This window comes from Scardinius erythrophthalmus, assembly GCF_964197995.2.
Source record: "Scardinius erythrophthalmus genome assembly, contig: HAP1_SCAFFOLD_55, whole genome shotgun sequence".
Classification (NCBI taxonomy): Eukaryota; Metazoa; Chordata; class Actinopteri; order Cypriniformes; family Leuciscidae; genus Scardinius; species Scardinius erythrophthalmus.
Window position 1 is genome coordinate 302,358 of NW_028296538.1, and position 288,358 is coordinate 590,715.

Sequence of the window (288,358 nt, forward strand, 5' to 3'; positions counted from 1 at the left end):
ATGTGCTTGGAAACATCACAGTGGAGCGGTGTTTTGTACTACTTACGAATTGTACAACTGACTATTTAGAGCAGTGTAATTTTTATATGTTAGGTTGACTATTTTATTATTATATTTTATTAAGGCTATAATGTACAGGCTGCGATGTCAAGATTGTAATGCTGGAGTGTGTGTGTGTGTGTGTGTGTGTGTGTGTGTGTGTGTGTGTGTGTGTGAGTGTGTGTGTGTGTGTGTGTGTGTGTGTGTGTGTGTGTGTGTGTGTGTGTGTGTGTGTGTGTGTGTGTGTGTGTGTGTGTGTTTGTTTTTCTATCCCGGTGGGGACTTTAACCTGAATGCACACAGACTCATGGGGACTCGTGTCACAGTGGGGACCTGAATAGAGGTCCCCATGGGTAAACAAGATTATAAATCATACAGAATGAGTTTTTTTGGAAATGTAAAAATGCAGAAAGTTTTCTGGGATAGGTAGGTTTAGGGGTAGGGTTAGTGTGAGGAGATAGAGTTTGTACAGTATAAAAACCATTAAGTCCATGGAGAGTACCCACAAAGATAGTAAACCGTGTGTGTGTGTGTGTGTGTGTGTGTGTGTGTGTGTGGCGTGGGCGCGATTGAACAGTAGACACATAAAAACATACTCCGTCATTATACAGGACGACATTCAAACTGCAAAGTGTTAACTTATATTTGTGTACAGTCGCAATAAAACACAAAATTGTGCTTTTGTAAAATAATTTCAAGCAATCCACCCGCCGAAAAGCGCTAATTTTAAAATGAAACTAAAATGCTCATGGCTGCACGGGCATTCATAACGGTGCGCGTCCACGGCGAGGAACGAGCAGAACAGAGTGAACGTTTTTCAGTTAATTCCTACTTCCATAGGAATTCATTTGAAACGCTCGCTCAACCACTATAAATGTCAGTGCGGACGAACATATTTTACTTTCGTTTTTAAGTTAGCGATTAAAAAGCCCCCAGCGGTGTCACACGTCAGTTAACCGGTGGTAAAATATTCTCACCGTCACATACCTAGTATATTTTTATATAGATATAATAGGCCTACCTGATTTTGAACACAAGAGGGCAGTATAGCACTATGTTTGACTTTATTTATGTATTGTTTAGACTAAACAACCATTCTGGCAGTTTTTAAACTTAAACTTCATTCTTAAATTGAAAAAAAAAAAGAATAAAATGGGTTTAGTTGTGATGTTTGTATACTTTTATATAGAAATAAATGGTATATAATTACATTTTTAGAAAATTTGAGGCTTTTAGTTTTTCCTTTTTGGACATTACTTTAATCCCTCGCCATAGCAAAACCGTTTGAGATATTCATTATCCGTTCACAATTTAGCATATTTAATGTATTTTCATCATGTTGAAAAAGTTTGGTGGGAATAAAATAAATATTTTAAGAGGAGTGGCTAAAAATTCAGAGGCTGATTTTGCAAAAAAATCCACATTCAGACCAAAATATCTGACTTCCTTTTGCTCTGAGCTAATGAATGTAAATTAGAAAGTTCTCCGGTTTGATGAGAACAATATAAAACAATTTTTTTTTTTACTGTATTTAAAACTAACCCCCCCACTTTTGTCAAAAGCATGTTGAAAGTGACACACTTCCTGCTGCCAGTTGGTGGCGCTATAACTTTGACTCACAATAGTTAACTTTGACTCACAATAGTTACATCCATCTGATCGGCCTCTTACCACGAACACACTGCTGAAGTTTCATCAAGATCAGTTAATGTATGCAGAAGTTATTCCACTTCGTGTTTCTCTTTTCTCGCCATAAATTCGATTCCTCGCCACGTCCTTACCGTTCGAGATATCAAAAATCCGTCCGCAATTTAGCATCCTCAATGTCTTGACTACATGCACACCGAGTTTGGAGGGGACACGGTGAATTTTCTAGGAGGAGTACTTCACATTCCACAGCAAGCGTTTTCCAAACAACCCATAATAGCCGACTTCCTGTTGGGCTGGCGTGAAACTTGACAGAGAGAAAGTTGTTCGGCCCGATGAGATCTATATGTGTTCCGATTTTCATATTATTTCATGCAAGCGTGTTTGATATATGGACCAAGTTTTCAAACTCCGTTCAAGGGGGCGCTGTTGATCCCCCCTTCCACGCCCGTTTCTGAAACTTTTCACATGTCTACTGGCTAATAAGTGTTATTTGTCTGTCGAGTTTCATCCAATTTCAAGCATGCTAAGAGTCTCAAAAGCATCAAAAAAGAATATTAAAGTTTGAAGCGTTGCCACGGCAACAGTATCTAAGATATCAATCATCCTTTCGCAGGTCTACATCTGCAGTGTGTCTACCTTATACACATAAAGTTTGAAGCAAATCAGGTAAAAAGAAGAGGGTGATTTCAAAGCATTTTGAAAGTGACACACTTCCTGCTGCCAGTTGGTGGCGCTATAACTTTGACTCACAATAGTCACATCAATGTGATCGGCCTCTTACAACGAACACACTGCTGAAGTTTCATCAAGATCAGTTAATGTATGCAGAAGTTATAACACACTTCCTGTGTCCTATTATTCGCCATAAATTCGTTTCCTCGCCACGGCCAAACCGTTCGAGATATCAAAAATCCGTTCGCAATTTAGCATCCTCAATGTCTTGACTTCATTCACACCTAGTTTGGTGGCGATCGGATGAATTCCCTAGGAGGAGTATTTCACATTCCATTGTATGCGTTTTCCAAACAACGTATAATAACCGACTTCCTGTTGGGCTGGTGTAAATCTTAGAGCACAAAAGTTGTTCGGCCCGATGAGATCTATATGTGTACTGAGTTTCATATTATTACATGCAAGCGTGTTTGATTTATGGACCAATTTTTCAGACACCATTCCAGGGGGCGCTGTCGAGCCCCCGTGCCATGCCCGGGTACCAGCTTCAGTCCGGCCCTGATGGCCGCAGGTTCTGACGTGTGTGCAAAATTTCAAGAGTTTTTGAGCATGTTAAGGGCCCCAAAAGTGCCCGAAAGGTTGACAAAATAATAATAATAATAATAAAATATAGCTGCGAGCAGCGATTACGGGCCCAAGCCGGTGGTACCGCAACCCCGGTGCCTTTAGTTACCTAAAGGCACCGGGGTGGCGGTATCGCCGGCTTGGGCCCGTAATCGCTGCTCGCAGCTATATTTATATATATATATATATATACAGTGGCGGAACTAGAGTTTTATACATGGGGTGGCCAGGGGGTGGCCACTGCTACTTGTGGGGGTACACAGTACACACACACACACACACACACACACACACACACACACACACACACACACACACACACACACACAGTAGAAAAGCTTATGGAAGGAATTGGGTCACTCTGTTTGTGTCTATAAGTGTTGACCATCCAAAATATTTGCAGAAAACAAAGCTGAAGCACCAAGGAGATAAGATACCGTAGCACGTGTCTGTTATGAACTGCTGCATTTATTTACAAAAAAAATCACATTTACAAAAATTATTATTTTTTAATTAGATATAGCAGGCATCAAGCAGACATTTACTTGAAAAATTTAAACAATTTTATTGCCCATCAATATAAAATCTTATCCTAGGAAGATTTAATACAACATAATTCTTTCATTATAATAATTTATAATTATTCTTTCTAATTATAATTATTTAATTTTTTTTTTTTTGTGTGTGTTCATTTTTTGGTGAACTATCCTTTTAATCTGGCAAAATCTTCTCAACTTAAATTCCTGATTTGGGTATGTGATTGACTGCCTGTGTCTGGTAGATGCTCTGACCTGTTGCTGGTTCTGAAGTCTGACCACACTGACTCTGCTAGCCAGTGGTGATGCAAGGGCTGGGGTCTGATCTGCCTGTTAGTCCAGTCATTTTAAGCCAAAATGGGGGTCAACCTTGAACAAATTGCAACAGAAGCAAACTCAACTGATTTTGTATCCTCAATATGTCCTAAGTAAGGAAAAACAAGTCCCGAAGAATCCCATTAGGGGAACGTTTCGAAAAAGACCCAAATATAGCCAATTCATTCTTTCTCTCACATGAATAGGGTAAAAATTGTAACCTTTAAATATTACCATGAAAATTACAGAGTTGATTACTTACATCAAGATAAACAAAAAATGTATTACAAGTTTTTTTGTTTTATTGTTTGTAAACATGGACAAATGGTGCATAATATTATAATGTATGTGCTAATTTGCATAAATACCACAACAGATCTAAACATTGGGTATAGCCAGGTGAAAATGTCTTGTTGAATCTTGTTGACATATAACAGTAAAATACTTAATGTTAAGGTCTGAATGGAACCCATTTAGGCTACCCATGAGCATTAACACAGAGGCAGGAAGAAGTACTTTAGAAACCAGCCTTTATTTATTTTTAAGAGATGGGGTTTTGGGCAGGGTCCGTGGGACTGTTTCTGGGGGACGAGTCTGAGGGAAGAACAGGAGTAAGGAGAATGCAGAAGACAAAAGGTAGGTAAAATAAAAAGTGAATACCCAGAAACAGTTTTCAAAACTTTCCCCTAATGGGATTCTTCTGGACTTTTTTTTCCTTACTCAGGACATATTGAGGATACAAAATTATTTGAGTTTGCTTGTTGCAATTTGTTTAACCTTTTTCATTAAATGACTGGACTATGTTTGTGCTTATTAAAAATAACTCTTAGCCTATCTCTCCCTTTCTTTTCATGTTTAATTGACCCTGTTCAAAAAATATGCCAAATTTAAAATATGATTCCAATCATATTCATATTCTAATCATCATCCAATTACCAACATTTTTATCTTGACTCTTTCCAGTATAAAAAAATGGTGTTTTTGGTAATTTTCACAATTTCATGGCACCCCAGAATATTTTGTTGTATGAATATCTGAACATACCAAAAGAAAGAACAGACCCTGTGCTTTTAAAAATAAAAAATAAAATCTGTTTTGTTCTAGCTTCGTGCGTCTTTTTTATCAACACTTGAATGTTGGCAAGTTTCATAAAAAGCAACATGAGCAAAAAGCTGAGAAAATCGCATTTTTATCAAAGACTACATCTAGATCAGATTTAATGATGACCAAAACACAGTAGATCGAGTCCATCAACACCCTACACCCATAAAGCTTCACAGCCCTACTATTCGCATTATGATATCGCTTTGTTTCTGCTCTTCTTTGCCTGCGTTTTGATCTCCTATCCTCACATTAGCTAGAACATTTGTATACTGTAACGTACACACGGCAAGGTAGCCTACTTTATATGCGTATTAGGCCGAATGTATTCGGAGCAAACCCCCCTGATGCTAAACCTTAAAAACTTACTTCAAATATGATGTTTTCTTATTCGGTGGTGAAGTTCGGTTTCTTCTTGCAACTATCTCTCGTCCTCTGCTCGTCCATTCGAAAACTGCGCGCGCACCGCGCCCGCACTGCCGGCGAGCGTTTTTTTTTTTTTAATCAGCATTAGCAACTGCCAGTAGCAAATAAAAATTTGGGGTGGCACCCGGGGTGGCCAATCGCATGTCAGGGGTGTCCAGTGCCACCCCGGACCCCCCTCTGGCTCCGCCACTGCCTATATCTCTGTATCAGAACATCGTATAGAGATGAGGCTTGGCTCTTTTGACTCATGCTAGCAAACAGCACTTCCAACATGCTACACATGCTAGCAGTGAATAGCTACATGCTAATAGCGATTAGTTAAGTGCTAAATCATACCAAGATCATGCAAACAACTATATCAAAGCTCCATAGTAACCATCTGTGACAACTACCAACCACCTAGCAACACCATAGCAACCACCCAGAACACCCTAGCAACCGCCTAGCAACACCATAGCAACCACCCAGAACACCCTAGCAACTGCCTAGCAATCACCCAGAATACCCTAGCAACCGCCTAGCAACCGCCTAGCAACCACCCAGAATACCTTAGCAACCGCCTAGCAACACCATAGCAACCACCCAGAACACCCTAGCAACCGCCTAACAACACCCTAGCAACCGCCTAGCAACCACCCAGAACACCCTAGCAACCGCCTAGCAACACCATAGCAACCACCCAGAACACCCTAGCAACCGCCTAGCAACCACCCAGAATACCCTAGCAACTGCCTAGCAACCACCCAGAACACCCTAGCAACCGCCTAGCAACACCATAGCAACCACCCAGAATACCCTAGCAACCACCTAGCAACCGCCTAGCAATCACCCAGAATACCTTAGCAACCGCCTAGCAACACCATAGCAACCACCCAGAACACCCTAGCAACCGCCTAACAACACCCTAGCAACCGCCTAGCAACCAACCAGAACACCCTAGCAACCGCCTAGCAACACCATAGCAACCACCCAGAACACCCTAGCAACCGCCTAGCAACCACCCAGAATACCCTAGCAACTGCCTAGCAACCACCCAGAACACCCTAGCAACCGCCTAGCAAAAAACGTTCTGGTCCAAACTTTCTCAAGCCAACTTAAAGTTTGTCTCGACGAACTTTTGCATCTAGTTAATGGTGCTTGCTGAAAGCAAGGCATCATTAGTGTTCTCTTGCATACTTATTATTATTAGTGGTGCTTGCTGAAAGCAAGGCATCACTATTGTTATTGCTCATACTTATTATTCTTTTTATTATTATTCTTCCACACAAAAGTTTGGCGCGTAACTCGCCCCGCACCGTTTGTCACAGACCCATGAATGAGGTGTCAAATCGACCGGCTTATTGAGGAGAGGTGTGCTATGACTTTTCTAAGCGATCGGGGGTGCGGTGTTCACCCCAGGGGCGAAAAAGCGGCCCAAAAAGTTCCATTGACTTAACATTGCAACGAACTTTGAGCACTCATAGCTCGGAGCGAGGATTTCGCAGAAACGTGTGATTTGCCACATTTGAAGAGGCTGATAGGCTCTGTAAGAACATACCTCACAATGGGGTAAAAGTTGCACCCCTGGGGGGCAGGAGCATCCCAAAGTTGCCCCATTGACTTACTACGGGGAAGGAATGTCCCGTGAAACACATGCTTTTCCTACTATGGTAAATTGCATAGGGATTTTGTAATGAACGTAGCTCTGGATCACAGTGTCATAGAGACAAGGGGGTGGGCTCATTTTATTCAGACGACCAATCAGTCTCTCAGGATCATTGTGAAGCTATCAAGCCACGCCCTAGCAACCATTTAGAGCACCTTAGCAACAAGTTCCATAGACTTCCATTGAAAGAGTTCAAAGGGATATCTCCGGACTGAAATGTCATAGAAACTTGAGGGTGGTCTCGTTTGACTTGGGGCAGCAAACAGCCAATCATGAATCACCTTCACTCTTCCTAGCCCCTCCCTAGCAACCATTGTCGAGCACCTTAGCAACCAAAATCCTAGAGGGATATCTTCCATTCTGAATGTCACAGAGGCATGGGAGTTGGTTTATATCATTCATAGTGACAAGAAGCCTTTGCAGTTTCATCATTGGCAGCTGTCAAGTAACTCCATAGCAACCAAACAGAGTACCCTAGCAACCAAATTCCAAAGAGGGATATCTTCTATTCTGAATGTCACAGAGGCATGGGAGCTGGTTTATACCATACATACTGACAAGCAGCCTTTGGAGTTTCATCATTGGCAGCTGCCAAACCACTCCATAGCAACCAAACAGAGTACCCTAGCAACTATTTAGCAATACATCTATCTCTGTATCAGAACATTGTATAGAGATGGGGGTTGGTTTATATCATTCATAGTGACAAGAAGCCTTTGGGGTTTCATGATTGGCAGCTGCCAAGCCACTCCCTAGCAACCAAACAGAGTTCCCTAGCAACCGTTTTTGCAAGACCTATATCTCTGCGTCAGAACATTGTATAGAGATGGGGGTTGGTTTATATCATTAATACTAACAAGAAGCCTTTGCAGTTTCATCATTAGCAGCTGCCAATCAACTCCATGGCAACCAAACAGAGAACCCTAGCAACCAAAATCCAAAGAGGGATGTCTTCCATTCTGAATGTCACAGAGGCATGGGAGTTGGATTATATCATTCATAGTGACAAGAAGCCTTTGCAGTTTCATCATTGGCAGCTGCCAAGCCACTCCTTAGCAACCATTGTCGAGCACCTTAGCAACCAAAACCATAGAGGGATGTCTTCCATTCTGAATGTCACAGAGGCATGGGAGTTGGATTATATCATTCATAGTGACAAGAAGCCTTTGCAGTTTCATCATTGGCAGCTGCCATGCCACTCCTTAGCAACCATTGTCGAGCACCTTAGCAACCAAAACCATAGAGGGATATCTTCCATTCTGAATGTCACAGAGGCATGGGAGTTGGTTTATATCATTCATTCTGACAAGCAGACTTTGCAGTTTCATCATTGGCAGCTGTCAAGCAAATCCATAGCAACCAAACAGAGAACCCTAGCAACCAAAATACAAAGAGGGATATCTTCCATTCTGAAAGTCACAGAGGCATGGGAGTTGGTTTATATCATTCATAGTGACAAGAAGCCTTTGCAGTTTCATCATTGGCAGCTGTCAAGGAAATCCATAGCAACCAAACAGAGAACCCTAGCAACCAAAATCCAAAGAGGGATATCTTCCATTCTGAATGTCACAGAGGCATGGGAGTTGGTTTATATCATTCACAGTGACAAGAAGCCTTTGCAGTTTCATCATTGGCAGCTGCCAAGCCACTCCTTAGCAACCAAACAGAGGACCCTAACAACCGTTTATCAAGACCCATGTCTCTGCATCAGAACATTGTATAGAGATGGGGGTTGGCTGTTTTGTTTTGGTTGGGAAACAGTCTGTAACTATCACCATGGTAACTGAATTCACACCCTAGCAACCGTTTAGAGCCACCTAGCAACCATACTGCAACATATAGAAGCCATATTTCTGCTCCACAACATCGTACAGACATAGTTGTTGGCTCGAATGCAATCATGTACAACACCCTAGCAACCAAGTGGAGAGTTTTGCCACTGCAAGCACCACTTCACATTTTCTTCAGGAAATGTACATTCTAGTTCTTCTTATTATTCCACACAAAAGTTTGGCGCGAAACTCGCCCCGCACCGTTTGTCACAGACCCCTGAGTGAGGTGTCAAATCGACCGGCTCATTAAGGAGAGGTGTGCTATGACTTTTCTAAGCGATCGGATGTACGATGTTCGCACAGCGGGCGAAAAAGCGGCCAAAAAAGTCCCATTGACTTAACATTGGGCATTCTAAAAATATTTGAATCCCAACTGCCGTTTTCACACACACAGACTCCAAAGGGCCTGACAGCCCTGCATGTCTCCCTCTCTCTCTCCCTCAGAGGATTTATATTATCAAGCAGCCAATAAGTAATGGCCTAAAATCTTCATAGCCACACCCTAGCAACCAGTTTCAGCACCCTAGCAACCACTAAGAGCTCCCTAGCAACCACCCTAAACCAAAAAAAAATGTTTTTTACATTTTTTTGTATTTTTTAACGCAATATTACACTCGTGGCCTTGCGATATCGCTCCATGCTTGTGCCTATTCGGCCATAGGCACGAGGCCGCAGGCCGAGTGCCGTACTGAACCACCCAGAACACCCTATTCGGCCATAGGCACGAGGCCGCAGGCCGAGTGCCGTACTGAAGGCACTCGCAACCACCCAGAACACCCTAGCAACTGCTTTTTTTTTTTAATTAAAGCAATATTACACTCGTGGCCTTGTGAAATTGCTCCATGCTTGTGCCTATTCGGCCATTCGTACATAAGGCACTCGCAACCACCCAGAACACCCTAGCAACTGCCTAGCAACCACACAGAACACCTAGCAACTGCCTAGCAACCACCCAGAACACTCTAGCAACTGCCTAGCAACGCCCTAGCATCCACCCAGAACACCTAGCAACTGCCTAGCAACCACCCAGAACACTCTAGCAACTGCCTAGCAACGCCCTAGCATCCACCCAGAACACCCTAGCAACTGCCTAGCAACCACCCAGAACACCTAGCAACTGCCTAGCAACCACCCAGAACACTCTAGCAACTGCCTAGCAACACCATAGCAACCACCCAGAATACCCTAGCAACTGCCTAGCAACCACCCAGAACACCTAGCAACTGCCTAGCAACCACCCAGAACACTCTAGCAACTGCCTAGCAACACCATAGCAACCACCCAGAATACCCTAGCAACCGCCTAGCAACACCATAGAAACCACCCAGAACAGCCTAGCAACCACCTAGCAACGCCCTAGCAACCACCAAGAATATCCTAGCAACCGCCTAGCAACCACCCAGAATACCCTAGCAACCGCCTAGCAACACCATAGTAACCACCAAGAATACCCTAGCAACCGCCTAGCAACCACCCAGAACACCCTAGCAACTGCCTAGCAACACCATAGCAACCACCCATAATACCCTAGCAACGCCCTAGAAACCACTCAGAATACCCTAGCAACCGCCTAGCAACACCATAGCAACCACCCAGAATACCCTAGCAACCGCCTAGCAACAACATAGCAACCACCTAGCAACGGCCTAGCAACCACCAAGAATACCCTAGCAACCGCCTAGCAACCACCCAGAATACCCTAGCAACCGCCTAGCAACGCCCTAGCAACCGTTTAGAGCCACATTTAAACCATATTGCAACATATAGAAGCTATATTTCAGCTCCACAACATCGTACAGACATGGTTGTTGGCTCGTATGCAATCATGTACAACACCCTAGCAACCGAGTGGAGAGTTTTGCCACTGCAAGCACCATTTCACATTTTCTTCAGGAAATGTACATTCTAGTTATTATTATTATTCTGTTAAAAACTGTTGACTCAAACTCGTCCTAGAGCTTTAACTCTACATACTCCAAACTCGGTTCAGACCTTCAAACTGTTCTGAAGTTAGTTTCTATATCTTTTCAGACTGATCGGACTTGCGGTTTTCCTAAAAATGCCGATCAAAACTCGGAAAAACTCCCATTGACTTACATTGGGGAGTTCTAAAAAATTCAAATCCAGATTCAAACTCACCAACTGACGAAAATTCAAATCTAAATACCTTGAAGACTAAACCAAACTGCTGTTCTATATACTATATTAGCCAATGAGACTCATTTAAACTAATAAACTCTAAACTCATACACTTATAAACTAATTAACTTATAAACTCATGAATTCATAGACTTATGAACTCTTTAACTCATAAATTAATAAACTCTGAACTCTTAAACTCATTTAAACTTATAAACTCTAAACTCATTAAAACTTATAAACTCTAAACTCATTTAAAACTTATAAACTCTAAACTCAAAAACTCTAACACTTATAAACTCATCAATTTATACACTTATAAACTCTAAACTCATAAACTCTGAGTGTGTGTGTGTGTGTGTGTGTGTGTGTGTGTGTGTGTGTGTGTGTGTGTGTGTGTGTGTGTGTGTGTGTGAACACACACACACACACACACACACACACACACAAAACTCATTTAAACTTAAACTCTAAACTCATTTAAACTACTCGTAAACTACTTTAAACTTCAAACCACATTAAACTTATTAAGTTTAAAGCTTCAAGCTCCCAAGCAACTCCATAGCAACCAAACTTGAGTACCCTAGCAACCGTTTTGCAAGACCTATATCTCTGTATCAGAACATAGTATAGAGATGAGGTTTGGCTCTTTTGACTCATGCTAGCAAACAGCACTTCCAAAATGCTACACATGCTAGCAGTGAATTGATCGATTGCTCCTGTCTGCCTCGCTGCCTGCTGTGTGTTTGTGTGCTTCGGTGCGGTAAGCTCCGTCTTAGCCTTATATTTCCTTGTTTGTTAAAAGCTCAGGTGAGTAAGAATCAGTCAACAAACACGGTGAGTAATGTCTTGTCCTGTTATTGTCACTTGCACTTCATGTCACATGTTTAGTATAGCCTTCTCTGTCCACAATATAGGATTTAAATGTGATAAATGTAAGGAGACAGTTAGGTTGACAGAGAAGATTTCAGAATTAGAAACATGCATCCAAACTTTAATTGAGGATAGTAAGAGTGCTAGTGCTTTAGATGTTTTGGATGTGCATAGAATAGTGAACACTTTACATGGCGTGGTTCCGGCTGAAGTAGAGCCCGTGCAGCCGGGCAAATGGGTGACAGTGAGGGATCGCTCTAGTCGCGGATCTAAAAACCACTCTTCCGTTCCGATTACCATAACAAATCGATTTGCCCCGCTCAGTGAAACACCCACTGAGAATGATTGTGCCCTAGTTATTGGCGATTCTATTACACGGAACGTGAAAATAGAGACACCAACCACCATAGTCACATGTTTGCCGGGAGCCAGAGCGCCTGACATCAAAGCAAATTTAAAAGTGCTGGCTAATGCTAATCGTAAATTCTCTAAGATCATTATTCATGTCGGCACTAATGATGTTCGACTCCGCCAGTCGGAGATCACCAAAATTAATATTAAAGAGGTGTGTGAACTTGCAAGTACGATGTCAAGGACTGTAATTTGCTCTGGCCCCCTTCCTGTTCGCAGGAGTGATGAGATAGTTAGTAGATTATGTTCGCTTAACGGTTGGCTGTCTCGGTGGTGTCCGCTTAATAATATAGAATTCATAGACAATTGGAAAAGTTTTTGGGGCAAACCTGACCTGTTGAAAAGAGATGGTATTCATCCCTCCTGGGATGGTGCTGCTCTTCTCTCTAGTAATATGGCTCATAGTCTTAGAGCTCAAACATGACAATCTGGGGCTCAGGTCAGGAAGCAGACAGACTGGCTTAACCGACTGTCTGCTAGCGGCCTCGCGTCACCAAGGTCAGATAAATCCCATCACATAGAGCCTCTTTCACCTAGCTATCATCATATAGAGACTGTGTCTGTTCCCCGAATTTGGAAATCCAAAAAACGTTTAAACCCAACTAAGGTTAAAAATTTAATTGATGTTCAACAAATAAAAACAGCTATAATACAGATGAGCAAATGCTAAAGCTTGGGTTGCTGAATATTCGATCGCTTACTTCAAAAGCACTCGTTGTTAACGATATGATTTCAGATAATAACCTAGATGTGCTGTGTTTGACAGAAACCTGGCTAAAACCAAACGATTACATTACTTTAAATGAATCAACCCCGCAAGATTACTGTTATAAACATGAGCCTCGTCTGAAACACAAAGGGGGTGGTGTTGCTGTAATTTATAGTAATAGTTTCAAAACCACTAAGAAATCAAGTTTTAAATATAATTCTTTTGAAGCATTGGTGCTTAATGTAAAAATATATAGTGTAAACGATAAATCACGTTTGAGATTTGTGCTGGCTACTGTATACAGGCCACCAGGGCACCATACAGACTTTATCAAAGAATTTGCGGACTTTCTATCAGAATTAATATTGACTGCAGATAAAGTACTAATTGTTGGTGATTTTAATATACACATCGATAATGAAAAAGATGCATTGGGATTGGCATTTAAAGACATTGTAAATTCAATTGGAGTTAGACAACACGTGTCAGGACCTACTCATCGTCGTAATCATACTCTAGATCTAATATTATCACACAGAATAGATGTGGATGCCGTTGAAATTCTGCAGCAGAGCGATGACATCTCAGATCATTATTTAGTCTCGTGTAATTTGCATTTAGCCAAGGCTGCAAAGCCGACTCCGTGTTACAAATATGTGAGACCTATCACTTCTGCTACTAAAGATTGCTTTATTAATAATCTTCCTAATCAGTTTCATCATCTCAGCATCTCAGATAGCTTAGAACGATTGGAGTTAGACAACACGTGTCAGGACCTACTCATCGTCGTAATCATACTCTAGATCTAATATTATCACAAAGAATAGATGTGGATGCCGTTGAAATTCTGCAGCAGAGCGATGACATCTCAGATCATTATTTAGTCTCGTGTAATTTGCATTTAGCCAAGGCTGCAAAGCCGACTCCGTGTTACAAATATGTGAGACCTATCACTTCTGCTACTAAAGATTGCTTTATTAATAATCTTCCTAATCAGTTTCATCATCTCAGCATCTCAGATAGCTTAGAAGAACTAGATATTACAACAGAAACGTTTTACTCTCTCTTTTCCAGCACTTTAGACACAGTTGCTCCGTTGCGCTTAAAGAAGATTAAAGAAAATAGTCCAACGCCGTGGTACAACGAGCACACTCGGGCCCTTAAGAGAGCAGCCAGAAAAATGGAGCGCAACTGGAAGAAAACAAAACTAGAGGTATTTCGCATTTCATGGAAAGAGAGCTCAATTACTTACAGAGAGGCTTTAAAAGCTGCTAGATCTGCTTATTTTTCAACCCTATTAGAAGAAAATAAACATAATCCTAGGTATTTATTTGAAACGGTGGCTAAACTAACGAAAAATAAAGCTTCAAGCACCGAAGTTTCCAAGCAACACAGCAGTAATGACTTTATGAACTTCTTCACTTATAAGATTGATAATATCAGGGACAAAATTATAACTATGCAACCGTCTACTACAGTATCACATCAGGCAGTGCATTGTAGTCTTCCTGAGGAAAAATTTGATTCATTCGTTGCTATAGGAGAGGAAGAATTTACTAAACTCATTAAATCATCTAAATCTACAACATGTATGTTAGACCCTATACCGACTAAGCTACTGAAAGAAATACTTCCAGAGGTCATAGATCCTCTTCTTAATATCATTAATTCGTCTTTGTCTCTAGGATACGTACCAAAAAACTTTAAGCTGGCTATGATTAAACCGCTTGTTAAAAAAACGCAACTTGATCCTTCAGAATTAGTCAATTACAGGCCGATCTCGAATCTACCATTTCTGTCAAAGATATTAGAAAAGGCAGTATCCTCACAACTGTGTTCCTTTCTTGAAAGAAATGATATCTGCGAGGATTTCCAGTCAGGATTTAGACCGTACCATAGTACCGAAACAGCTCTCGTTAGAGTCACAAATGATTTGCTCTTATCATCCGATCGTGGTTGTATCTCGCTATTAGTGTTACTCGATCTTAGTGCTGCATTTGACACCATCGACCACAACGTTCTTTTAAATAGATTAGAACATTATGTTGGCATTACGGGAAATGCACTAGCATGGTTTAAATCATACTTATCTGACCGTTATCAGTTTGTAGCAGTAAATGATGAGATGTCTCATCGATCACAAGTTCAGTATGGCGTACCACAAGGCTCAGTACTAGGACCGCTGCTGTTCACTTTGTACATGCTACCCTTAGGAGATATCATTAGGAAACATGGCATTAGCTTTCACTGTTATGCCGATGATACTCAGCTCTATATTTCTTCAAAACCTAACGAAACTTATCAATTCACAAAATTAACGGAATGCATAGCGGATATAAAAAATTGGATGACTTGTAATTTCCTACTTCTAAATTCTGAAAAAACAGAGTTTCTAATTATTGGACAAAAAACTTCCTCACGTAATAATCTAGAATACTGTCTAACACTTGATGGCTGCTCTGTTAAGTCTTCGTCGTCGGTTAGGAACCTGGGTGTGCTCTTTGATACCAATCTTTCATTTGAAAGTCACGTGTCTAGTATCTGTAAAACTGCATTTTTCCATCTTAAAAATATATCTAAATTACGCCATATGCTCTCATTGACAAATGCGGAACAATTGGTTCATGCGTTCATGACCTCAAGGCTAGATTATTGTAATGCTCTACTGGGTGGTTGCCCTGCACGCTTAATAAACAAACTACAGCTGGTTCAAAACGCAGCAGCTCGAGTTCTTACCAGAACCAGGAAGTATGACCATATTAGCCCAGTTCTGTCAAAACTGCATTGGCTCCCTATTAAACATCGCATCAATTTTAAAATATTGCTGATCACTTACAAAGCACTGAATGGTTTAGCTCCGCATTACTTGAGCGAGCTCTTAACGCATTATAGTCCGTCACGTCTATTACGATCTCAAAATTCCGGCCAGTTGATAATACCTAGAATATCAAAATCGACTGCTGGCGGTAGATCCTTTCCTATTTAGCACCAAAACTCTGGAACAGTCTTCCTACCATTGTCCGGGAAGCAGACACACTCTGTCAGTTCAAAGCCAGATTAAAGACACATCTCTTTCACCTAGCTTTCACATAATACATTATAGACTTCTATAATTTAATGTTAGGCTGCATATAGTAGGTCAGCCGGAACCGGGAACACTTCCCAAAAATCCTGATGTACTCGTTACATCATGAGATGAATGGCATCTACGCTAATTTTAGTGTCTGTGTTTATCCCGAGGTTTTCCTGCAGCCTGCCGGATCCAGGCCGTATCCAGATCTGATGAAGGACCTTCGCCTGGACCCGATGACAACGCAGTGCTGAAGTGCCAACTAGTCTCTCCCTATGGAGGATCCCACTACCACTCTACAGATAAGGCGTTGTCGGGAAAATTCGTCTCGCGGTCCTACCCCAAAGCAACAAATAAAATAAAATTCCTTATCAAAATTTATAAGGAAAGACAAGTATTTTGTTTAGGCTTGGCTTGTAGGGAATTCCAAACCAGCGTATGTTCAAATGCACATAACTATAGAACCCATTCTGAATGCGCATGTGAACGCCATCAGCGTTTCTCACAGGTTCGCGTTTAAAGTCTGTGTAGAGAGAATGGTCCCTAATTTAATAACAAATGATCATTGCGACGGAAGCAAATCAATTAAAACTAACTTTAGATGGAAATAACTTAACTCTGCTGTAAAGCCGAAACAATCTCTGTTACCTTAAATTATACGCTTATCTCTGTAAAGCTGCTTTGAGACAATCTACATTGTTATGACTTGACTTGACTTGAATAGCTACATGCTAATAGCAATTAGTTAAATGCTAAATCATGCCAAGATCATGCTAATAACTCTATGAAAACTCCATAGTAACCATCTGTGACAACTACCAACCCCCTAGCAACACCATAGCAACAACCCAGAACACCCTAGCAACCGCCTAGCAACCACCCAGAATACCCTAGCAACCGCCTAGCAACACCATAGCAACCACCCAGAACACCCTAGCAACCGCCTAGCAACCACCCAAAACACCCTAGCAACCAACCAGAATACCCTAGCAACCACCTAGCAACACCATAGCAACCACCCAGAACACCATAGCAACACCCTAGCAACCACCCAGAACACCCTAGCAACCGCCTAGCAACACCATAGCAACCACCCAGAACACCCTAGCAACCGCCTAGCAACCACCTAGAATACCCTAGCAACCGCCTAGCAACAGCATAGCAACCACCCAGAACACCCTAGCAACCACCCAGAATACCCTAGCAACCGCCTAGCAGCACCATAGTTACCACCCAGAACACCCTAGCAACCGCCTAACAACACCATAGCAACCACCCAGAACACCCTAGCAACTCACTAGAAAACCTCCAACAACTTTTTAACTGTAAACTACTTTAAACTTTAAACTACTTTAAACTTCAAACTGATTTAAACTTTAAACTGATTTAAACTTTAGACTAATTTAAACTTTAGACTACTTTAAACTTTAAACTAATTTAAACTTTAAACTAATTTAAACTTTAAACTACTTTAAACTTCAAACTGATTTAATGTTTAAACTACTTTAAACTTTAAACTAATTTAAACTCCAAACTATTTTAAACTTCTTCAAACTTTCTGGTCCAGCTTTCTCAAGCCAACTTAAAGTTTGTCTCGACGAACTTTTTAATCTAGTTTTTATATGTTAGGTTAACTATTTTATTATTATATTTTATTAAGGCTATAATGAACAGGCTGCGATGTCAAGATTGCAATGCTGGAATGTGTGTGTGTGTGTGTGTGTGTGTGTGTGTGTGTGTGTGTGTGTGTGTGTGTGTGTGTGTGTGTGTGTGTGTGTGTGTGTGTTCATGTTTTTCTATCCCGGTGGGGACTTCAACCTGAATGCACACAGACTCATGGGGACTCGTGTCACAGTGGGGACCTAAATAGAGGTTCCCATGGGTAAACAAGCTTATAAATCATACAGAATGAGTTTTTTTGGAAATGTAAAAATGCACAAAGTTTTCTGGGATTGGTAGGTTTAGGGGTAGGGTTAGTGTGAGGAGATAGAATATACAGTTTGTACAGTATAAAAACCATTAAGTCTATGGAGAGTCCCCACAAAGATAGTAAATCGTGTGTGTGTTTGTGTGTGGGTGTGTGTGTGTGGCGTGGGCGCGATTGAACAGTGGACACATAAAAACATACTCCGTCATTATACAGGACGACATTCAAACTGCAAAGTGTTAACTTTGTGTACAGTCACAATAAATCACAACATTGTGCTTTTGTAAAATAATTTCAAGCAATCCACCCCCCGAAAGGCGCTAATTTTAAAATTAAACTAAAATGCTCATGGCTGCACGGGCATTCATAACGGTGCGCGTCCACGGCGAGGAACGAGCAGAACAGAGTGAACGTTTTTCAGTTAATTCCTACTTCCATAGGAATTCATTTGAAACGCTCGCTCAACTACTATCAATGTCAGTGCGGACGAACATATTTTACTTTCATTTTTAAGTTGGCGAAAAAGAATAAAATGGGTTTAGTTGTGATATTTTTATACTTTTATATAGAAATAAATGGTGTTTAATTACATTTTTAGAAGATGAGGCTTTTAGTGTTTCCTTTTTGTACATTACTTTAGTCCCTCACTATAGCAAAACCGTTTGAGATGTTTAATATCCGTTCACAATTTAGCATCTTTAATGTATCTTTATCATTTTGAAAAAGTTTGGTGTGAATAAAATAAACCAGTTAGGAAGAGTAGCTAAAAACTCATAGTCTGAAATATCCAAAAAATCCACATTCAAACCAAAATATCTGACTTCCTTTTGCTCTGAGCTAATGACTGTAAATTAGAAAGTTGTCCGGCTCGGTGAGACCAATATATATACTGATTTTTGTAACTGTTGGTAAAACTAACCCCCCCACTTTTGTCAAAAGCATGTTGAAAGTGACACACTTCCTGCTGCCAGTTGGTGGCGCTATAACTTTGACTCACAATAGTTACATCCATCTGATCGGCCTCTTACCACGAACACACTGCTGAAGTTTCATCAAGATCAGTCAATGTATGCAGAAGTTATAACACTTCGTCTCTCTCTTTTCTCGCCATAAATTTGTTTCCTCGCCACGGCCAAACCGTTCGAGATATCAAAAATCCGTCCGCAATTTAGCATCCACAATGTCTTGACTTCATGTTGACTGAGTTTGGAGGCGATTGGATGAATTCTCTAGGAGGAGTACATCAAATTCCACAGCATGCGTTTCCAAACAACCCATAATAGGCGACTTCCTGTTGGGCTGGCATAAAACTTGACCAAGGGAAAGTTGTTCGGCCCGATGAGATCTATATGTGTACTGAGTTTAATATTAATTCATGCAAGCGTGTTTGATATATGGACCAAGTTTTCAGACACCGGTCAAGGGGGCGCTGTTGAGCCCCCCTGCCACGCCCGTTTCTGAAACTTTTCACATGTCTACTGGCTAATAAGTGTGATGTGTCTGTGGAGTTTCATCCAATTTCAAGCATGCCAAGAGTCTCAAAAGCATCAAAAAAGAATATTAAAGTTTGAAGCATTGCCACGGCAACAGTATATAAGATATCAATAATCCTTTCACAGGTCTACATCTGCCGTGTGTCTACATTATACACATAAAGTCTGAAGCAAATCGGGTAAAAATAAGAGGGTGATTTCAAAGCATTTTGAAAGTGACACACTTCCTGCTGCCAGTTGGTGGCACTATAACTTTGACTCACAATACTCATATCAATGTGATCGGCCTCTTACAACGAACACACTGCTGAAGTTTTATCAAGATCAGTCAATGTATGCAGAAGTTATAACACACTTCCTGTTTCTCTTTTCTCGCTATAAATTTGTTTCCTCGCCACGGCCAAACCGTTCAAGATATCAAAAATCCGTCTGCAATTTAGCATCCTCAATGTATTGACTTCATGCACACCGAGATTGGAGGTGATTGGATGAATTTCCTAGGAGGAGTACATCAAATTCCACAGCATGCATTTTTCAAACAACCCATAATAGCCGACTTCCTGTTGGGCAGAGCTAATAACTTAGAGTGCGGAAGTTGTTCGGCCCGATGAGATCTATATGTGTACCGAGTTTCATATTAATTCATGCAAGTGTGTTTGATATATGGACCAAGTTTTCAGTCCTTAATACTCACAGGTACTTGTTACAAGCAAGCTAGATCGGTGGCAGCCTGCGGTGCGTTCAGGACCCAAAAGAGGGTCCCCACCTCAATCACCGGACACCTGTCAACAAAATGTCCCGGGTCCCCACAATGCCAACAGGCTGGCCCAGACCTCCATGCCACCCTAGTGCCAGGAAGTGGGTCAATGGGTTGACATGGAGAGAGTGGAGGAACGGAAGCGAACGCTGCGCCCATACTGGCCAGCTCCGTCGGCGGTCCTCTCTGGCCAGCTGGAGATTCCGAAGCTGGACATCCCTCCATCTGGGTAGGGCTCGAGGAGGGGGGTTTAACCTTAAGGAAAGGGACCGGTTTAGAGGGAGAGAGAGAGAGTGGAAAACCACAGGGGAGGGGAGAGAGAGAGAAACTGATGGCAGGGATTCGCCAAACCCAGGGCATCTTTCTCAAAGAGATCGATGAAAGCCTCCGGGTCGTTCTGAGGACCCATCTTTGTTAACGGCACGTGGGTAGGCGGGGCCTGAGCAGCTGGAGTTCCCCCAGCCCGAACCTCCCGATCCATCCAGCTCTGGAATAGCTTGTGGTCCACCTGCTGCGCCCGCACAAGGGCTTGGAACTGTCGTTCCTGATCGTCCTTCATGTCCGGGCATGCCTGATGGTGTTCTTGGAGGAGTCCCACAAGCGACTGAATGACAGCAGCTGCGTTTCTTCTTCCTTCCTGGGTTTCGGCACCAGAGTAAGGAAGGAAGAAGACAGGGTTGGCATACTTGGACTCGTGCGTTTATTGAATCAACAAAAACAAACTCGCACTGTATGCACATCAACAGTATAAACTTTTTAGATCAAAGCAATCAGCCTTCCGTTTCTAAACACAGTTGGTCTCTCGCTCTTCTGCACGAGTCTCCAGTCCAATCTCTCTCTGCTCACTTCCCATTCCTCAGTGGTTTTATCCTATTTCTAAGCCAATCACTGCAACAAGACACAGGTGTTTGTCATTTTGCACTTGACCCACTTACACCGCTCGTCTCCTCTCTCTCTCCTGCTGCAGACCTCGCTGAACCAAGCCCCCCTCACCACATACTTGTAATTAGATTATCCCCCGGTTTCACAGACAAGGCTTAAACCTAGTCCCAGACTAAAATGCATGTTTGAGTTGTTTTAACTGAAAGCAACTTGCACTATATACAGATCTATATACATTATATAGACACTCTAGACATATCTTGAAATATGCCAGTAGTAGTACTTATAATGTGGCATGTGTCAAAATGATTGATGGCTTCCGGTCCCGCCCCCCAGATAAGACATCTGGTCCCCGCCCTTCCGGTTGACCGTTGACTTGTCCCGCCCTTTCTGGCTTGTATAGATATGGATATGGATTGTCCTATCGACCGTTCGATCATGTGTTTTGACAGTTTTATCTACCGGTGTCTTTCCGGCATATGTTGTTGTTATGGTTTGCCCTATTGTCCTAGCTAGTCGTAGATCATTTGGTTTGACAGAAAGTTTGAAGACTGTGTCACACAACTATTATCTCTTGTGCACACGAGTTGGGTGTATTTTCTGTGTTTGTGATAGACATATGTTTTTGACAGAAAGTCTAGATTAGACTAGATTTGTTGTCCGTTTCAGTTATGTGTTTGTGTGTGTGTGTGTGTGTGTGTGTGTGTGTGTGTGTGTGTGTGTGTGTGTGTGTGTGTGTGTGTGTGTGTGTGTCTGGCTATATGGCATCACAAGTGGTGTTAGGAAATGTGTCAGCATCTGATATGATCCCCTCCACATTCCTGAGGTAACAGCAGAAGTGAGAAAAAAAGAGAGTTGTCCCTAATCATGTTTTATATTTCACACAAATGATATACAATAATATCTTAGCAAAAATCTACTGAAACCATTTAATTCAGTTTTAGAGAAACAAAAGAATAAAATGAATAAGGATTTTACTAAATACTAAAACCTATCACAAAAAAGAGTTGAAAACATACTGTTCTTTAAAAAGTATAAATGAAAAGATTCTAAAATAATATAACATAAATGTCAGTGTTTCTCTCTCTCTCTCCTCCTAGGTTTATTCAGCGATCAGAATGAGACAATAGGGCTAAATTTATTTCAAAGTTTAAATGATATCTTTATAAAATGTTGTTTTTTTTTTTGTTTTTTTTTTTATTAAATTTAATACAATTATTAAAAGTCGTAATAATGTTTTTTATTAAATTTAATACAATTATTAAAAGTCGTAATAATGTTTTTAAATTCGATACATTATTAAAAGTTGTAAAACAAAAACACTGTTTTTTTCTGAATGCCTCTCCAGCCAGAGTAGTGTGCCTGTGTGTGTGTGTGTGTGTGTGTGTGTGTGTGTGTGTGTGTGTGTGTGTGTGTGTGTGTGTGTGTGTGTGTGTGTGTCTGTGTCTGTGTCTGTGTCTGTCTGTGTGTGTGTGTGTGTGTGTGTGTGTGTGTGTGTGTGTGTGTGTGTGTGTGCGTACGTACGTGTGTCTGTGACAGGTTCCGGTAAATTAGCGTGCCGTCATCTTTCTGAATTTATTTCAAAACATAATCGTAAAAGTTTAAATATGATCTTTTAAAATTAAAAGTCTGTTTGAATAAAATCTTTAAAGTTTGAATACATTCATATCTTCTATTTATCTTTTAGAAGATTACTGTAATGATTTTGTTTAATGGTGACCTAAAGTATAATTGTTATTAAACAATGTCTGTCTGTTCAAAAACTTTAGATTGTAGAAAAACTGTACTTTTTAGTCGTTTTAAATCTCATTTTTTTTGTCCATGCGGAGTTTCAGTTTTTATGGTGGGGGCTTTCCATAGCTATAATGAATTTTGTACCGTACACCTAAACACAGAAATCTACATTTGTACATTTTCAAAATGAAATAAATAAATAAATAAATCATTTAATATCATTTTGTGCACACATACACAGTTCTAAAAAATAAACTAATCTCTATTTTAAATTAAATTATTATTAATAACATATGTTACTAAAATGTAAACAAAGTTTTAGCTAAATTAATATATAAACAAAAACACCTTACAGCCCCCAGATCCTTCAGAGATAAACCACAGTGTGATCTGAAGCTTCAGGAAACAGGGTATCAGACCAGATGAGTCTCGGGGGACAATGTCACAGTAAGTCTGCTAACGCCTTTTACAGAGTACATCCAGAGTTTATACTAAATTCATTTAAAAGCATAATCATACAAGTTTGAATAAGAAAAAAAAAAAAAAATTTAAAGAAATCTTTAAAGTTTTATTAAAATCATATCTTCTATTTATTTTCTTGATTTTGTTTAACGGTAACCTAAAGTAGAATTTTTACTAAACAGCGTTTAGTTGTTGATTGTTGAAAAACTGTGCTTGGCCATCTTAGATGTTGTCAAAGTTTGTCACAATGTTTTGTTGTTGTGTTGTTTTTAAGAAATCCGAGGACTCCACATTGCTCTTATTTAGACTAAGTTGTATCATCTGCAAAATCACTGACGCGGCATAAGTAAAGTTGGTCTTGAGCGAATATTTAATTTTATCAGTCATAATTCAATGTATAAGTATACGATCGTATAAGATCATTTTAACTTGTATTCCCCGAACTATCCTTAATCAGTATGGAATCACACAGGGTGAAACCCTTTACTGAGAATATACTATCGGTTATCTACTCAAAATATATGTAGAAGTGTAAAATCGGTGTTTAAAATCTGTCTGCTGGCCGCATGAATAGACTTTGGGGAGAGCTGATGATACTATCTATAGCAGAAGCATGCCCTTTGACCTCCTCGATTGTGGAGGCTTTTTTTTTTTTTTTTTTTTTTTTTTTAAAGACCCAACTACAAGTTAGTTCTCCCAAAAGAATTTCTCCCATCTAGTGGTTCTCCCATCTACTCACTTTTTCAAATGCGTGTTGCAACTGCGGTAGCCGTAATGTGTCAAGAAGCTATGACAACATGGCTTCCAATAGCGCTTCATTGAGTTTAACGATACATGTTTTTGTACTGTTATGGTAGCTATATAATGATTTACACAACCAAGCAATGAAAAAAGCTTGCTTGTAATTTAGACCATACCTTTGACTTGCCTGTCGAGAAGAAATCAGGCAACTTCCCTTTCAAAGTCTTTCTCCTTCATTAGATCTTTCCACATGGGGAAAAGCTATCCTGATATTTATTTACATACCGATAAATTAAATGTTAGCTTTTAGGCGATGAGGATTCCTTCTCCCGTGGCTCGGCATAAGTATGATCCTGCATTATAATGTACTGTGCAGTGCAGCCTTTCAAATTTGCCGGGGCAGTATCATTGTCTCCCATATGGTCTAGCGGTTAGGATTCCTGGCTTTCATCCAGGCTGCCCGGGTTCGACTCCCGGTATGGGAAGACAATTTTTTTTTACATTGTCAACAAAATTCATGTTATTCAATAATCATTTTTAGTTATCCATAGTCTTAGAGGCCTACAAGTCTTAGAGGCCTACACGAACTGCAGAAACAAGCAGAAGATACATAAAAACTCATAAATGCTGTTTCAGTACTGAATCATTTTCACAAATACAATTATATAGAATTCAGAAAATTTCACTATGGAATATTTACTTTATCTATCATAATTTCAATTTAGTACATCATCATTTAAACTTTTCATCTCATAATTATGACGCATAGTCATAATTGTAATTTCAACTTTTTGTTATAATTATTACTTAATTCAGAATTACAATATTTGTCAATTACACCTTTTTAATGTAATACTTAAAACGTTTTTAAGGCATAATTTGGTTGTTGACTATAGTGGTGTTGATGATGAAACGTGTTGAGTTAGGCTAGCGCTTTTTGTCCCTCTCTGGTATTATAGTGTTTCAAGATGGCGGAACGACACGGAAGCCTCCTTGGACTTACCCGCCCCATGTAAATAAAGATAAGAAATGTTTCGCTTACGAGGATAAGTCAGATCATTGGCAGAGGTCATTTTACACCCATGAGGACATATTTTATGAATACAGACAATGATTTTAGCTAATAAAATACAATTTTTTCAACGAGCGAATCTACACATGAGAGGCCTTCAGAAGTCATAACTCCAGGGGTCAACGGCTTAGGCCCATTGGTTTCGGTATTTGTAAAAAATCAAATACTGTATTACACTTTTCAAAGTTACAATAAAAAGACCTGGTGTGTTCTGACACAAGGCCATTAACTTGTTTTTATAAATGTATTTTGCTTATTTCTACAAATATCGACCTGAAAAATGAAAATCAGAAAAAACAGAAAAAACATTGTTTTAAAATACAACTAAACCATGATAATGTTTAGTTTAGATGTTGATGACTAAGCTTCTGGCATATAGTGCAACCACGCAACAAGAAATCTAATATTGGTGTAATCTTTGCGAGGTCTCACTCACGACACACAACTTTGTAAATAAAATAAAATAAAATATTATGGAAGTCATTGTACTGTAATTTAACCATATTTTATTTATTAATATTATGGCTTCATGTTGATTTAAAGTTTTTAATTGTTATTAACAAATACCTTTTAACATCCGGCACAAAATGAAAGAGATGTATTATTTGAAAAAAAAAAAATGGAATGTTCACAATCACTATGTGTCAAAAACAGTATGTGTGTAAATAGTTGTGCAAAGTTCCACACCCTATGGACTAACACATAAATAAATATATATAACATACACAAAACATTTCTTAACTAAGCAACTGTTTCTTAAATTATCAGACACTCACCGCACTGATGTTAACATCACCATATATTGTGTTTTCTACCATGATTGTAGTAACTATTGTACCACCATTCTTCTGGGCAACTGTTAAGTTAAGCTGATTAGGGTTCTGAATTAATGGCTGTCCGAATGTTGTAGAAATATTATGCTGTCGTCGTTGTGGAAGGTTGTTAGGCTGTTGATTTGTCATGTTTCCAGAATGTGTTTGAACGCACAGCGTTTGAACGTCGCCATCTGTTAAAAAATGAACAATTAAATACACAACCAAAAACCATGTAAACATTATAGTAAAGCTTATTGAAGATTGAGAAACATATTGACTACTAACAAAGTAAATTATACATCTTTTCCTACGTTTGATATTCTTTTTTCTGATTTTTTTCACTATGGACTTGATCCTTTTTAATGCTGTTTTCTCTCCATATTTATTCTGTAGTTCCTCTACTGTGTCTTCCAACCTCCCTGTTGTTCTTCTCCTGTTGTGTTAACTAAAGACAAACAGTTAGAAGAATAAAATGTATGTACAATAGCAAAAATAAAAGTTAGTCATTAGTTGTTAGGGTTAGATACACCTGTAGACACATTCACACACCCGTTCGCCTGTTTTCATTTAGCATACACCAGAGTTCAAACATTCACTTTTTCAAAGGGTCGAATGATTACACGGTCAAAATTTCTCTTTTTAACATGAGAGTTAAAAAATGTACACGAGTCACGACGCATTGCATTATGCACCTGACCTGCCGGCTGATGAAGTATTTATTACATCAAGAAAACATGAATACAACACACTGCACTTGGATGAATACATTTATTAGATTTATTTAATAATATTACCAGTTCCATATTATCTTTATATAAGACATATAAAGACATCTTAAAAATAAGACAAAAAATGATTTTATTTTTTAAATTTGACTTTATTTTTTAAAAAAGCACATCTTTGCATTTCTTCTGAAACAACCATTTTTAACATCATTATCGCAACACTTATCGTATTGCCGGCTGGGATTGTAATGTTTTGTATGCCGTTTTCTTTACACTCACCCCGGATATCTGTTTCCTGCAGTTAGCTGTAATGTTAGTGAACTCTAGGTCTTCTCTTTGTTCATATACGACAGTATTCGCATGAATTGGCTTGATTTGATAAAATTATGTTTTAAACCATCATCTTCACTTGAGACATTTACATTATACCGTCCTAGTTTTTAAATAGCGCTAAAATGTATATTTTAACCCTTTATGCGGATATGCCGCACAAGGTTCTCTGTTCTCTGGTTCTGTGTTTTTAAAAATAAAGACAAGGATACCTCTTTCTATAAGCGACCCTTAAAATCTGTGCATACAACAAAACACGTGTAGGTGTACGATGATTTATCAGCAAATCACTTTTGTTTGAAGAAAAACTTCAATCAGCTGGTGCTTGATAACTATTGAAGTTATGATGCGATATTTATCACGTTTTAATTTTAACTCAATACTCTATGAACTTTAACATCTTGTTGGTCAAATTAACTTAAAGCCTGCGCATCCTAGCTACTTTCTAAATGTGTGTAACAGAACTTATGGTGAACAATTTAGCCATATGTTTTAAACGTGTAATGTTTAAACAAATTTTGTTACTGGACTGAGTGAAAATAATAAACTTCTTTGTTTTTATTATTTATTAAGTTAAATGCAAATGATAGGAAAACTTTAGATTAGGAAAGTACGGACAGCGCCTTTGACCAATCCTCTACATATGGGGCACTTGCGCAGAGAAGGTGCACATTCTTTGCACACAACTAGGTGACCACAGGGGATGAAGACAATGTTCACTTCCTTATCCATGTAAACTTTGCATGTGCGCTCCTCTTGAAGTCTTTTTAACTGTTCCTCCATAGGCAAGTCTGAAAGATCTTGACTAGGGAATGCAGCTTCATTTGTCTGGGGCGTCGGGCCACACTCAAATTCCATCTCTAAAGCAGACTTCACCACAGGATTGTTCTCTTGTTCTCTCACAAATTCTCTTGAGTCGCTGTCTCCATTAGTCAATAGCTGCTCAAATAGTCTTGGCAATCTTGCTTGAATCTGATGAACAAACTCTTGGCCCTTTTCTTGCAAGAGGTATTCACATCTTGGAAACCACTTGGCATGTTCTACCCATGGATCATCACCAGACTCCCAACATCCGAGTACACCATCGCAACAAAAGCACTTCACGTCAACATTACGACCAACATAGTAAAAACCAGCCTTAGCCAATTGTTCTGGTCGAACAGTTATTCTTGAGGGCCAGTAGACAAATGTGAGCAACCTTTCTTCACACCGTTGCATTGCCGATACATTGAAAGGGCTAGATAAAGATACATTATCTGCACAGTCACCTCGAACGAAACAGCAGTTGGGGTAATGCCTCTGGTGTTCTGATACTGCACGATCTCCCAGTTCCCAGTTGCTAAGCTGGCCTCCACAACTGAAGCAAGCCACTCTGTCGCCCTGGCCAAGGTAGTAGAAACCAGCTTTGGCAAGCTCGGTCGGAGATAATGCAGCAAGAGTCCATTTGTTAAAGGTGTCAAGGCGTTCCTGTTCCCAACGCATGCCAGGATTGTGACAAGCCGGAGGTTGCTGGTGAGACATATCCATGTTTAAGTAAACTCCCCCGTTTGGCCTGAAACGGATGTCGCAGGGGCGGAAAGAGAATGGCTACGTTGCGAAGCGGGGAAAAGGGTGAAGACATAAAAATGTGACCACAGGGCGTGTCTGGAATGTAAATGGTTGCACATGCATGCACATAAAATGCAGAAAACAAATATTGAAATATTGAATTATTCAAAATATTATGAGCTCAGACATTTTTTTTAACCAAAAAATTTTATTTCAACATTATACTTTCATACATTAAAGTAGTGAAGAAATTTGAGTGAAAGACATTTACAGATGGTCTAACCAGAATAGAAAATCTCTGCAGGTGATCATGTCTTTCTCTAGGCTATTGTTGACCAGAATTTCAACTATTTCACCAACGTCTGTTTTTGCATTTTTTGACACCAGTGACACACAGAGATCCGTTACAAATGTCCATATAGCGAGTATCTCTATGACTCCGAATTCGTCACTACATGCACTCAACAATTGTTAACAATTGTTTTTCATACCACACGCAGCGTCGATAATCCTGTGCATCAAGCCAACCATTTGGCCTCTAAAATGATCTTTAAACATACTGTCTAACATATCTCTTAAACGACAGTCTTTCCCCGTGGCGCACTCACACGCCGGATGATACTTGTTCCCCACATCGCCAGAACTGGATGGGGAGTCGCTCTCCATCAGGTTTTGCGTCGCCATTTTTCAACTTTTCGAATTTTTTTCAAATTTTCCTGGAATGTTCCTGGAATCTCCTGAGTCCTTGAGGGACAATTATCCAAGCCTTGTGTTTTTGGGTCGGAAGTTTGCGTCAGGTTCTGGCAATCAGGACTTTCAACTTTTGTTGCAGTAGCACAGCAGTCCACGGCTAGTAGAGCTAGAGTAGAGCTAGAGCGTGCGATGTCCTGAAATATTTATCAGTACAAGAGCTCAGCCCACCCTGTTGTGTAGGATGCACGGGGGCTGTCATCAGGAAAGCCGTAAATAACTATGTAAATTAAAGCCACATTGCATCAGAAGTAGCGTCATGGAAAAGTTATGCATATGCCGCCAGAGAGAAGTTTATTATTTTCACTCAGTCCAGTAACAAAATTTGTTTAAACATTACACGTTTAAAACATATGGCTAAATTGTTCACCATAAGTTCTGTTACACACATTTAGAAAGTAGCTAGGATGCGCAGGCTTTAAGTTAATTTGACCAACAAGATGTTAAAGTTCATAGAGTATTGAGTTAAAATTAAAACGTGATAAATATCGCATCATAACTTCAATAGTTATCAAGCACCAGCTGATTGAAGTTTTTCTTCAAACAAAAGTGATTTGCTGATAAATCATCGTACACCTACACGTGTTTTGTTGTATGCACAGATTTTAAGGGTCGCTTATAGAAAGAGGTATCCTTGTCTTTATTTTTAAAAACACAGAACCAGAGAACAGAGAACCTTGTGCGGCATATCCGCATAAAGGGTTAAAATATACATTTTAGCGCTATTTAAAAACTAGGACGGTATAATGTAAATGTCTCAAGTGAAGATGATGGTTTAAAACATAATTTTATCAAATCAAGCCAATTCATGCGAATACTGTCGTATATGAACAAAGAGAAGACCTAGAGTTCACTAACATTACAGCTAACTGCAGGAAACAGATATCCGGGGTGAGTGTAAAGAAAACGGCATACAAAACATTACAATCCCAGCCGGCAATACGATAAGTGTTGCGATAATGATGTTAAAAATGGTTGTTTCAGAAGAAATGCAAAGATGTGCTTTTTTAAAAAATAAAGTCAAATTTAAAAAATAAAATCATTTTTTGTCTTATTTTTAAGATGTCTTTATATGTCTTATATAAAGATAATATGGAACTGGTAATATTATTAAATAAATCTAATAAATGTATTCATCCAAGTGCAGTGTGTTGTATTCATGTTTTCTTGATGTAATAAATACTTCATCAGCCGGCAGGTCAGGTGCATAATGCAATGCGTCGTGACTCGTGTACATTTTTTAACTCTCATGTTAAAAAGAGAAATTTTGACCGTGTAATCATTCGACCCTTTGAAAAAGTGAATGTTTGAACTCTGGTGTATGCTAAATGAAAACAGGCGAACGGGTGTGTGAATGTGTCTACAGGTGTATCTAACCCTAACAACTAATGACTAACTTTTATTTTTGCTATTGTACATACATTTTATTCTTCTAACTGTTTGTCTTTAGTTAACACAGCAGGAGAAGAACAACAGGGAGGTTGGAAGACACAGTAGAGGAACTACAGAATAAATATGGAGAGAAAACAGCATTAAAAAGGATCAAGTCCATAGTGAAAAAAATCAGAAAAAAGAATATCAAACGTAGGAAAAGATGTATAATTTACTTTGTTAGTAGTCAATATGTTTCTCAATCTTCAATAAGCTTTACTATAATGTTTACATGGTTTTTGGTTGTGTATTTAATTGTTCATTTTTTAACAGATGGCGACGTTCAAACGCTGTGCGTTCAAACACATTCTGGAAACATGACAAATCAACAGCCTAACAACCTTCCACAACGACGACAGCATAATATTTCTACAACATTCGGACAGCCATTAATTCAGAACCCTAATCAGCTTAACTTAACAGTTGCCCAGAAGAATGGTGGTACAATAGTTACTACAATCATGGTAGAAAACACAATATATGGTGATGTTAACATCAGTGCGGTGAGTGTCTGATAATTTAAGAAACAGTTGCTTAGTTAAGAAATGTTTTGTGTATGTTATATATATTTATTTATGTGTTAGTCCATAGGGTGTGGAACTTTGCACAACTATTTACACACATACTGTTTTTGACACATAGTGATTGTGAACATTCCATTTTTTTTTTTTCAAATAATACATCTCTTTCATTTTGTGCCGGATGTTAAAAGGTATTTGTTAATAACAATTAAAAACTTTAAATCAACATGAAGCCATAATATTAATAAATAAAATATGGTTAAATTACAGTACAATGACTTCCATAATATTTTATTTTATTTTATTTACAAAGTTGTGTGTCGTGAGTGAGACCTCGCAAAGATTACACCAATATTAGATTTCTTGTTGCGTGGTTGCACTATATGCCAGAAGCTTAGTCATCAACATCTAAACTAAACATTATCATGGTTTAGTTGTATTTTAAAACAATGTTTTTTCTGTTTTTTCTGATTTTCATTTTTCAGGTCGATATTTGTAGAAATAAGCAAAATACATTTATAAAAACAAGTTAATGGCCTTGTGTCAGAACACACCAGGTCTTTTTATTGTAACTTTGAAAAGTGTAATACAGTATTTGATTTTTTACAAATACCGAAACCAATGGGCCTAAGCCGTTGACCCCTGGAGTTATGACTTCTGAAGGCCTCTCATGTGTAGATTCGCTCGTTGAAAAAAATGTATTTTATTAGCTAAAATCATTGTCTGTATTCATAAAATATGTCCTCATGGGTGTAAAATGACCTCTGCCAATGATCTGACTTATCCTCGTAAGCGAAACATTTCTTATCTTTATTTACATGGGGCGGGTAAGTCCAAGGAGGCTTCCGTGTCGTTCCGCCATCTTGAAACACTATAATACCAGAGAGGGACAAAAAGCGCTAGCCTAACTCAACACGTTTCATCATCAACACCACTATAGTCAACAACCAAATTATGCCTTAAAAACGTTTTAAGTATTACATTAAAAAGGTGTAATTGACAAATATTGTAATTCTGAATTAAGTAATAATTATAACAAAAAGTTGAAATTACAATTATGACTATGCGTCATAATTATGAGATGAAAAGTTTAAATGATGATGTACTAAATTGAAATTATGATAGATAAAGTAAATATTCCATAGTGAAATTTTCTGAATTCTATATAATTGTATTTGTGAAAATGATTCAGTACTGAAACAGCATTTATGAGTTTTTATGTATCTTCTGCTTGTTTCTGCAGTTCGTGTAGGCCTCTAAGACTTGTAGGCCTCTAAGACTATGGATAACTAAAAATGATTATTGAATAACATGAATTTTGTTGACAATGTAAAAAAAAATTGTCTTCCCATACCGGGAGTCGAACCCGGGCAGCCTGGATGAAAGCCAGGAATCCTAACCGCTAGACCATATGGGAGACAATGATACTGCCCCGGCAAATTTGAAAGGCTGCACTGCACAGTACATTATAATGCAGGATCATACTTATGCCGAGCCACGGGAGAAGGAATCCTCATCGCCTAAAAGCTAACATTTAATTTATCGGTATGTAAATAAATATCAGGATAGCTTTTCCCCATGTGGAAAGATCTAATGAAGGAGAAAGACTTTGAAAGGGAAGTTGCCTGATTTCTTCTCGACAGGCAAGTCAAAGGTATGGTCTAAATTACAAGCAAGCTTTTTTCATTGCTTGGTTGTGTAAATCATTATATAGCTACCATAACAGTACAAAAACATGTATCGTTAAACTCAATGAAGCGCTATTGGAAGCCATGTTGTCATAGCTTCTTGACACATTACGGCTACCGCAGTTGCAACACGCATTTGAAAAAGTGAGTAGATGGGAGAACCACTAGATGGGAGAAATTCTTTTGGGAGAACTAACTTGTAGTTGGGTCTTTAAAAAAAAAAAAAAAAAAAAAAAAAGCCTCCACAATCGAGGAGGTCAAAGGGCATGCTTCTGCTATAGATAGTATCATCAGCTCTCCCCAAAGTCTATTCATGCGGCCAGCAGACAGATTTTAAACACCGATTTTACACTTCTACATATATTTTGAGTAGATAACCGATAGTATATTCTCAGTAAAGGGTTTCACCCTGTGTGATTCCATACTGATTAAGGATAGTTCGGGGAATACAAGTTAAAATGATCTTATACGATCGTATACTTATACATTGAATTATGATGATAAAATTAAATATTCGCTCAAGACCAACTTTACTTATGCCGCGTCAGTGATTTTGCAGATGATACAACTTAGTCTAAATAAGAGCAATGTGGAGTCCTCGGATTTCTTAAAAACAACACAACAACAAAACATTGTGACAAACTTTGACAACATCTAAGATGGCCAAGCACAGTTTTTCAACAATCAACAACTAAACGCTGTTTAGTAAAAATTCTACTTTAGGTTACCGTTAAACAAAATCAAGAAAATAAATAGAAGATATGATTTTAATAAAACTTTAAAGATTTCTTTAAATTTTTTTTTTTTTTTTCTTATTTAAACTTGTATGATTATGCTTTTAAATGAATTTAGTATAAACTCTGGATGTACTCTGTAAAAGGCGTTAGCAGACTTACTGTGACATTGTCCCCCGAGACTCATCTGGTCTGATACCCTGTTTCCTGAAGCTTCAGATCACACTGTGGTTTATCTCTGAAGGATCTGGGGGCTGTAAGGTGTTTTTGTTTATATATTTATTTAGCTAAAACTTTGTTTACATTTTAGTAACATATGTTATTAATAATAATTTAATTTAAAATAGAGATTAGTTTATTTTTTAGAACTGTGTATGTGTGCACAAAATGATATTAAATGATTTATTTATTTATTTATTTCATTTTGAAAATGTACAAATGTAGATTTCTGTGTTTAGGTGTACGGTACAAAATTCATTATAGCTATGGAAAGCCCCCACCATAAAAACTGAAACTCCGCATGGACAAAAAAAATGAGATTTAAAACGACTAAAAAGTACAGTTTTTCTACAATCTAAAGTTTTTGAACAGACAGACATTGTTTAATAACAATTATACTTTAGGTCACCATTAAACAAAATCATTACAGTAATCTTCTAAAAGATAAATAGAAGATATGAATGTATTCAAACTTTAAAGATTTTATTTAAACAGACTTTTAATTTTAAAAGATCATATTTAAACTTTTACGATTATGTTTTGAAATAAATTCAGAAAGATGACGGCACGCTAATTTACCGGAACCTGTCACAGACACACGTACGTACGCACACACACACACACACACACACACACACACACACACACACACACACACACACACACACACACACACACAGACAGACACACAGACAGACACAGACACAGACACAGACACACACACACACAAATTGGTGTTGATTTGCGTCGCATGCGTCGCGTCTGAGCGCGTTGTTGTCTTTGGAGCTCCATCGATTGATTTATAATTCTTGATTTCTCTTTAAACTCACTTACAACGAACATTTTCTACTTTTCCTCACCTCATAGTTATAACGCGGATTGTTGAGCAGACGCGTCTCAAGCCTTGTGATCCAACGCTGGATACTCTTATAGGTTACGTCCGTGGATCACGGCTGAACGCGTCTTCTCCGCACTCATTTAAGTTACAAACAAACATTTTTTCGCCTATCGTGCGTCTACTCTACACCCGTACCACTGAAAAGACGGATTATATCCAAGACTTAAGCCATAAATTAGTATTAATATTGATAGCACCACTGGTAGCGTCGTTGCTAACTTAACTTACTGTCCATCTGTTAAAATGGCGAATATATCAAATGTAAGTAGTCTACCTTTAGGTGCAGGTGAGGACACATTTGAGCTGCACGCGGTGCAGTCTGAGCTGGAAGCTGTTGAGAAACAGATCCACGACCTTTTAGTAAGAAAAGCCGAGCTGATAGACCGGCGTTTGGCTCTCGAAACATCACGTGCCGAGGCACACAAATCAGAGATTAATGTTACTAACCCGCTGACTCCGACCTCGTCTACTCCGTGCGTTCCTCAACATCGGTCCCGAACGTCGAGGTCGCGATCAGCCATGGTCTCGTTCACTCCGGCTCCAACATGCCATCACGAAGCCTGGATTTTTCCGCAGCGGAAGTCGCGAGTCAGGTCTAGACCAAGAAAACTCTCTCCGACCCTCCCGGTTTTCGAGATATCCACACAAAACCGCTTCTCCCCTCTTCGCGAAACAGAACGCGATGCTGTGATCATCGGCGATTCCATCGTTCGACACGTACACGTTACGTTAAATAAAAGTAAGGTGCATAGTCACTGCTTTCCTGGTGCTCGTGTTTCTGAAATCGCTGCTCACGTTCCCGAGATTCTGAACGAGCGCGTCGGAACCGTTGTCCTGCACGCGGGAGGGGCCGACATCAGACTGCGCCAAACGGAGGTTTTGAAGAAAGACTTCAGGAATCTGATCGATACGGTACGCAGCACATCGCCTGATATAACGATTATTGTGTCAGGACCGCTTCCCACGTATCGACTAGGTCATGAAAAGTTTAGTAGATTATTTGCGCTTAATGAATGGTTAATGTCATGGTGCAATGAGCAGAAACTTCTCTTTGTAAATAATTGGAATCTGTTTTGGGAGCGTCCTAGGCTTTACCGTGCTGATGGCTTACACCCAAGCAGATTCGGATCGGATCTTCTGTCAGATAACATCTCCAAAATGTTAAATACCTTTTGACTAGTAAACAAAAGTCCAAATCATAGTCTCTGCTGCACCAATTTAACTGATATAAATAGTGTAGAACATTGCATAGAAACTGTGTCTATTCCTCGTTTAGTGAGATCAAATCATAAATCTACTGCAGGATCTAGAAAAAATCTAATTGTTATTAAACCAGAAAATGTTGCTATTGGTAATCAAAAACAATTTTTAAAGCTAGGTCTTCTAAACATTAGATCACTCACACCTAAGGCAGTTATTGTAAATGAAATAGTCACAGATAATAGCTTCGATGTACTTTGCCTTACTGAAACCTGGCTTAAACCAAATGATTATTTTGGTTTAAATGAGTCTACTCCATCAGGATACTCCTATAAGCACGAGCCCCGTCTGAATGGTCGTGGCGGCGGTGTTGCAACAATCTATAGAGATTTTCTCAATGTTACTCAGAAAACGGGTTATAAGTTTATTTCATTTGAAGTACTTGTACTAAATGTTACGCTCTTAGATGCTAGAAAAACATCCCTATTATCTCTAGCCTTGGCTACCGTATATAGACCGCCTGGGCCTTACGCTGATTTCCTAAAAGAGTTTGCAGATTTTCTCTCAGACCTATTAGTTAACTTCGATAAAGCATTAATTGTTGGAGACTTTAATATCCATGTAGATAATCAAAATGATGCGTTAGGGGCTGCGTTTACAGATTTATTAAACTCCTTTGGGGTCAAGCAAAACATTACCGGACCGACTCATCGATTTAATCATACACTCGATTTAATTATATCACATGGAACCGATCCAACCGATATAGATATCATTCCACAAAGTGACGATGTCACTGACCATTACATGGTAACTTGCATATTACGTACTCCTGTAATATATCATGCTGCGCCGCGTTATCGATTAGGCAGAACAATCCTTCCATCCACCATAGATAATTTTTCAAACAGCTTATCGGATCTGTCTCAGCTGCTCAGTGAACCCAAACAAACAGATGAACTTGAGGAATTAACTAGCACTATGAGCACCATTCTCTCTGGATCATTGGATATTGTTGCGCCCATTAGATTAAAAAAGGTCAGAGAGAAAAGTAAAGCACCATGGTACAACAATACTACGCGTGTTCTAAAGAGAGAAACCCGTAATTTAGAGCGTAAATGGAAACAAACCAACTTAGAGGTCTTTAGAATCGCATGGAAAGACAGTATGTCACGTTATAAAAAGGCCCTAAAAGCGGCCAGGGCTGAGCATCTACGCAAACTAATAGAAAACAACCATAACAATCCTAAGTTCTTATTTAACACCGTGGCGAGACTAACAAATAAACAGATGTCTCCTGAACAAAGTATTCCATTACAGTTTAGTAGTAATGATTTCATGAAGTTCTTCACTGAGAAAATAGAAAACATCAGAACCACAATTGTAAACGTTCAATCCTCAATCGCGCCTTATAATTCAGCCTCAATTATCACGCCGCAAGAACAATTACAGTGCTTCACAACTATAGAACAAAAAGAGTTAAATAAACTTTTTACTTCATCTAAAACAACAACATGTTTATTAGATCCCATACCAACTAAACTATTGAAAGAAGTGTTACCTGTAGTGGAAGAGCCTCTCCTCAATATTATTAACTCGTCTTTATCTTTAGGTTATGTTCCAAAAACATTTAAACTGGCAGTTATAAAACCTCTCATTAAGAAACCACAATTAGATCCGAATAATCTAGTAAATTATAGACCCATTTCAAATCTACCTTTTATGTCTAAAATACTAGAAAAAGTTGTGTCCGCTCAACTGGGCTCTTTCTTACAAGAAAATGACACCTATGAAAAGTTTCAGTCTGGATTCAGGCCGCATCATAGCACTGAAACTGCGCTCGTTAAAATCACAAATGATTTACTTTTAGCTTCTGACCAAGGCTGTATCTCAATATTAGTTTTACTTGATCTTAGTGCTGCGTTCGATACTATAGATCATACAATACTCTTAGATCGACTACAAAATTATACTGGTGTTCAAGGACAAGCATTAAGCTGGTTTAGATCGTATTTATCTGACCGCTACCATTTTGTTTATTTAAATGGAGAAAAATCTATCATAACTCCAGTAAACTATGGAGTGCCGCAGGGATCTGTGTTAGGCCCTCTATTATTCTCAATATATATGCTACCACTTGGAAATATTATAAGGAAACATGGAATTAGTTTCCATTGTTATGCTGATGACACTCAAATCTATATTTCATCACGGCCAGATGAAAACGCTAAATTATCCAAATTGACAGAGTGTGTTAAAGATATAAAAGATTGGATGACGCATAATTTTCTTTTATTAAATCCAGACAAGACAGAGGTACTACTTATCGGTTCAAAAAACCACCCACAAAACCTCTCACAATACAACTTTAACATAGTAGGATGTCCTGTTACTTCATCCTCTACAGTAAAAGACCTGGGTGTTATATTAGACTGCAACCTGTCTTTTGAAAATCATATTTCATATGTTACAAGAACAGCCTTTTTCCACCTTAGAAACATTGCTAAGCTACGTAATATGCTATCAGTTTCTGACGCAGAAAAGTTAGTTCATGCATTCATGACCTCGAGACTAGATTACTGTAATGCGTTATTAGCCGGTTGTCCTGCATCCTCAATAAACAAGCTACAGTTAGTCCAAAATGCCGCCGCTAGAGTTCTAACTAGATCAAGAAAATATGATCATATAACACCGATTTTATCATCCCTACATTGGTTACCTATAAAGTCCCGTATTAATTACAAGGTATTGCTACTGACTTATAAAGCCCTAAACGGCTTAGCTCCAGTCTATTTAACTGATCTTCTATCGCCCTATAATCCATCGCGCTCTTTAAGGTCACTAAATTCGAGGCTTTTGGTCATACCTAGGATATCTAGGTCCACCAAAGGAGGGAAAGCATTTTCACATTTAGCACCAAAACTCTGGAATAGTCTTCCGGATACTGTTCGTTGCTCAGACTCGCTCTCCCAGTTTAAAACTAGATTAAAGACGCATCTTTTCAGCCAGGCATTCATATAATACTTTTAATTCTACAGTTAAATCCGACCTCTAGTTCATAAACGCCAGAGGAGAACTGGCCCCCGACTGAGCCCGGGTTCTCCCAAGGTTTTTTTTTCTCCATTAGGTCACCTGATGGAGTTTTTCGGTTCCTTGCCACTGTTGCCTTTGGCTTGCTCAGTTGGGGATATTTGGGGATATTTAATTTAATTAATCAATCAACGATACTATTGATCAGCATTACCGAACATAGACGTTCCACTAGAAACAAACATTGATGTATTGTTCTAATTTATTACTGTGAAGCTGCTTTGATACAACCTGTGTTGTGAAAAGCGCTATATAAATAAACTTGACTTGACTTGACTTGACACACACACACACACACACACACACACTCACACACACAGGCACACTACTCTGGCTGGAGAGGCATTCAGAAAAAAACAGTGTTTTTGTTTTACAACTTTTAATAATGTATCGAATTTAAAAACATTATTACGACTTTTAATAATTGTATTAAATTTAATAAAAAACATTATTACGACTTTTAATAATTGTATTAAATTTAATAAAAAAAATTAAATAAAATAAAAACAACATTTTATAAAGATATCATTTAAACTTTGAAATAAATTTAGCCCTATTGTCTCATTCTGATCGCTGAATAAACCTAGGAGGAGAGAGAGAGAGAAACACTGACATTTATGTTATATTATTTTAGAATCTTTTCATTTATACTTTTTAAAGAACAGTATGTTTTCAACTCTTTTTTGTGATAGGTTTTAGTATTTAGTAAAATCCTTATTCATTTTATTCTTTTGTTTCTCTAAAACTGAATTAAATGGTTTCAGTAGATTTTTGCTAAGATATTATTGTATATCATTTGTGTGAAATATAAAACATGATTAGGGACAACTCTCTTTTTTTCTCACTTCTGCTGTTACCTCAGGAATGTGGAGGGGATCATATCAGATGCTGACACATTTCCTAACACCACTTGTGATGCCATATAGCCAGACACACACACACACACACACACACACACACACACACACACACACACACACACACACACACACACACAAACACATAACTGAAACGGACAACAAATTCAAACTTTCTGTCAAAAACATATGTCTATCACAAACACAGAAAATACACCCAACTTGTGTGCACAAGAGATAATAGTTGTGTGACACAGTCTTCAAACTTTCTGTCAAACCAAATGATCTATGACTAGCTAGGACAATAGGGCAAACCATAACAACAACATATGCCGGAAAGACACCGGTAGATAAAACTGTCAAAACACATGATCGAACGGTCGATAGGACAATCCATATCCATATCTATACAAGCCAGAAAGGGCGGGACAAGTCAACGGTCAACCGGAAGGGCGGGGACCAGATGTCTTATCTGGGGGGCGGGACCGGAAGCCATCAATCATTTTGACACATGCCACATTATAAGTACTACTGCCAGTGCCATGTTTTTTTTGTCAAGATGCACACCAGTAATGTTTAAAAAAAAAAAAAAGAAGAAGAAAAAAAACCTACTTAAATGTCCTAACTGAACTAAGGTATAGTCCTGGCTTAATCTAAACCCTGTCTGTGAAACCAGGCCATTATTACATTTTAAAGTATTTGGACTACAGTTACTTTTTTTATTGATTATATAATTACATGTTATTCTCACAATTGCAGTATATTATTCATAATTCATTGATTCTCCCTGGTGTAAAGAGTACCTGAAAACCATACTTGAGTAAAAGTACAGATATCTTACAGCAAAAATGAATTAATTACAAGTTGCAAATCACCAATTCCAATACCACTTGAGTAATAGTCTTACCCCCGGTTTCACAGGCAAGGCTATAGTCTCAGACTAAAATGCCTATTTGAATGGTTTCAACTGAAAACAACTTACACTGACATATCTTAAAATATGTCAGTACCATTGTTTTGTCTGAAGATGCACACCAGTAATGTTTTTTTTGTTTTATTTTTTCTAAGAAATGTTTATAAAAGCCACTTAAATGTCCTAATTAAACTAAGGTCTAATCCTGGCTTAATCTAAACCCTGTCTGTGAAATCAGGCCTTAGATTGTCTGATTTTAATGGTACTAAAGTATTTTACTCATACTGAATGTAGGCTCAAAGATGCACAAGTCCTCAACACCTAAGATACATGCTAGTGAAAAAACAAGAAACAGTTTATTTGTGAGGAGAGCAAGCACATGTTTATTTTCTAAAGTCGAAATAAAACTGAAACCACCTCAAAATTGCAATCGACACAACAGCCTCTTAAAAGTCTACAAACAAGTCTCATTTAAGATCAAATGCTCAAAAAGGAAAGAATTAAACCAATATACTTTTACAATGAACAGCATTCAGGCAGTAAGTAGATAATGAACATGATTTTTGAGTACAACTCTACATTCTGCTTTACTTGCAAAGTAATGTCTGTGAAATGGTAGTTATTTTGGGAAAGTTTAAAATTCTGAACTCAAAGTCTACACACTGTTAAAGGCAGCTATGTATTTTCATATATAATGATCCATTTATACAAGCCCTAACTTAATTAAAAAACTCCATAGAAAGGTACAACAAATTTTTTTTTCTTCCACAAAACTATGTGCAAATTTGGTCTTTATTACATAAAGGTAAAAACTCTGGCCATCATTAGAACAAAATAATTGCAATTAATCTATAGAAAGTCACATAGACTGAAATTAATCGAAAGCATACTGAAAAATGAAACCATATGTGGCCGTTCAAACGTTATGTCAGGAAATAAGACACAGCCATAATATCTAAAGAAAACGGGTTCCTTTATTCCTGACTGAGCCTCAAATGAGACACAGCGTTAATGTATATTTTTGTTCAGGAGAAAAGCAGTTTTAGAAAAACATTCCAATTAATAAGTGAAATTGGCATAACAAAATAAACTATCAAAGTGACTCCAATGAGTTTAGAAAACAAAGTAATAAGAGTCTTGCAAAACAAAACAAATAAAAAGGAGGTTTTCACATTGATAATCTCAGAAACAAATACAATGAGTGCCAAAAACAACGGTAGTGGCCTATATGTGCCTAATGAAATAAATAAAACACAACATACATGAGAAATCTGCACATTTCACCACATGAATACATTACAATCCACAGTTTGACCCCTTCTGTTCAAAACAAACAGTAACTACACTCAAGGAAGTAGTATACACTTGAACAAAGGTACAAAACTCTTCATAACTTATACATAAACACTTTAGGAGAATAAAATGATCAAAACTCACTCTTATTGAGACTTTGAAGCACACAGGAAAAGCTCACGTGGTAGCTGGTGCACGTGCAATATCACGTGTGGCTGTTCTCCCCTCTAACACGGCATAAAGAACAATAATTACCCAATGTTACATTAATATATGAAATAATCAGTGTTATTTAACCTTTCAACAACTTTTTATAACATATTACAGATTAACTCACGCTCAGTCTTCCCCAACGTCTCTGAATTTCCTTTCCCCACAGAAGATCTCTCACGTGCAGGAACACCACACTCGTATGAGCAGCGAAATCAACCCTACACTCGACACTATCACACGACTGTTATCACCACAGATTCACAAGTCAATATCAAACTGGAAATGTTCTCTCTTTAACAGTTTAATCGACTATTTCTCCCTCTGTGTGACTCTGTCACAAACTGCGCTCTCTTTCAGTCTGACGCGCTCTCTCATCTGCGCATGCACACACTCTTAAAGGGGACAGCGCACGCGGCTGAGTCAAAGCAAACATAAGGGCAAATCACCAGGGAAATTAATCAAATATCAGGCTATTCCTGCCCCGGTTACACTCTCCCCTGCCTACAGTCAACGTCCTCGATGACTACAAACATAATTTAATCATCCACTACTCCTTGTAGTTTTCCAGATGTATACAAAACTATTCCAGCTAACACTTGGGAAAGAATATCGGGACTGAAAGACACAGAATTGCAAGCCGATTTAGGCAGCCTGTTTGGATTGCTATGAACCCCAGCAGTAGACCGCTGGGTCCTGCGTGGTGAAGGACAGGGTGCATCCACCTGGGCACTCTCTGCCCTGGGCTTTCGGGGAACAGGAACTGGCCTAGTCACCACCACATCCAATGCTGAATCCTTTCTTTCTGTTTCGGGCTGAGGGAGCTGTCTGACTATACTCGCCTCATCATCTACTTGCACTCCATCATTGCCCTCCACTTCTCTTATTTCAGCATCATCCTCTGGCTGCACCACTGTCTGCTGCAACCTCCCAAGCACTTTGTCCACTGGATCCTCCTTAGTCCATCTGGTTTCCTCCACAAGCACACATTCTGCATCCAGTGTAGGCATCCCTTCTACCAAGTCTGAGGTAGGAACTTTTACAGGTGTCACTCTTTTCCTAGGCATCGGCACTGGGACTGGTCTTGGACAGGGCCTGATGTCTGACCTATGCACTCTTTTTGCAGGACCACCTCCCAGCAGTTCCACGGTGTAGGTTTTTCCATGCACCTCAACCACCGTATACACCGTGGGGGCCCAGGCATCCTGGATCTTGTTCCTTCCTGAAGGACGATATCGTAAATACACCTGCTGACTCACTTCTACCTCTGGACAATACACCACATTCTTACGCTTGGCAATACGGTCCGCTGCCTTTCTTTCAGCATACTCTCGTGCTCTGGAGTGTGCATCCTGAAGCCGTTCCTTATGGACAGACAACCAGGTAGGCTCTATCTCCCCTCCTGTCTCCTGACCCAGCAAGGCATCTACTGGTAATTGTGGCTGCATTCCAAACAGCATGTAGTATGGAGAGTAACCGGTGGAAGAATGGGGAGTCACATTGTTGGCGTACACCAGCTCAGGTAAGTACTCTGGCCATCTCCGTTTCTTCTCAGGTGGTAATGAACGCAAGAGATCGTGCAGAGTGCGGTTAAATCTCTCACACTGCGCATTTCCCTGAGGGTGATGTGGCGTAGTGCGGGATTTCCTTACCCCGTACAGCTTACAGAGCTCTGCAATAACGGCACTCTCAAAGTTCCTCCCCTGGTCTGAGTGAAGACGCTGTGGCACACCATACTTAAGGAACCATTCCTTCAGAAGGACCTTAGCTGTAGTGTCCGCCTTCTGATTGCGGGTGGGGAACGTCTGGCTAAACTTAGTGAATACATCTGTAACAACTAAGACATTCTCCCGCCCATCCGATGCCGGCTCTAGTGTGGTGAAATCCATTGCAACCACCTCTAATGGATGTGACGCCAAGAACGGGGCCCAAGGTGCTTGTATCTTCAGCTGCGGCATTTTGGCTAACACGCATCGCTGGCACTCCTTCACCCACTTACCCACAGCATCACTCATCCCAACCCAATAACAACGCTGCTTGAGCAGGCCCAGCGTCCTCTCAATGCCCTGATGCCCCATCTGGTCATGGACACTTTGCAACACCAGCTTGACCAGACATGCAGGGAGCAGCAACTGCCGGCATTCCCCATTGAACACATCGTCAATGACTCTAAACAACAGCCCCTCTCTCTCTTGGATTCTATCCCACTGCTTAAGCAACAAGAGCACAGATCGAGACAAGCCTTTTCTCTCATGATTTGTGGGTTTCCTCTTCTTGTCCCAGAAACACTTAAGCGTGCTGATGGTCGGATCTTCCTCTTGGAACTGACGGAGCTCATCTTTCATGTATCCAGGTAGCGTTGGGGTATTCTCCAGGAGTTGTCTCTCTTCATTCCCTTGATCAACCATGGCTGATTGTAGCTTTATTGTTCCTCCATTTCTAGGCCCTTCCATTAGCCCTGACAGATCAGCCTCCACTGCCGTCCCGGTGCGGAGCCCGCTGCAAATACACAGCCGTCGTACTCCGAATCTTCAGTTACCACCTCTATTTCCTCTAGCCCTGGTCTTCTAGAGAGAGCATCGGCTGCAGTGTTACACCGACCAGGATGGTACTGCACGTCAAAATCAAATACTGCAAGCTGTGCAACCCACCTCTGTTCAATTGCGCCCAGCTTGGCGGTGTTGAGATGGCACAGAAGGTTGTTATCTGTTAAGACAGTAAACTTCGATCCCAGCAGGTAACTCCTGAACTTCTCCCCCACTGCCCACTTGAGTGCCAGGAGCTCCAGCTTTATACTGCTGTAGTTCCTGTCATTTCGCTCTGCACCCCTCAACCTCCGACTTGCATACGCTATCACAGTTTTCCTTCCCCCTTGCTGCTGGTATAGCACAGCGCCTAATCCCAGGTTACTGGCGTCGGTCTCTAGTACAAATGGTAGGGTGAAGTCCGCATAGCCCAGCGTTGGAGCATGCGGGCTTCTCCTTGAGGTGCTCAAAGGCCTGTTGGCATTCTGTTGTCCAGGAGCCCTTGAACAACTTATTGGCCTGAACAACACTCCCCTGGCGAACACAAGTGTTAACCACATCATGAAGCGGACACGCCACTCTAGAGAAACCCTCAATGAATCTTCGATAGTAACTGCAAAACCCTAAAAAGGATCGCAGCTCTTTTAGAGTGTTAGGGATCGGCCACTGCTTCACTGCACTCACTTTGTCTGGGTCTGTAGACATCCCCTGCGCTGATACAACATGCCCTAGGAACTTTACCTTGGACTGCAGAAAATGGCACTTTTCCACCTTTACCTTTAGACCAGCCTCCCTTAACCTTTTTAGCACAGTCTCGAGCCTCACTAAGTGTCCCTCAAATGTACTTTAATAGATAAGCAAATCATCCAAGTATACAAGTACCATTTGAAAGACCAGATCACTCATTATGCCTTGCATGAGGCGCTGGAATGTCGCAGGCGCATTACAGAGTCCAAAACAGCATCCGCTGGTACTCATACGGCCCAAATGGTGTAATGAAGGCTGTTTTGTTCCGGTCCTTCTCATGAACTGCCACCTGATGGTAGCCACTCACAAGATCAATAGATGAGAACACCTTGGCCTTGCTCAAAGCATCCAGACTCTCGTCAATTCGTGGCAATGGGAAGGCATCACGTCTAGTTTTAGAGTTCAGCTTCCTGTAGTCCACGCATAGCCGGAGACTCCCATCAGACTTACGAACTAACACCACCGGAGAAGCATACGAACTGGAGCTTTCTCGGATGACACCCTTCTTGAGTAATCCGGAGATATGGTCCTTTACCTCCTCAAATTGGTTTGGGGGTATTCGTCGGTATGGCTGTGAGACAGGGAGGTCATCTTTCAGGGAATCTCATATTTTACCAGGTCAGCATAACCAAGGTCTTCATCACAGATGGCGAACACATCCAAGTATTTCATCAGGAGTGCCTTCAGCTCTGCCTGCTGTGTAGGGGTACCACCGATCTGCACCTTCTCCAATGGACACTGCAGGTCACTCCCAACCCCTGTCATTGATCTCTGGTGGACAGTAACCTCTTCATGATCCGCGGAGATACGATGGAATGTAACCTCGCAGGAGCTACCCTCAAAGCGACGACCCTGGGTTAGTATCCCGAGTTTCACCTTAGGCGGCAACCACACATCTTCTGGTGACAAGTTTACTACCTGCACTGGGAACACTCGACTATCAGGTGACACCAAGGTAGGAACCAGGACCAGGCCACCTGGCAATGATGTATTACCTGGTTCAAACAATCCTAAGTCCCTATTTCCAATCAGTTCCTTGTGTGTTTTAGCCTGAATTGTAGCAACTGAGCCTGCAGGTACATACAGCTTATGTGTGCCTATTGTCCGAACCATAGAGGTCGCCTCCACTGGGATAGCCTCTTGCACCTTGTTAAAGGCGGCTCTCCAGTCAGCATTCAACGTCCCTTCCAAAGCATTGTCAAACTCGGCCAGAATCAACTGTTTACAGCGCAGCGCTATGTTCATGCCAAGTATGCCTGAGGGCGCTGAGTCGATTGTCCCTTCCTCTTGGTCACGAATCACCAGGAACCCACACCCAGGTATAGTCAAACCCATTACCTGGATATCAAGTTCGACATACCCAAGGTAGGGAAGCGGCAACCTATTGGCAGCGGTGATCTTCAACCACTTGGTCATACAATGCATGTCTTTATCTTCTCCATGAAGATGCTCTTTAAAGAAACTCTCTGTCAAAGTACTCACATTGCTGCCAGTGTCCAATAGGCACCTGACAGCTACCCCTCCAATGTAAATTTCGACTTCTGGGCACTTGCCCACTGCACGCTCCAGGAATCGCTCTTTGGTCAGGTGCCACTGTTTGAGCCATCAGTGCCACCTCTCACTGCTCGGCTCTTCGCAATGGAGGCGCACAGTTTCCCTGAAGACTCTGAGACTCTGGCGTATCTGGCACAGTTTTCATGGAAGCGTGGCACAGTGCATTGCCGGGCTATGTGTCCAACGCCCTCGCATCTCAAACAAATGGGTTGGCCATCACGAGTATATTTTGGCTTAAACCTGGCCTTACTAGGTTTCTCACCACTTGGGTCAGACCTCTGGATCGTGAGGTCACGGACAGCATTGGTAAGTTCCCCGATTGCTTTCCCTTGTTGTGTAATTACCTTAATTACTTCCTGCAGGGCTACACTCAAGTCACTTGGTATGGTCGCAGACATTCTCGCATGCTCTACATTTTCCCCCACACCCACTAGATTTCGGTTTCTAGCAAGATTAGCTGCACGGGGTCTCTCTTCCAAACACCACATAAGGGCTTCCTCACGGACTTCAAATAATGTAGCGTGAGACCTTACGCAGAAGAGAACCACCTGCGTAAAAGAACCACCTTACGCAGTTCCCTACGGAGAATTGAATCCCTCACCCCCTTTATAAACTGATAAACTTATGAACAACCTTACGCAGTTCCCTACGGAGAATTGAATCCCTCACCCCCTTTATAAACTGATCTCTCAATGCCAGCTGCATGTTCGGAACAATATGGGGTGACTGCTGGAGTGCAGCATTGAGCAGCAAGGACAGGGCGTGTGAATAATCACGGAAATCTTCACCATCCAATTGTTTCTGTGCATAAAATGCACAGCTTTTCCCTGAAGGCTGCCCTCAAGTAAGAGAACATGTCTTGAGGTAACTTATCCTCCCCTCCCATACACAACCTGACTTCATCTAGAGCGGAACGCCTTAAGTGGGAGAGGATAAAATCCACCTGATCCTCTGTATTTAAACCCCTCACTCTGATTACTCTCTCAAGTTCCTCAATGAACTCATCCACATTTTGGCAATCTTTACTCGGATCCCCACTGAAAGGTACAATTTGTCTTTCTCTTGGGATATACACATAAGATCTAGTAGGTACATTAGTCATGTTAGTAAGCGTCGACATTACTTGATCATGTCTACGTCCCAACTCCAGGATCTGTGACTGTAGCTGCGAGATGGGGTTACCTCCCCCAATGTCCATTTCCGGAGCTGCAGCACCTGCACCTTGAATGTCCTCAGCCTGGGCGGCTGCATCGTCCATGCCCTCAGCCTGGGCGGCTGCATCGTCCATGACTCGCAGTTGCAGAAAGTCTCAGTTCTCAGTCAGTCAGTCCAACAAGCACCGTCCTTCACAATCTCCTCCGACGCAACAGTCCTGGTTTGCTGGCCCTTGGTCCTCCTGCAGCTCCTTTCAGGATGGCACACAATATTCTGCAGGTCCTTATAGCACTCAGCCGCTCTTAACCACTACCGTTGTTTGCACCCTACTATTTTAGCACTCTTATCACAAAAATAAACCAACCCCCAAACAAAAAAAACGGAACCCCACTCCTGGTACCAAATTAGATGTGGCCGTTCAAACGTTATGTCAGGAAATAAGACACAGCCATAATATCTAAAGAAAACGGGTTCCTTTATTCCTGACTGAGCCTCAAATGAGACACAGCGTTAATGTATATTTTTGTTCAGGAGAAAAGCAGTTTTAGAAAAACATTCCAATTAATAAGTGAAATTGGCATAACAAAATAAACTATCAAACTGACTCCAATGAGTGCAGAAAACAAAGTAATAAGAGTCTTACATAACAAAACAAATAAAAAGGTGGTTTTCACATTGATAATCTCAGAAACAAATAAAATGAGTGCCAAAAACAACGGTAGTGGCCTATATGTGCCTAATGAAAGAAATAAAACACAACATACATGAGAAATCTGCACATTTCACCACATGAATACATTACAATCCACAGTTTGACCCCTTCTGTTCAAATCAAACAGTAACTACTCTCAAGGAAGTAGTATACACTTGAACAAAGGTACAAAACTCTTCATAACTTATACATAAACACTTTAGGAGAATAAAATGATCAAAACTCACTCTTATTGAGACTTTGAAGCACACAGGAAAAGCTCACGTGGTAGCTGGTGCACGTGCAATATCACGTGTGGCTGTTCTCCCCTCTAACATGGCATAAAGAACAATAATTACCCAATGTTACATTAATATATGAAATAATTAGTGTTATTTAACCTTTCAACAACTTTTTTATAACATATTACAGATTAACTCACGCTCAATCTTCCCCAGCGTCTCTGAATTTCCTTTCCCCACAGAAGATCTCTCACGTGCAGGAACACCACACTCGTATGAGCAGCGAAATCAACCCTACACTCGACACTATCACACGACTGTTATCACCACAGATTCACAAGTCAATATCAAACTGGAAATGTTCTCTCTTTAACAGTTTAATCGACTATTTCTCCCTCTGTGTGACTCTGTCTCAAACTGCGCTCTCTTTCAGTCTGACGCGCTCTCTCATCTGCGCATGCACACACTCTTAAAGGGGACAGCGCGCACGGCTGAGTCAAAGCAAACATAAGGGCAAATCACCAGGGAAATTAAAGGGGGGATGAAATGCTATTTCATGCAAACTGAGTTTTTTACACTGTTAAAGAGTTGGATTCCCATGCTAAACATGGACAAAGTTTCAAAAATTAAATTGTACGTTTGAAGGAGTATTTCTGTGCCAAAAATTGTCCTTCCGGTATGTCACAAGTTTCGGAAAGTTTTTTTCAAGTATGGGTCTGTGTGACGACAGCTGGGGCGGAATTTCCTTATATGGGTCCTAAGGGCACTTCTCCCGGAACAGCGCGGGCGCACGCACTTGTAGACCAGAGAGAGAAGAGAACGAAAGCAGTACCTCATCAAAACGCTCTGCTCGGCTTTTGGGAAGTCAATGTCACCAAAGAAGTAGGTTTTTGGTTGCCAGGGCAAGACAACCCTGCACAGATTCCCAAAGAACCCAGCGTTAAGGGACCAGTGGATGAAGTTTTTTTTTTCAGAGCATCATCAACGGAGTTGTGCAAGACTGTTTGTTCCCTGCATTTCGACGATGATTGTTTTATAAACAAAGCCCAGATCGACGGATTTGCAGATCGTCTAATGCTTAAGGATCGAGCAGTCACAATGATAAAGGTTCACGGTTGTGGTTGGAACCGCAGGCGGTGAGTAAAACTGCTTCAAATGTCTCTTTGTGTTGTTAGCTCGGCACGTTAGCACAGCTTTAGCTTCGCCCACACGGCACGCCTCCAGCCGCTCGTTTTTTTCCGGAAAGACTCAGTACAGCCTATCTTTCTTTTATAAATATAATAAAACTAAAGACTTTTTGGAGATATGAAGGATGCAATACTACTCTATAGGTACTCAAGATTAACAGGAGATTGAGTGAAAATGAGCATTTCACCCCCCCTTTAATCAAATATCAGGCTATTCCTGCCCCGGTTACACATATAAATTTCAAATTCGGTAAATGAGTTCAAAATAATTATTACAGAATGTAATTGATATCTTAAGGTAGCTTCAAGCTAAATCAAAGAACAAACTAGTATGGTGTCATTTCAACAAAATCAAGCCAAAACGATGTTTGTTTAGAGTTCATTTTGGGAGTTCGAAACAGCTTGTCAAAGCAAATTTTCCAGAAAAGTTCGCTCTGGCTAGTAAATGCCTTCGAACTAGCATTGGTCTGCGGCAATGACTTAATAGGTGGGTGTAGCTCAGAGGCTTTGCCGGTGGAAATCTTTTCTGGTTCAATTCACCAGTTCAGTCTATCAGGGTCAGACGCGAGTGAATACATGAAATCACTGGAGAGCTTTATACTAGAAAATGAAGTTGTAATTCTAATTGAAAGCAACACTGACACTGTTTTTTCATGTTTAATATTGTAAAGCTGCTGCCTTAACCCTTTCACGCATAGTGGTCACTACAGTGGACAGCTATTAAAAATGCATTTTCTTGAATTTGCACAGGTTTTTATGGCAAAGTTGCACATCAATCTCTTCATTGGACCCTTGTGCATCATCCTATAAATTGCAATCAAGTGGCAAGCCTTTGTGTTTCGATTTTTCCCCCCTCCAAACTAAGATGGCCAAGGGTCAGTCAGACATGCCAAGTTGCTCCAGAATATCCACCCATTCCTTCGAATCTAGGAGACTCTTGGAGGTAAAAAAAATATTGCAGCATCAAGCAATATCTAATGAGTCATATCACAGTAAAATTTTCCAAGTTTTGATTTTAGATTGAGAGAAAACTCTGATTAATCACATGTCCACTGTAGTGGACGTCATGCATCAACTGATATATTTCAGCTACAATTCATAATTATAATGTGAATATTGTTTTTGAAATTTAAAACTTAAAAACTTAATCTGCAGTGACTTTTTTACTGTAAATAAATGTACTTGTATTATTAGAAAGTAATTTTCATTGACATTGAAAAAAGTCATGTGATTACATATGTATGACACTTGTAATGCATTACTTTATTTGTTAGATCAAAAAGTAATCTGATTTCATAATGCACGTTATTGTAATGTGTTTTTTTACTCATAACATCAAAAAGTAATCTGATTACGTAATGCATGTTACTTGTAATGTGTTTCTTTACTCATAACATCAAAAAGTAATCTGATTACATAATGCATGTTACTTGTAATGCGTTTCCTTACTCATAACATCAAAAAGTAATCTGATTACGCAATGCATGTTACTTGTAATGCGTTTCTTTACTTGTTACATAAAAAAAGTAATCTGATTAGGTAATGCACATTACTTGTAGTTAATTACCTGTTAGATCAAAAAGTAATCTGATTAGGTAATGCATGTTACTTGTAAAACATTACTTGTAACATCAAAAAAGTTATCTGAATGCGTTATGCATGTTAGTTGTAGTGCGTTACCCTCAACACTGATCATTTCAGATGAGATTGAAAAAACGTATCGCTAGGTTTTCTCAGAGGAGGGCTATGATAGAAATGTGCATGTCCATCTTGAACATAATCAGAATTATCAGCTAATTAGGGTAAATCTCCATACTCTGGTGCACTGGAGGGAGCATCTGAGTGGTTTCCACAGTTGTACCTTGACAGACTGTAGAAAAATCTGATGGAATCATGTCCTCATGTTCTGATATCAAAGATACGCCAAGTGCAACTTGTATGAAGTTGTATGAAGCCTTTGCAATATTTTGCATTTCGATTTTTTGTATATATTTTATAGTTTTCACATGATTTGATATAATTGTATTGATTAGTTCGTTAAATTCACATACTTTATGTGTTTGATTATTGTCTTATATTAAATCTAGTATATCTTAAGTTTAAACCAAACGCATGCTGTCCACCCAAGTGGACATCTGAAGATCTCTTTGAAAAATTTGTAAAAAAATAAAATAAAAATCAATTCTTGTTTTTCATGCCCTAAGAGCAATAAAAACACATAGGAAAAAAATCCTGACTGAGGATATCATAATTCATGCATGAAAGGGTTAAAGCAATCTATTTTATAAAGTGCTGTATAAATAAACATGACGTGACTGGACTGCTGAATTCCAGAGCTAGTGCAAACATATCCATATATAACTATGCTCTTATGCATTTCCTAATTGCTATTTTCTCAACCCTGTCATTTTTGTTATTCAGAGGAAAGAGTGCAGCTCATATTTAAATATTCATCTAAATGTGAGCGGCATCGGGATATTTCAAAGGTATTTCACATTTCTTTTTACCCCTAAGCGAAGAACTAAAAAGAACATCACCATATATTGAGGCCTTAAGCCTGTTTTAACCCATGTCTCCCCAAATCCTAGGAAGTGCTTTGTTCACCCTGATTCTTATCCCCAACTGTGAATGATTGTAAATTCCTTAGTCCCTTGCCTCACCATGTGTAGCTGATGAAGAAACGGCCACAAAGAAAGAACAGACATTTAAATACATTGGCCCTGTTTAGACCTGGTATTAAGAAGCGTTTTGGTCGATGAGATCACAAGTAGACAAGGGAGACACATTCCCATTTACACCTGATGTTTTAATCCATCTTATTTGTCCACTTTCAACCATTTCTGTCCTGATTTTTTCAAAGAAATAGTCTATGAGAGGGTAAAAGTGTGGGCTTTTTCAGATCTTTCAGATTCCAACCACCAATATCTATAATATTTTTTCCCCTACATTTTATGATAATTTCATGATGTACTACAAACACTAGTGCATTAAGTCCCCATGGACAATGTGGAAAAAAAATTATCACAATGTAATGCAGAAAATAAACTACCTGTCAAAAGTTTGGAAACATTACTATTGTTTAATGTTTTTGAAAGAGGTCACTTCTACTCACCAAGGCTGCATTTATTTAATCAAAAATGCAGTAAAAACAGCAATATTGTAAAATAGTATTACAATTTAAAATAGCTGTTTTCTATGTGAATATATTTTAAAATGTAATTTATTCCTGTGATTAAAGCTGAATTTTTAGCATCATTACTCCAGACGCAGTCACATGATCCTTCAGAAATCATTCTGATATGTTGATTTGCTGCTCAAGAAACATTTATGATTATTATCAGTATTGAAAACAGTTCAAACATTTGTAGTAAGATTAAATAAATACAAATATTTATATACTTTTATTCAAGCATGAATTAAATTGACCAAAAGTGACAGTGAAGACATTTATAATGTTGCAAAATATTTCTATTTAATAAATGTCTAATAAATGTAATAAATGCAATTAAATGCTGTTCATTGAACTTTATAATCATCAAAGAATCCTGAAAAATACACTGCATCATGGTTTCCACAACAATTTTAAGCAGCACAACTGTTTAACACTGATAATAATTAGAGATGTTTCTTGAACAGCTAATCAGTATATTAGAATGATTTCTGAAGGATCATATATGACACTGAAGACTGGAGTAATGATGCTGAAAATTCAGCTTTGAGCACAGGAATAAATGCATTTTAAAAAACAGTATATTTACATAGAAAACAGCTATTTTAATTTGTAATATTTTGCAATATTACTGTTTTTACTGTATTTTTGATTAATTAAATGCAGCCTTGGTGAACAGAAGACTTCTTTCAAAAATGTCCTTTCTTTTTAAAAAAGACAAATTTACGTTTTATTAAAATTGCAGGGTACACATTCCCTGCAAACTATACGCCCATGCTTCCAAGGCTCTTCCATCTGCAAGTTGTCAGGACCTTCACCAAGGTACCTTCATCTGCATGATCCAGACTACAGGGATCTTCTTGGTGCTCCCAAAGATCAGCATTATCCAGCTCTTCATGTTCAAGGCGGTTTAAACTCCTGTCTTCCAGTGCAACGTGGATCAGCACAACCAGTGGAAGCCGTAGGCCACCACTGGAATCACCACCTGACCAAGTGGAATGTAAATATCATTTTACCAAACCACTTTTTCAGAGACTTCGGCATTAGTGTGAATTGTCAGTATGTGATTTTGCATTAGATGTTTTATAAAACAAACGATCATTCAGTTAATTTGTTGAATTCAGAATAAGATGATTGTCCTTATTAGTTGCAGAGGAACCATAGTTTATCTTTCCATGAGATAACTCTGCCATAGTAACATTCAACTTAATCACCTGCATTTATCAATCTTATGCACTTAACGTATGCATTCATGGCACTCATTTAGTTGTGATATTTTTGTACATAAAATTCCTGAAAACCTTAAATTTACATAATATTTCTTTTACTGTTAATTCATTATCTGGCGTCCTGAGGTAAAGGTGGTCCTCTGATATTTTTACAGGGTTTAGAACAACAATAACTGGGTTAAACACAGTGTGAATGGCCCTAAACAGTAAAATAAAATTAAACATCAAAAGTCATTAAAATATTATTTATTAAAATAAGAAAACACATGTAACCATTTGTATGTGCCATTTACTCAGAATCTGCAACTAGAATTGTTACTCAATAGTATCACTAAGGACTTTTTTAATCTGTGACAACCACAAATGCACATAATTATTTTAAAACATTTATTCAAAGTACTGACATTCTAAATCAGAAAGCAGGAGAATTCAGAATTTTCTAAAAAAACAAAACAAATGCAAGTTCCACATAAACACTTATTGACAGGAAAACAGCTTAATTGCAGATAATAATAAAAAAAAAAAAAAGAAATACATGACTACATTAATAGTAAGCAATCTACGATTGGTTTAGGATATTTTGTCAAGTACAAGCTGATTCAATGGCGTTTAATAATTCATGACAGTTTCACATTAACACAGGGCCTGGTTCATGCCATTTCTGTCCATTTTAGACATAATTAGTCAGTTGGTCATATGGTAATTTATCAGAAATCATGAGTCAAGGTGCTTCAATCTGTACATGTGTTAGCATAATTTCCAGAGAAAACTAATATTAGTATCTATGTCGTTTGTTGTTTGGTCCATCAAAGTTGCCCCCAACTGGACTTCCTCTCCCAAAGCCACTTTGGCCAACCACACCAGGAACAGGACCTGCCCCAACCACCATGGATGAGTGCTGCTGCTGCTGCTGAGGGGAGTCAACACCAGTCCGCCCACCCGCGGGAGAACCCATCGGAAGACCTCCTCCTTCAGAAAACCGCTCATTATGCTGAATATAAAAAAATAGGTAGGGCATATTTGTAGAAAGCAATTGTTTGAATATGATGCTATTTTACATTAACCATATAATATTTTAGTTGTTGCATAAACAAATTGTCCAAAAATAAGCAAAAATGTCAAATGTAAAATTATTGACTATATTTTGAGCCAAAGGTCTTGATGGTTTTGAAAAAGGTTAATGATTTTCAGTTTTGTTCAAGGTAATTAAAGCAACAGTTTTTCAATAATGAAAGAATATATAAATGTATGGAATTTGCATAAAATGTGCCCCCTGCTGTTGGGGCCAAAGGGACAATAATTAACATGATAGTAAACAGCTGGCTGACCTTTCCAGTTGTTGAAATGACATGGTTAGATTCAGATGGTAAATATCATATATCAAGTTGTCCACCATCACAATCATCATATTTATAATGAAACCATCATATATATATATTTTTTTTATTATATTAATCATATAAGATAATAAAATATCATATTTATTTGCTTTTTAAAATAATTTTGTTTCTGTACTTTTAATTTGAACATATACTATATTGCCAAAAGTTTTGGGACGCCTGCCTTTACATGCACATGAACTTTAATGGCATCCCCTTCTTAATCCATAGGGTTTAATATGGAGTTGGCCCACCCTTTACAGCTATAACAGCTTCAACTCTTCTGGGAAGGCTTTCCACAAGGTTTAGGAGTGTGTTTATGGGAATTTTTGACCATTCTTCTAGAAGCGCATTTGTGAGGTCAGGCACTGATGTTAGACGAGAAGGCCTGGCTCACAGTCTCCGCTCTAATTCATCCCAAAGGTATTCTATCGGGTTGAGGTCAGGACTATGTGCAGGCCAGTCAAGTTCCTCCACACCAAACTCGCTCATCCATTTCTTTATGGACCTTGCTTTGTGCACTGGTGAGCATTCATGTTGGAACAGGAAGGGGCCATCCCCAAACTGTTCCCACAAAGTTGGGAGCATGAAATTGTCCAAATTGTATTGTTATGCTGAAGCTTTAAGAGTTCAGGAACTATATCAGGAACTAGGGGGCCAAGCCAAACCCCTGAAAAAAACAAAAAAACACACCATAATCCCCCCTCCACTAAACTTTACACTTGGCACAATGCAGTCAGGCAAGTACCATTCTCCTGGCAACCACCAAACCCAGAGTCGTCCATCGGATTACCAGACAGAGAAGCGTGATTCATCACTCCAGAGAACACGCCTCCACTGCTCTAGAGTCCAGTAGCGGCGTGATTTACACCACTGCATCCGATGATTTGCATGGCACTTGGTGATGTAATTGTCACCGGGTGACAAGAAGGAACTTTGGGAGCGGAACGAGTTCCCCTGGGGGGAGACTTCCGGTGCGACACCAGGCCGGTTCAGCGGCAGCTGCAGCAGCTAATCAAGCGGCCATTGGAGCGCGTGTCTCCAACGGGGGATTTAAAAGCGGCGTTTTGAAGAGGCACGAGAGGCGGAGAAGGCAGAGCTGTGGGAGAGATTGGCGAGAGAGAGAGAGGCCGAGGCTGCGGCTGCGTCTGCGGATGGAGGCCGCGGGGGAGAGAGAGAGAGAGAGAAGACTTTGGTTGGATTGCGGGCGAAAGCCTTGGTTGTGAGTCTGTTGAATTGCAGTTTTATTGTGGAAGTGAGCACGAGTGAAACCTTGCAGTGTGTTGGTGAATATACGAGTGTGGGAATTGTGTTTCTGCTGTCCACTCGCAGTCACAGCTGTTTATTCCTCTCCCCGCCTGAGCCCTGTTGAAAGAGAATGCTGAAACTGCCGAGATACGTTTATGTTATGTGCATGTCTCTCTCTGTCTGAGCCCTGTTGAAAGAGAACGCTGAAGAAGAGAAATGCGGAAGCTGTGAATTATGTTCATTCCTCTCTCTGTCTGAAACTGCTGAGATATGTCCATGTTATGTTCATATCTCTCTCTGTCCGAGCCCCGAAGAAGAGAACGCTGAAGAAGAGAATGCGGAAGCTGTGAATTATGTTCATTCCTCTCTCTGTCTGAAATTGCTGAGGTACGTCCATGTTATGTTCATATCTCTCTCTGTCTGAGTCCTGTTGAAAGAGAACGCCGAAGAAGAGAACGCTGAAGAAGATAATGCGGAAGCTGTAAATTATGTTCATTCCTCTCTCTGTCTGAAATTGCTGAGGTACGTCCATGTTATGTTCATATATCTCTCTGTCTGAGTCCTGTTGAAAGAGAACGCCGAAAAAGAGAATGCGGAAGCTGTGAATTATGTTCATTCCTCTCTCTGTCTGAAACTGCTGAGATACGTCCATGTTATGTTCATATCTCTCTGTCTGAGCCCCGAAGAAGAGAACGCTGAAGAAGAGAACGCGGAAGCTGTGAATTATGTTCATTCCTCTCTCTAACTGAAATTGCTGAGGTACGTCCATGTTATGTTCATATCTCTCTCTCTCTCTGTCTGAGTCCTGTTGAAAGAGAACGCTGAAGAAGAGAATGCGGAAACTGTGAATTATGTTCATTCCTCTCTGTCTGAAACAGCTGAGATACGTCCATGTTATGTTCATATCTCTCTGTCTGAGCCCCGAAGAGGAGAACGCTGAAGAAGAAGACTCAGTTATTAACTGCTGGATTCTGTGCTCATCAATTGCTGTTCTGTGAACAGAGAGATCCTGTTATCCGCCGCTGCATTCTGCTATTGCTGTTCTGTGGTAAGACGACGACTCAGTTATTAACTGCTGGATTCTGTACTCACCAATTGCTGTTCTGTGAACAGAGAGATCCTGTTATCCGCCTGCTGCTGCCCTGTGAAAGAAAGGTGACACTCAGTTATCTGATGCTGTCCTGTAAAAAGAGAAAGCCCTTGTTCCCTCACACTGCTGTTCCGTAGAAGGAGATGACCAACTGCCGGCTGGCCCGAGTCCTCCTCCAATGAAGATTCCTTGGACCTGTTTCAACGAGCGGCCCTTATGAGGAGTTCCGTGTCAGTGACATTTCCTTAAAGTTGTTTTTACATTCAATGAAAAGAATCAAGCTTTTATATCACGTCGTTGTCCTGTCTCGTGGTGTGTTTTGGTGTAGCTCCTCCGGAGTGGTGGTTGTTCTCGGCCCGAGACATAATTCTTGGATGGCTATGGAAACCCATTCCATGAAGCTCTCTACGTACTGTTCTTGAGCTAATCTGAAGGCCACATGAAGTTTGGAGGTCTGTAGCTATTGACTTTGCAGAAAGTTGGCGACTTCTGCACACTGTGCGTCTCAGCATGTGCTGACCCCACATTGTGATTTTACGTGGTCTACCACTTCGTGGCTGAGTTGCTGTTGTTCCCAATTGCTTCCACTTTGTTATAATACCACTAAGAGTAGACCGTGGAATATTTAGTAGTTAGGAAATTTTATGAATGGACTTATTGCACAGGTAGCAACCTATAACGGTACCACGCTTGAATTCACTGAGCTCCTGAGAGCGACCCATTCTTTCAAAAATGTTTGTAGAAGCAGTCATGTTTTTTCATCATGCCTAGGTGCTTGATTTTATACAACTGTGGCCATGGAAATAATTGGAACACCTGAATTTAATGATTTGGAGGGGTGTCCCAATACTTTTGGCAATATAGTGTATTTTAATGACAGTATATTTATTGAACAAAAATACATTCTTTTATTTATCAAAATAAACCAAAAATAGTACAAAATATCGCTCAAGTGATTGTTTTGAACAAGTATTAACTTAGACATTATTAAAACATTATTTTAGTTAAAGTAATTATATCAATACTAATGTGACTTTTGCCCCATGCTGGTGACCTTGACAGTTGCCATATCATAAAATCTGTTGCTCCATCAATGTTCATTAAAAACATATATATATTTTCTGCAATCATACGCTATAAGTGAAAAGCACTTTCTTTTTATGGTGTACCTTTAATAATATAATATTTTATTATATGATTTGCGATATAAAAATAAATGCCTACATTCACTATTATAGTTTTGTAATCCTGCACAAATGACAAAAAACAACAAAGAATAATAATAAAAAGTGTACCGAAAACATACTGAATCATGACCTCAACACCAAAGTACATACCGAACCGTCATTTTGTGTACCGTTACATTCCCACTTATAACATGGCTGACAATACACTGCTATATACTAAATAAGTGTAATTGCAATTATAGTACAGATACTGTACAATTATAGATGCCAAACATAAATACATTACCATCACTCCGTTATCTGGAATCAGGTGTGTCCCCATATTTGATCCCTCAGGCCCCATGGCTCCAACTCGGCCTGCTATGCCCATCATTTGTGAGGGGCCTTGGTTACCGCTAACCGCAGCAACAGGGTTAAATGAATCTACATAAGACAATGTACAGTTGACATTCACTGAGAGGGCTAAAAGATTTAATGAAACTAAAAATACATTACAATATGTTGTAATGTATGGATCTGTGACACCTTACATTAAAATAAAAAAAGTAATATTTGGGACTGTACATTACTTCGCTGCAATTAACACTAAAAAACAAGAAAGACGAATAAAACTAGAAAATACAAAATATAACAAAAAAATTGGCGTGGCAAATGTAGAAATCAAGTGTGGAAGTATGATGTCCTTTGTAACCGCACATAAAAAAGTATTACACAATAGCAAGACAAAAGACAAAGACAAAAAATAATTACTGAAGGCTATTTCAAACCAAACACAATGTGAAAAAGTGAAGAAAATATGCATCAGGCTGAAGGAAACACTAATTTGTGCAAATTCAGAAAAGATCTGAACTTAAGATGTGAAAATTTCTCTAAAGTGAGAATTTTTACGCATAAAGTGATAACGCATAAAGTAATAACGCATAAAGTACATTTGTATTATTTAACACATTTAATTATTGCAGGTTGGCAAAAAAAAAAAAGAAAAGGTGTTTGTATTCGCCAGTGCGTTATTTATTTATTTTGAGAAATGTTAAATCTGCATTTGTGTGAGCAAAAAATAAATAAATAAATAAAATCAGTCTCTGTCTGGTGTCTATTTAAACAGCGAATACTATAACTGTCTGGAGTCTATTTAAACAGCACACATAACATACAATTATGTCATTCAAATTAATAGTTTTTAAATGAATTAATTATTTTAATCTTTTAACTGCTCCATATACACTCACCTAAAGGATTATTAGGAACACCTGTTCAATTTCTCATTAATGCAATTATCTAATCAACCAATCACATGGCAGTTGCTTCAATGCATTTAGGGGTGTGGTCCCGGTCAAGACAATCTCCTGAACTCCAAACTGAATGTCAGAATGGGAAAGAAAGGTGATTTAAGCAATTTTGAGCGTGGCATGGTTGTTGGTGCCAGACGGGCCGGTCTGAGTATTTCACAATCTGCTCAGTTACTGGGATTTTCACGCACAACCATTTCTAGGGTTTACAAAGAATGGTGTGAAAAGGGAAAAACATCCAGTATGCGGCAGTCCTGTGGGCGAAAATGCCTTGTTGATGCTAGAGGTCAGAAGAGAATGGACCGACTGATTCAAGCTGATAGAAGAGCAACTTTGACTGAAGTAACCACTCGTTACAACCGAGGTATGCAGCAAAGCATTTGTGAAGCCACAACACGCACAACCTTAAGGCGGATGGGCTACAACAGCAGAAGACCCCACCGGGTACCACTCATCTCCACTACAAATAGGAAAAAGAGGCTACAATTTGCACGAGCTCACCAAAATTGGACAGTTGAAGACTGGAAAAATGTTGCCTGGTCTGATGAGTCTCGATTTCTGTTGAGACATTCAGATGGTAGAGTCAGAATTTGGCGTAAACAAAATGAGAACATGGATCCATCATGCCTTGTTACCACTGTGCAGGCTGGTGGTGGTGGTGTAATGGTGTGGGGGATGTTTTCTTGGCACACTTTAGGCCCCTTAGTGCCAATTGGGCATCGTTTAAATGCCACGGCCTACCTGAGCATTGTTTCTGACCATGTCCATCCCTTTATGACCACCATGTACCCATCCTCTGATGGCTACTTCCAGCAGGATAATGCACCATGTCACAAAGCTCGAATCATTTCAAATTGGTTTCTTGAACATGACAATGAGTTCACTGTACTAAAATGGCCCCCACAGTCACCAGATCTCAACCCAAAAGAGCATCTTTGGGATGTGGTGGAACGGGAGCTTCGTGCCCTGGATGTGCATCCAACAAATCTCCATCAACTGCAAGATGCTATCCTATCAATATGGGCCAACATTTCTAAAGAATGCTTTCAGCACCTTGTTGAATCAATGCCACGTAGAATTAAGGCAGTTCTGAAGGCGAAAGGGGGTCAAACACAGTATTAGTATGGTGTTCCTAATAATCCTTTAGGTGAGTATATATATATATATATATATATATATATATATATATATTATTTTTTATTTTTTTACACACTTCAAGTCGCCATGAAATGGAAATGGTCAATTCTTTTTTTTTTATTCAGTGATTTATTATAAATGATTTATCTGTGCACATATTTTTTTTCTTAATTAATGTGAGTCAAAATCTTTAGTCAAAATATCTTTCCCTCCCTCTTGCAGCAACATCTCTTCTGTTTACTGGCGTGAGGGAGGGGCAACCTGCCACTCACATAAGATCGATCAGTAGCAAACCACAACCATCCAATTCCACATGGATAAAATTAAAAAGAATATTGACGGGGATTAATTATATAGGAATCCATTTTTTCCATTCAAAATCTTCTTTGCGATAAGCATTACTGTTTGGTGTGAAAAAGCCTTCAATCTGAAACTGAGATTAGAGACTGACTGATTAAAAATAAAAATAAAAAATAATAATATTTCCCTGTTTAAACAGAATACGATTTTTCCAGGTTAACAAACCAGACAACACACTTTCGTAAAAAGAGGCAAATTCATATGGAAGCAGAATAGTCTCAATTATAATTCACGCAAAAAACATGATTCACACATGCGTAGACAATTTCACATGCATGAAACCTAATTCACGTACACACACAAAAAAAATCACGTGCGTGAAAAAAATATACATTCACAAAAAGCAATTCACATGCGCAAAATAAAGGTATATATTCATAAAATACATTTCACAAATGCAAAACACAATTCGTAGATATACAACTGTGTACAAAAACCTTTGAATGTTTAAAATGTACGAGTTTATCTTTGAATGTGAATGTACAAATCGTCATACACGTGTGAATCGCCTTGGATTTGTGTGTGTGTGTTTTTGAGACTTTCCTGGCAGCGAACTCCTCCTACACAGAGCAGTCGTACTCTTTAGCCAATCAGATTTAAGCTTATCATCGACCAATCGGTATCACGTGAGGGCGGGCCTACTGGCATGTTACGTCATCAGCTTTCGACCAAGAACCGGTTCGTGGCTGAGCAGAGGTATGTGCACTGCTGTTGATCGGTTCATTTCAGTGTTTACTGAAATTAAAGTTGTTCGAGATCAGTTGAAGCAATAGTTTATGAACTGCTGTTTAGTCCACATGTGAACATAAATATTTATTTTTAGTGTTGAAGGATTTTCATGTCCTGTGCTGTCCACCACACATTCAACTGATGATAATGTAAATGAACTGCATATGGAGACATCTCTTTTTTTTTAAGCTGCATATATTATGTAGTATTATTGTTTCAGATTTCCGAGACAGGTGATGTATGAAGATGCAGACAACCAGTATTGTGATCTTACCATTCCTACTGTAATTCTTTCAAAATAGTCATGTTGCAAGCCATCCATTTTGACAGTTGTTTCAACAAGAGGTTGAAAGTGATGCATTGTTACTGTATTTATTTGTCTCCTGCGAACTATATGTACACGCTCTATGAATAAAGCCCTGCTATGCATGCATTATTAAATGTTCTTGTCAGAATTAAAAGATTCAAATACATAATTACATTTTATGTACACATTTTATTAATTTGAAAGTTTCTGAATCCTTTGGGAATAAAATATATATAAAATGACTTGATTAATGTTCCTGTTACATATGATATGAAGATCATGAACTGACAATCTTAAGTATGAAGCACAACATTCAGTACAGAGAAATATACGTCTCTTCCAGAGTTATGAGATCCAGTCAGAGTCTTCTTTGCGTTTAAAGTATATAAATATAAGTGCAATACATCAAATGAAAAGTTAACAAATTAATTGTGTTCAATACAGTCATCAGTAGACCTCTCTGTTAGGATATATCAGATTTTGGTCTGATATTTAAAATAGTAAAAACCTATATAGTACAAGAGGTGCAGACAGAGGACGTGGGAGACTAAGTGATGGTATTTGAATAGAGTTTACTGAGTAATCTTAGTTGCATAATCTTAATTGCCTCTATGTATACCTGTATAAAATTAATGCTTCACAACATTGTCCTGTGACACTAAAATCTTGAGATGACAATACAGCACAAAACATAAGGAAATAAATTATGAATATAATGGTAACACTTTACAATAAGGTTCATTAGTTAACATTAGTTAATGTATTAACTAACCATGATGCAATGCATTTATTGCGGTGTTTGTAAATCTTTGTTAACGTTAGTTAAACATACAGCTGTTCATTGTTAGTTCACAGTGCATTAACTAATTTTAAGATTTTTATGAAGTAATGTTGAAATTAACATGAACAAAACTGTATACGTGCAGTTCATTATTAGTTCATGTTAACTAATGAAATGTTATTGTAAAGTGTTACCGCCAATTAAGACATTAATAAAAAAAAGTAAAGTATAAAAGAGAATAAAGAAACAACATGAATTAAGATGTTTGGGACTGCTATCCAAATGTCATGCCAAAGGTGAGTAATCCTGAAAAATGCAGGGAAACAACAAGTGTTTAATAATTTACTAACATACACAAGTTGCACAAATGGCAAATAAACAATGGGTGCTCATTAAAATAGGTATATTCACTATTTAAAGAACAATCTCGATGAGGCCAGTGATAAGAGAGCTAAGGTGGGTATTGGCCACAGATGATTGTTTTGCACTCATTAGCGTTATTGTTGTAGCTGAGAGAGCTGTCTGTACCTGCGGCTAAAATACAACAAAACAAGTAGGCCTATCATTCTTCTTCATTTTTGACACGATATGGGACATCTGATTACCACAGCACTTGCTTACATCAGTTAATAGTTCATAAACTATTGCTTCAACTGATCTCTAACAACTTTAATTTCAGTAAACACTGAAATGAACCGATCAACAGCAGTGCACATACCTCTGCTCAGCCACGAACCGGTTCTTGGTCGAAAGCTGATGACGTAACATGCCGGTAGGCCTGCCCTCATGTGATACCGATTGGTCGATTGATAAGCTAAAATCTGATTGGCTAAAGAGTATGACTGCTCTGTGTAGGAGGAGTTCGCTGCCAGGAAAGTCTCAAAAACACACACACACAAATCCAAGGCGATTCACACGTGTATGACGATTTGTACATTCACATTCAAGGATAAACTCGTACATTTTAAACATTCAAAGGTTTTTGTACACAGTTGTATATCTACGAATTATATTTTGCATTTGTGAAATGTATTTTATGAATATATACTTTTATTTTGCGCATGTGAATTGCTTTTTGTGAATGTATATTTTTTTCACGCACGTGAATTTTTTTTGTGTGTACGTGAATTAGGTTTCATGCATGTGAAATTGTCTACGCATGTGTGAATCATGTTTTTTGCGTGAATTATAATTGAGACTATTCTGCTTCCATAAATTCATGCTCCAACATTTAAATGCCCATGCAAGTGATGCACAGCCCCAAAAATGTAATCAGATATAAAAGACAGCTCACACAGCAGTTTCCAATTGCATGTGGAGTCTCAATATGATCATACCTCCCATATTAATGGCTCCACGGGTACCCATTTCACTCATTCTCATATCCTGTTCTCTCTGAAAGTGAAGAAGTTTTTAATAAGCCTCAGTCCACACAGAACTAAGAACTTAAATAATGTAACCAATTATGAAGTCTTTACAAAATAATTAAGGATTTAGTACATGACAGCAGCATACATATTGTACTCTACCAGAATGTGTTTTCAGTAGCGGTGGGAAATGCATGTCCGCTCTTAATCGCTAGGTGCCGCTATAATAGTTCCCACATTATTTAAAGTTTCAATAAGTGATTTTTGAAAAACACACCAAAATACATTTGTAACCAAACAACAGTAAAGTGAGTATACACTCATGATGGGGGAGGAGAGGGAGCTCAGTGCACAAGACATTAGCAGAACAACTATAGAAAGAGAGAGATGGCAGAGAAAATAGAAAAGAGGAAAAGGCCAGGGGAATATAACTTTAAAAAGAAGGGTTACAATCAGGCAAGAGGTAAGGCCCAGGTTAATATCAGAGAAGCTTTACAGTGCTTGAGAGAGCTTAATGAGCAGGAAGGCCTGAAAACAGTCCAGGTTGCTTTATTTCTTCTTGATACGCGAGTAACGTTGGTATTGCTGTGTTTCACAGAAATAACATATGCTGTCTTTTGCTTGAATAGACTCATGTGTCATCTTCACTTGGTTGTTCATTTGCATTATTATTATTATTATTATTAGGGGTTCAAGCACGAAGTGCTGAAACCCTATTGTAATTGTACTGGTTAGGGGTTCAAGCACGAAGTGCTGAAACCCTATTGTAATTGTACTGATTTTTATTAGGGGTTCAAGCACGAAGTGCTGAAACCCTATTGTAATTGTACTGATTTTTAGGGGTTCAAGCACGAAGTGCTGAAACCCTATTGTAATTGTGCTGATTTTTATTAATATTATTATTATTATTATTATTATTATTATTCCGCCCTAAAACGCATTGTGCAGCCCAAACCGTAAGAGCTGGAACCTTGAAACTTGGCCAAATGGTAGTCCTCAAATTGGGGAGAACCTATCAAAGTATGACCCAGATTGGCCCATAGGTGGCGCTACAATGACCACATTTACTAAATTGCTCATAACTCCTAGACAGTTTGTCCTAGAGTCTCAATTTTAGCATCACTGTGAAAAATTTGTTATGGGCAATTTTGTCCAAAACCTACTTTTGCGAACTAGTCCTAGGTTTTTAGCCCAATCCAGACCAGACCAGTCTAGCACAATTCTCTGGAGTCTCTAGATCAATAATTATTGAAAAAAAGTTGAACTTTTGCATTGGCCTGGCTGTAACAGGGTCATTTAGGGAAGGGGCGGGACAAAAAAACACTCAAAAGCCTATACAACCTAAGGGAAAACCCCAAACTTCACAAAAATCGATGAGCAGGTGTGTCAGACCATGGTGAAGAAGCATGCCAAGTTTCGTGAAGATCGGACCATAGGTGGCGCTATAACTGTCCAAAACGTCTCTTCTTATTAGGGGTTCAAGCACGAAGTGCTGAAACCCTATTGTAATTGTGCTGATTTTTATTATTATTAGGGGTTCAAGCATGAAATGCTGAAACCCTATTGTAATTGTGCTGATTTTTATTATTAGGGGTTCAAGCATGAAATGCTGAAACCCTATTGTAATTGTACTGATTAGGGGTTCAAGCATGAAATGCTGAAACCCTATTGTAATTGTACTGATTTTTATTATTAGGGGTTCAAGCACGAAGTGCTGAAACCCTATTGTAATTGTGCTGATTTTTATTATTATTAGGGGTTCAAGCACGAAGTGCTGAAACCCTATTGTAATTGTGCTGATTTTTATTATTAGGGGTTCAAGCACGAAGTGCTGAAACCCTATTGTAATTGTGCTGATTTTTATTATTATTATTATTATTATTATTATTCCGCCGTAAAACGCATCGTGCAGCCCAAACCGTAAGAGCTGGAACTTTGAAACTTTGACAGATGGTAGTACAAAAATCGAGGAAAGGTTCAGAGATTATGTTGAGATTAAGTTATGATGTCGCAAACTTAATGAGGTCGACCCATAATTGGTTCAGAGGCTGTAACTTGTGAACAGTTTGTCACAAAATCATAAAATTGGTGTCTATCGATTCCTTGCGTCATGTCGAATCCGAGGATATCTTTTTTGCCAGGATTGGATATACCACATCATAAGCTACATTAGCATTAAGATAGCTTAGCATGCTAATCTCGTTAACTTGCTTTTGTGTGCTCATTCTTACACTGAAGGTCTCCTCTGCAGTTAGTGATTGTACGTCCTCTGAGTGGTGCAATCTGCTAAACCATGTATCTAGAATCCTGAACCATTCTGGTTGTGGGTTCGAGTCCCATGTGGGATGACTTTAAAGTTGTGTATGAAGTTGTCATTTAAATTCCTTCCGGCTCTGCACTGCTGTTGGTGCTTAAATGCTCGCTGTGCTTCAGTTATATTTAATTTCTGCTGTTTTTGTTCTTGCGGCTCTAAACTGCTGTTGGTGCTTAAATGCTTGCTGTGCTGCTGTGCTTGATGTACATTTACATGTATATTCAATTTCTGCTCTTTTTGTTCTTCTGGCTCCGCACTGCTGTTGGTGCTTAAATGCTTGCTGTGCTGCTGTAATTGATGTGCTTACAGAACTTGCTGTGCTTGATGTACATTAAATTTCTGATGTTTTAATCTTCTGGCTCCGCATTGCGCTACAGCGGCTTTTTCTTGCTGTGCCTTGCAGGGCTTGGCCCCGTATTGCTGCTTGCAGCTATATTTAGGGCTTCAAGCACGAAGTGCTGAAACCCTATTGTTATTGTACTGATTTTTATTAGGGGTTCAAGCATGAAGTGCTGAAACCCTATTGTAATTGTACTGATTTTTAGGGGTTCAAGCACGAAGTGCTGAAACCCTATTGTAATTGTACTGATTTTTATTATTATTATTTTTCTTCTGCCGTAAAACGCATCGTGCAGCCCAAACCCTAAGTGCTAGAGACTTGAAACTTTGCCAGATGGTAGTACAAAATCGAGGAGAGGTTATCAAAATATGACCCCGATTGGCCCATAGGTGGCGCTACAGTGCAAAAAACAAAAAAAAATCATATTTTTGCTTAAATCTCATTAACCGTTTGTCACAGACTCAAGTGTCTTATATCACTGGAATCCTTGGGTCAAGCCGAACAAAAAAGGCCTCAAGGATTTCATTTCCGGTATGCAAATTTTCTGCCATTTTGAATTATGTCCAAAACCTACTTTTGCGAACTAGTCCCTGGGTTTGTGTCCGATCGGAACCAAACCAGTGCAGAAATGTTCTCTGAAGTCAGAGTATCAATAATTATTGAAAAAAGGTTGAAATTTCGATTGACGGTCGCTAAGGGGCGCAAAAATGTTTGAAGAAGGCGGAGCCTATTTTACTAAAATGGCTATAACTCCAGAAGTAAATGAGGTATCTTCACCAAACTCGGTACACCTGTGTAAGAGGTCAATCTGAGGTCATAGTAAAAAGATTGCGGCGATTGGCTACATGGTGGCGCTATAACATGAAAAAGCATAAATCAGGCTGTAACCACCTGACCGTTAGTCCGATTGACTTGAAAATTGGTATGCAGTGTCTTGGTCCAAGCTGTCATGTATATCTATGAGGACATTGGTGTATCTTAAAAAACATGGCCGCTATCGGCCAATGAAGTTTGAGCACCTATTAGACAAGGTTAACGGAGGCTGATCGGAACAAAACTCGGTGGGCATGTTCAACTCATGGCCCTAGAGGCCTGTAAGAATTTTTAAAGAAATCGGCCACTAGTTGGCGCTAACGAGTTTTATGGCTCTGTAATCATGTGCTGTTACACTTATTGTCACAAAATGCATATCATTTGATAGATCTGCGCATGCTGAACAGCTTTGCCTCTAGAACCAATGCTGTCAATCAAACAGTTCATTAAATATTCATGAATATGTTAAAAACCTACTTTTGCGAACTAGTCCTAGGTTTTTCGCCCGATCGGAACCAGACCAGTCTAGGACAATTCTCTGGACTCTCTAGATCAATAATTATCAAAAAAAAGTTGAACTTTTGCATTTGATTGGCTGTAATAGGGTCATTTATAAAAATGGGCATGGCAAAATACACTAAAAAACCTATAAATCCTAGATAAAAACTCAGAACTTCACAAAAATTGGTGAGCATATGTGACATAACATCATTAACAAGCATGCCAAATTGTATGGAGATCGGACCAAAGGTGGTGCTATAACTGTTAAAAAGTAGATTGTATTGGCTGTAAATAGACTTTTCCATCTATTATTTCAGTGCTTAAAAGCTTTCTAAATAATTCTTAATGTCTTAAATGCTTGAACCCCGATAAATGCTGCTTGCAGCTTTAATTAGGGGTTCAAGCACGAAGTGCTGAAACCCTATTGTAATTGTGCTGATTTTTATTATTATTAGGGGTTCAAGCACGAAGTGCTGAAACCCTATTGTAATTGTACTGATTTTTATTATTATTATTATTAGGGGTTCAAGCACGAAGTGCTGAAACCCTATTGTAATTGTGCTGATTTTTATTATTATTAGGGGTTCAAGCACGAAGTGCTGAAACCCTATTGTAATTGTGCTGATTTTTAGGGGTTCAAGCACGAAGTGCTGAAACCCTATTGTAATTGTGCTGATTTTTAGGGGTTCAAGCACTTCAGTGCTGAACACCTATTGTAATTGTTAATTTTCCCATGATGCAACATTCAGACATAAAACTGATCGGGCAGACCAAACCGTAAGTCGTGGAGACTTGAAACTTTGGGGGCTGATAGTACTCACACCGCCTACAGCGTCACCAAGGCCCGCCCCGATCGGCCTGACGGGGGCGCTACAGCGGGCAAAAGTACGAAACGGCTCATAACTCATCAACCGTGAGGCGTAGGCTCAAGTGTCTTATATCGCTGGAATCCTTGGCTCGAGGCGGACCAGATGCATGCCTCGGATTTGCTCGTCACCCTGGGAAAATTTTAGGGTATTTGGGGTTTTTCCAAAAACCTACTTTCGCGAACTAGTCCTAGGTTTTTGGCCCGACCGGAACCAAACCAGTGCGGCAAGATTCTCTGGAGTCTGATTGTCAATAATTATCAAAAAAAAGTGTAAATTTCGCTTCACGGTCCCTAAGGGCCGCCAAAATGTTCGAAGTGGGAGGAGCCCATTTTGCTTAATTGGCTATAACTCGTGAACGGAACGAGATTTTTGCACCAAACTCAGCACACGCATGTACGAGCTCATTCTGTGGTCACGTGAAAAAGGGCGCAGCGACTGGCCACTTGGTGGCGCTATAACTGTTAAAAGGGTGTCAAAATGATGTATTTCTATGGAAAAAACACATGAAATGGCTGAAAGCGGCCATCTTGCTGTCTGATTTGCATACAAGCTCACAAAATCGGGCATGCGCATGCGTCACGTGATCCTGAAGAAGCTTGAAAACTTTCATGGACGTCGGGCCATTGGTGGCGCTTTAACTGTCATAAAGGTGAGAAGGCCTCTGTATTACCCTATGCAAAATGACATTTAAATGACTGAAAAATGGGGGGAAAAGAGCAGAGCTTCACCAAATTAGCTGAGCACATGCGCCATATTATTCTAAAGAAGCGTGCAAACTTTTATGGAGATCGGGCCATCAGTGGGGGTGTCACAGTTTAAAAGGTAAAAAAAAAATGCACCACATTTCCATGATAAATGAGCTAAAAGGGCAACAAACGTTCTTTTTCCTCTCCGAGGCACAGGTTAGAAGGCTGGATAAAGTTTTTGGAACGCAGCAGCGCAGACGGCAAGCGCCTAGACCCTATAGTTTTTTTTTTAGAGGCCTTTTTGTGGCCCTTTTTTAGCCACTTATTAGGGGTTCAAGCACTTCAGTGCTGAACACCTATTGTAATTGTTAATTTTCCCATGATGCAACATTCAGACATAAAACTGATCGGGCAGACCAAACCGTAAGTCGTGGAGACTTGAAACTTTGGGGGCTGATAGCACTCACACCGCCTACAGCGTCACCAAGGCCCGCCCCGATCGGCCTGACGGGGGCGCTACAGCGGGCAAAAGTACGAAACGGCTCATAACTCATCAACCGTGAGGCGTAGGCTCAAGTGTCTTATATCGCTGGAATCCTTGGCTCGAGGCGGACCAGATGCATGCCTCGGATTTGCTCGTCACCCTGGGAAAATTTTAGGGTATTTGGGGTTTTTCCAAAAACCTACTTTCGCGAACTAGTCCTAGGTTTTTGGCCCGACCGGAACCAAACCAGTGCGGCAAGATTCTCTGGAGTCTGATTGTCAATAATTAACAAAAAAAAGTGTAAATTTCGCTTCACGGTCCCTAAGGGCCGCCAAAATGTTCGAAGTGGGAGGAGCCCATTTTGCTTAATTGGCTATAACTCGTGAACGGAACGAGATTTTTGCACCAAACTCAGCACACGCATGTACGAGCTCATTCTGTGGTCACGTGAAAAAGGGCGCAGCGACTGGCCACTTGGTGGCGCTATAACTGTTAAAAGGGTGACAAAATGATGTATTTCTATGGAAAAAACACATGAAATGGCTGAAAGCGGCCATCTTGCTGTCTGATTTGCATACAAGCTCACAAAATCGGGCATGCGCATGCGTCACGTGATCCTGAAGAAGCTTGAAAACTTTCATGGACGTCAGGCCATTGGTGGCGCTTTAACTGTCATAAAGGTGAGAAGGCCTCTGTATTACCCTATGCAAAATGACATTTAAATGACTGAAAAATGGGGGGAAAAGAGGAGAGCTTCACCAAATTAGCTGAGCACATGCGCCATATTATTCTAAAGAAGCGTGCAAACTTTTATGGAGATCGGGCCATCAGTGGGGGTGTCACAGTTTAAAAGGTAAAAAAAAAATGCACCACATTTCCATGATAAATGAGCTAAAAGGGCAACAAACGTTCTTTTTCCTCTCCGAGGCACATGTTAGAAGGCTGGATAAAGTTTTTGGAACGCAGCAGCGCAGACGGCAAGCGCCTAGACCCTATAGTTTTTTTTAGAGGCCTTTTTGTGGCCCTTTTTTAGCCACTTATTAGGGGTTCAAGCACTTCAGTGCTGAACACCTATTGTAATTGTTAATTTTCCCATGATGCAACATTCAGACATAAAACTGATCGGGCAGACCAAACCGTAAGTCGTGGAGACTTGAAACTTTGGGGGCTGATAGTACTCACACCGCCTACAGCGTCACCAAGGCCCGCCCCGATCGGCCTGACGGGGGCGCTACAGCGGGCAAAAGTACGAAACGGCTCATAACTCATCAACCGTGAGGCGTAGGCTCAAGTGTCTTATATCGCTGGAATCCTTGGCTCGAGGCGGACCAGATGCATGCCTCAGATTTGCTTGCCCTTCGGGCGCCAATTTTGAGTAAATTGAGGTTTTTTGAAAAACCTACTTTTGCGATTACTCCTAGATTTTTTGCCCGATTGAAACCAAACCAATGCAGAAATATTCTCTGGACAGAGACTATCAATAATCATCAAAAAATTCTTAATTTAAATTCACGGTCGCTAAGGGAAATCAAAATGTTTGATGGCACCAGGGCCACTTTTACTAAAACAATTATAACTCGTGAATGGAAAGAGATATTTTCGCTAATCTTGGGAAACGTGTTTATGAGCTCAATCTGAGATTACTTGAAAAAAATCGCGACGATTGGCCACTTGGTGGCGCTACAACATGGAAAAAAATTTATGAAAATGGCTATAAACGCACCCAACCGTTAGTCCTTTGAAATCCTCAATCCTTCCCGAGTCCAACAATACCAAATATGCCAGGTTTCTCCTTATAGTTTGTGTATCATTGTCATTAAGCACTTAAAAAACTTGCAATTATCTTCGAAACCGATAGTCCAAATTTCTTGAAATTTGAAAACATAGATCAATAGCTAAACAATAACGCCCAAATGTCACAATTAAGATAGGAACTGACAAAAATAAATAAACAAATAAAATTTTTAAATCATTGTCACCCATGGATCATTTTTATTCTCTCATAAACAGAAGTGTCTAAACTTCAAAACAAAATGAGATATTTACAACAAATTTGACAGACATGCATGGGCACACTTTGAGGACACTTGAAGTGGTGGAGATCAGGCAAGATGTGGTGCTATAACTGTCAAAAAAACTTTCCTCAGTAAATTGCCTGTATTGGCTGTAAATGGTATTTTCCATCAATGTTATAAGTTTATTTGTTTATTTGGATCCCCATTAGCCTCTTTCTAGGCAGTGGCTACTCTTCCTGGGGTCCCAAAAAGTAAATCATACAAAACTACATTTAATCAACAACAATAAAAAGTCAAGTCAATGAAACGCACTAACCCATCATCCATTCCAAATATCAAAATCAACAATTTAATATATTTTGCCATTAAATATTCCTTTAAATATATTTTTTAAACTAATTTTTCTTGTAAAAATGTGTGATATCAATAGTAAATGATTCCATATTTTCATTCCTCTATACATTACTGTCCGTTGGTTTCCAGTGGTTTTCGAAACAGGAAATAAAAAACATTCCTTTTATTCATGCCTGGTGTAAAAAAATATGACTAGTACTATTATACAAAAGTTGAGAGTACAGCGCATTAGGAACTCTAGACACAGAAATATTTCTTATAAAATAAAGCAGAGAGACAATCCTTCACCAGTTCATTCTCAGTATATTAGCTCTTCTATAACAGTTTAAATTCAGTCCTGTCGCTCTGTTCTGGACAAATTTATTTTTTCAATTACATCCATTTTTTTTTATTTACTTGATGCACTGGTAAAAACCACTGGGCAAAAACACGCGATTCGTCCAATCACTGATTGTGCTGCAGTGACTGCCACCCCTGAGAGCCAACAGTAGCGGCATATTCTTAAGGCCCGCCCACTGTTCGCGCAGGCGCTGCTGCTGTCAGCATGATGAGAGAACAGAATAGATCAGATGAGACAGCAGCACGGAAACTTTCTTCAGAAACTCCTTGTACTAAATGATCATCATAATCTATCGGGAACTGTGATTGTGTGCACTTGGAAACTTTGGATGCATCAACTTGTCGTCAGAGAAAGGTGTAAAAGGTGAAATCGGAGTAAAGATTTATAGTGTGATAATCTTTATTGAACAATCTTCTTTAATTGAATATGTGATGCAGTCTCGTTTTGGTGAGTGACTTTTTTTTGTCATATGTTATCTTATGACAGATATCTATTTCAGAAATGATTTGATATGAGCTGAGTTGACTAGGCCGCAGTCACAGCGCGAGCTGAACTAGTTAGCCGTGTGCTAAAGCTACCGCGTGTAGCTAACATCTTTGTATCATGAGTTGTGACAGTGACTGTTTTATGAGTGTCGAATCGATGTGTTAAATAAATTTGGATTAATGTGTCATTTGAGCTGTGCATGTCATTTGTTACTGAAATGTTGAGTCAGAAATTAATTATGGTACGTTTGCCTTGTGTTTTCCAAGGCTGCGTTTTCTTGTTCTCTATTTTTTTTCCCTATGTGAACGTGATCGGCAAGTGTATCCTGTTTTGTGCCATAAATAATCCTGTGAAGGTGAATCGCCTGCCTAGTGGATGCAATTACATGCACAAATGCTAACCAGTGCCCATGGACCTGTTTCCCATTTGAACTGTAATTTGAAACCATCAACTGGTAGGATAACTACAATTTTCTTTTGTTTGTTTTTGTTTTTTATATATATGTGTTGCTATATAAATAAGTGTTACGATGTGTATAGCATGCACAAAAATCAAGGACATTTTTTGTAACGAATGTAGCGAAAACTAAACAGCGTCTCTGCGCATTGAAAGGCTGTCACTCAGTGCACAATCACATTGTTACAGCAACGGATTGTCTTTGAGTCATTAAACCGTACATGTACAAACATGTTCAAAAACACTGATTCGTTAAAAAGATAGATGTGATGAAACTAGGTGGTAATTATTTTTAACTTTAAGCTCCACTTTCGAACTTCACCTAATTTAATCGAAGCTTTTAGGCTGTTGAATCATTAAAAAGAAACAAGTCGGTGATGTCTGTTTTCATTTACTAACTCTCTATTGTTCTTATTTGTCACTCATCTTTCTGAAACAAACTACAAAGAGAACTTTTTAATTTATAATATAATTTTCTCTTTGAATCAGAACAAAATTGTCAACTATTTGCTATCCTGTTGCACCATTTCCTCCCTCCAGTAGATGATCCTTGCTTCTGATTTAATTATGCCCTACCGAATACTATATCTAGGTGTAGCACATCAAGTCAAGTTGCGCACTACATGCTACACAGTGTTGTGTAGGGCTGGGTTTCGATTCAAATTTCAAGAATCGATTCGATTCCGATTCTCAAGATCTTGAATCGATTATCATTATTCGATCCGATCTGATCCGATCTTCGAGATTTAGATAATGTTAATTTCCGCCATGATAAATTTTCCACCATTTTGAATTTTGTCAACAACGTACTTTTACTAACTAGTCCTAGGTTTTTCGCCCGATCGGAACCAAACCAGTGCAGAAATGTATAGAAATCCTATAAATGTTAAACAGCTTTAAAACCATGTATTTCCTATGTTACATTGCCTGTATTGGCTGTAAATGGTCTTTTCCATCTATTATGTCAGTGGTTACATGCTTGCTAAATAAAACTTAATAGATTTTAAAGCTTTTGTGCTTTAAGGCCTTAAAGGCCTTAACTGCTTGAACCCCGATAAATGCTGCTTGCAGCTTTAATTAGGGGTTCAAGCACTTCAGTGCTGAACACCTATTGTAATTGTTAATTTTCCCATGATGCAACATTCAGACATAAAACTGATCGGGCAGACCAAACCGTAAGTCGTGGAGACTTGAAACTTTGGGGGCTGATAGTACTCACACCGCCTACAGCGTCACCAAGGCCCGCCCCGATCGGCCTGACGGGGGCGCTACAGCGGGCAAAAGTACGAAACGGCTCATAACTCATCAACCGTGAGGCGTAGGCTCAAGTGTCTTATATCGCTGGAATCCTTGGCTCGAGGCGGACCAGATGCATGCCTCGGATTTGCTCGTCACCCTGGGAAAATTTTAGGGTATTTGGGGTTTTTCCAAAAACCTACTTTCGCGAACTAGTCCTAGGTTTTTGGCCCGACCGGAACCAAACCAGTGCGGCAAGATTCTCTGGAGTCTGATTGTCAATAATTATCAAAAAAAAGTGTAAATTTCGCTTCACGGTCCCTAAGGGCCGCCAAAATGTTCGAAGTGGGAGGAGCCCATTTTGCTTAATTGGCTATAACTCGTGAACGGAACGAGATTTTTGCACCAAACTCAGCACACGCATGTACGAGCTCATTCTGTGGTCACGTGAAAAAGGGCGCAGCGACTGGCCACTTGGTGGCGCTATGGTGTCAAAATGATGTATTTCTATGGAAAAAACACATGAAATGGCTGAAAGCGGCCATCTTGCTGTCTGATTTGCATACAAGCTCACAAAATCGGGCATGCGCATGCGTCACGTGATCCTGAAGAAGCTTGAAAACTTTCATGGACGTCGGGCCATTGGTGGCGCTTTAACTGTCATAAAGGTGAGAAGGCCTCTGTATTACCCTATGCAAAATGACATTTAAATGACTGAAAAATGGGGGGAAAAGAGCAGAGCTTCACCAAATTAGCTGAGCACATGCGCCATATTATTCTAAAGAAGCGTGCAAACTTTTATGGAGATCGGGCCATCAGTGGGGGTGTCACAGTTTAAAAGGTAAAAAAAAAATGCACCACATTTCCATGATAAATGAGCTAAAAGGGCAACAAACGTTCTTTTTCCTCTCCGAGGCACAGGTTAGAAGGCTGGATAAAGTTTTTGGAACGCAGCAGCGCAGACGGCAAGCGCCTAGACCCTATAGTTTTTTTTTTAGAGGCCTTTTTGTGGCCCTTTTTTAGCCACTTATTAGGGGTTCAAGCACTTCAGTGCTGAACACCTATTGTAATTGTTAATTTTCCCATGATGCAACATTCAGACATAAAACTGATCGGGCAGACCAAACCGTAAGTCGTGGAGACTTGAAACTTTGGGGGCTGATAGTACTCACACCGCCTACAGCGTCACCAAGGCCCGCCCCGATCGGCCTGACGGGGGCGCTACAGCGGGCAAAAGTACGAAACGGCTCATAACTCATCAACCGTGAGGCGTAGGCTCAAGTGTCTTATATCGCTGGAATCCTTGGCTCGAGGCGGACCAGATGCATGCCTCGGATTTGCTCGTCACCCTGGGAAAATTTTAGGGTATTTGGGGTTTTTCCAAAAACCTACTTTCGCGAACTAGTCCTAGGTTTTTGGCCCGACCGGAACCAAACCAGTGCGGCAAGATTCTCTGGAGTCTGATTGTCAATAATTATCAAAAAAAAGTGTAAATTTCGCTTCACGGTCCCTAAGGGCCGCCAAAATGTTCGAAGTGGGAGGAGCCCATTTTGCTTAATTGGCTATAACTCGTGAACGGAACGAGATTTTTGCACCAAACTCAGCACACGCATGTACGAGCTCATTCTGTGGTCACGTGAAAAAGGGCGCAGCGACTGGCCACTTGGTGGCGCTATGGTGTCAAAATGATGTATTTCTATGGAAAAAACACATGAAATGGCTGAAAGTGGCCATCTTGCTGTCTGATTTGCATACAAGCTCACAAAATCGGGCATGCGCATGCGTCACGTGATCCTGAAGAAGCTTGAAAACTTTCATGGACGTCGGGCCATTGGTGGCGCTTTAACTGTCATAAAGGTGAGAAGGCCTCTGTATTACCCTATGCAAAATGACATTTAAATGACTGAAAAATGGGGGGAAAAGAGCAGAGCTTCACCAAATTAGCTGAGCACATGCGCCATATTATTCTAAAGAAGCGTGCAAACTTTTATGGAGATCGGGCCATCAGTGGGGGTGTCACAGTTTAAAAGGTAAAAAAAAAATGCACCACATTTCCATGATAAATGAGCTAAAAGGGCAACAAACGTTCTTTTTCCTCTCCGAGGCACAGGTTAGAAGGCTGGATAAAGTTTTTGGAACGCAGCAGCGCAGACGGCAAGCGCCTAGACCCTATAGTTTTTTTTTTAGAGGCCTTTTTGTGGCCCTTTTTTAGCCACTTATTAGGGGTTCAAGCACTTCAGTGCTGAACACCTATTGTAATTGTTAATTTTCCCATGATGCAACATTCAGACATAAAACTGATCGGGCAGACCAAACCGTAAGTCGTGGAGACTTGAAACTTTGGGGGCTGATAGTACTCACACCGCCTACAGCGTCACCAAGGCCCGCCCCGATCGGCCTGACGGGGGCGCTACAGCGGGCAAAAGTACGAAACGGCTCATAACTCATCAACCGTGAGGCGTAGGCTCAAGTGTCTTATATCGCTGGAATCCTTGGCTCGAGGCGGACCAGATGCATGCCTCGGATTTGCTCGTCACCCTGGGAAAATTTTAGGGTATTTGGGGTTTTTCCAAAAACCTACTTTCGCGAACTAGTCCTAGGTTTTTGGCCCGACCGGAACCAAACCAGTGCGGCAAGATTCTCTGGAGTCTGATTGTCAATAATTATCAAGAAAAAGTGTAAATTTCGCTTCACGGTCCCTAAGGGCCGCCAAAATGTTCGAAGTGGGAGGAGCCCATTTTGCTTAATTGGCTATAACTCGTGAACGGAACGAGATTTTTGCACCAAACTCAGCACACGCATGTACGAGCTCATTCTGTGGTCACGTGAAAAAGGGCGCAGCGACTGGCCACTTGGTGGCGCTATAACTGTTAAAAGGGTATCAAAATGATGTATTTCTATGGAAAAAACACATGAAATGGCTGAAAGCGGCCATCTTGCTGTCTGATTTGCATACAAGCTCACAAAATCGGGCATGCGCATGCGCACGTGATCCTGAAGAAGCTTGAAAACTTTCATGGACGTCGGGCCATTGGTGGCGCTTTAACTGTCATAAAGGTGAGAAGGCCTCTGTATTACCCTATGCAAAATGACATTTAAATGACTGAAAAATGGGGGGAAAAGAGCAGAGCTTCACCAAATTAGCTGAGCACATGCGCCATATTATTCTAAAGAAGCGTGCAAACTTTTATGGAGATCGGGCCATCAGTGGGGGTGTCACAGTTTAAAAGGTAAAAAAAAAATGCACCACATTTCCATGATAAATGAGCTAAAAGGGCAACAAACGTTCTTTTTCCTCTCCGAGGCACAGGTTAGAAGGCTGGATAAAGTTTTTGGAACGCAGCAGCGCAGACGGCAAGCGCCTAGACCCTATAGTTTTTTTTTTAGAGGCCTTTTTGTGGCCCTTTTTTAGCCACTTATTAGGGGTTCAAGCACTTCAGTGCTGAACACCTATTGTAATTGTTCATTTTCCCATGATGCAACATTCAGACATAAAACTGATCGGGCAGACCAAACCGTAAGTCGTGGAGACTTGAAACTTTGGGGGCTGATAGTACTCACACCGCCTACAGCGTCACCAAGGCCCGCCCCGATCGGCCTGACGGGGGCGCTACAGCGGGCAAAAGTACGAAACGGCTCATAACTCATCAACCGTGAGGCGTAGGCTCAAGTGTCTTATATCGCTGGAATCCTTGGCTCGAGGCGGACCAGATGCATGCCTCGGATTTGCTCGTCACCCTGGGAAAATTTTAGGGTATTTGGGGTTTTTCCAAAAACCTACTTTCGCGAACTAGTCCTAGGTTTTTGGCCCGACCGGAACCAAACCAGTGCGGCAAGATTCTCTGGAGTCTGATTGTCAATAATTATCAAGAAAAAGTGTAAATTTCGCTTCACGGTCCCTAAGGGCCGCCAAAATGTTCGAAGTGGGAGGAGCCCATTTTGCTTAATTGGCTATAACTCGTGAACGGAACGAGATTTTTGCACCAAACTCAGCACACGCATGTACGAGCTCATTCTGTGGTCACGTGAAAAAGGGCGCAGCGACTGGCCACTTGGTGGCGCTATAACTGTTAAAAGGGTATCAAAATGATGTATTTCTATGGAAAAAACACATGAAATGGCTGAAAGCGGCCATCTTGCTGTCTGATTTGCATACAAGCTCACAAAATCGGGCATGCGCATGCGTCACGTGATCCTGAAGAAGCTTGAAAACTTTCATGGACGTCGGGCCATTGGTGGCGCTTTAACTGTCATAAAGGTGAGAAGGCCTCTGTATTACCCTATGCAAAATGACATTTAAATGACTGGAAAATGGGGGGAAAAGAGCAGAGCTTCACCAAATTAGCTGAGCACATGCGCCATATTATTCTAAAGAAGCGTGCAAACTTTTATGGAGATCGGGCCATCAGTGGGGGTGTCACAGTTTAAAAGGTAAAAAAAAAATGCACCACATTTCCATGATAAATGAGCTAAAAGGGCAACAAACGTTCTTTTTCCTCTCCGAGGCACAGGTTAGAAGGCTGGATAAAGTTTTTGGAACGCAGCAGCGCAGACGGCAAGCGCCTAGACCCTATAGTTTTTTTTTTAGAGGCCTTTTTGTGGCCCTTTTTTAGCCACTTATTAGGGGTTCAAGCACTTCAGTGCTGAACACCTATTGTAATTGTTAATTTTCCCATGATGCAACATTCAGACATAAAACTGATCGGGCAGACCAAACCGTAAGTCGTGGAGACTTGAAACTTTGGGGGCTGATAGTACTCACACCGCCTACAGCGTCACCAAGGCCCGCCCCGATCGGCCTGACGGGGGCGCTACAGCGGGCAAAAGTACGAAACGGCTCATAACTCATCAACCGTGAGGCGTAGGCTCAAGTGTCTTATATCGCTGGAATCCTTGGCTCGAGGCGGACCAGATGCATGCCTCGGATTTGCTCGTCACCCTGGGAAAATTTTAGGGTATTTGGGGTTTTTCCAAAAACCTACTTTCGCGAACTAGTCCTAGGTTTTTGGCCCGACCGGAACCAAACCAGTGCGGCAAGATTCTCTGGAGTCTGATTGTCAATAATTATCAAAAAAAAGTGTAAATTTCGCTTCACGGTCCCTAAGGGCCGCCAAAATGTTCGAAGTGGGAGGAGCCCATTTTGCTTAATTGGCTATAACTCGTGAACGGAACGAGATTTTTGCACCAAACTCAGCACACGCATGTACGAGCTCATTCTGTGGTCACGTGAAAAAGGGCGCAGCGACTGGCCACTTGGTGGCGCTATGGTGTCAAAATGATGTATTTCTATGGAAAAAACACATGAAATGGCTGAAAGCGGCCATCTTGCTGTCTGATTTGCATACAAGCTCACAAAATCGGGCATGCGCATGCGTCACGTGATCCTGAAGAAGCTTGAAAACTTTCATGGACGTCGGGCCATTGGTGGCGCTTTAACTGTCATAAAGGTGAGAAGGCCTCTGTATTACCCTATGCAAAATGACATTTAAATGACTGAAAAATGGGGGGAAAAGAGCAGAGCTTCACCAAATTAGCTGAGCACATGCGCCATATTATTCTAAAGAAGCGTGCAAACTTTTATGGAGATCGGGCCATCAGTGGGGGTGTCACAGTTTAAAAGGTAAAAAAAAAATGCACCACATTTCCATGATAAATGAGCTAAAAGGGCAACAAACGTTCTTTTTCCTCTCCGAGGCACAGGTTAGAAGGCTGGATAAAGTTTTTGGAACGCAGCAGCGCAGACGGCAAGCGCCTAGACCCTATAGTTTTTTTTTTAGAGGCCTTTTTGTGGCCCTTTTTTAGCCACTTATTAGGGGTTCAAGCACTTCAGTGCTGAACACCTATTGTAATTGTTAATTTTCCCATGATGCAACATTCAGACATAAAACTGATCGGGCAGACCAAACCGTAAGTCGTGGAGACTTGAAACTTTGGGGGCTGATAGTACTCACACCGCCTACAGCGTCACCAAGGCCCGCCCCGATCGGCCTGACGGGGGCGCTACAGCGGGCAAAAGTACGAAACGGCTCATAACTCATCAACCGTGAGGCGTAGGCTCAAGTGTCTTATATCGCTGGAATCCTTGGCTCGAGGCGGACCAGATGCATGCCTCGGATTTGCTCGTCACCCTGGGAAAATTTTAGGGTATTTGGGGTTTTTCCAAAAACCTACTTTCGCGAACTAGTCCTAGGTTTTTGGCCCGACCGGAACCAAACCAGTGCGGCAAGATTCTCTGGAGTCTGATTGTCAATAATTATCAAAAAAAAGTGTAAATTTCGCTTCACGGTCCCTAAGGGCCGCCAAAATGTTCGAAGTGGGAGGAGCCCATTTTGCTTAATTGGCTATAACTCGTGAACGGAACGAGATTTTTGCACCAAACTCAGCACACGCATGTACGAGCTCATTCTGTGGTCACGTGAAAAAGGGCGCAGCGACTGGCCACTTGGTGGCGCTATGGTGTCAAAATGATGTATTTCTATGGAAAAAACACATGAAATGGCTGAAAGCGGCCATCTTGCTGTCTGATTTGCATACAAGCTCACAAAATCGGGCATGCGCATGCGTCACGTGATCCTGAAGAAGCTTGAAAACTTTCATGGACGTCGGGCCATTGGTGGCGCTTTAACTGTCATAAAGGTGAGAAGGCCTCTGTATTACCCTATGCAAAATGACATTTAAATGACTGAAAAATGGGGGGAAAAGAGCAGAGCTTCACCAAATTAGCTGAGCACATGCGCCATATTATTCTAAAGAAGCGTGCAAACTTTTATGGAGATCGGGCCATCAGTGGGGGTGTCACAGTTTAAAAGGTAAAAAAAAAATGCACCACATTTCCATGATAAATGAGCTAAAAGGGCAACAAACGTTCTTTTTCCTCTCCGAGGCACAGGTTAGAAGGCTGGATAAAGTTTTTGGAACGCAGCAGCGCAGACGGCAAGCGCCTAGACCCTATAGTTTTTTTTTTAGAGGCCTTTTTGTGGCCCTTTTTTAGCCACTTATTAGGGGTTCAAGCACTTCAGTGCTGAACACCTATTGTAATTGTTAATTTTCCCATGATGCAACATTCAGACATAAAACTGATCGGGCAGACCAAACCGTAAGTCGTGGAGACTTGAAACTTTGGGGGCTGATAGTACTCACACCGCCTACAGCGTCACCAAGGCCCGCCCCGATCGGCCTGACGGGGGCGCTACAGCGGGCAAAAGTACGAAACGGCTCATAACTCATCAACCGTGAGGCGTAGGCTCAAGTGTCTTATATCGCTGGAATCCTTGGCTCGAGGCGGACCAGATGCATGCCTCGGATTTGCTCGTCACCCTGGGAAAATTTTAGGGTATTTGGGGTTTTTCCAAAAACCTACTTTCGCGAACTAGTCCTAGGTTTTTGGCCCGACCGGAACCAAACCAGTGCGGCAAGATTCTCTGGAGTCTGATTGTCAATAATTATCAAAAAAAAGTGTAAATTTCGCTTCACGGTCCCTAAGGGCCGCCAAAATGTTCGAAGTGGGAGGAGCCCATTTTGCTTAATTGGCTATAACTCGTGAACGGAACGAGATTTTTGCACCAAACTCAGCACACGCATGTACGAGCTCATTCTGTGGTCACGTGAAAAAGGGCGCAGCGACTGGCCACTTGGTGGCGCTATGGTGTCAAAATGATGTATTTCTATGGAAAAAACACATGAAATGGCTGAAAGCGGCCATCTTGCTGTCTGATTTGCATACAAGCTCACAAAATCGGGCATGCGCATGCGTCACGTGATCCTGAAGAAGCTTGAAAACTTTCATGGACGTCGGGCCATTGGTGGCGCTTTAACTGTCATAAAGGTGAGAAGGCCTCTGTATTACCCTATGCAAAATGACATTTAAATGACTGAAAAATGGGGGGAAAAGAGCAGAGCTTCACCAAATTAGCTGAGCACATGCGCCATATTATTCTAAAGAAGCGTGCAAACTTTTATGGAGATCGGGCCATCAGTGGGGGTGTCACAGTTTAAAAGGTAAAAAAAAAATGCACCACATTTCCATGATAAATGAGCTAAAAGGGCAACAAACGTTCTTTTTCCTCTCCGAGGCACAGGTTAGAAGGCTGGATAAAGTTTTTGGAACGCAGCAGCGCAGACGGCAAGCGCCTAGACCCTATAGTTTTTTTTTTAGAGGCCTTTTTGTGGCCCTTTTTTAGCCACTTATTAGGGGTTCAAGCACTTCAGTGCTGAACACCTATTGTAATTGTTAATTTTCCCATGATGCAACATTCAGACATAAAACTGATCGGGCAGACCAAACCGTAAGTCGTGGAGACTTGAAACTTTGGGGGCTGATAGTACTCACACCGCCTACAGCGTCACCAAGGCCCGCCCCGATCGGCCTGACGGGGGCGCTACAGCGGGCAAAAGTACGAAACGGCTCATAACTCATCAACCGTGAGGCGTAGGCTCAAGTGTCTTATATCGCTGGAATCCTTGGCTCGAGGCGGACCAGATGCATGCCTCGGATTTGCTCGTCACCCTGGGAAAATTTTAGGGTATTTGGGGTTTTTCCAAAAACCTACTTTTGCGAACTAGTCCTAGGTTTTTGGCCCGACCGGAACCAAACCAGTGCGGCAAGATTCTCTGGAGTCTGATTGTCAATAATTATCAAAAAAAAGTGTAAATTTCGCTTCACGGTCCCTAAGGGCCGCCAAAATGTTCGAAGTGGGAGGAGCCCATTTTGCTTAATTGGCTATAACTCGTGAACGGAACGAGATTTTTGCACCAAACTCAGCACACGCATGTACGAGCTCATTCTGTGGTCACGTGAAAAAGGGCGCAGCGACTGGCCACTTGGTGGCGCTATGGTGTCAAAATGATGTATTTCTATGGAAAAAACACATGAAATGGCTGAAAGCGGCCATCTTGCTGTCTGATTTGCATACAAGCTCACAAAATCGGGCATGCGCATGCGTCACGTGATCCTGAAGAAGCTTGAAAACTTTCATGGACGTCGGGCCATTGGTGGCGCTTTAACTGTCATAAAGGTGAGAAGGCCTCTGTATTACCCTATGCAAAATGACATTTAAATGACTGAAAAATGGGGGGAAAAGAGCAGAGCTTCACCAAATTAGCTGAGCACATGCGCCATATTATTCTAAAGAAGCGTGCAAACTTTTATGGAGATCGGGCCATCAGTGGGGGTGTCACAGTTTAAAAGGTAAAAAAAAAATGCACCACATTTCCATGATAAATGAGCTAAAAGGGCAACAAACGTTCTTTTTCCTCTCCGAGGCACAGGTTAGAAGGCTGGATAAAGTTTTTGGAACGCAGCAGCGCAGACGGCAAGCGCCTAGACCCTATAGTTTTTTTTTTAGAGGCCTTTTTGTGGCCCTTTTTTAGCCACTTATTAGGGGTTCAAGCACTTCAGTGCTGAACACCTATTGTAATTGTTAATTTTCCCATGATGCAACATTCAGACATAAAACTGATCGGGCAGACCAAACCGTAAGTCGTGGAGACTTGAAACTTTGGGGGCTGATAGTACTCACACCGCCTACAGCGTCACCAAGGCCCGCCCCGATCGGCCTGACGGGGGCGCTACAGCGGGCAAAAGTACGAAACGGCTCATAACTCATCAACCGTGAGGCGTAGGCTCAAGTGTCTTATATCGCTGGAATCCTTGGCTCGAGGCGGACCAGATGCATGCCTCGGATTTGCTCGTCACCCTGGGAAAATTTTAGGGTATTTGGGGTTTTTCCAAAAACCTACTTTCGCGAACTAGTCCTAGGTTTTTGGCCCGACCGGAACCAAACCAGTGCGGCAAGATTCTCTGGAGTCTGATTGTCAATAATTATCAAAAAAAAGTGTAAATTTCGCTTCACGGTCCCTAAGGGCCGCCAAAATGTTCGAAGTGGGAGGAGCCCATTTTGCTTAATTGGCTATAACTCGTGAACGGAACGAGATTTTTGCACCAAACTCAGCACACGCATGTACGAGCTCATTCTGTGGTCACGTGAAAAAGGGCGCAGCGACTGGCCACTTGGTGGCGCTATGGTGTCAAAATGATGTATTTCTATGGAAAAAACACATGAAATGGCTGAAAGCGGCCATCTTGCTGTCTGATTTGCATACAAGCTCACAAAATCGGGCATGCGCATGCGTCACGTGATCCTGAAGAAGCTTGAAAACTTTCATGGACGTCGGGCCATTGGTGGCGCTTTAACTGTCATAAAGGTGAGAAGGCCTCTGTATTACCCTATGCAAAATGACATTTAAATGACTGAAAAATGGGGGGAAAAGAGCAGAGCTTCACCAAATTAGCTGAGCACATGCGCCATATTATTCTAAAGAAGCGTGCAAACTTTTATGGAGATCGGGCCATCAGTGGGGGTGTCACAGTTTAAAAGGTAAAAAAAAAAATGCACCACATTTCCATGATAAATGAGCTAAAAGGGCAACAAACGTTCTTTTTCCTCTCCGAGGCACATGTTAGAAGGCTGGATAAAGTTTTTGGAACGCAGCAGCGCAGACAGCAAGCGCCTAGACCCTATAGGTTTTTTTTAGAGGCCTTTTTGTGGCCCTTTTTTAGCCACTTATTAGGGGTTCAAGCACTTCAGTGCTGAACACCTATTGTAATTGTTAATTTTCCCATGATGCAACATTCAGACATAAAACTGATCGGGCAGACCAAACCGTAAGTCGTGGAGACTTGAAACTTTGGGGGCTGATAGTACTCACACCGCCTACAGCGTCACCAAGGCCCGCCCCTATCGGCCTGACGGGGGCGCTACAGCGGGCAAAAGTACGAAACGGCTCATAACTCATCAACCGTGAGGCGTAGGCTCAAGTGTCTTATATCGCTGGAATCCTTGGCTCGAGGCGGACCAGATGCATGCCTCGGATTTGCTCGTCACCCGGGAAAATTTTAGGGTATTTGGGGTTTTTCCAAAAACCTACTTTCGCGAACTAGTCCTAGGTTTTTGGCCCGACCGGAACCAAACCAGTGCGGCAAGATTCTCTGGAGTCTGATTGTCAATAATTATCAAAAAAAAGTGTAAATTTCGCTTCACGGTCCCTAAGGGCCGCCAAAATGTTCGAAGTGGGAGGAGCCCATTTTGCTTAATTGGCTATAACTCGTGAACGGAACGAGATTTTTGCACCAAACTCAGCACACGCATGTACGAGCTCATTCTGTGGTCACGTGAAAAAGGGCGCAGCGACTGGCCACTTGGTGGCGCTATGGTGTCAAAATGATGTATTTCTATGGAAAAAACACATGAAATGGCTGAAAGCGGCCATCTTGCTGTCTGATTTGCATACAAGCTCACAAAATCGGGCATGCGCATGCGTCACGTGATCCTGAAGAAGCTTGAAAACTTTCATGGACGTCGGGCCATTGGTGGCGCTTTAACTGTCATAAAGGTGAGAAGGCCTCTGTATTACCCTATGCAAAATGACATTTAAATGACTGAAAAATGGGGGGAAAAGAGCAGAGCTTCACCAAATTAGCTGAGCACATGCGCCATATTATTCTAAAGAAGCGTGCAAACTTTTATGGAGATCGGGCCATCAGTGGGGGTGTCACAGTTTAAAAGGTAAAAAAAAAAATGCACCACATTTCCATGATAAATGAGCTAAAAGGGCAACAAACGTTCTTTTTCCTCTCCGAGGCACATGTTAGAAGGCTGGATAAAGTTTTTGGAACGCAGCAGCGCAGACGGCAAGCGCCTAGACCCTATAGTTTTTTTTTTAGAGGCCTTTTTGTGGCCCTTTTTTAGCCACTTATTAGGGGTTCAAGCACTTCAGTGCTGAACACCTATTGTAATTGTTAATTTTCCCATGATGCAACATTCAGACATAAAACTGATCGGGCAGACCAAACCGTAAGTCGTGGAGACTTGAAACTTTGGGGGCTGATAGTACTCACACCGCCTACAGCGTCACCAAGGCCCGCCCCGATCGGCCTGACGGGGGCGCTACAGCGGGCAAAAGTACGAAACGGCTCATAACTCATCAACCGTGAGGCGTAGGCTCAAGTGTCTTATATCGCTGGAATCCTTGGCTCGAGGCGGACCAGATGCATGCCTCGGATTTGCTCGTCACCCTGGGAAAATTTTAGGGTATTTGGGGTTTTTCCAAAAACCTACTTTCGCGAACTAGTCCTAGGTTTTTGGCCCGACCGGAACCAAACCAGTGCGGCAAGATTCTCTGGAGTCTGATTGTCAATAATTATCAAAAAAAAGTGTAAATTTCGCTTCACGGTCCCTAAGGGCCGCCAAAATGTTCGAAGTGGGAGGAGCCCATTTTGCTTAATTGGCTATAACTCGTGAACGGAACGAGATTTTTGCACCAAACTCAGCACACGCATGTACGAGCTCATTCTGTGGTCACGTGAAAAAGGGCGCAGCGACTGGCCACTTGGTGGCGCTATGGTGTCAAAATGATGTATTTCTATGGAAAAAACACATGAAATGGCTGAAAGCGGCCATCTTGCTGTCTGATTTGCATACAAGCTCACAAAATCGGGCATGCGCATGCGTCACGTGATCCTGAAGAAGCTTGAAAACTTTCATGGACGTCGGGCCATTGGTGGCGCTTTAACTGTCATAAAGGTGAGAAGGCCTCTGTATTACCCTATGCAAAATGACATTTAAATGACTGAAAAATGGGGGGAAAAGAGCAGAGCTTCACCAAATTAGCTGAGCACATGCGCCATATTATTCTAAAGAAGCGTGCAAACTTTTATGGAGATCGGGCCATCAGTGGGGGTGTCACAGTTTAAAAGGTAAAAAAAAAAATGCACCACATTTCCATGATAAATGAGCTAAAAGGGCAACAAACGTTCTTTTTCCTCTCCGAGGCACATGTTAGAAGGCTGGATAAAGTTTTTGGAACGCAGCAGCGCAGACAGCAAGCGCCTAGACCCTATAGGTTTTTTTTAGAGGCCTTTTTGTGGCCCTTTTTTAGCCACTTATTAGGGGTTCAAGCACTTCAGTGCTGAACACCTATTGTAATTGTTAATTTTCCCATGATGCAACATTCAGACATAAAACTGATCGGGCAGACCAAACCGTAAGTCGTGGAGACTTGAAACTTTGGGGGCTGATAGTACTCACACCGCCTACAGCGTCACCAAGGCCCGCCCCTATCGGCCTGACGGGGGCGCTACAGCGGGCAAAAGTACGAAACGGCTCATAACTCATCAACCGTGAGGCGTAGGCTCAAGTGTCTTATATCGCTGGAATCCTTGGCTCGAGGCGGACCAGATGCATGCCTCGGATTTGCTCGTCACCCTGGGAAAATTTTAGGGTATTTGGGGTTTTTCCAAAAACCTACTTTCGCGAACTAGTCCTAGGTTTTTGGCCCGACCGGAACCAAACCAGTGCGGCAAGATTCTCTGGAGTCTGATTGTCAATAATTATCAAAAAAAAGTGTAAATTTCGCTTCACGGTCCCTAAGGGCCGCCAAAATGTTCGAAGTGGGAGGAGCCCATTTTGCTTAATTGGCTATAACTCGTGAACGGAACGAGATTTTTGCACCAAACTCAGCACACGCATGTACGAGCTCATTCTGTGGTCACGTGAAAAAGGGCGCAGCGACTGGCCACTTGGTGGCGCTATGGTGTCAAAATGATGTATTTCTATGGAAAAAACACATGAAATGGCTGAAAGCGGCCATCTTGCTGTCTGATTTGCATACAAGCTCACAAAATCGGGCATGCGCATGCGTCACGTGATCCTGAAGAAGCTTGAAAACTTTCATGGACGTCGGGCCATTGGTGGCGCTTTAACTGTCATAAAGGTGAGAAGGCCTCTGTATTACCCTATGCAAAATGACATTTAAATGACTGAAAAATGGGGGGAAAAGAGCAGAGCTTCACCAAATTAGCTGAGCACATGCGCCATATTATTCTAAAGAAGCGTGCAAACTTTTATGGAGATCGGGCCATCAGTGGGGGTGTCACAGTTTAAAAGGTAAAAAAAAAAATGCACCACATTTCCATGATAAATGAGCTAAAAGGGCAACAAACGTTCTTTTTCCTCTCCGAGGCACATGTTAGAAGGCTGGATAAAGTTTTTGGAACGCAGCAGCGCAGACGGCAAGCGCCTAGACCCTATAGTTTTTTTTTTAGAGGCCTTTTTGTGGCCCTTTTTTAGCCACTTATTAGGGGTTCAAGCACTTCAGTGCTGAACACCTATTGTAATTGTTAATTTTCCCATGATGCAACATTCAGACATAAAACTGATCGGGCAGACCAAACCGTAAGTCGTGGAGACTTGAAACTTTGGGGGCTGATAGTACTCACACCGCCTACAGCGTCACCAAGGCCCGCCCCGATCGGCCTGACGGGGGCGCTACAGCGGGCAAAAGTACGAAACGGCTCATAACTCATCAACCGTGAGGCGTAGGCTCAAGTGTCTTATATCGCTGGAATCCTTGGCTCGAGGCGGACCAGATGCATGCCTCAGATTTGCTTGCCCTTCAGGCGCCAATTTTGAGTAAATTGAGGTTTTTTGAAAAACCTACTTTTGCGAATTACTCCTAGATTTTTTGCCCGATTGAAACCAAACCAATGCAGAAATATTCTCTGGACAGAGACTATCAATAATCATCCAAAAAATTCTTAATTTAAATTCACGGTCGCTAAGGGAAATCAAAATGTTTGATGGCACCAGGGCCACTTTTACTAAAACAATTATAACTCGTGAATGGAAAGAGATATTTTCGCTAATCTTGGGAAACGTGTTTATGAGCTCAATCTGAGATTACTTGAAAAAAATCGCGACGATTGGCCACTTGGTGGCGCTACAACATGGAAAAAAATTTATGAAAATGGCTATAAACGCACCCAACCGTTAGTCCTTTGAAATCCTCAATCCTTCCCGAGTCCAACAATACCAAATATGCCAGGTTTCTCCTTATAGTTTGTGTATCATTGTCATTAAGCACTTAAAAAACTTGCAATTATCTTCGAAACCGATAGTCCAAATTTCTTGAAATTTGAAAACATAGATCAATAGCTAAACAATAACGCCCAAATGTCACAATTAAGATAGGAACTGACAAAAATAAATAAACAAATAAAATTTTTAAATCATTGTCACCCATGGATCATTTTTATTCTCTCATAAACAGAACTGTCTAAACTTCAAAACAAAATGAGATATTTACAACAAATTTGACAGACATGCATGGGCACACTTTGAGGACACTTGAAGTGGTGGAGATCAGGCAAGATGTGGTGCTATAACTGTCAAAAAAACTTTCCTCAGTAAATTGCCTGTATTGGCTGTAAATGGTATTTTCCATCAATGTTATAAGTTTATTTGTTTATTTGGATCCCCATTAGCCTCTTTCTAGGCAGTGGCTACTCTTCCTGGGGTCCCAAAAAGTAAATCATACAAAACTACATTTAATCAACAACAATAAAAAGTCAAGTCAATGAAACGCACTAACCCATCATCCATTCCAAATATCAAAATCAACAATTTAATATATTTTGCCATTAAATATTCCTTTGAATATTTTTTTAAAACTAATTTTTCTTGTAAAAATGTGTGATATCAATAGTAAATGATTCCATATTTTCATTCCTCTATACATTACTGTCCGTTGGTTTCCAGTGGTTTTCGAAACAGGAAATAAAAAACATTCCTTTTATTCATGCCTGGTGTAAAAAAATATGACTAGTACTATTATACAAAAGTTGAGAGTACAGCGCATTAGGAACTCTAGACACAGAAATATTTCTTATAAAATAAAGCAGAGAGACAATCCTTCACCAGTTCATTCTCAGTATATTAGCTCTTCTATAACAGTTTAAATTCAGTCCTGTCGCTCTGTTCTGGACAAATTTATTTTTTCAATTACATCCATTTTTTTTTTTATTTACTTGATGCACTGGTAAAAACCACTGGGCAAAAACACGCGATTCGTCCAATCACTGATTGTGCTGCAGTGACTGCCACCCCTGAGAGCCAACAGTAGCGGCATATTCTTAAGGCCCGCCCACTGTTCGCGCAGGCGCTGCTGCTGTCAGCATGATGAGAGAACAGAATAGATCAGATGAGACAGCAGCACGGAAACTTTCTTCAGAAACTCCTTGTACTAAATGATCATCATAATCTATCGGGAACTGTGATTGTGTGCACTTGGAAACTTTGGATGCATCAACTTGTCGTCAGAGAAAGGTGTAAAAGGTGAAATCGGAGTAAAGATTTATAGTGTGATAATCTTTATTGAACAATCTTCTTTAATTGAATATGTGATGCAGTCTCGTTTTGGTGAGTGACTTTTTTTGTCATATGTTATCTTATGACAGATATTTATTTCAGAACTGATTTGATATGAGCCGAGTTGACTAGGCCGCAGTCACAGCGCGAGCTGAACTAGTTAGCCGTGTGCTAAAGCTACCGCGTGTAGCTAACATCTTTGTATCATGAGTTGTGACAGTGACTGTTTTATGAGTGTCGAATCGATGTGTTAAATAAATTTGGATTAATGTGTCATTTGAGCTGTGCATGTCATTTGTTACTGAAATGTTGAGTCAGAAATTAATTATTGTACGTTTGCCTTGTGTTTTCCAAGGCTGCGTTTTCTTGTTCTCTATTTTTTTTCCCTATGTGAACGTGATCGGCAAGTGTATCCTGTTTTGTGCCATAAATAATCCTGTGAAGGTGAATCGCCTGCCTAGTGGATGCAATTACATGCACAAATGCTAACCAGTGCCCATGGACCTGTTTCCCATTTGAACTGTAATTTGAAACCATCAACTGGTAGGATAACTACAATTTTCTTTTGTTTGTTTTTGTTTTTTATATTTATGTGTTGCTATATAAATAAGTGTTACGATGTGTATAGCATGCACAAAAATCAAGGACATTTTTTGTAACGAATGTAGCGAAAACTAAACAGCGTCTCTGCGCATTGAAAGGCTGTCACTCAGTGCACAATCACATTGTTACAGCAACGGATTGTCTTTGAGTCATTAAACCGTACATGTACAAACATGTTCAAAAACACTGATTCGTTAAAAAGATAGATGTGATGAAACTAGGTGGTAATTATTTTTAACTTTAAGCTCCACTTTCGAACGTCACCTAATTTAATCGAAGCTTTTAGGCTGTTGAATCATTAAAAAGAAACAAGTCGGTGATGTCTGTTTTCATTTACTAACTCTCTATTGTTCTTATTTGTCACTCATCTTTCTGAAACAAACTACAAAGAGAACTTTTTAATTTATCAATATAATTTTCTCTTTGAATCAGAACAAAATTGTCAACTATTTGCTCTCCTGTTGCACCATTTCCTCCCTCCAGTAGATGATCCTTGCTTCTGATTTAATTATGCCCTACCGAATACTATATCTAGGTGTAGCACATCAAGTCAAGTTGCGCACTACATGCTACACAGTGTTGTGTAGGGCTGGGTTTCGATTCAAATTTCAAGAATCGATTCGATTCCGATTCTCAAGATCTTGAATCGATTATCATTATTCGATCCGATCTGATCCGATCTTCGAGATTTAGATAATGTTAATTTCCGCCATGATAAATTTTCCACCATTTTGAATTTTGTCAACAACGTACTTTTACTAACTAGTCCTAGGTTTTTCGCCCGATCGGAACCAAACCAGTGCAGAAATGTATAGAAATCCTATAAATGTTAAACAGCTTTAAAACCATGTATTTCCTATGTTACATTGCCTGTATTGGCTGTAAATGGTCTTTTCCATCTATTATGTCAGTGGTTACATGCTTGCTAAATAAAACTTAATAGATTTTAAAGCTTTTGTGCTTTAAGGCCTTAAAGGCCTTAACTGCTTGAACCCCGATAAATGCTGCTTGCAGCTTTAATTATTATTATTATTATTATTATTCTGCCGTAAAACGCATCGTGCAGCCCAAACCGTAAGGGCTAGAGCTTTGAAACTTTGCCAGATGGTAGTACAAAAATCGAGGAGAGGTTATCAAATTATGACCTCGATTGGCCCATAGGTGGCGCTATAACAACCAAAAGCGCGAAAGTGGTCATAACTCCTGGACCGTATGTCGTAGACACAAGTGTCTTATATCATTGGAAAGCTGGTCGTCTGACGAACAAAACGTATATCTCCGATTTCATTTCCGTCATGATAGATTTTCCGCCATTTTGAATTTTGTCGAAAACCTACTTTTGCGAACTAGTCCCTGGTTTTTTGCTCGATCGGAACCAAACCAGTGCAGAATTGTTCTCTGGAGACTGAAGATCAAAAATTATCGAAAAAAAGTTGAAATTTCGATTCAGGGTCGCTAGGGGGCGCAAAATTAACGTTGTGGGCGGAGCCTATTTTACTAAAATGGCTATAACTCCAGAAGTAAATGAGGTATTTTCAACAAACTTGGTACACATATGTAAGAGGTCAATCTGAGGACACGGTAAAAAAATCGCGGCGATTGGCCACATGGTGGCGCTATAACATGAAAAAAACATAAAACAGGCTATAACCACCTGACCGTTAGTCCGATTGACTTGAAAATTGGTATGCAGTGTCTTGGTCCAAGGTGCCATGTATGTCTATGAGGACATTGGTGTATCTCAAAAAACATGGCCGCCATTGGCCAATGAAGTTGAGCACCTATTAGACAAGGTTAACGGAGGCCGATCGGAACGAAACTCGGTGGGCATGTTCGACTCATGGCCCTAGAGGTCTGTAAGAATTTTGAAAGAAATCGGCCACTAGTTGGCGCTAACGAGTTTTATGGCTCTGTAATCACGTGGTGTTAGATATATTGTCACAAAATGCATATCATTTGATAGATCTGCTCATGCTGAACAACTTTGCCTCTAGAACCATTGCTGTCAATCAAACCGTTCATTAAATATTCATGAATATGTTAAAAACCTACTTTTGCGAACTAGTCCCTGGTTTTTTGCCCGATCGGAACCAGACCAGTCTAGGACAATTCTATGGACTCTCTAGATCAATAATTATCAAAAAAAAGTTGAACTTTTGTATTTGTATGGCTGTAATAGGGTCATTTATAAAATGGGTGTGGCAAAATACACTCAAAAGCCTATAAATCCTAAATGAAAACTCAGAACTTCACAAAAATTGGTGAGCATATGTGTCATAACATCACAAACAAGCTTGCAAAATTTTATGGAGATTGGACAATAGTTGGCGCTATAACTGTTAAAAAGCTTTAAAACCATATATTTCCTATGGTAAACTGCCTGTATTGGCTGTAAATGGTCTTTTCCATGTCTGATCATATAATTTTCATATCATAATGTTCAAAACTAGTGCAATACAATTCTCTGGACTCACTAGATCAATAATTGTCAGAAAAAGTTGAACTACTTCATTTGGATAGCTATAATAGGTTCACTTCAAAATCTGGCCTTTACCAAGTGTCCCCGAAAGCCTATATCTCTTTAATCAATGCTCAGACCTTCTTAAAAACAAGTCAGAACGTGTGAAATATCACCCTGAACAAGCATGAAAATTTTCAGACAGATCGGACAAAATTTGCCTCTATAACAGTTAAAAAGGTGAAAATGATATGATTTAATGGCATGTTAAGCCAATAAGTGGTATTTTACTGCCCCCTGCTGTTTAAAATAGTCATTTTCTCATATTGGTATTGGTATCAGCCATGGTAAATCATGATAAATGATGGTGTGTGTGTGTGTGTGTGTGTGTGTGTGTGTGTGTGTGTGTGTGTGTGTGTGTGTGTGTGTGTGTGTGTGTGTGTGTGTGTGTGGTACAAATATAACAAAGGTTTTATTTTCCAACATGAAAACAAACATAACAGAGTGCTAGTGCACAAACAATAACCGACAATGATAATGGATGAGAGGGGAACTTAAATACACAGATCAAGACAAGGACAACAGGTGACGGTTATGATGATGAGGAGCAGGTGATGATGAGGAGGGTGATGAGGAGCAGGTGCAGGTGATGACGACAGATGGTGAATGTGATGAAGACAGAAGGTGAATGTGATGAAGGTGAATGTGACACCAATATCACTGAAACATTTGTGTGTGTGTGTGTGTGTGTGTGTGTGTGTGTGTGTAGCATTATTGTGTGTAGCATATGTAGCAATTATGCATTATTGAGTTAACATGGAAACACTGGTTTGCTTTAGTGCAGAAAACTGGTCAAAATCATGAGGTTTAAAGTGAAAGTGAGCCAATAAGTGGTCTTCTACTGCCCTCTGCTGGCCATTCTACTTATTAATTAAATTTTTCCACATGTGCTTGCATTTATACTTGAATACACACTAAAAATCACTTATATAGCAATAACTATTATAACACAATCATATTTTGTCAGTGTTAATCACTTTATTTGCACTGACACTTCAAATAATTGCTAGTAATGTGGTAAATCATGGTAAATCATGGTTAACTATGCTCTGTGTGTGTGTGTGTGTGTGTGTGTGTGTGTGTGTGTGTGTGTGTGTGTGTGTGTGTGTGTGTAAGCATGCATTGAGTTAACATAGATAAACTGGTTTGCTTTAGTGCAGAAAACTGGTTTAAAGTGAAAGTGAGCCAATAAGTGGTCTTCTACTGCCCTCTGCTGGCCATTCTACTTATTAATGAAATATTTCAACATGTGCTTGCATTCATACTTGAATACACACAAAAAAAATCACTTATATAGCAATAACTATTATAACACAATCATATTTTGTCAGTGTTAATCACTTTATTTGCACTGACACTTCAAATAATTGCTAGTAATGTGATAAATCAGGCTAGAAACATGGTAAATCAAAGTAAATAATACTAGATTGTCGTTTATCTCCTGGTAAATAATACTAGAACGTGGTATATCATGGTAAATCACGGTTAACTATGCTGTGTGTGTATGTGTGTGTGTGTGTGTGTGTGTTTGTGTGTGTGTGTGTGTGTGTGTGTGTGTGTGTGTGTGTGTGTGTGTTTGTGTGTGTGTGTGTGTGTGTGTGTGTGTGTGTGTGTGTGTGTGTGTGTGTGTGTGTAAGCATGCATTGAGTTAACATGGAAAAACTGGTTTGCTTTAGTGCAGAAAACTGGTTTAAAGTGAAAGTGAGCCAATAAGTGGTCTTCTACTGCCCTCTGCTGGCCATTCTACTTAATAATGAAATATTTTACATGTGCTTTTGCATTCATACTTGGACACACACTAAAAATCACGTATATAACTAACTATTATAACACAATAATATTTTGTCAGTGTTCATCACCTCATTTGCACTGACACTTCACATATTTGCTAGTAATGTGGTTAATCATGCTAGAAACATTGTAAATCATAGTAAATAATACTGAAATGAGGTGTATCAAGGTAAATCATGCTAGAATCCTAATAAATCATTCTGGAACATGGTATATGATAGTAAATCATGCTAGAATCATATTAAATAATTCTAGAATGTGGCAAATCGTTGTGGGAGGAGCCTATTTTACTCAAATGGCTATAACTCAAGAAGTAAATGAGATATCTTCACCAAACTCAGTACACATGTGTATGGGTTCAATTTGAGGTCACAGTAAACAATTCTATGGAGATCGGAGCATAGGTGGCGCTATAACTGTTAAAAAGCTTTAAAACCATATATATCCCATGGCAAATTGCCTGTATTGGCTGTAAATGGTCTTTTCCATCTATTATGTCAGTGGTTACATGCTTGCTAAATAAATCTTAATAACTTTTGATGCTTTTGTGCTTAAATGCCTTAAAGGCCTTAACTGCTTGAACCCCGATAAATGCTGCTTGCAGCTTTAATTATTAGGGGTTCAAGCACTTCAGTGCTGAACACCTATTGTAATTGTTAATTTTCCCATGATGCAACATTCAGACATAAAACTGATCGGGCAGACCAAACCGTAAGTCGTGGAGACTTGAAACTTTGGGGGCTGATAGTACTCACACCGCCTACAGCGTCACCAAGGCCCACCCCGATCGGCCTGACGGGGGCGCTACAGCGGGCAAAAGTACGAAACGGCTCATAACTCATCAACCGTGAGGCGTAGGCTCAAGTGTCTTATATCGCTGGAATCCTTGGCTCGAGGCGGACCAGATGCATGCCTCAGATTTGCTTGCCCTTCAGGCGCCAATTTTGAGTAAATTGAGGTTTTTTGAAAAACCTACTTTTGCGAATTACTCCTAGATTTTTTGCCCGATTGAAACCAAACCAATGCAGAAATATTCTCTGGACAGAGACTATCAATAATCATCAAAAAAATTCTTAATTTAAATTCACGGTCGCTAAGGGAAATCAAAATGTTTGATGGCACCAGGGCCACTTTTACTAAAACAATTATAACTCGTGAATGGAAAGAGATATTTTCGCTAATCTTGGGAAACGTGTTTATGAGCTCAATCTGAGATTACTTGAAAAAAATCGCGACGATTGGCCACTTGGTGGCGCTACAACATGGAAAAAAATTTATGAAAATGGCTATATACGCACCCAACCGTTAGTCCTTTGAAATCCTCAATCCTTCCCGAGTCCAACAATACCAAATATGCCAGGTTTCTCCTTATAGTTTGTGTATCATTGTCATTAAGCACTTAAAAAACTTGCAATTATCTTCGAAACCGATAGTCCAAATTTCTTGAAATTTGAAAACATAGATCAATAGCTAAACAATAACGCCCAAATGTCACAATTAAGATAGGAACTGACAAAAATAAATAAACAAATAAAATTTTTAAATCATTGTCACCCATGGATCATTTTTATTCTCTCATAAACAGAAGTGTCTAAACTTCAAAACAAAATGAGATATTTACAACAAATTTGACAGACATGCATGGGCACACTTTGAGGACACTTGAAGTGGTGGAGATCAGGCAAGATGTGGTGCTATAACTGTCAAAAAAACTTTCCTCAGTAAATTGCCTGTATTGGCTGTAAATGGTATTTTCCATCAATGTTATAAGTTTATTTGTTTATTTGGATCCCCATTAGCCTCTTTCTAGGCAGTGGCTACTCTTCCTGGGGTCCCAAAAAGTAAATCATACAAAACTACATTTAATCAACAACAATAAAAAGTCAAGTCAATGAAACGCACTAACCCATCATCCATTCCAAATATCAAAATCAACAATTTAATATATTTTGCCATTAAATATTCCTTTAAATATTTTTTTTAAACTAATTTTTCTTGTAAAAATGTGTGATATCAATAGTAAATGATTCCATATTTTCATTCCTCTATACATTACTGTCCGTTGGTTTCCAGTGGTTTTCGAAACAGGAAATAAAAAACATTCCTTTTATTCATGCCTGGTGTAAAAAAATATGACTAGTACTATTATACAAAAGTTGAGAGTACAGCGCATTAGGAACTCTAGACACAGAAATATTTCTTATAAAATAAAGCAGAGAGACAATCCTTCACCAGTTCATTCTCAGTATATTAGCTCTTCTATAACAGTTTAAATTCAGTCCTGTCGCTCTGTTCTGGACAAATTTATTTTTTCAATTACATCCATTTTTTTTTTTATTTACTTGATGCACTGGTAAAAACCACTGGGCAAAAACACGCGATTCGTCCAATCACTGATTGTGCTGCAGTGACTGCCACCCCTGAGAGCCAACAGTAGCGGCATATTCTTAAGGCCCGCCCACTGTTCGCGCAGGCGCTGCTGCTGTCAGCATGATGAGAGAACAGAATAGATCAGATGAGACAGCAGCACGGAAACTTTCTTCAGAAACTCCTTGTACTAAATGATCATCATAATCTATCGGGAACTGTGATTGTGTGCACTTGGAAACTTTGGATGCATCAACTTGTCGTCAGAGAAAGGTGTAAAAGGTGAAATCGGAGTAAAGATTTATAGTGTGATAATCTTTATTGAACAATCTTCTTTAATTGAATATGTGATGCAGTCTCGTTTTGGTGAGTGACTTTTTTTTGTCATATGTTATCTTATGACAGATATCTATTTCAGAAATGATTTGATATGAGCTGAGTTGACTAGGCCGCAGTCACAGCGCGAGCTGAACTAGTTAGCCGTGTGCTAAAGCTACCGCGTGTAGCTAACATCTTTGTATCATGAGTTGTGACAGTGACTGTTTTATGAGTGTCGAATCGATGTGTTAAATAAATTTGGATTAATGTGTCATTTGAGCTGTGCATGTCATTTGTTACTGAAATGTTGAGTCAGAAATTAATTATGGTACGTTTGCCTTGTGTTTTCCAAGGCTGCGTTTTCTTGTTCTCTATTTTTTTTCCCTATGTGAACGTGATCGGCAAGTGTATCCTGTTTTGTGCCATAAATAATCCTGTGAAGGTGAATCGCCTGCCTAGTGGATGCAATTACATGCACAAATGCTAACCAGTGCCCATGGACCTGTTTCCCATTTGAACTGTAATTTGAAACCATCAACTGGTAGGATAACTACAATTTTCTTTTGTTTGTTTTTGTTTTTTATATATATGTGTTGCTATATAAATAAGTGTTACGATGTGTATAGCATGCACAAAAATCAAGGACATTTTTTGTAACGAATGTAGCGAAAACTAAACAGCGTCTCTGCGCATTGAAAGGCTGTCACTCAGTGCACAATCACATTGTTACAGCAACGGATTGTCTTTGAGTCATTAAACCGTACATGTACAAACATGTTCAAAAACACTGATTCGTTAAAAAGATAGATGTGATGAAACTAGGTGGTAATTATTTTTAACTTTAAGCTCCACTTTCGAACTTCACCTAATTTAATCGAAGCTTTTAGGCTGTTGAATCATTAAAAAGAAACAAGTCGGTGATGTCTGTTTTCATTTACTAACTCTCTATTGTTCTTATTTGTCACTCATCTTTCTGAAACAAACTACAAAGAGAACTTTTTAATTTATCAATATAATTTTCTCTTTGAATCAGAACAAAATTGTCAACTATTTGCTCTCCTGTTGCACCATTTCCTCCCTCCAGTAGATGATCCTTGCTTCTGATTTAATTATGCCCTACCGAATACTATATCTAGGTGTAGCACATCAAGTCAAGTTGCGCACTACATGCTACACAGTGTTGTGTAGGGCTGGGTTTCGATTCAAATTTCAAGAATCGATTCGATTCCGATTCTCAAGATCTTGAATCGATTATCATTATTCGATCCGATCTGATCCGATCTTCGAGATTTAGATAATGTTAATTTCCGCCATGATAAATTTTCCACCATTTTGAATTTTGTCAACAACGTACTTTTACTAACTAGTCCTAGGTTTTTCGCCCGATCGGAACCAAACCAGTGCAGAAATGTATAGAAATCCTATAAATGTTAAACAGCTTTAAAACCATGTATTTCCTATGTTACATTGCCTGTATTGGCTGTAAATGGTCTTTTCCATCTATTATGTCAGTGGTTACATGCTTGCTAAATAAAACTTAATAGATTTTAAAGCTTTTGTGCTTTAAGGCCTTAAAGGCCTTAACTGCTTGAACCCCGATAAATGCTGCTTGCAGCTTTAATTAGGGGTTCAAGCACGAAGTGCTGAAACCCTATTGTAATTGTGCTGATTTTTATTATTATTATTATTATTATTATTCTGCCGTAAAACGCATCGTGCAGCCCAAACCGTAAGGGCTAGAGCTTTGAAACTTTGCCATATGGTAGTACAAAAATCGAGGAGAGGTTATCAAATTATGACCCCGATTGGCCCATAGGTGGCGCTATAGCAACCAAAAGCGCGAAACTGCTCATAACTCCTAGACCGTAAGTCATAGACTCAAGTGTCTTATATCATTGGAAAGCTGGACGCCTGACGAACAAAACGTATATCTCCGATTTTATTTCCGCCATGATAGATTTTCCGCCATTTTGAATTTTGTCGAAAATCTACTTTTGCGAACTAGTCCCTGGTTTTTTGCCCGATCGGAACCAAACCAGTGCAGAATTGTTCTCTGGAGTCTGAATATCAATAATTATCAAAAAAAAGTTGAAATTTCGATTCACGGTCGCTAGGGGGTGCAAAATTAACATTGTGGGAGGAGCCTATTTTACTAAAATGGCTATAACTCCAGAAGTAAAAGAGGTATTTTAACCAAACCTGGTACACATGTGTAAGATGTCAATATGAGGTCACGGTAAAAAAATCGCGGCGATTGGCCACATGGTGGCGCTATAACATGAAAAAAACATAAAACAGGCTATAACCACCTGACCGTTAGTCCGATTGACTTGAAAATTGGTATGCAGTGTCTTGGTCCAAGGTGCCATGTATGTCTATGAGGACATTGGTGTATCTCAAAAAACATGGCCGCCATCGGCCAATGAAGTTTGAGCACCTATTAGACAAGGTTAACGGAGGCCTATCGGAACGAAACTCGGTGGGCATGTTCGACTCATGGCCCTAGAGGTCTGTAAGAATTTTAAAAGAAATCGGCCACTAGTTGGCGCTAACGAGTTTTATGGCTCTGTAATCACGTGGTGTTACACTTATTGTCACAAAATGCATACCATTTGATAGATCTCCTCTTGTTGAACAACTTTGCCTCAAGAACCATTGCTGTCAATCAAACCGTTCATTAAATATTCGTAATTATGTTAAAAACCTACTTTTGCGAACTAGTCCTAGGTTTTTCGCCCGATCAGAACCAAACGAGTCTAGGACAATTCTATGGACTCTCAAGATCAATAATTATCAAAAAAAAGTTGAACTTTTGCATTTTTCGCATGGGTATATTGGGTCATAAAGAAAATGGGCGTGGCAAAATGCACTCAAAAGCCTATAAATCCTAAACGAAAACTCAGAACTTCACGAAAATTGGTGAGCTTATGTGCCATAACATCATTAACAAGCATGCAAAATTTCATGGAGATCGGACTATAGATGGTGCTATAACTGTTAAAAAGCTTTAAAAAACACATATTTCCTATGGTAAATTGCCTGTATTGGCTGTAAATGGACTTTTCCATCTATTATTTCAGTGGTTAAAAGCTTTCTAAATAAATCTTAATGTCTTAAATGCTTATGTGCTTAAAGGCCTTAAATGCTTGAACCCCGATAAATGCTGCTTGCAGCTTTAATTATTATTATTATTATTATTCCGCCGTAAAACGCATCGTGCAGCCCAAACCGTAAGAGCTGGAACTTTGAAACTTTGACAGATGGTAGTACAAAAATCGAGGAAAGGTTCAGAGATTATGACCCCGATTGGCCCATAGGTGGCGCTATAACAACCAAAAGCGCGAAACTGCTCATAACTCCTAGACCGTATGTCGTAGACTCAAGTGTCTTATATCATTGGAAAGCTGGACGCCTGACGAACAAAACGTATATCTCCGATTTCATTTCCGCCATGATAGATTTTCCGCCATTTTGAATTTTGTCAAAAATCTACTTTTGCGAACTAGTCCCTGGTTTTTTGCCCGATTGGAACCAAACTAGTGCAGAAATGTTCTCTGGAGACTGAATATCAATAATTATCGAAAAAAAGTGGAAATTTCGATTCACGGTCGCTAAGGGGCGCCAAAACGTACGTTGTGGGAGGGGCCTATTTTACTAAAATGGCTATAACTCCCGGTGTAAATGAGGTATCTTCACCAAACTTGGTACACATGTGTATGAGCTTACTCTGGGGTCACAGTAAAAAAATCGCGACGATTGGCCTCATGGTGGCGCTATAAAATGAAAAAAACATAAAACAGGCTATAACCACCTGACCGTTAGTCCGATTGACTTGAAAATTGGTATGCAGTGTCTTGGTCCAAGGTGCCATGTATGTCTATGAGGACATTGGCGTATCTAAAAAAACATGGCCGCCATTGGCCAACGAAGTTTGAGCACCTATTAGACAAGGTTAACGGAGGCCGATCGGAACGAAACTCAATGGGCATGTTCGGCTCATGGCCCTAAAGGTCTGTAAGAATTTTGAAAGAAATCGGCCACTAGTTGGCGCTAACGAGTTTTACGGCTCTGTAATCACGTGGTGTTACAAATATCCACACAATATGCATATCATTTGATAGATCTCCTCATCCTGAACAACTTTGCCTCAAGAACCATTGCTGTCAATCAAACTGTTCATTAATTATTCATTAATATGTTAAAAACCTACTTTTGCGAACTAGTCCTAGGTTTTTTGCCCGATCGGAACAAGACCAGTCTAGGACAATTCTCTGGACTCTCTAGATCAATAATTATCAAAAAAAAGTTGAACTTTTGCATTTGGATGGCTGTAATAGGGTAATTTATAAAATGGGCGTGTCAAAATACATTAAAAAGCCTATAAATCCTAAATAAAAACTCAGAACTTCACAAAAATTGGTCAGCATATGTGACATAACATCATTAACAAGCATGAAAAATTCTATGGAGATCGGACGATAGGTGGCGCTATAACTGTTAAAAAGCTTTAAAATCATATATTTCCTATGGTAAACTGCCTGTATTGGCTGTAAATGGTCTTTTCCATCTCTGATCATATAATTTTCATATCATAATGTTCAAAACTAGTGCAATACAATTCTCTGGACTCACTAGATCAATAATTGTCAGAAAAAGTTGAACTACTTCATTTGGATAGCTATAATAGGTTCACTTCAAAATCTGGCCTTTACCAAGTGTCCCCGAAAGCCTATATCTCTTTAATCAATGCTCAGACCTTCTTAAAAACAAGTCAGAACGTGTGAAATATCACCCTGAACAAGCATGAAAATTTTCAGACAGATCGGACAAAATTTGCCTCTATAACAGTTAAAAAGGTGAAAATGATATGAATTAATGGCATGTTAAGCCAATAAGTGGTATTTTACTGCCCCCTGCTGTTTAAAATAGTCATTTTCTCATATTGGTATTGGTATCAGCCATGGTAAATCATGATAAATTATGGTGTGTGTGTGTGTGTGTGTGTGGTACAAATATAACAAAGGTTTTATTTTCCAACATGAAAACAAACATAACAGAGTGCTAGTGCACAAACAATAACCGACAATGATAATGGATGAGAGGGGAACTTAAATACACAGATCAAGACAAGGACAACAGGTGACGGTTATGATGATGAGGAGCAGGTGATGATGAGGAGGGTGATGAGGAGCAGGTGCAGGTGATGACGACAGATGGTGAATGTGATGAAGACAGAAGGTGAATGTGATGAAGGTGAATGTGACACCAATATCACTGAAACATTTGTGTGTGTGTGTGTGTGTGTGTGTGTGTGTGTGTGTGTGTGTGTGTGTGTGTGTGTGTGTGTGTGTGTGTGTGTGTGTAGCATTATTGTGTGTAGCATATGTAGCAAGTATGCATTATTGAGTTAACATGGAAACACTGGTTTGCTTTAGTGCAGAAAACTGGTCAAAATCATGAGGTTTAAAGTGAAAGTGAGCCAATAAGTGGTCTTCTACTGCCCTCTGCTGGCCATTCTACTTATTAATTAAATTTTTCCACATGTGCTTGCATTTATACTTGAATACACACTAAAAATCACTTATATAGCAATAACTATTATAACACAATCATATTTTGTCAGTGTTAATCACTTTATTTGCACTGACACTTCAAATAATTGCTAGTAATGTGGTAAATCATGGTAAATCATGGTTAACTATGCTGTGTGTGTGTGTGTGTGTGTGTGTGTGTGTGTGTGTGTGTGTGTGTGTGTGTGTGTGTGTGTGTGTGTAAGCATGCATTGAGTTAACATGGATAAACTGGTTTGCTTTAGTGCAGAAAACTGGTTTAAAGTGAAAGTGAGCCAATAAGTGGTCTTCTACTGCCCTCTGCTGGCCATTCTACTTATTAATGAAATATTTCAACATGTGCTTGCATTCATACTTGAATACACACTAAAACAATCACTTATATAGCAATAACTATTATAACAATCATATTTTGTCAGTGTTAATCACTTTATTTGCACTGACACTTCAAATAATTGCTAGTAATGTGATAAATCAGGCTAGAAACATGGTAAATCAAAGTAAATAATACTAGATTGTCGTTTATCTCCTGGTAAATAATACTAGAACGTGGTATATCATGGTAAATCATGGTTAACTATGCTGTGTGTGTGTGTGTGTGTGTGTGTGTGTGTGTGTGTGTGTGTGTGTGTGTGTGTGTGTGTGTGTGTGTGTAAGCATGCATTGAGTTAACATTGGAAAAACTGGTTTGCTTTAGTGCAGAAAACTGGTTTAAAGTGAAAGTGAGCCAATAAGTGGTCTTCTAGTGCCCTCTGCTGGCCATTCTACTTAATAATGAAATATTTTACATGTGCTTTTGCATTCATACTTGGACACACACTAAAAATCACGTATATAACTAACTATTATAACACAATAATATTTTGTCAGTGTTCATCACCTCATTTGCACTGACACTTCACATAATTGCTAGTAATGTGGTTAATCATGCTAGAAACATTGTAAATCATAGTAAATAATACTGAAATGAGGTGTATCAAGGTAAATCATGCTAGAATCCTAATAAATCATTCTGGAACATGGTATATGATAGTAAATCATGCTAGAATCATATTAAATAATTCTAGAATGTGACAAATCGTTGTGGGAGGAGCCTATTTTACTCAAATGGCTATAACTCAAGAAGTAAATGAGATATCTTCACCAAACTCAGTACACATGTGTATGGGTTCAATTTGAGGTCACAGTAAACAATTTTATGGAGATCGGACCATAGGTGGCGCTATAACTGTTAAAAAGCTTTAAAACCATATATATCCCATGGCAAATTGCCTGTATTGGCTGTAAATGGTCTTTTCCATCTATTATGTCAGTGGTTACATGCTTGCTAAATAAATCTTAATAACTTTTGATGCTTTTGTGCTTAAATGCCTTAAAGGCCTTAACTGCTTGAACCCCGATAAATGCTGCTTGCAGCTTTAATTATTATTATTATTATTATTCTGCCGTAAAACGCATCGTGCAGCCCAAACCGTAAGGGCTAGAGCATTGAAACTTTGCCAGATGGTAGTACAAAAATCGAGGAGAGGTTCAGAGATTATGACCCCGATTGGCCCATAGGTGGCGCTATAGCAACCAAAAGCGCGAAACTGCTCATAACTCCTAGACCGTATGTCGCAGACTCAAGTGTCTTATATCATTGGAAAGCTGGACGCCTGACGAACAAAACGTATATCTCCGATTTCATTTCCGTCATGATAGATTTTCCGCCATTTTGAATTTTGTCGAAAATCTACTTTTGCGAACTAGTCCCTGGTTTTTTGCCCGATCGGAGCCAAACCAGTGCAGAAATGTTCTCTGGAGTCTGAAGATCAATAATTATCGAAAAAATGTTGAAATTTCGATTCATGGACGCTAGGGGGCGCAAAATAATCGTTGTGGGAGGAGCCTATTTTACTAAAATGGCTATAACTTAAAAAGTAAATAAGATAGCTTCACCAAACTCGGTACACATGTGTATGGGTTCATTCTGGGGTCACAGTAAAAAAATCGCGACGATTGAACACTAGGTGGCGCTATAACATGAAAAAAACATGAAAAGGGCTATAACCACCTGACCGTTAGTCCGATTGACTGGAAAATTGGTATGCAGTGTCTTGGTCCAAGGTGCCATGTATGTCTATGAGGACATTGGCGTATCTCAAAAAACATGGCCGCCATTGGCCAATGAAGTTGAGCACCTATTAGACAAGGTTAACGGAGGCCGATCGGAACGAAACTCGATGGGCATGTTCGACTCATGGCCCTAGAGGTCTGTAAGAATTTTGAAAGAAATCGGCCACTAGTTGGCGCTAACGAGTTTTTTGGCTCTGTAATCACGTGGTGTTACACTTATCGTCACAAAAAGCATATCATTTGATATATCTGCTCATGCTGAACAACTTTGCCTCAAGAACCATTTCTGTCAATCAAACCGTTCATTAAATATTCATGAATATGTTTAAAACCTACTTTTGCGAACTAGTCCTAGGTTTTTTGCCCGATCGGAACCAGACCAGTCTAGGACAATTCTCTGGACTCTCTAGATCAATAATTATCAAAAAAAAGTTGAACTTTTGCATTTGGATGGCTGTAATAGGATCATTTATAAAATGGGCATGGAAAAATACATTAAAAAGCCTATAAATCCTAAATAAAAACCCAGAACTTCACAAAAATTGGTGAACTTATGTGACATAACATCATTAACAAGCATGCAAAATTTCATGGAGATCGGACGATAGGTGGCGCTATAACTGTTAAAAATCTTTAAAACCATATATTTCCTATGGTAAACTGCCTGTATTGACTGTAAATGGTCTTTTCCATCTCTGAATATATAATTTTCATATCATAATGTTAAAAACTAGTGCAATACAATTCTCTGGACTCACTAGAACAATAATTGTCAGAAAAAGTTGAACTACTTCATTTGGGTAGCTATAATAGGTTCACTTCAAAATGTGGCCTTTACCAAGTGTCCCCGAAAGCCTATATCTCTTTAATGAATGTTCAAACCTTCTTAAAAACAAGTCAGAACATGTGAAATATCACTCTGAACATGCATGAAAATTTTCAGACAGATCTGACAAAATTTGCCTCTATAACAGTTAAAAAGGTGAAAATGATATGAATATAATGACATATTAAGCCAAGAAGTGGTATTTTACTGCCCCCTGCTGTTTAAAATAGTCATGTTGTCATATTGTTCTATAATTTATATTTAGACTTTATAAAATCACTATTTTAACATTTACAATTACATTTAGTCAAAAATCCATCTGTTAAATTATTAGTATTGACAGTTTGATCACATCATATATTTCAAATGTCTGTATCTACAATATAATGTGTGTGTGTAGTCTTAGGTTTCTGAATAAATTCTGAATGATCTGATTAATAGCTTACAAAGACTTTGTGAAATGTTTATAGACCATTCAAATATATTTTCATAATGACATATCCCAATAGCATTGAAAAAACAACATTTGTCTTGTGTGTGTGTGTGTGTGTGTGTTAACATGCATTATGGATTTAAAATGGAAAAACTGCTTTGCTTTAGTGCAGAAAAATGGTGAAAATCAAGAAGTTTAAAGTGAAAGTGAGCCAATATGTGGTCTTCTACTGCCCTCTGCTGGCCATTCTACTTATTAATGTCTACCCACATATGCTTTTGCATTCATTAGACACTAAAAATCACTTATATAACAATAAAACACTAAAAAATCACTTATATAACAATTACTATTGTAGCACAATCATATTTTGTCAGAGTTTATCACTTCATTTTTACTGATACTTCACATAATTGCTAGCAATGTGGTAAATCATGGTTAAATCACACTAAAAACATGGTAAATCAATAAATGATACTAGAATGTGGTGTATCAAGGTAAATCATACTACAATCCTGGTACATCATTCTAGAACATAGTATATCATGGTACATCATGCTAGAACATGGTAAATCATGGTAAACTATGCTAGAACAGGGTAAATCATGGTAAGCCATGATAAATCATAATAAACTATGGTAAATCATGTTAGAATGTGGTATATCATGGTAAATCATGCTAGAACATGGTAAATCATGGTAAACTATGCTAGAACAGGGTAAATCATGGTAAACTATGATAAATTATGATAAACTATGGTAATCCATGCTAGAATCACAGTAAACAATGGTAAATCATACTAGAATGTAGTATATCATGGTAAATTATGCTAGAATATGGCAAATCATGCTAGAATCATAGTAAATAATACTAGAATGTGCTAAATTGTTGTGGGAGGAGCCTATTTTACTAAAATGGCTATAACTCAAGAAGTAAATGAGATATCTTCACCAAACTCAGTACACATGTGTATGGGTTCAATTTGAGGTCACAGTAAACAATTCTATGGAGATCGGACCATAGGTGGCGCTATAACTGTTAAAAAGCTTTAAAACCATATATATCCCATGGTAAACTGCCTGTATTGGCTGTAAATGGTCTTTTCCATCTATTATGTCCGTGGTTACATGCTTGCTAAATAAATCTTAACTTTTGATGCTTTTGTGCTTAAATGCTTAAAAGGCTTTAACTGCTTGAACCCCGATAAATGCTGCTTGCAGCTTTAATTATTATTATTATTATTATTATTATTCCGCCGTAAAACGCATCGTGCAGCCCAAACCGTAAGAGCTGGAACTTTGAAACTTTGACAGATGGTAGTACAAAAATCGAGGAAAGGTTCAGAGATTATGACCCCGATTGGCCCATAGGTGGCGCTATAACAACCAAAAGCGCGAAACTGCTCATAACTCCTAGACCGTATGTCGTAGACTCAAGTGTCTTATATCATTGGAAAGCTGGACGCCTGACGAACAAAACGTATATCTCCGATTTCATTTCCGCCATGATAGATTTTCAGCCATTTTGAATTTTGTCAAAAATCTACTTTTGCGAACTAGTCCCTGGTTTTTTGCCCGATTGGAACCAAACTAGTGCAGAAATGTTCTCTGGAGACTGAATATCAATAATTATCGAAAAAAAGTGGAAATTTCGATTCATGGTCGCTAAGGGGCGCCAAAACGTACGTTGTGGGAGGGGCCTATTTTACTAAAATGGCTATAACTCCCGATGTAAATGAGGTATCTTCACCAAACTTGGTACACATGTGTATGAGCTTACTCTGGGGTCACAGTAAAAAAATCGCGACGATTGGCCACATGGTGGCGCTATACAATGAAAAAAACATAAAACAGGCTATAACCACCTGACCGTTAGTCCGATTGACTTGAAAATTGGTATGCAGTGTCTTGGTCCAAGGTGCCATGTATGTCTATGAGGACATTGGCGTATCTCAAAAAACATGGCCGCCATTGGCCAACGAAGTTTGAGCACCTATTAGACAAGGTTAACGGAGGCCGATCGGAACGAAACTCAATGGGCATGTTCGGCTCATGGCCCTAAAGGTCTGTAAGAATTTTGAAAGAAATCGGCCACTAGTTGGCGCTAACGAGTTTTACGGCTCTGTAATCACGTGGTGTTACAAATATCCACACAATATGCATATCATTTGATAGATCTCCTCATCCTGAACAACTTTGCCTCAAGAACCATTGCTGTCAATCAAACTGTTCATTAATTATTCATTAATATGTTAATAACCTACTTTTGCGAACTAGTCCTAGGTTTTTTGCCCGATCGGAATCAGACCAGTCTAGGACAATTCTCTGGACTCTCTAGATCAATAATTATCAAAAAAAAGTTGAACTTTTGCATTTGGATGGCTGTAATAGGGTAATTTATAAAATGGGCGTGTCAAAATACATTAAAAAGCCTATAAATCCTAAATAAAAACTCAGAACTTCACAAAAATTGGTCAGCATATGTGACATAACATCATTAACAAGCATGAAAAATTCTATGGAGATCGGACGATAGGTGGCGCTATAACTGTTAAAAAGCTTTAAAATCATATATTTCCTATGGTAAACTGCCTGTATTGGCTGTAAATGGTCTTTTCCATCTCTGATCATATAATTTTCATATCATAATGTTCAAAACTAGTGCAATACAATTCTCTGGACTCACTAGATCAATAATTGTCAGAAAAAGTTGAACTACTTCATTTGGATAGCTATAATAGGTTCACTTCAAAATCTGGCCTTTACCAAGTGTCCCCGAAAGCCTATATCTCTTTAATCAATGCTCAGACCTTCTTAAAAACAAGTCAGAACGTGTGAAATATCACCCTGAACAAGCATGAAAATTTTCAGACAGATCGGACAAAATTTGCCTCTATAACAGTTAAAAAGGTGAAAATGATATGAATTAATGGCATGTTAAGCCAATAAGTGGTATTTTACTGCCCCCTGCTGTTTAAAATAGTCATTTTCTCATATTGGTATTGGTATCAGCCATGGTAAATCATGATAAATGATGGTGTGTGTGTGTGTGTGTGTGTGTGTGTGTGTGTGTGTGTGTGTGTGTGTGTGTGTGTGTGTGTGGTACAAATATAACAAAGGTTTTATTTTCCAACATGAAAACAAACATAACAGAGTGCTAGTGCACAAACAATAACCGACAATGATAATGGATGAGAGGGGAACTTAAATACACAGATCAAGACAAGGACAACAGGTGACGGTTATGATGATGAGGAGCAGGTGATGATGAGGAGGGTGATGAGGAGCAGGTGCAGGTGATGACGACAGATGGTGAATGTGATGAAGACAGAAGGTGAATGTGATGAAGGTGAATGTGACACCAATATCACTGAAACATTTGTGTGTGTGTGTGTGTGTGTGTGTGTGTGTGTGTGTGTGTGTGTGTGTGTGTGTGTGTGTGTGTGTGTGTAGCATTATTGTGTGTAGCATATGTAGCAAGTATGCATTATTGAGTTAACATGGAAACACTGGTTTGCTTTAGTGCAGAAAACTGGTCAAAATCATGAGGTTTAAAGTGAAAGTGAACCAATAAGTGGTCTTCTACTGCCCTCTGCTGGCCATTCTACTTAATTAAATTTTTCCACATGTGCTTGCATTTATACTTGAATACACACTAAAAATCACTTATATAGCAATAACTATTATAACATAATCATATTTTGTCAGTGTTAATCACTTTATTTGCACTGACACTTCAAATAATTGCTAGTAATGTGGTAAATCATGGTTAACTATGCTGTGTGTGTGTGTGTGTGTGTGTGTGTGTGTGTGTGTGTGTGTGTGTGTGTGTGTGTGTGTAAGCATGCATTGAGTTAACATGGATAAACTGGTTTGCTTTAGTGCAGAAAACTGGTTTAAAGTGAAAGTGAGCCAATAAGTGGTCTTCTACTGCCCTCTGCTGGCCATTCTACTTATTAATGAAATATTTCAACATGTGCTTGCATTCATACTTGAATACACACTAAAAAAATCACTTATATAGCAATAACTATTATAACACAATCATATTTTGTCAGTGTTAACCACTTTATTTGCACTGACACTTCAAATAATTGCTAGTAATGTGATAAATCAGGCTAGAAACATGGTAAATCAAAGTAAATAATCCTAGATTGTCGTTTATCTCCTGGTAAATAATACTAGAACGTGGTATATCATGGTAAATCATGGTTAACTATGCTGTGTGTGTATGTGTGTGTGTGTGTGTGTGTGTGTGTGTGTGTGTTTGTGTGTGTGTGTGTGTGTGTGTGTGTGTGTGTGTGTGTGTGTGTGTAAGCATGCATTGAGTTAACATGGAAAAACTGGTTTGCTTTAGTGCAGAAAACTGGTTTAAAGTGAAAGTGAGCCAATAAGTGGTCTTCTACTGCCCTCTGCTGGCCATTCTACTTAATAATGAAATATTTTACATGTGCTTTTGCATTCATACTTGGACACACACTAAAAATCACGTATATAACTAACTATTATAACACAATAATATTTTGTCAGTGTTCATCACCTCATTTGCACTGACACTTCACATATCTGCTAGTAATGTGGTTAATCATGCTAGAAACATTGTAAATCATAGTAAATAATACTGAAATGAGGTGTATCAAGGTAAATCATGCTAGAATCCTAATAAATCATTCTGGAACATGGTATATGATAGTAAATCATGCTAGAATCATATTAAATAATTCTAGAATGTGGCAAATCGTTGTGGGAGAAGCCTATTTTACTCAAATGGCTATAACTCAAGAAGTAAATGAGATATCTTTACCAAACTCAGTACACATGTGTATGGGTTCAATTTGAGGTCACAGTAAACAATTCTATGGAGATCGGAGCATAGGTGGCGCTATAACTGTTAAAAAGCTTTAAAACCATATATATCCCATGGCAAATTGCCTGTATTGGCTGTAAATGGTCTTTTCCATCTATTATGTCAGTGGTTACATGCTTGCTAAATAAATCTTAATAACTTTTGATGCTTTTGTGCTTAAATGCCTTAAAGGCCTTAACTGCTTGAACCCCGATAAATGCTGCTTGCAGCTTTAATTATTATTATTATTATTATTATTATTCTGCCGTAAAACGCATCGTGCAGCCCAAACCGTAAGGGCTAGAGCATTGAAACTTTGCCAGATGGTAGTACAAAAATCGAGGAGAGGTTCAGAGATTATGACCCCGATTGGCCCATAGGTGGCGCTATAACAACCAAAAGCGCGAAACTGCTCTTAACTCCTAGACCGTATGTCGTAGACTCAAGTGTCTTATATCATTGGAAAGCTGGACGCCTGACGAACAAAACGTATATCTCCGATTTCATTTCCGCCATGATAGATTTTCCGCCATTTTGAATTTTGTCAAAAATCTACTTTTGCGAACTAGTCCCTGGTTTTTTGCCCGATTGGAACCAAACTAGTGCAGAAATGTTCTCTGGAGACTGAATATCAAAAATTATCGAAAAAAAGTGGAAATTTCGATTCACGGTCGCTAAGGGGCGCCAAAACATACGTTGTGGGAGGGGCCTATTTTACTAAAATGGCTATAACTCCCGATGTAAATGAGGTATCTTCACCAAACTTGGTACACATGTGTATGAGCTTACTCTGGGGTCACAGTAAAAAAATAGCGACGATTGGCCTCATGGTGGCGCTATAAAATGAAAAAAACATAAAACAGGCTATAACCACCTGACCGTTAGTCCGATTGACTTGAAAATTGGTATGCAGTGTCTTGGTCCAAGGTGCCATGTATGTCTATGAGGACATTGGCGTATCTCAAAAAACATGGCCGCCATTGGCCAACGAAGTTTGAGCACCTATTAGACAAGGTTAACGGAGGCCGATCGGAACGAAACTCAATGGGCATGTTCGGCTCATGGCCCTAAAGGTCTGTAAGAATTTTGAAAGAAATCGGCCACTAGTTGGCGCTAACGAGTTTTACGGCTCTGTAATCACGTGGTGTTACAAATATCCACACAATATGCATATCATTTGATAGATCTCCTCATCCTGAACAACTTTGCCTCAAGAACCATTGCTGTCAATCAAACTGTTCATTAATTATTCATTAATATGTTAAAAACCTACTTTTGCGAACTAGTCCTAGGTTTTTTGCCCGATCGGAACCAGACCAGTCTAGGACAATTCTCTGGACTCTCTAGATCAATAATTATCAAAAAAAAGTTGAACTTTTGCATTTGGATGGCTGTAATAGGGTAATTTATAAAATGGGCGTGTCAAAATACATTAAAAAGCCTATAAATCCTAAATAAAAACTCAGAACTTCACAAAAATTGGTCAGCATATGTGACATAACATCATTAACAAGCATGAAAAATTCTATGGAGATCGGACGATAGGTGGCGCTATAACTGTTAAAAAGCTTTAAAATCATATATTTCCTATGGTAAACTGCCTGTATTGGCTGTAAATGGTCTTTTCCATCTCTGATCATATAATTTTCATATCATAATGTTCAAAACTAGTGCAATACAATTCTCTGGACTCACTAGATCAATAATTGTCAGAAAAAGTTGAACTACTTCATTTGGATAGCTATAATAGGTTCACTTCAAAATCTGGCCTTTACCAAGTGTCCCCGAAAGCCTATATCTCTTTAATCAATGCTCAGACCTTCTTAAAAACAAGTCAGAACGTGTGAAATATCACCCTGAACAAGCATGAAAATTTTCAGACAGATCGGACAAAATTTGCCTCTATAACAGTTAAAAAGGTGAAAATGATATGAATTAATGGCATGTTAAGCCAATAAGTGGTATTTTACTGCCCCCTGCTGTTTAAAATAGTCATTTTCTCATATTGGTATTGGTATCAGCCATGGTAAATCATGATAAATGATGGTGTGTGTGTGTGTGTGTGTGTGTGTGTGTGTGTGTGTGTGTGGTACAAATATAACAAAGGTTTTATTTTCCAACATGAAAACAAACATAACAGAGTGCTAGTGCACAAACAATAACCGACAATGATAATGGATGAGAGGGGAACTTAAATACACAGATCAAGACAAGGACAACAGGTGACGGTTATGATGATGAGGAGCAGGTGATGATGAGGAGGGTGATGAGGAGCAGGTGCAGGTGATGACGACAGATGGTGAATGTGATGAAGACAGAAGGTGAATGTGATGAAGGTGAATGTGACACCAATATCACTGAAACATTTGTGTGTGTGTGTGTGTGTGTGTGTGTGTGTGTGTGTGTGTGTGTGTGTGTAGCATTATTGTGTGTAGCATATGTAGCAAGTATGCATTATTGAGTTAACATGGAAACACTGGTTTGCTTTAGTGCAGAAAACTGGTCAAAATCATGAGGTTTAAAGTGAAAGTGAGCCAATAAGTGGTCTTCTACTGCCCTCTGCTGGCCATTCTACTTAATTAAATTTTTCCACATGTGCTTGCATTTATACTTGAATACACACTAAAAATCACTTATATAGCAATAACTATTATAACATAATCATATTTTGTCAGTGTTAATCACTTTATTTGCACTGACACTTCAAATAATTGCTAGTAATGTGGTAAATCATGGTAAATCATGGTTAACTATGCTGTGTGTGTGTGTGTGTGTGTGTGTGTGTAAGCATGCATTGAGTTAACATGGATAAACTGGTTTGCTTTAGTGCAGAAAACTGGTTTAAAGTGAAAGTGAGCCAATAAGTGGTCTTCTACTGCCCTCTGCTGGCCAATCTACTTATTAATGAAATATTTCAACATGTGCTTGCATTCATACTTGAATACACACTAAAAAAATCACTTATATAGCAATAACTATTATAACACAATCATATTTTGTCAGTGTTAACCACTTTATTTGCACTGACACTTCAAATAATTGCTAGTAATGTGATAAATCAGGCTAGAAACATGGTAAATCAAAGTAAATAATCCTAGATTGTCGTTTATCTCCTGGTAAATAATACTAGAACGTGGTATATCATGGTAAATCATGGTTAACTATGCTGTGTGTGTATGTGTGTGTGTGTGTGTGTGTGTGTGTGTGTGTGTGTGTGTGTTTGTGTGTGTGTGTGTGTGTGTGTGTGTGTGTGTGTGTGTGTGTGTGTGTGTGTGTGTGTGTAAGCATGCATTGAGTTAACATGGAAAAACTGGTTTGCTTTAGTGCAGAAAACTGGTTTAAAGTGAAAGTGAGCCAATAAGTGGTCTTCTACTGCCCTCTGCTGGCCATTCTACTTAATAATGAAATATTTTACATGTGCTTTTGCATTCATACTTGGACACACACTAAAAATCACGTATATAACTAACTATTATAACACAATAATATTTTGTCAGTGTTCATCACCTCATTTGCACTGACACTTCACATATTTGCTAGTAATGTGGTTAATCATGCTAGAAACATTGTAAATCATAGTAAATAATACTGAAATGAGGTGTATCAAGGTAAATCATGCTAGAATCCTAATAAATCATTCTGGAACATGGTATATGATAGTAAATCATGCTAGAATCATATTAAATAATTCTAGAATGTGGCAAATCGTTGTGGGAGGAGCCTATTTTACTCAAATGGCTATAACTCAAGAAGTAAATGAGATATCTTCACCAAACTCAGTACACATGTGTATGGGTTCAATTTGAGGTCACAGTAAACAATTCTATGGAGATCGGAGCATAGGTGGCGCTATAACTGTTAAAAAGCTTTAAAACCATATATATCCCATGGCAAATTGCCTGTATTGGCTGTAAATGGTCTTTTCCATCTATTATGTCAGTGGTTACATGCTTGCTAAATAAATCTTAATAACTTTTGATGCTTTTGTGCTTAAATGCCTTAAAGGCCTTAACTGCTTGAACCCCGATAAATGCTGCTTGCAGCTTTAATTAGGGGTTCAAGCACTTCAGTGCTGAACACCTATTGTAATTGTTAATTTTCCCATGATGCAACATTCAGACATAAAACTGATCGGGCAGACCAAACCGTAAGTCGTGGAGACTTGAAACTTTGGGGGCTGATAGTACTCACACCGCCTACAGCGTCACCAAGGCCCGCCCCGATCGGCCTGACGGGGGCGCTACAGCGGGCAAAAGTACGAAACGGCTCATAACTCATCAACCGTGAGGCGTAGGCTCAAGTGTCTTATATCGCTGGAATCCTTGGCTCGAGGCGGACCAGATGCATGCCTCGGATTTGCTCGTCACCCTGGGAAAATTTTAGGGTATTTGGGGTTTTTCCAAAAACCTACTTTCGCGAACTAGTCCTAGGTTTTTGGCCCGACCGGAACCAAACCAGTGCGGCAAGATTCTCTGGAGTCTGATTGTCAATAATTATCAAAAAAAAGTGTAAATTTCGCTTCACGGTCCCTAAGGGCCGCCAAAATGTTCGAAGTGGGAGGAGCCCATTTTGCTTAATTGGCTATAACTCGTGAACGGAACGAGATTTTTGCACCAAACTCAGCACACGCATGTACGAGCTCATTCTGTGGTCACGTGAAAAAGGGCGCAGCGACTGGCCACTTGGTGGCGCTATGGTGTCAAAATGATGTATTTCTATGGAAAAAACACATGAAATGGCTGAAAGCGGCCATCTTGCTGTCTGATTTGCATACAAGCTCACAAAATCGGGCATGCGCATGCGTCACGTGATCCTGAAGAAGCTTGAAAACTTTCATGGACGTCGGGCCATTGGTGGCGCTTTAACTGTCATAAAGGTGAGAAGGCCTCTGTATTACCCTATGCAAAATGACATTTAAATGACTGAAAAATGGGGGGAAAAGAGCAGAGCTTCACCAAATTAGCTGAGCACATGCGCCATATTATTCTAAAGAAGCGTGCAAACTTTTATGGAGATCGGGCCATCAGTGGGGGTGTCACAGTTTAAAAGGTAAAAAAAAAAATGCACCACATTTCCATGATAAATGAGCTAAAAGGGCAACAAACGTTCTTTTTCCTCTCCGAGGCACATGTTAGAAGGCTGGATAAAGTTTTTGGAACGCAGCAGCGCAGACGGCAAGCGCCTAGACCCTATAGTTTTTTTTTTAGAGGCCTTTTTGTGGCCCTTTTTTAGCCACTTATTAGGGGTTCAAGCACTTCAGTGCTGAACACCTATTGTAATTGTTAATTTTCCCATGATGCAACATTCAGACATAAAACTGATCGGGCAGACCAAACCGTAAGTCGTGGAGACTTGAAACTTTGGGGGCTGATAGTACTCACACCGCCTACAGCGTCACCAAGGCCCGCCCCGATCGGCCTGACGGGGGCGCTACAGCGGGCAAAAGTACGAAACGGCTCATAACTCATCAACCGTGAGGCGTAGGCTCAAGTGTCTTATATCGCTGGAATCCTTGGCTCGAGGCGGACCAGATGCATGCCTCGGATTTGCTCGTCACCCTGGGAAAATTTTCGGGTATTTGGGGTTTTTCCAAAAACCTACTTTCGCGAACTAGTCCTAGGTTTTTGGCCCGACCGGAACCAAACCAGTGCGGCAAGATTCTCTGGAGTCTGATTGTCAATAATTATCAAAAAAAAGTGTAAATTTCGCTTCACGGTCCCTAAGGGCCGCCAAAATGTTCGAAGTGGGAGGAGCCCATTTTGCTTAATTGGCTATAACTCGTGAACGGAACGAGATTTTTGCACCAAACTCAGCACACGCATGTACGAGCTCATTCTGTGGTCACGTGAAAAAGGGCGCAGCGACTGGCCACTTGGTGGCGCTATGGTGTCAAAATGATGTATTTCTATGGAAAAAACACATGAAATGGCTGAAAGCGGCCATCTTGCTGTCTGATTTGCATACAAGCTCACAAAATCGGGCATGCGCATGCGTCACGTGATCCTGAAGAAGCTTGAAAACTTTCATGGACGTCGGGCCATTGGTGGCGCTTTAACTGTCATAAAGGTGAGAAGGCCTCTGTATTACCCTATGCAAAATGACATTTAAATGACTGAAAAATGGGGGGGAAAGAGCAGAGCTTCACCAAATTAGCTGAGCACATGCGCCATATTATTCTAAAGAAGCGTGCAAACTTTTATGGAGATCGGGCCATCAGTGGGGGTGTCACAGTTTAAAAGGTAAAAAAAAAAATGCACCACATTTCCATGATAAATGAGCTAAAAGGGCAACAAACGTTCTTTTTCCTCTCCGAGGCACATGTTAGAAGGCTGGATAAAGTTTTTGGAACGCAGCAGCGCAGACGGCAAGCGCCTAGACCCTATAGTTTTTTTTTTAGAGGCCTTTTTGTGGCCCTTTTTTAGCCACTTATTAGGGGTTCAAGCACTTCAGTGCTGAACACCTATTGTAATTGTTAATTTTCCCATGATGCAACATTCAGACATAAAACTGATCGGGCAGACCAAACCGTAAGTCGTGGAGACTTGAAACTTTGGGGGCTGATAGTACTCACACCGCCTACAGCGTCACCAAGGCCCGCCCCGATCGGCCTGACGAGGGCGCTACAGCGGGCAAAAGTACGAAACGGCTCATAACTCATCAACCGTGAGGCGTAGGCTCAAGTGTCTTATATCGCTGGAATCCTTGGCTCGAGGCGGACCAGATGCATGCCTCGGATTTGCTCGTCACCCTGGGAAAATTTTAGGGTATTTGGGGTTTTTCCAAAAACCTACTTTCGCGAACTAGTCCTAGGTTTTTGGCCCGACCGGAACCAAACCAGTGCGGCAAGATTCTCTGGAGTCTGATTGTCAATAATTATCAAAAAAAAGTGTAAATTTCGCTTCACGGTCCCTAAGGGCCGCCAAAATGTTCGAAGTGGGAGGAGCCCATTTTGCTTAATTGGCTATAACTCGTGAACGGAACGAGATTTTTGTACCAAACTCAGCACACGCATGTACGAGCTCATTCTGTGGTCACGTGAAAAAGGGCGCAGCGACTGGCCACTTGGTGGCGCTATGGTGTCAAAATGATGTATTTCTATGGAAAAAACACATGAAATGGCTGAAAGCGGCCATCTTGCTGTCTGATTTGCATACAAGCTCACAAAATCGGGCATGCGCATGCGTCACGTGATCCTGAAGAAGCTTGAAAACTTTCATGGACGTCGGGCCATTGGTGGCGCTTTAACTGTCATAAAGGTGAGAAGGCCTCTGTATTACCCTATGCAAAATGACATTTAAATGACTGAAAAATGGGGGGAAAAGAGCAGAGCTTCACCAAATTAGCTGAGCACATGCGCCATATTATTCTAAAGAAGCGTGCAAACTTTTATGGAGATCGGGCCATCAGTGGGGGTGTCACAGTTTAAAAGGTAAAAAAAAAAATGCACCACATTTCCATGATAAATGAGCTAAAAGGGCAACAAACGTTCTTTTTGCTCTCCGAGGCACATGTTAGAAGGCTGGATAAAGTTTTTGGAACGCAGCAGCGCAGACGGCAAGCGCCTAGACCCTATAGTTTTTTTTTTTAGAGGCCTTTTTGTGGCCCTTTTTTAGCCACTTATTAGGGGTTCAAGCACTTCAGTGCTGAACACCTATTGTAATTGTTAATTTTCCCATGATGCAACATTCAGACATAAAACTGATCGGGCAGACCAAACCGTAAGTCGTGGAGACTTGAAACTTTGGGGGCTGATAGTACTCACACCGCCTACAGCGTCACCAAGGCCCGCCCCGATCGGCCTGACGGGGGCGCTACAGCGGGCAAAAGTACGAAACGGCTCATAACTCATCAACCGTGAGGCGTAGGCTCAAGTGTCTTATATCGCTGGAATCCTTGGCTCGAGGCGGACCAGATGCATGCCTCGGATTTGCTCGTCACCCTGGGAAAATTTTAGGGTATTTGGGGTTTTTCCAAAAACCTACTTTCGCGAACTAGTCCTAGGTTTTTGGCCCGACCGGAACCAAACCAGTGCGGCAAGATTCTCTGGAGTCTGATTGTCAATAATTATCAAAAAAAAGTGTAAATTTCGCTTCACGGTCCCTAAGGGCCGCCAAAATGTTCGAAGTGGGAGGAGCCCATTTTGCTTAATTGGCTATAACTCGTGAACGGAACGAGATTTTTGCACCAAACTCAGCACACGCATGTACGAGCTCATTCTGTGGTCACGTGAAAAAGGGCGCAGCGACTGGCCACTTGGTGGCGCTATGGTGTCAAAATGATGTATTTCTATGGAAAAAACACATGAAATGGCTGAAAGCGGCCATCTTGCTGTCTGATTTGCATACAAGCTCACAAAATCGGGCATGCGCATGCGTCACGTGATCCTGAAGAAGCTTGAAAACTTTCATGGACGTCGGGCCATTGGTGGCGCTTTAACTGTCATAAAGGTGAGAAGGCCTCTGTATTACCCTATGCAAAATGACATTTAAATGACTGAAAAATGGGGGGAAAAGAGCAGAGCTTCACCAAATTAGCTGAGCACATGCGCCATATTATTCTAAAGAAGCGTGCAAACTTTTATGGAGATCGGGCCATCAGTGGGGGTGTCACAGTTTAAAAGGTAAAAAAAAAAATGCACCACATTTCCTTGATAAATGAGCTAAAAGGGCAACAAACGTTCTTTTTCCTCTCCGAGGCACATGTTAGAAGGCTGGATAAAGTTTTTGGAACGCAGCAGCGCAGACGGCAAGCGCCTAGACCCTATAGTTTTTTTTTTAGAGGCCTTTTTGTGGCCCTTTTTTAGCCACTTATTAGGGGTTCAAGCACTTCAGTGCTGAACACCTATTGTAATTGTTAATTTTCCCATGATGCAACATTCAGACATAAAACTGATCGGGCAGACCAAACCGTAAGTCGTGGAGACTTGAAACTTTGGGGGCTGATAGTACTCACACCGCCTACAGCGTCACCAAGGCCCGCCCCGATCGGCCTGACGGGGGCGCTACAGCGGGCAAAAGTACGAAACGGCTCATAACTCATCAACCGTGAGGCGTAGGCTCAAGTGTCTTATATCGCTGGAATCCTTGGCTCGAGGCGGACCAGATGCATGCCTCGGATTTGCTCGTCACCCTGGGAAAATTTTAGGGTATTTGGGGTTTTTCCAAAAACCTACTTTCGCGAACTAGTCCTAGGTTTTTGGCCCGACCGGAACCAAACCAGTGCGGCAAGATTCTCTGGAGTCTGATTGTCAATAATTATCAAAAAAAAGTGTAAATTTCGCTTCACGGTCCCTAAGGGCCGCCAAAATGTTCGAAGTGGGAGGAGCCCATTTTGCTTAATTGGCTATAACTCGTGAACGGAACGAGATTTTTGCACCAAACTCAGCACACGCATGTACGAGCTCATTCTGTGGTCACGTGAAAAAGGGCGCAGCGACTGGCCACTTGGTGGCGCTATGGTGTCAAAATGATGTATTTCTATGGAAAAAACACATGAAATGGCTGAAAGCGGCCATCTTGCTGTCTGATTTGCATACAAGCTCACAAAATCGGGCATGCGCATGCGTCACGTGATCCTGAAGAAGCTTGAAAACTTTCATGGACGTCGGGCCATTGGTGGCGCTTTAACTGTCATAAAGGTGAGAAGGCCTCTGTATTACCCTATGCAAAATGACATTTAAATGACTGAAAAATGGGGGGAAAAGAGCAGAGCTTCACCAAATTAGCTGAGCACATGCGCCATATTATTCTAAAGAAGCGTGCAAACTTTTATGGAGATCGGGCCATCAGTGGGGGTGTCACAGTTTAAAAGGTAAAAAAAAAAATGCACCACATTTCCTTGATAAATGAGCTAAAAGGGCAACAAACGTTCTTTTTCCTCTCCGAGGCACATGTTAGAAGGCTGGATAAAGTTTTTGGAACGCAGCAGCGCAGACGGCAAGCGCCTAGACCCTATAGTTTTTTTTTTAGAGGCCTTTTTGTGGCCCTTTTTTAGCCACTTATTAGGGGTTCAAGCACTTCAGTGCTGAACACCTATTGTAATTGTTAATTTTCCCATGATGCAACATTCAGACATAAAACTGATCGGGCAGACCAAACCGTAAGTCGTGGAGACTTGAAACTTTGGGGGCTGATAGTACTCACACCGCCTACAGCGTCACCAAGGCCCGCCCCGATCGGCCTGACGGGGGCGCTACAGCGGGCAAAAGTACGAAACGGCTCATAACTCATCAACCGTGAGGCGTAGGCTCAAGTGTCTTATATCGCTGGAATCCTTGGCTCGAGGCGGACCAGATGCATGCCTCGGATTTGCTCGTCACCCTGGGAAAATTTTCGGGTATTTGGGGTTTTTCCAAAAACCTACTTTCGCGAACTAGTCCTAGGTTTTTGGCCCGACCGGAACCAAACCAGTGCGGCAAGATTCTCTGGAGTCTGATTGTCAATAATTATCAAAAAAAAGTGTAAATTTCGCTTCACGGTCCCTAAGGGCCGCCAAAATGTTCGAAGTGGGAGGAGCCCATTTTGCTTAATTGGCTATAACTCGTGAACGGAACGAGATTTTTGCACCAAACTCAGCACACGCATGTACGAGCTCATTCTGTGGTCACGTGAAAAAGGGCGCAGCGACTGGCCACTTGGTGGCGCTATGGTGTCAAAATGATGTATTTCTATGGAAAAAACACATGAAATGGCTGAAAGCGGCCATCTTGCTGTCTGATTTGCATACAAGCTCACAAAATCGGGCATGCGCATGCGTCACGTGATCCTGAAGAAGCTTGAAAACTTTCATGGACGTCGGGCCATTGGTGGCGCTTTAACTGTCATAAAGGTGAGAAGGCCTCTGTATTACCCTATGCAAAATGACATTAAAATGACTGAAAAATGGGGGGAAAAGAGCAGAGCTTCACCAAATTAGCTGAGCACATGCGCCATATTATTCTAAAGAAGCGTGCAAACTTTTATGGAGATCGGGCCATCAGTGGGGGTGTCACAGTTTAAAAGGTAAAAAAAAAAATGCACCACATTTCCATGATAAATGAGCTAAAAGGGCAACAAACGTTCTTTTTCCTCTCCGAGGCACATGTTAGAAGGCTGGATAAAGTTTTTGGAACGCAGCAGCGCAGACGGCAAGCGCCTAGACCCTATAGTTTTTTTTTTAGAGGCCTTTTTGTGGCCCTTTTTTAGCCACTTATTAGGGGTTCAAGCACTTCAGTGCTGAACACCTATTGTAATTGTTAATTTTCCCATGATGCAACATTCAGACATAAAACTGATCGGGCAGACCAAACCGTAAGTCGTGGAGACTTGAAACTTTGGGGGCTGATAGTACTCACACCGCCTACAGCGTCACCAAGGCCCGCCCCGATCGGCCTGACGAGGGCGCTACAGCGGGCAAAAGTACGAAACGGCTCATAACTCATCAACCGTGAGGCGTAGGCTCAAGTGTCTTATATCGCTGGAATCCTTGGCTCGAGGCGGACCAGATGCATGCCTCGGATTTGCTCGTCACCCTGGGAAAATTTTAGGGTATTTGGGGTTTTTCCAAAAACCTACTTTCGCGAACTAGTCCTAGGTTTTTGGCCCGACCGGAACCAAACCAGTGCGGCAAGATTCTCTGGAGTCTGATTGTCAATAATTATCAAAAAAAAGTGTAAATTTCGCTTCACGGTCCCTAAGGGCCGCCAAAATGTTCGAAGTGGGAGGAGCCCATTTTGCTTAATTGGCTATAACTCGTGAACGGAACGAGATTTTTGTACCAAACTCAGCACACGCATGTACGAGCTCATTCTGTGGTCACGTGAAAAAGGGCGCAGCGACTGGCCACTTGGTGGCGCTATGGTGTCAAAATGATGTATTTCTATGGAAAAAACACATGAAATGGCTGAAAGCGGCCATCTTGCTGTCTGATTTGCATACAAGCTCACAAAATCGGGCATGCGCATGCGTCACGTGATCCTGAAGAAGCTTGAAAACTTTCATGGACGTCGGGCCATTGGTGGCGCTTTAACTGTCATAAAGGTGAGAAGGCCTCTGTATTACCCTATGCAAAATGACATTTAAATGACTGAAAAATGGGGGGAAAAGAGCAGAGCTTCACCAAATTAGCTGAGCACATGCGCCATATTATTCTAAAGAAGCGTGCAAACTTTTATGGAGATCGGGCCATCAGTGGGGGTGTCACAGTTTAAAAGGTAAAAAAAAAAATGCACCACATTTCCATGATAAATGAGCTAAAAGGGCAACAAACGTTCTTTTTGCTCTCCGAGGCACATGTTAGAAGGCTGGATAAAGTTTTTGGAACGCAGCAGCGCAGACGGCAAGCGCCTAGACCCTATAGTTTTTTTTTTAGAGGCCTTTTTGTGGCCCTTTTTTAGCCACTTATTAGGGGTTCAAGCACTTCAGTGCTGAACACCTATTGTAATTGTTAATTTTCCCATGATGCAACATTCAGACATAAAACTGATCGGGCAGACCAAACCGTAAGTCGTGGAGACTTGAAACTTTGGGGGCTGATAGTACTCACACCGCCTACAGCGTCACCAAGGCCCGCCCCGATCGGCCTGACGGGGGCGCTACAGCGGGCAAAAGTACGAAACGGCTCATAACTCATCAACCGTGAGGCGTAGGCTCAAGTGTCTTATATCGCTGGAATCCTTGGCTCGAGGCGGACCAGATGCATGCCTCGGATTTGCTCGTCACCCTGGGAAAATTTTAGGGTATTTGGGGTTTTTCCAAAAACCTACTTTCGCGAACTAGTCCTAGGTTTTTGGCCCGACCGGAACCAAACCAGTGCGGCAAGATTCTCTGGAGTCTGATTGTCAATAATTATCAAAAAAAAGTGTAAATTTCGCTTCACGGTCCCTAAGGGCCGCCAAAATGTTCGAAGTGGGAGGAGCCCATTTTGCTTAATTGGCTATAACTCGTGAACGGAACGAGATTTTTGCACCAAACTCAGCACACGCATGTACGAGCTCATTCTGTGGTCACGTGAAAAAGGGCGCAGCGACTGGCCACTTGGTGGCGCTATGGTGTCAAAATGATGTATTTCTATGGAAAAAACACATGAAATGGCTGAAAGCGGCCATCTTGCTGTCTGATTTGCATACAAGCTCACAAAATCGGGCATGCGCATGCGTCACGTGATCCTGAAGAAGCTTGAAAACTTTCATGGACGTCGGGCCATTGGTGGCGCTTTAACTGTCATAAAGGTGAGAAGGCCTCTGTATTACCCTATGCAAAATGACATTTAAATGACTGAAAAATGGGGGGAAAAGAGCAGAGCTTCACCAAATTAGCTGAGCACATGCGCCATATTATTCTAAAGAAGCGTGCAAACTTTTATGGAGATCGGGCCATCAGTGGGGGTGTCACAGTTTAAAAGGTAAAAAAAAAAATGCACCACATTTCCTTGATAAATGAGCTAAAAGGGCAACAAACGTTCTTTTTCCTCTCCGAGGCACATGTTAGAAGGCTGGATAAAGTTTTTGGAACGCAGCAGCGCAGACGGCAAGCGCCTAGACCCTATAGTTTTTTTTTTAGAGGCCTTTTTGTGGCCCTTTTTTAGCCACTTATTAGGGGTTCAAGCACTTCAGTGCTGAACACCTATTGTAATTGTTAATTTTCCCATGATGCAACATTCAGACATAAAACTGATCGGGCAGACCAAACCGTAAGTCGTGGAGACTTGAAACTTTGGGGGCTGATAGTACTCACACCGCCTACAGCGTCACCAAGGCCCGCCCCGATCGGCCTGACGGGGGCGCTACAGCGGGCAAAAGTACGAAACGGCTCATAACTCATCAACCGTGAGGCGTAGGCTCAAGTGTCTTATATCGCTGGAATCCTTGGCTCGAGGCGGACCAGATGCATGCCTCGGATTTGCTCGTCACCCTGGGAAAATTTTAGGGTATTTGGGGTTTTTCCAAAAACCTACTTTCGCGAACTAGTCCTAGGTTTTTGGCCCGACCGGAACCAAACCAGTGCGGCAAGATTCTCTGGAGTCTGATTGTCAATAATTATCAAAAAAAAGTGTAAATTTCGCTTCACGGTCCCTAAGGGCCGCCAAAATGTTCGAAGTGGGAGGAGCCCATTTTGCTTAATTGGCTATAACTCGTGAACGGAACGAGATTTTTGCACCAAACTCAGCACACGCATGTACGAGCTCATTCTGTGGTCACGTGAAAAAGGGCGCAGCGACTGGCCACTTGGTGGCGCTATGGTGTCAAAATGATGTATTTCTATGGAAAAAACACATGAAATGGCTGAAAGCGGCCATCTTGCTGTCTGATTTGCATACAAGCTCACAAAATCGGGCATGCGCATGCGTCACGTGATCCTGAAGAAGCTTGAAAACTTTCATGGACGTCGGGCCATTGGTGGCGCTTTAACTGTCATAAAGGTGAGAAGGCCTCTGTATTACCCTATGCAAAATGACATTTAAATGACTGAAAAATGGGGGGAAAAGAGCAGAGCTTCACCAAATTAGCTGAGCACATGCGCCATATTATTCTAAAGAAGCGTGCAAACTTTTATGGAGATCGGGCCATCAGTGGGGGTGTCACAGTTTAAAAGGTAAAAAAAAAAATGCACCACATTTCCTTGATAAATGAGCTAAAAGGGCAACAAACGTTCTTTTTCCTCTCCGAGGCACATGTTAGAAGGCTGGATAAAGTTTTTGGAACGCAGCAGCGCAGACGGCAAGCGCCTAGACCCTATAGTTTTTTTTTTAGAGGCCTTTTTGTGGCCCTTTTTTAGCCACTTATTAGGGGTTCAAGCACTTCAGTGCTGAACACCTATTGTAATTGTTAATTTTCCCATGATGCAACATTCAGACATAAAACTGATCGGGCAGACCAAACCGTAAGTCGTGGAGACTTGAAACTTTGGGGGCTGATAGTACTCACACCGCCTACAGCGTCACCAAGGCCCGCCCCGATCGGCCTGACGGGGGCGCTACAGCGGGCAAAAGTACGAAACGGCTCATAACTCATCAACCGTGAGGCGTAGGCTCAAGTGTCTTATATCGCTGGAATCCTTGGCTCGAGGCGGACCAGATGCATGCCTCGGATTTGCTCGTCACCCTGGGAAAATTTTCGGGTATTTGGGGTTTTTCCAAAAACCTACTTTCGCGAACTAGTCCTAGGTTTTTGGCCCGACCGGAACCAAACCAGTGCGGCAAGATTCTCTGGAGTCTGATTGTCAATAATTATCAAAAAAAAGTGTAAATTTCGCTTCACGGTCCCTAAGGGCCGCCAAAATGTTCGAAGTGGGAGGAGCCCATTTTGCTTAATTGGCTATAACTCGTGAACGGAACGAGATTTTTGCACCAAACTCAGCACACGCATGTACGAGCTCATTCTGTGGTCACGTGAAAAAGGGCGCAGCGACTGGCCACTTGGTGGCGCTATGGTGTCAAAATGATGTATTTCTATGGAAAAAACACATGAAATGGCTGAAAGCGGCCATCTTGCTGTCTGATTTGCATACAAGCTCACAAAATCGGGCATGCGCATGCGTCACGTGATCCTGAAGAAGCTTGAAAACTTTCATGGACGTCGGGCCATTGGTGGCGCTTTAACTGTCATAAAGGTGAGAAGGCCTCTGTATTACCCTATGCAAAATGACATTAAAATGACTGAAAAATGGGGGGAAAAGAGCAGAGCTTCACCAAATTAGCTGAGCACATGCGCCATATTATTCTAAAGAAGCGTGCAAACTTTTATGGAGATCGGGCCATCAGTGGGGGTGTCACAGTTTAAAAGGTAAAAAAAAAAATGCACCACATTTCCATGATAAATGAGCTAAAAGGGCAACAAACGTTCTTTTTCCTCTCCGAGGCACATGTTAGAAGGCTGGATAAAGTTTTTGGAACGCAGCAGCGCAGACGGCAAGCGCCTAGACCCTATAGTTTTTTTTTTAGAGGCCTTTTTGTGGCCCTTTTTTAGCCACTTATTAGGGGTTCAAGCACTTCAGTGCTGAACACCTATTGTAATTGTTAATTTTCCCATGATGCAACATTCAGACATAAAACTGATCGGGCAGACCAAACCGTAAGTCGTGGAGACTTGAAACTTTGGGGGCTGATAGTACTCACACCGCCTACAGCGTCACCAAGGCCCGCCCCGATCGGCCTGACGAGGGCGCTACAGCGGGCAAAAGTACGAAACGGCTCATAACTCATCAACCGTGAGGCGTAGGCTCAAGTGTCTTATATCGCTGGAATCCTTGGCTCGAGGCGGACCAGATGCATGCCTCGGATTTGCTCGTCACCCTGGGAAAATTTTAGGGTATTTGGGGTTTTTCCAAAAACCTACTTTCGCGAACTAGTCCTAGGTTTTTGGCCCGACCGGAACCAAACCAGTGCGGCAAGATTCTCTGGAGTCTGATTGTCAATAATTATCAAAAAAAAGTGTAAATTTCGCTTCACGGTCCCTAAGGGCCGCCAAAATGTTCGAAGTGGGAGGAGCCCATTTTGCTTAATTGGCTATAACTCGTGAACGGAACGAGATTTTTGTACCAAACTCAGCACACGCATGTACGAGCTCATTCTGTGGTCACGTGAAAAAGGGCGCAGCGACTGGCCACTTGGTGGCGCTATGGTGTCAAAATGATGTATTTCTATGGAAAAAACACATGAAATGGCTGAAAGCGGCCATCTTGCTGTCTGATTTGCATACAAGCTCACAAAATCGGGCATGCGCATGCGTCACGTGATCCTGAAGAAGCTTGAAAACTTTCATGGACGTCGGGCCATTGGTGGCGCTTTAACTGTCATAAAGGTGAGAAGGCCTCTGTATTACCCTATGCAAAATGACATTTAAATGACTGAAAAATGGGGGGAAAAGAGCAGAGCTTCACCAAATTAGCTGAGCACATGCGCCATATTATTCTAAAGAAGCGTGCAAACTTTTATGGAGATCGGGCCATCAGTGGGGGTGTCACAGTTTAAAAGGTAAAAAAAAAAATGCACCACATTTCCATGATAAATGAGCTAAAAGGGCAACAAACGTTCTTTTTGCTCTCCGAGGCACATGTTAGAAGGCTGGATAAAGTTTTTGGAACGCAGCAGCGCAGACGGCAAGCGCCTAGACCCTATAGTTTTTTTTTTAGAGGCCTTTTTGTGGCCCTTTTTTAGCCACTTATTAGGGGTTCAAGCACTTCAGTGCTGAACACCTATTGTAATTGTTAATTTTCCCATGATGCAACATTCAGACATAAAACTGATCGGGCAGACCAAACCGTAAGTCGTGGAGACTTGAAACTTTGGGGGCTGATAGTACTCACACCGCCTACAGCGTCACCAAGGCCCGCCCCGATCGGCCTGACGGGGGCGCTACAGCGGGCAAAAGTACGAAACGGCTCATAACTCATCAACCGTGAGGCGTAGGCTCAAGTGTCTTATATCGCTGGAATCCTTGGCTCGAGGCGGACCAGATGCATGCCTCGGATTTGCTCGTCACCCTGGGAAAATTTTAGGGTATTTGGGGTTTTTCCAAAAACCTACTTTCGCGAACTAGTCCTAGGTTTTTGGCCCGACCGGAACCAAACCAGTGCGGCAAGATTCTCTGGAGTCTGATTGTCAATAATTATCAAAAAAAAGTGTAAATTTCGCTTCACGGTCCCTAAGGGCCGCCAAAATGTTCGAAGTGGGAGGAGCCCATTTTGCTTAATTGGCTATAACTCGTGAACGGAACGAGATTTTTGCACCAAACTCAGCACACGCATGTACGAGCTCATTCTGTGGTCACGTGAAAAAGGGCGCAGCGACTGGCCACTTGGTGGCGCTATGGTGTCAAAATGATGTATTTCTATGGAAAAAACACATGAAATGGCTGAAAGCGGCCATCTTGCTGTCTGATTTGCATACAAGCTCACAAAATCGGGCATGCGCATGCGTCACGTGATCCTGAAGAAGCTTGAAAACTTTCATGGACGTCGGGCCATTGGTGGCGCTTTAACTGTCATAAAGGTGAGAAGGCCTCTGTATTACCCTATGCAAAATGACATTTAAATGACTGAAAAATGGGGGGAAAAGAGCAGAGCTTCACCAAATTAGCTGAGCACATGCGCCATATTATTCTAAAGAAGCGTGCAAACTTTTATGGAGATCGGGCCATCAGTGGGGGTGTCACAGTTTAAAAGGTAAAAAAAAAAATGCACCACATTTCCTTGATAAATGAGCTAAAAGGGCAACAAACGTTCTTTTTCCTCTCCGAGGCACATGTTAGAAGGCTGGATAAAGTTTTTGGAACGCAGCAGCGCAGACGGCAAGCGCCTAGACCCTATAGTTTTTTTTTTAGAGGCCTTTTTGTGGCCCTTTTTTAGCCACTTATTAGGGGTTCAAGCACTTCAGTGCTGAACACCTATTGTAATTGTTAATTTTCCCATGATGCAACATTCAGACATAAAACTGATCGGGCAGACCAAACCGTAAGTCGTGGAGACTTGAAACTTTGGGGGCTGATAGTACTCACACCGCCTACAGCGTCACCAAGGCCCGCCCCGATCGGCCTGACGGGGGCGCTACAGCGGGCAAAAGTACGAAACGGCTCATAACTCATCAACCGTGAGGCGTAGGCTCAAGTGTCTTATATCGCTGGAATCCTTGGCTCGAGGCGGACCAGATGCATGCCTCGGATTTGCTCGTCACCCTGGGAAAATTTTAGGGTATTTGGGGTTTTTCCAAAAACCTACTTTCGCGAACTAGTCCTAGGTTTTTGGCCCGACCGGAACCAAACCAGTGCGGCAAGATTCTCTGGAGTCTGATTGTCAATAATTATCAAAAAAAAGTGTAAATTTCGCTTCACGGTCCCTAAGGGCCGCCAAAATGTTCGAAGTGGGAGGAGCCCATTTTGCTTAATTGGCTATAACTCGTGAACGGAACGAGATTTTTGCACCAAACTCAGCACACGCATGTACGAGCTCATTCTGTGGTCACGTGAAAAAGGGCGCAGCGACTGGCCACTTGGTGGCGCTATGGTGTCAAAATGATGTATTTCTATGGAAAAAACACATGAAATGGCTGAAAGCGGCCATCTTGCTGTCTGATTTGCATACAAGCTCACAAAATCGGGCATGCGCATGCGTCACGTGATCCTGAAGAAGCTTGAAAACTTTCATGGACGTCGGGCCATTGGTGGCGCTTTAACTGTCATAAAGGTGAGAAGGCCTCTGTATTACCCTATGCAAAATGACATTTAAATGACTGAAAAATGGGGGGAAAAGAGCAGAGCTTCACCAAATTAGCTGAGCACATGCGCCATATTATTCTAAAGAAGCGTGCAAACTTTTATGGAGATCGGGCCATCAGTGGGGGTGTCACAGTTTAAAAGGTAAAAAAAAAAATGCACCACATTTCCTTGATAAATGAGCTAAAAGGGCAACAAACGTTCTTTTTCCTCTCCGAGGCACATGTTAGAAGGCTGGATAAAGTTTTTGGAACGCAGCAGCGCAGACGGCAAGCGCCTAGACCCTATAGTTTTTTTTTTAGAGGCCTTTTTGTGGCCCTTTTTTAGCCACTTATTAGGGGTTCAAGCACTTCAGTGCTGAACACCTATTGTAATTGTTAATTTTCCCATGATGCAACATTCAGACATAAAACTGATCGGGCAGACCAAACCGTAAGTCGTGGAGACTTGAAACTTTGGGGGCTGATAGTACTCACACCGCCTACAGCGTCACCAAGGCCCGCCCCGATCGGCCTGACGGGGGCGCTACAGCGGGCAAAAGTACGAAACGGCTCATAACTCATCAACCGTGAGGCGTAGGCTCAAGTGTCTTATATCGCTGGAATCCTTGGCTCGAGGCGGACCAGATGCATGCCTCGGATTTGCTCGTCACCCTGGGAAAATTTTAGGGTATTTGGGGTTTTTCCAAAAACCTACTTTCGCGAACTAGTCCTAGGTTTTTGGCCCGACCGGAACCAAACCAGTGCGGCAAGATTCTCTGGAGTCTGATTGTCAATAATTATCAAAAAAAAGTGTAAATTTCGCTTCACGGTCCCTAAGGGCCGCCAAAATGTTCGAAGTGGGAGGAGCCCATTTTGCTTAATTGGCTATAACTCGTGAACGGAACGAGATTTTTGCACCAAACTCAGCACACGCATGTACGAGCTCATTCTGTGGTCACGTGAAAAAGGGCGCAGCGACTGGCCACTTGGTGGCGCTATGGTGTCAAAATGATGTATTTCTATGGAAAAAACACATGAAATGGCTGAAAGCGGCCATCTTGCTGTCTGATTTGCATACAAGCTCACAAAATCGGGCATGCGCATGCGTCACGTGATCCTGAAGAAGCTTGAAAACTTTCATGGACGTCGGGCCATTGGTGGCGCTTTAACTGTCATAAAGGTGAGAAGGCCTCTGTATTACCCTATGCAAAATGACATTAAAATGACTGAAAAATGGGGGGAAAAGAGCAGAGCTTCACCAAATTAGCTGAGCACATGCGCCATATTATTCTAAAGAAGCGTGCAAACTTTTATGGAGATCGGGCCATCAGTGGGGGTGTCACAGTTTAAAAGGTAAAAAAAAAAATGCACCACATTTCCATGATAAATGAGCTAAAAGGGCAACAAACGTTCTTTTTCCTCTCCGAGGCACATGTTAGAAGGCTGGATAAAGTTTTTGGAACGCAGCAGCGCAGACGGCAAGCGCCTAGACCCTATAGTTTTTTTTTTAGAGGCCTTTTTGTGGCCCTTTTTTAGCCACTTATTAGGGGTTCAAGCACTTCAGTGCTGAACACCTATTGTAATTGTTAATTTTCCCATGATGCAACATTCAGACATAAAACTGATCGGGCAGACCAAACCGTAAGTCGTGGAGACTTGAAACTTTGGGGGCTGATAGTACTCACACCGCCTACAGCGTCACCAAGGCCCGCCCCGATCGGCCTGACGGGGGCGCTACAGCGGGCAAAAGTACGAAACGGCTCATAACTCATCAACCGTGAGGCGTAGGCTCAAGTGTCTTATATCGCTGGAATCCTTGGCTCGAGGCGGACCAGATGCATGCCTCGGATTTGCTCGTCACCCTGGGAAAATTTTAGGGTATTTGGGGTTTTTCCAAAAACCTACTTTCGCGAACTAGTCCTAGGTTTTTGGCCCGACCGGAACCAAACCAGTGCGGCAAGATTCTCTGGAGTCTGATTGTCAATAATTATCAAAAAAAAGTGTAAATTTCGCTTCACGGTCCCTAAGGGCCGCCAAAATGTTCGAAGTGGGAGGAGCCCATTTTGCTTAATTGGCTATAACTCGTGAACGGAACGAGATTTTTGCACCAAACTCAGCACACGCATGTACGAGCTCATTCTGTGGTCACGTGAAAAAGGGCGCAGCGACTGGCCACTTGGTGGCGCTATGGTGTCAAAATGATGTATTTCTATGGAAAAAACACATGAAATGGCTGAAAGCGGCCATCTTGCTGTCTGATTTGCATACAAGCTCACAAAATCGGGCATGCGCATGCGTCACGTGATCCTGAAGAAGCTTGAAAACTTTCATGGACGTCGGGCCATTGGTGGCGCTTTAACTGTCATAAAGGTGAGAAGGCCTCTGTATTACCCTATGCAAAATGACATTTAAATGACTGAAAAATGGGGGGGAAAGAGCAGAGCTTCACCAAATTAGCTGAGCACATGCGCCATATTATTCTAAAGAAGCGTGCAAACTTTTATGGAGATCGGGCCATCAGTGGGGGTGTCACAGTTTAAAAGGTAAAAAAAAAAATGCACCACATTTCCATGATAAATGAGCTAAAAGGGCAACAAACGTTCTTTTTCCTCTCCGAGGCACATGTTAGAAGGCTGGATAAAGTTTTTGGAACGCAGCAGCGCAGACGGCAAGCGCCTAGACCCTATAGTTTTTTTTTTAGAGGCCTTTTTGTGGCCCTTTTTTAGCCACTTATTAGGGGTTCAAGCACTTCAGTGCTGAACACCTATTGTAATTGTTAATTTTCCCATGATGCAACATTCAGACATAAAACTGATCGGGCAGACCAAACCGTAAGTCGTGGAGACTTGAAACTTTGGGGGCTGATAGTACTCACACCGCCTACAGCGTCACCAAGGCCCGCCCCGATCGGCCTGACGAGGGCGCTACAGCGGGCAAAAGTACGAAACGGCTCATAACTCATCAACCGTGAGGCGTAGGCTCAAGTGTCTTATATCGCTGGAATCCTTGGCTCGAGGCGGACCAGATGCATGCCTCGGATTTGCTCGTCACCCTGGGAAAATTTTAGGGTATTTGGGGTTTTTCCAAAAACCTACTTTCGCGAACTAGTCCTAGGTTTTTGGCCCGACCGGAACCAAACCAGTGCGGCAAGATTCTCTGGAGTCTGATTGTCAATAATTATCAAAAAAAAGTGTAAATTTCGCTTCACGGTCCCTAAGGGCCGCCAAAATGTTCGAAGTGGGAGGAGCCCATTTTGCTTAATTGGCTATAACTCGTGAACGGAACGAGATTTTTGCACCAAACTCAGCACACGCATGTACGAGCTCATTCTGTGGTCACGTGAAAAAGGGCGCAGCGACTGGCCACTTGGTGGCGCTATGGTGTCAAAATGATGTATTTCTATGGAAAAAACACATGAAATGGCTGAAAGCGGCCATCTTGCTGTCTGATTTGCATACAAGCTCACAAAATCGGGCATGCGCATGCGTCACGTGATCCTGAAGAAGCTTGAAAACTTTCATGGACGTCGGGCCATTGGTGGCGCTTTAACTGTCATAAAGGTGAGAAGGCCTCTGTATTACCCTATGCAAAATGACATTTAAATGACTGAAAAATGGGGGGAAAAGAGCAGAGCTTCACCAAATTAGCTGAGCACATGCGCCATATTATTCTAAAGAAGCGTGCAAACTTTTATGGAGATCGGGCCATCAGTGGGGGTGTCACAGTTTAAAAGGTAAAAAAAAAAATGCACCACATTTCCTTGATAAATGAGCTAAAAGGGCAACAAACGTTCTTTTTCCTCTCCGAGGCACATGTTAGAAGGCTGGATAAAGTTTTTGGAACGCAGCAGCGCAGACGGCAAGCGCCTAGACCCTATAGTTTTTTTTTTAGAGGCCTTTTTGTGGCCCTTTTTTAGCCACTTATTAGGGGTTCAAGCACTTCAGTGCTGAACACCTATTGTAATTGTTAATTTTCCCATGATGCAACATTCAGACATAAAACTGATCGGGCAGACCAAACCGTAAGTCGTGGAGACTTGAAACTTTGGGGGCTGATAGTACTCACACCGCCTACAGCGTCACCAAGGCCCGCCCCGATCGGCCTGACGGGGGCGCTACAGCGGGCAAAAGTACGAAACGGCTCATAACTCATCAACCGTGAGGCGTAGGCTCAAGTGTCTTATATCGCTGGAATCCTTGGCTCGAGGCGGACCAGATGCATGCCTCGGATTTGCTCGTCACCCTGGGAAAATTTTAGGGTATTTGGGGTTTTTCCAAAAACCTACTTTCGCGAACTAGTCCTAGGTTTTTGGCCCGACCGGAACCAAACCAGTGCGGCAAGATTCTCTGGAGTCTGATTGTCAATAATTATCAAAAAAAAGTGTAAATTTCGCTTCACGGTCCCTAAGGGCCGCCAAAATGTTCGAAGTGGGAGGAGCCCATTTTGCTTAATTGGCTATAACTCGTGAACGGAACGAGATTTTTGCACCAAACTCAGCACACGCATGTACGAGCTCATTCTGTGGTCACGTGAAAAAGGGCGCAGCGACTGGCCACTTGGTGGCGCTATGGTGTCAAAATGATGTATTTCTATGGAAAAAACACATGAAATGGCTGAAAGCGGCCATCTTGCTGTCTGATTTGCATACAAGCTCACAAAATCGGGCATGCGCATGCGTCACGTGATCCTGAAGAAGCTTGAAAACTTTCATGGACGTCGGGCCATTGGTGGCGCTTTAACTGTCATAAAGGTGAGAAGGCCTCTGTATTACCCTATGCAAAATGACATTTAAATGACTGAAAAATGGGGGGAAAAGAGCAGAGCTTCACCAAATTAGCTGAGCACATGCGCCATATTATTCTAAAGAAGCGTGCAAACTTTTATGGAGATCGGGCCATCAGTGGGGGTGTCACAGTTTAAAAGGTAAAAAAAAAAATGCACCACATTTCCTTGATAAATGAGCTAAAAGGGCAACAAACGTTCTTTTTCCTCTCCGAGGCACATGTTAGAAGGCTGGATAAAGTTTTTGGAACGCAGCAGCGCAGACGGCAAGCGCCTAGACCCTATAGTTTTTTTTTTAGAGGCCTTTTTGTGGCCCTTTTTTAGCCACTTATTAGGGGTTCAAGCACTTCAGTGCTGAACACCTATTGTAATTGTTAATTTTCCCATGATGCAACATTCAGACATAAAACTGATCGGGCAGACCAAACCGTAAGTCGTGGAGACTTGAAACTTTGGGGGCTGATAGTACTCACACCGCCTACAGCGTCACCAAGGCCCGCCCCGATCGGCCTGACGGGGGCGCTACAGCGGGCAAAAGTACGAAACGGCTCATAACTCATCAACCGTGAGGCGTAGGCTCAAGTGTCTTATATCGCTGGAATCCTTGGCTCGAGGCGGACCAGATGCATGCCTCGGATTTGCTCGTCACCCTGGGAAAATTTTAGGGTATTTGGGGTTTTTCCAAAAACCTACTTTCGCGAACTAGTCCTAGGTTTTTGGCCCGACCGGAACCAAACCAGTGCGGCAAGATTCTCTGGAGTCTGATTGTCAATAATTATCAAAAAAAAGTGTAAATTTCGCTTCACGGTCCCTAAGGGCCGCCAAAATGTTCGAAGTGGGAGGAGCCCATTTTGCTTAATTGGCTATAACTCGTGAACGGAACGAGATTTTTGCACCAAACTCAGCACACGCATGTACGAGCTCATTCTGTGGTCACGTGAAAAAGGGCGCAGCGACTGGCCACTTGGTGGCGCTATGGTGTCAAAATGATGTATTTCTATGGAAAAAACACATGAAATGGCTGAAAGCGGCCATCTTGCTGTCTGATTTGCATACAAGCTCACAAAATCGGGCATGCGCATGCGTCACGTGATCCTGAAGAAGCTTGAAAACTTTCATGGACGTCGGGCCATTGGTGGCGCTTTAACTGTCATAAAGGTGAGAAGGCCTCTGTATTACCCTATGCAAAATGACATTAAAATGACTGAAAAATGGGGGGAAAAGAGCAGAGCTTCACCAAATTAGCTGAGCACATGCGCCATATTATTCTAAAGAAGCGTGCAAACTTTTATGGAGATCGGGCCATCAGTGGGGGTGTCACAGTTTAAAAGGTAAAAAAAAAAATGCACCACATTTCCATGATAAATGAGCTAAAAGGGCAACAAACGTTCTTTTTCCTCTCCGAGGCACATGTTAGAAGGCTGGATAAAGTTTTTGGAACGCAGCAGCGCAGACGGCAAGCGCCTAGACCCTATAGTTTTTTTTTTAGAGGCCTTTTTGTGGCCCTTTTTTAGCCACTTATTAGGGGTTCAAGCACTTCAGTGCTGAACACCTATTGTAATTGTTAATTTTCCCATGATGCAACATTCAGACATAAAACTGATCGGGCAGACCAAACCGTAAGTCGTGGAGACTTGAAACTTTGGGGGCTGATAGTACTCACACCGCCTACAGCGTCACCAAGGCCCGCCCCGATCGGCCTGACGGGGGCGCTACAGCGGGCAAAAGTACGAAACGGCTCATAACTCATCAACCGTGAGGCGTAGGCTCAAGTGTCTTATATCGCTGGAATCCTTGGCTCGAGGCGGACCAGATGCATGCCTCGGATTTGCTCGTCACCCTGGGAAAATTTTAGGGTATTTGGGGTTTTTCCAAAAACCTACTTTCGCGAACTAGTCCTAGGTTTTTGGCCCGACCGGAACCAAACCAGTGCGGCAAGATTCTCTGGAGTCTGATTGTCAATAATTATCAAAAAAAAGTGTAAATTTCGCTTCACGGTCCCTAAGGGCCGCCAAAATGTTCGAAGTGGGAGGAGCCCATTTTGCTTAATTGGCTATAACTCGTGAACGGAACGAGATTTTTGCACCAAACTCAGCACACGCATGTACGAGCTCATTCTGTGGTCACGTGAAAAAGGGCGCAGCGACTGGCCACTTGGTGGCGCTATGGTGTCAAAATGATGTATTTCTATGGAAAAAACACATGAAATGGCTGAAAGCGGCCATCTTGCTGTCTGATTTGCATACAAGCTCACAAAATCGGGCATGCGCATGCGTCACGTGATCCTGAAGAAGCTTGAAAACTTTCATGGACGTCGGGCCATTGGTGGCGCTTTAACTGTCATAAAGGTGAGAAGGCCTCTGTATTACCCTATGCAAAATGACATTTAAATGACTGAAAAATGGGGGGGAAAGAGCAGAGCTTCACCAAATTAGCTGAGCACATGCGCCATATTATTCTAAAGAAGCGTGCAAACTTTTATGGAGATCGGGCCATCAGTGGGGGTGTCACAGTTTAAAAGGTAAAAAAAAAAATGCACCACATTTCCATGATAAATGAGCTAAAAGGGCAACAAACGTTCTTTTTCCTCTCCGAGGCACATGTTAGAAGGCTGGATAAAGTTTTTGGAACGCAGCAGCGCAGACGGCAAGCGCCTAGACCCTATAGTTTTTTTTTTAGAGGCCTTTTTGTGGCCCTTTTTTAGCCACTTATTAGGGGTTCAAGCACTTCAGTGCTGAACACCTATTGTAATTGTTAATTTTCCCATGATGCAACATTCAGACATAAAACTGATCGGGCAGACCAAACCGTAAGTCGTGGAGACTTGAAACTTTGGGGGCTGATAGTACTCACACCGCCTACAGCGTCACCAAGGCCCGCCCCGATCGGCCTGACGAGGGCGCTACAGCGGGCAAAAGTACGAAACGGCTCATAACTCATCAACCGTGAGGCGTAGGCTCAAGTGTCTTATATCGCTGGAATCCTTGGCTCGAGGCGGACCAGATGCATGCCTCGGATTTGCTCGTCACCCTGGGAAAATTTTAGGGTATTTGGGGTTTTTCCAAAAACCTACTTTCGCGAACTAGTCCTAGGTTTTTGGCCCGACCGGAACCAAACCAGTGCGGCAAGATTCTCTGGAGTCTGATTGTCAATAATTATCAAAAAAAAGTGTAAATTTCGCTTCACGGTCCCTAAGGGCCGCCAAAATGTTCGAAGTGGGAGGAGCCCATTTTGCTTAATTGGCTATAACTCGTGAACGGAACGAGATTTTTGTACCAAACTCAGCACACGCATGTACGAGCTCATTCTGTGGTCACGTGAAAAAGGGCGCAGCGACTGGCCACTTGGTGGCGCTATGGTGTCAAAATGATGTATTTCTATGGAAAAAACACATGAAATGGCTGAAAGCGGCCATCTTGCTGTCTGATTTGCATACAAGCTCACAAAATCGGGCATGCGCATGCGTCACGTGATCCTGAAGAAGCTTGAAAACTTTCATGGACGTCGGGCCATTGGTGGCGCTTTAACTGTCATAAAGGTGAGAAGGCCTCTGTATTACCCTATGCAAAATGACATTTAAATGACTGAAAAATGGGGGGAAAAGAGCAGAGCTTCACCAAATTAGCTGAGCACATGCGCCATATTATTCTAAAGAAGCGTGCAAACTTTTATGGAGATCGGGCCATCAGTGGGGGTGTCACAGTTTAAAAGGTAAAAAAAAAAATGCACCACATTTCCATGATAAATGAGCTAAAAGGGCAACAAACGTTCTTTTTGCTCTCCGAGGCACATGTTAGAAGGCTGGATAAAGTTTTTGGAACGCAGCAGCGCAGACGGCAAGCGCCTAGACCCTATAGTTTTTTTTTTAGAGGCCTTTTTGTGGCCCTTTTTTAGCCACTTATTAGGGGTTCAAGCACTTCAGTGCTGAACACCTATTGTAATTGTTAATTTTCCCATGATGCAACATTCAGACATAAAACTGATCGGGCAGACCAAACCGTAAGTCGTGGAGACTTGAAACTTTGGGGGCTGATAGTACTCACACCGCCTACAGCGTCACCAAGGCCCGCCCCGATCGGCCTGACGGGGGCGCTACAGCGGGCAAAAGTACGAAACGGCTCATAACTCATCAACCGTGAGGCGTAGGCTCAAGTGTCTTATATCGCTGGAATCCTTGGCTCGAGGCGGACCAGATGCATGCCTCGGATTTGCTCGTCACCCTGGGAAAATTTTAGGGTATTTGGGGTTTTTCCAAAAACCTACTTTCGCGAACTAGTCCTAGGTTTTTGGCCCGACCGGAACCAAACCAGTGCGGCAAGATTCTCTGGAGTCTGATTGTCAATAATTATCAAAAAAAAGTGTAAATTTCGCTTCACGGTCCCTAAGGGCCGCCAAAATGTTCGAAGTGGGAGGAGCCCATTTTGCTTAATTGGCTATAACTCGTGAACGGAACGAGATTTTTGCACCAAACTCAGCACACGCATGTACGAGCTCATTCTGTGGTCACGTGAAAAAGGGCGCAGCGACTGGCCACTTGGTGGCGCTATGGTGTCAAAATGATGTATTTCTATGGAAAAAACACATGAAATGGCTGAAAGCGGCCATCTTGCTGTCTGATTTGCATACAAGCTCACAAAATCGGGCATGCGCATGCGTCACGTGATCCTGAAGAAGCTTGAAAACTTTCATGGACGTCGGGCCATTGGTGGCGCTTTAACTGTCATAAAGGTGAGAAGGCCTCTGTATTACCCTATGCAAAATGACATTTAAATGACTGAAAAATAGGGGGGAAAGAGCAGAGCTTCACCAAATTAGCTGAGCACATGCGCCATATTATTCTAAAGAAGCGTGCAAACTTTTATGGAGATCGGGCGGACCAGATGCATGCCTCAGATTTGCTTGCCCTTCTGGCGCCAATTTTGAGTAAATTGAGGTTTTTTGAAAAACCTACTTTTGCGAATTACTCCTAGATTTTTTGCCCGATCGAAACCAAACCAATGCAGAAATATTCTCTGGACAGAGACTATCAATAATCATCAAAAAAATTCTTAATTTAAATTCACGGTCGCTAAGGGAAATCAAAATGTTTGATGGCACCAGGGCCACTTTTACTAAAACAATTATAACTCGTGAATGGAAAGAGATATTTTCGCTAATCTTGGGAAACGTGTTTATGAGCTCAATCTGAGATTACTTGAAAAAAATCGCGACGATTGGCCACTTGGTGGCGCTACAACATGGAAAAAAATTTATGAAAATGGCTATAAACGCACCCAACCGTTAGTCCTTTGAAATCCTCAATCCTTCCCGAGTCCAACAATACCAAATATGCCAGGTTTCTCCTTATAGTTTGTGTATCATTGTCATTAAGCACTTAAAAAACTTGCAATTATCTTCGAAACCGATAGTCCAAATTTCTTGAAATTTGAAAACATAGATCAATAGCTAAACAATAACGCCCAAATGTCACAATTAAGATAGGAACTGACAAAAATAAATAAACAAATAAAATTTTTAAATCATTGTCACCCATGGATCATTTTTATTCTCTCATAAACAGAACTGTCTAAACTTCAAAACAAAATGAGATATTTACAACAAATTTGACAGACATGCATGGGCACACTTTGAGGACACTTGAAGTGGTGGAGATCAGGCAAGATGTGGTGCTATAACTGTCAAAAAAACTTTCCTCAGTAAATTGCCTGTATTGGCTGTAAATGGTATTTTCCATCAATGTTATAAGTTTATTTGTTTATTTGGATCCCCATTAGCCTCTTTCTAGGCAGTGGCTACTCTTTCTGGGGTCCCAAAAAGTAAATCATACAAAACTACATTTAATCAACAACAATAAAAAGTCAAGTCAATGAAACGCACTAACCCATCATCCATTCCAAATATCAAAATCAACAATTTAATATATTTTGCCATTAAATATTCCTTTGAATATTTTTTTAAAACTAATTTTTCTTGTAAAAATGTGTGATATCAATAGTAAATGATTCCATATTTTCATTCCTCTATACATTACTGTCCGTTGGTTTCCAGTGGTTTTCGAAACAGGAAATAAAAAACATTCCTTTTATTCATGCCTGGTGTAAAAAAATATGACTAGTACTATTATACAAAAGTTGAGAGTACAGCGCATTAGGAACTCTAGACACAGAAATATTTCTTATAAAATAAAGCAGAGAGACAATCCTTCACCAGTTCATTCTCAGTATATTAGCTCTTCTATAACAGTTTAAATTCAGTCCTGTCGCTCTGTTCTGGACAAATTTATTTTTTCAATTACATCCATTTTTTTTATTTACTTGATGCACTGGTAAAAACCACTGGGCAAAAACACGCGATTCGTCCAATCACTGATTGTGCTGCAGTGACTGCCACCCCTGAGAGCCAACAGTAGCGGCATATTCTTAAGGCCCGCCCACTGTTCGCGCAGGCGCTGCTGCTGTCAGCATGATGAGAGAACAGAATAGATCAGATGAGACAGCAGCACGGAAACTTTCTTCAGAAACTCCTTGTACTAAATGATCATCATAATCTATCGGGAACTGTGATTGTGTGCACTTGGAAACTTTGGATGCATCAACTTGTCGTCAGAGAAAGGTGTAAAAGGTGAAATCGGAGTAAAGATTTATAGTGTGATAATCTTTATTGAACAATCTTCTTTAATTGAATATGTGATGCAGTGTCGTTTTGGTGAGTGACTTTTTTTGTCATATGTTATCTTATGACAGATATCTATTTCAGAAATTATTTGATATGAGCTGAGTTGACTAGGCCGCAGTCACAGCGCGAGCTGAACTAGTTAGCCGTGTGCTAAAGCTACCGCGTGTAGCTAACATCTTTGTATCATGAGTTGTGACAGTGACTGTTTTATGAGTGTCGAATCGATGTGTTAAATAAATTTTGATTAATGTGTCATTTGAGCTGTGCATGTCATTTGTTACTGAAATGTTGAGTCAGAAATTAATTATTGTACGTTTGCCTTGTGTTTTCCAAGGCTGCGTTTTCTTGTTCTCTATTTTTTTCCCTATGTGAACGTGATCGGCAAGTGTATCCTGTTTTGTGCCATAAATAATCCTGTGAAGGTGAATCGCCTGCCTAGTGGATGCAATTACATGCACAAATGCTAACCAGTGCCCATGGACCTGTTTCCCATTTGAACTGTAATTTGAAACCATCAACTGGTAGGATAACTACAATTTTCTTTTGTTTGTTTTTGTTTTTTATATTTATGTGTTGCTATATAAATAAGTGTTACGATGTGTATAGCATGCACAAAAATCAAGGACATTTTTTGTAACGAATGTAGCGAAAACTAAACAGCGTCTCTGCGCATTGAAAGGCTGTCACTCAGTGCACAATCACATTGTTACAGCAACGGATTGTCTTTGAGTCATTAAACCGTACATGTACAAACATGTTCAAAAACACTGATTCGTTAAAAAGATAGATGTGATGAAACTAGGTGGTAATTATTTTTAACTTTAAGCTCCACTTTCGAACTTCACCTAATTTAATCGAAGCTTTTAGGCTGTTGAATCATTAAAAAGAAACAAGTCGGTGATGTCTGTTTTCATTTACTAACTCTCTATTGTTCTTATTTGTCACTCATCTTTCTGAAACAAACTACAAAGAGAACTTTTTAATTTATCAATATAATTTTCTCTTTGAATCAGAACAAAATTGTCAACTATTTGCTCTCCTGTTGCACCATTTCCTCCCTCCAGTAGATGATCCTTGCTTCTGATTTAATTATGCCCTACCGAATACTATATCTAGGTGTAGCACATCAAGTCAAGTTGCGCACTACATGCTACACAGTGTTGTGTAGGGCTGGGTTTCGATTCAAATTTCAAGAATCGATTCGATTCCGATTCTCAAGATCTTGAATCGATTATCATTATTCGATCCGATCTGATCCGATCTTCGAGATTTAGATAATGTTAATTTCCGCCATGATAAATTTTCCACCATTTTGAATTTTGTCAACAACGTACTTTTACTAACTAGTCCTAGGTTTTTCGCCCGATCGGAACCAAACCAGTGCAGAAATGTATAGAAATCCTATAAATGTTAAACAGCTTTAAAACCATGTATTTCCTATGTTACATTGCCTGTATTGGCTGTAAATGGTCTTTTCCATCTATTATGTCAGTGGTTACATGCTTGCTAAATAAAACTTAATAGATTTTAAAGCTTTTGTGCTTTAAGGCCTTAAAGGCCTTAACTGCTTGAACCCCGATAAATGCTGCTTGCAGCTTTAATTATTATTATTATTATTATTTTTCCGCCATAAAACTGATCGGGCAGCCCAAACCGTAAGGCCTAGAGACGTGAAACTTGGCCAGATGGTAGTACTATTGCTCGCTACTCAGATACACGGACTCAGCCCAATCGGCCCATAGGTGGCGCTATAGCGATCAAAATTGCGAAACTGCTCATAACTTCTAGACTGTTAATTGTAGACTCAAGTGTCCTATATCATTGGAATCATTGGGTCAAGAAGGACAAAACGTATATCTCCGTTTTCATTTTCGGTAGTAAAAATTTTCCACTATTTTGCATTTTGTCCAGAACCTACTTTTGCGAACTAGTCCTAGAATTTTTAACCAATCAGAACCAAACCAGTGCAGAAATGTTCTCTGGAGTCTGAATATCAATAATTATCAAAAAAAGTTGAAATTTCGATTCACGGTTGCTAAGGGGCGCCAAATTGTTCGAAGTGGGTGGAGCCATTTTTACTAAAATGGCTATAACTCGTCAATAGAATGAGATATCTTTACCAAATTTGAACACCTGTGTTTGAGATTAATGTTTGGTCACGTGCAAAAAATCGTGACGATTGGCCACTAGGGGGTGCTATAACAGGACAAAAATATCTATAACGACCTGACCGTTAGTCCAATTGACTTGAAAATTGGTATGCAGTGTCTTGGTCCAAGGGGCCATGTATGTCTAAAAGGATATTGGCGTATCTCTAAAAACATGGCCGCCCCTGGCCAATGAGATTTGAGCACCTATTAAACAAGGTTAACGAAGTCCGATTGGAACGAAACTCGGTGGGCATGTTCGGCTCAAGCCCCTAGAGGTCTGAAAGAATTTTGAAAGAAATCGGCCACTAGTTGGCGCTAACGAGTTTTAAGGCTCTGTAATCACGTGGTGTAACAAATTTCTTCACAAAATGCATATCATTTGATAGATCTGCTCATGTTGAACAACTTTGCCTCTAGAACTATTGCTGTCAATCAAACCATTCATTAATTATTCGTGAATATGTTAAAAACCTACTTTTGCGAACTAGTCCTAGGTTTTTTGCCCTATCGGAACCAGACCAGTCTAGGACAATTCTCTGGACTCTCCAGATCAATAATTATCAAAAAAAAGTTGAACTTTTGCATTTGATGGCTGTAATAGGGTCATTTATAAAATGGTTGTGGCAAAATACACTAAAAAGCCTATAAATCCTAAACGAAAATTCAGAACTTCACGAAAATTGGTGAGCATATGTGCCATAACATTCTAAACAAGCATGCAAAATTTCATGTAGATCGGACCATAGGTGGCGCTATAACTGTCAAAAAGCTTTGAAAACCATATATTTCCTATGGTAAATTGCCTGTATTGGCTGTAAATGGACTTTTCAATCTATTATTTCAATGGTTAAAAGCTTTCTAAATAAATCTTAATGTCTTAAATGCTTATGTGCTTAAAGGCCTTAAATGCTTGAACCCCGATAAATGCTGCTTGCAGCTTTAATTATTATTATTATTATAAGCCAGAAACATCTAAACCTTCTCCACCACCCGTTTCAAGCATCGGCTCCCAAAGTGTGTTTGAAAAGTGAGATAACATACTCCTAATATATGTTTTTTCTTTTGGTTTTCCTTTTAGGGATATTATAATGCCTTAATCTTGTCACATTTGTAATATATTAGTTACTTGAACTATCGTGTTATGTAGGGAGCTGTTCATGAAAACGGTGTTTGTTTTTTGCGATAGAAAGGAAGACTTTGCCATCGAAGTAGAGGAGCTAAATAATAATTAGACATTCGACCTGAATTATAGTAACACAAATTGCTTTCACTTATTGATGACATCATAATCTATAAGCTTCAATGAATAATATCAATGAAAACATGTTTACGTTGCTAAGAGTGGTTGCTACTGTAGGTGTGTTGTGTAGTGATACATATAACCGGTGGGTGAAGCAGTCATATCCGTGTTTTATCGTGAATAAAAAAACAGCCATTGACCAATGAGAATCAAGGACTGGAACTAACCATTATATAATACATAATATGCTGCATGTAGTGTGCAAAACCGTGTCTACACTGGACGTTGTGTCACGCCTTGCCGCAACAGCTTGAGGATGTCTACACTGGACATGATAAAATGACCGTTGCAAATCCATTTGTTCTTTGTGTTAAAAGTAGCTCAGACGCTTTGGAGTATGTCAGAAATAGAACGAGGCATCAGTTTACTGTCTGTGATTTTGTGTGTTGCATCGCGCCACTCACGTCCGGTGTAGACAGGGTATTAGTTAAACTGAAACATTAAAAATATAAGTCTCCTGATCCTATTGGTCCAAGACCTTGGGAGTTCTGATTGGTTCTCCCCTACTACTTGATGATTAGCTAGAGTATAAAAGAATGCTGTGCATTATTTGGGGGAGGCACTCTCTGGGAGATACTCTCAGGAGTGGCTCATTGTTGTTTCTCTGCTTACACATGTAGCTTGATATTCTGTTGTAGTTATTTTGTTTATTTATTTGTTTTCCATTTATTATCCCTAGACTTCTGTTTATTATTATTTATTGTGGTATTTGTTTAATTTAATAAAACCTTTGCATTAATTAAATGCTGTTGTCTGATCCCTCTTTTATGTTGCGGCTTGAAACAAGCGGGTCGTAACATCTTACCGAATTTAGAGTGATGGCTGAGCTTGTTTTTCATTAATTTTAACCGTTTGTATTTTGTAGCCGGAGCTACTTCTCTATGTTTATGTATATGATGAATCACGTAGGTACTGGGGTACTCCGCAGCGGTTGGCTTAAAATAGTCTGAATATGAACACTTATTATAGGCGTGATTTAAGATAAGACAAAAACACAGTTTGGAAGATGGATTCATGATGTACTCACTCATTATATACATTTGAAAAATTTTGAACAAAAAAGTTGCATAGTGTATCTTTAAGCAGAATACAAAAACAGAATTCAGTTTATATTTACATTTACATTGTCATTTAGCAGACGCTTTTGTCCAAAGTGACTTACAATTTAGGACTAAATTAAGCTAGTCATCGTGAAGAGGCAAAAACAACGCAAGAAGTGCTCAAAATACGAAGTTCAGGCATTATTCAGAGTAGCATAATGGCGTTAATATCGGGCATAAGCCCGATAAGGGAGGATTAAAGAAAAAGTAAAGATTTTTTTATTTTTTATTATGAGGTTAATTGCTCACGGAAGAGATGGGTTTTCAGCTGTATTTTGAATGTTGAAAGTTGAAAACTGAAAATAATGAAAAAATAAAACTAATTTAAAGAACCAACCAAACAATGTTCTCTTTCAAACATTCGCTCAGTATCTCACTGTGGGATATAGACAACTCCCATATTGCAGATATTCTGTATGAAGCAGGCATGTCAACCAACTCAGTGATGTTTGTAACAAACAACTAATAAACAAGTGTTTTTTTTTTTTACTTAGGATGGAATGAGCCAGTGATGGCTCAGTGACATCCAGTCTACAAAATCGGACAAATGTGTGAGGCGAAGCCCAACATATGCTCTGAACTGAAACGCTCTTAAACAGTGCCCATGAGCTAGCCAAACCTCTGGTAAAATGAGCCCTCCTTCCGGAGGACAGAGACCCATGCCATTATAACCTAATATAATAGCTTCCACCACCCAGTGGGACAGGCGATGATGCGAAATAGGTTTCCCTTTATGAGAATCATCCCATGAAACAAATAACTCATTACTCTTCCTTAGTGCTTTCATTCTGTCCACATAGTGACACAACGCACGGACAGGGCACAAGCAATGAGGCCGCGCATCCTCTGACGAGGAAAAAGGCTGTGGATGGAAAGCCAGTAAATCCACCTGTTTACAGGCGAGAGCTGACCCGCTAACTTTAGGCACAAACGCTGGATTCGTTTTGAGAACTGCATACAGGAGCCGTGAACTGAACTGTCATCATGAACCGATAATGCGTGAAGTTCACTAACCCGCTTTGCAGTGGAAAGAGCCAATAATAAAGCAGCCTTTAGCGAAAGGAGCTTTAATTCAACACTCTCTATAGGCTCAAAAGGGGGCTGAGATAGAGCGTTAAGGACCACAGACAGATCCCACGGCAGAATCAATGGCTTTGAAACCCTGTTCAAATGCCGTGCACCTCTCATAAACCTGTATACAAGCGGGTGTTGACCTATGGTGTTTCTGTCAATCCCCACATGACACACATAAATTGCGGCATGATAAACCTTAACAGTTGAAAAGGCTCTGCCCTTATCCTGCAGAAAACATAACAAATCCACAACAGAATAGATAAAATGGACGATGTGTCTGTGCGCACCATCGCTCAAACACGCTCCATTTCCGATCATATGCACAGCGCGTTGAAGCTGCTCGTGTTCTAAATTGTTTCAATCACCCTCGGAGGCAAACCCTTCACACTCAAGTTTAACCGCTCCAGGCCCAAAGAGTCACTTTGTCTGGGGCTGGGTGAAAGATCTCCCAGCGCGCTGAGAGAAGGTCCCTGCCAGTTCGGGGCAATCATTATGACTGAGTGACCGTACTCCCTTACCCTTCTTAAAGTTGGAACGATCAGACTCAGTGGAGGAACCGTGTACAGTAGTGCATTTTGGCACACCGTCTCTCGCCAGAGAGAAGAATAGAGGGCACAATAGAGTGTTTTCGTGCGAGGCGAAGAGATCAATGGCAGCTCGGCTGAACTTCTCCCACAACTGGCTCATTACCTGATGGTGAAGAGTCCATTCTCCATACAGAGGATTTCGTCTGGACAGGAGATCCGCCCCCACATTCATTATTCCCGGGACATGGGTTGCCCGTAGTGAATGAAAATGCTTCACGCCCCACACGATTAGTTTCCGTGCCAGACTGTGAAGCAGATGGGAACGTGTGCCTCCTTGGCGATTTATATATGCCACCGCCATTGTGGCTGATCTGATGAAAATGTGGTGGTTCCTTAGGAACCGCACAAAATGTTTCAGTGCCAGAAACACTGTTAACAGTTCCAGGAAGTTTATGTGTGCGTTTTGTAGCGAGACGGGCCATTTCCCCTTCGCTATCCTTCCCTCGCACACTGCATCCCGACCTGTGAGTGACGCGTTGTAACCACCTTTCTCAGAGGAACTGCTCCCAGCAGAGTCCTTGACTCGAGAAAAGAGCGATCTCTCCACTGACGGATGCAGAGTGACGTCACTGCGGTTGAGGTGGCGTTTTGGACACAAGCCACACAGTGGACTTGACAGTGGACTACAGTGGAATGGCTGTTTTGACAATTTTGTTTTTGTGTGTGTTTTTCTTTTCAAACATTGCTGTGCCCTCGACCCACTGCATGGATGCACAGGGAATGTGTTTATTATTTTCACAGCACACGTCTTTTATAAAAAAGCCCTCTGCCCTCTGTTGTAACCCCGTGGGTGGAGGGAGGGTAAATTCACTGCCAGTGCAGAAGAACGATAAATCTTCTGAAAAACTGAGGCTGCTGCGACGGCCAGTCTATGGAGAGTTTTGCCGCCGCACTCCGGCACATTTCCAGTAGGTCGAGCTCCGCCTGAGCTGGGGAGGGTAAACCTTCATTTAATGTGCTGCCTGGCCGGGAGGGATTCGGTGGGAGGATTGCGTCGTCGTCATCCTCCTCTCCTTCCTCTTCCAACAGACGAGCGATAGCCTCGTCGTCATCGTCCTCCTCTCTTACATCCGTCCAGGATCCAAAGAGGGGAGGTAGTTGGGGGGAGACTTCGTTCATAAATTCGCCCCAGCTGCATGACGCAGGGGGCTGTTTAGTCTCCTCTGCGGGCGGTGGAGAAAAGCAGGGATCTCCCTTGTTAGTGGCCGCGACCCGCACTCTTCTCTCTAGAACCCTTGACGTAAATATGCCAACTGTCCTGAATTAGCCGGGACGTCCCGTATATTGGGCCTAATTTATTTGTCCCGTACGGGACCTCCCTTGTCCCGTTTATTGACTGCTACGCTGATCTCACCACGCACTGTCTGATACATTTACATTTACATTTAGCAGACGCTTTTACCCAAAGCGACTTACAAATTAGGACTAAATTAAGCGAGTCATCATGAAGAGGCAAAAACAACAACAACAACGCAAGAAGTGCTCAAAATACGAAGTTCAGGCATTATTCAGAGAAGCATAAGCCCGATAAGTGAGGTTTTAAAGGGAAAGGGTTTTTTTTGTTTTTGTTTTTTAATGAGGTTAAGTGCTCACGGAAGAGATGGGTTTTCAGCTGTTTTTTGAATGTTGTCAGGGATTCTGCATTCCGGATGAGGGTGGGGAGAGTGTTCCACCAGCATGGAACTGTGAATGAGAATGTTCTGGAAAGTGATTTTGTGGCTTTCTGTGATGGAACCACAAGACGTCGCTCGTTGACCGATCGTAGGCGTCTGGTAGGGATGTAGGCTCGTAGGAGTGAGTGAAAGTAGGAGGGAGCTGAGCCTGTGATAGATCTGTAAGCAAGCGTCAATGCCTTGAACTTGATGCGAGCAGCGAGAGCACTGCATGAAAAGACTCAAATCCGGCAAAATACGGGCATGGTAAACTCCTGTGTAATTTGATGTTTGCCGGATGTATGCGGGAAAAAGCGGATCAGAGTAACATGGAACAGTATATTTCCAGATAAACCCGGAAACCTCACATATGCGGACATATACAGGAATCCGTGAAATTTCACGGACATATACAGCTGAAACACTGCTGGGTGTGAGAGGACTGACAACTGTTAGGTGTGAAGACCTTTCATATGTTAATGACTGACACTAAAGGTGCTGGCTGTTCTCAGAGGGAGGGGTGGCCAGGGAGGACTTCAGGGTTGAGAATTATCTCTGGATTACTATAGGCTACAGCAAACAAGCTTTTTGTACAGAAAAATAAATAAATTCTTAAGGCCCTGAAACACAAAACCGACGTCAAAGAACTAGCAAGCCTCATGTCGCCTGTGTCAGGGCCTTAAAACCACTGCATGAAAAAAAGTCTCTTAATCAAATATTTTTTATAAAAACAGGACAAAATAAACACCCAGTCTGAACATATACGTTCACAAAAACATCTGAATATTTAATGAAATAAACAAAGGAATTTAATTAGTGCTGGGAAAAAATTAATCGCATCCAAAATAAAAGTTTGTGTTTGCATAATATATGTGTGTGTACTGTTTATAATTATTCTGTAAATACACACATATGCATGTATTTATTTAAGAAATATCTGCATGCATATACTGTATATACATTTATACACAATTTATATTATATATAAATATAAATAATTTAATAAAATAAAAAAAATAAAAATCTTAAATATATACATGCATATGTGTGTATTTATATATACAAAATAATTATATACAGTACACGCACATATATTATGCAAACACAAACTTTTATTTTGGATGCGATTAATCGCGATTAATTTTTTTCCCAGCAATAAATTTAATGGAACAAATAAAGAAAAATGAACCAAACATTTCAGAATATCTCAAATTTTATTGTGAAGTTTTACAAATTGCAGACAACAACAATTGTCACCTTTTTTACAATTGGCTTTTAGCTTGCTTAGTTGGGGAAATTTAATTTAATATTCAACAATATTATTGATCTGCCTGCGTTGACACTATTATATGAGATCTGAGCTGAGCTGGACGATGACATCACGGTTTTCTCCAAAGTGGCTATATATATCCACATTTAAATTTATTTATTTATTTATACAACAAAATGAATCACCACTGAACTGACTTAAGCTGGACTGTGAAGCTATTTTCTTCTGGAAACAAACTGTCTTGCATTACTTTCCTGTTATCTCTGTAAAGCTACTTTGAAACAATCTGTATTGTAAAAAGCACTGTATAAATAAAGGTGACTTGATATTTATTAAAAAGGTAGAAGGAACCTGAGCTTTTCTACTCCACTGAATTGAAGACCGAGGTCACTACAGTTAAAATCTCTTGCTGATTTAATCCACCTTTAAACTATTAATGTCTATGAACAAATAGCCTATGTATTTTTATGTTTGTGTGCCTCAGCGTTTCTGAGTGAACACCGCTGGTTTACTCACTATTTTAAAGTGTACTGTCGATCACGTGATATGACGTCATGACGTGCAGCTGACGTTACCTGAAAAATCTGTCCAAGATGGCTACCCTCTTGAGCGACGTGTATCAAGAATGAAACAACTTGTAAGTAAACCAAAACACTTAAAAACTACTTTGCTTGTTGTAATATTGTAAGAATATCATATTACACGTGATATTTGACTTAGACGAGGCTATTTTTAAGTTGCAAGCGCGGTGCCGCGGGCGCGATTGCCGTCAGTCCGCCTGCTAGTTACAGATAATATCCTGTGTACTGTTAATGTCGTGGCAGGGCAATAATGTTAACGTTAGTCAATAACTCTTTTCAGCAAGCGATAGTCCTTCTGTTTTTGAGTGTGTTGCTGCTGTTTGTGTTAAGCGCCCTGCTCTGGCAAGTTCAATGTGATGTTATCTACATGCTGATGCACCCAAATGAGCTAGTGGCTAACGTTAGCAGTTACGTTAACTTTTACTCAAACAAAGTTAAGGTTATGGACATAATAGTTACCGAATGAACTATGCAAGTTTTTATTAAACCCTTTACAAACGTCTTTTCATTATAGGTTTAAGTGGAAGGAGTGCAGTGAGCATCCCCAAAATCAAGGTGACTCAAATGTTAATTTAGTCTGTAACTATTTTTCACCATTTCTTTTATTTGGAGCCTAATTCATTAGCATCAATCAAACGTCTCTTAAAAATTAAATCTCTTGCTGTCTGTTTTTGTGTGCATGTGCAGACCTACATTGTCACCAGAGAGCAACTTTATCGGTAAGTTACATTCACTTGAAATTCTGTATCATTAATTTGTCATTAAAGAGGTTGATTGCATAATTTGACTGGTTTCATATTGATTGTTTTATCTGTGCAGGTGAAGGACTTCTTGGGGAAATGGCCGGCTCTTCGGATTGAATCACAGGTAAAACAGACTCACTTCTCTTTTCTGCCACTCTTCACACATATTTCACTGCCAAATTTTTAATATGTATCACATTCAAATGGAACAGCAAATGCCACTATTCACTGTGTGTAAGAACTATCACTTTGCATGTGACCATGTTGCTCAACAATGTATTTTAACGGAACATGTTGCATCACAAATGTGTTTTCTGTTGCAAATCGAGTATTAGTCTTTTTATATAATTATTTTTGTTTGTTTTTGTAGCTTTGTGCTGAGTTCCAACGCATCACAAACGTCAACATACGGAACCAGTTCTATGCTGTGCTTGACCAACACACACCTGCACTGGTGGCCTTGTATAGGCAGAAGGCGGCACGAACCGGTAAGATATCAGAGGCGCTGAGTGACATCTTAAAGACTTATGAACTGATATGTTTTGTCTCTTATGTTTACTGTGATGGCCAACTTATTCAAACTGAAAATTCACTTTTGAGGTTCTTGCAGATTGTGAATCCATTTAAACGCTTTTTAATTTCAAACTTTACAGGAACCCGTAAAGCGCCTCCATAATTCAGAGAACAACCCACACAAATACGATCCACAAACCGGGTAAGACTGCGTATTGTATACTGTAAATGTTAGTTTAATCTACCACTATATGGATTTGAAATACTAAAACTGAATTTCATTAATGATGCCTGCAACTTTTTCCCCCAGAATAAATTCATCACATAACCTGGCTGTGACCACTTATCTCTTCAAAGAATTAAAGTCCCTGTAAAGGCAATTCAAAAAAAAAGTTCTAAACACATTATAAATGTTAGAAATGTATTGCTAAATCATATTACAAAGACTGTGCACTGTGAAGTACTGAATTGTGGAGTTAGACCGTTAAACAGTTTTTCACCGTTGCTGTGTTCCGGATTTTTTGGGCGGGGCTAAAACGGGGGCTCGATGACGCACTGAGGCCCCCTGAGCTATTGGACACGCCCCTACTTGATGACGCACTGGAGCCCCATTCACATCAGTTTGCAACTCAATCGCGAGTTACTGTCAGTACGATTATTTACTACATCCTACAGTATGCTAGCTAGCTATGCCTTCGTCACGGAAATGCGTATTACCTGGATGCGATCACGTACAAAACAGATCGGTGTCCTTATTTAAATTTCCGAAAAACTATCATATCAACAAGAGGTGGATTAATTTTGTGAAGAGCCACATGATGGAGAGCTGAGGATCACCGCCAAAACCCGCCTCTGTAGTAATCATTTTACACGGGATAGTTTTATAAACTTTCGTCGCAGACAACTGGGATTCATTCACTGATAATCCGCTGTTACTGGTGAATGTGGCCGAACCGACTATCTCCCGCCTCGGCCTTCATCCTCCCGTCGCGCCGACAACTGGTGCCATCGTCGGCAGTGCGTGCCCACCAATGAGTGTAAGTTGCCTTGTGTGCTTATGTCATAATTATAGTAGGTAGTCCAGGCTCGAACATGTATGGCTTTGTAAAACAAATTAAGCTGCTAGGAGCATCCTTTCCGGCTGTAGCGGTGACAGTTGAGTGTTGTTGTGAGTCGACGGCAGCGAGCTTTCCCGCGAGTGGGCGTGGTTTCAGCGCAGCCAGCGGACACGCCCCCAGCGTTTGAGAGCAGAGACTACTGCTCATTTTTTCAAGATTTTGATCGCTTATTTGATGTACTTGCCGGCTTTTTTTATCATTAAAAGTTGACTGGGTGGCTAATAACACATTTTTCTGTGGTGTGACAAACTCAGAACACATACTTAATTTTGACTTTACAGGGACTTTAAGGACAACTTTTACAGACGTTGACCCTGAATGTGCAAAAGGTAATCTTAAAGATGTTGTAATCATTTTAATGTCCTCTGTTTTACTTAGTTTTATTGGCATTACATTTATTTATGATTTATTTAACAGGTTGCAAGACGTATTTTGAGACTTTGCGGAGGAAGTATTCTTCGGCTCAGCCTGAAAAGGCCAAGAAAAGAAACACTATGAAGAACACTGCAAAGAACCGACAAAGAAAGAGACGGGTAAGTTAAGAAACTGGTCAAGCAGTTGTTGTTTTTTTCTTCTTCAGAATGTAACTGTCCTCCTCTCTGTGTTTTAGTGGTTAAATTACTGTCATGTTTTGCAGTTGCTGGAGACCATGTCCAGTGTTGTACAAACCCAACACATAAAGGGAACTGTGGAAGACTGCAACAATAGAACTGATGTCTGATGAAGATGCTATTGTTGATGGAAGGCCAGTGTGGATGCTGAGGTCTCCACCAAACAGAACCACAGAGTTATCTGCTCTCTGCCAGGTACTACAAACCAGACTAGAGGCTGACCCACGCTACGTCACACCACCAGTGCATCATGGCAGTTTGAAAAAATTAATATTTACATATATACACTTTAATTTCTATATTTATTTATTGATTTTAAATTGTTTTATATTGTATACTTTGTATATTTGTTCCTTTTTGATGTGCATGTTGCTGATCTCCACGTTTTGTATTTTATTCCTTTACACCTTTGTTAACATTTCTTTTTCCCCATTCATTTTAATGTATGTTTATAATGTTCATGTTATATTTGTTTTTGTTCCTTTAAATTTTCATCCCCTCAAATATTTTTGTTCCCCCATTCCTTTTTAATGCTTGTTTATAATGCTCTTTGTAATGTTTTATTTACCTTAATAAAAATGTCAGACTTTCTCATTGTTCTTTGTGTGTGTTTTTAAAATTATATTTGAATGTATTAAAATTGGGGTAAGGGGGGTTTAGTGTATACTGAGCAATATCTGCATAGCTGGCCTATAACCAATCAAATCACTGTGCGAAAAGGCCTAGGGTGGGTTATGTTCTAAAAGTAACCAATCAAATCACTTTCCTGGGTTTTCAATGTATCCTGTCCTCCAATAGTGGTCTGGGTAATGGGAGTGGTTTTAAAAGAAAAGGACCAATAGGGGGGAAGGCCAAAAGGTGCACAAAGGTGTGAAAATGTTCTCTTGAAAAAACCTTTGAGGGATTACTTGCCATGGCAACAAATGGCTGTAGCACGGGAGTATACGTCCACAACATACATCCGATTTGGTATCATTTCGGATGTATACGGATATATACAGACCCATGGAATTTGAGCTATCCGGCCAGTATACTCCCGGATTCTTCCGAATTCCAGCAGTGTATACAGGAGTATACTGGTCCGGATACACCTCTTTTCATGCAGTGGAGGTAGCCAGTGCAGAGAGATGAACAGAGGAGTGATGTGGGCCCTCTTGGGCTCGTTGAAGACAAGACGAGCTGCAGCATTCTGGATCATCTGTAGAGGTTTGGTTGCACATGCTGGAAGTCCGACCAGAAGTGCATTGCAGTAGTCATACAACAGCAACACGACACTTGAGAATGATCACGACACCGGTCATCATCCAATCACAGTCCACACTCATAGACCATACAAATAACAAACTCTAAATTGAGAATTAATTATTCTTTTGGGACAAATCATTGTTTGATTTGTGAACAGAATCCTCTGCTGTCTGGTCGCTCCCGGTTCGATCCAGACTCGCGCTGGCTAATCCCTTTCATTGTCCGACCGGGTTTTGATTTCGGCAAATCAGTTTTAACGAATTAAAACAACGTAATTATTGTTCATGAGTCCAACATCCAGCCACGCAAGATAAAACCCACGCAAAATAAAAAAAACTTCTGTAACATTATAAATGTCTTTACTGTCACTTTTGATTACTTTAATGCATCCTTGCTGAATAAAAGTAGGCTATTACTTTCTTTAATTTCTTTAAAAAGTACTGTATAATTTTACAAAAGCTTTCCATTTCAGATAAATGCTATTATTTTGAACTATGGTTTGTGTGTGACTTTTTTTGTGTGAACTTAAAATTCGTTTTAGAATTAAACTGTACATAAATAGGTTAAACAAAACAAATGTGTTTATGTCTGATAACCTTTTAAATACATACAAACCTGAAATGACATACTGTGTGATAGACTACAGTGCAAATATTTTGAGTGTCCCATATTCTCCAGTAAAGAACCACGATTTTCCCGCATTTTTCTTTTCTGAAGTTGGCAACCCTACCTTGACGGGAATAGAGAACAGTGAGGACAGCACTCGGGGTTTGCGAGCGCTGCCTGAGCGTGTCTTACCCCCCCAGGCATGCGATGCACAAAGGATGAGGATCCTTGCCTGATATCATTGAACCGCATGCACACGGACAGGACCACAGGCAGTGGTATATATTAGGGAGGTGGGACTCCCGCATCACTGTCGTGATTGGTCTGTCAACTGACAGACGTGGTGTGATTGGTGCTTCCAGGATCTGTCACGCCCAGAGGCGTTTCCCATAGTGAGATACTGAGCGAATGTTTGAAAGAGAACTTAAATGTACTAGGCTACTGTATGTTTGAGATATCATGTTTTCATGAAGGTTGACAGGCTGAAAGGTGCTGTTATTATATTTGTTTTTACAAAACATTTACTGCTAATAATATTATTATCCATGTGGAGATATTTCCCCACAATGTAGGGAATACCAGGACAAGACACACACACACACACACACACACACACACACACACACACACACACACACAGACAGACAGATAGACACACACACACACACACACACACACACACACACACACACACAGAGACAGATAGACACACACACACACACACACACACACACACACACACACACACACACACAGAGAGAGACAGACAGTCTGGTCCACTATCTTAGTGGGGACTCTCCATAGACGTAATGGTTTTTATACTGTACAAACTGTATATTCTGTCTCCTTGCACTAACCCGACTCCTAAACCTACCCATCACACACACACACACACACTAACCCGCCCCTAAACTTACCCATCACACACACACACACACACACTAACCCGACCCCTAAACCTACCCATTTCACACAACTTTATAAGCTTGTGTACCTCAATTGTCCCCACCGGGATATAAAAACATGTACACACTCACACACTGCATAGATGCTTCATTTTTTAATCACACTGGCTTCACAGCAGGTTGTGTTGGCTGTAGTCAGATGAATTGAGCTGTTTTTTTTTTTTTTATGTACCAGTGGTCACTCTGCTACATTGTAAAGCTGAAAAAAGTAAACTAGACACGTTTAACAATATTTCTTCTTTAATATGAATTAGTTTGTCAGAATTTTTCATAGTTTTTTCTTATATACTTTTTTTTTAAAGTTCCATTTATTTGGTACTTTGTTCAATCTCAAACCATTATTTCATTTTTATTAAGATGTCTGGACAAGAGTTAACTGTTATCTGGGCAAACATTAAACTTTGCTGAAATTAAACATCTCACTTTGGTCTACACTCAAAGTGTTCTGTTTGCTCTGCTAAACTATAATTACTAAAACTAAATCTGAAACTAAATAAAATAAAAACTAAACTAAAACTAACAATACCATTAATGAAACTAACTAAAACTAAACTTAAATTTAAAGCAAAATTGAAAACGATATTAAAATAAAAACTAATTTAAAAAAGCAAAAAAAAAAATAACCTTGCCATGCAACACTGGCTGATTGTGCAAGAGACAATTCCATCAAGTGTCCCGACTCCCGAAACGCAATAATTTAGTAAAGCAATGTAGTGATGTTAAGTGCATTACACTACCTTGCTCAAAATCATATAAATAAGCCACAGAAGTTTTGGGATTCTGTTCTGTGGAGCGATGAAACAAAACTGGAATTATTCGGCCCTATGGCTCAGCGGTATGTCTGGACGAAGAAGAATTAAGCATATGCTGAAAAGAACACTCTGCCTACAGTTAAGCATGGTGTTGGCATGGTGATGCCCTGGGGCTGCTTTGCATCATCTGGCACTGGAAACCTGCAGAGTGTGGAAGGGAAGATTCATTTTTGTATATCAGAAAACCCTAGGAGAAAACATCATGCCGTCAGTGAGGAAGCTGAAGCTTGGGTGTCATTGGATCTTCCAACAGGACAATGATCCCAAGCATACCTCAAATTCCACCAAAACTTGGTTGCAGAAGTCGTCTTGGAATATTCTACAGTAGCCATTAGAGTCACTTGACTTGAACCCCATTGAAAATTGCTGGTGGTATTTGAAGAGGGCGGTTGCAGCACGCAAACCCAAGAATATTCCTGAACTGGAGGCCATTGCTCATGAGAATTGACTAGGATTCCTCAGAAATGCTGCCAGAAGCTGGTATCTGGTTATATATCTCGTTTGCTAGAGTACTACAGGTGCTTGCCATGAAAGGGTTGAAAAATTTTGAGACTGCAGAAGTCATTAAAAGTTGCATTTTCAGTTGAATTTGAGGAAACCACTTGAAACACTTGTTGTGTTGAGCTATTTCAATTACTTTTGTTTGATTTGTTCATTGCAAACAGCTGAAAGTCTGTAAAATTTGCCAACAAACCTGATTTGCAATGGGGGTTGAATAATTTTGATTACAACTGTATTTATTTTTATTATATATTTGTATTATAAAAAAATAAATAAAAAAAACTTGCTACGTGTACTGTGCTAGACTAACTGGGACTTGATTTGGGTTGATTTGATTGCTTCTATTGTTCTCGTTTGTAAGTCGCTTTGGATAAAAGCGTCTGCTAAATGATTAAATATAAATGTAAATACACACACACCTTTTTATGGTACAATGACCTCTTACATGTAAAAAGATGAGGGAATCTTTTCTAAATTCATGACCTCTTTAATTTATGGTAGCAAATTTCTTTATCACATTGTGCGGCCACGCAGAAAAAAAGTTTTTTTGTGCTTATTTCTGTTGTGACATTTTCATGACTAAAGTCTGATTACACTGTATTTAGCACAAACTCTGCTACAACAATACGTCAGCAGCATGTGTGTAAAAGTTTGTAGTTTTGAGATAATGACATTTATGCATGGTTTGTGAAAAATAAAATAAAAAATTGTCACTGAAATAAGGCCATAAAACCCATACTGACTTTGTTTACAAGACTTTTGAAAATTTTATCACTTAGTCTAGAGTTTTTGCTTTAAAACGATGTGAAAAACATCCTGCCCACTCATTCACATAAAACAATATATTGATTTAAAATTTGTAAGACATGTTTTGTGTAAGAAAGCTGTATGCAAGGAGGCGTGAATCATCATGAATATTGAGGTGTTTCACACCTGGGAAGACAAAGACCCTCCCCTAATGGCCCTATCAGGTGGGACTGAGAGGGAACTACAAAACAAAGGAGGAGGAGAGATTTTAAAAAAGAATGGCTTTTTTATTTTTTTTACAACACAAGATAGTCCTAAGATACAAAAGACAAAAAGGCACATTCTTGAGCACACTGATCTAAACAGAGAGACGTGAAGTCACACACCTTTGAGCCCATTTCCAAGGTGTTTGCTTCATTTTACCATGTTCATGTACAGAGACGCATGTGAATGTTCAAGTCAGCAGGGCTCATCAGTGTCATCTGGTCCCTGTATTATATATATATATAAAAAAGAAAAGACAACTGTGAACATGCTGATATCAGGAGAAACTATAGGGCTGCACGATTTGGGGAATAAAATCTAATTGTGATTTTCTGGTTAAAAATCACGATTTAAAATTCACAAAAAAAAAAAAAAAAAAAAAAATATATATATATATATATATATATATATATATATATATATATATATATATACTGTATATATATATACTGTATGTGTATGTGATGCAATCTGGGAAAACCCACCACATGGTGAAATTTTACCTATTACAGGTTTTGATATCATATGGAAGGGCTGGTATCAAGCCCTTTCCAAATATTTTTATTTGTATCATAGCTTGTTGGTAGCAAAAGTTATGTTTATCTGAAGTCGGTCGATCGCTATGATTTTCTGGAACGGAATTTTGAGAAAAACAGGTTTAATTAACTGTCACCGTCGGGACGCTTGGCACTAATACAACTTTTATTAGTGCCAAGCGATAAAACCATATAAAAATAACTAGACTAGGTTATGTCGCAGAGTTAAGAAACTCTTTTGTATTATTCAGAATCAACTCTTATCAGGCACATTAATAATCAATGAGTGTATTACAGTATATTCAGCAACTTATAATACATAACAGCTTCAATAGCAACACGAGAGTAACGTTATTCTCGTAAGAGAACCAGACGCAGTTCGTAGCTGTAACTTTGAAGTTTAAGTTTAGGCTGTCAGCGTTTGAATATGAAAATCACATTTATATGAAAATGGTGCGTGGCAAAATTCAAGAAGAAAAAGAAAGCTCTGTCAGGAGCACTCGGTGTTTCTGTAATAATTCTTGTTCTCCATCTCGCTATTGTTATAAAACTGCGTGACGTTATAGTTTAAACAGGATTGGTGCGAAATGCGCACTAATACACATTCACTGTAGTCTATATGTTATGTGATTTATTTTATAGGTAAACTATCTTTGTAGTGTTAAGAGACGGACAGATGTATGGGATATACAGCGATTGTTTTTTTTGTTTTTTTTTTTAACCTCTGCCGGGCGTTAGAGAAAATGATTGCATAGAATGCATTAGAGAAAGAGTATTTTCAGCTTGACACTATAAATCGCTGTTTGTCCGTACTAAACGGAATTTTGCCAAGATATTTTCAGAGATAAGAGAAAAGATGTTATAGAATAATAATTTAATGAAAAAAAAATTTGAACAAAAAAAAACCTGACATTCAAACTATTTTGGAATTTACTGAAAATGGCCCAGCGCGACATCCGACGGGTTTTCCCAGATCGCATCACACACACATATATATATATATATATATATATATATATATATATATATATATATATATATATATATATATATATATATATATATATATATATATATATATGAACACCAGGTTTGTTGTGCCTTTTAGGCATATACTTGTAGGGCTGCATAAAATAATAATAATTTTTACTTTACAAAAATGCAGACGGCCTATAACGATAAATCAATAGTACACTACACTAGAGAAACATATATCGATTATCATATGTTACTTCAAATGTTATCATTTGTTTTGACGTTATGAAATGAGATTTGAGTAAAAACAGGTAGCCTAATGTTTGGCATGTTTTACTTTCAAATGCACAGGGCTATAATGTGGCCCTCAAAAGCTACTAGGGCAATCTAGTGACCCAAAATTACAATGCTTCCCATTATTGTTACCACATTATAAACATCTACGTTTGAACAGATATCCACGAACAAGTATTTAACAGTAAACACGGGTCTAAACATTATAATATTCATCATGTTAGTGTAAACACTTATACTAGCCTACTTTTATTTCATGCTGTGTTTTATATTATCAAGCTTAAAACATCCTTGTGTCGTACATGTATATTTATTTAACACTGAAAGGTTGCCTACCTGTCTATAGTTCATATTTCAATATTAATACATATCAATAACCTGTTTCCATCCATTTCATCCATTTTAGTCTGACACCAGTTCAATGTGAAGTGTATGCAACAATAACATGCTAACTATTATAAGTGATAAAGCATTTCTTACCTTAAAAATCATATCTTCAAATCGCATTCTTCTTCTGAGGTAAATCCAGTGTAAACTCACAGTGTGCCTTCCAAACTCGATTAAAAGTAGAGGTATGATGAAGTCTGATGCTTTGTTTTGAGGGACAGAAAGACGGCAGAACGCGCATCATGTTTATTTATGAAAAGAAGAACATTTTGTTTTTATTATGAGTTTATGTTATTTATTATGTACACAAATAAAAGAAGATATTTAACAGGTTTGAATGATGTATAATGATGTATAATGATGGGGGTGGTGTGGCGCAATGGATAAGACACATGCCTTTGGTGTGAGAGACCCGGGTTCGAATCCACTGTGAGAAACCAATGTGTCCCTGAGCAAGACACTTAACCCCTAGTTGCTCCAGAGGCGTGCAACCTCTGACATATATAGCAATTGTAAGTCGCTTTGGATAAAAGCGTCAGCTAAATGAATAAATGTAAATGTAAATGTATAAAACTTGCCTGTATGACAAAAATAGACTGAGTTATTTGAGTGTCTTTTGCACTGATAAGAAAAAAAGCGAAGTGATCACGCTGGTGCGACCGGCGACCCCGGGTGTTAATGCTGTCCTCAGCCAATAACTAACCATACAAAATCACATTATGTTTGTCTCAAACCATCTCAGTGTAACTGCTTCATTTTTTTCATATTATATTATATTATATTATATTATATTATATTATATTATATTATATTATATTAAAGAATTGAACTGCTCTGGTAGAGACTGGTACACATCACATCAAAAATGTTTTCTCAGGTAACCTAAAATGTTCTTCATTTAGTAACTTCTGAATTAACTGCATTGTTAAAGGAGAACTCTGGTCAATTTTAACATTGAGCTCATTTTTTTGTAAATTTGGAGTGCTGTCAGTACAGAGAACAATGACAAAAATCGGTGTTGCCTACACCGTGTTATCCTCTTTTAAAAATTTGCACCCTGTTGACTTAAATTGGGCAAGTTTTAAACCTGCTTTTAGCCTCTTAACTTCCTTGATGTGTCATTACAAGTGCCCAGCCATGTGAGTGATTCCTGCAGAGTGAACACGGTGAATCTGACTGCAGTAGATGTGAAAGATATGAATAAAAGAGATGTTAATTCAGCCAGCGCACATACCTGTATTTACTTCCTGTTTGCGGTCGAAGTCCACAGTAGTCGATTGTCGAGTTCACGCGCGTGATATGCACTGGGCACTTGTAATAACACATCAAGGATGTTAGGCTAAAAGCAGGTTTAAAACTTGCCCCATTTAAGTCAACAGGGTGCAAATTTTAAAAAGAGGATAACACGGTGTAGGCAACACCGATTTTAGTCGTTGTTCTCTGTACTGACAACACTCCAAATTTACAAAAAAATGAGCTCAATGTTAAAATTGACCGGAGTTCTCCTTTAATGTCCACCCAACAAAGAAAATCAAGAAAAAAAAAAAGAGGGAACATTGTTGTGACCATTTTAGTCACAATCTGGAGCCCTGCTAAAAGAAATACAACATCAGAATGAAAGTGAAGCATTTTGCCTATACTCACACTCTCCATGAAACTGGGCTTGAATCCATCTGGTTGGCGTCTCATGTCAAGGTGCTCTCTATGACGCATCATATCTTCCTCACGTCTACGTCTCTCTTCTTCATGCCTAAGCATACATAAATCAAATTCAGTTAAACTGCACATGCTCAGATCGACCATCTGGTACACCAAAATGTGAATATTTCAGCGAGTAAAGCACAAAGCTTTGCTTAAAAAATAAATAATATGTTAGCAATTAAATGTTACATCAGAACCATGGAAACATTTAAATTCATGCCAAATGAGAAGGGTACACAAGCCCATATATTTAAGCCGTCTGCTAGCCTTGTATTCTGTTTTCACTCGATTTTCCACAAATTTAACAATATTACATGAGTTATTCCACTGGACATGGAATCTCGTTTATTTTCTCAAATCTTCACTCATGTTTTACCCATTTTTGCAGGTGAATATAAACATTTCCTCCTTTCGTTTAATTTTAATTACTATATTTGCATCCATTACTGTGGTAAAGTAGAAAAACACTGTAGTAAAAACCTTTTTACTTGCACGTCAAATTCTATTTAACACATTTTGAGCATGTCAGAATTGGTAAGGCACGTCAAGTTTATTTGTAAAGCGCCTTTCATACACACTGGTAATTTAGTTTGGCTTTCTCTGGCAGTGCAACATCAAACATAGCCTTAATGTCTTTTGCACCTGCGAAGATAAAATTTGCCCTTCAGACCTTTTACAAGAAAGTTGCTTTGGAACATCGGGAGAAGACATTAGATGAGATGGTCTCTGTCCTGCTCATCTCCCACATCCCTATCAAAGTGCAGAGCGGTATATATGACAACACATTTATCTTTTTGGGGAAATCTAATGAATGTTTTTCATTTTATTTCTTATATTTAACTTACTTATATTATTTAGATTAACATTATTTACTGACATTTATTTCAGCCTATAGTGCGTTTCACTGACGAAAGTGCTAAACACAACACACACGTTTGTTACGAAATAGATGTTTAAGCCTTATTTTTAGGGCCCAAGCCCTGAAAGGGCGAAGGCCCTATTGTTTTCGGTAGGATTATTATTATTATTAGGGCCCAAGCCCTGAAAGGGCGAAGGCCCTATTGTTTCCGGTAGGATTATTAGGGCCCAAGCCCTGAAAGGGCGAAGGCCCTATTGTTTCCGGTAGGATTATTAGGGCCCAAGCCCTGAAAGGGCGAAGGCCCTATTGTTTTCGTTAGGATTATTAGGGCCCAAGCCCTGAAAGGGCGAAGGCCCTATTGTTTTCGTTAGGATTATTAGGGCCCAAGCCCTGAAAGGGTGAAGGCACTATTGTTTCCGGTAGGATTATTAGGGCCCAAGCCCTGAAAGGGCGCAGAGCCCTATTGTTTTCGTTAGGATTATTATTATTAGGGCCCAAGCCCTGAAAGGGCGAAGGCCCTATTGTTTTCGGTAGGATTATTATTATTATTATTATTATTATTATTATTATTTTGTCAAACTTTCGGCCACTTTTGGGGCCCTTAACTTGCTCGAAAACTCTTGAAATTTTGCACACAGGTCAGAACCCGCGGCCATCAGGGCCGGACTGAAGCTGGTACCCGGGCGTGGCAGGGGGGCTCGACAGCGCCCCCTGGAACGGGATCCGAACACTTGTCCATAAATCAGACACGCTTGCATGTAATAATATGAAACTCGGTACACATATAGATCTCATCGGGCCGAACAACTTTCGTGCTCTAAGTTTTACGCCAGCCCAACAGGAAGTCGGCTATTTAGGGTTGTTTGGAAACGCATGCTGTGGAATTTAATGTACTCCTCCTAGGGAATTCATCGATTCGCCTCCAAACTCGGTGTGCATGAAGTCAAGACATTGAGGATGCTAAATTGCGGACGGATTTTTGATATCTCGAACGGTTTGGCCGTGGCGAGGAAACGAATTTATGGCGAAAAAATGAAACAGGAAGTGTGTTATAACTTCTGCATACATTAACTGATCTTGATGAAACTTCAGCAGTGTGTTCGTTGTAAGAGGCCGATCACACAGATGTGACTATTGTGAGTCAAAGTTATAGCGCCACCAACAGGCAGCAGGAAGTACATCACTATTAAAATGCTTTGAAATCACTGTCTTATTTTTACCAGATTTGATTCAAACTTTATGTGTACAATGTAGACAAACGGCAGATGTAAACCTGTGAAAGGATTATTGATATCTTAGATACTGTTGCCGTGGCAACGCATCAAACTTTAATATTCTTTTTTTATGCTTTTGAGACTCTTAACATACTTGAAATTGCATGAAACTCGACAGACACATCACATTTATTATCCAGTAGACATGTGCAAAGTTTCAGAAACGGGCGTGGTGAGAGGCTCAGTAGCGCCACCTTTAGTCATAAGTGGGGGGGTTAGTTTTATCAACAGCAACAAAACTTGGTATGTGTATTGTTCTCATCAAGACGGACAACTTTCTAATTTACATGAACCATCTCCGACCAACAGGAAGAGAGATATTTTGGTTTGAATGTGTATTTTCTGAAGAATTTTCTCTCCCTCTCTCTGTGTCTGTGTGTGTGTGAGGGGAGGGGGGGATTTGACTATTGCTTTTATATTGTTAATCAAGGTTTCAGGGGCTTTTGGGGTCCTTAACATGCTCAAAAACTCTTGAAACTTTGCACACAGGTCAGAACCCACGGCTATCAGGGCCGGGCTGAAGCTGGTACCCGGGCGTGCCTGGGGGATCAACAGCGCCCCCTTGAACGGGGTTCTAAAACTTGATCCATATATCAAACACGCTCGCATGAATTAATATGAAACTCGGTACACACATAGATCTCATCGGGCCGAACAACTTTACCCCAGTCAAGTTTTACGCCAGCCCAACAGGAAGTCGGCTATTATGGGTTGTTTGGAAAACGCTTGCTGTGGAATGTGAAATACTCCTCCTAGAAAATTCACCGTGTCCCCTTCAAACTCGGTGTGCATGTAGTCAAGACTTTGAGGATGCTAAATTGCGGACGGATTTTTGATATCTCGAACGGTTTGGCTGTGGCGAGGAATCGAATTTATGGCGAGAAAAGAGAAACACGGAAGTGGAATAACTTCTGCATACATTAACTGATCTTGATGAAACTTCAGCAGTGTGTTCGTGGTAAGAGGCCGATCAGATGGATGTAGCTATTGTGAGTCAAAGTTATAGCGCCACCAACTGGCAGCAGGAAGTGTGTCACTTTCAACATGCTTTTGACAAAAGTGGGGGGGTTAGTTTTAACTACAGTAAAGCAAAAATAGTTTGTATATTGTTCTCATCAAGCCGGACAACTTTCTAATTTACATTCAATAGCTCTGGCCATCAGGAAGTCAGATATTTTGGTCTGAATGTGAATTTTTTTGCAAAATCAGCCTCTGAATTTTTAGCCACTCCTCTTAAACTATTTATTTTATTCCCACCAAACTTTTTCAACATGATGAAACTACATTAAATATGCTAAATTGTGAATGGATAATAAATATCTCAAACGGTTTTGCTATGGCGAGGAATTAAATAATGTCCAAAAAGGAAACACTAAAAATCTTCTAAAAATGTAATTATATACCATTTATTTCTATATAAAAGTATACAAATATCACAACTAAACCCATTTTATTCTGTTTTTGCAATTCAAGAAGAATGAAAAAGTTAAAACAGGCTATTTAGTGCTATTTGGTTCAACAAAAAAAGCAAACATAGGGCTATACTGCCCTCTTGTGTCCAAAAGGACATCAAAATAGTATATAAAACTTTTTAACAGGTAGGCCAATATTGTATTTAAATATACATGTATTAGGTATGTGTCTGAGGATATTTTCCCACCGGTTAATCGAAGTGTGACACGAGTGGGTGCTTTTAAATCGCTAATATAATAGTGTAAGAAAAATAATGATAATGTTGCACACACAAATCACACACATGTGGGAAAGAATGATGCTTTTAAACAACACTAAACCGCCATTAGGTGTCGCCAGGCAACCATCTTAATAAGCGAGTCATTGATTCATTCGTTCAAACGATTTGTTCGAATGAGTCGATCATGATTAAGACAGATGTTTATGGATTGACCATTCAATCTTTGAGTCAACCGATTCGTTAAAAATGCTGAATCGTTCAGTTATGAGAAAACACGTGATGCGTGATGGTTCTGCCATGATCTTTGTTTAACTATTTTCGCTGCTGAAACAGAACAAAAACAGTCAACATTGCATCTAAAATGTAAGTGACTTAATTGTAACTGTTTATTAACCTGTTGTATGAAATCTAGGGGTGGGAGAAAAAATTTATTCTTAGATGCATCGCGATGCGGACGTGGACGATTATGAATCGATTCACAAATGTCAAAAAATCGATTCTCTAAAAAAATATTTTTCTAATAACGTAATATTGACAGAAGGCAAAAGGCGGAACTCTAAGCGGACGTGCGTGCAGTCTGTGGCGCGCACATAACAGAGAAGTTTCTTCTGCTCACCAAGGCTGCATTTATTTGATTAAAAATACAAACAAAAACAGTAATATTGTAAAATATTATTCCAATTTAAAACAGCTGCTTTCTATTTTAATATATTTTAAACTGTTATTTATTCCTGTGATCAAAGCTGAGTTTTCAGCATCATTACTCCAGTCGTCACTGTCACATGATCCTTCAGAAATTATTCTAATATGATGATTGATACTCAAGAAACATTCATTATTATTTTAAATGTCGAAAACAGTTGTGTACAGTCTTTGATGAATAGAAAGTTCAAAAGAACAGCATTTATCTGAAATCTAAAGCTTTTGTAACGTTAAACACTACCGCTCAAAAGTTTTGGGTTAGTAATAATTAAAATTTTATTTTTTGGGGAAATAAATAAAATAAATCAGTACTTTTATTTATGAAGGATGAGTTAAACTGATCAACAGTTACAGTAAAGACATTTATAATGTTAAAAATATATATATTTGAAATATATGCTGTTCTTTTGAACTTCACATTCATCAAAGCATTTTGAAAAAAAAAAATCTGTACACAACTGTTTTCAACATTGAAAATAATAATGAATATTTATTGAGCATCAATCATCATATTAGTATGATTTCTGAAGGATCATGTGACACTGAAGACTGGAGTAATGATGCTGAAAACTCAACTTTGATCACAGAAATGAATTACTATGTAAAATATTTAAAAATTGAAAACAGCTGTTTTAAATTGGAATAATATTTCACAATATTACTGTTTTTGTTTGTATTTTTAATCAATAAATGCAGCCTTGGTGAGCAGAAGAGACTTCTCCTAAAAACATTAAAAATCTTACTGACCCCAAACTTTTGAACAATAATATATATATATATATATATATATAAATATACATATATATGTATGTGTGTGTATGTATGTATGTATGTATGTATGTATGTATGTATGTATGTATGTATGTATGTATATATATATATATATATATATATATATATATATATATATATATATATATATATATATATATATATATATATATATATATATATATATAAATATAGCTGCGAGCAGCGATGGAGGGCCAAAGCCGGCGGTACCGCCACCCCGGTGCCTTTAGGTAACTCGCTGCTCGCAGCTATATTTAGGGCCCAAGCCCTGAAAGGGCGAAGGCCCTATTGTTTTCGGTAGGATTATTAGGGCCCAAGCCCTGAAAGGGCGAAGGCCCTATTGTTTCCGGTAGGATTATTATTATTATTATTATTAGGGCCCAAGCCCTGAAAGGGCGAAGGCCCTATTGTTTCCGGTAGGATTATTATTATTATTATTATTATTATTTTGTCAACCTTTCAGGCACTTTTGGGGCCCTTAACATGCTCGAAAACTCTTGAAATTTTGCACACACGTCAGAACCCGCGGCCATCAGGGCCGGACTGAAGCTGGTACCCGGGCGTGGCAGGGGGGCTCGACAGCGCCCCCTGGAACGGGATCCAAACACATGTCCATAAATCAAACACGCTTGCATGTAATAATATGAAACTCAGTACACATATAGATCTCATCGGGCCGAACAACTTTCGTGCTCTAAGTTTTACGCCAGCCAAACAGGAAGTTGGCTATTTAGCGTTGTTTGGAAACGCATGCTGTGGAATTTAATGTACTCCTCCTAGGGAATTCATCGATTCGCCTCCAAACTCGGTGTGCATGAAGTCAAGACATTGAGGATGCTAAATTGCGGACAGATTTTTGATATCTCGAACGGTTTGGCCGTGGCGAGGAAACAAATTTATGGCGAAAAAATGAAACAGGAAGTGTGTTATAACTTCTGCATACATTAACTGATCTTGATGAAACTTCAGCAGTGTGTTCGTTGTAAGAGGCCGATCACATGGATGTGACTATTGTGAGTCAAAGTTATAGCGCCACCAACAGGCAGCAGGAAGTACATCACTTTCAAAATGCTTTGAAATCACTGTCTTATTTTTACCCGATTTGCTTCAAACTTTATGTGTACAATGTAGACACACGGCAGATGTAAACCTGTGAAAGGATTATTGATATCTTAGATACTGTTGCCGTGGCAACGCATCAAACTTTAATATTATTTTTTGATGCTTTTGAGACTCTTAACATACTTGAAATTGCATAAAACTCAACAGACACATCACATTTTTTAGCCCGTAGACATGTGCAAAGTTTCAGAAACGGGCGTGGTGGAATGGCTCAGTAGCGCCACCTTTAGTCAAAAATGGGGGCTTAGTTTTTCCTAGAATCACAAAACTTGGTATGTGTATTGTTCTCATCAAGACGGACAACTTTCTAATTTACATGAACCATCTCCGACCAACAGGAAGAGAGATATTTTGGTTTGAATGTGGATTTTCTGAAGAATTTTCTCTCCCTCTCTCTGTGTCTGTGTGTGTGTGAGGGGAGGGGGGGATTTGACTATTGCTTTTATATTGTTAATCAAGGTTTCAGGGGCTTTTGGGGTCCTTAACGTGCTCAAAAACTCTTGAAACTTTGCACACAGGTCAGAACCCACGGCCATCAGGGCCGGGCTGAAGCTGGTACCCGGGCGTGGCTGGGGGGCTCAACAGCGCCCCCTTGAACGGGGTTCTAAAACTTGATCCATATATCAAACACGCTCGCATGAATTAATATGAAACTCGGTACACATATAGATCTCATCGGGCCGAACAACTTTACCTCGGTCAAGTTTTACGCCAGCCCAACAGGAAGTCGGCTATTATGGGTTGTTTGGAAAACGCTTGCTGTGGAATGTGAAATACTCCTCCTAGAAAATTCACCGTGTCCCCTTCAAACTCGGTGTGCATGTAGTCAAGACTTTGAGGATGCTAAATTGCGGACGGATTTTTGATATCTCGAACGGTTTGGCTGTGGCGAGGAATCGAATTTATGGCGAGAAAAGAGAAACACGGAAGTGGAATAACTTCTGCATACATTAACTGATCTTGATGAAACTTCAGCAGTGTGTTCGTGGTAAGAGGCCGATCAGATGGATGTAGCTATTGTGAGTCAAAGTTATAGCGCCACCAACTGGCAGCAGGAAGTGTGTCACTTTCAACATGCTTTTGACAAAAGTGGGGGGGTTAGTTTTAACTACAGTAAAGAAAAAACAGTTTGTATATTGTTCTCATCAAGCCGGACAACTTTCTAATTTACATTCAATAGCTCTGGCCATCAGGAAGTCAGATATTTTGGTCTGAATGTGATTTTTTTTGCAAAATCAGCCTCTGAATTTTTAGCCACTCCTCTTAAACTATTTATTTTATTTGTACCAAACTTTTTCAACATGATGAAACTACATTAAATATGCTAAATTGTGAATGGATAATAAATATCTCAAACGGTTTTGCTATGGCGAGGGATTAAAGTAATGTCCAAAAAGGAAACACTAAAAATCTTCTAAAAATGTAATTATATACCATTTATTTCTATATAAAAGAATGCAAATATCACAACTAAACCCATTTTATTCTGTTTTTGCAATTCAAGAAGAATGAAAAAGTTAAAACAGGCTATTTAGTGCTATTTGGTTCAACAAAAAAGCAAACATAGGGCTATACTGCCCTCTTGTGTCCAAAAGGACATCAAAATAGTATATAAAACTTTTTACCAGGTAGGCCAATATTGTATTTAAATATACATTTATTAGGTATGTGTCTGAGGATATTTTCCCACCGGTTAATCGACGTGTGACACGAGTGGGTGCTTTTAAATCGCTAATATAATAGTGAAAGAAAAATAATGATAATGTTGCACACACAAATCACACACATGTGGGAAAGAATGATGCTTTTAAACAACACTAAACCGCCATTAGGTGTCGCCAGGCATCCATCTTAATAAGCGAGTCATTGATTCATTCGTTCAAACGATTCGTTCGAATGAGTCGATCATGATTAAGACAGATGTTTATGGATTGATCATTCAATCTTTGAGTCAACCGATTCGTTAAAAATGCTGAATCGTTCAGTTATGAGAAAACACGTGATGCGTGATGGTTTTGCCGTGATCTTTGTTTAACTATTTTCGCTGCTGAAACAGAACAAAAACAGTCAACATTGCATCTAAAATGTAAGTGACTTAATTGTAACTGTTTATTAACCTGTTGTATGAAATCTAGGGGTGGGAGAAAAAAATTATTCTTAGATGCATCGCGATGCGGACGTGGACGATTCTGAATCGATTCACAAATGTCAAAAAATCGATTCTCTAAAAAAAGGATTTTTTTTATTAAAAGGCTGCATTTATTTGATTAAAAATACAAACAAAAACAGTAATATTGTAAAAATTTTATTCCAATTTAAAACAGCTGCTTTCTATTTTAATATATTTTAAACTGTTATTTATTCCTGTGATCAAAGCTGAGTTTTCAGCATCATTACTCCAGTCGTCACTGTCACATGATCCTTCAGAAATTATTCTAATATGATGATTGATACTCAAGAAACATTCATTATTATTTTAAATGTCGAAAACAGTTGTGTACAGTCTTTGATGAATAGAAAGTTCAAAAGAACAGCATTTATCTGAAATCTAAAGCTTTTGTAACGTTAAACACTACCGCTCAAAAGTTTTGGGTTAGTAATAATTGAAATTTTATTTTTGGGGGAAATAAATAAAATAAATCAGTACTTTTATTTGTGAAGGATGAGTTAAACTGATCAACAGTTACAGTAAAGACATTTATAATGTTAAAAATATATATATTTGAAATATATGCTGTTCTTTTGAACTTTACATTCATCAAAGCATTTTGAAAAAAAAAATCTGTACACAACTGTTTTCAACATTGAAAATAATAATGAATATTTATTGAGCATCAATCATCATATTAGTATGATTTCTGAAGGATCATGTGACACTGAAGACTGGAGTAATGATGCTGAAAACTCAACTTTGATCACAGAAATGAATTACTATGTAAAATATTTAAAAATTGAAAACAGCTGTTTTAAATTGGAATAATATTTCACAATATTACTGTTTTTGTTTGTATTTTTAATCAATAAATGCAGCCTTGGTGAGCAGAAGAGACTTCTCCTAAAAACATTAAAAATCTTACTGACCCCAAACTTTTGAACAATAATATATATATATATATATATATACATATATATGTATGTGTGTGTATGTATGTATGTATGTATGTATATGTATATATATATATATATATATATATAAATATAGCTGCGAGCAGCGATGGAGGGCCCAAGCCGGCGGTACCGCCACCCCGGTGCCTTTAGGTAACTAAAGGCACCGGGGTTGCGGTGCCACCGGCTTGGGCCCGTAATCGCTGCTCGCAGCTATATTTATTATTATTATTATTATTATTATTTTGTCAACCTTTCGGGCACTTTTGGGGCCCTTAACATGCTCGAAAACTCTTGAAATTTTGCACACAGGTCAGAACCCGCGGCCATCAGGGCCGGGCTGAAGCTGGTACCCGGGCGTGGCAGGGGGCCTCGACAGCGCCCCCTGGAACGGGATCCGAACACTTGTCCATAAATCAGACACGCTTGCATGTAATAATATGAAACTCGGTACACATATAGACCTCATAGGGCCAAACAACTTTCGTGCTCTAAGTTTTACGCCAGACCAACAGGAAGTCGGCTATTATAGGTTGTTTGGAAACGCATGCTGTGGAATTTGAAGTACTCCTCCTAGGAAATTCATCCATTCGCCTCCAAACTCGGTCGGCATGAAGTCAAGACATTGAGGATGCTAAATTGCGGACGGATTTTTGATATCTCGAACGGTTTGGCCGTGGCAAGGAAACGAATTTATGGCGAATAATTCGAACAGGAAGTGTGTTATAACTTCTGCATACATTAACTGATCTTGATGAAACTTCAGCTGTGTGTTAGTTGTAAGAGGCCGATCACATGGATGTGACATTTGTGAGTCAAAGTTATAGCGCCACCAACTGGCAACAGGAAGTGTGTCACTTTCAAAATGCTTTGAAATCACCCTCTTATTTTTACCCGATTTGCTTCAAACTTTTTGTGTATAATGTAGACACACGGCAGATGTAGACCTGTGAAAGGATTATTGATATCTTAGATACTGTTGCCGTGGCAACGCATCAAACTTTAATATTCTTTTCGGATGGTTTTGAGACTCTTCACATGCTTGAAAATGCATGAAACTCGACAGACACATCACATTTATTATCCAGTAGACATGTGCAAAGTTTCAGAAACGGGCGTGGTGAAATGGCTCAGTAGCGCCACCTTTAGTCAAAAGTGGGGGGGTTAGTTTTATCAACAGCAACAAAACTTGGTATGTGTATTGTTCTCATCAAGACGGACAACTTTCTAATTTACAGTAACTAGCTCGGACCAAGAGGAAGAGAGATATTTTGGTTTGAATGTGGATTTTCTGGAGAATTTTCTCTCCCTCTCTCTGTGTCTCTGTGTGTGTGAGGGGAGGGGGGATCTGACTATTGCTTTTATATTGTTAATCAAGGTTTCAGGGGCTTTTGGGGTCCTTAACGTGCTCAAAAACTCTTGAAACTTTGCACACAAGTCAGAACCCCCTGGCATCAGGGCCGGGCTGAAGCTGGTACCCGGGCGTGGCAGGGGGGCTCAACAGCGCCCCCTTGAACTGGGTCTGAAAACTCGGTCCATAGATGAAACACGCTTGCATGAATTACTATGAAACTCGGTACACATATAGATCTCATCGTGCCAAACAACTTTTCCCCGGTCAAGTTTTACGCCAGCCCAACAGGAAGTCGGCTATTATGGGTTGTTTGGAAAACGCTTGCTGTGGAATGCGAAGTACTCCTCCTAGAGAATTCATCCAATCCCCACCAAACTCGGTGTGCATGAAGTCAAGTCATTGAGGATGCTAAATTGCGGACGGATTTTTGATATCTCGAACGGTTTGGCCGTGGCGAGGAATCGAATTTATGGCGAGAAAAGAGAAACACGAAGTGGAATAACTTCTGCATACATTAACTGATCTTGATGAAACTTCAGCAGAGTGTTCGTGGTAAGAGGCCGATTAGATGGATGTAACTATTGTGAGTCAAAGTTTATAGCGCCACCAACTGGCAGCAGGAAGTCTGTCACTTTCAACATGCTTTTGACAAAAGTGGGGGGGTTAGTTTTAACTAAAGTAAAAAAAACTCAGTTCATATATTGATCTCATCGACCCGGACAACTTTCTAATTTAAAGTCATTAGCTCTGACCATCAGGAAGTCAGATATTTTGGTCTGAATGTGGATTTTTTTGCAAAATCAGCCTCTGAATTTTTAGCCACCTTTATCTAAGTGGTTTATTTTATTCCCACCAAACTTTTTTCAACATGATAAAAATATATTAATTATGCTAAATTGTGAACGGATAATAAATATCTGAAATGGTTTTGCTATGGCGAGGGATTAAAGTAATGTCAAAAAAGGAAACACTAAAAACGTCATATATTCTAAAAATTTAATTATACACCATTTATTACTATATAAAAGTATACAAATATCTGAACTTAATTCATTTTATTCTTTTTTTTTCAATTTAAGAATGAAGTTTAAGTTTAAAAACTGCCAGAATGGTTGTTTAGTCTAAACAATAAATAAATCAAGTCAAACATAGTGCTATACTGCCCTCTTGTGTTCAAAATCAGGTAGGCCTATTATATCTATATAAAAATATACTAGGTATGTGACGGTGAGAATATTTTACCACCGGTTAACTGACGTGTGACACCGCTGGGGGCTTTTTAATCGCTAACTTAAAAACGAAAGTAAAATATGTTCGTCCGCACGGACATTGATAATGGTGCGGAGCAGAGCGAGCGTTTTCAATAAATTCCTATGGAAGGAGGAATGACCTAAAAAACGTTGACTCTGTTCTGCTCGTTCCTCGCTGAGGACGAGCACCATTATGAATGCCCGTGCAGTCATGAGCATTTTAGTTTCATTTTAAAATTAGCGCCTTTCGGGGGGTGGATTGCTTGAAATTATTTTACAAAAGCACAATTTTGTGTTTTATTGCAACTGTACACAAATATAAGTTAACACTTTGCAGTTTGAATGTCGTCCTGTATAATGACTGAGTATGTTTGTGTCTACTGTTCAATCGCGCCCACGCCACACACACACACACACACGGTTTACTATCTTTGTGGGTACTCTCCATGGACTTAATGGTTTTTATACTGTACAAACTGTATATTCTATCTCCTCACACTAACCCTACCTCTAAACCAACCTATCCCATAAAACTTTCTGCATTTTTACATTTCCAAAAAAACTCATTCTGTATGATTTATAATCTTGTTTACCCATGGGGACCTCTATTTAGGTCCCCACTGTGACACGAGTCCCAATGAGTCTGTGTGCATTCAGGATAAAGTCCCCACCGGGATAGAAAAACATGAACACACACACACACACACACACACACACACTCCAGCATTACAACCTTGACATCGCAGCCTGTTCATTATAGCCTTAATAAAATATAATAATAAAATAGTCAACCTAACATATAAAAATTACACTGCTCTAAATAGTCAGTAGTAAAAAATTCGTACATTCACAGTAAGCACCGCTCGCTCCACTGTGATGTTTCCAAGCAAATTTTTGCGCATGTGAAGAGGATGATTTTTTCCATCAATATTGGAACACGGGTGAAGAACAAAGCCTATAATAAAGAATAGTTTAGCATCCAAATACATCGCAAATGTTGAAACATTTTGATTCTGATGAGAGGGTTACGTGAGCCCAACACTGCTTACTTTCATTTTTACTTTTACATTAAATTTAAAGGATTTGTTGTGGAATATTTTGAGTGTATTATAAAATCTGAATAAAAAAAAAAAAAATAATAATAATAATAATAAAAAATAAATAAATAAATAAATAAATAAATAAAGTATGTATATATATATATATATATATATATATATATATATATATATATATATATATATATATATATATGTATATATATGTATATATATATATATATATATATATATATATATATATATATATGTATATATATATGTATGTATATATATATATATATATATATATATATATATATATATATATATATATATATATATATATATATATATATATATATATATAGCTGCGAGCAGCGATGAAGGGCCAAAGCCGGCGGCACCGCCACCCTAAAGGCACCGGGGTTGCGGTGCCACCGGCTTGGGCCCGTAATCGCTGCTCGCAGCTATATTTATTCTTATTTTTTTGTCAACCTTTCGGGCACTTTTGGGGCCCTTAACATGCTCAAAAACTCTTGAAACTTTGCACACAGGTCAGAACCCGCGGCCATCAGGGCCGGGCTAAAGCTGGTACCCGGGCGTGGCAGGGGGGCTCAACAGCGCCCCCTGGAACAGCATCCAAAAACTTGGTCCATAAATCAAACACGCTTGCATGTAATAATATGAAACTCGGTACACATATAGATCTCATTGGGCCGAACAACTTTCCAGCCCAACAGGAAGTCGGCTATTCAGGGTTGTTTGAAAAACGCATGCTGTGGAATTTAATGTACTCCTCCTACAGAATTCATCCGATCCCCACCAAACTCGGTCAGCGTGAAGTCAAGACATTGAGGATGCTAAATTGCGGACGGATTTTTGATATCTCGAACGGTTTGGCCATGGCGAGGAAACGAATTTATGGCGAGAAAAGAGAAACAGGAAGTGTGTTATAACTTCTGCATACATTAACTGATCTTGATAAAACTTCAGCAGTGTGTTCGTTTTCAGAGGCCGATCACATTGATGTGACTATTGTGAGTCAAAGTTATAGCGCCACCAACTGGCAGCAGGAAGTGTGTCACTTTCAAAATTCTTTGATGTCACCCTCTTATTTTTACCCGATTTGCTTCAACCTTTATGTGTATAATGTAGACACACGGCAGATGTAGACCTGTGAAAGGATTATTGATATCTTAGATACTGTTGCCGTGGCAACGCATCAAACTTTAATATTCTTTTCGGATGCGTTTGAGACTCTTAGCATGCTTGAAATTGGATGAAACTCGACAGACACATCACATTTATTATCCAGTAGACATGTGCAAAGTTTCAGAAACGGGCGTGGTGAAATGGCTCAGTAGCGCCACCTTTAGTCAAAAGTGGGGGGGTTAGTTTTATCAACAGCAACAAAACTTGGTATGTGTATTGTTCTCATCAAGACGGACAACTTTCTAATTTACAGTAACTAGCTCGGACCAAGAGGAAGAGAGATATTTTGGTTTGAATGTGGATTTTCTGGAGAATTTTCTCTCCCTCTCTCTGTGTCTCTGTGTGTGTTAGGGGAGGGGGGGATTTGACTATTGCTTTTATATTGTTAATCAAGGTTTCAGCCCAACAGGAAGTCGGCTATTATGGGTTGTTTGGAAAACGCTTGCTGTGGAATGCGAAGTACTCCTCCTAGAGAATTCATCCAATCCCCACCAAACTCGGTGTGCATGAAGTCAAGTCATTGAGGATGCTAAATTGCGGACGGATTTTTGATATCTCGAACGGTTTGGCCGTGGCGAGGAAACCAATTTATGGCGAGAAAAGAGAAACACGAAGTGGTATAACTTCTGCACACATTAACTGATCTTGATGAAACTTCAGCAGTGTGTTCGTGGTAAGAGGCCGATCAGATGGATGTAACTATTGTGAGTCAGAGTTATAGCGCCACCAACTGGCAGCAGGAAGTGTGTCACTTTCAACATGCTTTTGACAAAAGTGGGGGGGTTAGTTTTAACTACAGTAAAAAAAAAATTGTTTGTATATTGTTCTCATCAAGCCGGACAACTTTCTAATTCACATTCATTAGTTCCGGCCATCTGGAAGTCAGATATTTTGGTCTGAATGTGGATTTTTTTGCAAAATCAGCCTCTGAATTTTTAGCCACTCCTCTTAAACTATTTATTTTATTCCCACCAAACATTTTCAACATGATGAAAATACATCAAATATGCTAAATTGTGAATGGATAATAAATATCTCAAACGGTTTTGCTATGGCGAGGGATTAAATAATGTCCAAAAAGGAAACACTAAAAATCTTCTAAAAATGTAATTATATACCATTTATTTCTATATAAAAGTATACAAATATCACAACTAAACCCATTTTATTCTGTTTTTGCAATTCAAGAAGAATGAAAAAGTTAAAAACAGGCTATTTAGTGTTATTTGGTTAAACAAAAAAGCAAACATAGGGCTATACTGCCCTCTTGTGTTCAAAAGGACATCAAAATAGTATATAAAACTTTTTACCAGGTAGGCCAATATTGTATTTAAATATACATTTATTAGGTATGTGTCTGAGGATATTTTCCCACCGGTTAATCGACGTGTAACACCGCTGGGGGCTTTTGAATTGCCAACTTAAAAACGAAAGTAAAATATGTTCGTCCGCACTGACATTGATAGTGGTTGAGCGAGCGTTTCAAATTAATTCCTATGGAAGTAGGAATTAACTGAAAAACGTTCACTCTGTTCTGCTCGTTCCTCACCGTGGATGCGCACCGTTTTAAATCGCTAATATGAGCATTTTAGTTTAATTTTAAAATTAGCACCTTTTGGGGGGAGGATTGCTTGAAATTATTTTACAAAAGCACAATATTGTGTTTTATTGCGACTGTACACAAATGTAAGTTAACACTTTGCAGTTTGAATGTCGTCCTGTATAATGACGGAGTATGTTTTTATGTGTCCAGTGTTCAATCGCACCCACGCCACACACACACACACGGTTTACTATCTTTGTTGGGACTCTCCATAGAATTAATGGTTTTATACTGTACAAACTGTATATTCCATCTCCTCACACTAACCCTAGCCCTAAACCTACCTATCACAGAAAACTTTCTGCATTTTTACATTTCCAAAAAAACTCATTCTGTATGATTTATAAGCTTGTTTACCCATGGGGACCTCTATTTAGGTCCCCACTGTGACACGAGTCCCCATGAGTCTGTGTGCATTCAGGTTGAAGTCCCCAACGGGATAGAAAAACATGAACACACACACACACACACACACACACACACACACACACACACACACACACACACACACACACACACATTCCAGCATTGTAATCTTGACATCGCAGCCTGTTCATTATAGCCTTCATAAAATATAATAATAAAATAGTCAACCTAACATATAAAAATTACACTGCTCTAAATAGTCAGTAGTACAATTCATACATTCACAGTAAGCACCGCTCCACTGTGATGTTTCCAAGCACATTTTTGTGCTTGTGAAGAGGATGATTTTTTCCATCGATATTGGAACACGAGTGAAGAACAAAGCCTATAATAAAGAATAGTTTAGCATCCAAATACATCGCAAATGTTGAAACATTTTGATTCTAATGAGAGGGTTACGTGAGCCCAACACTGCTTTCTTTCATTTTTATTTTTACATTAAATTTAAAGGATTTGTTGTGGAAAATTTTGAGTGTATCATAAAATCAGAATAAGGTAAGTCAAGTAATATTTTTGGTCTTTTATATACATATATATATATACACATATATATATATATATATACATATATACATATACATATATATATATATACATATATATATATACATATATATATATATACATATATATACATATATATATATATATATATATATATATATATATATATATATATATATATATATATATATATATATATATATATATATATATATATAAATATAGCAGCGATGAAGGGCCAAAGCCGGCGGTACCGCCACCCCGGTGCCTTTAGGTAACTAAAGGCACCAGGGTTGCGGTGCCACCGGCTTGGGCCCGTAATCGCTGCTCGCAGCTATATTTATTATTATTATTATTATTATTGTTGTTCAAGGGTTCGGGGGCTTTTGGGGCCCTTAACAGACTCAAAAACTCATGAAACTTTGCACACGGTTCAGAACCCGCGGCCATTAGGGCCGGGCTGAAGCTGGTACCCGGGCGTGGCAGGGGGACTCGACAGCGCCCCCTGGAATAGCATCCAAAAACTTGGTCCATAAATCAAACACGCTTGCATGTAATAATATGAAACTCGGTACACATATAGATCTCATCGGGCCGAACAACTTTCGTGCTCTAAGTTTTAAGCCAGCTCAACAGGAAGTTGGCTATTTAGGGTTGTTTGAAAAACACATGCTGTGGAATTTAATGTACTTCTCCTACAGAATTCATCCGATCCCCAGCAAATTCGGGCAGCTTGAAGTCAAGACATTGAGGTTGCTAAATTGCGGACGGATTTTTGATATCTCGAACGGTTTGGCCGTAGCGAGGAAACAAATTTATGGCGAGAAAATAGAAACAGGAAGTGTGTTATAACTTCTGCATACATTAACTGATCTTGATGAAACTTCAGCAGTGTGTTCGTTGTAAGAGGCCGATCAGATGGATGTGACCTTTGTGAGTCAAAGTTATAGCGCCACCAACTGGCAACAGGAAGTGTGTCACTTTCAAAATGCTTTGAAATCACACTCTTATTTTTACCCGATTTGCTTCAAACTTTATGTGTATAATGTAGACACACGGCAGATGTAGGCCTGTGAAAGGATTATTGATATCTTAGATACTGTTGCCGTGGCAACGCATCAAACTTTAATATTCTTTTCGGATGCTTTTGAGACTCTTAGCATGCTTGAAATTGGATGAAACTCGACAGACACATCACACTTATTAGCCAGTAGACATGTGCAAAATTTCAAAAACGGGCGTGGTGAAATGGCTCAGTAGCGCCACCTTTAGTCAAAAGTGGGGGGGTTAGTTTTATCAACTGCAACAAAACTTGGTATGTGTATTGTTCTCATCAAGACGGACAACTTTCTAATTTACAGTAACTAGCTCGGACCAAGAGGAAGAGAGATATTTTGGTTTGAATGTGGATTTTCTGGAGAATTTTCTCTCCCTCTCTCTGTGTCTCTGTGTGTGTGAGGGGAGGGGGGATTTGACTATTGCTTTTATATTGTTAATCAAGGTTTCAGGGGCTTTTGGGGTCCTTAACGTGCTCAAAAACGCTTGAAACTTTACACACAAGTCAGAACCCCCTGGCATCAGGGCCGGACTGAAGCTGGTACCCGGGCGTGGCAGTGGGGCTCAACAGCGCCCCCTTGAACTGGGTCTGAAAACTTGGTCCATAGATCAAACACGCTTGCATGAATTGATATGAAACTCGGTACACATATAGATCTCATCGTGCCAAACAACTTTTTCCCGGTCAAGTTTTATGCCAACCCAACAGGAAGTCGGCTATTATGGGTTGTTTGGAAAACGCTTGCTGTGGAATGCGAAGTACTCCTCCTAGAGAATTCATCCAATCTCCACCAAACTCGGTGTGCATGAAGTCAAGACTTTGAGGATGCTAAATTGCGGACGGATTTTTGATATCTCGAACGGTTTGGCCGTGGCGAGGAATCGAATTTATGGCGAGAAAAGAGAAACACGAAGCGGAATAACTTCTGCATACATTAACTGATCTTGATGAAACTTCACCAGTGTGTTCGTGGTAAGAGGCCGATCAGATGGATGTAGCTATTGTGAGTCAAAGTTATAGCGCCACCAATTGGCAGCAGGAAGTGTGTCACTTTCAACATGCTTTTGACAAAAGTGGGGGGGTTAGTTTTAACTACAGTAAAAAAAAAAATGTTTTTATATTGTTCTCATCAAGCCGGACAACTTTCTAATTTACATTCATTAGCTCTGGCCATCAGGAAGTCAGATATTTTGGTCTGAATGTGGATTTTTTTGCAAAATCAGCCTCTGAATTTTTAGACACTCCTCTTAAACTATTTATTTTATTCCCACCAAACTTTTTCAACATGATGAAAATACATTAAATATGCTAAATTGTGAATGGATAATAAATATCTCAAACGGTTTTGCTATAGTGAGGGACTAAAGTAATGTACAAAAAGGAAACTAAAAGCCTCATCTTCTAAAAATGTAATTAAAACCCATTTATTTCTATATAAAAGTATACAAATATCACAACTAAACCCATTTTATTCTCTTTTTTTTCAATTTAATAATAATTTATAAGTTTAAAAATAGTAATTGTACTATTTAGTCCCATAAAAGTCAAGTCATACATAGGGCTATACTGCCCTCTTGTGTTCAAAATCAGGTAGGCCTATTGTATCTACATAAAAATATACTAGGTTTGTGACGGTGAGAATATTTTACCACTGGTTAATCTATGTGTGACACCGCTGGGGGCTTTTGAATCGCCAACTTAAAAACGAAAGTAAAATATGCTCGTCCGCACTGACATTGATAGTGGTTGAGCGAGCGTTTCAAATGAATTCCTATGGAAGTAGGAATTAACTGAAAAACGTTCACTCTGTTCTGCTCGTTCCTCGCCGTGGATGCGCACCGTTATGAACAGGGGCGGGTCTACGTGGTGGCCAGGGGGTGCACCGGCCCCCTCCTGAAATTCGATTGGCCACCCCAGGTGCCCCCCCTATAAGATGTCTTGTGATTGGTTCATTTTACGGCCAATCAGTTTATAGACTACTGCAGTTCGCGATTCAAAGAAGTGCAGCACCAGAGAAACAACGGTCGCAAGTTGTGAGCGCAGCTTCTCTGCACTTAAGCTCATAAAAACACATTTACGCACTACCATGACTCATGACAGACTCAGTAATCTTGGAGTCACGGTGCGTGTCCACTACAGCGGTAAAAGTCCGCTCAGTGCCGCTGGCAACGCTGTAACGTCTCCGCTTTGGGGTGTGTCTGTTGCGAGTGTGTTTAATCAAAGTTTTTTTCAACACACGGACAGTATAATCATCAGCGATGCACGCGATTACATTTAGAAATAGACAAGCTTTGTCGAGAACTGCCCAACATTTTGACGCTATCGGTCGCTCTCAACGCTTTTTCCGGTCCGCTGTCAATCCCAAAATGCAACTGCGCGAGCGTGAAGCTCGACTTCCATAGGAATGAATTGAAAACGTTCACTCTACTCCACTCGCACCGTGCCAGTGCACACGCACCGTAAGCTTTGAGGTGAGGAGAGCCAAATGTCTTGACTTTTAGATGATTTTGTTAGACGGTTTGCCAGTCACCACCGAAACATCCAGCTGTTTTAGTTGAGGTCTGCCTTCTTTCTTTTTCGACTGTTTTCCTCTCTTTCTGCTACTGTTTTTATTGTTTCTAAACTAAAGACTGTTCTTTAATATATTAGCAGAGCACAATGTAATGGTTCCATATTTTATTTTTAAACTGTGGTGTTTTCATTTGAACTGTTAAGGTGATGATACACAGGGCAACTTTTTGAGCAATGTTGCTGGGCAATCTTGCAGAGCGTTTGTTGCTTGGGCACTTTCCCATTGAAAATGGGCAATACATTTCTGTCTGGATAATTTAGATTGGTCGTCGGCCCTGTGTCTCATCTGGTTACCCGTTGATGGCAACATTGCTCAAAAAGTTGCCCTGTGTGTCATCACCTTTATAGTGCTAAAACTTTAACTCTGTGTTACTCAGCTTTTTTGTAAATTAACCTGAAAGAAATGTTGAATGAAACACTATGATGTTCTGGCCAAACCATTTGAATTATTACAGTGGGGGGATTTATTTATTTATTTATTTATTATTTGAAAGAGATTGTGAAAAAAACTACTGTATATTGTAATGGCCAAACTAATTACAAGAAAATAGTTGACATCGTTTCTGCTTCTGGGTTTTTAAAATTGCTCATTATTAAAATTGCTTTTATTTTTTAAACTTGTTAGTTTTATGAAAACACTAAAAATAATAAACACTGGCTCTCAAATTTAACTTAATGGATATACAGGGATGACAAAAAACTAAATTAATAAAAAATGTGCTTTATTACTACATTTGTTTACAAGTAAGTTTACAAGTAAGTAATCAAGTAAAAAAAAAAAAAAAAAAATCAATAGGATTTACGTAATATACTGTAGAATTTAGCTTTTTTTTTTTGGTCACTGGCGGCCACCCCGTTTGGAGGCAGTGCCCCAGCATGGCCCCCCCACTGAAAATGCTCTAGACACGCCCCTGGTTATGAATGCCCGTGCAGCCATGAGCATTTTAGTTTAATTTTAAAATTAGCGCCTTTCGGGGGGTGGATTGCTTGAAATTATTTTACAAAGGCACAATGTTGTGTTTTATTGCGACTGTACACAAATATAAGTTAACACTTTGCAGTTTGAATGTCGTCCTGTATAATGACGGAGTATGTTTTTATGTGTCCACTGTTCAATCGCGCCCACGCCATACACACACACACACACACACACACACACACACACGTGCCCAGGGTTACGTGAGCCCAACACTGCTTACTTTCATTTTTATTTTTACATTAAATTTAAAGGATTTATTGTGGAAATTTGGGTAAGGTAAGTCAAGTAATATTTTCTGTCTTTTATATATATATATATATATATATATATATATATATATATATATATATATATATATATATATATATATATATAGTGCTGGGCGGTTTGACCAAAAATCAACATCACGGTTTTTTTCTAAATTATACCGGTTTCACGGTTTTTACCGTTTTTTTTTTTTTTGTTTGTTTTTTTTTAAGCATGATGGGTGTTAACCACATTTTCTACTGAGTGAGAGAGGAAAAACTGGAGTAGATTTACTTATAATGCCCTATTTTATTGTCATGAGTGAATATTATAGAAAAAATCCACACTAATATTAATAATACAGGTTTGCAAGGCTGTTTACAAAGAGGTGCCAGCAGGACGCGCTTTAGGAGCGGCAGAAACAGTGGTTTCCCCGGTAACGGCTGTACACAAAGCAGCAACGCTCATAAACACTGCTTTATCAGGAAAGATAAAGAAAGATTCAATCGTAATACCAAAGAAACTTTTCTAAAGACCGTCAGTTCACTTCAGATACGTTAACACAGTATAAAAACACGCGCGCCGCGAGAAAAAAAGACACTCTCACCCCCACACGTCTCGTGCCCATTCTAGTCCATGCTTGTGTTTCAGATCGAAGCTTCCCAGAAGCGGCTCTCCGCGCCGCTTCGCTAAATATAGGCGCCTAGTCTATTTTGACGCACCGCGTGGAGGACGGAATAAAACCTTGTCGCAGCTGTAATGCGCCGCAGACGTGTGTTGTAAATGAGGGGTGAGACTGTGTCGCGCAGCGCCGCGTTCCGATTAAAGCGACATACCGGTATTGCGGTATATTAAAAATTCATATCGTAACAAAAATAAACACCGGTATTCGGTATGAACCGGTAAACCGCCCAGCACTAATATATATATATATATATATATATATATATATATATATATATATATATATATATATATATATATATATATATATATATATATATATATATATATAAATATAGCTGCGAGCAGCGATGAAGGGCCAAAGCCGGCGGTACCGCCACCCCAGTGCCTTTAGGTAAGTAAAGGCACCGGGGTTGCGGTGCCACTGGCTTGGGCCCGTAATCGCTGCTCGCAGCTATATTTATTTATTTATATATATATATATATATATATATATATATATATATATATATATATATATATATATATATATATATATGCTCGCAGCTATATAACCCACGGCCATCAGGGCCGGGCTGAACCTGGTACCCGGGCGTGGCAGGGGGCCTCGACAGCGCCCCCTGGAACGGGATCCGAACACTTGTCCATAAATCAGACACGCTTGCATGTAATAATATGAAACTTGGTACACATATAGATCTCATCGGGCCGAACAACTTTCGTGCTCTAAGTTTTACGCCAGACCAACAGGAAGTCGGCTATTATGGGTTGTTTGGAAACGCATGCTGTGGAATTTGATGTACTCCTCCTAGGAAATTCATCCATTCGCCTCCAAACTCGGTCGGCATGAAGTCAAGACATTGAGGATGCTAAATTGCGGACGGATTTTTGATATCTCGAACGTTTTGGCCGTGGCAAGGAAACGAATTTATGGCGAATAAGGGACACAGGAAGTGTATTATAACTTCAGCATACATTATCTGATCTTGATGAAACTTCAGTAGTGTATTCGTTGTAAGAGGCCGATCACATGGATGTGACTATTGTGAGTCAAAGTTATAGCGCCACCAACTGGCAGCAGGAAGTGTGTCACTTTCAAAATGCTTTGAAATCACTCTCTTATTTTTACCCAATTTGCTTCAAACTTTATGTGTATAATGTAGACACATGGCAGATGTAGAACTGTGAAAGGATTATTGATATCTTAGATACTGTTGCCGTGGCAACGCATCAAACTTTAATGTTCTTTCCGGATGCGTTTGAGACTCTTAGCATGCTTGAAATTGGATGAAACTCGACAGACACATAACACTTAATAGCCAGTAGACATGTGAAAAGTTTCAGAAACGGGCGTGGCAGGGGGGCTCAACAGCGCCCCCTTGAACGGGGTCTGAAAACTTGTTCCATATATCAAACACGCTTGCATGAATTAATATGAAACTCGGTACACATATAGATCTCATCGGGCCAAACAACTATCCCTCTTTCAAGTTTTACGCCAGCCCAACAGGAAGTCGGCTATTATGGGTTGTTTGGAAAACGCTTGCTGTGGAATGTTAAATACTCCTCCTAGAAAATTCACTGTGTCCCCTCCAAACTCGGTGTGCATGTAGTCAAGACTTTGAGGATGCTAAATTGCGGACGGATTTTTGATATCTCGAACGGTTTGGCCGTGGCGAGGAATCGAATTTATGGCGAGAAAAGAGAAACACGAAGTGGAATAAATTCTGCATACATTGACTGATCTTGATGAAACTTCAGCAGTGTGTTCGTGGTAAGAGGCCGATCAGATGGATGTAACTATTGTGAGTCAAAGTTATAGCGCCACCAACTGGCAGCAGGAAGTGTGTCACTTTCAAAATGCTTTTGACAAAAGTGGGGGGGTTAGTTTTATCAACAGTTACAAAAATCAGTACGTATATTGTTCTCATCGAGCCGGACAACTTTCTAATTTACAGTCATTAGCTCTGAGCAACAGGAAGTCAGATATTTTGGTTTGAATGTGGATTTCTTTTGCAAAATCAGCCTCTCAATTTTTTACCCACTCCTCTAAATTGGTTTATTTTATTCCCACCAAGCTTGCTAAATTGTGAACGGATAATAAATATCTCAAACGGTTTTGCTATGGTGAGGCATTCAAGTAATGTAAAAAATGGAAACACTAAAAGCCTCATATCTTCTAAAAATGTAATTATACACCATTTATTTCTATATAAAATTATACAAATATCAGAACTAAACCCATTTTATTCTTTTTTTTTTAATTAATAATTTTTTAAGTTTAAAAACATCCAGAATGTTTTTTTAATCCAAAAAATAAATAAATCATGTCATTCATAGTGCTATACTGCCCTCTTGTGTTCAAAATCAGGTAGGCCTATTGTATCTATATAAAAATATACTAGGTATGTGACGGTGAGAATATTTTCCCACCGGTTAATCAACGGGTTAATCAACGTTAATCAATGTTGTGGAATATTTTGAGTGTATCATAAAATCAGAATAAGGTAAAACAAGTAATATTTTCTGTCATATATATATATATATGAATATAGCTGTGAGCAGCGATGAAGGGCCAAAGCCGGCGGCACCGCCACCCCACTAACTAAAGACCGGGGTGGCGGAGCCACCGGCTTGGGCCCGTAATCGCTGCTCGCAGCTATATTTAAAAGTTTTGATCCAACAAAAAGCATTTTCAAAAACTGGCCTGTCTATCATTTTGACACTTTTTATTTAAAAAATATATATAAATTACATTTGGACATTCTCATGCTGAGAAACGACACTCGGTTACTAACGTAACCTCGGTTCTCTCTAGAGAGGGAACGAGTGTTGCGTAAGTTTAGGAAAGTTACGTAAGTTACAGGAAAACTCCTTTTCTCGAGAATACTGAAGCAAAAAATGATCCTTAATTTTTAATAGTATAACACGCATTTGCTGCAGCAGCAGAACTAGGCGAGGCAGCTCGCGCGCCTATTGGCTGCTCTGCGGCAACTGCTGCAACCTATCAGTGCGTCTGCCATGACTTCAGCACCAATGGGAAGCTCTCCCTGCGCTACGTCATGGCTCGCCAATATGGGTGTGGCCTAGGCCTATAAATACCCATCACTCAGGTTGCACTATGATTTCAGTCGACTGGAAGCGAAACCATAATGCAGCACAAGCACGGCAGGTTACGCAACACTCGTTCCCTCTCTAGAGAGAACCGAGGTTCCGTTAGTAACCGAGTGTCGTTCTCTTACGAGAGTACTCTCGTGTTGCGTAAGTTTAGCTTACGCTACGGGAACCCCACGTTAAACGCCGCGCGTGCTAAGATTCCAACACTAATGTCCCAAGGGCAGTTTGCCCGGGGCTCATGTATAAGTGGAATAGACGCATAGCGGCAGAACGGGGCGGAACGACTCGTATTATGAAAGATAGGTGCTTAAACGTACAGTTAAGGCAATATATCAACCTTGAAACTGCACAGGCCCACAGGACGTTGCAATATATATCAACAGTCTAAGCGAACTGAGTTGGGTAGACGTTGTTAATATAGCATGTTCAGACGGAGAACAGCCGAGCATGTAGGGCAGGCACTTCTAGGTTGTAGAACCTTATAAATGTGGACAGGGAGGCCCAGCCTGCTGCCATACAAATATCTTGAAGTGAGACCCCACTTGTCCAGGCCCACGACAAGGCCATGCCTCTAGTTGAGTGGGCCCTAACGCCCAAGGGGCAATCCAGGCCCTTGGAAGCGTAAGCCGACGCAATAGCGTCTACTATCAATCTGGGCAGGGTCTGTTTCGAGATGGCTACCCCTTTAACGCGGCCACCAAAAGAAACGAAAAGCTGCTCTGTCTGCCTGAAGGCAGCAGAACGTTCCACATAAATCCTCAAGGCCCTTACTGAACAAAGGAAATTAACCCCATCCTCACTGGCGGATGCAGAGAGGGCTGACAGAGAAACAACTTGCGCTCTAAACGGAGTTGCAAGTACCTTCGGGACATAGCCATGCCTTGGTTTGAGGATGACCTTAGAGTCATTAGGCCCAAATTCCAGACACGTAGCACTCACCGAGAGCGCGTGTAGGTCGCCCACCCATTTTACTGAGGCCAGTGCCAGCAGAAAAGCGGTTTTGAAGGAAAGGTATTTTAGCTCCACCGCATGTAAAGGTTCAAATGGGCCACCTTTCATGGCCTCTAGGACCGTAGAAAGGTCCCAAACTGGAACCGAGGGGGGGACGAGGAGGGTTCAGCCTCCTAGCTCTCCTGAGGAAACGGATTATGAGGTCATTCTTTCCCAGCGACTGGCCATTTACAGGCTTCGTAAATGCTGCTATGGCCGCCACATACACCTTGAGCGTGGATGGGGTTCTCCCGCTGTCCAACAGCTCTTGCAAGAAAGAAAGCACCACCGTTGCCTCACAATCTAGCGGGTCCACTTCATGAGCTGGACACCATTCAGCGAACACTGACCATTTAGACGCGTAGAGCCGTCTAGTAGACGGAGCTCTAGCCTGTGTGATCATGTTCATCACTCCCTCCGGGAGGTGAAATGGTAATAATTGATCGCCCAAACATGTAGGGCCCACAGCTCGGGGTATGGGTGCCAAATTGCGCCCTCGGCCTGAGACAACAGGTCCTTCCTCAGCGGAATCGGCCATGGAGCTGTGTTCCCCAGTTCCATCAACTCTGGGAACCAAACTTGATTCTTCCAGAGCGGGGCTACCAGGATTATCAAGCATTTGCACTCCCTGACTTGATTACCTTGTGACTTGATTACCTTGTGACTTGATTACCTGTGGTAACAAGGGGACCGGGGGAAAAGCATGGAGAGGGCGTCTGGGCCAGTCTAGGGCCAGCGCGTCCCTTTCTTTTGAAAAGAACATTGGGCAATGAGCGTTGGCTTGTGACGCGAATAGGTCTACCTCCGCTCTGCCGAAGATGTCCCAGATGTTTTGTACCACCAGGGGATGCAGGGACCATTCCCCTGGGGGAAGCTTGGCCCTGGACAGCATGTCTGGACCCACGTTTAGGACGCCCGGGACATGCACTGCTCTCAACGAGCACAGATTGTGTTGGGCCCATATAAGGAGGTGTTTTGCTCTTGCAAAAAGGCTCCGGGACCTGAGGCCACCCTGGTGGTTTATATAAGACACCACTGGCATATTGTCTGTTCTGACTAGAACGTGGTGGTTCCTCAGCACAGGGAGGAAAAACTGTAGGGCATTCTCGACCGCTTTCATCTCTAGACAGTTTATGTGTAGACGCTTCTCTGCGTCTGACCACAGGCCCATCGATGGCCTCCCTTTGTAAAGGGCGCCCCAATCCATGTTGGAGGCATCTGTCAAGACTACTTTGACTGCTGAGGCTATGCCCAGGTTCACGCCGGACTGGTACCAGTAGGCCCTCGTCCACGGTTTCAGCGCTGCCGCGCATGTCTGATTCACCATTAGAAACCTGATGTCCACGCTCGCGCTGGAACACGCCGCCTCAGCCATAGCTGAAAAGGGCGCATGTACAGCAGACCCAGCCGCAGCAAAGTTGAGGCTGAGGCCATAAGACCCATCATCCTCTGAAACAGCGACATGAATGTCGCTGCAAGGCGCTGGATTATTGCCGCGCGTTCTCGCGTTAGGCGCACCAACATAGACCTGGAGTCCAACTCTATCCCCAGAAAGGACGTTTCCTGGCTGGGAGATAGAATGCTTTTGGCCCGTTTGACTCTGAGACCCAACTGTTCCAGATGGTCCAGCAATAGCGCTCTGTGCAATACCAGTTCCTCATTCGACTGCGCTATAATCAGCCAGTCGTCCAAATAGTTCAGAATTCTCACGCCCCTTCGTCTGAGGGGCGCGAGCGCTGTGTCCATGCATTTCGTAAATGTACAAGGTGCTAAAGACAGGCCGAACGGAAGGACGGTGTACTGATAAGCCTGGCCCTCGAAGGCGAATCTCAAGAATGGCCTGTGACGGGCTGCTATTTGAATCTGAAAGTAGGCGTCTTTCAGATCCACTGGTATAAACCAATCCCCCGGTCGAATTCGAGCGAGGATTTGTCTGGTTGTGAGCATTTTGAACGAGCGAATCATAAGAGCTTTGTTCAAACGCCCTGAGATCTAGTATGGGGCGGAGCCCGTCGTCCTTCTTCGGAACTAAGTAGTAACGGCTGTAAAACCCCGACTCGCTCTCTGCCAAGGGGACGGTCTCTACCACCCCTTTTCTTAGTAAATTCGCTATCTCGGTGCGAAGTAGGTGTGCTACTTCCTGATTCACAGATGTTTCGACCTGGGCTGTGAAGCGTGGCGGTCTGCGAGCGAATTGTAGCGAATAGATACATATATTCTTTTATTAGCAGTTTATTTATATACACATACACATATACACACATTTTTTATTATGATTTTGAATATCTTTCTTATTTGACATGCAATAACTCAGGAAGGAAATAAGGTAGGAGTCTCACTCTACATGTGAGCTGCATCTGGATAAATTTTTTTGGTGATAGCATAAAGTTACAGCATTTGGAACCAATATGGCCTTTTTGTTCAGTCACTTCTTGTTGACGTTCGAAGTATTGTCAAACAAAACGGAGGCTAGCTCGACCCGCCCTCCTCCTTATCCCGTCCCCTCCCCCTCGGGAATTCACGCGTTCCTTCTCCTTTTTCCTCTTCTTTGTTATTTGTTCACCGGAACGTCGTCTCTTTGGTCGTGTGTCGGCCATATCAAAATTCAAGAGAATAGAATTCTAACGTTAGTCGTTGTCTAGGACATCTCTCCTCTAGCTAACTTCCCTCTTAATGCTTCTCCCCACACCCCCCTTCATGTGCATGTGCACTAACCCCCCAACCCCCACCCCCAAATCATTCTTGTCAGTTATTGGCTGGGACACTGTTTGTTTTGTTTCGTGGTCCAGGCTGGGCCAGTTTGTTTTTGTTGCAGTTTGTGGAGCCTGGGCTGTCTACAGAGACCGCATTTTTTTTACAGTGTGTTCAGGAGACAGGCAGCTAGCGGATAGTGAGGAGATGTTTGCTGTATGTGACAAAAAATGTTTTGGCCTAAAAAAAGTGTGACATCGCTTAGAGCACCTTTAAGGTAATAGCTTTGAACAATACGATTTTGAATTTCTTTGTCTCTAGGAGATGCCCACGGGCGGTACTAAACCCGCCCGGGGTCTACCGCCGGCGGTACACTTTGGGTTTAAGGCATTAATCAAAACCACGATGGTCGATTACTCAAGTGCATACCAGTGTTTTTCCTTGTCTCTGCTTGACATGTTTCGCAGTTGAGCAGCATGCGTGCACATGAACCTGTTTTTTTCGATTAAATGTATTAACAACAATTAATCGATCATCGATTAATCGTTAAAGGGGGGGTGAAATGCTCATTTTCACTCAATCTCCTGTTAATCTTGAGTACCTATAGAGTAGTATTGCATCCTTCATATCTCCAAAAAGTATTTTTAGTTTTATTATATTTATAAGAGAAAATAGGCTGTACCGAGTCTTTCCGGAAAAAAACGAGCGTCTGGAGGCGGGCCGTGTGGGCGAAGCCAGAGCCATAGAGAGAATCCGTCGATCTGGGCTTTGTTTATAAAACATTCATCGTCGAAATGCAGGGAACAAACAGTCTACACAACTCGTTTCTGCATCCACTGTTCCTAACGCTGGGTTCTTTGGTAAGCTTTCCCTCACCAAAAACACTTTGGAGACACTATGCAGCGCTGCCGATGATTTCCTGTTGAAGCGCGTTGAGGTGCGCAGTCGCACTTTTCCGGGAGAAATGCTCATATAAGGAGTTCCACTCTGGTCTAAGTCATTAGATCCACGGTCAAAAAAAAAACTGCCGAAACTTGTACCAACCCGGAAGTAAGATTTTCGGCACAGAAATTCTCCGTTATTCGTCCAAAATATTTGTAAAAAACTTTGGCCATGTTAAGCATGAGAATCCATCTCTTTAACACTGTAAACAACTCTGAATACATGAAACACCATTGTACCCCCCCCTTTAACATCCCTAGTACAGTTATCTTATGATTTTGATATTGAATGTATAGACTTAGATGTTTCCCTCTCACTACAAATGTTTTATTTAACTATAGCTGTTTATCGACCACCTTCGACAAATATTGAATTTTTTGATAAATTATAGAAGCTTCTTGTGATTTGACTAAAGTTGTTATTCTACTTGGTGACTTAAATGTAAATTGGTTAGATAAAATTGATGAAAATTTGAAAAACATAATTAGCAATTTTGATTTGAAACAACTTGTAAAAGGTCCTACAAGAATAACTAGATCTTCTGTGAAACAAATTGCTTTTTTACCAATCTTTACCAATAAATCTGATCACATAATTAAGTATTTTAATGATTATAGGATTTTCTGATCAAAATTTAACACTTATAGTGAGAAAATTGACAAAGAAGAGGGGTTGGTTATCAGGCTATAAATAAAGAAACCTGTTGTAACGACAGACAAATCAGACACAATTATTTGTTATATTTAACAAATAATCTTTAAAACTCACTCTAAGGATCTATGGTCCCATTCCCTCAACTAGGGCAAGAACCATGACTACCATCAAATAAGATGGTTTTATTGCTGTTAAAAATGTGGTCATGTGTTCAGACGAGGCCATAGGAAAGACCTACAGCCCTTAAAACAGACTTTCCTGCATTCATTTATAGACAAACTGATCTATAAATGAACATGCATCCCAGGACATTGTGTATGATAATATTATGCCTTGTATACTGTATCTTGCATTTGTATTTATTTCAAGCATGCTTTGAGAGAACTACTAATTAATGTAACCCCACCTATATCTTGTCTCCTATCTAATTAATCCTCATTTAATGACTCACACTTTAGTGTACATCACCTTTTCATAGAATGCAGTGTGTGTTTGTTATATCTATCCGAGTATAAATGGACACAAATAGCAAGGCCCATGTCTAACCACACTTGAGACAGAGTCATAAATCCTCCCAACAGAGGAATTTCTCGCTTGGAAATTCCACTTTTCTTAATGGTCGAGCCAACCCTGAGAGGTGGGACCTTTCTCAGACTTTAAATTGCTTCAACACAAGCCCTTCCTTCTCCTGGCCTTCTCGGTACGTTCAGTATACGATTACGATACAATACGTATTTGTTTCTGATTATCTGACCTGCATAAAAAGTCAATTTAATGATTCAGATTCTGACTAAATTCTCTTTGTACTGTACAGTTAGAAAGTTCTTCCCCAACCCCTGGAAACTAACATTTCTATTAATAATCAATATTGAGGGTTCACAGGATGAACTGATTAATTGGTTGTAATGTTAATGTAGCTACATCAAGTTAATCCGATTAACTGATCCAGATATTCATAATTAATCATAAGTTATGAATAATAATAATATTTTCCTTATGAGCTAATTTGCTACAATGTAATTGTAGAGTACCAAAAAGTGAATTTAATCATCTAAAAATGCATTAAAAGATAAAATTGGGAAGAACATTTCTCCCATAATTGTACTGAAAGAGATGCAAATGTTTTAACGGATATTATTTAAAATACCGTAAATAGCTTTATGAGACAAGTTAAAAGTAGACAGGAAGCAAAATTGTCTGGTTAAATGAAAATATCTGGTCACTTATGAAACAAAGAGCTTTGCATTGAAGCAGTTTCTTAAATCTAAGATGGAATAACAGAAGGGACATTAATAAATTAAGGAATAAAGTAATAAGTGAAATTAGAAAAACAAAAGAAAATTTGTATATATTTCTATAATAGAGGAAGGAAAAGGTAATACAAAATTGATATGGTAAAAGTTGAAAAACTTAACAGGAAATTATAAAAAAAAAAATCAGTGTGAAATATTGATCTTGAATTAGAAGGAAACCGTATTAGTGATCATGGTATGATAGCAAATACTTTTAATAATTATTTTCTGGACACTAAGCTTTCTCACCAAGTCTCTTTGTCCAGAGATCCGATGGATTACATTGGCAGATACTGCTCTACTCACATTTACTCTTAAGCAGGTGTCTAACACAAAAGCTGACAGAATAATTAGTTCTTCTAAATATTCTAGATCTAGAGATAAATATGGATTAGATTCTATTTTTTTTTTTTTTTTTTTTTTTTTAATTATAAAGAATTAATCATAGGACCATTAACTCAAGTTAATGCAAGGCTTTTTTTCCTCTAAATTGTCGAAATTAGTAAATATAGACCAATAAGTATTCTTCCTGCAATGTCTAAAGTCACTGAAAAATGGGTAGCAGAGCAATTAAATGCATATCTTAATAGTACATTTTCTCTTCACCCTATACAATTTTTTAGCAAAAAATATTACATCTAAAATGGATAGAAGAGGTGTAGTTGGTGCTGTATTATTGGATTTTAAGAAAGCTTTTGAAACTGTAAATCATGATATTTTGCTCTCTAGGTTATCAAATATAAAAAAATCAACTGAGGCCATTACGTGGTTTAAATCTTATTTAGAAAATAGAAAACAGTATGTAAGGGTTATAAATGCAACATCAAAATATCTAAATTATAATATTGGAGTTCCACAAAGTTCTATTTTAGGTCCATTGTTGTTTGGTATGCATGTAAATGATTTACCAAATGTCTGTCCTCCAGATGTCATTTGTCAAATGTATGCTGATACATCCAAGCTTTAATCAAGGTTTATTGTAAGAGTGCAAGGGCTTTAGATACTGCTTTGGCTGCAACTAGCTTAGTGAACTCTGTACATTGTTTGGTTCCGGCTGTAGAGCCCGTGCAGCAGGGCAATTGGGTGACGGTGAGGCGCTGTAGTCGCGGGACAAAACACCGCTCTTCCATTCCGATTACATCATTAAACAGGTTCTCCCCTCTCAGTGAAAAACTCACTGTTAATCCTGTTGAATGTGCCCTAGTTATTGGCGATTCTATTTCACGGAACGTGAAAATAGATACACCAGCCACCATAGTCACATGTTTGCCGGGAGCCAGAGCGCCTGCCATCAAAGCAAATTTAAAATTGTTGGCTAATGCTAATCGTAAATTCTCTAAGATTATTATTCACGTCGGCACTAATGATGTTCGACTCCGCCAGTCGGAGATCACTAAAATTAATGTTAAAGAGGTGTTTGTGAATTCGCAAGTACGATGTCAGGCACTGTAATTTCCTCTGGCCCCCTTCCTGTTCGCAGGAGTGATGAGATACTTAGTAGATTGTCCTCACTCAATGGCTGGCTGTCTAAATGGAGTCCGCAAAATAATATAGAATTCATAGACAATTGGAAAAGTTTTGGGGGCAGACCTGACCTGTTGAAAAGAGATGGTATTCATCCCTCCTGGGATGGTGCTGCTCTTCTCTCTAGTAATATGGCACATAGTCTTAGAGCTCAAACATGAATTGGGGCTCAGGTCAGGAAGCAGACAGACTGGCTAAACCGACCGTCTTCCAGCTGTCTCACGTCACCAAGGCCAGATAAATCCCATCACATAGAGACTCTTTCACCTAGATATCATCATATAGAGACTGTGCCTGTTCCCCGAATTAGGACATACAAAACACTTCAAACCCATCTAAGAAAGGGGGAGGTGTTGCTGTAATTTATAGTAATATTTTCAGAATAACTAAGAAGTCTATTTTCAAATATAATTCTTTTGAAGTGTTGGTGCTTAATGTAACAATATATAGTGTAAATTATAAATCACGTTTGAGATTTGTACTGGCTACTGTATACTGTAGGCCACCAGGGCACTATACAGACTTTATCAAAGAGTTTGCTGATTTTCTATCAGAGTTAGTACTGGCAGCAGATAAAGTCCTAATTGTTGGTGATTTTAATTAGAGGTCGACCGATTAATCGGTCGGCCGATTGATCGGCCGATTTTTTGCATTTTTTAACATAATCGGCATCGGCCAATATCCAGTATATCAAGCCGATTATTAGGCGGGCGCATCTGTGGGCAGCCTAGTGTTGTTGTTGTGGAACACGCGTTCGACGCATGCTGCGCCTATTCTCCAGCAGAGTGAGCAGACCTCATCCAGTGCCTAAGGAAGGAGCTAAGTTCCTTGGAGAAAACTCCTTTATATTTAATTAAAACCTTTTGATATGTTACTGCCAGCTACGAGAAGAAATATGAACAGGCGACATGACGTCCGGACCGAATATCAGTGCGGATTTCTGTGCTTCATTTCGGTGCTACTGTTATGCCTGTGCTTCTCTTGGATGCTCTGAAAACGGACGTTAGAAACATGACGCTAGTCAGCAGCTAACTTTCATACCGTTAGCTTGTAGCTGGATTAAACACGGTTAAAATGCTGGCCAAACAGTGTAATGTGTGACTGTATTTCACTGTAGACTAGGGGTGGAACGGTACATGTATTCGTATTGAACTGAAACGGTACGGGCGTCACGGTTCAGTGTATAAATTAACACGGAGAATACATGGTATAAAAATAAATAAAACTCGCGTGCAAAATGAATTCATGTAATGCGGAACGTACTGTTAGATACGCGGGTTCTTTGGGGACACCTAATCTGTAGCTCCGCTTTAGCTCTGAAGCAGACTGCGATGTAAAGATGGCAATGCTGGAATATGGTGTGTGTGAGAGAGGGAGAGGAAGAGGGAGAGAGGGGCGCGATCGAAAAGTCGCGCGTGCGTGTGTGTGTGTGTGTGTGTGTGTGTGACGCGGATGCGATCAAACAGTGGAAACATAAAAACATACTCAGTAATTTTGTGTATAGCCTAGCCTACAAGACATCATTCAAACTGCAAAGTGTTTAAATTACTGTTAATTACAATTTTAAGGAAACATTTTTTATTAATCTGAAATGTAGCAAATTAATTCATTCAGGTACAATTACCAAACATATCTCAAGGTCTTTTTGTCTTTTGTACAAGTGCAGATTGGTCAAGTGTTCAATAAATGTTTTTGTTGAGAAATCTTGTCTATCTTAAGTAATTATTTGTGTTACATTTTATCTTTCAAATAGAGGTTAAAAACAAGCACATAATCGGCCAAATAAATCGGCTGCATTAATCGGCCATCGGCCGACCCGGATTTCAAAAGATCGGTATCGGCATCGGCCTGAAAAAAACCATATCGGTCGACCTCTAATTTTAATATACATATATATAACGAAAAATATGCATTGGGATTGGCATTTAAAGACATTCTTCACTCTATTGAAGTTAAACAACACGTGTCAGGACCTACTCATTGTCGTAATCATACTCTAGATTGAATATTATCACATGGAATAAATGTTGATGCCGTTAAAATTCTGCAGCAGAGCAATGACATCTCAGATCATTATCTAGTCTTGTGTAAACTTCATTTAGCCAAGGCTGAAAAGCAGACTCCGTGTTACAAATATGTTAGACCTATCACTTCTGCCACTAAAGATTGCTTTATTAATAATCTTCCTGATCAGTTTCATCTTCTCAGCGTCCCATATAGCTTAGAAGAACTCGATAATGTGACAGAAACTTTTAACTCTCTCTTTTCCAGCACTTTAGACACAGTTGCTCCTTTGCGCTTAAAGAAGATTAAAGGAAATAGTCCAACGCCGTGGTACAACAAGCACACTCGGCCCTTAAGAGAGCAGCCAGAAAAATGGAGCGCAACTGGAAGAAAACAAAACAAGAGGTATTTCCCATCTCATGGAAAGAGAGCTCGATTCCATACAGAGAGGCCTTAAAAGCTGCTAGATCTGCTTATTTTTCAACCCCATTAGAAGAAAATAAACAAAACCCTAGGTATTTATTTGAAACAGTGGCTAAACTAACAAAAAATAAATCTTCAAGCCCAGAAGTTTCCAGGCAGCACAGCAGTAATGACTTTATGAACTTCCTCACTTATAAGATTGATAATATCAGGGAGAAAATTATAACTATGCAACCGTCTACTACAGTATCGCATCAGGGAGTGCACTGTAGTCTCCCTAAGGAAAAATTAGATTCATTCATTGCTATAGGAGGAAAGAATTTGCTAAACTCGTTAAATCATCTAACTCATCAACATGTACAGTGAGGAAAATAAGTATTTGAACACCCTGCTATTTTGCAAGTTCTCCCACTAGGAAATCATGGAGGAGTCTGAAATTGTCATTGTAGGTGCATGTCCACTGTGAGAGACATAATCTAAAAAAAAAATCCAGAAATCACAATATATGATTTTTTAACTATTTATTTGTATGATACAGCTGCAAATAAGTATTTGAACATCTGTCTATCAGCTAGAATTCTGACCCTCAAAGACCTGTTAGTCTGCCTTTAAAATGTCCACCTCCATTCCATTTATTATCCTAAATTAGATGCACCTGTTTGAGGTCGTTAGCTGCAAAAGACACCTGTCCACCCCATACAATCAGTAAGAATCCAACTACTAACATGGCCAAGACCAAAGAGCTGTCCAAAGACACTAGAGACAAAATTGTACACCTCCACAAGGCTGGAAAGGGCTACGGGGAAATTGCCAAGCAGCTTGGTGAAAAAGGGTCCACTGTTGGAGCAATCATTAGAAAATGGAAGAAGCTAAACATGACTGTCAATCTCTCTCGGACTGGGGCTCCATGCAAGATCTCACCTCGTGGGGTCTCAATGATCCTAAGAAAGGTGAGAAATCAGCCCAGAACTACACGGGAGGAGCTGGTCAATGACCTGAAAAGAGCTGGGACCACCGTTTCCAAGGTTACTGTTGGTAATACACTAAGACGTCATGGTTTGAAATCATGCATGGCACGGAAGGTTCCCCTGCTTAAACCAGCAAATGTCAAGGCCCGTCTTAAGTTTGCCAATGACCATTTGGATGATCCAGAGGAGTCATGGGAGAAAGTCATGTGGTCAGATGAGACCAAAATAGAACTTTTTGGTCATAATTCCACTAAACGTGTTTGGAGGAAGAAGAATGACAAGTACCATCCCAAGAACACCATCCCTACTGTGAAGCATGGGGGTGGTAGCATCATGCTTTGGGGGTGTTTTTCTGCACATGGGACAGGGCGACTGCACTGTATTAAGGAGAGGATGACCGGGGCCATGTATTGCGAGATTTTGGGGAACAACCTCCTTCTCTCAGTTAGAGCATTGAAGATGGGTCGAGGCTGGGTCTTCCAACATGACAATGACCCGAAGCACACAGCAAGGATAACCAAGGAGTGGCTCTGTAAGAAGCATATCAAGGTTCTGGCGTGGCCTAGCCAGTCTCCAGACCTAAACCTAATAGAGAAGTTTTGGAGGGAGCTCAAACTCCGTGTTTCTCAGCGACAGCCCAGAAACCTGACTGATCTAGAGAAGATCTGTGTGGAGGAGTGGGCCAAAATCCCTCCTGCAGTGTGTGCAAACCTGGTGAAAAACTACAGGAAACGTTTGACCTCTGTAATTGCAAACAAAGGCTACTGTACCAAATATTAACATTGATTTTCTCAGGTGTTCAAATACGTATTTGCAGCTGTATCATACAAATAAATAGTTAAAAAATCATACATTGTGATTTCTGGATTTTTTTTTTTTTTTTAGATTATGTCTCTCACAGTGGACATGCACCTACGATGACAATTTCAGACCCCTCCATGATTTCCAAGTGGGAGAACTTGCAAAATAGCAGGGTGTTCAAATACTTATTTTCCTCACTGTATGTTAGACCCTATACCGACTAAGCTACTGAAAGAGATGCTTCCAGAGGTCATAGATTCTCTTCTTAATATCATTAATTAATCTTTGTCATTAGGATACGTACCAAAAACTTTTAAGCTGGCTATGATTAAACAGCTTGTTAAAAAAAAAACACAACTTGATCCTACAGAATTAGTCAATTACAGGCCGATCTCGAATCTACCTTTTCTGTCAAAGACACTAGAAAAGGCAGTATCTTTACAACTATGTTCTTTTTTTTAGAAAGAACTGATATCTGCGAGGATTTTCAATCAGGATTTAGACCGTACCATGGTACTGAGACTGCCCTCAGAGTCGCAAATGATTTGCTCTTATCCTCTGATCATGGTTGAGTCTCTCTATTAGTGTTACTCGATCTTAGTGCTGCATTTGACACTATCGACCACAACATTCTTTTAAATAGACTCAAATTATGTTGGCATTAGTGGAATTGCACTAGCATGGTTTAAATCATACTTATCTGACCGTTATCAGTTTGAAGCATTAAATGAAGAGATGTCTCATCGATCACAAGTTCAGTATGGCGTACCACAAGGCTCAGTACTAGGACCGCTGCTGTTCACTCTGTACATGCTACCATTAGAAGATATCATTAGGAAGCATGGCATTAGCTTTCACTGTTATGCCGACGATACTCAGCTGTACATTTCTTCAAAACCTAACGAAACTTACCAATTCACAAAATTAACGGAATGCATAGCTGATATAAAAAATTGGATGACTCGTAATTTCCTACTTCTAAATTCTGAAAAAACAGAGATTCTAATTATTGGACAAAAAACGTCCTCACGTAGTAACCTAGAATATTGTCTAACACTTGATGGCTGCTCTGTTAAGTCTTCGTCGTCGGTTAGGAACCTGGGTGTGCTCTTTGATACCAATCTTTCATTTGAAAGTCACGTGTCTAGTATTTGTAAAACTGCATTTTTCCATCTTAAAAATAAATCTAAATTACGCCATATGCTCTCATTGACAAATGCGGAACAGTTAGTTCATGCGTTCATGACCTCAAGGCTAGATTATTGTAATGCTCTACTGGGTGGTTCTCCTGCACGCTTAATAAACAAACTACAGCTAGTTCAAAACGCAGCAGCTCGAGTTCTTACCAGAACCAGGAAGTATGACCATATTAGCCCGGTTCTGTCAAAACTGCACTGGCTCCCTATTACTGATCACTTACAAAGCACTAAATGGTTTAGCTCCGCAGTACTTGAGCGAGCTCTTAACGCATTATAGTCCTTCACGTCTATTGCGATCTCAAAATTCCGGCCAGTTGATAATCGAAAATCGACTGCTGGCGGTAGATCCTTCTCCTATTTAGCCAAAACTTTGGAACAGTCTTCCTACCATTGTCCGGCAAGCAGACACACTCTGTCAGTTCAAAGCTAGACTAAAGACACATCTCTTTGACCTAGCATTCACATAATACATTATAGACTTCTATAATTCAATGTTAGGCTGCATAGATTAGGTCAGCTGGAACCGGGAACACTTCCCATAAATCCTGATGTACTCATTACATCATAAGAAGAATGGCATCTACGCTAATTTTAGTGTCTTTGTTTATCCCGAGGTTTTCCCGCAGCCTGCCGGATCCAGGCCATATCCAGATCTGATGAAAGACCTGCGCCTGGACCCGATGATAACGCAGTGCTGAAGTGCCAACTAGTCTCTCCCTATGGAGGATCCCTTCACCACTCTACAGATAAAGCGTTGTCGGGAAACTCAATTCGCGTATCTACCCCGAATTGATAAAATAAAATAAAATTCTGTATCAAAAATTATAAGGAAACACCAGTACTTTGTTTAGGCTTGGTTTGTAGGGAATTCCAAACTTGCGCACATATATTCAAACGCACATAACTATAGAACCAATTCTTAATGCGCATGTGACCGCCATCAGCGTTTCTCACAGGTTCGCGTTTAAAGACTGTGTCAGGCATGAAAACAGGTCAGGGGTAAAAAAGGTGAGAAGGCGGCATACCCAGCCCATTTTTTGTTGAAATAACTATATTTCATCATAGTTTTCTTAGTTTTTTTTATAATCAGTTATGTACATTAGGGTTTTATTTTACATTTAATGTTGTTAAATTAATGTTTATTGTATTTTTAAAATTTCATGTGTGTTACCATTATGGTGTTTAATGTTTGTTTGAATGACACTGTGCACCTTCTGTATATTAAAATTAATTTACTTGTGGAAGTACTACTTGTGATGAGCTTTGATTAATCATGTAACTCTCATTACTGCTGAGATTGTTGGTTTGTAAGTGTAATACTATGGTACAAAACAGATATTAATACTTCAATAGGTCGTATAACATTATATCATATTACTGAAATCCAATGTTAAATATACATGTTTAAAATGTTAAATTTACATGTAACTCCGTAAGTATGTTTACGGTTTGATGTGTTTTTTACAGTATTGTTCTGGTAACCACAGCTGCCAGTTTTTTTCCGTAAAAACAACGGGATTTTTTTTACAGTGTACTCCACAGTGATGAACACCCCCCCAAAAAACATGTAAGCTGCATTGACATAGTATTAGGCTACCAATGTTTCTCACCGGATTTTTGGATCACTGTGATGAGTGGACCTCTGCCACTCTAGGGGGGTTCGGGGGCATGCTCCCCCGTAAGAAAATTTTGTGCTTTTTAAATGTTAAATTCATCAATCTGGTGCAAATTAAACAAAGAAAAATTCAAAACTCTTTTAGTTACAGTGTCTGTCTACTACTACAATAATAGTTATAATATTAATCCCATGATAGTAATAGCCATATATTGTAAAACAAATGCACTGAAAAATAAAGGAAACTTTCATAATTAGTTTTGTACTAATTTCTATACTAACTTAATCAAGAAAAGAACCAATGGGCCGCTGATCTACTAATTTCATCGGGTGTCAGAGGAAAAAAAACTATTTACTATACTATTTATCACGCATTAAAAATGCCCCAAACCAGTCGTCTGTATGATAATCTGAAACAAGGACTGTCCTGCTTCACTTCACAGATGCTGAGTGAAAGGAGAATTATAGAATGAAAGGATACTCATTTATATGACACTTCATCACGAGAACAGCTCGTTCAGCTCGTCATACGTCGTCCTTTCAGTTTCGGTTTTCAATCGATCAAGTTTTTTCACGTTCTCTCGATAAACCACCCCTTTCAATCCAATCGAAATTATTTGTAATAGAGCTGACACTTTGAGTTTTTAACGGGTTATGTTAAAGCCCTACTTGTTATTAATGTTTTTATGAAATATCTCTAGTGAATGCATTATCATATCACCGTATTATTTACCGCCATGCGAGCCACAAATTAAAGCTTGGCGAGCCACATGAGGCTCGCGAGCCGCGCAATGAATAACACTGCACTAACTGTTACTTGTTTCCTGCTCGCTCAGCGCTCACGGCGCCCGCGCCCGCTCGCGATATTATCTCGCCCACTTCTATGTCAAAATGTAAAAATAATGACATTGGCAACATCGCTGTCTGTATCTGACAGGACAGTTAACATTGTAAGCTAACTTACCTCAGGCTTGCTTTCCGACGTGCGGTTCTATGTTCGGCAGTGTGTCCAGTTGTCAGACTCGCGGTGTAAGACTTAGAAAACATTTCTGCCCGTTACTCTGACTCGTATTGGCTGTCATGTTTCGGCATTAGGAATGATGATTGTTTTTTAAAGCTGCGAAGTTTATGGTAACTTTATAGGGGATAAATGCTGGCCTCGACCTCGACCCCCCCCCCCCCTCCCCTCCCCTCCCCCCTCTAAATATTTTCTCATCGGATCTGCACAAATCACGTAGGTGACCCTTTTAGGTTTTAAAACGGCGAATTTCGCCGAAAGGTGAGGAGTTTTCATGCCTGCTGTGTAGAGAGAATGGTGTCGTCTTAGCGGCACCTAATTTAATAACAAATGATTGTTGCGACGGAAGCGAATCAATCAAAACTAACTTTAGCTGGAAAATAACTTTATTAAAGAACCGCTATAAAGCCAAAACAATCTCTGTTACCTTAAATTATACGTTTATCTCTGTAAAGCTGCTTTGAAACAATCTACATTGTTAAAAGCGCTATATAAATGAAGATGACTTGACTTTAGCTCCGCAATACTTGAGTGGATGAACCGGGAGGTTTGGGCAGAAGCGACAGCGTACCAGACCACTCCTACCCACCTGCCGTTGAACAAAATGGGGTCTCAGGACAACCCCGAGGTCTTCCTGTACCTGTTCGAATAGACAGGAGGATGGCCACGGGAGCAATCACCGGTGCGCCTCATTCCACTGCTGTCTGGTGAGATGCAAGTGGCCGCCCAACAACTGCCTGTCCGGAACCTCCTGGTCTTCGAAGACCTGAAAAGGGCCATCTTACAGCAGTTTGTGATGGCCCAACAACTCCGGGACTCCTGCCGCAAATGGCTGTTGGCTGAGGGAAGCGACGTTGAGGTGATCGTCGATCAGGTGGTACTGGAACAGTTCGTCACTCGCCTGCCCAGGAAGACAGCAGAGTGGGTCCAGTGCCACCGCCTGACGTTGCTGGACTCAGCCATTCAACTGACGGAGGACCATATGGTGGAGTGCCCAGGGGTCGACGAAACCCTGCCAGCAGTCTCTCTCTCTTCCCCTTTTTTTTCTCCCTCTATCTCTTCCCCTCGACCTGTCCCTTTTCCTATGTCCCGTCCTCCAGGCCCGCCTAGAGTTCTACCCCGAGGGCGGGGTGGTTCTGGTCTGGATCACGCTGGTGGCCCGCGAGCTCCGCCCAGGGGTGCAGGGCTGACCACTGCCGGGACCAATGCCGCTTTATCTCCCCCTCTCTCTTCACGCCAATCAATTGATCCGATCACTTGTATCGAGTGCCAAAATACACTCAGACCAATCAAAATACAACCCAGTTATTTGTACCAAAAAGCCGTTGGAAAATGCTTTTAAAGGCTGCTCATTGCCCATGGCTGGACATTTAGAACAAGCAACAACTTTAAATCATCGATTCTTTTGGCCAGGCATTCACGAGAACGTGCGTAGATGGTGCGCTTCTTGTCGTGAATGTCAGCTGGTAAATCCGCCGGCCTCCCCAAAAGCGCCTTTGCGGCCCCTCCCACTAATGCAGGTTTGAAAGAATTGGCATGGACCTAATCGGGCCATTTGTTCTAGTGGACTATGCAACGCGATACCCAAAAGCTGTGGCGCTCTGCAACATCTCCGCCAAGAGTGTCGTGGACGCACTGTTTCACTTAATCTCCCAAGTGGGGATCCCGAAAAAGATCCTCAATGATCAAGGCAAGGCGTTTATGTCCCGTACGTTACGCAAACTGTATGAATTACTGGACATTAAGTCGATTCGCACCAGCATCCATCACCCACAAACAGACGGCCTGGTGGAGTGGTTTAATCGCACGTAAAAACCATAATTCATAAGTCGAAATTAAATTCAGTATGTCCTGGACCTGAGAACAAAACTCCACACATGGGGGTGGCTCTCGATGGAGAATTTGTTACAGGCTCAGGACAAACAGAGCCGGCTATACAACAGAGGAACCAAACAGAGAATTTACACTGGAAGATAAAGTCCTTGTATTGCTCCCTACATCGAGTTCCAAATTACTCACAAAGTGGCAAGGACCCTTTGAGGTCACACAGCGAGTTGGGGATCTCAATTAAGATGTAGTTCGAATGGATAGGAACGGGACACATCAAATTTATTTATATATATATATATATAGTGAGGCTGTAGGGGTGTCAAAATTAATCGTTTCTACGATGCATCGCGATGCAGACGAGGACGATTCGGTATCGGTTCAGTAATAGACCATAACGATTATAATGTACGGACTTTTCTGACGTCATTTGTCGCGTACGTGCATTGTGGCGGAAGCATACAATGGCAGAGGGAGGCGAGACGCGAGTGCGAGAATATAAAAAATGCTCCAACTACTTTAAAAGCCGACATCTGGGCACGTTTCGGCTTTTAGGAACAACCTGGTAAGCACGACCTGCAGAAGACACGCGCTGTATGTGCGCTCATGTCACACACAAATAGAATATGCAGGAGGTAGGCTAATACCAATAACTTCATAAACCACGTTAGCCGTTTTCACCCCAAGCTGTTAACGCCTGGCAGAGTCAGAGAGATGCGCAGATGAGCTCCAACGCCGAATCCGCAGCCAAAAATAAACAGTCCACCCGCCCCAATAATATTCTCTGATTTAAGTATCCGCACCCTATGGTCAAATTACAATTATTCTGTGTTGTTACGCGTGATTATAAATGGATGATCGTCACCTTCAACAGCGGACTCGGCGACGGTTGATGCGCGGATCTTTAATGGTAACATAATAGCCTACACTGATTAATGAGCGCTGCTTTTAAATGAACATTTTTGTAAAACAAAATTTATTTGACAGATTTTCCTTTTCTTAATGGCATAAACAAGCTTTACTCCCTTGAAACTTTAACTGGAATGTCACTGTTTCTGTCACTGCGACTTCCCAAGCACACACACACGTGCGCACACATCACTTTTGAAGAGAAATTTAAAATTGAGGATGCGGTGCTTCGCGATGCATTGTGATATCGAATTGAACTGAATCGATGACATGATAATCGTAATCGAACCGAACCGTGAGACCAGTGTAGGTTCACACCCCTATGAGGCTGATGATGGTAATTAGTGCAGAAGATGATCTCGGGCCAGAAGTGAATACCAGAAATCAATCTCTCACTCTGGCTCCGGGAGGAGATCATCTTTCGTTGTCCCAGATCACTTATGTAGCCAGGTTGCAAGCAGAATTTGCCGACGTGTTCAAACAAATCTCATTCAGCACCATATTGAGGCCGAGCCAGGCGTGGTGGTGCGCAGCTGGCCATACAGGTTACCTGAATACAAAAAAGTGGTTCAGACTGAATTAGAGACGATGCTTGAGATGGGGGTAATAGAAGAATCCAACAGTGTTTGAGCAAGCCCGATAGTTTTAGTACCTAAAACCGGCGGCTCTTAATTTCTGTGTGGATTACCGCAAAGTTAATGCTGTGTCGAAGTTGGACATGTATCCAATGCCGCGTGTTGACGAACCGCTTAATCGGCTGGGCACCGCTCGTTTTTATTCTACACTGGATTTAACTAAAGGGTACAGGCAGATCCCCTTATCGCCTCTATCAACAGCCTTTACAACGCTGTTTGGATTACACCAATTAGTTACGCTTCCTTTCGGGTTGTTCGGTGCTCTGGTCATGTTTCAGCACCTCATGGACCAAATTCTCCGGTCGCATGCTGCATTTTATATTTATAGTAATGACTTTTCTCAGTCGGAAAAGGGTGGTTTGCCCGCTTCAGGTTGGTGGAGAGCTCCTGCCTCAAGTGGAGGAGTTTAAGTATCTTGGGGTCTTGTTCACGAGTGAGGGAAGGATGGAACGGGAGATTGACAGGCGGATCGGTGCAGCTTCTGCAGTAATGCGGTTCCTGTACCGGTCTGTCGTGGTGAAGAAGGAGCTGAGCCGCAAGGCGAAGCTCTCGATTTACCAGTCAATCTACGTTCCTACTCTCACCTATGATCATGAGCTGTGGGTCATGACCGAAAGGACAAGATCCCGGATACAAGCGGCCGAAATGAGTTTTCTCCGCAGGGTGGCTGGGCGATCCCTTAGAGATAGGGTGAGAAGCTCGGTCACTCGGGAGGAGCTCAGAGTAGAGCCGCTGCTCCTCCACATCGAGAGGGGTCAGTTGAGGTGGCTCGGGCATCTTTTCCGGATGCCTCCTGGACGCCTTCCCGGGAAGGTGTTCCGGGCATGTCCCACCGGGAGGAGACCCCGGGGAAGACCTAGGACACGCTGGAGAGACTATGTCTCCCGGCTGGCCTGGGAACGCCTCGGTGTCCCCCCGGAAGAGCTGGAGGAAGTGTCTAGGGAGAGGAAAGTCTGGGCATCCCTGCTTAGACTGCTGCCCCCGCGACCCGGCCCCGGATAAGCGGTAGAAGATGGATGGATGGATGGAGTAATGACTGGCAGCGTTATATGGAGCATGTGCGCACTGTCCTGAGAGCGCTGAGACTGGCCGGGGTGACGGCAAACCCAAAGAAGTGTGTGGTTGGGCGTGTGGAGGTCAGGTATCTGGGTTTCCACTTAGGTCACGGGCAGGTTGATTGCCCCCAAATTGATAAGACCGCTGAAGTTACAACTTCCCCGAGACCCAAGACCAAAAAAGAGGTGAGACAGTTCCTGGGGCTGGCAGGATATTATTGAAGGTTTGTGCCAAATTTTTCAGACCTCGCCAGCCCGCTGACTGATCTCACTAAAAAGGAAGCACTAGATCCGGTCCAGTGGACGGAGCAGAGCCAGCAGGCTTTCACTCAGGTAAAAGCTGCTCTATGTGGTGAGGCGCTCTGACATTCTCCTGATTTTTCTCTCCCCTTCTTGTTGCAGACTGACACATCGGACAGGGGGCTGCTGTCCCAGGAGATAGAGGGAGGGTGATAGAGGTACTACTGCCGAGTACACAGCTGAGGTCTATTATGTTTTACTTTTCAAAAAGTGAGTCTCCATATTAACTTAAATGGAATCTCACAACCTAGCCCTACGTCTTCCCTCATACATATACTCAGACACAGCAAAAAACGATCCAAGATCTTTATTTGACAGATGATATCTTTTGAGGTTGAGGTTTAAGTTCAGCCTCAATAGGAAACATTTTTTTTAAATACCTCCAGCTTAGAAGCTTTGTTAAAGGTAATCAAGCAAATCAAGATAATGCCCTTACTAGACCCCCACATTCTTCTTTGGAAAAATTATGATAAAGGATAGTTTGAGAAAGGGTATTATATCAGAATTTTACGGGTTGCTCACATCTTTTTCATCTAAAAAATTCACAATATAAGTTGATTGCATGGAAGGAAAACTTGCCATTTGAAGTTGTGGATGAGGATTGGAAAGCAGCTTGTACTAAGGTTCACACTATGTCTATAAATACACGACTAAAACGTATACAGTATAAATGGTTAATGCGGACATATGCAGCACTGGTGGAATTAAATAGATATAATAAAAACATACCAGATATATGTACAAAATGTATGGAAGATAGAGGAACTTTGTTTGTCATTCTGGGAAGAGGTAAGAGTTATAATAGAGAAGATTATTTCAAAACAAATTTTATTGGACCCTAAGCTTTTTTTCTGTTGGGATACCCAGTGAAACAAAGTTACAGTAGAAATGAGTGAGCATTTATAGACCTCAGCTTGATTTATGCCAAAAAAATGTGTCGCTCTGTTGTAGACGAAGATTCACAAACTAAGTACTACTCAATGGATAAGACAGATGTTGTCAAGCCTTTCATTAGAAAGGCTAACTTGCATTTTAAAGGCTAAACAATGTATTTGATAACATATGGAGTCCTTTCATTAATTATATTGAGGATTTGAATTTAACAGATGTAGATGACTAATCATTGGGGGACAATGCAGGTTCCAACCTTGTAGAATTGATATATTCTTCAACATATTTTTGTTTTAATTTCGAAAGATTGTGTATTTTCAGTCAGATGCATTTACATTGTGACTGTGCCTCAGATGCAATCAACTCTGTGTCTGTAAAGGTGTAAACCAAATGGCCCATACAGACATATGGCCCATGGAAACTGATGGGTGTGAATGACAAAGAAACAGCATTGCTCAGAGTAGATTGCAGTGTAGATTCATCTCCTGTGGGACGTCCTAACTGTTTTCTATTGTATGAAATAGTTTCCCTATTATCTTCATGTATAAAGTTGTCACACAGACAGAACTTTGGGTTAAGATTATTGAAGGACGACATGCTAACATCGCTGCTGAAGAACTGCTACACTCCAAACCTTAAATAAATTCTTCTCCCCACACGAACTCTGGTCAAACTTACTTATTTTATGAATTAGAGAAATCTAAAACATTAGCAAGCCATCCAAACAACCGATCTGCCAAATACAGCAAAATCTAACATTTTGCATTCATTACGATTATAATAGTCAATTTTGAATATATTACCATTTGCTAAAACAAGAGGAGCATTCTTGTTCTGAGTGTTTAAAAAAAAAAATAATAATCTTTGTAGAGTAAATGCAGCGATCTTATGGTTGTATGGAATTTTAATGAATGTTTAAGAATGTAAAAGGCTGTACTTAAAGTGTTAAAAAGTGAAGAATTATTTTAATATAATTTAATAATACAATTTAATATTTTTTATCTATTTTAATAGATATTAAAATATCTATTATAGAAGATGATTTTTTATTATAAATAAATCAATTTAAAAAAAAAAAGATTTTTGTGAATTGCAAAAACACATTTTCACAGTTTTGCTCATATTTATATTTACCATGTGTGCCACTGTTTGTAGAGCCCACTATAAGTGATCATAAGATATGTGGTAAAAGTGGACACATGTTTAACATTTACATTTAGATGAAGGGTTCCTTTCAATGGGTCCATTTAAAATGTGTGTGAAATTATCATTTGTAGCTCAAAAAGTCCATAAGTAATTATCAATAGGCCCTTTTTAGATTTATTTATTTCTATAACATGTTTGGCTTTCTAACCTTCAAAATGGTGTATTTGTGTGAACTTTCGTGTTTAAATTAAACAATTAATATAAAATGAATACGCAATGTTTTGTAGACATGCTAAACAACTAAGTAAACACTTCAATAAATATTCATCAGATTAAATGTTTACAAAGCTTTTGTTGTGTTTTTATACACTGATAACACATAAAATTGTTTTCTGATGTACAAAACAAAACATATGTTGATTTGCACACTATGTCTGCATGTTATTTTAGGCTGCAAAAAGGATTTTTATCCTATATTTGAACAAATTATAATATAGTAATACTATGATGCAAAAGTACTACACAGAACACATTTTTATATTACTGAAGACAACCGTAAATCGAATAATTCTAGTTATTTAGTAATTAATTAAGTGTGCTTGTTATTAATTATTTATTATGTTATTATGTTAATAAAATTTAGTAATTAATTAAGTGTGCTTGCACACTTATTGTTCTTCTTAAGTTTTCTTATTATTATTATTCCCGGGAGAAAAATTTTGGCCAGCTCCTGCGCCTAGGCCCTTTGAGACAGAGACACCGTTCCAACTTTAAAACGTTCGGTCAGTACCGGTGTAAGTTGCTCGCAAAGATGACATCACGAGTCCATGTCGTTTGTCCGCCATAGTGGATTGAACAGAAAGCGAATCTAAAGTTAGTCGCCAAAACAGGAAGTTGTTCATATTTCAGGAACGCTGTCACGTATCGAAACCAAACTTTGTACATTAACTCGAGACTCCTATGTGAGGATGTACAAGATAAAAAAAATAAAAAAAAAACATTACAAAATTTGACATTATTTGGCATTTCGGTTTCAGACACAGCTAAGGAAGTATCAGCAAAAGATTAATAGATTTCTAGCCCTTGCATTAGCTTTACTACTAGATATATTTATGGAGATGAAAAAATAATAAGGCGCCCTGTACAGCTATGATCAGCTGTTCGGCCGAGCATTCAATGTTGTTACGCTGCAAGTTGATGGTTCGTTGCTGCCGCGCTCTATCACTCGCACACCATAAAGAGCAAATTGTTTTTAAATGTTTCAATTTCATGATTAAAATTACATAATTTGGAAGCGGATAATTTCTTCACAAACAGCTCATTATGAATGTTAGAATGCTGCACCTACACTCGATAGTGTGAATAAGATCAGCGCAACGCAGACCACTGCATTGACAGGGTAAAACATATGATCTGTCTACGGCCAGGGCTCAGCGTAGCCCTGAGCCGTAGACTCAGCCGTAGACTAACTTTATGTTGGCATTAGTGGAATTGCACTAGCATGGTTTAAATCATACTTATCTGACCGTTATCAGTTTGTAGCAGTAAATGAAGAGATGTCTTATCGATCACAAGTTCAGTATGGTATACCACAAGGCTCAGTACTAGGACCGCTGCTGTTCACTCTGTACATGCTACCCTTAGTAGATATCATTAGGAAACATGGAATTAGCTTCCACTGTTATGCTGACGATACTCAGCTGTATATTTCTTCAAAACCTAACGAAACTTACCAGTTCACAAAATTAACGGAATGCATAGCTGATATAAAAAAATTGGATGACTAGTAATTTCCTACTTCTAAATTATGAAAAAACAGAAATTCTAATTATTGGCAGGCATGAAAACAGGCCAGGGGTAAAAAAAGGTGAGAAGGATGCGGCATATTTACATTAATCCCATGATATAATCATGTAATAGCCATATATTGTAAAACAAATGCACTGAAAAATAAAGGAAACTTTCATAATTAGTTTTGTACTAATTTCTATACTTGAAAGAGTATATTTCTATACTTCACATTAAAGATGTGATTGGGCTAGCCCAGTGTCAATCAAGAAAAGAACCAATGAGCCGCTGATCTACGTGTTTCATGGGGTGTCAGAAAAAAAAACTAGCGCTGACTTTTTTTTGACCAATGCATTACACACTAATTACACACTAACCCAGCGCTGCCAAATAAGCAAAACAAAATGTATGGGCCGCCGATGTACGAGTTTTATGGGCCGTTAAGACAAAAAAACAAAACAAAAAAGTATGAGATGTATCGGCCCAAAAAGCACGTCGGCCCACCCACCCATTAGCCTACATGCCTGGACATCACACAAAACAAAATCCTACCTGTAGCCTTTAACCATCCACTTATTTAGCTGCTGTCGCATCAGTTGACATGCCATCTCATTTCCCCTCTTTCTTTGTCTATTTTTAGCCCCCAACAGCTTTTTTGCTTTATCCATCTTTTTCGACGACAACTCACTAACTGTTACTCGTTTCTGCTCGCTCAGAGCTCACAGCGCCCGCGCCCGCTCGCAATATTATCCCGCCCATTTCTATGTCAAAATTAAAAATAATGACATTGGCAACATCGCTGTCTGTATCTGACAGGACAGTTAACATTGTAAGCTAACTTACCTTTCCGACGTGCGGTTCTTTGTTGAGCAGTGTGTCCAGTTGGAGCGGATGGATTACTTTTGTGAAGGATGCATGCACATTTTTGGGACTTGAAGGAGTGGACCCCATAACTTGACATTATAACCACTGAAAGATCTAAGACATTTTCTAAAATAACTGAAAATGTGTTCATCTGAAAAATGATTGACATATGCATCTCGAACGGCTTGAGGGTGAGTAAATCATGGGTTTAATATCATTTTTGGCCGAACTATCCCTTTAAAGACACATCTCTTTGACCTAGCATTCACATAACACATTATAGACTTCAATAATTCAATGTTAGACTGCATAGATTAGGTCAGCCGGAACCGGGAACACTTCCCATAAATCCTGATGTACTCGTTACATCATAAGAAGAATGGCATCTACGCTAATTTTAGTGTCTTTATCTCGAGGTTTTCCCGCAGCCTGCCGGATCCAGGCCGTATCCAGATCTGATGAAGGACCTTCGCCTGGACCCGATGACAACGCAGTGCTGAAGTGCCAACTAGTCTCTCCCTATGGAGGATCCCTTTACCACTCCAGATAAAGCGTTGTCGGGAAAATTCGTTTCGCGTACCTACCCAAAAGTGACAAAATAAAATTCTGTATCAAAATTTATAAGGAAAGACCAGTACTTTGTTTAGGCTTGGTTTGTAGGGAATTACAAACCTGCGCACATATATTCAAACGCACATAACTATAGAACCAATTCTTAATGCGCATATGATCGCCATCAGCGTTTATCACAGGTTCACGTTTAAAGTCTGTGTAGAGAGAATGGTGTCGTCTTAGCGGCCCCTAATTTAATAACAAATGATCATTGCAACTGAAGCGAATCAATCAAAACTAACTTTAGCTGGAAAATAACTTTATTAAAGAACCGCTATAAAGCCAAAACAATCTCTGTTACCTTAAATTATACACTTATCTCTGTAAAGCTGCTTTGAAACAATCTACATTGTTAAAAGCGCTATATAAATGAAGATGACTTGACTTGACAAGAGTAAAGACTCATAAAACTGCTCCAAAACTGTAGCAAGGAGAGTAAAAAGGTAGGCATCGTTTGATAGAAAACCAAATTTTTTGAAGAAAAAAAACATTACATTTGGACATTCTCATGCTGAGAAACTGCTGATAAATAAATAAATAAATAAATATATAACTATATATAACTATATATATATTAATATATATATATATATATATATATATATATATATATATATATATATATATATATATATATATATATATACACTGTATATTGTATTATAATTTTACATATCTTTCTTATTTGACATGCAATAGCTCAGAAAGGAAATAAGGTAAGAGGAAAATTCTTTTTTAGTAAAGTTCCCCTACATGTGAGCTGCATCTGTATGAAATGTTGTGGTAATAGCATTAAGTAATCAAAAGTTACAGCATTTATTTAGCCCTTGACACCCCACTTATGGGTATTTTTTAAAATTGTTCCTTGTATCTTGTTATAGACGCAATGGATTCTGTTGATCAACTCATGGACTTATTTTAATTGACTAATTTTAATCGTGAGAATCGGCTGTAATTAATGATGTGCCATTGTCCACGATCGGAGCATGTTTCATGAAGTTACAGCGAAAACGTGACAAATGTAATATTTAAATAACATTTATCCGTATATTATTTACATGTGGGTCTTGCGAGGCTTCACGTAAAAAAACTCGCTCAAGTTTAGTCAAAGCCCACTCCTCTACTCCGACTTTTAAAATGACATGACACATGACTATCTGAGCTCTAAGATGTTTTTGACGCATTACATACATAGAACAAAAAAGTAATTCACAAATGATGATTTTTATTTATTTATCTGCAACTTGGCACTACTTAGAAGTTAATCAAATTGGCAACATTCATTGTAAAGTAGGGCTGTGCAATTGAATTTCGATTTCGGCTCTGGCTCCCAATGATCACCAAAATAGTACAATCGAGTAAAAACAATTATTTTGCCATGTTCTGTTTTGCAAGAACATTCTTATTTTGTCTTGTGTTCTGAATGACACGCGTACGCACACTTCTGCCCCTCCCGAAGCCGTAAACTCTCTCAGCTTGAATGTTTAAACTGATAAGACTTAAAGAAGTGAAAATGATCAACTTTAGTTACGATGCAATACTGGCCCGATTGTGCAAGTGACAATTCCATCATGTCCCGACTCCTAAACGCAAGAGTGTAGTTTCAACACTTGCCTTGTCCAACCCATTTTGAGAGACAGAGAGAGACAGAGAGAGAGAAGACGCGGCACCGCTGAACACTCACGCGGTTTGTGAAATTGTGTCTTTACGACGCAAGCTTTAAAATGATAGATTTGATTTTATAATCTGTGTGGATTAATTTAGGCTATTCATACAATCTACTTGTTAAAGTGAATCAATGTTTGTGGGGAAATTTCCCGCATTATAAGTGGTAGACCTGCGGGAAAATTAAAATACTTGTTGAAGTATTATCTGTTATATTATTTATTTTAATAGTTCAAAAAGTACAATAAATGTTCAAATTTAAATTTTTTAAGAATTGTTTAACGGTGTCTTTTTAATAAATGCAACACGATCCCAAAGTCATGTGAAATAATCGTGTTACATAATCGTGATTTCAATACTGACCAAAATATTGGTGATTATGATTTTTTCCATAATCGAGCAGCCCTATTGTAAAGTTCAGACTCTAGGCTTTCAAATCATTCCTATTTTGACACTTCGATATTAAAAGTTTAATTTGAAAATTGTTTAAAGGAAAAAAAAATTGGGAATGTGGAATAATAATAATAAAAAAAGGAATAAAAGCACACCTCATCTCAACCTGCTTGCGTTTCTGCAGCTCCTGATTTCTGAGCTCCTCCAAGCGTCGCAGTTCCTCCTGACGTCTCATGAGATCTGTTGGTATTAGTCCACAAATATTTACAATGACAAAGTTAAGAATATAAGTACTGTTTCCTGAAGGAGGGAAACGAGACAACACACTGGTTGTGGGAGATCACAGTCATTGTGTACTCATGTTGTCCTCATTACAATTTATGCCTTTTCAAGCAAAAAAAAAATGTATATCCAAATATTTAATTATTTCCCTCGCAACATTGTGGTGGGCAAAATAAGTGGCTCTTTTAGAAAACTAATATGTTGTAAAACTGCATACTACCTTGTCTCATCATCATGAGTTGATGCTCATGTTTGGCAGCCTCCATTTCAGCCTCCAATTTCTCTTTTGCCTCCTGTATGTTGCGTTCCACTTGTTCCCTCTGCTGTTTCTCCATCTCATCCAGAGCCTTCCAGCGAGATGAGTACTCAAACTCAAAGGTGCCTGGCTGTGCAAAGCGAGGGTGATGCTCCCGTTCCCTGTATTGCAGATTTTTGTGGTTAATTTAAAACTTTTTTTCTTTAGATATACTAGCTATATGCATATGGAATGCAATTAATCTCAATTATCTAAATACATACTTGTGATACTGTGCTGATTTTTGCAACAGTTTTTCTGATAGACCATCTTCATCATCAAACTGTTCTGTTGGCTCAAGAATGACTGGACGAGGGGACCTGAAGGACAAAAATGAAGAAAAAAAAAAAGTCAAAACTCTCTTACTTGACTTAACATATTTGATATACAGACAGGTCAATCACTGATAAACACAGATCATGCTGTGAAAATGAAAAGTTATTACATTGTAAGCAAAAGTGCTCCATCTGCACAGCGGTCCAATGCTTTTCGGGCAGCAGGCTTATTGGCAAACTCCACAATCCCCTTGCCTGTGGGTCGTCCTCGGTCATCAACCACCACGACTGCCCGCTCAACTGGGCCGAACTGTGAGAAGGCCTGTTCAAGAAGCTCATTAGACACCACTGGTGAGAGGTTTCGTACTGTGAGTGCAGCCCCATGTGTGGCAAAACGAATCCGGATGGGCCTGTTCCCCAGCACCGTGCCGTCCAGCTCAGCCTTAGCAATCTCTGCAAGTGTCCTTGTCTCCTGAATAATCAAAACAGTGATAATTGAAAATATAGCTGCAAGCAGCAATTAACGGGGTTCAAGCATTTAAGATCTTCATGCCAACTATGCTGTTAATCTAGGCCGAACCGAAATGTAGGCCTGAAACCATAAAATATCAATCTATAGTACCAGTTCACCCTAATTCTTTGAAAAAAAATTATGGTTTTAAACATTTGTTAATCAGCTAATGCTGGATAATGATAAAGATTAGATTAAAAAGATGTATTGTCCCTCTTGTGGACAACAGTAGTATTAAAGGCTTCATCTTCAGTTTAAATGTTTGATAGAATGTACTGTGAGCCATCTGAGCATCAGAAATCCTTGAAACCTGGCACATTTCCAGGGCTTAAAGTGAAAAAAAAAATCCTGAGCCTGAACTTTCTGTGGCTCAACCAGGACTTTTATCAAGCCCGTTTCAGGCATGAAAACGGGTCAGCGGTGAAAAAGGTGAGAAGGATATTACCCCTTTAGGGGGGTCCGGGGGCACGGGAAGAAAATTTTGAAAATTCCATATTTTAAAGCATCAATCTGATGCATTTTGAGATGCATTTTTTTAGCCAACCTTGGGAGAGCTGGAGAAACTTAACTTCAGCCATGAGTCAAAAATATTATGGCCTCTTAGTATTATGCAAGCCATTTCTTGCCAGCCTGTCACTGGGTCTAACATTTACAGTATATGAGGCACAATGTGGTAAGGGCACCACAAATGGCTTAATGCAAAACCCCCACAAGATATGGTGGACATGCTGTAACTCGTCTACTCTCCCATCTTGATTGACAGCCAATACAATGTTATGTAATTCAGATTTGAATACATTTTATTGGCAAAGATAACCTAAAACACACAATACAGTGGTTTCCAGCACAGTGGCGGAGCCAGAAATTTTTTAATGGGGTGGCACTACCCAGAGTGGGGTGGCAACTTGAGGCGGCAGGGGGTGAGGTTGGTTCTTGACCACTTTTAATAAGCCAAACCAAATTTTTAAATAACTGTCAACTACATGTTTTGGGCTTGGTCCACTGTTTTGGAAGCACAGCTCTATAAAATCTTATATAGTCTTGGCCTACATCTCTACACTGCAAGTCTGAACGACATCTAAACTGTTAATATTGATACAATAGCCTAATAAATAATATGTCCTACTTCTCATGTAGTCTCATTAGCATATTGCAGCTGTACTGGACAGCAACAAATTGCAGCTACATCATCCTCTATTGATGAGGTTTGCCAAATTGGGTTACACAAAGAGCAAGAGCAAGTCCAAGAGCCCATATACTGTAGAAGAGCAAGTTTTTCACAGTCTATAGGACTGTCACTCCAGTTCAACCCCAAACTAAGTAATATGATACTGTCACTGTTAGGGATGGGTATCGTTAAGTATTTATCGATACCCCTTATCGATCCGGTACTTTAACGGTACTTAAAAAAAAGAAAAAAAAAGAAAAAAAAAAAAGTTAGATAGAGACTACTGTATATAGGCAATGTAGCCTAGGCCTATATTTATTTTTTATTACACTTTTTATTACACATTTACTCTACATTTGGACCTATTTTATTCCCAATTTGTGCAAACACTTAATATTTTTAATATTTTTAAGTTAATATTTTTCAAAATTATCTAGTAAATAAAGGATTAAGTCTCATACATGTTTTGTTAATCAGGCTGTTGGTTAGATTTGGCTGTAGCTGTGGGACTGAGCCCAAATGAAAATTTACAGCTGTAAAATAATGAACTAGAGCCACAGTCTGTTTTCTGCCACTTTCACCTTGTGTCCAGTGGGTCAACACCGGCTCGCACTGACGTGCACGTGTGCGCATTCACGCTACTGTGTGTGCCGTTTGCGGAAAAAGTCTACTCCACCCGAAACTCTTAAGTTTGGGTATTTGTGAATAAAGAACAGTGCGGGGCTCTGTTCAATATGAAGGCGTTGCGTGTCTATCCTGTGCACACCTGTCTCACCGCGCGCACGGCTGCAGAAGGGAGGGACGTAGCGGAGCGGGGATGGTCCGACACCGTGCTCTTGTGCAGGGTACCAGGGATGGACAGATCCGATGCAGCGAATGAATTCATGAGAGCGACAGAGCCTTTTAGTGCTTATTTTAGCGCCGGTGATAAGCGTGGCAACGCAGCGACCCCATTCGCCCGACTTTACTCCACAGAATAAGCATATAAACTCTACACTCACTGTGGATCAGTCGTAGAACTTGCTGCTCTTCGCCTCTTTATCCGATGACTCGTCTGGTCGATCATTAGCGTCCATTTTGCAAAACTTCTTTTGCATAATCCACAACAACAGGCCTGTCTTCCACCTGCCCTGCGCCCATCGCCGCTTCTTTTAGATGTTTAAAGTTGTAAAAAAGCCATTAACACTAGCTACAGCATCCGCGTAGTCTAGGGCTGCAACTAACGATTATCTTGATAATCGATTAATCGGACGATTATTTTTACGATTAATCGGTTTATGTACTTATTTTAGTTTTAGCCATTTTTTCCCCAAGTAAATTATTAACAAAGGGTCTTTATCATTCAACATAGACTTTTTAGAGATTTTAACCATTTTGCATTGTCATATCCTCATCAAAAACATACTTGGAGTTGTGTTTTATTATGTGTTAGTAATCCTTTGTCGAACTCTTCTGCAATCAAAACACTGACCCTGACGTACTCTAGCAAATTTCACAAGGAGATTTCAAATGTTTTCACCATGGCAGTCCTTAGGGCTCCTAAAGTACAGTAGTTTAACATCCCGAACAAAGCTTATTAAGGAATCTTGCAGAACATATTTTCACGAAGAATAAGAATAAAGAATACAGTTGCAGTAAATTGCATTTTATTTATTTTTTTCCTGTAAACACAACACACAGCTTATACCTGGGAAACAGCTTTATAGCTTATGCTGTGAAATCAATCAGAAAGTTGAAAGTAGCTTTTTTTTGGTAAATCTATGGTAAACTTTCGTTCCTACCAAAACATTAGTTCTGAGTAAAAATAATGAATTGCAGAGTTTAACCATCATAGAGTTAAAGTGTATCATTTGCTTGTGACAAGTCCTGTCAGTTTAACAGAGAGCCCCGGCCGCGCGCGCACTCACCCGAGCGCTGTCTTGCTCTCTCTCTCCCTCGCGCATATTAATCAAAATCAATTGATACGATGGTGTCGGAAAAAAAATGCTGCCAAATGCTGCTTCGTTCGATTAGTTTTATCTTCCGCTTTTTTTCTTTTTCTTTCTCGAGCTGCCATCTCGCTGAATGCTGCAGAGACGCTGTGCGGGAAGCACGTGACATAAAACAAGGCCAGCTATTGGCTATTCGCTACTTCTCCTGCTGTACTGGCTGAGTAAAACCTCCGGTGGCTCATTACTGCCACACTTTGGTCACCGCAGATTTAAAATATGCACGAAATGAGCCGCTCACGGCAAATAAAAGTTATTTAGCAACTAATCGATGACTAAATTAGTTGACAACTATTTTAATAATCGATTTTAATCGATTAAATCGATTAGTTGTTTCAGCTCTAGCGTAGTCATTGTTTTGGTTTCCGAGAGAAGCACGTTAGAGCGAGGCTGCGTGTGAGATGCATTCAGGGACAGTAAGAAGTGCGGGAAAGGCGAGTTTTTTTTTCACAAATGCGCGGAAAATCGGGACAAATATATAACAGTCGAGTTCTCCAGCGGGTGGCAACAGTGGTGACAGGTAGGTTGAAGGGGACCGGTGTGTTATTCAAGTCAGATTAAAGTGCCTCCGACTGTAATTTGCAGCCTGATAAATAAATTTTGCCTGAGCCGGAGGCCGGACCTGCCCTCAAGCCGGAAATCCGGGCCCCCGCCGGAACACTTTAAGCATTTCTTTCTTTAATGCATTTCTTCAAAATCAGTTGTACTCCATATCTACACATTTTTGTGAAGTTTTTACTTTGTGCACACAATATATAGACATGTTACTCACAATGGGCCATACCAGAAATATATAAAAAATTGTATCTGCTACACAGTTTCATCGATTGAAATTCTTTTGACAACTTTTTGCCGTGAGGGTCCCTAGATGATGCATGTCAAGTTTTGAGCAAATCGGACAAACGGTCTATGAGGAGTTTGAAAAAGTAGAGTTTTGAAATAATCACAAATATTTAACAAATGATTTGATTGATAGCAGTGGTTCTTGAAGCAAAGTTGTTCAGTATGAGGAGATCTATCAAATGATATGCATATTGTGTGGATGTGAGAAACACCACGTGATTACAGAGCCATAAAACTCGTTAGGCCATATAGTGGCCGATTTCTTTCAAAATTCTGACAGACCTCTAGGGCCATGAGTCGAACATGCCCACCGTGTTTAGTTTCAATAGGCCTTTGTTAACCTTGTCTAATAGGTGCTCAAACTTCGCTGGCTAATGGCAGCCATGTTTTTTGAGATATGCCAGTGTCCTCATAAAAAGGCATGGCACCCTGGACAAAGACACTACATCCCAATTTTCAAGTCAATCCGACTAATGGTTGCGTAGTTATAGCCGTTTTACTCCTTTTCGTATTAAGCGCCACCAAGTGGTCAATCACCGCGGATTTTTTTGTGTGACCACAAAATGAGCTCGTACATGAGTATAACAAGCGAGTTAACTATGACATTAATGCGATTAATCGCGATTAAATATTTTAATCGTTTGACAGCACTAATATGTGTGTGTGTGTGTGTGTGTTTCCTGAGGTGCACTTATAATGTTAGTATGATTTTTACATTAAAAATTGTCATAATTTAGAGATAAAAGGCCATTTTCTACCCGATTTTAGCTCTCTGATTTGTCCGCTCTGTTTGAAATGGCAGGTCTGCTGTGAGACTTCAATGTTCCTTTGACTCAAAAAACCTTTACTACGTTTTTAATATTACAGCTGTCAGGAGCTAATTGTGAAAAGTGTTGATTATAGCATTATATTTAGATCTACATTTAGATCTGTACGTGAAAATTCGAAGAAAAATAATACCTTAAAGATATCTTTAGTGGGAGGCTCCACCTCGTGTTTAAATGTGGTATTACATTCAAGGTTTTGATTATTTGTAATGTGTAATTTTGGTGTACCCGCTTAATAATTAAATATCAGCCTAGAAAATGAAGACCTGAGATATTCTAAGATCATACACGCAACTACTTATGACCATGCTCTATAAAAAATAAATTCCCATACAAGATTTGAAGAGCAGAGACTCACCAGGCGTATGAAGCCGAATCCTCGATCTCTGTTGATGAAAACCTCATTTGCCTCGCCATATTTGGAGAAAAGCTTCTTGAAATCTTCCTCCGTCATATCTGATGGGAGATTACCAACAAACAGTCTGCACCGCTGAGTGAATGTTTTCTCCCCCGGTCTCCTGAAGTTCTTGAGGTCTAAAGCCATCTCCTGAGGCGCAGTGTTTGAACTAGAGTCCCGCGGTGATGGAGCTGCTGCCTCCATCTTTTCGCTAGGATCTGGGGAAGATTCCGCGCTGCGCTTCACATTCTGCGGCTGTGGGGATGTAGCATTGTTTTGAATATTCACCTGTTTAAGATTACGGTTTGCCATTGCGCTGCAGCCTTAACTATGACTTATACAACACTGGCTCGGTTTTTTATTTATTTTATCGAAATAGAGAGATTTTTTTTATTATTATTATTTTTTTAATGTTATTGTAACCTACACTTAGCTGAATTTAAAAGAAAACAACTCCAGTGCTGCTGCATCTTCTTCTTCTTCTTCTTCTTCTTCTTCTTCTGATTTTTAATGGCGGTTGGCAAACAACCTTTTAATGTGCATTACCGCCACCTTCTGAAATGGAGGCCGTTTCTCAATACCAAGTACGCAAAGTTCGGACTTGAGTCCTTGGTAGTTCGGACTGACAAGTTCGACTCAGGAGAACGAACTCCCGAGGACGGGAGGACGCGAGTCCGATAATTCTGCAAATGGCCAGCGGCGTACTTGATAACGTCACTCAGCTTGCTCTGGCTACTCCGGTTATCTCTTTATAGGCTACAAATAAAACAAAATATATGTTATAAACCACCATTTTGCCTCTTTTCATTTTCATTTAAAAAAGATCTTTAACATAATGGCCACACAAATGAGGTTCAGGCAACGCAAGATTATCTTCACTGCATATTTACAACAACACGAAATATAAAGCACAACCCTGACTCTTTTTGTTTTCATTTTTAAAATATGATGAATAAAAAACATTATAATATTGATCATTAAAACGAACATTTAGCAAAAAGAGACAGGGTTGTGTCATATATATACAGTGAAGATAATGTAGGCAACATGTAGGCTATTATAATAAAATATTGTATATGTTTTAAATATATAAAATAAAATGACATAACCTTTTTTGCTAAATGTCAGTTTTAATGATCAATAATAGCCATTCTAAAAGTATAAGTAGACTAAAAGGTATAAGAAGCTATACAATAATAAAGCCAACGATTCAGTCAAACATAAATCAGCTCTCTAGGCTAGTTAAATAGACTAACGTTAAATAAAGCTATAACTTCACTTTGCACTCCGCTAAAACGTTTTGCCAGGGAACAAATAATACATTAATGAGACAAATAAAATAAATAAATCGCCTGTTGGATATACACAAGACGATTTAAATCTCATGTTATACCCAGACTGTAAAAGGTTATACCACTAGACTAGAGACATCCGAGCCAACGGCAAGTCAGCAGGACTAGCCGAGGAAAGGCTGTTCTCGGCGGGGTACGAGCGCCGAGCGTCCGATTGCCTGGTTCTCACACAACTCCGAAAACGTCAGATCAAATTATAGCGTACTAACGCTATCTTTATAAATAAACCAAAGATTTGAGCTTTAAACAACTACATTCTCGCCTGAAATAGTCTTAAAACTACATTTCGTGACACATTTATAGCAGTATTTTTAAATTACGCGGGGTTTCTCCTCTGCTATTGACGCTTGCTGGTTGGTGGTGTGAGATGCATTCTGGGATACCTGGCTTGTCAAGTCCGCACAAGTCACCTCTTGATGCATCCTCGGTAAAAGGGGCGGATCAAGAACACATCCGGGGATTCGAACTGGACTTGGCTAGATGTGAACTTTGAATTGGCACAGTACTTGGGCAGCGACTGATGACGTTTCACAAGTCCACAAGAACACAGACAAGAACGCATAGACATCTATGCAAGAACGCATAATAGAGCATCACAGTCCCGCCCACAGCCCGAGAACGCTTTGGTGCCGGAAGTAAATTTCCCATTCATTTCTACCATTGACGTTTTCGAAAATCCGTATCTAAAGAGTTTTAGAGCATGTCTGAGGATAACCAGCTACGGCTGAACTCATACAACATATCATTTCGAGTGAAAAAACGACGAGGAAATCCAAAAAAAGTCAAAGGTACAAGACTGTGTACATATTTTCATTTCCGAGCGAAGGAACTACTCATCCCATAAACCACCGCGCCTCACTGAAGTCGACTGAAGCCACAACCGCGAAAGAGCCTTTAGAGCGACTTTAAAATCTGACGACAGCCACGCGAACTTTTTCTTGTGCCGTTTATAGCAGTTCTTTCAGTAGTAATTGTGTAAATAGACTGGAAAGCATGGCTGGCGGTCCGCGGCTCACGGGTGCAGATCTGGCAGTCCGCGCGGCGTTCTGCTCATCAGTTTCAGCGGCCCACGGGCAGGTTGCTGACAAATGCCTCAACAATTTCCCACTTGTGGTCCATGCTCATTTTATTCATGAAGTTATAGTTCATCCTTAATTTTAATAACATTTAATGTATTTTCTTAATAACAACAAGTGAAAATTAAAAAGTGAAGGTCAGCAAACCAGAAAGTGCATCATATTCAGTTTATTAACTTGCCATGAATTATTACACAAATGTTCAGTAAATGCATGAAGAGCTCTCTATGGCTCTGGGTATGCCTAAGCTAAATATTGTTTTGACAGTGGCATCATAAAATGCTTGATATGACTCATACCATATATGAAGACTCCTGGGTTCAAATGTCACATCAGTGATACCGTGCAAAACAACGCAACACAGTTTTGTTTTTGTTTTTTTCTATTTATCTTGAGTCTTCACGAACTTTCGCGGGGTTTACACGAGCTCCACCAATCAGATGCATCACTGTGGGATTGTGGGATTGTTTAGGATTGTGGGTAATGAAGTACTTCTCCAAGACATCGCGAATAAAAGGCATTTATCTCAAAACAAGGTTAGTGCCCCATGAACTTTTGGCGGTTATATGAGCATATACAATCGCTTAGTACAGCCGTAGCTGGTTTTAAGTCTACCATGTATGGTTACGTTTTTATGGCTTATATCACAACTGTCAATGGAGAAATTGTATTGAATTTTTACTTCCGGAACCGGCTGTGGGCGGGACTGTGATGCTCTATTGAGAAACGGCTGGAGTTCTTCTTCTTCTTTTTCTTCTAATTCTTCTTCTTCTTGCGGCGGATTGCAGACACATAAGTGCATTACCGCCACCTATCACCCAAATGGACCACTGTCACTCTACCTACACTCTCCTACCTTACTTCACCCTAGATTCTTAACACACATTATTACCTAGATGCTTCATAGAGCTTCATCCGGCGCTGCGTGTTCAGCTCCTCCGTCCACACTCAAAATAAAAAAATAAAATAAAAACATAAATACATAAATAAATAAATAATAATTCTTAATCTACTACTTATACGTTTGTGCAAATCTGTACCCCTTACGAAAATTAAACATGGTTTTACTAAAACTGTAGTTAACTATGACTGTAGTAACCGTGGTATTTTGGTGCGTACTATGGTTTTTAAAAAACATGGTTTTACGCCAGTTATATTGTAGTAATACTATAGTAAAACTGTAGTTAACTATGACTGAAGTAACCGTGGTATTTTGGTGCGTACTATGGTTTTGATACCATGGTTTTACACCAGTTATATTGTAGTAATACTATAATAAAACTGTAGTTAACTATGACTGTAGTAACCGTGGTATTTTGGTGCGAACTATGGTTTTTAAAAAACATGGTTTTGAGACCATGGTTTTACTAGTTATATTGTAGTAATACTATAGTAAAACTGTAGTTTTCCATGATGTAACTGGTATTTTGGTATTTTTAAAAACCATGGTTTTGATTCCATGGTTCTACTACAGTTATATTGTAGTAATACTACAGTAAAACCATATAACCATGACTGTAGTAATCATGGTTCCCTTTCGAGGGAACTCGAACTGCATCGATAAGACACTTTGGGGAACACCCTTAGCGTAGCGGCTCTGAAGCATGAATGAAACTATCTTGATTGGTGTTGCGTCATGACGGCATAGCGCTCTGTGTCAAACTGTCTGTCCTATTTGGTGTTGTTTGTCCCATAAGAATTGTCCCAAATAAGGTCTGCATTGCAATATAGAATCTAGTGGACGGTGAAAAACAAAAACAAAACAAAAAAACACGGAAAACCATTGTTTATGTGAAAAGTAGTGGTACATTTACTGGAAAAGACAATTAATCAGTTTTATGACAATTTAAAATGTTTATATGTTCATTAGGTGAAAGCGGCAGTTATTTATCTTAGTTATTTATCTGGTTTCCCCGAGTAGGCCTAGTCACTACAATTAAATACCGTTAAATGCAGTTAAGTCTGTGTGACGTCATTTGGGATAATAGAGAAAATCCGCTCAGATTGAAAGAAACTTTTTCGTTTCATCAGTCATATCTGTGTTGTTATCGTTACTTTAAAAAAAAAAAATTATACAATTATTAATAATAGTTGAGTACCAAAATAGATAAATAGCCCAGGATAAGATGCAGTAGGCATTTTTGAGGAAAAGTACTTCAAGTGTTGTTTCTATATGATTTTTAGGTGCTGAATCCATTTCTGCCGTATAACAAGTTGTAAACATCACTGTTTTGGCATAAACAATAAAAACAAAATGGCTGCAAAAAAAAAAAAAAAAAAAAAACGTTTTAATGCATTTATTGCAGTTTAAACATTAAACATTAGAACTAAACTGTGCATTCTCAGAATATTTAAACATGTAAACAATGAAAAAACAACATTAACATGAAAGGGACCGTTTTTAATGTTTAAATATCTGCTGGAACTCTGAAATTTCAACAAAATCAAGCAACAATACTGTGATCACAGATATTCCAAAAGTTATTTGTTCATACAAGTATCATTGGACTTTCTGCATTTGCAAGATGCAGTGCATGGATTAGGCTTGCAGCCGCATCGGGCTGTCTTGCACCCAGTGGTGCAGGCACAGGTGATTAACTCCTCACAGGCATCTGGAACTGGGGGTAGTGACATGAGTTGAGGAATAAGGGAATTCCCCTCTGTCTTCCATCCCATGGTTTCAGGGGGTGGCAGAACTGGCTGCTGCAAGTGGGCCTGCCGCCAGACCAAAGCCTGGAAGTGAGAGCGCTGAATGTGGAAGTAGAGAGCGTCTCTGGTTGGGGGCAGTCTTTCTATTGTCATGCCCTTGACAAACATGCTTGCTCGAACTTTATTGATGTTATCAGCATCCTTTACACCATAGAGTTTGCAGAAAAACTGTTCTGCAGTCTGAATGGTGTGGTCACTCAGTTCAGGACCTTCGCTAAGCCATGTCCAGCAGCCATGTCACCCTGTAGCCTAAGACTGGTTGCCCACTGAAGCTAAGCAGGGCTGAGCCTGGTTAGTACCTGGATGGGAGACCTCCTGAGAAAACCAGGTTGCTGCTGGAAGAGGTGTTAGTGAGACCAGCAGGGGGTGCTCACCCTGTGGTCTGTGTGGGTCCTAATGCCCCAGTATAGTGACGGGGACACTATACTGTCAAAGAGCACCGTCCTTCGGATGAGACGTTAAACCGAGGTCCTGACTCTCTGTGGTCATTAAAAATCCCAGGATGTCTTTCGAAAGAGTAGGGGTGTAACCCCGGCATCCTGGCCAAATTTGCCCCTTGGCCTCTGTCCATCATGGCCTCCTAATCATCCCCATATACTGATTGGCTTCATCACTGTCTCCTCTCCACCAGTAAGCTGGTGTGTGGTGGGTGTTCTGGCGCAATATGGCTGCCGTCGCATCATCCAGGTGGATGCTGCACATTGGTGGTGGTTGAGGAGATCCCCCCTTCTATGTAAAGCGCTTTAAATGTGCCGAGAGAATCGCTATATAAATGTAATGAATTATTATTGTTAGTAGATGTGAATACTCTATGAAAACTTCCCAGCATGTCTTCTTTGAATGTCCTGCAATGTATGAAGTTGAGTCACTCCCAGTGAGATCATGGAAACCAGGAAGTAGCTCAAGGACCTGTGGCTCCATCTGCAGTTGTTCCACTACAGCATGTACTTTCTCTCCTTTGCTGTACCTGTCTTCATCCAGATCTTTTGGCATGGCATCATGTGGAAGTGGGCAATCAGCAGTACCAAGATGTCGGTCTTCTTCATGTTTAGCTTCCAAGCTGTCAGTGTTAAGGGTTGTATTAGATGCTTCAACCCTCTCTTCATCGCTGAAGCCACCTGCAGCAACTATAATCTTGGTGTCTGGTGCTCTCACAATCAGCTGTTGTGATAGAAAGCGAGCAAGGTCTGCCTTGTTGTCCTCGTGAGCGATAAAGTTCTCCCATTTTGTGGGAAGAGGTAAATCTCTGCCCTCAACTGGTCTTCTGATTGATGCATTTCGCATAAACTTCTTTAAGCAGTTTGCATGGTATTTTCCTTCCGCTGCAATGAGGTCACTAATACCAGCTAGACGCACATGGGCCTCCTGGTCATACTTGGACAAATCCAGGATCTGATCACTCATCTTAAATATACTCACAGATGACAGTGTATCTTTCACTTTTGTGTCTTGGCAGAAGATGCAAAGATCCCACTTGACAGATGTCGTTGAGCTTCGCAGCATTGTCGCTGATGTACTAGGTTCACCATTTTGTGGTCTGGAAATCTGCTTTTTCCTTTGTAATCTTTCAATGAGAGTCTTGCTTGTGAATAATGAGAAACATGACCTGTGCCACAACAGCGGATTAACATCATGTAAAGATATTTCCTTGATTCGATCGATTGCAGGCTTGCTGTCTATATCACACAGTTTCTCTCTTGTTTGGGAAGCACATTAGTAGTATTAACATATACCATGTGTCACTTTTGGGTTGATTTATGACCCCCTTTTATTGATTTATGACACTAGTGATTGACAGGGAATCCATGTGTCAAAAAACAGGGTCTCTGATTTACAGTACCAATCTGGCTGGTCATTTGTTGAATCCTGGGTATCTGGCTCCTTCCAGTCTGTTGGGGGGTAAACTGTTGCTGATTGTATTTTCCTTTGATTGTTGGGGGTGAAATTCACCCAAGCAAGTATTACGCAATGTTGACACCCTGAGTGTCAAAATCTTTGCTGTTTGATCAATAGGGTAGCCTATATGTTAATTGAGTCAAAGTATTTGAGTCAAGACATCTCATATCAAGAATATCATTACACCTACACCACACTGGTTATATTCATTAAAATAATATGCCTGGCAATATTTTAAGAACAACTATATGTGTGTGTGTGTGTGTGTGTGTGTGTGTGTGTGTGTGTGTGTGTGTGTGTGTGTGTGTGTGTGTGTGTGTGTGTGTGTGTGTGTGTGTGTGTGTGTGTGTGTGTGTGTGAGAGAGAGAGAGAGAGCACCTCAGTAGGATTAGTAGTACCTGAACTATAGGTTTAGGTTAATGCCTAAGACAAAGAATCAGACACGTTCATCAAGCTAAAGAGTCCTAATTACCCACACACCCCATACTATATTCTTCTCAATAAGAAAAGGTGTTGTTGTTGTTTTTTCTAGAACATCTGTATCTATTTCCTGACGCCAATAGGATCAGTGTTAAAAAGACAAATAATCAAAACATTTATCTAACTCACAGTGAAGGTGTTTGCGAGTGGAACTGGCGGGGGAAGAGTGCATCCTAAATGGGTTTGTTAATGGTTTTACGACAGTTGCTTAGGCTAGATGTTTAAAGAATGACACTTCATCAAAAGCTTTCTGGTGATTCTCTGGGCTCGCACACAAAAACATCTTTTTAGTGTATATAAATTTGGTTGTTACTTTTGTTATTTTAGTATTTTTTTTACAGAAAATGTTTTAGTTTTTAACCCAATCCATAGTGTGTGTGTGTGTGTGTGTGTGTGTGTGTGTGTGTGTGTGTGTGTGTGTGTGTGTGTGAGTGAGTCTGTGTGTGTTGCAAAACAACAACTTACATATTTTTTACTTCAAAATTCTGAGTAAAATAAGAAGCATAGGGGTTTTAAACATTCAAACATTTATACATTTGTTTGCCACAAAAAGCAATGAAAGTTGTCTCTTGTCTTTAAATAAAAACTTTTACTTTATTTTATTTTTTAAAACAGACTGGTGACCAGCATCTTTTATTAGAACTGTAGCCGAACAGTGTCCTCACATGAGTAAAACACAATTTTCACTTAGAAAACTTTTTAAATGTATGACTGAACCTTTTTTTTCTTTTGACAAACCTACATTTCAAATTATACCTGAGGTGTGTAACAACCCCAAGGGATACATGTTGATTCCATGTTTCAGTGTACAGTGCAAACATGCAATACTCAAGAAATCTAATCTTAGGGTAAATCTTTGTGAGGCCAGAACACAAAACTTTGTGTTGAGTGATCCAGACAAAGCTTCAAGCTAGAAAATATCATGGAAGTCACTAGCACTTCAATACCCAGAACAAATTAAAGAGATGAGCTTAGGATGTTTTGACTATTACCATCTTCTTTGACCCCCCAAAAACGGGTAATATCAAGGTTCTATGGTTCTATTAAAGCGACATAATATATAGTTAGATATTTGTGTGTGTGTGTGTGTGTGTGTGTGTGTGTGTGTGTGTGTGTGAATAGTAGTGCTAAACTCTTTGTGTGTATTTTTACATGCCAACATATTTTGTCAGGGGTATGTCACACCGCTGTGATGGAAAGTTTCACACTCATGAATAACTTACAAACATAATCTTTATACAGGAGTTACTGTATGTGTGTCCAAAACACCTGTAAAATTCAAAAGAACAAATCAGTAAGAAAAGAGGACTCAGCATACATTGAAAAGTAAAATCCACAAAATCCATTCGTGAGCAATTGTGAAAGTTTGTAAATTTTGTTTTGTAAGTGATGTTTTTATCACTCCACTAGTGCTAGTCACTTTATTCAGACGCACTATTGTGTTTGTTGGACTCTACTTTGAGAACTGTCAACATTCAGTGTTTATAGGAATAAATGCAAATTAAGAATTTGAGTGATAGTCTTTCTGCTTGAGAGTGTTTGACTAAATTGATATTTCTTTTAGTGCAACTTTACAGCTATCTATGATTTCGGATTACACAAAGCATCAACACGAAAAGTAAGTTATGCTGTTTTACACTTAATCTGTTACAACTGAATCACATCTGACTATTGCACTGAGAGCTGCACATTCATTTAAGATTGGGGCTGGCAAACTCCGCAGATAAAATAAAAAATGACCTTTGTAGAAATTCACCATGTAAATTCAAGACCCCAAATCACTAAGAAAATAAGTTACGCCATACAAATATCATTTATGATACATACAGAATGTAGAAAACTCAAATGATGAGCAATTTGTAAGTTTGTTACACGTTTGTAAGTATGGTTTTGCAAATGAGTTTTTATTACACCTCTAGATTAGTCATCTTGTTGAGATGACACTGTTCACATTTCTTTGTTTGTTGGTCTGTGTTCAGTTTTAGGTGAAGACAAAACGATGTAAGTTCATGCTATTCCACACATGGAAAAACGTGTGCGATGAACGCAGACCTTTCATTTAAGAGGCTTTTTAAATATATGACTGAACTTTCTCTTTTTGACAAACCAGTATTTCATATTATATTATATTATATTAAGTTGTTTAACATCCGCAGAATAGTTTATTTCAACAAACCGCTTAACATTAAAGATTATAGTTTTTCAATTGTTATCACCATCTTCTTTGACTCAAATAAAGTTACTATATGTGCTAAAAAATCTTTGTATTTTTTTTTTTTTTTTTTGCTCTTCTGTCAGATTTGTTAGAGGAACTATGCCACACTGTTGTAATGCAAACACATTAAGAACTATAACGCTACATGTCCTTGTAAAGACTATGGATAAAATTCAAACATAATTGTTATACAGGAATTATGTTTGCACAAAAGTAAATTCAAGGTCAATTTATTACGGAAGTGTGTAAGGCATATAGGAAAAGAGACAATTAGCCATAAAGAATACAGAATTCCTCTCTCCTGGTCTATTGTGAAAGTTTATGTCGATACAGTGTGTAAAAGGATATTTTTCCACTAAACGATGGAACGCTTTACAATTCGTTTCTCTGTTTTTGTACAGTCTTTTTTACTACTCTCTTAGCGTGGTCAAATATGTTCATAGGAATAATGAAAACATAAACAAATGCAGCATTTTGAGAATTTAATGTCAGTCCTTCTACATGACACTGCTTGAGACTAAACAAATGACATTTCTTTTAGGACATCTTTCTGGTCTGTCTACGTTGTGGGATCGCAAGACACAACGACCCAACATGAAAAGTGAGTTATGCCCTTTTTCTGTTACCTATTCAACCATTACACTTCAAACTTTTAGAACTAGTACACTTAAAACTCTGCATTTCACAGCGGTCATAGATACACAGTTCTTTTGTCTATGTCTCTAAACAACTGTTAAGTAAATGAATTACAGTTGATAAGTAGTAATTTTAAGTGAAAGGTGAGATGATTCATGCCTTTTTTTTTTTATTCTGTCCACACCAATACTATGACACCAGTGTTTTAGGCATCTGTCTTCTAGGTTTGATCCAGAAAACAGAACTTGTGTTTTATGTCTCAACATTTTGTTCTCCTTTTTAATGAAAACATGCAGTTTTTGTTCTCAACAGCAGAATACCAAAATGTTTTAGCATATTGTAAATTTCAATAGTTAGCTAGCAAATGCATGTGAACTGTTTATTACTGTGATCATTGTATATGTGAAACAAGCTCAGTCACATCAGAGTTGAATTGGAACAGTTATTGTCCTGAAAGTTTAACAGTGTTCTCACAAGGCACAACGTTTTCATTGTAGTGTTTCATTGTTCCAAAGTTCCATTGTTTCAAAGTTTCATTGCAGCATGTAACAGTTTGGAGACATTTGGGGGATTTTATTTTATTGTATTTTCATGCTACTTTGATTTTGTTTGTACTTTTACTGAAACAAACTGTTTTAGAAACTGTTAACCGTGTGATTGCACAGTTTTGTGTGTGTGTGTATCTGTTTTCCTTACACTTTGCAAAGCAACTTTGAAGAACAACTGTTTCCTCTAATCTGCTGTAATTTTAGTGAGCTCTAGGTGTTCTCGGCTTCTCTTTGTTCAAATAAGACAATGCTCCCATGAATTTTGGGGTGGTATGTGGATATAGAATGCAGCACAAGGAACTCTTAAATATTTAATTTAATAAAACAGTGTTTTTAAAAACACCGTAAAACAAAGGTATGAAGACATCTGTCTATCAGAGACCTTCACAAACTATGCTGTAAAACAAAATTCAGTGTATCAGATTTACTAGCAAATTACTTTTATCACTATTGTTTGAAGAAAAAAAAGAAAAAAGAAAAAAACGGGTTAATCTCCCTAAGTGTGGTGTTTTATGACTACTGAAGGTGTCACATCCTTAGAGCATTACATCCTTGGACGTTTGACACCTACAGCCCAGCCTCCTGAATTTGGTATTTAAATAAGATTTAGGATAGTAATTAAATAAATAAATAAAACAAACATTCTACAACTCTAGTGTTACAATGGCTACTCCAAAACTCATGAAACATCTAGAGAGATGTGTGTAACACCGACAAGAACAGCAACAGCTGAACAGGACTGACCAGTTAACAAGCTTAAACAGATGAAGACCTTCACTATCTACGCCAGAAAATTAGTTTGACAGAGTTTCTCCATGAAGATGAAGATTTTGTGAAACAGGACTTTCAGATGTCTGTTGATCGTGTAGGAAGATTTGTGTTTGAAAAGGGGTCACACACACACAGTCAAACTCTATGCTATGGAACCTTACAAAGATTATACATCGAATGTGCTTATCTGCTTTCGACTGCCATAGACTTGCCATTTTTCTACACCCCCAAAAATTGGAGATTTTATTGGTATTGGTGGGGGGAAAAAATGGTACTTTTTCAACTGGGGTGGCACTATGTGTGGTACGTGTCAAAGCAGCGATGAGTCTCACTCTGGAATAGGTCAGTCACGCTCATACTCATCAGAATGCTGCAAAACGAGTCTATATTTTCAGTGGAGCGACATACACACCATTTTCTCAACAATAGACAAAGCTGTTAAAGTTGAGTTTCACTTATTTTGAGCATTGCTAAAAAATCAGTTAGTATTTAATCATGGTGATGGGTGTGAATATGCATTGAATAGGGCCGTGTTACAGCAAACCTGAAGATTTTGTTCACTGTATTCTATTTGTACAATGATATTGTATTGTATTGAGCTGCATCTGTTTCTGTTACTTGGCCCCATCTTTGTGTTCCTTGCTATATGTTTAAGTGTTTTTGTTTAATAAAACTGTGATTGGATCCAATTTCCCTTGCTTCTAAGCATCTCTATGATACAGACATGATAATGTTTTATTCAGATTGTGGAATACTGTTTAAAAGTGTTTGTATATTTTTGAAAAACATTTAAATTATTATCGATCTGTGCTGTTATATACAACATTGAGTTTTATTTTAAATCAAGACAAATTAATATGACAATGTCACCTAAAAGTCTTTAACTGAACCATCATAACATAACTTCATCTTAACATTATCGTAGAAGTTAACAAAGTCTGCACAGAATGAAATTCCACCCTAATATCTAAATGCATGTTATGGATCTTTTTGTGAACAATTCACCAGAGCATATGTTTTTTTTCTTTTTCACCTCCTAAAGAATCAGGGTCGCAAGTTGTGTAATAGCTACTTGTTTTTAATATGAGCTCAGATATGGTCACAAAAGAATAACAAGTTAAGTGACTCAACCTTTTATTTCATGCACATACAATATTGAATATATATTCATACATTGCAGTAGTAAAGAAAACGATAAAAATGGCATTACATACAAACAATAAAATAATAATACTAGTGCCACGCATAGACTGTATGTTGTGGTCAGAAGCCTGACAAATTCATTGCCTGATGTGACAAGCATGTGTTTTTACAGCAAACAACCTGTGTAATCCTCAAAAGTGTTCTGGATGTGATGCGTGGCACTAGTATTATTATTTTATTGTTTGTATGTAATGCCATTTTTATCGTTTTCTTTACTACTGCAATGTATGAATATATATTCAATATTGTATGTGCATGAAATAAAAGGTTGAGTCACTTAACTTGTTATTCTTTTGTGACCATATCTGAGCTCATATTAAAAACAAGTAGCTATTACACAACTTGCGACCCTGATTCTTTAGGAGGTGAAAAAGAAAAAAAACATATGCTCTGGTGAATTGTTCACAAAAAGATCCATAACATGCATTTAGATATTAGGGTGGAATTTCATTCTGTGCAGACTTTGTTAACTTCTATGATAATGTTAAGATGAAGTTATGTTATGATGGTTCAGTTAAAGACTTTTAGGTGACATTGTCATATTAATTTGTCTTGATTTAAAATAAAACTCAATGTTGTATATAACAGCACAGATCGATAATAATTTAAATGTTTTTCAAAAATATACAAACACTTTTAAACAGTATTCCACAATCTGAATAAAACATTATCATGTCTGTATCATAGAGATGCTTAGAAGCAAGGGAAATTGGATCCAATCACAGTTTTATTAAACAAAAACACTTAAACATATAGCAAGGAACACAAAGATGGGGCCAAGTAACAGAAACAGATGCAGCTCAATACAATACAATATCATTGTACAAATAGAATACAGTGAACAAAATCTTCAGGTTTGCTGTAACACGGCCCTATTCAATGCATATTCACACCCATCACCATGATTAAATACTAACTGATTTTTTAGCAATGCTCAAAATAAGTGAAACTCAACTTTAACAGCTTTGTCTATTGTTGAGAAAATGGTGTGTATGTCGCTCCACTGAAAATATAGACTCGTTTTGCAGCATTCTGATGAGTATGAGCGTGACTGACCTATTCCAGAGTGAGACTCATCGCTGCTTTGACACGTACCACACATAGTGCCACCCCAGTTGAAAAAGTACCATTTTTTCCCCCCACCAATACCAATAAAATCTCCAATTTTTGGGGGTGTAGAAAAATGGCAAGTCTATGGCAGTCGAAAGCAGATAAGCACATTCGATGTATAATCTTTGTAAGGTTCCATAGCATAGAGTTTGACTGTGTGTGTGTGACCCCTTTTCAAACACAAATCTTCCTACACGATCAACAGACATCTGAAAGTCCTGTTTCACAAAATCTTCATCTTCATGGAGAAACTCTGTCAAACTAATTTTCTGGCGTAGATAGTGAAGGTCTTCATCTGTTTAAGCTTGTTAACTGGTCAGTCCTGTTCAGCTGTTGCTGTTCTTGTCGGTGTTACACACATCTCTCTAGATGTTTCATGAGTTTTGGAGTAGCCATTGTAACACTAGAGTTGTAGAATGTTTGTTTTATTTATTTATTTAATTACTATCCTAAATCTTATTTAAATACCAAATTCAGGAGGCTGGGCTGTAGGTGTCAAACGTCCAAGGATGTAATGCTCTAAGGATGTGACACCTTCAGTAGTCATAAAACACCACACTTAGGGAGATTAACCCGTTTTTTTCTTTTTTCTTTTTTTTCTTCAAACAATAGTGATAAAAGTAATTTGCTAGTAAATCTGATACACTGAATTTTGTTTTACAGCATAGTTTGTGAAGGTCTCTGATAGACAGATGTCTTCATACCTTTGTTTTACGGTGTTTTTAAAAACACTGTTTTATTAAATTAAATATTTAAGAGTTCCTTGTGCTGCATTCTATATCCACATACCACCCCAAAATTCATGGGAGCATTGTCTTATTTGAACAAAGAGAAGCCGAGAACACCTAGAGCTCACTAAAATTACAGCAGATTAGAGGAAACAGTTGTTCTTCAAAGTTGCTTTGCAAAGTGTAAGGAAAACAGATACACACACACACAAAACTGTGCAATCACACGGTTAACAGTTTCTAAAACAGTTTGTTTCAGTAAAAGTACAAACAAAATCAAAGTAGCATGAAAATACAATAAAATAAAATCCCCCAAATGTCTCCAAACTGTTACATGCTGCAATGAAACTTTGAAACAATGGAACTTTGGAACAATGAAACACTACAATGAAAACGTTGTGCCTTGTGAGAACACTGTTAAACTTTCAGGACAATAACTGTTCCAATTCAACTCTGATGTGACTGAGCTTGTTTCACATATACAATGATCACAGTAATAAACAGTTCACATGCATTTGCTAGCTAACTATTGAAATTTACAATATGCTAAAACATTTTGGTATTCTGCTGTTGAGAACAAAAACTGCATGTTTTCATTAAAAAGGAGAACAAAATGTTGAGACATAAAACACAAGTTCTGTTTTCTGGATCAAACCTAGAAGACAGATGCCTAAAACACTGGTGTCATAGTATTGGTGTGGACAGAATAAAAAAAAAAAGGCATGAATCATCTCACCTTTCACTTAAAATTACTACTTATCAACTGTAATTCATTTACTTAACAGTTGTTTAGAGACATAGACAAAAGAACTGTGTATCTATGACCGCTGTGAAATGCAGAGTTTTAAGTGTACTAGTTCTAAAAGTTTGAAGTGTAATGGTTGAATAGGTAACAGAAAAAGGGCATAACTCACTTTTCATGTTGGGTCGTTGTGTCTTGCGATCCCACAACGTAGACAGACCAGAAAGATGTCCTAAAAGAAATGTCATTTGTTTAGTCTCAAGCAGTGTCATGTAGAAGGACTGACATTAAATTCTCAAAATGCTGCATTTGTTTATGTTTTCATTATTCCTATGAACATATTTGACCACGCTAAGAGAGTAGTAAAAAAGACTGTACAAAAACAGAGAAACGAATTGTAAAGCGTTCCATCGTTTAGTGGAAAAATATCCTTTTACACACTGTATCGACATAAACTTTCACAATAGACCAGGAGAGAGGAATTCTGTATTCTTTATGGCTAATTGTCTCTTTTCCTATATGCCTTACACACTTCCGTAATAAATTGACCTTGAATTTACTTTTGTGCAAACATAATTCCTGTATAACAATTATGTTTGAATTTTATCCATAGTCTTTACAAGGACATGTAGCGTTATAGTTCTTAATGTGTTTGCATTACAACAGTGTGGCATAGTTCCTCTAACAAATCTGACAGAAGAGCAAAAAAAAAAAAAAAAAATACAAAGATTTTTTAGCACATATAGTAACTTTATTTGAGTCAAAGAAGATGGTGATAACAATTGAAAAACTATAATCTTTAATGTTAAGCGGTTTGTTGAAATAAACTATTCTGCGGATGTTAAACAACTTAATATAATATAATATAATATGAAATACTGGTTTGTCAAAAAGAGAAAGTTCAGTCATATATTTAAAAAGCCTCTTAAATGAAAGGTCTGCGTTCATCGCACACGTTTTTCCATGTGTGGAATAGCATGAACTTACATCGTTTTGTCTTCACCTAAAACTGAACACAGACCAACAAACAAAGAAATGTGAACAGTGTCATCTCAACAAGATGACTAATCTAGAGGTGTAATAAAAACTCATTTGCAAAACCATACTTACAAACGTGTAACAAACTTACAAATTGCTCATCATTTGAGTTTTCTACATTCTGTATGTATCATAAATGATATTTGTATGGCGTAACTTATTTTCTTAGTGATTTGGGGTCTTGAATTTACATGGTGAATTTCTACAAAGGTCATTTTTTATTTTATCTGCGGAGTTTGCCAGCCCCAATCTTAAATGAATGTGCAGCTCTCAGTGCAATAGTCAGATGTGATTCAGTTGTAACAGATTAAGTGTAAAACAGCATAACTTACTTTTCGTGTTGATGCTTTGTGTAATCCGAAATCATAGATAGCTGTAAAGTTGCACTAAAAGAAATATCAATTTAGTCAAACACTCTCAAGCAGAAAGACTATCACTCAAATTCTTAATTTGCATTTATTCCTATAAACACTGAATGTTGACAGTTCTCAAAGTAGAGTCCAACAAACACAATAGTGCGTCTGAATAAAGTGACTAGCACTAGTGGAGTGATAAAAACATCACTTACAAAACAAAATTTACAAACTTTCACAATTGCTCACGAATGGATTTTGTGGATTTTACTTTTCAATGTATGCTGAGTCCTCTTTTCTTACTGATTTGTTCTTTTGAATTTTACAGGTGTTTTGGACACACATACAGTAACTCCTGTATAAAGATTATGTTTGTAAGTTATTCATGAGTGTGAAACTTTCCATCACAGCGGTGTGACATACCCCTGACAAAATATGTTGGCATGTAAAAATACACACAAAGAGTTTAGCACTACTATTCACACACACACACACACACACACACACACACACACACACAAATATCTAACTATATATTATGTCGCTTTAATAGAACCATAGAACCTTGATATTACCCGTTTTTGGGGGGTCAAAGAAGATGGTAATAGTCAAAACATCCTAAGCTCATCTCTTTAATTTGTTCTGGGTATTGAAGTGCTAGTGACTTCCATGATATTTTCTAGCTTGAAGCTTTGTCTGGATCACTCAACACAAAGTTTTGTGTTCTGGCCTCACAAAGATTTACCCTAAGATTAGATTTCTTGAGTATTGCATGTTTGCACTGTACACTGAAACATGGAATCAACATGTATCCCTTGGGGTTGTTACACACCTCAGGTATAATTTGAAATGTAGGTTTGTCAAAAGAAAAAAAAGGTTCAGTCATACATTTAAAAAGTTTTCTAAGTGAAAATTGTGTTTTACTCATGTGAGGACACTGTTCGGCTACAGTTCTAATAAAAGATGCTGGTCACCAGTCTGTTTTAAAAAATAAAATAAAGTAAAAGTTTTTATTTAAAGACAAGAGACAACTTTCATTGCTTTTTGTGGCAAACAAATGTATAAATGTTTGAATGTTTAAAACCCCTATGCTTCTTATTTTACTCAGAATTTTGAAGTAAAAAATATGTAAGTTGTTGTTTTGCAACACACACAGACTCACTCACACACACACACACACACACACACACACACACACACACACACACACACACACACACACACACACACACACACACACACACTATGGATTGGGTTAAAAACTAAAACATTTTCTGTAAAAAAAATACTAAAATTACAAAAGTAACAACCAAATTTATATACACTAAAAAGATGTTTTTGTGTGCGAGCCCAGAGAATCACCAGAAAGCTTTTGATGAAGTGTCATTCTTTAAACATCTGGCCTAAGCAACTGTCGTAAAACCATTAACAAACCCATTTAGGATGCACTCTTCCCCCGCCAGTTCCACTCGCAAACACCTTCACTGTGAGTTAGATAAATGTTTTGATTATTTGTCTTTTTAACACTGATCCTATTGGCGTCAGGAAATAGATACAGATGTTCTAGAAAAAACAACAACAACACCTTTTCTTATTGAGAAGAATATAGTATGGGGTGTGTGGGTAATTAGGACTCTTTGGCTTGATGAACGTGTCTGATTCTTTGTCTTAGGCATTAACCTAAACCTATAGTTCAGGTACTACTAATCCTACTGAGGTGCTCTCTCTCTCACACACACACACACACACACACACACACACACACACACACACACACACACACACACACACACACACACACACACAAATATAGTTGTTCTTAAAATATTGCCAGGCATATTATTTTAATGAATATAACCAGTGTGGTGTAGGTGTAATGATATTCTTGATATGAGATGTCTTGACTCAAATACTTTGACTCAATTAACATATAGGCTACCCTATTGATCAAACAGCAAAGATTTTGACACTCAGGGTGTCAACATTGCGTAATACTTGCTTGGGTGAATTTCACCCCCAACAATCAAAGGAAAATACAATCAGCAACAGTTTACCCCCCAACAGACTGGAAGGAGCCAGATACCCAGGATTCAACAAATGACCAGCCAGATTGGTACTGTAAATCAGAGACCCTGTTTTTTGACACATGGATTCCCTGTCAATCACTAGTGTCATAAATCAATAAAAGGGGGTCATAAATCAACCCAAAAGTGACACATGGTATATGTTAATACTACTCACATTTTAACATCTCAAAGCCCTTTTCTCCAGCCTTTACTAACCTTTTCCTTTCTTGACAGATGAGACATTCTTCTAAATTTGGGGACTGGTGAATCCGCTTGAGACTGCAAACAGTTTCCATGATCAGGCGAATCAGAAATGCAAACTGGAAGAAATTATATGTCTTATTTATAATGCTAAAGAGACTTCACTGACATATCCAAACGCTGTTGTCCCTGTTTTGGTGGCACTGCATCAAATTTGATACAAAAAGGGCTAGACATTTGATCCCTGCATAATGCTCATGGCACTATTTAACTTGAAGTACAACCAAAAACACTGTTGGTTTTTTTTTTTTTTATGCAGTGGTCAATTGAGATTTTGTGTTATTTTGCTTCCTTAACTTGTATTCCTTCAGATCAGTGCAAAGAAAATACACAACAATACAAAGCACAACTGTTAATTTCACTACACTTTGTCTATTCGAGTCTGTGGATTTCAATTCCGATATAAAAGTTTATATTATGCAAATTAGCACATATTTAAATAGATAATGCCTCATTTGCATATGTAAACATGACATTTCAGAAAACTTGTAATACAAAAAATGTTTGTCTCTATGTAAGTGAAAAACTGGAAAAGTTTTATGGTGATATCTATAACTTAAAAATTTTACCCTATCCACCTGTAGTGTTCGGCTGTGAATAATGCACCTATTGTTTCGATAACAATTACAAGAAAATGGGACCCTTATTTCAATGTTATACGGTGGATCCTTATTCAGGAGCAGTGGCGGCTGGTGAAAAATATCTTAGGTGGGGCTGTCATATTCAGCCAGTTTCAATAGTCTGGTAACCATAGGAGTATTAGGCCTTGTAACGACACTGACAGTCCATCCGGCCAGATGCTCTGAATTAGCGAATCCTGATTGTTTCTCTCATGCTAAAACGCATATGAGCATATACAAGCCCTAAATTACTAGCTTTCTGACACAATGACTACAAGTATCTACAAGGAGGGCCTGGTTAATGTTTCACACGACTTAATGAAATCAACGAACAGGCCATGGTTTGTTTCTCAAACTATCACGTGCTGCGACCACAATTCCCTTACTGTGTCTAACGTTTGTTCTTTGTGTACTGAAGGCAAATTACAAGACGTACCCCATTCAGTTGTTTTGGGACAACTAGGACTATCTTGCTTCTCTCAGCAAAATTATGCCTCAGGCTGTCAAGTTAGTCTGCCCACAGAACTACCTTTGTTTTGGCCGAGTAACATGTTCCAATCAAACCCCCAACCCCTCACATGGTACGCCACCACAAGATGCAACTGAAGAGACATTCTAACACACACACACACACACGCACATTGCCATATATGGACTTCCACGTAGTAAAATTTCATATTACCATTCCTTACAAATGTACAAAGCGTGTTCCAGGTGATTTGCATGTTCACCAGTGTGATATTAGAATAATTGTGTTTTTGGATTACAGTAAGGTAATTTTAAAGTGCCTTTGTTCAACAAAATAATGTATCTCTATGTTGCTATCTTTGTCAATATTCGTCCTTAGTATTGTTTAAATTCCCTTTGCACAAGGAAGAAGATTTTTGATAAGAGACTGTGATAAACGTTATGGTTCCATGCGTTTTAATTCCCCGAGCATAATATCATATTTTGCCCCCTCGTGATTCCACACGAGGGTCGGGAAGCATTAACACACCCAGACGATCTTCCTGCTCGGAATGCTCTAAACTGATTCGTCATCCACGAAAAAGGAGGCGTACACAGGACACTGATAAAAAGTCCAAACCCTCCTTCTTCTTTCTCTCATTCCTACGCTCTTCTTCCTCCTCCAAAACCCAAGCCCGGACCGGCTTCGGCCTGCTTCTCTTTTATTCTCTTTTATTTCTTTCGTTTTCCTATTCGCCTCTGCTCATTCACAAGCTGAATGAACTTAGCCTGAATCATTCCCGGCAACTTCACCTCGAAAGAAAGAGACTCTTTGAAGCTCCCGCGCTCGCACGCGCGCCGGAAGACACAGCACGCGCACGCCTCCCCTCAGACGACTCACGCTGCTTGAAAGACACGCAGAACCCTGCCTTCCTCCCTCATACAAAGTTTGTGAGTTAAGTCGCTAACGCGAACTCACTCCTAACTGTCCAAGGCAAAAAGCCGAAGTCAGTAGGCCTAACGTACATTTTAACAAGTTGCTAAAATATGCCTAGACGATTTTAGCACTGTTAAATGCTACGTACACTGCAGTATTTAATATTACAAATGTCCTGTTAAGAGATGAAGAAATATCTCTGCAGTTGATACATTTCTAATATTTGTTTTAAATCGCTGTGAACGAAGAATTCTCACGTGCGTACTACCGGTATTAATAAATATGTTTTCTAAGCGAGATTCCTTTTTAAACATAGGCCTTGCATGCATGCTATATCGTTATTGAGTTCGTGGTTAGCCACAGTGATATTCAAAAATAAACGATAAAACTCCTGGTCGAAAAAAATGGATTAGCTACCCAATTTTTAAACCGACACATTAAATCATAAGTGCTATTTTGATAAAGTGTGTATGGGAGTCTAGCAACAGACGGAAAATTCCTGTTGTCCACATTTGAGTATTTGCGGCGAAGAAACCCCGCCATACTCTCCTGTGCAGAATTAATAGCACCAAAAGGTCCGCCGAGACCTCTGTCCTATTTGTGAGTGTTGCAGAAATCAGCGCGTGACGCGAGCTGAAAAGCTCTTAGCGTTTGAATCACATTGAAGTTGTGTAATTCCATTTACTAAATGCCAGAGGGCGTAAGTGTTTAGCAGCCCCAAATTAACCCTTTGCCCTTCTGATTTCCGCCTGCATGAGCGCAACAACGCCATCTCGTGGCCAGTTATCAGATAACGCTCTCTTTACGGCTGAATTCATTTCCCTGTGAATTAATGTTTAAACTCTAAATAACTATTCGCATTTACAGCTTTGCTCGTGCGAATATTATTTCGTGTTAGACAATTTTCCTGCTTTTAACTGATACATTTACTCTGAGTTTAGTTCAAACAAGATTTGAATTAAAACTTAGATTAAATCTCAGCCATTCCCTTAGAGGAAACAACGGCACCTAGTGGACGCCTCCCGCTAGGTCGGTCCACTCAGCTCTCTTTTCTCTCTTTACAAATCCTGTCGGGAATTGTTTACTTCCACTTTTCTCTTTTGATTATCTTAATAATTATTGATGAGACTTCACCGTTACCATTAATTATTATGGGATATTATTCTGAGTTTTCCTTTTACATTTTCTTTACATGCTCATTCAAATTTAATTTAAACTAGTTTGAATTTTAAATTTAAATTGAGTTGTCTATTCAGCCACTGGTATCCACTTGGAGGAAACAGCGCCATCGTGTGGCCTTGTGGATACTAAGTTGACATCACTATTTTTTTTTTTCTCCTTTCACTCTTTTATCGTCTTTCTCTCCTGATTATCTTTATAAATAGAACTGATACTTTACTGTATCTAAATTATTATAAGATATTCTGATTTTTACATTTCCTTACATGCTTATTTTAAATTTTAATTTAAACAAGTTTTGAATTTTTGATTTGAATTAAGTTTTCTGTTTGCCAGGTTGAGCACAGAGAGGGAGCACGCCCCCTTGTGGTGAAAACCCACTATTGCGGCCTGCCTCTTCTCCTGGGTTCATCCTGTCATTTCATTTTGATTTTATTTTTAATTTTTATTTTTTTTCCTATCATTTTATTTCTACTGTTATTCTTTTCCTCCTCTCTTTTGGGTTAGGTCATTTTGATAAGTAACGTTATCATAATCTCCTTTTGTTATAATTATTTAGTAAAACCTTTGACTCTTATTGCCACATAAATAATTAATCCATTTGGTTTAAACAAACTAGCCTTAATTCACTTTAAGTTTCACTTGTTTATCCTTTTGTGTATTTATAGGTGGCATTCACTAGAGCACTGTGGTGAGTTGCAGTCATCTCGGGTTGGTTTCCGCGAGTGAGGTCATCTGTCCGACGCTACCTGGCACTGGCCGTGTGTCTCGGACTCTTCCGAATCTCGTACCTCCGGTTGTGGCACGCCACCCCGACATCAGCAATTTGGCCCGCCAAAAGGTTAAGTCAACGTCAGCGACACACAAGGCAATTTTGAGACAATCACTCGAACTGGGGTCTGCTGAAAGGACCACTCCGAAAGGAGAGTTCCGAGGAAAACTCAATCTTTCCGTGCCGTCTGATGATTGACACCTTGGCGTTGCCACTTTGTGTTTAAAGTCGCAAGTGGTTTGAGTGGGCACACCGTGGTACCGAGAGACGAGGTTGCCCGAGAGCACTGCGGTCAAGTGTTGGAGAACCGTCGGAGAGGTTGACCGAGCCACTGGTTTCCACCTGAGTGGCCTCAATTCACCGCAGGTAAACTAAATTTAGTAAAACCCATTCCACTTACTATAAGCCACAGAATATTAGATATCCCCCTGGGTACATTCTAGATGTTTGGCCCACCTTTCTCTCTTCTCTAAGCCATACCATCTTCCTAGGTTTCCTGCCCCGATAGCCCCCACTCACCTGTTGGTCTATCTTAAACCCTAGCAGTGGTAATAGCTTAGGTCTCTTTATCCTCTTGAACACGTACTGTGTTACTATTCTGTTTATTTAATTTCAGACCTAGTCATCACTAGTGTTTTGTTTTGTTTTACCTCAGTCTTTTCTATCCTTTGTTCGGTTGTGATTTGTTTCTTTCATTTTCACCTAGAGACAAGTAACCTATGAGAGCCACCAAGGAAGCTAAATAATAGAGCGACAAACCAAGCAGCCGGTGTCATCACATGACCCGCGAGGCTACTGCCTGTCAAATCTCTAGTTCGGGTCCGTCGACCCAAGTCAATTGGCTCCGCTAACTGTCTAACTGTGCATCAGTTGGCCCAAAATTCTCATAAACGGCATAGCCCGTATGAGTATAGCTCATCAACCTTAGAACGAACTTGCATTGGTCTCTTTGTGTGTGTGCTGTGTTTTCTCTCGCCTACAGTGAAGCCAATATGTCCCGTGCATCCAGTCCCGCGGTCCGTCGGGAGCACTTAGCGACATGGCTGGAAGCGACAACGAGCACCTTCCTGCCCAAGGAAGCCAGTGACCTGCAGCATCTGAACCAAACGCAGCTGGATACTGAGCTGGACCAGCTGATGGCACAGGATCCTAGCCAGAGTTACACCCACAAAGAACTCGGCAGGATCACCGGGACCCTAGCTCACCTCCTCGTCGCCCAGGCACAGCTCAGCGAACGGAGCAACATCGACCTGGAGCAGCAAGCCGCAACGCTAAAGCTTCAAGCGGATGAGGCCTGGAAGGACCAGGCCCGAACCCAGAGTCGTCTAGATCAGCTCCTCCTCGAGACCCGGTACCGGCGCGAGAAAGAGGACGCCACAGATCCAGAGCTAAAGAAAGAAGTAGGAAGACTTCGAAATGCCCTGCAAGATCTGCGCCTCGACACAGACCAAAGAGAACAGTTGGAGAGAGAAACCAGAAAAGAACTCGACGAAAAACTCCAACAAAGTGACGCTCTCCTAGAGAGAGCCGAGACTGAACGAAAAGAAGCAGAAGCAAAAGCCAGGGCCTGCAAAAAACATTTGCAAATGGCCCGAGCTAAAATCGGTGAGCTTACTCTGCAGAGAGACAAGCTCCAAGATGAACTTGACACTGTTCATGCAGAACTGAGACATTCTTACAGACTGCAGAGTGGCTGGAACGGAGAAACACACATCACAGAGTTTCTCCCGCCCAGCCACCCCAACCCTTTCAGCCCAGAACCCAAAACTGAAAAGGGAGATGTAAGCCCACGGCTCAAGACATCACCAGCCAGCTTTCAAGAACACATGTCAGCAGCAAAAGGGGGAGGACCCGTTCAGAAAACCCATGCCACTAACCACGGCACGACCCCCCGAGAACTTGACAAGCTAGCTCGAAACATTCCTATGTTCGATCCAGATTCTGCAGAAGGTTGGGACATTCATGCTTATTTAAAAGACATTGACTTTCACTTGCAAACTGTCGCCAACGTGACAGCTTGGGACAATTTGTATCTGTTAAGAATAACGGCTAGCAGTAATGTTTGTAGCTTCCTAGACCGTCAAACTGAGGCTGTCAAAACGGACTTCCAACAATTACGGCAAGCTTTGATCCGTGAATTCTCTGATCCAGACTCCGATCAAGGTTTCATCGTTGCTGAAGACCTCAAGCAAGGTCGGCGTGAACACCCCCAGATCTACTACAACCGACTCCGACAAGCCTTCTTCGGAGCACGGAATGAGCCAGGGATGGAACAGGATGTTACCTTTAAAACTATTTTCCTGCGGAATCTCCATCCAACCTTATCCCATCATATTGGGGTTTTGGCCGATGCACGGACCATGTACGGACCATGTCTACCCAACAGCTGCGTGACTTAGCCCATAAAGCTTACACCAAGCAAAAGACTATTTCTGAAAAGACTGTGAAAAACCCCACAATCTATTCTGTCTCTGAGCACTGTTCAGAACTGACTTTAGAGTGTGCCCCACAACACCACAGTCACAGACATTTTTACAGAGAGTCACGACCGTTCCAAACCAGCAGAGGGCAACACAATCGCGATGGTGCTTGTCCAAAGCACCAGAGCGAGCGCTCTGAAAGATTCCGGGAAGCCGGCCGGCGACCCAAGAAGAGCCGATCTCCACCGTCGAGGACAACAAGCCCCGACAGAGAGTGGAACCACTCTCGACACGACACTGGTAAGCTCAAGCCTGAGCTCACATCAGATAACCACGGTGCAGCCACGTCTCAACCAGCAGAGATCCTAAGGGTGCTGAAAGAGCTTCTTCACCACAAACCTTGCAAGAAAGACAAGAAGGACGAGCCAGACATCTTATGCCTAAGCATAAGAACTGAAACCAAACCGTCTGACCGCCATCTGACTGAGCCAAGCACCTTGAACACTGCTCATCATCCACAGACCACAGAGCTAACTGTCACATCACAAGGTGACAGCATCACCAAAGCTCCACAGCTGACAGCTGCACACCCTGAACAAGACGGCACACTTCCTCACACCAGGTACCAAAATACCAAGGTACCAGGAAACGCTGTTCTGTCTAACTGCCTCCGCAGCAAGCTACACGAGACAGGTCCTAACCACCCAACGACCGTTACACCTGTCCCGATGCCAATGTTTTTGGGCAACCTGATCAAAAAGGGGGTGGCCCAAAAACTCTACCTAGTCATCACGTTGGAAAAGGAAGTGAGCATGGAAGCCCTGATAGACACAGGATCAGACATTACGGTGATCTCAAATCAATTTTTCAAAAGACTCCAATTTGAAGCTAAGAGACAAGATCAAACTCTTACACCTCAATCTTGTGAATTGAACGTACAGTCATACAGTCAACATGACCTTCCTGGCTCGAACAGGTAGCTCACATTCACCTGACAATTGGTCCTCTGAGTCTACTCCATCCAGTGTTCGTCTCAAAAATGGACACTTTTCCGTTCCTCATCGGCAGAGACCTTCTAGATCGTTTTAAACCGTTACTGGACTTGAAACAGCTCAAGGTCTGGAGTCAAGTACAAGAACTTGACTCCCTCCAGTCACAGCCAGACGGTCAGGTCACAAAGGTCACGGGAACTTCCGCAGAGCCAGACTTTCAGGTCACAGTGTTCATGGGAACTCCCACAGCCAGCCATGAAGACACAGACTCAGCACCAAGTCAAGCTTCAACTGTGCTACCCTGCACCTTACAGCCCACCAAAGACTTTGACACCTGCTGCCTCAAGGTCATGACTGACCTGCAGCGACATGACCTCACACAAGCCATTGACAAGCCTGGCGCACTAAACAACAAGCTGTGGCCACTTTCAACCCACCCACCCACCCTAAAGAAAGTGAAGATTAAACACAGCATAAGAACTTTACAAGCTCAACTGCCTACCTCAGAGCCGCTTACGCTGGCTCCGCTGTTTGCAAAGACAACCATAACTGACATGCGGGCTTCTGACATCCACATAAAGACTTTAAATGCCCACCTCTCAAAACCCTCCAACCACCCTCGCATGCCGTCTGACCTCACTGACAACCAGTGCCTCAGACCACTGCATAACACAACGCACATGCTGCGCGTACAGAATAACATTATGAGTTGTGCACCGATTGACATCACAATGCCAAGGCTTGTACTGCCACGGCGCACATAGGGGGATAAACTGCTAATGTTCATCTATAACGCATCATGTGCTGCACACCACAACACCAGAGACACTGACGAGACACTGAAGCAAGCGACAAGCCGACAGCAAGATGTGGCAAAACATGGGCCAAGGTGAACTAAACCCAGTCGCCGCCCACGAAGTAAAAAGACTGCCCTGTCTAACCAAAGACAACCCTCGCTGGTTTCTTCCTCCCCTTTCTCTCTCTCTCTCCCTGTTGTCTGTACCAGGTTGCTGCTGTGGTTCGCCATGCTGTACTGTCAGCCAACCAGAGGACAGCTGCCACCGAGGGAACGACCGAGACCCCAGATCACCGACGGCAGGACCTACACCCAGCAAGTGCACGTTCGACTCATCCAGCCCTGCCCGGTCTACAGAGCACACTACCCCAGCTCCGTAGCCCAATACATCTGGACAAGTGCCCAATGGACAGAGGACACCCTCTCTCATGCCAAGGCCAAGGTCAAACACATTCTCAACCAACTGGAGAAAGTGACTGTCGCACAATCGGGACTCCTAAGCACCAACCACCACTCCAGACGGCTCCTGGGAGTGTTGCTCCGAGTCGTAGCTGCTGCCAGAACTCTGTTTAACATTGGTATGTCCAGTGTAAATGCAGCGAACCAGACCGCGAACTCCATGAAGCCGCTGTTTACTGTCTTACAGAGTGACTTTGTCCAGACTCAGCTGGTTACAGCGCTAACGACAGACATGCTGTGGGAGGTTAACTCTTCCAGTAACAGCCTAGCCACAGCCGTAATCCTACCGCACCTGATACCCTCAAGCCTCGTGCTCACTGTGCGGGCTTCCGCCGTCAACATGCCAGCTGACCTTCTACAAAAACACCTGGCCTACTCTCTGGGTAGCGCCATCCCACTCTACGTCTATCCCGAGCAGAGAGAAGTGGGTTTTCTCCTAAATCTGCCTATCATCGAGTCAAGCCAAGTCTACAGCCTTACAGACATTGTCAAAGTCAGGTTGTGGGAACGCGACACCCACATCAAGGTACGCCCCCCAGACGTGGTGGCCTACCACGACAGCAATACACAACGGTACTCGGGTTCAAACCCGCACGTGTACTTTGCCCATAGACATTCACTATCTCTGCCTTAGCAAACCCTTCCTCAGAGACAACGCTGAAGGAATCGTCGGGTTGCAAACCCTGGTCAGCGACACCCGCTGCCCTGCCAAAGCTAAGCCTCGTACACAAGTCACAGAGACGCAAGCAGAGATTGCAGGTGACAGAGGGTTTGCCAACACTTCCGTGCGCACAGCCACTCTCACTCACGACCAGCATGACACAACCAGCCGTGTCAACGTGCTCAACCAGAGTATGTGGATCCAAGTACCGAAAGGTGCCATCCCACACCTTGGTGACCTAGCATTGTACCATCTTCGGAGCAAAGAGTACCAGACAGCAATGGAACTCCCATCCTCAGAGAACTACAACCTCACCTTAGAGCCAGAACTAGAACTCCGTCGTGAGAAAAGGGGGTCCCAACTCATGGACATTGCTCCTGCCAACAAAGCCCTCCGAGCACCGGCTCGACGGCCCGTTCTGAACACTTCATCTGCGGTCCGAGGCTGGAACGCTGCCGACATTGCGCTGTGCATCTCTGCAGGTAATCAGCCACACCCTAACACTAGGTTGGCCTCCATCCTGTACAGAAGACTAAACGAGATGTGATACAGCCAAGCTCACGAAAGCTGTGTCCGAAGGTCTCAGATGGAATTCCCGGAACGGGGGTGTCAAGTCAGAGACCACGCCAAACCTCATCGAGCTTAAGACTCAGCTCCAAGAACCACCTGCATCCTCATCTAGCTGAATCCTCAGCTCCAAGAAACACCTGCTCTCCCCCATCATGATCCACCTGCTACACGACCATCATGATCCACCTGCTACACGACCATCAGGATTCACCTGTCATCAGCCCATCGTGATGATTGTCGTCCGATGATGTCCTCACGGGGACTTCATCCGACGAAAAGGGGGAGATGTAACGACACTGACAGTCCATCCGGCCAGATGCTCTGAATTAGCGAATCCTGATTGTTTCTCTCATGCTAAAACGCATATGAGCATATACAAGCCCTAAATTACTAGCTTTCTGACACAATGACTACAAGTATCTACAAGGAGGGCCTGGTTAATGTTTCACACAACTTAATGAAATCAACGAACAGGCCATGGTTTGTTTCTCAAACTATCACGTGCTGCGACCACAATTCCCTTACTGTGTCTAACGTTTGTTCTTTGTGTACTGAAGGCAAATTACAAGACGTACCCCATTCAGTTGTTTTGGGACAACTAGGACTATCTTGCTTCTCTCAGCAAAATTATATGACGCCTCAGGCTGTCAAGTTAGTCTGCCCACAGAACTACCTTTGTTTTGGCCGAGTAACATGTTCCAATCAAACCCCCAACCCCTCACATGGTACGCCACCACAAGATGCAACTGAAGAGACATTCTAACACACACACACACACACACACGCACATTGCCATATATGGACTTCCACGTAGTAAAATTTCATATTACCATTCCTTACAAATGTACAAAGCGTGTTCCAGGTGATTTGCATGTTCACCAGTGTGATATTAGAATAATTGTGTTTTTGGATTACAGTAAGGTAATTTTAAAGTGCCTTTGTTCAACAAAATAATGTATCTCTATGTTGCTATCTTTGTCAATATTCGTCCTTAGTATTGTTTAAATTCCCTTTGCACAAGGAAGAAGATTTTTGATAAGAGACTGTGATAAACGTTATGGTTCCATGCGTTTTAATTCCCCGAGCATAATATCATATTTTGCCCCCTCGTGATTCCACACGAGGGTCGGGAAGCATTAACACACCCAGACGATCTTCCTGCTCGGAATGCTCTAAACTGATTCGTCATCCACGAAAAAGGAGGCGTACACAGGACACTGATAAAAAGTCCAAACCCTCCTTCTTCTTTCTCTCATTCCTACGCTCTTCTTCCTCCTCCAAAACCCAAGCCCGGACCGGCTTCGGCCTGCTTCTCTTTTATTCTCTTTTATTTCTTTCGTTTTCCTATTCGCCTCTGCTCATTCACGAGCTGAATGAACTTAGCCTGAATCATTCCCGGCAACTTCACCTCGAAAGAAAGAGACTCTTTGAAGCTCCCGCGCTCGCACGCGCGCCGGAAGACACAGCACGCGCACGCCTCCCCTCAGACGACTCACGCTTCTTGAAAGACACGCAGAACCCTGCCTTCCTCCCTCATACAAAGAGAACCATGTGCCATGCAAGTATCGATTATTGAATTGAACTTACAATGTGATTTCTTTGTTGTCTCTTACGGGTTACTGTCTGTGATTTTGCCATGCTGAGATCATCTCGGTGATCTCTCTCATCCTGAACTTTAGTTCCACTTTCTCCCTTCCTCTCCCTCTCTCATCTGTTATCCGTTTAGTCTTGTATTTTGTTTACGTGTCCTGTACATACATATTTACTTGTGTAAATTGTAGAACTTGTATTCCTTAGTTCGATGTAGTATTAGTCCAATTATTAAATTCCATATGTCCTTGACTGACTCTGTTTTAATTGCCCATGTTACTTAGTCCCTGAAATGTTCGATCTTAGCTACATGCTTTATCTTGGTACGATTTAAGTAACCTAATTTTACACAGAAAGTTGTCTTTTCAAGGCCTGTAAAAGATACTCTTTCTTGTGTTTGTAAGAAGGATAATTTTCCTTGAGAGTTAAGTTAATCTTACGTTCAATGTTTGCTGGACAAACAGATTGTTTGATAACTAAATTAATTCCATTAAAGTTATCCCATAACTTCGAGCTGAAATAAGAACTATTGATGTATTAATGACGAACCATAACACGTTATGGTAATCGTTCATATATCAATCTAGTTCAGCTGCGATAAATTAATGTAACTGTAACATACAAAATATTAATCATATTCATGATTAATTATTAAAATTCCCTATAGATCATTTGAGCTAATATTAATATTAATGTACAACCCATTGTTGCTACAGCCTACTTTCTGCCCTTGGTATGTGTATTGTGCTTTGATGTTTATTTTGTTCTATTCCTTAACCCAGTCCCAGTGGTTCTCAAACTTTTTACAGTTGTACCCCAAGAGGCTTTAATATCCTTCTGCATACCCCCACTCTTCAGTCACACCTTTTTCAGTAAGGGACAATATTTGCCCCCTTAAATCGATTTTTTTCAAGTGCATTTTTACCTTTACAAATACCTTTATAAAATAAATAATGCTTTGAATTAAAAATAAGATAAATATGCAATGATGGTAAAAATGAAGTGATGCTTTTAAATATTAAATTAAAACCGCCAGTTGGTGATGAGTCGTCGAGTCATTCATTTAGTAACGAAGCAAGTGGCTGTATTTATGAATTAATCATTGAATCATTGACTCTAAAGATTCGTTTACAATCATTGCTGTGTGCTGCAGTTCTGCTGTCGCTTTCATTTGAGCTATTAATTTATTGTAAAAATACTGACAACTGTGTTGAAAATGAACATCACTTAATATTAATATTTCGTTTGTTGAACTGTATAAAATCAATGTGACATTCGCAATCGTGTGGATCTTCATATAATGTGATCAACATTAAACACAGGAACTTACACAGGGTATGTCTTTGTATCGAAGAGAGTTTGAATTATATCGATCTCCATGCACAGCCTGTGTCTAAATTTGTTCTTCATGCTAGTAAGTGCTAACTTAAATCCCTACTTTTACAAAGGTAACGTACATATTGTCGAGAACGGCAGTATAGCGCGATTTGCTGAGGCAGCAATCTGTACAAGACCTGTCATATAGCCTATACACGCTGCCTAAATGCAGAAAGTTTTGACCACAAAAGATGAGGTTTGATTGTATGTCATGTATTTACAGCATTTAACCTAAGAGAAATGCATGCTCGGTTTAAATCATATTTTAAGATGAGGTAGTATTAACGTTAAAGGAACGGCAAAATTCAGCATTTTGTTCCCGCACCCCCTTCAGTCACCTCACGGTTTGAGAACCACCACAAACCCAGTTTGAGAACCACTGCCTTTACATATCTTTGTAAAACGAATAATAATAATAATAATAATATTACAAATAATTATTAGTATTACACAATTTAACACAAACTGCATGATACCAGTGCTCTGTGAAAAAGTCAGTAATTATTTAATGCCATATTACAAGACTGAAGCATTCTTACACAAAAACAAACAAATTGCACAAACTTTCCATTTGCATTTGAAATTTAACTCAAAAAGTTGAGTTACTCTCTCAGACAGGTCCCTCACTTCGGTAACTGTCCATGTTGGATCTGTCCCTGTTGTTTTAAAAAGTAATCACGGAAAGCAAAACAAGGCATTAGCATCCAGCTAGCCAGGCCGATAGACCGCTGTCTGATGGAGTCATGGAGATAGGCGCGCATGAGCGCGGGCACGGGCGGGCACGCCCAGCTTGGGGCGCTAACAGAAGCGCCCATAGCTGACTAGATTTGAGCTCGCTGATTGGCAACAGTTTATGTCAAACATGTATATCTTAAATCAGCAATTGGCTAAGCTGCTCCACAGACCCGCCTCTCTGGGGCGATTTCTCTAGGTGGAGGAGACGTGTTGAAAAAGCAGACATTTTTCATTTCTATAATATTTTTCACATATACTGGGTGTATTTGATATCTTAAACACACAAATACTGACAATTTGTATGTATGATTTATGTATGTATTTACTTATTTATTTAATGAGTGTGGCTCATAAACTGTGGTCTGGCTCATGGGGGGGCGGCGCCCTAGCGCCCTCTATTGGCTAGCCGCCCCTGTTCAGGAGACATTGAACTTTCTAAAAATGTGGTATAACAACTTTTCCTCAAAAATGCCTACAGGGTTACACAATCTTGAAGATTCGGACCTGACTATAATACTATCTATACTTTGTATCATGGAACTGGCCGAGGATGTTAACAAATTTATTGGGACAGCCAAACCTGAGGAGGACATCCATAAGAGCTCTCTTTGCACACTATCGTATCCTATGGAGAGATTGACAAATGCACACACACACACACACACGCACACACACACACACACACACACAAACTTGTTGCATTAAAGTTGAGATCACCTGTTAAACAATTCTCATTTAAGGACATTCAGAGTGAAGAATAACAAATTTTAAGAATCTATTTCAAATATGTTTTAGATCTGCTTATCCTACTTCCTTACATAACATCACATAAAAAACTAAGGTGAACTATACTGTATTGGGCATTCAAGGTGAACATGAGGGCATCCATTTACTGATTAGATTTAACAGTTTCCTTTGAAGGGGTTTTGTTAGTCTTTGATCTTTCTACTAAGAGTTGAACTATGTGTGAATGTTTACCTAGTCTTAGTTCTCGTGACCATGTGTTGTTTATACAATTTGGGGGGTACCATTATCTCAGTTGGGGGTAATTGCCTCTGTCTTTAAGTCAAGTCAAGTCAAGTCAACTTTATTTATGTAGCGCTTTTCACAATACAGATTGTATCAAAGCAGCTTCACAGTATTAAATAAAATAGTACATCAGTGTTTGTTTCTAGTGTAAAACGTCCACGTTTGGTAATGCTGATCAATAGTATTGTTGATTGATTAATTAAATTAAGTATCCCCAACTGAGCAAGCCAAAGGCAACAGTGGCAAGGAACCGAAAAACTCCATCAGGTGACCTAATGGAGAAAAAAAAAAAACCTTGGGAGAACCCAGGCTCAGTCGGGGGCCAGTTCTCCTCTGGCGTTTATGAACTAGAGACCGGATTTAACTGTAAGATTAAAAATATTATATGAATGCCTGGCTGAAGAGATGCGTCTTTAATCTAGTTTTAAACTGGGAGAGCGACTCTGAGCAACGAACAGTATCAGGAAGGCTGTTCCAGAGTTTTGGAGCTAGCCTTCCTGATACTGTTCGTATCAGGATGATTAGATTCATTAGTCATCTCTAAGGCTGTGTGTATGTTCAGCACCTTTAAGGACAGCCCACTGAATTGCCTATAAGATACCATGTAAAGTTCCCTTAGTCAGATTATGTTGGAAGTACTGCAGTCACGTACAGCGGAGTTCTCAATAAATACTAACTTCTGTTGAACGCGATCCCAAAGTCTCCTGGTTTGCTTTGAAGAAAGAAAACTTTCCAACAAGAGAAAGCAAGGAGGAAATATAGCTGCGAGCAGCGATTACGGGCCCAAGCCGGTGGCACCGCTTAGTAGTTACCTAAAGGCACCGGGGTGGGACATTAATATATCTTTAATGTATTTTTATCATGTTGAAAAAGTTTGGTGTGAATAAAATAAACCACTTAGGAGGAGTAGCTAAAAACTCAGAGTCTGACATATCCAAAAAATCCACATTCAAACCAAAATATCTGACTTCCTGTTGCTCAGAGCTAATGACTGTAAATTAGAAAGTTGTCCGGCTCGATGAGACCAATATGCGTACTGATTTTTGTAACTGTGGGTAGAAGTAACCCCCCCACTTTTGTCAAAATCATTTTGAAAGTGACACACTTCCTGCTACCAGTTGATGGCGCTATAACTTTGACTCACAATAGTTACATCCATATGATCGGCCTCTTACCACTAACACACTGCTGAAGTTTCATCAAGATCAGTTAATGTGTGCAGAAGTTATAACACTTCGTGTTTCTCTTTTCTCGCCATAAATTCGTGTCCTCGCCATGGCCAAACCGTTCGAGATATCAAAAATCCGTCCGCAATTTAGCATCCTCAATGTCTTGATTTCATGCTGACCGAGATTGGAGGCGATTGGATGAATTCTCTAGGATGAGTACATCAAATTCCACAGCATGCGTTTTTCAAACAACCCATAATAGCCGACTTCCTGTTGGGCGGAGCTAATAACTTAGAGTGCGGAAGTTGTTCGGCCCGATGAGATCTATATGTGTACCGAGTTTCATAATAATTCATGCAAGCGTGTTTGATCTATGGACCAAGTTTTCAGACCGTGTTCAAGGGGGCGCTGTTGAGCCCCCCTGCCACGCCCGTGTACCAGCTTCAGCCCGGCCCTGATGACCGTGGGTTCTGACCTGTGTGAAAAGTTTCAAGTGTTTTTGAGCACGTTAAGTGCCCCAAAAGCCCCTGAAACCTTGAAAAACAAAGATTAAATGGAATAGACAAACCCCCCCACACAAACACACACAGACACACAGAGAGAGAGAGAAAATTCTCCAGAAAATCCACATTCAAACCAAAATATCTGACTTCCTGTTGGTTGGAGCTTATAAGTGTAAATTAGAAAGTTGTCTGGCTCAATGAGAACAATATACATACCGATTTTTGTGATTCTAGGAAAAACTAAGCCCCCATTTTTGACTAAAGGTGGCGGTACTGAGCCCCTCACCACGCCTGTTTCTGAAACTTTGCACATGTCTACTGGCTAATAAATGTGATGTGTCTGTCGAGTTTCATGCATTTTCAAGCATGTGAAGAGTCTCAAAAGCATACGAAAAGAATATTAAACTTTGATGCGTTGCCACGGCAACAGTATCTAAGATATCAATAATCCTTTCACAGGTCTACATCTGCCATGTGTCTACATTATACACATAAAGTTTGAAGCAAATCGGGTAAAAATAAGAGAGTGATTTCAAAGCATTTTGAAAGTGACACACTTCCTGCTGCCAGTTGGTGGCGCTATAACTTTGACTCACAATTGTCACATCCTTGTGTTCGGCCTCTTACAACGAACACACTGCTGAAGTTTCATCAAGATCAGATAATGTATGCTGAAGTTATAACACACTTCCTGTGTCCCTTATTCGCCATAAATTCGTTTCCTTGCCACGGCCAAACCGTTCGAGATATCAAAAATCCATCCGCAATTTAGCATCCTCAATGTCTTGACTTCATGCTGACCGAGCTTGGAGGCGATTGGATGAATTCTCTAGGAGGAGTACATTAAATTCCACAGCATGCGTTTCAAAACAACCCATAATAGCCGACTTCCTGTTGGGCTGGCGTAAAAAGTAAAAGTACGAAAGTTGTTCGGCCCGATGAGATCTATATGTGTACCGAGTTTCATATTATTACATGCAAGAGTGTCTGATTTATGGACCAAGTTTTCGGACCCCGTTCAAGGGGGCGCTGTCGAGCCCCCCTGCCACGCGCGGGTACCAGCTTCAGCCCGGCCCTGATGGCCGCGGGTTCTGACCCATGTGCAAAGTTTCAAGAGTTTTCGAGCACGTTAATGGTCTCAAAAGTGCCCGAAAGGTTGACAGAAAAATAAGAATAAATATAGCTGCGAGCAGCGATTACGGGCCCAAGCCGGTGGCACCGCAACCCCGGTGCCTTTAGTTACCTAAAGGCACCGGGGTGGCGGTACCGCCGGCTTTGGCCCTTCAGTATAAATATATAAAAGACAGAAAATATTTCTTGACTTACCTTATTCTGATTTTATGATACACTCAAAATATTCCACAACAAATCCTTTAAATTTAATGTAAAAATAAAAATGAAAGTAAGCAGTGTTGGGCTCACGTAACCCTCTCATTAGAATCAAAATGTTTCAACATTTGCGATGTATTTGGATGCTAAACTATTCTTTATTATAGGCTTTGTTCTTCACTCGTGTTCCAATATCGACGGAAAAAATCATCCTCTTCACACGCGCAAAAATGTGCTTGAAACATCACAGTGGAGCGGTGCTTACTGTGAATGTACGAATTGTACTACTGACTATTTAGAGCAGTGTAATTTTTATATGTTAGGTTAACTATTTTATTATTATATTTTATTAAGGCTATAATGAACAGGCTGCGATGTCAAGATTGCAATGCTGGAATGTGTGTGTGTGTGTGTGTGTGTGTGTGTGTGTGTGTGTGTGTGTGTGTGTGTGTGTGTGTGTGTGTGTGTGTGTGTGTGTGTGTGTGTGTGTTCATGTTTTTCTATCCCGGTAGGGACTTCAACCTGAATGCACACAGACTCATGGGGACTCGTGTCACAGTGGGGACCTAAATAGAGGTCCCCATGGGTAAACAAGCTTATAAATCATACAGAATGAGTTTTTTTGGAAATGTAAAAATGCAGAAAGTTTTCTGGGATAGGTAGGTTTAGGGGTATGGGTTAGTGTGAGGAGATAGAATATACAGTTTGTACAGTATAAAAACCATTAAGTCTATGGAGAGTAAATCCACCCCCCGAAAGGCGCTAATTTTAAAATGAAACTAAAATGCTCATGGCTGCACGGGCATTCATAACGGTGTGCGTCCACGACAAGGAACGAGCGAGGAATGTTTTTCAGTTAATTCCTACTTCCATAGGAATTAATTTGAAACGCTCGCTCAACCACTATCAATGTTAGTGCGGACGAGCATATTTTACTTTCGTTTTTAAGTTGGCGATTCAAAAGCCCCCAGCGGTGTCACACATAGATTAACCAGTGGTAAAATATTATCACCGTCACATTACTAGTATATTTTTATGTAGATACAATAGGCCTACCTGATTTTGAACACAAGAGGGCAGTATAGCCCTATGTATGACTTGACTTTTATGGGACTAAATAGTACAATTACTATTTTTTAAACTTATAAATAATTATTAAATTGAAAAAAAAAAAAGAATAAAATGGGTTTAGTTGTGATATTTGTATACTTTTTATATAGAAATAAATGGTTTTTAATTACATTTTTAGAAGATGAGGCTTTTAGTTTCCTTTTTGTACATTACTTTAGTCCCTCACTATAGCAAAACCGTTTGAGATATTTATTATCCGTTCACCATTTAGCATAATTAATATATTTTTATCATGTTGAAAAAGTTTGGTGGGAATAAAATAAATAGTTTAAGAGGAGTGGCTAAATATTCAGAGGCTGATTTTGCAAAAAAATCCACATTCAGACCAAAATATCTGACTTCCTGATGGCTGGAGCTAATGAATGTAAATTAGAAAGTTGTCCGGCTTGATGAGAACAATATACGTACTATTTTTTTTTACTGTGGTTAAAACTAACCCCCCCACTTTTGTCAAAAGCATGTTGAAAGTGACACACTTCCTGCTGCCAGTTGGTGGCGCTATAACTTTGACTCACAATAGTTACATCCATCTGATCGGCCTCTTACCACAAACACACTGCTGAAGTTTCATCAAGATCAGTCAATGTATGCAGAATTTATTCCACTTCGTGTTTCTCTTTTCTCGCCATAAATTCGATTCCTCGCCACGGCCAAACCGTTCGAGATATCAAAAATCCGTCCGCAATTTAGCATCCTCAAAGTCTTGACTACATGCACACCGAGTTTGGAGGGGACACAGTGAATTTTCTAGGAGGAGTATTTCACATTCCACAGCAAGCGTTTTCCAAACAACCCATAATAGCCAACTTCCTGTTGGGCTGGCGTAAAACTTGAAAGAGGGATAGTTGTTTGGCCCGATGAGATCTATATGTGTACCGAGTTTCATATTAATTCATGCAAGCGTGTTTGATATATGGAACAAGTTTTCAGACCCCGTTCAAGGGGGCGCTGTTGAGCCCCCCTGCCACGCCCGTTTCTGAAACTTTTCACATGTCTACTGGCTAATAAGTGTTATGTGTCTGTCGAGTTTCATCCAATTTCAAGCATGCTAAGAGTCTCAAACGCATCCGGAAAGAACATTAAAGTTTGATGCGTTGCCACGGCAACAGTATCTAAGATATCAATAATCCTTTCACAGTTCTACATCTGCTGTGTATTTACATTATATACATAAAGTTTGAAGCAAATCGGGTAAAAATAAGAGGGTGACTTCAAGGCATTTTGAAAGTGACACACTTCCTGCTGCCAGTTGGTGGCGCTATAACTTTGACTCACAATAGTCACATCAATGTGATCGGCCTCTGACAACGAACACACTGCTGAAGTTTTATCAAGATCAGTCAATGTATGCAGAAGTTATAACACACTTCCTGTTTCTCTTTTCTCGCTATAAATTCGTTTCCTCGCCACGGCAAAACCGTTCGAGATATCAAAAATCCGTCCGCAATTTAGCATCCTCAATGTCTTGACTTCAAGGTGACCGAATTTGATGGGGATCGGATGAATTCTGTAGGAGAAGTACATTAAATTCCACAGCATGTGTTTTTCAAACAACCCTAAATAGCCAACTTCCTGTTGAGCTGGCGTAAAACTTAGAGCACGAAAGTTGTTTGGCTCGATGAGATCTATATTTGTACCGAGTTTCATATTATTACATGCAAGCGTGTTTGATTTATGGACCAAGTTTTTGGATTCTATTCCAGGGGGCGCTGTCGAGTCCCCCTGCCACGCCCGGGTACCAGTTTCAGCCCGGCCCTAATGGCCGCGGGTTCTGACCCGTGTGCAAAGTTTCATGAGTTTTTGAGTCTGTTAAGGGCCCCAAAAGCCCCCGAACCCTTGAAAAATAATAATAATAAATATAGCTGCGAGCAGCGATTATCGCAGCTATATTTATATATATATATACATACATACATACATACATACACACACATACATATATATGTATATATATATATATATATATATATTATTGTTTAAAAGTTTGGGGTCAGTAAGATTTTTAATGTTTTTAGGAGAAGTCTCTTCTGCTCACCAAGGCTGCATTTATTGTTTAAAAATACAAACAAAAACAGTAATATTGTGAAATATTATTCCAATTTAAAACAGCTGTTTTCAATTTTTAAATATTTTACATAGTAATTCATTTCTGTGATCAAAGTTGAGTTTTCAGCATCATTACTCCAGTCTTCAGTGTCACATGATCCTTCAGAAATCATACTAATATGATGATTGATGCTCAATAAATATTCATTATTATTTTCAATGTTGAAAACAGTTGTGTACAGATTTTTTTTTTCTAAATGCTTTGATGAATGTAAAGTTCAAAAGAACAGCATATATTTCAAATATATATATTTTTAACATTATAAATGTCTTTACTGTAACTGTTGATCAGTTTAACTCATCCTTCATAAATAAAAGTACTGATTTATTTTATTTATTTCCCCCAAAAATAAAATTTTAATTATTACTAACCAAAAACTTTTGAGCGGTAGTGTTTAACGTTACAAAAGCTTTAGATTTCAGATAAATGCTGTTCTTTTGAACTTTCTATTCATCAAAGACTGTACACAACTGTTTTCGACATTTAAAATAATAATGAATGTTTCTTGAGTATCAATCATCATATTAGAATAATTTCTGAAGGATCATGTGACAGTGACGACTGGAGTAATGATGCTGAAAACTCAGCTTTGATCACAGGAATAAATAACAGTTTAAAATATATTAAAATAGAAAGCAGCTGTTTTAAATTGGAATAATATTTTACAATATTACTGTTTTTGTTTGTATTTTTAATCAAATAAATGCAGCCTTGGTGAGCAGAAGAAACTTCTCTGTTATGTGCGCGCCACAGACTGCACGCACGTCCGCTTAGAGTTCCGCCTTTTGCCTTCCGTCAATAATACGTTATTAGAAAAATATTTTTTTAGAGAATCGATTTTTTGACATTTGTGAATCGATTCAGAATCGTCCACGTCCGCATCGCGATGCATCTAAGAATAAATTTTTTCTCCCACCCCTAGATTTCATACAACAGGTTAATAAACAGTTACAATTAAGTCACTTACATTTTAGATGCAATGTTGACTGTTTTTGTTCTGTTTCAGCAGCGAAAATAGTTAAACAAAGATCACGGCAGAACCATCACGCATCACGTGTTTTCTCATAACTGAACGATTCAGCATTTTTAACGAATCGGTTGACTCAAAGATTGAATGATCAATCCATAAACATCTGTCTTAATCATGATCGACTCATTCGAACGAATCGTTTGAATGAATGAATCAATGACTCGCTTATTAAGATGGATGCCTGGCGACACCTAATGGCGGTTTAGTGTTGTTTAAAAGCATCATTCTTTCCCACATGTGTGTGATTTGTGTGTGTAACATTATCATTATTTTTCTTTCACTATTATATTAGCGATTTAAAAGCACCCACTCGTGTCACACGTCGATTAACCGGTGGGAAAATATCCTCAGACACATACCTAATAAATGTATATTTAAATACAATATTGGCCTACCTGGTAAAAAGTTTTATATACTATTTTGATGTCCTTTTGGACACAAGAGGGCAGTATAGCCCTATGTTTGCTTTTTTGTTGAACCAAATAGCACTAAATAGCCTGTTTTAACTTTTTCATTCTTCTTGAATTGCAAAAACAGAATAAAATGGGTTTAGTTGTGATATTTGTATTCTTTTAAATAGAAATAAATGGTATATAATTACATTTTTAGAAGATTTTTAGTGTTTCCTTTTTGGACATTACTTTAATCCCTCGCCATAGCAAAACCGTTTGAGATATTTATTATCCATTCACAATTTAGCATATTTAATGTAGTTTCATCATGTTGAAAAAGTTTGGTACGAATAAAATAAATAGTTTAAGAGGAGTGGCTAAAAATTCAGAGGCTGATTTTGCAAAAAAAATCACATTCAGACCAAAATATCTGACTTCCTGATGGCCAGAGCTATTGAATGTAAATTAGAAAGTTGTCCGGCTTGATGAGAACAATATACAAACTGTTTTTTCTTTACTGTAGTTAAAACTAACCCCCCCACTTTTGTCAAAAGCATGTTGAAAGTGACACACTTCCTGCTGCCAGTTGGTGGCGCTATAACTTTGACTCACAATAGCTACATCCATCTAATCGGCCTCTTACCACGAACACACTGCTGAAGTTTCATCAAGATCAGTTAATGTATGCAGAAGTTATTCCACTTCCGTGTTTCTCTTTTCTCGCCATAAATTCGATTCCTCGCCACAGCCAAACCGTTCGAGATATCAAAAATCCGTCCGCAATTTAGCATCCTCAAAGTCTTGACTACATGCACACCGAGTTTGAAGGGGACACGGTGAATTTTCTAGGAGGAGTATTTCACATTCCACAGCAAGCGTTTTCCAAACAACCCATAATAGCCGACTTCCTGTTGGGCTGGCGTAAAACTTGACGGGGGTAAAGTTGTTCGGCCCGATGAGATCTATATGTGTACCGAGTTTCATATTAATTCATGCGAGCGTGTTTGATATATGGATCAAGTTTTAGAACCCCGTTCAAAGGGGCGCTGTTGAGCCCCCCAGCCACGCCCGGGTACCAGCTTCAGCCCGGCCCTGATGGCCGTGGGTTCTGACCTGTGTGCAAAGTTTGAAGAGTTTTTGAGCACGTTAAGGACCCCAAAAGCCCCTGAAACCTTGATTAACAATATAAAAGCAATAGTCAAATCCCCCCCTCCCCTCACACACACACAGACACAGAGAGAGGGAGAGAAAATACTTCAGAAAATCCACATTCAAACCAAAATATCTCTCTTCCTGTTGGTCGGAGATGGTTCATGTAAATTAGAAAGTTGTCCGTCTTGATGAGAACAATACACATACCAAGTTTTGTGATTCTAGGAAAAACTAAGCCCCCATTTTTGACTAAAGGTGGCGCTACTGAGCCATTCCACCACGCCCGTTTCTGAAACTTTGCACATGTCTACGGGCTAATAAATGTGATGTGTCTGTTGAGTTTCATGCAATTTCAAGTATGTTAAGAGTCTCAAAAGCATCAAAAAATAATATTAAAGTTTGATGCGTTGCCACGGCAACAGTATCTAAGATATCAATAATCCTTTCACAGGTTCACATCTGCCGTGTGTCTACATTGTACACATAAAGTTTGAAGCAAATCGGGTAAAAATAAGACACTGATTTCAAAGAATTTTGAAAGTGATGTACTTCCTGCTGCCTGTTGGTGGCGCTATAACTTTGACTCACAATAGTCACATCCATGTGATCGGCCTCTTACAACGAACACACTGCTGAAGTTTCATCAAGATCAGTTAATGTATGCAGAAGTTATAACACACTTCCTGTTTAATTTTTTCGCCATAAATTTGTTTCCTCGCCACGGCCAAACCGTTCGAGATATCAAAAATCCGTCCGCAATTTAGCATCCTCAATGTCTTGACTTCATGCACACCGAGTTTGGAGGCGAATCGATGAATTCCCTAGGAGGAGTACATTAAATTCCACAGCATGCATTTCCAAACAACGCTAAATAGCCAACTTCCTGTTTGGCTGGCGTAAAACTTAGAGCACTAAAGTTGTTTGGCCCGATAAGATCTATATGTGTACCGAATTTCATATTATTACATGCAAGCGTGTTTGATTTATGGACACGTGTTTGGATCCCGTTCCAGGGGGCGCTGTCGAGCCCCCCTGCCACGCCCGGGTACCAGCTTCAGTCCGGCCCTGATGGCCGCGGGTTCTGACGTGTGTGCAAAATTTCAAGAGTTTTCGAGCATGTTAAGGGCCCCAAAAGTGCCTGAAAGGTTGACAAAATAATAATAATAATAATTAAAGCTGCAAGCAGCGATGAAAGGGCCCTCGCACCCGTGCCATCAACACTCGGTGGCTTTAGGAAGACAGAGCATGGTTGGGAAATGTACATTTAAGGAGGTATATTTAGTAAGAGTATGTCAAAGTCAGTTACAAAATGTTTTGTATAATGGTGATAATAGCATGCTTCATGACTCAGCTAAGTGTTGCTAGCATGTTTAGTCTGTTCCTAGCATGCTTAGTACACAATAATTATGTGGTTAGTACTGCATTACTGTGTTAACCATGTCAGTTTCTGTTGCCAGTAGGTGGCGTTATGACTATAACTGAATATGAGCATGGATGTGTGTTCAGGACAGAACTCTTATCAAACGTGTGAAGTTTGGTGCAAATTGGACATGGCCTTCTTGAGTAACAACAAAGTCATGTTTCATTGAATTAGCATTCTTTAGCACTTAGCTAAGCATTGTTAGCATGTTTTAACATGTTTCTAGCATGTTTAGAACTCAATGGCATTTTTAACATGTTGCTAGAACGGCATCAACGTGTTAAACATGTCACTTCCTGTTGCCAGTAGGTGGCGCTATTACTATAACTGAACATTCTCATGTAGATGTGTTCAGGCCATGACTCTTATCAAACGTGTGAAGTTTGGGGCAGATTGGATTACAGATTAGTTACAACAAATTCTTATTTAATTGCAATAATAGCATGCTTTAGCACTTAGCTAAGAGTTTGCTAGCATGTTTTAGCATGTTTCTAGTATGTTGTTAGCATGTTTAACACTTGCTGGCACTTTTTTATATGTTATTAGGAGTCCATAACAGTGTTAAACATGTCACTTCCTGTTGCCAGCAGGTGGCGCTATGACTGTAACTGAATATAAGCATGGTCATGTGTTCAGGACAGAACGCTTATCAAAAGTGTGAAGTTTGGGGCAGATTGGACATTCCATGCCTGAGTTACAGCAAATTCATATTTAATTGCAGTAATATAATTCTTTAGCACTTAGCTAAGTGTATGCTAGTATGTTTTAGCATGTCTCTAGTTAGTTGGTAGGATGTTTAGCACCTACTGGCATTTTTTTATATGTTAGGAGTTAGGAGTCAAGAACAGTGTTAAACGTCACTTCCTGTTGCCAGCAGGTGGCGCTATGACTATAACTAAATATGAGCATGGGCATGTGTTCAAGAGATAACTCTTATCAAACGTGTGAAGTTTGGGGTAGATTGTACATTGCCTTCTTGAGCAACAACAAAGTCCTGTTTCATTGAATTAGCATGCTTTAGCACTTAGCTAAGTATTGCTAGCATGTTTTAATATGTTTCTAGCATGTTTAGAACTCAATGGCATTTTTAACATGTTGCTAGAACGGCATCAACGTGTTAAACATGTCACTTCCTGTTGCCAGTAGGTGGCGCTATTACTATAACTGAATTTGAGCATAGACGTGTTCAGGCCATGATTCTTATCAAACGTGTGAAGTTTGGGGCAGATTGGACATTCCATGCCTGAGTTACAGCAAATTCCTATTTAATTGCAGTAATAGCATGCTTTAGCACTTAGCTAAGTGTTTGCTAGCATGTTTCTAGTATGTTGCTAACCTGTTTAGCACTTGCTGGCTCTTTTTTATATGTTATTAGGAGACCACAACAGTGTTAAACATGTCACTTCCTGTTGACAGCAGGTGGCGCTATTACTATAACTGAATATTCTCATGTAGATGTGTTCAGGCCATGACTCTTATCAAACGTGTGAAGTTTGGGGCAGATTGGACATTCCATGCCTGTGTTACAGCAAATTCCTATTTAATTGCAGCAATAGCATGCTTTAGCACTTAGCTAAGTGTTTGCTAGCATGTTTTAGCATGTTTCTAGTATTTTGTTAGCATGTTTAGCACTTGCTGGCACTTTTTTATATGTTTTTATATGTCCACAACAGTGTTTAACATGTCACTTCCTGTTGCCAGCAGGTGGCACTATGACTGTAACTGAATATGAGCATGGTCATGTGTTCAGGACAGAACGTTTATTAAAAGTGTGAAGTTTGGCGCAGATTGGACATTGCCTTCTTGAGTAACAACAACATCCTGTTTCATTGAATTAGCATGCTTTAGCACTTAGCTAAGTATTGCTAGCATGTTTTAACATGTTTCTAGCATGTTTAGAAGTCAATGGCATTTTTAACATGTTGCTAGAATGGCATCAACGTGTTAAACATGACACTTCCTGTTACCAGTAGGTGGCGCTATTACTATAACTGAATATTCTCATGTAGATGTGTTCAGGACAGAACGCTTATCAAAAGTGTGAAGTTTGGGGCAGATTGGACATTCCATGCCTGAGTTACAGCAACTTCCTATTTAATTGCAATAATAGCATGCTTTAGCACTTAGCTAAGAGTTTGCTAGCATATTTTAGTATGCTTCTAGTATGTTGTTAGCATGTTTAACACTTGCTGGCACTTTTTTATATGTTATTAGGAGTCCATAACAGTGTTAAACATGTCACTTCCTGTTGCCAGCAGGTGGCGCTATGACTGTAACTGAATATAAGCATGGTCATGTGTTCAGGACAGAACGCTTATCAAACGTGTGATGTTTGGGGCAGATTGGACATTCCATGCCTGAGCTACAGCAACTTCCTGTTTCATGGCGAAACATCGAAATTTGTCAGGCCGCCGAGGACCCGCCCTTCGACGAAAACTCAAGATCTTCGCAATTTAACGTCGCAAAGGCCTTAAGATTACACTCACCAAATTTGAAGATGATCAGATTAAAACTGTAGGAGGAGTTCGTTAAAGTACGAGGCCTGAAAATGGCAAAAACTGCACAAAAATCTGAGAGGAAGTTGAAAATGGCTGACTTCCTGTTGTGTTTAGGGCTATGCTCCAAGAGACTATTTTGTAGGTATTAGGTCATTACATGTATGTACCGAATTTTGTGCACGTACGTGGAACGTTGCGGGAGGCGCACTCCGTTGAACTTTTATAGGTGGCGCTATCGAGCCATTTTGCCCCGTCCAATTCTGAAACCTATATCAGATGTAAATTTTCGCCAGTTCTGACGCGTGTGCAAAGTTTCGTGAGTTTTCGCGCATGTTTAGGCCCTCAAAAATGCAATTAAATGCGGAGAAGAATAATAATAATAAAAGCTGCAAGCAGCGATGAAAGGGCCCTCGCTCCCGTGCCATCAACACTCGGTGGCTTTAGGAAGACAGAGCATGGTTGGGAAATGTACATTTAAGGAGGTGTAAGAGTATGTCAAAGTCAGTTACAAAATGTTTTGTATAATGGTGATAATAGCATGCTTCATGACTCAGCTAAGTGTTGCTAGCATGTTTAGTCTGTTTCTAGCATGCTTAGTACACAATAATTATGTGGTTAGTACTGCATTACGGTGTTAACCATGTCAGTTTCTGTTGCCAGTAGGTGGCGTTATGGCTATAACTGAATATGAGCATGGATGTGTGTTCAGGACAGAACTCTTATCAAACGTGTGAAGTTTGGTGCAAATTGGACATTGCCTTCTTGAGTAACAACAAAGTCATGTTTCATTGAATTAACATTCTTTAGCACTTAGCTAAGCATTGTTAGCATGTTTTAACATGTTTCTAGCATGTTTAGAACTCAATGGCATTTTTAACATGTTGCTAGAACGGCATAAAAGTGTTAAACATGTCACTTCCTGTTGCCAGTAGGTGGCGCTATTACTATAACTGAATTTGAGCATAGACATGTGTTCAGGCCATGATTCTTATCAAATGTGTGAAGTTTGGGGCAGATTGGACATTCCATGCCTGAATTACAGCAAATTCCTATTTAATTGCAATAATAGCATGCTTTAGCACTTAGCTAAGAGTTTGCTAGCATGTTTTAGCATGTTTCTAGTATGTTGTTAGCATGTTTAGCACTTGCTGGCACTTTTTTATATGTTATTAGGAGTCCATAACAGTGTTAAACATGTCACTTCCTGCTGCCAGCAGGTGGCGCTATGACTGTAAGCATGATCATGTGTTCAGGACAGAACGCTTATCAAAAGTGTGAAGTTTGGGGCAGATTGGACATTCCTTGCCTGAGTTACAGCAAATTCATATTTAATTGCAGTAATATCATTCTTTAGCACTTAGCTAAGTGTTTGCTAGTATGTTTTAGCAAGTCTCTAGTATGTTGGTAGGATGTTTAGCACCTACTGGCATTTTTTTATATGTTATTAGGAGTCAAGAACAATGTTAAACGTCACTTCCTGTTGCCAGCAGGTGGCGCTATGACTATAACTAAATATGAGCATGGACATGTGTTCAAGAGATAACTCTTATCAAACGTATGAAGGGTAGATTGTACATTGCCTTCTTGAGTAACAACAAAGTCCTGTTTCATTGAATTAGCATGCTTTAGCACTTAGCTAAGTATTGCTAGCATGTTTTAACATGTTTCTAGCATGTTTAGAACTCAATGGCATTTTTTACATGTTGCTAGAACGGCATCAACGTGTTAAACATGTCACTTCCTGTTGCCAGTAGGTGGCGCTATAATTATAACTGAATTTGAGCATAGACATGTGTTCACGCCATGATTCTTATCAAACGTGTGAAGTTTGGGGCAGATTGGACATTCCATGCCTGAGTTACAGCAAATTCCTATTTAATTGCAGTAATAGCATGCTTTAGCACTTAGCTAAGTGTTTGCTAGCATGTTTCTAGTATGTTGCTAACCTGTTTAGCACTTGCTGGCTCTTTTTTATATGTTATTAGGAGACCACAACAGTGTTAAACATGTCATTTCCTGTTGACAGCAGGTGGCGCTATTACTATAACTGAATATTCTCATGTAGATGTGTTCAGGCCATGACTCTTATCAAACGTGTGAAGTTTGGGGCAGATTGGACATTCCATGCCTGTGTTACAGCAAATTCCTATTTAATTGCAGCAATAGCCTGCTTTAGCACTTAGCTAAGAGTTTGCTAGCATGTTTTAGCATGTTTCTAGTATGTTGTTAGCATGTTTAGCACTTGCTGGCACTTTTTTTATATGTTTTTATATGTCCACAACAGTGTTTAACATGTCACTTCCTGTTGCCAGCAGGTGGCACTATGACTGTAACTGAATATGAGCATGGTCATGTGTTCAGGACAGAACATTTATTAAAAGTGTGAAGTTTGGCGCAGATTGGACATTGCCTTCTTGAGTAACAACAACATCCTGTTTCATTGAATTAGCATGCTTTACCACTTAGCTAAGTATTGCTAGCATGTTTTAACATTAGCTAGCATGTTTTAACATGTTTCTAGCATGTTTAGACCTCAATGGCTTTTTTTACATGTTGCTAGAATGGCATCAACGTTTTAAACATGACACTTCCTGTTGCCAGTAGGTGGCGCTATTACTATAACTGAATATTCTCATGTAGATGTGTTCAGGACAGAACGCTTATCAAAAGTGTGAAGTTTGGGGCAGATTGGATATTCCATGCCTGAGTTACAGCAAATTCCTATTTAATTGCAATAATATGCATGCTTTAGCACTTAGCTAAGAGTTTGCTAGCATGTTTAAGCATGCTTCTAGTATGTTGTTAGCATGTTTAGCACTTGCTGGCACTTTTTTATATGTTATTAGGAGTCCATAACAGTGTTAAACATGTCACTTCCTGTTGCCAGCAGGTGGCGCTATGACTATAACTGAATATGAGCATGGCCATGTGTTCAGGGCAGAACTCTTATCAAACGTGTGAAGTTTGGGGCAGATTGGACATTCCATGCCTGAGTTACAGCAACTTCCTGTTTCATGGCGAAACATCGAAATTTGTAAGGCCGCCGAGGACCCGCCCTTCGACGAAAACTCAAGATCTTCGCAATTTAACGTCGCAAAGGCCTTAAGATTACACTCACCAAATTTGAAGATGATCAGATTAAAACTGTAGGAGGAGTTCGTTAAAGTACGAGGCCTGAAAATGGCAAAAACTGCACAAAAATCTGAGAGGAAGTTCAAAATGGCTGACTTCCTGTTGTGTTTAGGGCTATGCTCCAAGAGACTTTTTTGTAGGTATTAGGTCATTACATGTATGTACCGAATTTCGTGCACGTACGTGGAATGTTGCGGGAGGCGCACTCCGTTGAACTTTTATAGGTGGCGCTATCGAGCCATTTTGCCCCGTCCAATTCTGAAACCTATATCAGATGTAAATTTTCGCCAGTTCTGACGCGTGTGCAAAGTTTCGTGAGTTTTCGAGCATGTTTAGGCCCTCAAAAATGCAATTCAATGCGGAGAAGAAGAAGAATAATAATAATAATTAAAGCTGCAAGCAGCGATGAAAGGGCCCTCGCACCCATGCCATCAACACTCGGTGGCTTTAGGAAGACAGAGCATGGTTGGGAAATGTACATTTAAGGAGGTATATATAGTAAGAGTATGTCAAAGTCAGTTACAAAATGTTTTGTATAATGGTGATAATAGCATGCTTCATGACTCAGCTAAGTGTTGCTAGCATGTTTAGTCTGTTTCTATCATGCTTAGTACACAATTATTATGTGGTTAGTACTGCATTACTGTGTTAACCATGTCAGTTTCTGTTGCCAGTAGGTTGCGTTATGACTATAACTGAATATGAGCATGGATGTGTGTTCAGGACAGAACTCTTATCAAACGTGTGAAGTTTGGTGCAAATTGGACATTGCCTTCTTGAGTAACAACAAAGTCATGTTTCATTGAATTAGCATTCTTTAGCACGTACCTAAGCATTGTTAGCATGTTTTAACATGTTTCTAGCATGTTTAGAACTCAATGGCATTTTTAACATGTTGCTAGAACGGCATCAACGTGTTAAACATGTCACTTCCTGTTGCCAGTAGGTGGCGCTATTACTATAACTGAACATTCTCATGTAGATGTGTTCAGGCCATGACTCTTATCAAAAGTGTGAAGTTTGGGGCAGATTGGACATTCCATGCCTGAGTTACAGCAAATTCCTATTTAATTGCAATAATAGCATGCGTTAGCACTTAGCTAAGAGTTTGCTAGCATGTTTTAGCATGTTTCTAGTATGTTGTTAGCATGTTTAACACTTGCTGGCACTTTTTTATATGTTATTAGGAGTCCATAACAGTGTTAAACATGTCACTTCCTGTTGCCAGCAGGTGGCGCTATGACTGTAACTGAATATAAGCATGGTCATGTGTTCAGGACAGAACGCTTATCAAAAGTGTGAAGTTTGGGGCAGATTGGACATTCCATGCCTGAGTTACAGCAAATTCATATTTAATTGCAGTAATATCATTCTTTAGCACTTAGCTAAGTGTTTGCTAGTATGTTTCAGCATGTCTCTAGTATGTTGGTAGGATGTTTAGCACCTACTGGCATTTTTTTATATGTTATTAGGAGTCAAGAACAGTGTTAAACGTCACTTCCTGTTGCCAGCAGGTGGCGCTATGACTATAACTAAATATGAGCATGGACATGTGTTCAAGAGATAACTCTTATCAAACGTGTGAAGTTTGGGGTAGATTGTACATTGCCTTCTTGAGTAACAACAAAGTCCTGTTTCATTGAATTAGCATGCTTTAGCATTTAGCTAAGTATTGCTAGCATGTTTTAACATGTTTCTAGCATGTTTAGAACTCAATGGCATTTTTAACATGTTGCTAGAACGGCATCAACGTGTTAAACATGTCACTTCCTGGTGCCAGTAGGTGGCGCTATTACTATAACTAAATTTGAGCATAGACATGTGTTCAGGCCATGATTCTTATCAAACGTGTGAAGTTTGGTGCAGATTGGACATTGCCTTCTTGAGTAACAACAACATCCTGTTTCATTGAATTAGCATGCTTTAGCACTTAGCTAAGTATTGCTAGCATGTTTTAACATGTTTCTAGCATGTTTAGAAGTCAATGGCATTTTTAACATGTTGCTAGAATGGCATCAACGTGTTAAACATGACACTTCCTGTTACCAGTAGGTGGCGCTATTACTATAACTGAATATTCTCATGTAGATGTGTTCAGGACAGAACGCTTATCAAAAGTGTGAAGTTTGGGGCAGATTGGACATTCCATGCCTGAGTTACAGCAAATTCCTATTTAATTGCAATAATAGCATGCTTTAGCACTTAGCTAAGAGTTTGCTAGCATGTTTTAGCATGCTTCTAGTATGTTGTTAGCATGTTTAGCACTTGCTGGCACTTTTTTATATGTTATTAGGAGTCCATAACAGTGTTAAACATGTCACTTCCTGTTGCCAGCAGGTGGCGCTATGACTATAACTGAATATGAGCATGGTCATGTGTTCAGGACAGAACTCTTATCAAAAGTGTGAAGTTTGGGGCAGATTGGACATTCCATGCCTGAGTTACAGCAACTTCCTGTTTCATGGCGAAACATCGAAATTTGTCAGGCCGCCGAGGACCCGCACTTCGACGAAAACTCAAGATCTTCGCAATTTAACGTCGCAAAGGCCTGAAGTTTACACTCACCAAATTTGAAGATGATCAGATTAAAACTGTAGGAGGAGTTCGTTAAAGTACGAGGCCTGAAAATGGCAAAAACTGCACAAAAATCTGAGAGGAAGTTCAAAATGGCTGACTTCCTGTTGTGTTTAGGGCTACGCTCCAAGAGACTTTTTTGTAGGTATTAGGTAATTACATATATGTACCGAATTTCGTGCACGTACGTGGAACGATGCGGGAGGCGCACTCCGTTGAACTTTTATAGGTGGCGCTATCGAGCCATTTTGCCCCGTCCAATTCTGAAACCTATATCAGATGTAAATTTTCGCCAGTTCTGACGCGTGTGCAAAGTTTCGTGAGTTTTCGAGCATGTTTAGGCCCTCAAAAATGCAATTCAATGCGGAGAAGAAGAATAATAATAATAATAATAATAATAATAAACAGAGCAATTCCAAGAGGGTCCTCACACCATCGGTGCTCGGGCCCTAATTAAAGCTGCAAGCAGCGATGAAAGGGCCCTCGCACCCCTGCCATCAACACTCGGTGGCTTTAGGAAGACAGAGCATGGTTGGGAAATGTACATTTAAGGAGGTATATATAGTAAGAGTATGTCAAAGTCACTTACAAAATGTTTTGTATAATGGTGATAATAGCATGCTTCATGACTCAGCTAAGTGTTGCTAGCATGTTTAGTCTGTTCCTAGCATGCTTAGTACACAATAATTATGTGGTTAGTACTGCATTACTGTGTTAACCATGTCAGTTTCTGTTGCCAGTAGGTGGCGTTATGACTATAACTGAATATGAGCATGGATGTGTGTTCAGGACAGAACTCTTATCAAACGTGTGAAGTTTGGTGCAAATTGGACATTGCCTTCTTGAGTAACAACAAAGTCATGTTTCATTGAATTAGCATTCTTTAGCACTTAGCTAAGCATTGTTAGCATGTTTTAACATGTTTCTAGCATGTTTAGAACTCAATGGCATTTTTAACATGTTGCTAGAACGGCATCAACGTGTTAAACATGTCACTTCCTGTTGCCAGTAGGTGGCGCTATTACTATAACTGAACATTCTCATGTAGATGTGTTCAGGCCATGACTCTTATCAAAAGTGTGAAGTTTGGGGCAGATTGGACATTCCATGCCTGAGTTACAACAAATTCCTATTTAATTGCAATAATAGCATGCTTTAGCACTTAGCTAAGAGTTTGCTAGCATGTTTTAGCATGTTTCTAGTATGTTGTTAGCATGTTTAACACTTGCTGGCACTTTTTTATATGTTATTAGGAGTCCATAACAGTATTAAACATGTCACTTCCTGTTGCCAGCAGGTGGCGCTATGACTGTAACTGAATATAAGCATGGTCATGTGTTCAGGACAGAACGCTTATCAAAAGTGTGAAGTTTGGGGCAGATTGGACATTCCATGCCTGAGTTACAGCAAATTCATATTTAATTGGCAGTAATATCATTCTTTAGCACTTAGCTAAGTGTATGCTAGTATGTTTTAGCATGTCTCTAGTATGTTGGTAGGATGTTTAGCACCTACTGGCATTTTTTTATATGTTATTAGGAGTCAAGAACAGTGTTAAACGTCACTTCCTGTTGCCAGCAGGTGGCGCTATGACTATAACTAAATATGAGCATGGGCATGTGTTCAAGAGATAACTCTTATCAAACGTGTGAAGTTTGGGGTAGATTGTACATTGCCTTCTTGAGCAACAACAAAGTCCTGTTTCATTGAATTAGCATGCTTTAGCACTTAGCTAAGTATTGCTAGCATGTTTTAATATGTTTCTAGCATGTTTAGAACTCAATGGCATTTTTAACATGTTGCTAGAACGGCATCAACGTGTTAAACATGTCACTTCCTGTTGCCAGTAGGTGGCGCTATTACTATAACTGAATTTGAGCATAGACGTGTTCAGGCCATGATTCTTATCAAACGTGTGAAGTTTGGGGCAGATTGGACATTCCATGCCTGAGTTACAGCAAATTCCTATTTAATTGCAGTAATAGCATGCTTTAGCACTTAGCTAAGTGTTTGCTAGCATGTTTCTAGTATGTTGCTAACCTGTTTAGCACTTGCTGGCTCTTTTTTATATGTTATTAGGAGACCACAACAGTGTTAAACATGTCACTTCCTGTTGACAGCAGGTGGCGCTATTACTATAACTGAATATTCTCATGTAGATGTGTTCAGGCCATGACTCTTATCAAACGTGTGAAGTTTGGGGCAGATTGGACATTCCATGCCTGTGTTACAGCAAATTCCTATTTAATTGCAGCAATAGCATGCTTTAGCACTTAGCTAAGTGTTTGCTAGCATGTTTTAGCATGTTTCTAGTATGTTGTTAGCATGTTTAGCACTTGCTGGCACTTTTTTATATGTTTTTATATGTCCACAACAGTGTTTAACATGTCACTTCCTGTTGCCAGCAGGTGGCACTATGACTGTAACTGAATATGAGCATGGTCATGTGTTCAGGACAGAACGTTTATTAAAAGTGTGAAGTTTGGCGCAGATTGGACATTGCCTTCTTGAGTAACAACAACATCCTGTTTCATTGAATTAGCATGCTTTAGCACTTAGCTAAGTATTGCTAGCATGTTTTAACATGTTTCTAGCATGTTTAGAAGTCAATGGCATTTTTAACATGTTGCTAGAATGGCATCAACGTGTTAAACATGACACTTCCTGTTATAAGTAGGTGGCGCTATTACTATAACTGAATATTCTCATGTAGATGTGTTCAGGACAGAACGCTTATCAAAAGTGTGAAGTTTGGGGCAGATTGGACATTCCATGCCTGAGTTACAGCAAATTCCTATTTAATTGCAATAATAGCATGCTTTAGCACTTAGCTAAGAGTTTGCTAGCATGTTTTAGCATGCTTCTAGTATGTTGTTAGCATGTTTAGCACTTGCTGGCACTTTTTTATATGTTATTAGGAGTCCATAACAGTGTTAAACATGTCGCTTCCTGTTGCCAGCAGGTGGCGCTATGACTATAACTGAATATGAGCATGGTCATGTGTTCAGGACAGAACTCTTATCAAACGTGTGAAGTTTGGGGCAGATTGGACATTCCATGCCTGAGTTACAGCAACTTCCTGTTTCATGGCGAAACATCGAAATTTGTCAGGCCGCCGAGGACCCGCCCTTCGACGAAAACTCAAGATCTTCGCAATTTAACGTCGCAAAGGCCTTAAGATTACACTCACCAAATTTGAAGATGATCAGATTAAAACTGTAGGAGGAGTTCGTTAAAGTACGAGGCCTGAAAATGGCAAAAACTGCACAAAAATCTGAGAGGAAGTTGAAAATGGCTGACTTCCTGTTGTGTTTAGGGCTATGCTCCAAGAGACTTTTTTGTAGGTATTAGGTCATTACATGTATGTACCGAATTTCGTGCACGTACGTGGAACGTTGCGGGAGGCGCACTCCGTTGAACTTTTATAGGTGGCGCTATCGAGCCGTTTTGCCCCGTCCAATTCTGAAACCTATATCAGATGTAAATTTTCGCCAGTTCTGACGCGTGTGCAAAGTTTCGTGAGTTTTCGCGCATGTTTAGGCCCTCAAAAATGCAATTCAATGCGGAGAATAATAATAATAATAATAATTAAAGCTGCAAGCAGCGATGAAAGGGCCCTCGCACCCGTGCCATCAACACTCGGTGGCTTTAGGAAGACAGAGCATGGTTGGGAAATGTACATTTAAGGAGGTATATATAGTAAGAGTATGTCAAAGTCAGTTACAAAATGTTTTGTATAATGGTGATAATAGCATGCTTCATGACTCAGCTAAGTGTTGCTAGCATGTTTAGTGTGTTTCTAGCATGCTTAGTACACAATAATTATGTGGTTAGTACTGCATTACTGTGTTAACCATGTCAGTTTCTGTTGCCAGTAGGTGGCGTTATGACTATAACTGAATATGAGCTTGGATGTGTGTTCAGGACAGAACTCTTATCAAACGTGTGAAGTTTGGTGCAAATTGGACATTGCCTTCTTGAGTAACAACAAAGTCATGTTTCATTGAATTAGCATGCTTTAGCACTTAGCTAAGCATTGTTAGCATGTTTTAACATGTTTCTAGCATGTTTAGAACTCAATGGCATTTTTAACATGTTGCTAGAACGGCATCAACGTGTTAAACATGTCACTTCCTGTTGCCAGTTGGTGGCGCTATTACTATAATTGAACATTCTCATGTAGATGTGTTCAGGCCATGACTCTTATCAAAAGTGTGAAGTTTGGGGCAGATTGGACATTCCATGCCTGAGTTACAGCAAATTCCTATTTAATTGCAATAATAGCATGCTTTAGCACTTGGCTAAGAGTTTGCTAGCATGTTTTAGCATGTTTCTAGTATGTTGTTAGCATGTTTAACACTTGCTGGCACTTTTTTATATGTTATTAGGAGTCCATAACAGTGTTAAACATGTCACTTCCTGTTGCCAGCAGGTGGCGCTATGACTGTAACTGAATATAAGCATGGTCATGTGTTCAGGACAGAACGCTTATCAAAAGTGTGAAGTTTGGGGCAGATTGGACATTCCATGCCTGAGTTACAGCAAATTCATATTTAATTGCAGTAATATCATTCTTTAGCACTTAGCTAAGTGTTTGCTAGTATGTTTTAGCATGTCTATAGTATGTTGGTAGGATGTTTAGCACCTACTGGCATTTTTTTATATGTTATTAGGAGTCAAGAACAGTGTTAAACGTCACTTCCTGTTGCCAGCAGGTGGCGCTATGACTATAACTAAATATGAGCATGGACATGTGTTCAAGAGATAACTCTTATCAAACGTGTGACGTTTGGGGTAGATTGTACATTGCCTTCTTGAGTAACAACAAAGTCCTGTTTCATTGAATTAGCATGCTTTAGCACTTAGCTAAGTATTGCTAGTATGTTTTAACATGTTTCTAGCATGTTTAGAAGTCAATGGCATTTTTAACATGTTGCTAGAATGGCATCAACGTGTTAAACATGACACTTCCTGTTACCAGTAGGTGGCGCTATTACTATAACTGAATATTCTCATGTAGATATGTTCAGGACAGAACGCTTATCAAAAGTGTGAAGTTTGGGGCAGATTGGACATTCCATGCCTGAGTTACAGCAAATTCCTATTTAATTGCAATAATAGCATGCTTTAGCACTTAGCTAAGAGTTTGCTAGCATGTTTTAGCATGCTTCTAGTATGTTGTTAGCATGTTTAGCACTTGCTGGCACTTTTTTATATGTTATTAGGAGTCCATAACAGTGTTAAACATGTCACTTCCTGTTGCCAGCAGGTGGCGCTATGACTATAACTGAATATGAGCATGGTCATGTGTTCAGGACAGAACGTTTATTAAAAGTGTGAAGTTTGGCGCAGATTGGACATTGCCTTCTTGAGTAACAACAACATCCTGTTTCATTGAATTAGCATGCTTTAGCACTTAGCTAAGTATTGCTAGTATGTTTTAACATGTTTCTAGCATGTTTAGAAGTCAATGGCATTTTTAACATGTTGCTAGAATGGCATCAACGTGTTAAACATGACACTTCCTGTTACCAGTAGGTGGCGCTATTACTATAACTGAATATTCTCATGTAGATATGTTCAGGACAGAACGCTTATCAAAAGTGTGAAGTTTGGGGCAGATTGGACATTCCATGCCTGAGTTACAGCAAATTCCTATTTAATTGCAATAATAGCATGCTTTAGCACTTAGCTAAGAGTTTGCTAGCATGTTTTAGCATGCTTCTAGTATGTTGTTAGCATGTTTAGCACTTGCTGGCACTTTTTTATATGTTATTAGGAGTCCATAACAGTGTTAAACATGTCACTTCCTGTTGCCAGCAGGTGGCGCTATGACTATAACTGAATATGAGCATGGTCATGTGTTCAGGACAGAACTCTTATCAAACGTATGAAGTTTGGGGCAGATTGGACATTCCATGCCTGAGTTACAGCAACTTCCTGTTTCATGGCGAAACATCAAAATTTGTCAGGCCGCCGAGGACCCGCCCTTCGACGAAAACTCAAGATCTTCGCAATTTAACGTCGCAAAGGCCTTAAGATTACACTCACCAAATTTGAAGATGATCAGATTAAAACTGTAGGAGGAGTTCGTTAAAGTATGAGGCCTGAAAATGTCAAAAACTGCACAAAAATCTGGGAGGAAGTTCAAAATGGCTGACTTCCTGTTGGGTTTAGGGCTATGCTCCAAGAGACTTTTTTGTAGGTATTAGGTCATTACATGTATGTACCGAATTTCGTGCACGTACGTGGAACGTTGCGGGAGGCGCACTCCGTTGAACTTTTATAGGTGGCGCTATCGAGCCGTTTTGCCCCGTCCAATTCTGAAACCTATATCAGATGTAAATTTTCGCCAGTTCTGACGCGTGTGCAAAGTTTCGTGAGTTTTCACGCATGTTTAGGCCCTCAAAAATGCAATTCAATGCGGAGAAGAAGAATAATAATAATAATAATAATAATAATAATAAACAGAGCAATTCCAAGAGGGTCCTCACACCATCGGTGCTCGGGCCCTAATAATAATAATTAAAGCTGCAAGCAGCGATGAAAGGGCCCTCGCACCCGTGCCATCAACACTCGGTGGCTTTAGGAAGACAGAGCATGGTTGGGAAATGTACATTTAAGGAGGTATATATAGTAAGAGTATGTCAAAGTCAGTTACAAAATGTTTTGTATAATGGTGATAATAGCATGCTTCATGACTCAGCTAAGTGTTGCTAGCATGTTTAGTGTGTTTCTAGCATGCTTAGTACACAATAATTATGTGGTTAGTACTGCATTACTGTGTTAACCATGTCAGTTTCTGTTGCCAGTAGGTGGCGTTATGACTATAACTGAATATGAGCTTGGATGTGTGTTCAGGACAGAACTCTTATCAAACGTGTGAAGTTTGGTGCAAATTGGACATTGCCTTCTTGAGTAACAACAAAGTCATGTTTCATTGAATTAGCATGCTTTAGCACTTAGCTAAGCATTGTTAGCATGTTTTAACATGTTTCTAGCATGTTTAGAACTCAATGGCATTTTTAACATGTTGCTAGAACGGCATCAACGTTTTAAACATGTCACTTCCTGTTGCCAGTTGGTGGCGCTATTACTATAATTGAACATTCTCATGTAGATGTGTTCAGGCCATGACTCTTATCAAACGTGTGAAGTTTGGGGCAGATTGGACATTCCATGCCTGAGTTACAGCAAATAATTATGTTGTTAGTACTGCATTACTGTGTTAACCATGTCAGTTTCTGTTGCCAGTAGTTGGGGCTATGTCTATATCTGAATATTGCTATGTAGATGTGTTCAGTGCAGGACTTTTATCAAACATGTGAAGTTTGGGGCAGATTGGACATTGTATGCTTGAGTTACAACAACTTCCTTTAGCATTTCTAGCATGTTTTATGATGTTTCTAGCATTTTACATATTAATTTTGGGGTAGATTGGACATTGCATTCCTGAGTTACAGCAAATTCATATTTAATTGCAGTAATATCATGCTTTAGCACTTAGCTAAGTGTTTGCTAGTATGTTTTAGCATGTCTCTAGTATGTTGGTAGGATATTTAGCACCTACTGGCATTTTTTTATATGTTATTAGGAGTCCAGAACAGTGTTAAACGTCACTTCCTTTTGCCAGCAGGCGGCGCTATGACTATAACTGAATATGAGCATGGACATGTGTTCAAAAGATAACTCTTATCAAACGTGTGAAGTTTGGGGTAGATTGGACATTTTATGCTTAAATTACAACAACTTCCTTGAGCTTTTATAGCATGCTTTAGAACTTAGCTAAGTGTTGCTAGCATGTTTCTTGCATGTTACATATTAAGTTTGGGGTAGATTGAACATCCCATGCCTGTGTTACAACAAATTCCCATTTAATTGCAGTAATATCATGATTTAACACTTATCTAAGTGATTGATAGCATGTTTTAGCATGCGTCTAGTATGTTGTTAGCATGTTTAGCACTTGCTGGCACTTTTTTATATGTTATCAGGAGTTCACAACAGTGTTAAACATGTCACTTCCTGTTGCCAGCAGGTGGCGCTATGACTGTAACTGAATATGAGCATGGTCATGTGTTCAGGACAGAACGCTTATCAAAAGTGTGAAGTTTGGGGCAGATTGGACATTGCCTTCTTGAGTAACAACAACATCCTGTTTCATTGAATTAGCATGCTTTAGCACTCAGCTAAGTTTTGCTAGCATGTTTTAACATGTTTCTAGCATGTTTAGAACTCAATGGCATTTTTAACATGTTGCTAGAACGGCATCAACGTGTTAAACATGACACTTCCTGTTACCAGTAGGTGGCGCTATTACTATAACTGAATATTCTCATGTAGATGTGTTCAGGCCATGACTCTTATCAAACGTGTGAAGTTTGGGGCAGATTGGACATTCCATGCCTGAGTTACAGCAAATTCCTATTTAATTGCAGTAATAGCATGCTTTAGCACTTAGCTAAGTGTTTGCTAACATGTTTTAGCATGTGTCTAGTATGTTGTTAGCATGTTTAGCACTTGCTGGCACTTTTTTATATGTTATCAGGAGTTCACAACAGTGTTAAACATGTCACTTCCTGTTGCCAGCAGGTGGCGCTATGACTGTAACTGAATATGAGCATGGTCATGTGTTCAGGACAGAACGCTTATCAAAAGTGTGAAGTTTGGGGCAGATTGGACATTCCATGCCTGAGTTACAACAACTTCCTGTTTCATGGCGAAACATCAAAATTTGTCAGGCTGCCGAGGACCCGCCCTTCGACGAAAACTCAAGATCTTCGCAATTTAACGTCGCAAAGGCCTTAAGATTACACTCACCAAATTTGAAGATGATCAGATTAAAACTGTAGGAGGAGTTCGTTAAAGTACGAGGCATGAAAATGGCAAAAACTGCACAAAAATCTGAGAGGAAGTTGAAAATGGCTGACTTCCTGTTGTGTTTAGGGCTACGCTCCAAGAGACTTTTTTGTAGGTATTAGGTCCTTACATGTATGTACCGAATTTCGTACACGTACGTGGAACATAGCGGGAGGCGCACTCCGTTGAACTTTTATAGGTGGCGCTATCGAGCCATTTTGCCCCGCCCAATTATGAAACCTATATCAGATGTAAATTTTCGCCAGTTCTGATGCGTGTGCAAAGTTTCGTGAGTTTTCGAGCATGTTTAGGCCCTCAAAAATGCGATTAAATTCGGAGAAGAATAATAATAATAATAATTAAAGCTGC

At 40.1% G+C, this 288,358-nt stretch overlaps 2 protein-coding genes across 3 annotated transcripts; both read right to left on the bottom strand.

Moving 5' to 3' along the window:
• Positions 1-27,577: 27,577 nt before the first annotated feature.
• On the bottom strand, positions 27,578-28,507 carry LOC308686247 (putative inhibitor of apoptosis; the record flags this gene model as incomplete). Its single annotated transcript, XM_081394620.1, has 1 exon — positions 27,578-28,507. The coding sequence occupies one exon, from the start codon at positions 28,505-28,507 to the stop codon at positions 27,578-27,580; it is 930 nt and encodes a 309-aa protein (XP_081250746.1).
• A 26,554-nt stretch (positions 28,508-55,061) lies between these two features.
• Positions 55,062-227,440, bottom strand: pspc1 (paraspeckle component 1). 2 transcript variants are annotated; one of them, XM_081394622.1, is made up of 10 exons: positions 227,353-227,440; positions 226,887-227,180; positions 221,362-221,663; positions 221,141-221,236; positions 220,842-221,038; positions 220,495-220,579; positions 166,487-166,592; positions 65,676-65,733; positions 60,022-60,158; positions 55,062-55,822 (listed from the first exon to the last, which is right to left on the bottom strand). In XM_081394622.1, the coding sequence occupies exons 2-10, from the start codon at positions 227,127-227,129 to the stop codon at positions 55,607-55,609; spliced, it is 1,440 nt and encodes a 479-aa protein (XP_081250748.1). In that variant the 5' UTR covers positions 227,130-227,180; positions 227,353-227,440; the 3' UTR covers positions 55,062-55,606. The 2 variants fall into 2 exon arrangements, with proteins under 2 accessions (XP_081250748.1, XP_081250747.1); XM_081394621.1 differs by having other exon boundaries at positions 226,887-227,440.
• Positions 227,441-288,358: the final 60,918 nt, after the last annotated feature.

Excerpts from the sequence above, each read along its gene's own strand:
- pspc1 (XM_081394621.1), bottom strand. The coding sequence starts at position 227,237 with ATGGCAAACCGTAATCTTAAACAGGTGAATATTCAAAACAATGCTACA. Across the intron at positions 221,664-226,886 it reads GATTCGGCTTCATACGCCTG|GAGACAAGGACACTTGCAGA; the intron begins GTGAGTCTCTGC and ends TTGATTATTCAG. Across the intron at positions 166,593-220,494 it reads CGCAAGCAGGTTGAGATGAG|GCATGAAGAAGAGAGACGTA; the intron begins GTGTGCTTTTAT and ends ATGTATGCTTAG.